Below are 229,010 nucleotides of genomic sequence, written 5' to 3' on the forward strand. Positions count from 1 at the left end.
TATCTGTGGTACTGGGGTGGGATGATGTTTGTACTATCTGTGGTACTGGGGTGGGATGATGTTTGTGCTATCTGTGTATCTGGGGAAGGGATGATGTTTGTGCTATCTGTGGTACTGGGGGAGGGATGATGTTTGTGCTATCTGTGGTACTGGGGGAGGGATGATGTTTGTACTATCTGTGGTACTGGGGGTGGGATGATGTTTGTACTATCTGTGGTACTGGGGGTGGGATGATGTTTGTACTATCTGTGGTACTGGGGTGGGATGATGTTTGTACTATCTGTGGTACTGGGGTGGGATGATGTTTGTGCTATCTGTGTATCTGGGGAAGGGATGATGTTTGTGCTATCTGTGGTACTGGGGGAGGGATGATGTTTGTGCTATCTGTGGTACTGGGGGAGGGATGATGTTTGTATTGTTTGTTGTACTGGGGTGGGATGATGTTTGTGCTATCTGTGGTACTGGGGGAGGAATGATGTTTGTACTATCTGTTGTACTGGGGTGGGAAGATATTTGTACTATCTGTGGTACTGGGAGAGGGATGATGTTTGTACTATCTGTGGTACTGGGGTGGGAAGATATTTGTACTATCTGTGGTACTGGGAGAGGGATGATGTTTGTACTATCTGTGGTACTGGGGGTGGGATGATATTTGTACTATCTGTGGTACTGGGAGAGGGATGATGTTTGTACTATCTGTGGTACTGGGGTGGGATGATGTTTGTACTATCTGTGGTACTCGGGGTGGGCTGATGTTTGTGCCATCTGTGGTACTGGGGGAGGGGTGGGATGATGTTTGTACAATTTTTGGTACTGACTGGGGGTTGGATGATGTTTGTACTATCTGTGGTACTGGGAGTGGGATGATATTTGTACTATCTGTGGTACTGGGAGAGGGATGATGTTTGTACTATCTGTGGTACTGGGGTGGGAAGATGTTTGTACTATCTGTGGTACTGGGGTGAGATGATGTTTGTGCTATCTGTGGTACTGGGGTGAGATGATGTTTGTGCTATCTGTGGTACTGGGGTGAGATGATGTTTGTGCTATCTGTGGTACTGGGAGTGGGATGATATTTGTACTATCTGTTGTACTAGGGGAGGGATGATGTTTGTACTATCTGTGGTACTGGGGTGGGATGATGTTTGTACTATCTGTGGTACTGGGGTGAGATGATGTTTGTGCTATCTGTGGTACTGGGGGTGGGGTGGGATGATGTTTGTGCAATCTGTGGTACTGGGGGAGGGATGATGTTTGTACTATATGTGGTACTGGGGGTGGGATGATGTTTGTACTATCTGTGGTACTAGGGGTGGGATGATGTTTGTAATATCTTTGATGCTGGGGGAGGGTTGATGTTTGTACTATCTGTGTTACCAGGGGAGGGATGGGGTAATGTTTGTAATATGTGTGGTACTGGGTGTTGTACTATCTCTCTGGGGGAGGGTTGATGTTTGCACTATCAGTGTTGCTGGGGGAGGGGTGGGGGTGATGTTTGTGCTATCTGTGGAACTAGGTGTTGTATTATCTGTGTTACTTGGGAGGGGTGGAGTATTCTTAAGTGAGCGTCTCTTTTTCTAATTAGGTACGTGTTCCCTCACGTGTAACCCCCCCCCCCCCTCCCCCCTAGACAGATTTCGATTTCGACGGGCGATTTTAATTTTCTTCCCGGTATATACTTCCTGGGCTACCTTATTCTTAGGCTTGGCAACGAACCATATATGTTTTTGCATTTCCAAACTAAATAAAAGCATAAAAGATAATAAATAAAAAAAATAGATATCTGATCTCCTTTTACGAACTCTCTATGTTGCTACAACCCTCCCCCCTCCTCAGAGTTTGAGCAGGGGTCACTCTCATTCAGGATCCCCATATTGGTGGTTGATCTAGTTCGTGTGGGTGGTAGGTAAATAATACGCACAACCATAAGTAATATGTACCAAGTAAAAGTTTGTTTGTGTTTGTTATAATACACATAACAGAGTTATGTTATAGTACAGAAGAAATTATGCGAGCCTCGGCAGGGAGCGGCCAATGTGGTGCAAGAAGAATCTTATGATTGGCAGGAAAGCCATCTGACGGTGATCCACGTGCTTGGAACACGAAAACTACGCTCCCAAATTACGAAAAACACAGAGAATCTTAAATGCGACTCGTATTTTAATGTTTTAACGAATAACTAACGCGAACGTTATCAACGAAGGGGCATTGTCAAAAATAGCAGAAATCATTTTTGCCTGTAAGTACAAATTTGAAGATTTTCTGACTTTTTGGGAAAAGTCTTATGCATAAGTTGAGTATTTGCTGATTGTTAAAATGGTCATTTTGTAGGCGAGAAATGATGGAAGACGACACTTCTCCCTTAGGAGTTGACCCTTCCTTGCTTTGCACCGAAGATAGAGGGTTTCTATACAACAATGACGTTCCGATTGGAGCAACAGGGTTTGAAAGCAGCGCTCCGCAAGAACCACAACTGCTCAACGACTTACAAACAGAAATGGCGGTATGTAGTGAGGCCTCGACGAGTTATGCGAACGCACAAGATGAGAATATTGGAATTCGAGAGCATTCGCCAAAAAGGGTCCGGAAACGTAATGCCCAAAGAGATAGATTGAGAAGTGAAGCAGAGCAAAATGCCTACAAAAAGCTCCGTGAAATAGTACCAGCCCTAAAAGAGCAGAAAAAAGTCACCAAACTCGACACGATCCAACAGACATGTGAGTACATTGAGTACCTTAACATGTTGAAAACAAAGAAAGAACAAGCGAAAATGCAGAATCCGCCGACATAAAATACAACCAAACAATAAAAAACACAAACAAATGCAAAAAAAGCGAAAACTAATTCAATTGTGCTTTTGGAGCACAGGAATGAATTTGCAGAATCGAATAAAAAATCGGATACAAACATTATATACACAAATATAGGCGTGAACTATAAAGCTCAAGCTCATATGAAAACTGTTAAAATATGTACTGTTTCGTTTGCTTATAAAACATTAGATAATATATTTTATTTACAAATACTAATTATTGTTTTCTTTTATCACCTACTGATTGACCCCCCCATCCTTCAGAAGTTCTTCATTTCTGATTTTTGTCTGCCCAATAGAATCCTAGAGCATGCCATAATGATATAGGTTTGTGGGAGGGTGCATATTTGACTAAGATACATATTTTTTTTCATGCTAAAACACACATTTGTTGAAGTCTTTATGGAAAATAGTGTCTATTTTATATATTTTTTAACCCTTCTTTCACCCAAGCTGAAACCAGGTGTGTATTTAGGGGTGGGAGTAGGGAGTGCACCGACCCCCTTTCAACAAATCATTTTTATGCTCCCTGTAAAAATATAGCTTAAATGAAAATGATAAAGCAATAATAAAGTGCTGTCAATTTATAGAAACGAATAAAAATAAAGCCCATTGGCCAAAGATCAAACTTTATCCTGATAAGATGAAAAAAAAATTGGCCATACTTCAGGCTTAAAACTTTTTGGCTAGGCTAGTGATTTCGGCCACAGAACCGCTATCTTGCCCTGAACAACACAAAGGCACCAGGGAGACCCACGCATTAATGGGGAGGCAATAACTAGGTTTCTAGCACCTCCCTTTACAGTTATGGCACTCACTGTGTTTTATGTGTTCTTAATGTAAGTGATCAGTGTAACTGGCTTGACTGTAGTGACTCCTCAGCCTGTGTGCAGTTTTTTTTTTATAATTTATTTATGTGTTGTTAGGTCAAAGGAAATAGATAAAAAATAATAAGATGTAGAGTGAATAAATATTGGGGTCTCTTTTACCCAAGCTTTTCTTTAGATTTAGTGTGCTGCTAAGTAGGTAACTCTTGTCACTACTACTTAGCTATAGTAGCTAAGTCATGTCATGTACAGCATACTGTAACCCAGGCCTTTAAGGCTGCCTTAAGCCACAGGGAGCTCACCTTCAGCGGTTTGACTTAGTGGAAATTGTTTCCGAGCTTTGTGGTCTAGTTGATTAAGGTATGTGTCTAGTGTTGTAGGCTGCTCTCTTATTGGCTAGTAAGACCAACCATTATTTATTCACTGTGCAATGCGTGGTTCTTGCATTTTCCTCAAGTCGTAGTATCCGCTATGTGGTCTACAAAATCTGCTTTATGTTTGGTATGAAAAAAGTCCTATGTGTGGTGGACTAGGCAATTGTATCTAAGACTATTTCAATATTACAAGAAGGACGACAGCAATTGAGAAATTATTTTGTAAACAAGGTAAGCCAAAATCGGTTAATTGATAAGCCACGTATTTTGCATTGTCATTTGTTATATATCCCACTTAATTCACTATTTTAATATGATTTGTCTTATATTGAGACATATATTAATGCCTCCGGATGTTGTCTCCCTGATAAATTATCACTTTAGGTAGAAATTTGAAATGCTACAAATAATTCGAGCTGTTCTCTCAGAGAAGCAATATTCATATCATTTTTTTAAATTGATTGGGGTGAAGATTTATCTTCTACTACTTGACGTGACACTAGTAGAAAAAACTATCCAATCACAAGCCGTGAACCTGCCTTTACGCACACCATTCATTATTGATGACACAGGTGCTTGCTACACTGGACGGCGCTATGGAGACTCCTTCGCCCTGGAAAAATGCAGACAGACACTTTCACGAGAAAGGGCATGACAAAACGTATTTGATATTTCGCTTTTGTTAATTCTCCATCGATTTTTTTATTGATATTATTGTTTTGAAAACGATTTCTTTAAAGGAAGTGGATCTTCATTAATGCAACATTAACAACAGCAGGTATAAGGTTAAAACCGGAAAAACATTAAGCTTTGAACTGCTTGTTTTCGTTATCAAGATGGACGGAGCGATTGCATGGATTTATTTTGCAAATCATAACTTTTTGAGATCCTAGGGCGGTTAATAAATGCTAGTAGTTTTAATACCACGCCAAGGAAAATGGTGAGGGATCAAAGAGCGGGCGAGCGTGATCTTTTGATGAACGATTCTCGACGATTTAGCGATGATTCGCTCGCCAGAGACAACTTTCCCCGTCTACCGAACTATGATGAAATCTCCGCTACCTACCCGGCTCACGGCCCCGGGCAATTATCCCAAGGAAATCACGGATCGGAAGAGACGCCTGGAAACTCTAGGTTTGGATTGATACGTGGGTACCATCGACAAATGTACGACCAGCCGCAGCACTCATCCCAACACTGCTGTGACTGCACTAGTCAACCCAAGCCGGCTTCTTCATCCAGTCCAAACTGGGCGATAATCTGCGGCATTTTACTGTTGATTCTAGGCGTGCTGTCTCTGTTGATGGGGTTTTTGCTTCCTCCAAGTCCTGAAACCCTTCCCCAGCCAAGGAGTGAGCAGCCTTGGCTGGCTTCCTTCGTGGATATTTTTATCATTTCTGGTTTATCTGTGCTTTGTGTTGGGGGACTAACCGTTTCGTGCGGGTTGTTGTTGCCGTTATTGCGGCGAACTAGGGAACCCCATGAAGAGAGTTTCAAGTTTCACGGTAGCGAGATTTACGTGAAACAGGAGGAACCATTTACAAAATCGGGTAACCCCATAGGGGCCGTCAACTTCGGGTTTCACAGGGATGTTATCCCCTCGGATATATCTCTTAGAAAAGTGCAACCTGAACTCGGGAACGGGCAGCCTGTGGATTTAATGAGCCAACGGTGAACGAGTAGTCTGCGTAGCAAGCGTTTGTGTAAGGTTTCAACGGAAATAAAGAAAAAAAAAATTGCGCCCCATTTTTCGCGAAACGCTTGCTACGCAGGCTAGTGGCTTGTCAACAACTCGAATAAGTCGGACATTAGGTAGTCGCAAGGTTTTACCTAAGATGGAGCATTTTCCTGCTCTGATCTAAATACTTGGCCACAGCCAGCAAACCACACGTGTAACAGAGCTGTAGCAGGCATTGATATATTGGGTGCACTTTGCAGAAGCGTTGAATTAAGGGCACTGCCACGCTCCTAACTGTCATTTCCTTATAATATTTAAAAATGGGGTGAGGGGGGCGTGCCCATAGAATGCCCCCTGCCATCCCGGCTTTGTTATTGTATCATGTGGTAGACTTTCGTAAACCCAAGAGATAAGACACGAAAAGTGTATTTTCTCTTGTAGAAGCCCTTGAGAACCCTCTTGTCAGCTTCTGAATTCTTATTTTCTGACCAATATTAATTTTCAAGCAATGATCCAAGTTAATTCTCATAGGGTGCTGTCTCGCAAACGGATTTAACATTTGATCTGGTTGAAGTATGTGTCGTCTAGGTCGACGCCTGTGTAGTCGTGTGTGTCATTTCGACAGTGGATAAGAGCCAATACCGATAGCCCTTTTGCTCTGCACGGTTTGTTATACACGAGGAGGCATCGCAGTGCACTCGCGCTTTCCTGACATTCGAAGCTTGTAGAATTTACAATGCAACATATCTTTAGCGTGGAGATATTGGAGAACATATCACTATCACACTCCTTCAGAGCTTGCACTGTTGTGCTTGGTCTATCATTGCTCTTTTTTTAAGAGCTGTCACAATGTTCCCCCACATTTCCATTTAGATGACATGCATGCTTATTCTCGTCTTTGCTCTTGACATTGGACTCTGCCTCGTCCCGCAAGGCAATGCACTGGCGGCCCCAATACGGCACTGCTTATAAGCAACAAATGCTTGTTTCGCTCTATGTTACGCCTCTCCTCGCCACCAAGGAGGAGTTTAAAGTTTTATGATCAAAATATGATCACCCACCATGCCATTGCAGTATTTCCACGGGACGTTTACTATTGGATTTTGTTACAAAATAGTCATGTTTAACTTCTGGAGTTCAAGTTGAATTATAGATTTATAACATACCAGAGCTAAAATGCCTTTTTTTCTTATCTAATTTTCTTATGCTTTATAGTTTTTTCTACAAATAGCACGTCTATTGCGAACCGAGAGTGGACTTTCGGCCGTTGTGTGTGTGTGTGTGTTAGTTCGAGGGTGCCTCGGCACCTTTGTGTTGTACAGTTTGCTTGACAGCGGCGTCCGGGTCCCTGCAGCTAATCTATAAAGCTCAAGCTGCCATACGGCAATTTAGCGGTCGTCTGGATATAAATCTTTTTTTTTTTTCAATCAAAAGCTGATAACGTTAGCTTCTTGTCCAAATGCCAAAATTGATTTATCTTTTCCCCTCATTTCATCCTATTTTTCGTTCCGTCATATTTCTGCTTTATCTCTGATAAATATTATCTTATCCTGTTCATAAACACCTTACTTAAGGCCGTATAATGACTTAACCCTTAACAGAAAATTTTATTTGCTTTTGGGGTAGAAGTCTAGATTGTTAGCATTTAGATTAATTATTTATGCAAATGTATCGAGACTTTGAAAAATGCGTATAAAGAAGTTCTTGTATTATTTTTATCATAAGAGTAGTCAAAGTCCATTCTACCAAAAAAACAAAAATGGATTTTTCAAATAATCAATTTAAAAGAAGCACCGATTTTGAATTGTTGTGCTAAAAATAACTATTCAAAAGATTTCGTCCAGCCTAATGCCATTAGGTTTTTTTAGATTTATTATCTGAGTAAAGATAAAGTATTTTGACATTATACAAGCGATCAAATCCGTCTCCATGGCAACATCGTCATTCCTTTCTTTCCTGTTTAAACAAAGCAAAGCTACTATTGGTCTTTGGCAAAACGAGGAAGTAAGGACATCAATGATTAATTTATTCAAAACACTAGATTTTCCTTGTGTCACAAGTGTCGAATGGATACATCGCCATTGTGAATATCATTAAAAATCCTAAATTACAATCCATTTTCCTATTAAACTTAGGAAATACCAAATCCCTTTCTGTCTATATCTAATGCATGAAGAAAGATTTTAAATCTATTAAAAAATACGGGATTAGAAAGTCGGAGCGGAAATAAGTTTCGATGGCTAGTTCTCACTTTCCTCTTCAAAAGAATCCTTGTACTTCTCGGCTCGTTTTTTCCTGTATTCTCGATTTCTGCTGGCCGCAGACTTTTGTTGTTCGTGTGGCTGGGGCTGTATGTTATGTACTAGAGCTAGTACAGGGATTTTATCAATATTCGTGGCGGAACCAGAACCTAAGACGCTTTCTCCTCCTTGTACGGCTGTCGAATCTTTACTGTGTTTTTTCACGCTAACCAGTCTCGTATTCCCACTGCCGACATCTTCCGAAGGCACCTCACGGTACTCCCCCTTATGATCCGAAACCTTGCATATAGGTACTAGAAGAACAAGACAAAATAGCAGAGCCCCTAGAGAGATTAGAACAGTTCCTATCAGAGTAAAATCATCCAGCATGTTGTTGAATGTGAGCGCGGAATCGTCCGTTGGCCTCCTCGATCCATTACTCTTCTCTAAATACACCACCGATCTCCTGGGTATTAGATAACCAACTAGCATAAATGTCACTCCGATTAGTAGGACGAGGATAGAGCAAGTCAAAGCAATTAGGGTTTTACCGCTATATACAGCGGCCATAGCGCCACCGCATTTACAATCTACATACGGGCATCCCTTGTCGGTGGGGGTTTCCTCTTGAAACATATGATGGTGCAGGTAGCGAATCCCGAAGCGCCCGCTACCCGAGAGTTTCCCGCGGGATGATGAGCGAGCTCGGGTTTTTCGTAGCTTCTTTTGTCTCGTGGTATTTTTAGCGGTCGCTGTTTGCTCCATGGTCTGTCATGAACCCTATTTTTTGTAGGCAATATATTTCTTTCGGTTATATTCTTTTCTATGCTCCAACAAATGGCCCACGTTATTTCGTTAATCTCTCTAACCCCACGCAACACATAGTCATTTCCTTACTTCTGAACCGGTCGCGATGTTTTTTTATCATCAAATCTTGATGGTTTATTGTAATCCCCGTTTCACGTTGATCTGAAACCACAACAAAAATAAGATGAAGCATTGGCTGAATTAAGATTCAGCTGAATGTAATTATTATAAAGCATAACCAAAACTGCGAATTTGAGAAAAAAAAATCAGATATGAAAACAGAATGTATGATTAGAAAACAATGTTTATATATAAAAGAAACGGTTTGATTTTAAGAAAAGATCATATAGGTATGATATTTTTGTTTTCTTTTCCTTACCCGTCAACAATAAAAACATTAAAGAAACAAAGAACCTAACGTTACCTGGGGTTTTCCCTTACTGACACGCGTCACATTCACTTCAAAGGAAACCTGTAGAGCTAGAGCAGAATAATTCTACTCGTGAAATGATAAAATTCCCTCTAGCGACAATCATCTATGCAACTGGTGGGCAAGAACTTATGAATGACCCGGTGGGAAGAAAAGTTCAATCCGAGAGCCATCTGTTTTCTCGCTTACATTTGGCATTCCCATTTCCTGCTAATATGAATCAGTTCTAAGATATCCTTTGTTCTCCGCACCAATCAGCGCTTGAATATGTGTCATTTAAAAGATTTATTCATTTTATTCGCAAAGCTCTTCTCACAGCCGACGTATGCCAGTAATTAGACAGGCCCTTATTAGGCATTTTCTGGCTTAATTGTTATTGTGGGATATCGTAGCGTAAACGTGGCAAGCGAGTAACAGGTGTCAGCTATCTTAATTTTGCCTTTTTGGGGCGCTTTCAAGGGTCTAATTTGCTCTCTTAGAGAAAAGGGAAGAGAATCGCCATTTATATGAGTATATCATTGAAACTCATTTTACTTTTTAATCTCCAAGGTTATATTTCACACTAGAGAGGATTAAAACTATAATCTTTGAATCAGAATTTTCGCGAGTAAAGTACAATGTAATGTACTCATAAAGAGTTTACTTTTTGGCTCGCGTTACAAGAGTAATATTTTTTTGGTTGCCGAGGGATACAATAGATATATATCTTACTTATATACTTATAAGAGGTTCTGTTTTATATACTACCCCCAGTAGATAAATATTATTCTAGACGAAATCCTCTTGTGGGATTTCTCCGGGGTTTGATTGATCTTTTTTCCATCCTCAGTTTATTTGAGCATATCAGCATCAATTATTTATTATTATTATTTTTTTCTAATATGTAAAACACTCTTTTTCTTTGAAGGTATGGTTTTCATTTACATCCAGGAAAGCATCCTTTAGCCTTTAATACAAAATATAAAAACAAGGGAAGGTAATATTTTGTAATTGAAATATCGTGAAAAAAAAAATTGAGATAAAGTGGGGGTATGGAGACGAGAAGCAGTTGCTATAGTAACTCATATGCGCGCGGGCGCGTAAACACCGAAGTTAGAAGTCATTTGAGAAGAAGTCAAAATGGCGGATAGCGTACACATAGAACAATCAACGGGAAGGCCGGTCGGAGGAAGTGTGAATGGAGGTAGACTACATAGAGGTAAGGTCGAGGTACTATTCAAAGTGTTGGGCTGTAATCTAGTAGATCACTGTGAAAATTATAAGCGAAAAAACACAGCAAAGTCAACCTTCACTGCAAACTCAAGTTGAGCCTTTTGACTTTCCTGAGTTTTATAAGATTTTATGACTGAAACGAAATAAAATTCAATCTACAGGTCATGGAAAAGTAGCTGCATCAGCATCTATACCCAGTAAATACCAGACGATCGTATCTGACAACTCTGAGAAGAAAGGATTCTTGTCGCGAAGCCGAAGATTTGCCGACGGTGGTTTGGTATGTTGACCAATATTCACATGTTTTTTGCAAATTACATATTCTAGATGGTGATAAAGAAAGTGGCATTGTTGCATGATGCAAGCTAGAGCCTTATGTATCCCTGGAATGGCCACAGATATTTATTATTATTTATACTGACCATGATCATAGGGGTGAATTCCAAAGTGCATTTGGAAGTGATTCCTGGGTACCGATTCCTGTACTGAATAACAGAATATGAGTTGCTTCATATCTGTAAGCTTTAACCAGGGTAATCGTACACATACAAGGATATGCTGAGGAGAGGCTGTTGTGGGGTGTTATATGGAGAAAAGAGAATAGTGATCGACCATCTTCAGTAAGAAGTTACCCTTTTTGGGGTCTTTTTTTTAGGGGGGGGGGGAGATCATTGAACTTGTTGTATTTAGCAATCCTTAATGCCTGGTTATTATGATGTATATGCCATAATATGGCTGAAACCTCAAAGCTGTCTGTTGGATATTTGTGTTATATTTATTTACATGTCCCAGTGTCACATCCTGATCAAAGGCTTCCCTTATTAAATGTTATTTAATTTGTTTAGGGTGCTAATCCAGGTCCTGGAAGATATGAACAGCCAAGGCCAATAGAGATGGAAAGAACCTCATTTTCTAAAAAAGGAACTGGTGGCTTTGCTTCAAAGGTACAAACTTTATAATACTCTATGTGCACTTTTTAAACATTTTATAATTAACAAATGAGACACATCAGCTGTTATTTTTTTTTTTGCACTGGTTTACGGTATCAAGATGCATTTTTTAAGAATTTGGGAGCAGATCAGTGCAAAATCATGTCAGGTTAGAGTATGAGACTACATTTTTTCCCTTATTTTTATTTAGAGCAAAAGATTCCCAAGAAAGGCTATCCGTGGGGAGTCTGGGCCAGGACCAGGTACTATCTACTATTTCTATGGTGCTATTTCTCTTCTGCCTGCTATCTGTTAGCCTGTCCTTGTCTGTGCGTGCCTCTGTCTATGTGTAGTATGTCTGTGTATGGATGAGGAGGGAGATAGCAATCACAAATCACATAACAATTGTTCACAATTTCATGGATCACAAGCATGGAAAAATAGTTAATTCACAAATCATGGAATTAATCTTTTTAAATGGCCAGAAAAAAATATGAAATAAAAGCAGAATGCAATATCAAGAAATTAATGGCCAAACAACTAAAACTTTGAATGGTGTTCATACAAGGTTTCTTGTTTTCACTAAATTCAGGGTTTTAAATTAGGAATCACTCAAAGATAAATCTATAAATTGGTCACGAAGACATTTGATTCAGAATTTTTCATTTTTCACGAATCACAGAGCAAATTTGGGTCTAATGAAGGAGAACCTTTTCCCCCGTGATCTTTACATTTATCCCTGTTTTTTTTTTGACAAAGACCTTTTGGTAGATTTTTCTAATGATATAGTGATTCTTTAGGAGAGTATGATCAGAAACTTCCTCAAGAACATTACTACAACAGGTCAGGTGCCACAAGGTAAGCATAACAGTTGTATTCACTGCATCAAAAACCACAAACTAGTCTAAAATTAAGTTTTGCTTTCAAAAAGTGAAGTTTCAGATAATTTATTTTGATGATTTTGACTTTTATTCATTGCCTGATGAACTATTTGAGCAATTGGTACAGATGACTAAGTGCTAACCACACACTGGCCTCTCATCACAGTGGACCAAGTTCAAATCCAGGCTCTGGAAACAGGGACTTTTCTGGGTTCAGGTCTTGATTTAAATTTGGTGTTGTAAGTGGATTGAATTTCCCTTTTCTGTATTTTCAGCCTTTTGGATATAAGGTGGTCCCATCTCATGTTTCATTCAAGACTAAAATAAGCTGGGTTCAGACAGAAATAGCTTAGGACATAATACCAGGGCAATTCACTATGTAGCATACATGTTCCTTAGGGAGTGTTCATTAAATACACCAAGGGGGGGGGGAAGATATTGAATTTTTAACCACCAAAAGGGGGGGGGCGTCGAAAAAAAGGTCCTCTAAGGGAAGTAAAATTAGGGGTTCTAAAAGGGAGGGGGGGCACCGAAAAAATTTTTTACAAGGAAAGGGGGGCTCTGAAATTTTAAGGTGTCTTGAGTAAAAATCTTCCCTCCCCCCCCCTCCCCTTGGTGTAATTAATGTACACTCCCTAAGGAACATGTATGCTACATAGTGAATTGCCCTGGTATTATGTCCTAAGCTATTTCTGTCTGAACCCAGCTTATTTTCTATATCGTCCCATACCCCTCAAATACTCCAAAGGCAAATAAAAATGTTTCTTACTTTTCAACAACAAGACTGCTTTTCGCCCCAATAGCTTGCAGATATCATGTTTTGTTTACTGTTTGTCTCTCTTTTAGCAACTTCCATCTCCCTATTGCTGTAGCAAGGAAAGAAGACAAAATAAATTCATTTCCTGCACCAAATCACTACAATGTAAGTATAGGAGTAGCTCCCCTAAGACAGTAGAATTTGCATCTGTTGTGACCTTATCGTGGTTCTATTATCAGAAAGCCATGAGTGAAGACGGTACGTGTTTATTGTAGATCTGTGTGATTCAACTCTTCCCTAATCATACATGTGCTATATGCTAATTATAATATTTGTGATCATGTGATTAATATGACGTAATCATTAAGATATTAGATTACTACATTTACAGCATCAAATGCAATTTATGTATTTTGGATCTTAGGGCAATTACAAATCTTCGCTTTTTCACTCAATATCTTCCTTATTTTATGAATGACCACCACTTTATGAATGATCCTTTTCCAGGTTGGAAACATCACTGGACGTGTTGCACATGACAACAATGTTGCTGCTTGTGCTGCTTTCCGGTCAAAGTATGTGCTGTGGTCCTTTTCAGTATAGATATTTCATTACAGAAATCTGATCTTGTTTTATTTCAAGACTGTTATCCATCATGCTCTGGGTAGTTAGGATCACAGCTGAGATGAAAAAGCTAACAGAATCAATGTTTGTGACACCTCAAATAGGGTTCTCCCCAATAAATTTGCCTGTTGTTTGATTTACAATAAATATGTTAAATATATCTAAAATGCTGACATTTGTCTTCTGTTAAGAAGCAAGGTATTTTGCAATATGCTGACCTCCCAATCTGTGTATGACATGAAATACTTTTCATCTGCAGGTCAAAAAGAAACTGGATACTCTCCCAAGCAGGCCCTTCCCCATGTAAGTAGTTTTTTAATGATTATGCATGGTGCAAAAACACTCCGTGCAATGCTAGCCTGTATCCCTATCATCAGGACCTAATGTTAGCAATCCAATGGTTGCATATAGCGACTAGATTTTTCAAAAGGCAACAGAAAAAAAATCAATTTGGACATAGAACGTGACCCTAGAAAGAAATATGTGAATATATGTGACTTGATCCAGTATTTACTCTATCCCACCATCCATCCTTGAATCCAGTGCACCATATTAAGGTTATTCCCTTGAAATAGTTCTACAATCCAGAATTTTTTAAAACTTGGCATAAGCAATGTTGAAGTTAAGGGCTTTCAAAAAATGTATAAAAATGGGGGTAACGACCTCGTTTTCACAACAGAGAGGCATAGAGTTGACACGCTTTTACTGATCGTGCGAGGAAAAATCCCAACTCTTAGTTATCAAAAAGAGTGCCTATAGTCTTTAGAAAACTAAGTTCTGCTTGTCGAGCTGCCAAAATCCAAAAACCAATCCTAAACAATAACCCATAGTAGCTAATGTTCAAAACAACTTACATTTTAAGAGATGGCACTAAAAGGCACTAATTTCGCCACTATTTATACTGTAAAAAGCACCATTTGAAGTATTTTTAGGGCTTTAAAAAAACTTCTTAAGGTCAACTTTTTTTCTTCTTTCAGTATATCATTTTTCTATATATATTTAACTATTTCAGCAAATAAAAAATGGGGGTAGCCGACTTCATTTTTCTGTCAAAGTGATTTTAAGTAAAACACATGTGCCTTTTGCTTTGTTTTCTTGTACAACCGTGGCACGCACACCAATTAATACCGGAAAATTCGAACAAACAGCGCGCGCCACTATGCGGAGAAAGGGTGCGCAGTGCAATTCAAGGGAATTACCTTAATAACATAATAAGTATAAAAATAAGTATGATATAAATTTAGTTGGCCGGAATCAATGTCATGTGGTCAAGATGCCATTTCTTTTAGTGTCAGACGGATTTCTATCTAGAGTCTGTTATTAAACAACGAACACTGTTCCTATATAGTGCTTTTTTTATTCAAAATAATGAATTTCTATTGTTTCTTTAGGCCACTACACCATCAATGATCAGCTGATAAAAGATGCACCTAAAGGAGTGACCGCACCTTTTAAATCTACAACAGAACGCAAGATGGCCAGGTCTCCCCTCCCGTTTCCTGGTCCTGGTACTTACAAGCCTTATGATGAAGGAAAAACACTGCACCCTCGGGATCGACATGGATTCTTGTAAGTATGGGGTACAAGCTAGCCTGCAATGCAAGTCTGATTTTTGGCTATAAAACCACCTGGTAAACGCCTGCCCTGCAAGTCAGATACAAGCTTGAAAGGCTTGCTGAAAAATTTCTAGCAACCCCCTCTGTGGACCCAGGTATTTCATTGATTATAGTTTTCTAGGGTTATCTTTGTAATGCAAGTGACTGTGATTATTGATTATAGTTTTTGTAGTTTTTTTTTTAGTGTATGTTACGTATTTCTTTAATTGTGCAGGGGTAGCAAATTCTGCACTCTGATTGATTTTATAAGTATTTTTCAGGGGCAGGGTTTGTCTTATTTATATGCAACATGCTCCCTTCACTTTAAAAAGCCTGGTGAAGTTACTTTGTGAAATTTGAGCTACAGTACAGATGATCAGTGGTGCTAGACCAAATGCTAATATAAGCTACTGCAGGTTAAGCATTCCTCTTGCTCTTTTCCATATCTTTTCGTGCTCAATTTTGTCTCCTTTCAGAAATAAGCACTACCTGTGCATATCGGCACCTGCTCTACCCCTGCCCCTCCCAGATCCTAATCCAGGTCCAGGGCATTACAACATAGTGGATTATGAAGGTCCTCCCAAGCATTTTATGTCAAGCTCTGCATTTGTTTCTGCAACAAGTCGATGGGGAAATGACGCAACTGTAGGTGGAGATGATGAGGCTCCTGGTCCAGGTAGGAACAGATTATGAGTTAATGTTATGGGTGAGTTGAGTACACGTAGGTGGGTGGTGGGAGGGACCTTCACCAGGTTGGAATGGAACACATAAGTATCTTTTGTGGATGAATTTAATAGTGTGGAACGTTCGTATTGCAAACTCTACCAAGTAATATAAGGTTATTTTTTAAATCTTTTTTCCAAAAGATCTTTTTCTTTTACCATTATTCTTATCTATAAAACCATTTATGATTCCTTTTTTTTCTCCTCCTGTGATATTTGTACCATATCCTACTTTTTCACCATGTCAAAATGAGAACCTCAAAAGGTTTTGATACCACGATACTGCAGTTTGTGATTTAATATTTTTATGTCTTGATGTGTGGAAAAAACATGCAAACTACTTTTTTTTTCCACACATTAAGATATATCCCGCTCTACATTCATGTATCAAGCACTCTTTTATGACTTTTTTAACACCAAAAATCATGCATTATATATATATCTTTTTCAGCAACCTATCGACCTCAGCAAACAGGCAAGCAGTCTTTTATCTACAATGCAAATGCAAGATGGGTGCCTGGATAACAAAAGTATTATCATTATTCGATCAAATATATTTTGGAAAAATTCACGTTTTAACTTATTGTATATATGTAAATATTCTATAATAGTTATCGAAAGAGTGTTCTAAAAAAATAAAGTCACCATGTGTGATGAAGTCTCAATTTAAAGGGGGGGAGGCATGAGCAGCCTGTGCACTCCATGTTTGCGCCCGGCTAGTGTCCTGTGCACTCCATGTTTGCGCCTGTCTAGTGTCCTGTGCACTCCATGTTTGCGCCTGTCTAGTGTCCTGTGCACTCCGTGTTTGCGCCTGTCTAGTGTCCTGTGCACTCCATGTTTGCGCCCGGCTAGTGTCCTGTGCACTCCATGTTTGCGCCTGTCTAGTGTCCTGTGCAGCTGTTCGGAAGCAACACCAAGAACAACTGGATAGGAGACTACCCAAAATCAGCCAAAATGAAAATAGGTGTTTCAAAGTCTACTCAGATGGTGGTGGTGGTGGGGGGGGGGGGGGGGGCTTTGCTTTGCTAGGAAGGTAAGGAAAGGATTCCAGTTATTGGGGCTGGTATACATAAATAAATCAAACTTCAAGAAACTAGGTGCATTTTATAGTTTGTTTTCTAAGTTTACATTTTGCAAGAAAAAACAGACAATATCCAAGTTCTGTGATCTCTTTAAAAATCCTTGCATAATCAGTCAGTTTACTGGCTGAACAATAAGAGAATTGCTTGGCTAAGGCAGTGGTGAGTGACTGCAAGAACTTTCAAATGAAACACAGTATAGTATAAAAGGCTAGAGTGGCGATCAACAATCTTTTGGGTGTATGCCACTCTAGAGTTGATTTTGATGGATAGGTATGACTCCATTTGTCATGCATGTTAGAGTGCAGAAAATAACTGGAAATCCAATTTCTAACCTCATGATTCTCAACATGAGAAAAAAGACTGGACACCAGTTGACTAACACACTGTCACAAATGGAAGATTTTGGATTGTAAAAATACAAAACTATTCTATTCAGAATCTCACGTTAGAAAACGACATAGGGCCGGTAAATTCCCACATGTGCCTAAGAGTTAGTTTTCTAAATATCGGCCGCGTCATGAAAACAGCAATCCATGTTGTATGCTGCTGTTCAGGCCCGTAGCCAGGGGGGGTTTGGGACTAAAAGGTCCGCTTTAATGAAGATAAATTTAGTACCACTGCGAGGTAGACGAGCAATCTAGGATAAAATAGTCTGCTAAATCGGTCAACAAAGCTGTTGATGTGCTTGATGGGCACGACTCAAATAATAAACCTGACTTACAACTTTGCGAGTACACGGCATTTAGCGAGGTTTATCTTACCTAACGTTGTTTAATAATTTCTAAGTATTAGTTATTCAAAAGGCGCATTTTCGCCTTTTTTTTCTCGATTTCACAAAGTAGGCGGTATGTAACATTTTGGGTGACAGAATCGTATCATTCTCTAGCTTTGCAACAGTTTTTTCCCAATCTTTTTTCTTCTTCTTTAGGAGACCCAGAATGCGCCACCAGGTCACGTGATCAACTTGTGCAAGTTGCCTATCATATAAATATTTATTTTTAATAAATCTATAGGTTTTTAATAAAAAGCAAACCAATATCCAAAATCACTACGACGTACACCACTAACGTAATAACGAATTTAGTTATACGTACATTAATGTTTATTTTACAATGATCTTTATGCGAGGTCTTATAGCATATCGATGGTTTATCTATTGAACCTTCAGTTTCCTACAGCCTTATTTGTTGCGTGGAGTTCGATAGCCTCTGTTGGCTATCAACCAGAGAAAGCAACGACATCTTGTGATGCTTGTCGAAAACCCCCTGATGAATCCTTGAATTTTCACGAGGACAAGCCCTGGTCCTTTTGCTTTACTGCACTAGCCTACCGCCTGCCCTGCGTGATCTAATCATGTTTGCCGGTCAGCAGGAAAAGCGACGGCTCCCTGGGATCGTTAGCCGTTTGAAGCTCGTCCCTCAGCTTAAACCTCCAGTTCTCCTCCAGGTCAAGTCTTACCAATTCCTGCCGCAGGGTGTTTCTGTCCTGGCATACCAGGCAAAGCTGTGCATCCTCGCAGAAGTCAAACTGTTGAAGCAATTCCCGCGTCACGGTTTCCGCATCACTGAAGTACAGCAAGAGCCCGCCGTACTTAACAGAACCTCTCTTAGCCCTCACCCTCTCCTTCCCCTCTTGTTGAAGTTTTCGAGAACTCAAACACTCCACGCTAATCCTAGGCCCGAGATTGACGTACGCGTCAAGGATCAGAACCGGGTTATCCGGTTTGTCAGCTGCGGATTGGAAGAGCTTGGTGGCAGCGGCCTGTGCGAGGTAGAGCTCTAGCAGGAACTGCGCAGGCACCGAGAGGAACTGAGTGTCCTCCGTGTCAGGCGCGGTCACAAACCTGCTGTAGTTCGTGATGCGGCAAGGTCTCACACGTGCTGCCCCGTTGCCCTCTTCAAGGGATTTCAGGACTAGTTTGAATGACGGACGGCCCCCGTTCTCGATTCGCTTCCTGGCAACTGAAATGTGGTTTAGCCTGAGGGTGGTGATTCCTTCCAGTTGAAGCCGTATCCCCCAGTCGACGTTCTCGTTTGAGTACTTGCGCCGGTCGAACTGGGTGTTTGCCGTGGTCAGGATGTTGATCAGCACGGCTGGGCCTGTAGGTGGGGTGTGGTCCACGGAGGGGGCGGCTAAGGGTGTGGGTGTTTTGGAGCTGAAGGGCCGGAAGGTGATGGCGCCGACAGTGGTGGCAACGTTGGGCATGGCTTCTACTTGCGTGATTATCTTCAGCAGGGACGTGTTGGTAGCTTGCTCTTCAGTATGACTGCAAGATATAACATGCGTGATCAATGGATACAGTATTAAGGCGGTAGTCAGTATGACTGCAAGATACGACATGCGTGATCAATGGATACAGTATTAAGGCGGTAGTCAGTATGACTGCGAGATATGACATGCGTGTTTATGGATACACTATCTAGGCGGCAATCACATAAGGGTAGCACTTCTAAGGGCGCGTTTTTTACTTGTGATTCCGGAATGAGAATGATAAGAAAAGAAAAAGCGTGCGTTCGTTTATCCCGCGTTCCGCGTTCATCATTCAGGAGAATGGAATTAAGGCCTGTAGCAGAATGACTTGAATGCCATTCCGGAATGAAAAAGCTAGAAAATGACCATAAAAAGGGGCGGATAATACAAAAATGTACAAGAAATTCATCAAAATGGGGGGACTGGGTAGTTACCCAATCCTCCCTCCCCCTCCCCCCTAGATCCACTCTTAGGTAGTGGATGGCAAGCAACGTCACGCAAGTTATTAGAAAGTCCAACAATGGGTATGGGCTTGACCAATACGAAAATCTTCCGAGTAGGGCCAGACAAGTACTTACTTCTGTTGCGGGTGAGACTTTAGCAGATCTTGCCACGTGACACAGGAATCGTCAATCATCAGAATGAAAGGCCATACATCACATCCGGTGCTGCCATCAACACCTTGACGCTTCCTTTCCGCAAAAAAATTATCTGTTGCGAACTCCTACGAAAGTGAAGTGTAAACATATTTTAAAGGAGAGAGTGGAGATTTCTCTCATGAATATCTTAGAAGTGTGTCAGAACAAGGGATAGAAGGATTATACCACAAGAATACACATAAAAAACAAGCTATAACCGCTATACCGAAAATACTTGTTTAAAAGACATATGGACTCACTTTTTTCTACGTAAAAGGGGAGCGGTTATTCAGAGGTAAGGGGCTTTTTGATTTGGGTGCTAGAATGAGCATTTCCGACAACTAAACGATCATGCACATCTCCTTACAATAGCTTTTCAAACGCTAGCAGAAATAATCACAACAGTTGTTTACAACGATCGCGATGTGGAGTAAATATTACTTATTATGTTAAGGGAATATAAGTACCTTGATGAAGAACCTAGCTGAGCCCACACCTTCGTATTCACACTCCAGTGGTAGCCCTACAATCACGTGGTTGGGCCAGGACTTGTGATAGAGCGCCATTTCATGTTGATGGACAAACACGATATGAATGTGATCCTTGTCTTCCATGGTGTGCTGAAGATTCAGCAGACCTAGGACAAAAAGGATTCTTGCGGTTACACTGTGGATACCGCAAATAGCCGCAATCGCATAAGAGTAGCCGCAAAAACGCATAACAATTTTGCGAAAAACCGGAGACCGCTTTGTCTAAAGAAACCGCACAGAAAAAACCTACCAAAACAGAAAAAGGCACACGTTCAACAAAAAACCGCATCACCGCAAACCCTTTAGAAGTGTTACCACTCACCATTCTCATGACGTCCAGTACTAGGCATCATCAAGGGCGTCTTCATCGGGCTTTCTCCGCCCTCCTTCTTTACCCCAGCCCCTCCTGACAACTCAAACAGCCGTAGCTTCAGGCTGAGCAGATGTTTCCCCTTGATATCAAAGCTGCTGCTATGAATGGACGGGACAAGGAACTGCAGTATGTGCCCAGAACTGAGCCTATAGGTAAGCCCCTGTGCGGGGCCCAAGGCGTCTCGGCAGGCCTTGCAAGCGTCACACTGATGGCAAACATCATGAGCGGCGTACTGCGGTACAGTGAATGACGTAATAGGGCGGGCCCTAGGGGCATCTCTTGAGGGACCCTTTACTAACGTTGATGCACCCGCGACGCCCTTATCCGCCTTCATATATAAAGGACTTATTCCATTAAAGGGGTGCTGCTGGAGGTTCCATGTGAACGGTAACTGACTAAAGGTACGGTTGTCTGGGGGAATGGGCGAGGGGACGTCTTTCTGGGTGCCGTCAGCAGGTTTGTTGGTGTCAGTAGTCCAAGGAAGCTCATCGTAGACGTCAACACGTCGGAGTTTGGTAAGCATGTGATACAAAAGGCGCATGAAGTGCAAATACGCCCCGGTCTTACCAACCTGAAACATTTTAAACTTTTTAACTACTTAACTTGACAAACAACATTCATATTCACATTTTCCCGTCCCACAATGAAAGACACCGAAGTCCTCATTTGAAAGCGAGCTATACAGCCATTGACACGCATATTTGGATACCCATAAACCATTTGTGCGCACTAAAGAGTATGGACCTGGCAAATGGCCTACCTGGGGTGCTCCACTAAAGAGTATGGACCTGGCAAATGGCCTACCTGAGGTGCTCCACTAAAGAGTATGGACCTGGCAAATGGCCTACCTAGGGTGCGCCACTAAAGAGTATGGACCAACTGGCAAATGGCCTATCTGGGTCGCGCCACTAAAAAGTATGGACCTGGCAAATGGCCTACCTGAGATGCTCCACTAAAGAGTATGGGCCTGGCAAGTGGCCTACCTGGGGTGCGCCACTAAGAGTATGGACCACCTGGCAAATGGCCTATCTGGGGTGCGCCACTAAAGAATATAGACCTGGAAAATGGCCTACTTGGGGTGATCCACTAAACAGTATGGACCTGGCAAATGGCCTACCTGGGGTGCTCCATTAAAGTGTATGGACCTGGCAAATGGCCTACCTGGGGTGCGCCACTAAAGAGTATGGACCTGGGATGGAAGCGTTGTCCTTTCTCTGTGTCACTTTCTTCATCAGTGATGTCACCTACTCCAACGTCATTATCGGACTCTGAGGGATTGCTTGGCGGCGCCATGATTTGACCTAAGCAACGGGTAATAAAAAGAGTTGGAAACTGTTTTGCTGGGTTAAACGGGACCGGGTCACTTAAACTTTGCTCCTTGGAAGCAGTGAATGGTGCTTTGGCGTGCCCTGATATTCATTAGGGCTATTTAGATCCACGACGCCGGAAAGAGGACGCCGACACGCGCACGTTCGATTGCGCGCGCACGCTTTTCTTGCCGGCGTCGCGTCCTGTTCAGGACGGCATTTCATGCTTTTTCACGTCCTCTTCAGGACGGGACGCCGGCAAAAAATAGCGTGCGCGCGCAATCGAACGTGCGCGAGGCGGCGTCCTCTTGCCGGCGTCGTGGATCTAAATCACCCTATTTGTCTTCGAGCAGGCGGTCTTATTACAAGCGGTATCTAAATTTGTGCTGGATTCCCCTTTGTGGTCCCAGTAGCTTTACCTGGTCTGGGATCGTTCGTGAGGCGGATTCTTTTGGCAGGTATTTCATCTCTGACTGAGGTGTTCTGAACAGGACTATTCGGTTTATCTTCGCCACTAGTTTCTCCACACTCACTGCCACAATCTGTAATTGAAATAAGGGAATTTTGTTATAAAATCTCCCTAAAGTTGCACACGTTGAAAGATTCACTTACTGGACTGTCTGGTATCTCCCATGGTCTCCACTGCGGACATCCCGTCTTCCTCAACTACATCTGCAAGACCAAAAAGAATACACTGATACTTAAAATAATTATCACACAAGAATAAACGGGCTCTGCTTGCAAAGGCTGTATTCGGCGTGTTAAGAGGCATGGTACGCAGTGAGAGTACACCAAGATAATTATGGGCCTGTATGGGTATTGGGCTGCCTTTTTATCGTTTTCATTGTGTCTATTTCAAAATCGTTACGAAGGTAAAATAATTACGAAAATGTTAGGGTCAAACCCCCTTGGCAAAAAGCTAGATTCGCCCCTTTCCGCTTTCATGTTTTAGAACAGTTTGAACTTCCTTTGGTTTGTATTCCAAATGATTACGCTCTATAGGGCTATTTTCGAAGTTTTGCTGGAGCCAAAAAGTTACCCGAAATGTCTCGGGTGACTGCGAGGTCCCGAGAACTTTCTTAATATCTAAGCCATGTGAATTTCGGGCCCGAGAAGTTCGAGAAAGATTAAATTCTATAAATCTATAAGGAGAATCTCCTTCACATGAATCTTTGTGGTAAAATACGATGTTTGACGATATTTCAACACATTACGATACCATAAATTTTATAGGATTAGCAAGCATTTCAAATTTAAGAAATAAAACGTTTTCGGGCCCGAGAATTCTCGGGTGTTTTGAGAAACGAGCCCCTTGTATGTAAGTGTTCATAACTTATTTAGAACAAAATACCTAAACATTTATGTCGTTATTCGTATCACGGACAACCAGCCTACACTACAATGAAACCTTCACTAATGTTTGGCATGGAGGCAAATGAACAAAAGAAACAATGAAAAGTATAATGGAAGTCCACTTTAGCGGGGTTAGGTCAGGAAAGGAGGGCACGAAAGTAAATCCATAACATACGATTTTAAAAAGGTAGGAACTGATTGACGATGAATAAAAGACATCAGGGATAATTGGAGATTATATGACTCCATTAGGCTTGGGCTCTAAGAACTATAGCCTCTGTTAGGGGATTACCCGGGATATCCGGACTTATAACAATGCCACTGCCACTCCGCATGCTTATCACCGGGCGGCTATTGACCGAGCTGCACCCAACCGACTGCTTGGGCTTAGGTTCGGTCCACTGTCGGTAATAAAGGGACTGGTGGGCGGGGTTGGAAGTCACCAAGTGCGGCCTGCCGTGGCCAAGCCATCGGGTCTGAGGGCTGGTGGGGAGTAGCAGATGCTTGGGGTAGCCGTAAAAGTCGGTCTGGAATGCCTTAAAGGCCGATCTGGACACCAGCACCACCGGCAGTGGGTAGTTGGATGAATAATGGCTCGTCTTCCCCGTCGCTGAACTATTGCTTGCTGCATCGTCTTTCGAATCATCTGACTGGTCAATGTTTTCCATAGTTCTTGGGCCTGCCCCGGTACTGATGTAACATGCGATGGCACTGAATTCCAGCTCCAGAGATGAGCGATAAAGAAAGCCCCGGTCTATCAAACGTATGTCGATATACTTCAGGGACCTATTAAAGAGATTGGCATTGAGCACAGAACAGGCGCACGGTCGCGCTCGATCTTAAGAACAGGTCCCTACTGACTCAGATCATATAGAGTTTGTGGAAGCAAAAAATACTAAGAGTGTGCTACATGCCTATGCGTGTAGCTTTAAATAAAACGAATGGAATAAAACTTTTGTCAATGGTTTAAGTAACTTATATTTGGAAAAATGAATCCGCAATAAAGTCCTTGGGGAGCAGGTTAGCATTAACATAATAGAAAACCAATTCAAATAGCTAATTACCAATTGTTGTTAGCAGGAGGGGTTAATAATGGCTTTCTTAACAAAACATACTTAGGAAACTTTTGAGAAATTTCAGAATTTAGGAATCATATTGCATATTGGGAAAAAACAATTTTTAAAGGTATTGTAATGTTCATTGAATAAGGCGAGTTTTATTTGCTTATAGATACTACATACTTACAGCCTTTCCTTCTACAGCACTCACTCACTTTGTGAAACAAGACTACAGTTCTCACCTTGGGAAGGTTTCTCCGGGTCGTTCCCTACCGCTCAGTAATACAATACATGGCAGGTCAAGAAGTTCCTCGTAGCATCGCGGATACCAAGTTTCTAGTGCCTCACCATCAAGTATGCCTTTAGTTAAAAAAGAAGAAGCAATGATAAAAACGCAAAGTCATCAAGAGAGGAACAATAATAATATGCCAGTGGGGTAAAGTCAACAAGAGAAGAGCGATGATGAGATGCCTCAGTTGTAACAATAGAGAAACGTCAATGGGAAGGGAGCAATCTGACAGTATGTCTTTTACCCAGTCAAAGGGTTAGGTAGAGGAAGTATAGGTAATTCTGATTACTTAAGTCACAGATACTGCTGATCAGCTTTAGCACATTTTATTAAAATAAGTTGCGATTGTAGGTCTATTGTTTAGTACGTGATGGTATAGTACGGGTCTTACCACGTTGCTTTCTCCACAGTCGGAGTCTTTTAAGGAAGTACTCTTCGATCTCCAATTCACCAGCTCCATTATCATGAATCACACAGAAGCGGTACTGGAAGCCAAGTCTAAAACACAGCGAACAAAAAAAACGTTAGCATTTCATCATATCTTAATCAATGTTCGGTGAAAGGGGACAGCAAAATTTGCAGGGGATGAAATCGTGTATTCAGCTCTCAAACATTTTCTTTGAATTTAAAGAGGAGGGAAGTCTGATGGGCTAAGCCCATGAGCACGTACCTGTCCCTGACATTCCTGACGCTATCATAAGCCAGACCCGCAAGCTCTACCGAGGGTATCCGAATAAGAAGCATGGTACCACTGCCATCTGTGTTCCTGACGGGCGTCTCGATGATCTCCCGTATGATCTGTATCGTCTTGAGGGTGCAGTGAGGCTCTGCTGGCTTGATTCCAGCTGCCCACATGATTGCTGCGCAGTAGTGGCGAATGAGGAGGTAACATCGAAGCACGCTAACATTGACGTCGTCTGTGGCCCTGTAATGAGTAATTGTTGATGCACAAATCATGAGGAATACCTTGGTTGTCAGTGTTACCGAAAGCCGTCTGATCACAACAACCAGAAGTATCTGAGCCGTTTGACCATACTTAGTAGTTCAACGAGCTGTTTGGCTTAACCTAGTGGTTGTAACACTTGTTAGGCAAAGCTCAGTTTCCCAAGAGCCGTTTTATTTAATCTAGTTGTAAAATAGCCATTTAATCTCACCTAGTTGTTCTAAGTGCCATTCTCTCAAAGGCATCATCCTGGCGCACGAGCGGGAATTGATGGGTCCACTTGATGGAGTCACAGTACTCCTTTAGTCCAAAGTACATGATGTCCTGATCATCTGTGTACTGTTCGTCTTCCAGAGACCCAGACGTGATGGAGCAAGCATCTATGAGACAGGAAAGGTCAGACGTGACGAAGTTTACATCTACAGTAATAACTACTAAACGTAGTCGGACATAGTAGGCTACAGCTAATCTTGTTTCTACTGTTCTTGGCACGAGTAAAACAATACATGCAATTGCATGCAACAAAAGACGACTCATATGAAGGAATAAGTAAATCACGGAGGTGTTTTCAATAAGTACTTGACTAGTATTTTTTACTATTTAAAAGTGAAAACACTTTGTTAGAAGAGAGAAACACTTTGATAGATTAATACAACGCATGACTTCAAATTGCGATATAAGAATGAAAATTCCTACTTATTTATTTCTTAGGGGGTTATGAGTCAACCAAACCTGAAGTGGTATGGATTGCTTCTCATCATCAGACTTTTGTTAGCCTAAGAAATTGCTACAAAAAGTTAAGAATCTTACCCAGATCAAGTTTGGAGTCTGACCAGTAAACTTCGTTTCCTGGATCAATGAACGAACGGTTGGACTGGAACAAGTATGGCGCTGAGGTGACGAACAGCATGATCACATTACACGACTCCTGAAACTCCTTGTAGTAAGGAAGATCAAGGACGCCTCGAGGATTACAATAGAACTGTGACTGGTCAAACACCATCACGAACAAGGTACTTGGCTGCGTATGAACCTTCTTCAATAAGCTTGTCAACTTCTCCTGTGTCTCTTCGCAATCATCATGCTTGATGACAAAGTTCTGGGCTGTCTCGAACTTGGATGCAGCGTCACCTGGTTCTAGCTCCAGCTCGGCAAGGATACCCGAGTGAGCAACACGCTGTACAGTCTGATTGTACAGAGTTGTTATAGGCGGTACCATAATGGTAAAATCTACATTGACAAACTCACTAATTGCCAAAACGTTTGAATTATCTGCAATGGAGCACACTTGGGAGACAAGTTGCTTGGCCATGGTGCTCTGAACAGCATGTACAGTGAACGGTTTACTGAGGCGATGTGTCGAGCTTTGGGTGATCTTGGGTTCAAGTGTCAACGCTTCACTGGCGTGGATTTTCATGCGCGCATAGCCGTTAAATGGGATGTAAACAAGCTGGGCCTGATTCATGACTTCTTCATAGTTGGAAACCAACTGCTCCAGAGCGTCGCTAGACAGCCTAAAAAGTTGCTCAAGCTTAGTGAGGTTGTCCGTAATTCTTGCACCAACTGGATGGCCCAACATCGCTTCAGTTAAATATCTGGCCTGGCTTATACCTGTCACTAGTACACAAAACTCTGGAGCCTTTTGCTGCGATGTGGCGAGAATAAATATGAAATCGGGAACTGGTACTTTAGGAAACTTGTTTTGATTGTGTCTGATGATTTCCATGATGAACTTGAGGACGCGGACGATAGCATTTTCCAGAGAAACAGGCGAGACAACGATCTTGACCCGGCCTTTAGATGTTGCTGCTGCAAGGTTGGCCAAGACAGGGAGCTGGACATGAGTTAGCAGGTTACTTTGTGCGATGGCATGCGGCTGTTGGAAGCCGGCAGAGAGCTCTAGCTGTGCATCCTGAAGCAATGACTCGATGTCTTCCCTGCTGAGGCGGTCGTCCTCGTTCAGCTGTGACAGGTGCTGGATTAGGAGGATAATTGCCATCTGGGTGGTGAGAGGTGAGGCAGGGTGTGTGCGTGTCTGGGTCACAGGGTCGGCCATAGAGGGGGATGGGACTTGGGCGTGGTACTGGTTGGAGTAGTTTCCAAACTGGTTGCGATCAGCAACAAGGGGAGGGTCAAAGCAGCCAACTAAGAGGTCACTGACTATGATGTCGTCAACACAGCAAGGAACGTTTGGAATGGAATGCTGACAGAGGAGAAGTACAGGACACACTCCACAGGCTGCCGTAAGCCAGGCCTTGTTGGGGAGATCTGCTTTGTTCATCTCGGAAGCTGGAGAGTGAGCAGGACTTGCTTCCTCATCTAAAAAAAAGTGGCACAGTTAATATGGAGTATTCTAAGAATTTAACTGTGCTTGGGCCAGTCATAATTTGCCATGGTAAGAAGGAGGATTCTTACCATTATTATAACGTTTGCTATGTATCGTGCAGATCCATAAGGTGCCATACGCCCGGAGAATGTTATCTTAAATGACACCCCAACCCCCCGACTTCCGCACTATGTCATACACATAACACTACCATAGGGCTTTCGGCAGTCTTTGATGCATCAAGAGCTATGTATCGGATCATGGTACACGATTTGGTGGTTCAATGTTTATTTGCAAAATAGGTGTATACATACCGCCACTATAGATAGAAGCAGCATCATTCTCACTACTGCTTTCCCATCGATTTCTCTTGGCAGTGTTGTATGTCTGGCTTGCACCAATATTCCCAGCAGAGCTCTGTGATGACACTGCCAACAAATGTTACATGAGGGTGTTAAAAATGTGTTAATCCAGTAAACTTTCACCTCAACTTGAAACTAACTGCAATAGAAGGATTTCCCTCATATTGTGCAAGTCATTCTACTGTAAACACCCATGTATAGGAACCTAGAGATGAAGAACATACAGGCTGATATTTAACATTTCAAGCACCCTTTCTATAAGAACCTTATCCGCCTGGTGGGGATAAGGTATGTATTTGAAAGAGTACTCAAATGTTTTATTAAACTTCTGAGTTAAGTTTGATAACAATAGAGAAATGTTACTGCCAAAAGGTACCCCAAATTATAAAAACCTATTCAGCCTGATCTTGAAAATTCTAGGTTTTTATAAGCAGGTGTCTGAAGTTAAGAAAATCGGTAAAAAATAGGAACATGGTAACACTGTGAGTTTTGCTTATTAGATATAAAAACTAGAGTTATGACACAACATGAAAACGAAAGCAGTTCTACCTGAAGTTCCTTTTTTGACATTTGATGAGCATGAAAAATAAATAATAACCTGCGTCTTACAACATATGATGAGCATACCTGCAGAGGGGCTAGCTGCTGCTGTGCTGGAATCTTCATCTGGTGTAGCAAGAGAAGGTCCAGACATCGGCATACTCCTCTTACGACCCTCAACTGAGAAACAATAATACTTTTGATTCTGTGGTCTAGAGACATTAAGAAAGTGCATAAGCTTCTGGAACTTGATCATTGTCGCACATAGGGCTCCTTCCCTCCCATATGTACCTCAGGGTAAGGAAGCAAGAGATTCAGTTAATAGCTGGTCTTTTCCCAACTTCTCCTGGCTTTACCAAATACTCGAAATTTAGCACTCACCCTTAATCATAATAGAAAACTACATGGTTAATGTGTTATTGCAAGCACTCCATACCCCATAAGGACTATCAATATTGTGTTCAATAGTAGTTGTAAAACAAATTGCAGTACCTTTCCATGGAATGACACCACCCTTTCTCAGCCGCCCACTCTGGTCCTTAATAATGTAATACTTGATGTGTTTTTGCTTCTTTGGCTGAGTGGCAAGCCTGAGGTTAATGTGTTGTGAGAACTCTGTGAAGTAACGAAACCCCTTGGCACCACAGCCCACACAATTCCCACTGAAGCCGAGCATGGTGATACAGGTCTCCTCGTCAGGAAGATACCGCTTGTCAACAGCTGCCACCAGGGTCATGCCAGGGAGCAGAGGGGACTTGAGGCCAACCAGGGAGAACATTGGGGGTACATCAACAGTAGAGCTCACAGGGAAGAGGTGAGAAAGTCGAAGTTCACCGCCTGCTTGGCATTTTCCTGGAGGTTAAAAAATAAATGAAAAATTTAGTCTTTTCTTACCTCCATGCCTTAGCAGGAGGGGTGGGGGGCATAACCATGGTTTCTGCAGCTGAACAGCCAACTCTTAGCAGAAAATTTTAAGACTTTTAATGACCGAGAATTTCACAATTTAGTACCAGTGTGATCTTGCACAAATATAACACTTTGTCAAACAGCCAAACAAAATTGCTCAAATCATATAATCTTGGCTAGAAATTCTAAACTTTTATCTAGAATTTGAGAAAAATAAGACATTTTGAGACCATTATCAAATATTTCCCCATATTTAAGACCTTTTTAAGGCCACAAAAACGTGAAATACAATTCAAGACTTTTTAAGGTTATGAGGTCCCAATTTACAACACTTTCGCACCTTATGACATCTTGCACATCAGTCGTATCCATTTTATTTGTTTTTAGTACCATAGATAATGACCTGAACGAATCATTTTTGCAGATAAACATTATTCAACATATTTTTAAGGGTGACATGACCGTAACCTTAGGACTGGCAGGAGCCTTGATTACTTGATTTATTTTTAAGGGCGTTGTGACCATAACCCTAAGGACTGGCAGGGGCCTTGATTACTTGATTTATTTTTAAGGGTGATGTGAACCGTAGCCCTAAGGACTGGCAGGAGCCATGATTACTTGATTTATTTTTAAGGGTGAACGTGAACCGTAACCCTAAGGACTGGCAGGAGCCTTGATTACTTGATTTATTTTTAAGGGTGATGTGAACCGTAGCCCTAAGGACTGGCGGGAGCCTTGATTACTTGATTTATTTTTAAGGGTGAACGCGAACCGTAACCCTAAGGACTGGCAGGAGCCTTGATTACTTGATTTATTTTTAAGGGTAAACCTGACCGTAACCCTAAGGACTGGCAGGAGCCTTGATTACTTGATTTATTTTTAAGGGTGAACGTGAACCATAACCCTAAGGACTGGCAGGAGCCTTGATTACTTGATTTATTTTTAAGGGTGACATGATCGTAACCCTAAGGACTGGCAGGAGCCTTGATTACTTGATTTATTTTTAATCGTAAACGTGACCGTAACCCTAAGGACTGGCAGGAGCCTTGATTACTTGTTTTAATTTTAAGGGTGAACGTGACCATAACCCTAAGGACTGGCAGAAGCCTTGATTACTTGATTTATTTTTTAGGGTGAATGTGACCGTAACCCTAAGGACTGGCAGGAGCCTTGATTACATGATTTATTTTTAAGGGTGACGTGACCGTAACCCTAAGGACTGGCAGGAGCCTTGATTACTTGATTTATTTTTATGGGTGAACTTGAACCGTAACCCTAAGGACTGGCAGGAGCCTTGATTACTTGATTTATTTTTAAGGGTGAACGTGAACCGTAACCCTAAAGACTGGCAGGAGCCTTGATTACTTGATTTTTTTTTTAAGGGTGACGTGACCGTAACCCTAAGGACTGGCAGGAGCCTTGATTACTTGATTTATTTTTAAGGGTGAATGTGACCGTAACCCTAAGGACTGGCAGGAGCCTTGATTACTTGATTTATTTTTAAGGGTGAATGTGACCGTAACCCTAAGGACTGGCAGGAGCCTTGATTTATTTTTAAGGGTAAACGTGACCGTAACCCTGAGGACTGGCAGGAGCCTTGATTACTTGATTTATTTTTAAGGGTGAACGTGAACCGTAACCCTAAGGACTGGCAGGAGCCTTGATTACTTGATTTATTTTTAAGGGTGACGTGACCGTAACCCTAAGGACTGGCAGGAGCCTTGATTACTTGATTTATTTTTAAGGGTGAATGTGACCGTAACCCTAAGGACTGGCAGGAGCCTTGATTACTTGATTTATTTTTAAGGGTGAATGTGACCGTAACCCTAAGGACTGGCAGGAGCCTTGATTTATTTTTAAGGGTAAACGTGACCGTAACCCTAAGGACTGGCAGGAGCCTTGATTACTTGATTTATTTTTAAGGGTGAATGTGACCGTAACCCTAAGGACTGGCAGGAGCCTTGATTACTTGATTTATTTTTAAGGGTGAATGTGACCGTAACCCTAAGGACTGGCAGGAGCCTTGATTTATTTTTAAGGGTAAACGTGACCGTAACCCTAAGGACTGGCAGGAGCCTTGATTTATTTTTAAGGGTAAACGTGACCGTAACCCTGAGGACTGGCAGGAGCCTTGATTACTTGATTTATTTTTAAGGGTGAACGTGAACCGTAACCCTAAGGACTGGCAGGAGCCTTGATTACTTGATTTATTTTTAAGGGTGAACGTGAACCATAACCCTAAGGACTGGCAGGAGCCTTGATTACTTGATTTATTTTTAAGGGTGACATGATCGTAACCCTAAGGACTGGCAGGAGCCTTGATTACTTGATTTATTTTTAATCGTAAACGTGACCGTAACCCTAAGGACTGGCAGGAGCCTTGATTACTTGTTTTAATTTTAAGGGTGAACGTGACCATAACCCTAAGGACTGGCAGAAGCCTTGATTACTTGATTTATTTTTTAGGGTGAATGTGACCGTAACCCTAAGGACTGGCAGGAGCCTTGATTACTTGATTTATTTTTAAGGGTGACGTGACCGTAACCCTAAGGACTGGCAGGAGCCTTGATTACTTGATTTATTTTTATGGGTGAACTTGAAGCGTAACCCTAAGGACTGGCAGGAGCCTTGATTACTTGATTTATTTTTAAGGGTGAACGTGAACCGTAACCCTAAGGACTGGCAGGAGCCTTGATTTATTTTTAAGGGTGAACGTGAACCATAACCCTAAGGACTGGCAGGAGCCTTGATTACTTGATTTATTTTTAAGGGTGAATGTGACCGTAACCCTAAGGACTGGCAGGAGCCTTGATTACTTGATTTATTTTTAAGGGTGAATGTGACCGTAACCCTAAGGACTGGCAGGAGCCTTGATTTATTTTTAAGGGTAAACGTGACCGTAACCCTAAGGACTGGCAGGAGCCTTGATTACTTGATTTATTTTTAAGGGTGACGTGACCGTAACCCTAAGGACTGGCAGGAGCCTTGATTCCTCTGGGAGTTGGTGTTTATTAGAGGCTGGGTACTAAAGTGAGCATTCAGTACCTGAGGTTGAGCAAACAGCATTGTGTTGAGCTGGCTCCGGAAGCTGAATTGCTTCCTTGTCAGACTTGTTGTCAATGTTTTCGTGTGTCGATGGTTGGCCTTGATTCATTGTAGAGCTCTTATCTTTCCTGGTATGCTTAGACCTTGTTACAATGCCATTAGATGGTTGACTGGTGGAGGCTACAGATCGAGGAGGTTGCATTGTGCTTTTTGCTAGTAGAATGAGTGTTAGAATTGTTAAGAAAGAATGTTAGATATGATAAATTTTTTGTAGCCAATGAAATATATGAAGATCGCAAAAACCACCAAATTAGTGAAACCTACAGGGTAAATTTACTTTCGCCGTATATTCAACCGGAAGTAAAATTACAATCGGGTCAACTTTTAGGCTGAAACGGCAAAAAGACCCCAATATTCGTATTCTACGCTAGATTTTCTATGATATCCCAAAAATGACCCAAAATCCCAAAAGTGTTTACAGGACCTTTAAGTACTTTGAATGTTTAAAAACATTTAACACCCCTTATTACAAAGACTGAAGGGAGGAAAGTGTGGGTTTTTAGCACTTACCCTCATGCTTGGTCTTGGCTACCACATACTGCGGATTGGCAGCAGCTACTTGTTCCCCTGAAGATGACTTGCTGTCAGATGATAGGCTCAGTCCAGGCACTACTGTCACACTGACAGTAGGAATTGCCCATTGCTGTGAACAACTGCTTGAATATCTTGAGTCTGCCATAACTTTGATCCATCCCTATCCCAGGAATGTCAGTGGCCTGGCTATATGTACTTCTATATGATTAAAACAAGTTTAACAGAATAGGTTATACCAGTTGTTTGCCATTTAATCGGAATTACCAGAATGAGATCCCAGTTTCCCTGGAATGCCATTTATGGAAAGAAAAAGTTTGCTATATTCCAGAATTTTCAAGGTGACTTGAGTAAAATTTGTCATCCAAAATAGCAAAAAAACCTCATGGGGACCTTGGTTAAATTTTATATTAAAAACTGCAAATGGTACGCAATTTCCCAGAATTTTTGGTATCCTCAGTAAAAGTGGGCGATCTCTCAAGCAATTTTAGTTTTCGGAAATTTTCCAGTTGGAGGAATCTGCAGAATTACTGAAGAATAACTGCAATTTCAAATTACTTGGTAAACAACTACAATTCCAGGCTGTAATACAAGCTTATGATTAGTGATTAGCAAGGGATATGCTGGAAAGCAAATATGAAGAACAGATTAGAGCAGTTATTTCTAAATTGATATATAAAGCTTTCTGTTCTGTTGCTCTTTCAAAATTCTTTATTTGGTTTTTGAATCCTTAATTAGACTTTTGTATAGCCTCTTCAAATAATATAAAAATTCTTAAAAATATTGCCATTCAATTGATACATATTAACCATATTGCCATTCACTGGACTTTCCCAGCTTTAACAGGTCAGTCAAGAAATTACCTTATTGTTACTATAATATATGGAAATGAGAAAAGTGATTTGAGGGTGCCTATGAAACATGGTTCTTTGGCATCTTGCTTTTATTGTTTTGACTGAGTGTGGAACTGCCCTGACTTTGCTGGTGTATGGTCTATATCAAACAGAAAAATATATATATATAAATTAAGTCTAAAACTAAAGATTTTTTTCAAATATGTGGTAAAATCTATATTTCTGTTATTTTTGTATGTAATACTCTGTTGTCGTGCTAACAGAAAGGAATGATTGATGGACCAGATAGACTTTGTAACGAATTGTTCGAGAAATTGGATAACCGAATCAAAATTTTTGGCATGGAAATGTGTTTAGAAAATATATTATTTCTAGTTCTACCCAAGATTGTAAACTTTCTTTCCATTTAAACCATCTCTTTAAGCAGAAAGTCATCCCTTCAAGGGTTCTTTAAGATTTCCTATCAAATAATTACCAAGCGCGCTGTCAACTGCTCATCTGGAAACTGATTAGCTTAAATAAGTTATTTCCAATTTGCATGTTGTTGCACTTTAGACCGACAAAATAAAACGTTTTCAAACACGGTGCATCTGTTCTTGCCACTGAGTATGGCTAGGAAATGGGTGAACGATCGAAGCATACTGATAATTAAGATTAACAGAATGTTTGAGATCCATGTACGTATTTCCAATGGGGATAAGTTGTTGTTATGGTAAGCCTTTTTGTGTGAAGACGTGATCGAACAGGAAAATCTCGTTGTCCCGGTTGCTCGAAGGTTGTCAGACCAAAAACGATCCAAGCTAGTACGCTAGTCGAATTTCCACTTATATTTATTCAAAGAACAACAAAAGCCTTAGGGTTTACTCACTAAACCTAGCTAAGCCTAAAGAATGCTTTTTTTCTGACTTAACCATCACGAAATGAGTGTTAGACAAAAGCACGGTACGCCCGAGCGACCCACCAGCATAAACCGTACCATGAATACTAAAATACACACATGAAAACGTCATTGTGGCTATATATTTGAGGCACAGACAAAACAGTTCACAAAAACTCGCTTTTAACTGACCTTGGTGAGTAGGAGAAGAGTTATTATCCCTTTTTTGTCGAGATTTCGATGCGTCTCTTCCAGCTTCTTTTCAAGGGCTATTGTGTGGTGTTGGACCGACGAGCTAATCAAGATCACGTGATTCATATTGGTCTAGACCGCTTGGCACTGGGGCTGAGCTAAATAGCTTTGCCCCCCCTCCCACCTTTCATGGAAGAGGAGTGGGCTGGAGATGTGTGGTGCAGTTGCTCAGAACTCCAACCTTCTTCTCCCTAGGCGGGTGAGATAGTTGATATAATACTGTAAACTTTAACGTTAAATTATTTCTCTTAAATGGACCCGTCCTGCTTTTTGTAATTTCAAATTGCAGGTGTTAAAAAAAAAAAAAAAAACACATTATCGGCGTTATTTTTGTTCTTTGAAAAAAGCAGGTAAGTAGTGTCAAGCAAAGAAAAAAAATAGCTCTTTCAAAGTCTGTGTGTTTTCTGTATGCGACCTTTGATGATATGATATGATTACCGGATTATGGAACCGCGCCACTGCCCTAAACGTCACGTGGTATGGTCAATCAACCCGATCCATCTTCGAGCGACTTATGTAAATCTGTTCACGAACCGTAATCAGTTTCAAGAGCTCTTACTCCTGCTAGTTTACCACAAGTCTTCCTTCGCATTTGTCGCCATGACAGACTTGTTAGCCCTTCCTCCAGGGCTAGTGCCTATCTCGTTATCATTTCTGTTGTTTCGCGGCCTGCACGCCATACTCTCGAAATACATAGCGTTACCGAACTCGATCGTGCACGGGCCCCGCCGTAAACAGTGGCTTTACTACAATATCTCTATCTCCCTTATACATTCCACTGTCACGGCCATTTGGTCACTGTATTGGTGAGTATTTTTTGTGTGTTTTACGGCCCTACTCGTTTTGTATATCTCGAGGGGTCGATTTGTGAGTGACTGCTGTATTTCGCGCCAAAGCCCACTCTGTTGCTTGTTTGGCTTTCTAATCTCTTCACCGTTCTTTTGTAGCTTTTACAACGAGCCTGCTATGCTATCAGATATGATAGGCGTGTGGACTTCTAGTTCCTATTTTTTGCTTTGTCTATCGACGGGTAAGTTTCAAGAAATTACACGATTTTCTATCCAAACCCGGCTCAGTGATGTTGTTACGTAACTGAGGTCGACAAAATAATGTGTAAGTTATTGGTGAGGTTATGCAATCGTTATGCAATACTTGTATCTTTATAGATTGTAGAGAGAAAATTTTTCGTTTCAACAATGAATTCGCATTTGTGTTAAAGTTATTCTATGTGAGCCTCACGTAGTCTACCTTACAGTTTTTTTTTTCTGAAAGAGCTAAATCAAAAATAGTCTTTCAAATACCAAATAAGTATATTGCTGACTTGCACATATATTTCTATATCAATATAGTTTGACAAGAAAGCTATTTCAAGAATTCAAGAGAGAAACTGTCTATGTCTATCTGTCTAAGTATATGAATAAATACAATGGAAGTCTGTCTGTAATTAGGGGCCATTGTTTTGGTCACATCTCAAGTCGAGAACCACCTCTGATCTACCCCTGACGAAGAAATTTATTTTCCCGCTTCGAGTTCCGTTACCACCGGCCATCTTTACTTCGGATTTGAATTCAAAAGGTGTCAGTTGTGGGCGGTCCTTACCCTTTTATAACACGGTTTTGTGTTTAAACATGAAACCGCGCTATAAAAGGGCCTGTGCCAGGCGTTTGTCACCTTCAGTTGTCATTCACCCTCCAAACTGACAACAGCTCAGTTTGGACAACAGCTCTGAATAACAATGCGAATAGAGAGGAAGATTTTTACTCTATCCTGCTTGAATTATTTCAAATTACAACAATTCATAGCATAAACTCTACTAGGAATGTTCAAAAGGGTTTCACATACCGTAGAATGACAATAAACACAGGTATATGTTGAATTAAAATTACACGCGCTGTTACGCGACCTCAGTCTCGCAATCTTACACTTAGCAACTAAAATATCTATATTTTAGCCTATATGCTACCCCTGCAGAATTCCTCCTTCGAAAGTAAACCTGTAATATAACAAAGCTTTGGTAAAAAAGTTGTTCTAACCACTTAATAAAAGAATGAGCGAATCGCACGGTACAAGCCGCGATTGATAAATATACTACCGTTGCGCAAGTCACGTTGCAGATTTTTTAAGTTGTAAACAGGCGATTTAAAAGCAAAATAATTTTAAAATCTTCATCAAAATTGCTATACTGTAGTTCTTAATTTCTTGTTTCCAATGCTATTCTTGCTTTTAATGGCTAAAAATTGTCAGTAGAGGCTTTGTAACTCGACAACTCGCCTCTCGTGTAGCGCAGTTTGGCCAGTTATGGTTATGTTTCAATGAATAACGTCCCGAAATTCTTCAATAGTTCAACCCGAATCCCAACGGACTATTGCACGCATGTTCTATACTGTGTATCGGCTGTAAATATATTGTGGGCTCGTAAACATGGCGGAGAAAAGAACGATTTATGAATGGCCCGGAGAAATCGGCGCGTAAATTCGAATTCAACTCAAATCTTGGTCAAATTTTTGCGAGAATCGGCTCCTCTTGTGCTTCTAGATTTCATATGTGATGTATAAGTCTACTTTAAGTTTCCAAATATGTTTTATTTTCGCCTCTGAATCGTACGATATATAAGCAAATCGAAGAAATTTATTCGCTTTGAGTTCCGTTACCACCGGCCATCTTTTCTTCGGATTTGAATTCAAAAGGTATCGATTGTGGGCGGTCCTCACCCTTTTATAGCCCGGTTTCGTGTTTAATTCCCTCTTTCCTGGCCACATGTAGGGGGGGGGGGTCCAGAGAACCACCCCATGAAGACAGGAACTTTTAAAGCATGCACATATATTTCCTTGTGTAATTTTATTGACAACTCAGTATATGCCACAAACGATTCAACTGGGACCTTCCAGTTCACAGCCTTTTTCCTAAGATTGACGAAAATACCTCAATATTGCAGATTTAAGTATTTTGCGTTGATGCATGTTTTATGTTATCCATACCAGGGATCATTAGGCCCTAGCGGAACTGCCAGTTACCAACAAGCCCAAATGATATAAGTTTTATTTGATAAAATAAAATAACTTCCTCCCCCTACTTATCAAACCCCACTGCCTACTCTGAAACTTAATGAAAAACCTGCATATAAACCAAATACTATTAGGAAGTTGAAAATATAAAGAATCAACTCTTTGCAGCATAGCTTGTGAATGTTGCACATGTTGCTACAACAAACCAGCTTGTCTTGCAGCAAAATTTAGTGTCCTGTCCAGGGATTTGAGACTGAAACTAAGGACAGCTGCTAAGAAGATTAAGCTCAATGATGTCAACACATTATTTTGCTGCGTTTTGCTAACAGGGTACCCTTAAAACCAACAGAAAGTAACATTTCATGATTGTTATTTAGCTGTTTTTTCTCTCTTATCTTTCAGGCTATTTTCTCCATGATTTTCTAGATATGCTACTTAATGATTTGAGCCGATCAACAGTTCTTCTTATCCATCATACCTTGGTAAGTAAATTCCAGTAAAAATGCATTTTATAATTGAGAAAGAGAGGGGACATTTTGAAGTGGTCTGTGGTTCTCTCTGGGGTTTCTCTTTGGGGTTTGCCCATAAAGCATCAAAGTCTAGGAAATAGAGCCTATTGAATATATAACTTCCTTATGTAAACATTTGCTCACAAGCTAAAAAATACTTGAATACTTGACTGTGCTGTAATGCCTCTAGGGGCCAAGGGGGTCTGTGCCCACCCCTCCCTCCATTTTTTTCTACAATTTTTTTTCTAAGGAAACATCCCTGTTAACTCTCCCGCATTAGGCGGGAGTCTCAAGATTTTGGACCCCTTTTCCAGTGTTGAGCACCAAATCTCGCCCGCTCTTCAGCAATTTTTATCACTTCCGAAAAATTATTCTATAGAAAATCATCATTTTGCCTATTTTCTATTAAAATATTTGAAACAATAATTCCCTTGCATAGCGCAATTTATCAAATTAACACCCTTGTGAGATTTAAAAGTGGATTTGTTTGCAAAAGCTTTCTATACGGCAAACGCCTGCAAGGTTAAACCCACCCCTCCCCCAAAAAAATGAATATACCCCACCCTTCCCCCAAAAAATTCTCAAGCATGGGATTTTCAGAGGTTGACAAGAAAGGCCCCGTAAGGCATAGCTGTGCCCCCAATTTTTTATGTACATTGTGACCCTGTTTGACTAACTTCTCAATCTTCTGTGAGGCTTAGGGACAATCCTGCAGTTTTTGATTTTGGCAATTTTTAGAGCATATCAATTTTTAAAGCTTTTTTTTACAACATGGTAGCTGGCAAGGGGGAATTTATTGGAAGGGAAGGTTGATTATTGATTTGGTAGTGTAAGACAGTACTGCAACGTATTTTTTTTTCTCTTCTAGGTTGTTGTTGCTTTCTTGATAGCTATACTTACAAAGAATTACTGCGGCTATGGAACCTGTTCGTTGCTTATGGAAGTTAATAGTGTATTTCTGCATTCACGGCGAATAATGCTTTTTCATGACGTAGACCGTAAAAGCACGTTGTATGAGCTAAATGGACTCCTCATGCTTGCAACTTTTGTATTTTTCCGATTTCTAACATCTGCATGGATGATGAACTTTGTAATCAAGGCCCGTCATATTATCCCTGCAACTCATGTCTTCTATGGTGGCTTTGCAATGGCGGCCATGATTATAATGAACATTCAGCTGTTTACACAACTCTGGAATGCTGACTTTGCTAAAGACAAGAAGAGGCAAGCTGCCAGTGATGATTAATAGGCAGTTATACTGGTGATAAAACAATATATAATGTGAAATAAACATGGCCCTGGAAAAGGGGGGACTGAATAGGCCATTCCAGCTATAAGCATGCGCGCGCACTCACCATGGGAACCTACCTTAACTACTGGCATGCAGCGTGCGCTTCGTTTGATGTAAGCTTAAAAAAGCTTGCGCTGCATTCTGGTAGTTGAGGTAGGTTTCTATGGTTATGCACGCGCAAACTTAAAGCTGGATGGGCCAATTGAAAATGGTAGTTTCTTGCTCACACCCACCTTATAGTCTCTGGTGTGTGGTGCAAATATTATAATGCTCAATTTATCCTTGGATTCCAGATTCTGTGTTTTTTATTTGCATGGATTTTGGATCCTACAGTAGTGTTAATTATGGACTCGACTAGTATGGATTCTAGATTACCTGTCATCTGTACGAACCAATGTCAATTTTCTATTTACAGCCCTGAAGAAATCAAAGTAATAATTGAAAAACCGTGTACTGTAATGATTAGGGCGCTTGGGGTGCTACAGCCTGAAACACAACAAATATGGTTGTGTGCCAAGTGAAAGACCCCTTGTAAATTAATCATGGTTCTACATATGTGGTAGGGTCGGATGATCCGTTAAACCTGGCTAAAACCAAAGGGGGTGGCTCAGTTTATACAGGGACTGCGGAGACCATTATAAAGTGGTAGGGCTAAGAATATGCCCAAGACAAACAACTTATATATCTGGAGCCCTAAGAAAAACCTGGAGCCCTGAAAAAAATTAACCTTAACCAAAAAGTGAAAGGGTTGTACAGTACTAGCCCCTCCCCTCTCAGTGGCCCCTGTTATAAGACACTTAACAGGGAACACCAAATTGCCAAAACTGCCTATAAAACTGCCTACTGTATGATTTGAAAATCTTGATAACAAATTTTCTAGTGTTTGTAATCTAAACAAACAATTCTTACCGAGCCCGCCGCACTGCTCACGTGTGCGCACATGGTATGTCTTACCCATAAGCCTCTGGGGACATTTGGCGCGCGTAGACTTAGGGAGAATCAAAACATTGATCGTATGTCACTTCACAACAACACTTCGACTTCGCTACGAGATGCTTTGAACTTACCACCAGAAATACTTTAAAATGTCCATAAACGTACCGTCCCTCGGTCTGAATAAGAAGCCTACACTTCAGCTGGAGAGAGAAAAGTTGGAGAAAGATCAGGCAAGTTTTGTATTTTCTGAAAAAATTGACTTCTTTTTTTGTGACGGTACATCGTGGCTCGCTTGACTCGCGAGATTGTGTCTAAACATAAGGTCTCTTGTTTTCAAGATTTATAATGATTATAACAATTAAAAAGGTTAGAAATGACCAGCAGTTGTTAGAGAGCGTGGAAAGTATTTCGCTCTGGTTCAGTTATGTTATGATAACATTCCTTACAAGTTTCTCATGTGCAGCAAATGTGCTCGAAGCGGCGAAATTCAAATCCCATGTTCGATAGGAAACAACTTCGATTCGGCGTTATTTTATTAAGCTTATCGGTGACCCATTCAGTCGTTCGCTGCATGTTCACATCTATAAGAATTATGTTGCATTTTGGACCTACAACTTGCAAATGGTAGAAAAATAGACCAATAATGACTGAAAAATAATGGTCACGAATGAAAAACACTCATTCATTAAAATATTTGTCCTGTCTGATCATCGCTTAGAAGTGCCTCTAATTGTCTTTGCCGTTCTTCTTTTATTATCTTAAATGTGCTGTTTGAAATACAAGTAATTTATTTCTCCAGATAACTTTAATGCAAACTATGGAATTAGTGACGATAGTGACCTCACAAAAATAACATTAACAAAAATTCAAATCATGTACTTAACTTATATAAAATAAATTCCAACTAAAGTTTGCGAAAAATGATAGCTGTCATTCCACGACCGTAACAATATTTGGTGACATGCTGTATATGATAGCTGGCTTGCTGGTGCTTATATCTATCAAACGCCAAACTCCTATTTGTATCTGTGATCTCATATGAAAACACTTAGCTGAATATTCCTAATTGGGACAATAAAGTTTACAAGTTAGGCAAAGGTTGATGCCAAGATTATTATTAAGATTATTCTTTATTGATTCAAAATTGCTACGACCCCTAAAGCTACAACCCCCCAAAAATTGCTGTTATTATTTAGTCTTACCTTGTTTCCCAAATGGCTTCACAGCGCAAATGTTTCATATGGAATCAGTAAATCAAATGAGGTAATTCAGCTTTGTTGTGCTTTTCATGAAAGAAATATTCTCATTTGTGTGCGCCAATGAAGAAACCATTTTAAGTCGTCGTTATTTGTCCCATTGAAAATTGTAGTTGCACTCATTTTTCAGACATGCTCCTTTGCCTGAAAAATTATCCCGGGCGAGGAAGAGGTTTTATCAAACCAAAGCATTAGCGTAGCGTGCCAATACAGGTTCATGACAAGTAAATTATAATTTCCAAAGTTTATGAATAGATTGGCTAAATAATAGTTATAAACACCCTTGTTTTGTCGATGTCTGTAGACAACTTGCACCCCAAACATTGCTGTGGCATCGACATTTTTCGAAAGAAAGACAAAGAACAAGTCTCATTTTGTAGAAAAACTTCTAATAATTTCGCAAAGCTGTTTATTTTTTTTAGGCGCATTGTGACAGCTTAATGTCAAATCATTTGACAGAGATGAAACCTGATAGGTTGTAAGGAAATCCCATAAAATGATGTCAGCCTTGATTGGCCCACTTTTTACCGGGCAGTGGAATGGTTTTCTCTGTTATGAAAACTTTCTACAACTCGATACAACTAGAACATGAAGCGATTTCCCGTTAGTTAGCGGGCAATTAAGACTTTTTTGAAGAAACACCCGAAAAGTTTACCGGGTGACTTTCCGGGTTTCTGAGTTTATCACCTAGAAACACAAGTAGTGCTTTTTTATATTTCCAAATTAAAAAAACAACAACAACAACAACAACAAATTGAACTAGCTTATTATTTCATAAGGATCACTGATTCCACATAAAAACTTCCACGCTGTGTAGCTATTTTGGGAAACAAGGTAGGCTAAATAATAACGGCAATATTTTTGGGGTTGTAGCTTTTGGGGTCGTTGCTTTTGGGGTCACACGTTTTAGGTTTTAGGTCTTTGTTTTGTAGACATCCATTTTCACTCTCTCCTATCAGTGATATCCAAGTGCTAAAAATACCTAGATTAGAAAGTCAAATGTTATAAAATGTAATGTAATAATGTAAATGTAAATGTAATAAAATTTCCTTAACTGGAGTAGTCATTTGTGGTAACATATAACCCTCAAGTCTAAAAAAAATGGTTATTAACTAACAGTGATAATATAAATATATATATAGACTCCAGCCTCATGCAGAAATATGCCATTGTGAAATGGAAATCAATGCTAAATAACAGTCTGCCTTCTTTTAAGCAGGTTAAAAGTTACAGGATTTACTAAGAGTGAAACATGCTGTATCTTTTTTATATTTATAGTTAAAATACTTATCTCTTGTTATATCATAGGCTGAGGCCATCGCCAAAGCAACAAGTCCTATTGAGACAGCTGTAAAGGAAAAACACATTAGAAATATCCTTTTTGTACTAGTACTGTAAATGTGTAGTTCATTCCCACATGTTTCTATTTGTTGTATATGATGAATGGTTTTTACTCTTGTCTCCACATTTCTAGCATAGTCTGCGCACACTCTGAAGAGATTCTGGCTACTTGTGTACTTGTTGGTGCACTACACTACACACTATTGGTATAAATAATCTTCAGCATTATAATCAGGAGTTTATTATCATCATTTTTATCCTAGCCTACTAGCTGGCTCTCTTGTGGAAACTGTTTCTGGTGTTTCCTGATTTCTATTGTATACAAAAATGCAAAGGAAGGGGAGTTGTTTTAGATGAAAGGAAAGCCATCCACAAAGGTCTACCCTTTTTCAAGTCCACTGCTTTCACACTTCACCTACTGTGTCGAATAAAAGTGTAGGGGCTATCAAATTCAGTCAATCACAGCTGTTCAAAAAGAAGAGACATGACATGAAGCTACTGTTTATCAAATGCTTTCCCAGGAAAACGAATATGTTGCAGATGCAATCATTTACTATATGCCATTGTGTATCACTCTTAGAACAGTAACCTCCACAATCATCATTCCCACTACCACAAATGTCTTTCCTTGACAAATGTTTACGTGCAATAATTGGAACATGGCAAGAAAAGGGGGCAAGCATCTTCTGGGCATGTCTAGGAAGAATGCCTCTTCCTTCCCAAGTCATCATGTGTTGGAAAGCAATGTTTTTAGTTCACAAACTTTTGCGGGAAGGACATCCTGCGGTGAGTAATCATATAACTTGATAACCTTTATGCTAATCTCATCGCTCTGTAGTGCCTGATGAGCCTCGCACCACTGGGTTTCAGGTTCAATTTTTGTTTCCAACTCTAGTTGAGCCATTTAATTTGCACCCTTGATATGAGAGTTTTTCATCCCCCCCCCCCCCCCCAAAAAAAAAAAACAACAACAACAACAATAAAATCATGACAATGTCTACCGTGCGTTCTGTGATCAATATGCTTCATGGTTACTGTATGGCAATAATCTTAGGCCCCTAACTATGCCCCACATTCAAACCTCCAGAGCTCAATGTCCCTAGATGGTGTTATTAACTTTTTTTTACTGCCATTATTAGGTATTTTTAAAATACCTAATCTTAAAAGATGTTTTTATCTTATTTTGTCTTGTATTGTTTAAACTTTAGAACTACTGAAAGGTGAGTATTTGTGATTTATGCATTTTTAGTTTTACCAAAACAACATTGTTGCAGCACACTTCCTTGTCATCTTATCAGAAATTTGTAATTTTATTACAGGCTTTACAAGAATCCTTCAAATATCGCCAGTTACTCAAGGACATGGAGCAGTTCTGGGTACTATAGGGTTTTGCCTTCACTTTCTATTGACACATGATGAATATTGTGTATACATGTTTTCTTTGTTCAACAGCAACACTCTCCTAAAGGTGGATATGGGGTTTTAATTTCCTACTATTTGAAAGTACTGATTGCAAAGATAGATTTCCACCAAAAGGTACTGTACGTGCTTCAATCAACCCCTCTTTTACCAAATACTTTGCTTGAGGAACTGCTTGATCCCAAATGTTTTGACTTTATAAATGTTTACATTCTTCCAGATAATTGATATCGTAATGTACAAAGGCAGGTTGATCTTTTTCTGGCTGCTAATTGATTGCCATTTTCTTAACTAGAATTCATTCATCCCCGGAACACTAAAGAGCACTACAGGAGGTGATATCCAGTACCCCTCCACTAGCAATGATGACTAGTAAGTAATGTTAACAGCATTAACAGGCTTCTAGTAAGCTCACATACGTCAACAAGTCAAATCCAGGGTAGAGAACATAAGATACTACCCATGTTTCCACCGGAAATCAAACCCATTTCAGAGGCCCAATATTATAAGTGGATCACCTGTTATTTTTAAGATGCATTTACATACATTTTGAGAATGTATCTGTTTTGATGTTTGAGATTAATTCCTATTCCGACCCTAATTTCGTGTGTTCTTGCATGTGTATCCCAATCATTGTCATAATTTGGTGTTTTGATTGTGCAAAGCTTTCAGCTTGCTGTTGAACTCTTCGACTACATGGATACTCTAATTGACCTGGAGAAAAAAAGTAAGTAGGAAATTGTTGGGTAGGGAATGGTTGCAAAGGACTAATGTCACTAAATATCTTGCAGTAATACCACATTTTTTTCTTCTGTTTTTCAGTATTTGCTACCCTAGATCGCTTCAGGTCCAACTCACAAATCCAGGCAGTGCAGTGTAGAATTTGCCCATTTCCAGTAATAATCCAGGAATGCTCAGGGCTTTATGCTATCTCCTTAGACCTAATGCACCGTCTCCATGCAGGTAAGAATTACCTCATTGATTGAAAAAAAAAATTGTTATTCATTTTATTGAAAATTTTCCCCTTTAAAGGGTCAGTCGCACATTCTTTTCAAAGTGAAAGTAGACCGTGAGTCGTCTTTTCTTTGAGAGCAAAATAGATGGCTGAAAGAGTATGTAGATGTGAAATCTGTTTGCATTGCGCCAAATTTACTCACAAGAAGACAATCAAACAGCTTTTAGATAGTGTCCAATAGTTTTTCTGTGCTGGATTGATGCGGTAGCATTCTTGAAAAATACTGCTACCAGTGTGACTGCCCCTTTAACTCATGAAAGCTTGCAAAGCATTTACAAGTTATTGAAGGGACTTCTGTGTCACTCGATCATCGGATGGTTGGATGGTCAGATGGTCGGATCAATCATCCGTAAACGTTTTGTGGTCTTTCTGTGCTTTAGCAACACAGTAATCCTTAGATCATTCGGTGTTTAACTTAGCTTAGCTATAAAAGTACTCAAGCTGTGACCACTGCGGTCATTACCTAACATAGCTGTAAAGTCACTTAGTCCAATTCCATTGAGACCATCATCTCTTTTTTCTGATTTTTTCTGTTTTTTTTTTTTCTTTACCTTTTATAATAATAATTTATTATACTGTTTTGTGATGTGTCATGACATTGAAAAAAAAACAAAGGTATAAGGACATTTTATGTACTCTCGGCATCTTGGAATGTTCATGCTTTGTTCAGTATCCTATCTTTTATGCACAAAAAAATATCTTGGAAAATACATTTGCATTCACGAGTTGGCTCACAGAGCCTTTGATTATCTTCTGTTATTAAGGGCCTTAACTATTTTCGTTTTTCAAGCTCCCAAAACATCAAATAGACAAACATCTATAATTTTTGTTTTGAATCAGGTTTGCCTGATGAGCTACTTGCTGCGCATAGAGAACGCTTCTACCAGCAGTACAAAGAGTAAGGATCCATCTTTCTGCACTGATGGACTTGAACTCAAAGCTGAAATGCTTTTGTCTTTTCCTGTTTAGCTTAAAGACATTCTACTTTGATGCTGGAAACATGGCATACGTGAAAGCCCTCTGTGTTGTCCCTTCACTGTCTGAGGTAAGGCACTGATCTCTTTTTGAATAGCAGTATATTATTCAAATTGTCATACTTTTGAACTAGTTTTGTCCCACTAAAAAAGTGGTTGATTTAAAACTTGTTCATTGTTTGGCATAAGAAATGTGCCTGCTCTGATTTATTACAGGAACAACCTGTGAAACAAGTCTAAAAAATGTGTGAGAAATGATTATTGTCAAATCATGGCAACATTTGACTAACAAGAGATATTTTAAAATTATGCTGTTTTGTGATTATGTGAATGCTTTTTGCAGACACCTCCAGTTTTTGCTAAAATGAGGCAGAGGTCCTCAAGTTTTGAAGCCCCCAGGCCAAAGAGAGATGAAAGCATTGATCTGAAGCGGCAGAGTTTGATGGAGCCCCTCGCAGTAGCTATGAGTGAGCCTCTAACAAATGATGAGCCAGCTGTGAGTATGGCATTCTTTTAAAGAGTATTTTTATTAAGAGCAGAAAAGCAATATATAAAACAGTGATCAATTCTAAACTGGAAAAAAAACCTATTAAGTGGAAACATCTTAGGGTCCTGACCCCGTACGCAGTTCTGCTCAAGGTTAAACCCATCAGCTATCGAGCTATGATTTGGGGTTTGCACGGCGCAGATCTGCGCGGTTTGAGCCAATCAGACGTTATAGATCTCGGTGACATCAAGGAGGTGTTGACATACAATAACCAGACTACTCTGTATGGCATAAATATCTGGTTATTACATGTCAACAGGGGTAAAGCCTTTGTTAATTCTCAAACAAAAGGTAAAACAAAACCTCTGAAAGTCTGAACGAAAACACCTTCCTTTGACTAAATACAATAAGCTAAAAAGGAGCGACATTATTTTCACAGGTCCTCTTTTGTTATTATAGTTTCTCAAATTGATACTTTTTGTGTTTGATATGTGTATTATTTTTAGCTTACTTGAAGGGTGCTAATTTGGCGGGATTGTTTTGGCGCGTTAAGAACAGTGTTCTCAAATACTGGAACTTCCTTCGTGTATCTCCTCCTTAGAGTTAATCGATTAACTCCAATATAATGCCTTCCTTATTTTCTGAGTTTATGATATTTCTTTGAATACCTTGTATCCCAGAGTCCTTGCGTTATTTTCAAATTTCAACTGGAAGCTTGGCAAGCCTTAATCGGCCACGGCAGACTTGTTACTTTGCTTTCGTTGTAAATGCGTATGCAACCATACAAATATCCATCTTTGGTCGCTTAATAGTAAACTCGGAATGATCAAGCCGGCTATAACGCGAGGCAACGCGAGTTGGAGTGCTTATCATTGCAAGTGGTCACAAGACACAAAGCGCAGTCCTGCGCTTGCATTAGCCAATAATGATACAATTATTCACTTCCTTTAGCGCAGGACTGCTCATGTATCAGCGAATCCCGTATTTAGCGTGATATCGGAACCCACGTGAACTGCTACCTAGCGCCTGGTTAATTAACCTGGTTAATCTACTCGGCTTAGTTTCGTATTTTAACTCAAACATATTGATTAAAAATAAACTTCTCACTACATCCAGAGTACTTTTCAATTATCTGTTAAGGACTCGCTTATTTTGAGAAATTTCGGGCTCGTTATGAAAGTAACGCGAAACGGCAAAACTTGAGCGCAGCCCTGCGCTCGCATTAGCCAATAATGATACAATTATTCACTTCCTGTTGCGCAGGACTGCTCATGTATCAGCGAATCCCGTATTTAGCGTGATATCGGAACCCATGTGAACTTCTACCTAGCGCAGAGCAGCTTATGCCCTTGTACATGCCACTTGGTTAATCTACTCTGCTTAGTTTCGTATTTTCAATCAAACATGTTGTTTAAAAGTAAACATGTCTATAGTTATGAAAGTGATGCGAAACGGGAAAACTTGTGAGTTAATTACGAGTTTCGCGCACGACTGCACCGTTTTGTGCTTATCTTTCAATATATTTTGTACTCCACTGTTAGCAAAGCGGCTGTTATCTTATCAAATCAAAAATTAGTATGATCAAGCTGGCTATAACGTATAGCAACGCGAGTTGGAGTGCTTATCATTGCAAGTGGTCACAAGACACAAAGCGCAGTCCTGCTCTTGCATTAGCCAATAATGATACAATTATTCACTTCCTTTAGCGCAGGACTGCTCATGTATCAGCGAATCCCGTATTTAGCGTAACATCGGAACATATTGATTAAAAATAAACGTGTCACTAACACTTTCCCATTTAAAAATGTACTTTCCCATTTAAATGTGTACTTTTGCGAGAGCGTTGTTTTCACGTCCTCAAAACGCGGGTCAACCAATCAGAGACCGTCACTTCAATAGCCTTAATTCAACGCGTCTGGAGAACGCCAGTCAGCCAATGAAATGATCTTGAAATTTGAACCTTCGTGATTCCGCGTTCTTCGACGCGACTTGACCAATCACACGGAATCATTCTTATACCGCAAAAAGGTCAATACAAATAGCCTTCTGTCAACAGATGCAGATTGCCGGTGATAACGATAATTAACGTGGACTAGGGGTCAGAAGAGATCAAATGGAGAAGATGACTTTAGAAAATAAAAGGAGTAGCCTTACATCTTCAAAACTACGTATAGTACTCGAACTTTAACAAGTCATTAAACAAGCTATTTCTAAAACCAACACCAAGGACACTCGAATTGGCTTACCCTAGTAATGACCTTTTTCTTCTTTGCACAGCTCTCCCAGAATCTCTTTTCGCTATACCAAATATGTCATGTCTTTCTGTGAACAATTCACCAAGTGGATATTTTTAGTGTTCCCAGGTCGGACTAATCATACTTGATCTCAATGAACCAAAGACTTGTGATGGCGCGAAACGAAATTGGCGCCCTTTTAGTCCCGTGGCTTGGCTCGATCACGGCTGTATCCAGCCCAAATTTGTCTGCATCCAAATCAAATATTGTTCTTTTTGCCATCGGTTTCATCCAAGAATGACCCATTCGTATTGTTCTCATTATAAAAAGATGCAGGAGAGAAATCTTCTAGCTCACGCTGCACATGATGCCGTGTAACACGAGATCTCAGGGTATGGAATGAATTGGTAAACAATTTACTGTTTCAACAGATTCGGATTATACAGCAAATCAAAGTGCGTTTCCGAACGCAGAACGTGCAATCTGTAATATAGGCGAACTCGAAAAATACCACCGTGTTTCGAAGCAATCACATACGAAAAACCCCTTTAATAAAGCAAACCTCTAACTACTGAAACATCTCACCGAAACGTGAAAGAGGAAGATAGTATACAACATCATCATTTATTGCAAGGAGAACGAATAAAAGCCAATCACATTCCCAATCAGTGCGTTTGCAGACGCAAGGAGTGTCTAGGATCGATTTACAAAGATACATAGGCATGGAAAGCCGGTAAAAATTTTAGTGTACTATGTATCTAAAGTGACTAGCCTTTAAACAATATATCGGCGTTTTCTTACTTTGTAAGTCAAGCAAGCAAAATGTTTTCTTCATTTCACAGAGATTGGACATAGCCATGCGTTATATTTTCTTCTCAATAGACACTCAAGAGTAGGCTTTGAAAACAAACCGGAAACTGTGCGTTTTAAAGACGCAGGCTAGTCAATAGTGTGAAAGAATCTAATTTTCGGTACGAGAAACACATTATGGCGTTTGTAATTGGTTGTTAGAAGACGAGGTTGATAAAACTTTCTTATTCAAACATCAAAAGCAAGCTGTTATAAGTTGATTTACGTCTAGTTATGTGCTTTGGGAAAGCACCCGACTCCGGGACAGATGGAGCACCAAAGGTTGAGCTCTCTGTTGGTGGTCATATGATATGATTAACAAACTGCTATCTTGTAAGCTAGGAGATAAGGCCCGAGCTAGGGAGCTTTGCTCTTGGCACACAAGCATTCCAAGCACCAGTCGAGCAAAAGAGCGCATCAATATAATTCTAGAGAAAAATCAAAAGATTTGAACAGATAATCTGTTTAAAAGAATTTAGCCTATTATCATCCTACAGTATCGTAGATTCATGCATAGGGACAGTCGGATATTACAGCTTGGTGTTACATTTTTTCAACTTGACAAAGTTAGCACGTGGGAGCCCCAGCACATATACCCGCGGCTATTTACTCAAGTTGTGGTTGCTTCGAAACATGATGGTATTTTTCGAGTTCACCTATATTACAGATTGTACGTTTCTGCGTTCGAAAACGCACTTGCTACGTTTTGATTTGCTGTATAATCAGAATCTGTCAATATTTAATTGCAACAACAGCAAATTGTTTATCAATTCATTCCATACCCTGAGATCTTGTGTTACACGCTAAAGGAAGTGAATAATTGTATCATTATTGGCTAATGCAAGCGCAGGACTGCGCTTTGTGTCTTGTGACCACTTGCAATGATAAGAACTCCAACTCGCGTTGCCTCGCGTTATAGCCGGCTTGATCATTCCGAGTTTACTATTAAGCGACCAAAGATGGATATTTGTATGGTTGCATACGCATTTACAACGAAAGCAAAGTAACAAGTCCGCCGTGGCCGATTAAGGCTTGCCAAGCTTCCAGTTGAAATTGGAAAATAACGCAAGGACTCTTCTGGGATACAAGGTATTCAAAGAAATATCATAAACTCCGAAAATAAGGAAGGCATTATATTGGAGTTAATCGATTAACTCTAAGGAGGAGATACACGAAGGAAGTTCCAGTATTTGAGAACACTGTTCTTAACGCGCCAAAACAATCCCGCCAAATTAGCACCCTTCAAGTAAGCTAAAAATAATACACATATCAAACACAAAAAGTATCAATTTGAGAAACTATAATAATAAAAGAGGACCTGTGAAAATAATGTCGCTCCTTTTTAGCTTATTGTATTTAGTCAAAGGAAGGTGTTTTCGTTCAGACTTTCAGAGGTTTTGTTTTACCTTTTGTTTGAGAATTAACAAAGCTTTACTGGAAATATGTTTGAAAATAGATTTATCAAAGTTTTATTCCTGAAATTTTTTTCGGAAAATTAAGTGCCCACAAAATATAGGTAGTAGCAATAAGGTAGATACTGACAGCTCAAGGCATATTTCTTTCTAATGGATGGGATTAATTGTATGCATGGGGGCTTATGTAGGCTTACTTATGTCTTTCAGGCTAACTTTCTCGACCTTGATGGCCCCCCACCTCCCCCTCGGTCAGAGAGGTAGGGTTTAATCTCAAGGGACAAACTGCCCTTTCTTTTGTTGGCAGATATATAGAACCACCAGCTACTATTCTCCAAGCGCTGGCTACTTTTTTTAAGAGTTTTATTTGAACTAATAAAATTAAATTCCACCCCTTACTTATCAATCTCCACTGCCTGTTACTTTGAAACTCGATGAAACCCCTGATTACACCTAATTTTCCAAAGTCAAGTAAAGATTTTTGGCACATTGGTCAGACGTGCACTGATCTTTGTTTCTTTTTTCCAATAAATTCACTGGTGATTTTTCATGTTTCAAACAAAGCAATACTTTATGCACTTTCACAGAAGTCATATCATATTTGTATGTCTAATGAACATACCATATTATGAAAGATCATAAAAACTCATATTTTCAGCTTGCATGATGACAGAGATACTCTCATAGCCCAGCTAAGGATGACGATTGCAGAACTGAGACAGCAGCTTGACACACAGAAAGCTTATGTGAGTTCTTTCTAGCAAGGTATCAGGTATCATAGAATAACACTTCTTTCAAGTCTTACTGATAGTGACGGCTTGTTGAGCTTGGTGTGGCCAGTCACGCAGCCTTTTCTTACCAATAAATCTTAGAATTTTGAATATGATAGCTATGCCTAGGCACATCCTTTGTAGTTTTGGTGGTATGAAGTTTTGGGCTCTTCCGACAACACCCCCTGCCCACCCTTTATTGCTGAGTACGCCTCCCCCTTTGGGAGGTACTTTTCCACAACCCTTGTCTCAAGGGGAAGGAACCCTCCTGGTGATAATGAAGCACCTCCTATTAGCACATCACTTACTACATACTCTTCCATGAACACTACCATGGTTGCCCATATAAAAGTACTTGGACACATGCTTTCATATTCTATTCTGAATAAATGTCCCTAAGCTAACTGTGCTTTTTAATTCTAGTCAGACTCAGTTGAGGTGTCACTACGAGCTGAAATTCAGAGGGTAAGTAACCAACTTTAACACACAACTGGGAATTCGCTTTTAATTAGACTGTATTGAGTAATGTATTCTGGAACTGATTTTCTGTAATAGCTTGAGGAGCAGCTGGCTGAATATAAGCACATTTCCGAACAAACTTGTGAGGTAGGTACACTGTACTTTACATTTTTGCCATACTATGGGACATTATATTAATATCTCCTTCTTTTCTTCCAGGAAAATGTCACACTTAGAAAAGAGCTGGAAGAAAGGGAAGAGGACAAGAAAGGTATTGTCCCATTTAAGTTTCAATTGCACGATCCATGATCGCTCTGGAATTATATCCATCATACAATAGAAAGGACTCAGTTCTATTTCTATGCATCCATTAATGCGGGGTGAGGGCTGAGAATGGAAATTTGTTTCTGGTGTTTGTTATAATAGTTGTGCAATATAATATATAGTAAATTGGTATTCTCTTACCACAGGTGCTAGTGCTAGTGAGGAAAAATTCAGCAAGCTAAAAACCATGTACAGTAAACTACGTGAGGAACACATCCAGTTGCTAAGAGGGGTGTGTACTTACTGTGAACCGAAATATCCACATTTGGACTGAGTAATGCATAAAGGTGTCTGTTTTATTGGGTCAGTACGGAGCTCTTACAAGCTGCAATTTGATTGGGCAAATGAACAATATCCGCACCTCGACACAAAGAACGAGAAGAATAGAGACAAAAGAACTCCTTTGTAGAACAAAGATAATAGGAGACAAAGCAGCTGCGTACTTACTCGTTTTATTCCCAGAAAACCAACAATTCTTCTCTCATGGGGTCCACTCTTGAAATTCTATGAAGTGCAGATTGTGTGACCTATCTCTAATAATTGGTGGCCTTGGGAACAGTGCCGTAGCAGGCCCCGTAAGATTGGGGGAGGGGCATTATACAGAAACATTGAGAAAATATTTTTTTTTTTTTTGGGGGGGGGGGGAACAGCCACACTGCTAATTCCATTTTTTTTTTAATATTTGGGGGCACATGCCCCCAGTGCCCCACCCCCTGCTACGGCCCTGAGAAATCAGGGCTGTCCCTAAGGGATTACCCTGCCATTAGGCTAGGGTATTGAGATGGTTATGTAAAGTAGGTTAGCACAAAATAAAGTACAGTGGAAGTGTACAATTTTAAGTCATTATTAAGCTGGTCTTATTTTTTTTTCAGTGTTTAGGGACAACCTTGGTAACTGATCTGTATAGTTTTAATTTCCATGTTTTTTAGAATGCTGAAGTGAAGCAAAAGCTGAGTGTTTCCGAGAAGACTTGCACAGAGTCATCTAAGCAAGCAGAGGAATTACAGCAAGAACTTGAACATAAGGTAACCCAAATATATAACCACAATATCATAACTACTGGCTTGACATAACAAGAATATTTTATACCTCTCTGTAGGCAGGAGAGTTACTTGAGGTGTACCAAAAAGCAGAAATGATGGAACAAGGCAAAAAGGTAAAATCTCCAAGTGATCTTTCTCTGCTACCCTCACATTTGGAATGTTGCTTCACTAAGAGACATCTTTTTTTTCTTAGGAAGCAGAGGAGACGTTAGAAAAGTTAAATAATGACCTAGAAATTAAAGTAAGTGGTCTGTGTTTAGCAATCTGTAAATAAATTATGCGATACTCATAGCAAAAGCAAACCACAAACAACATTTCCATGCATTGATGGGATGGTTATTGTGGTAGAGTACAAAGAAGGTTCACATATCTGGCCAAAAAACCATGAGGCATTCTCTGTCAGAATCTTACTATCAAAGTCAAATGTTTACATTCTATCTCTTACATTGTGTTAGCAACATGTTTTTTTCAGGTCACATTTTCCTTTGATTTATACCCAGCCAATGAGGTGAAAAAAATCCATTTGATAAATTGCCTTGAGCCAAATAATATTTCATAATTCCTTATTCTAATCTGACACTAGAATCTTGGAACCTCTATACCAAAGAATAAAATAACAATGGTCTACACAAAAAAAGTTGTTCTGAAAATATATGGCAAAATACAATATGCTTACAGCAATTGAACACTGAAAAAATTAAATCAAGCAGAAAATTCTGTGGTCAGACCAAACTAAAAACTTCCTTTTGTTTATGAAATGAGGTACAAATTTACCAGCGTCTATCCCTACAGGTAGCTGAGAGTACTAACCATACTTGTATAGGAAATGTTAAAAATCCTGTGCCATCTTCAGCTCACAAGTCTGAATGCAGAGCTCGATAACTTGACTAAATCCAAGAAACAGGAAGAAGAGGCCAGAATATCAGCGGAGGAGCTAGTTGAACAAACTCGCAAGGAGATGGAAATGAAGGTATATATACCATATGTATGCTGCCTTCTATTGGTCAGGACTGCTTTTTCCCACTTTTTATGTGTTTTATTTTTTATGTATTTTATTTTTTGTGTTTTATTTTTTTATGTGTTTTATTTTTTTATGTGTTTTATTTTTTTATGTGTTTTATTTTTTATGTATTTTATTTTTTATGTGTTTTATTTTTATGTGTTTTATTTTTTTGTGTTTTATTATTTTGTGTTTTATTTTTTTATGTGTTTTATTTTTTTATGTGTTTTATTTTTTTATGTTTTATTTTTTATGTGTTTTATTTTTTATGTGTTTTATTTTTTATGTGTTTTATTTTTTATGTGTTTTATTTTTTATGTGTTTATTTCAGAAAATAATATTTAGATAGGAGAAGCATTTTTTTGCAAATTTTTATTTTTTTAATAAGCATCATAGTTTTGGATTTTTTTTTCTTTGTTTTTGTTGATTTGTATTTGTGTTCATCACAGGCAGCCCTTATATGTTCTGCTTATATGTTAGCGGAAAAAAAATGCTTTATCGTGAAAAATAAAACTTTAGGCCATGTAATATTGTGTTTGAGTCTTCCTTTATTTCAATTTTGCCAATAGAATGTCAGTAGAGTGAGTTTGAAGCCCACTACAAATTGTGTTTTTTACTGTATGTAAATATAGAAAAGGCTGGGGACCCCATATGCTAAAGTGTCAAACCATGAAGCCGTCTAGCACACTACTATTGGAGGGATTTCAAAAAAGGAAAAACATCATTTGTGTATGAGATTTTGTGGCTAAAAGTTTTTACTTACATAGGTTGCTGCATTAAATAAAGAAATAGAGTCCTTGTCTGAAAGTAAGGGAGAAACAGAACTGCAGAAACAAAGCTCTGAGGAAAACTTCAAAAGGGAACGGACGCAAAATGAGCAGAAGGTACAAACACTATACATTCTACTGTATCATTTACAGATGAATAATCACAGTAAAAACTACGGAATTATTGTTTTCTATTTCTAAATTTTAAAAGGTAAGGGTTAGGATTCTCATTTTCAAACTACTGTAGGGCTGTGTAGGTCTGAAAAACCAGGATCGACCCTGAACCTCTTTTTTACTACACAAAGAGACAACACTGATTCTTTTGTGTGTGCTAGTGGTTTTGGTTTCAGATCATATGATAATGCACCCACAATTAATTTTTTCTAGTCTCCTGTGCAGCCATTCTTATCAAAATTGATTTGATTTAAAAAAAAAAAAGTGGAACTCTGATTCTTTTTACTATTTACAGATTTCTGAGCTGAATATTGAAATATCAGAATTATCAAAGAATTTCCAAGAAGCAAAACTACTAGCTGAAAAAACTATTGAGGAGCTGAAGAGAGAGAATGAGGAAAGGGTATGTGATTCTTTTGATCAATTTTTGTTTGCTGATTTTTTTTTTAATATGGGATACATCTCCCAGCTTTGCAAAATTAAGATTATAAACAATATGCAATTATAGACTAGTTTGCTGATACATTCTCAGGTCTCAACTCTTACAAGTGAGCTAGAAAGCACCATTCTTATCAAGCAGCAGCAAGAAAAAGCAAGATTAGCAGCTGAACAATTGGTAAAACAGGAGAGAGAAGACCATCAAAATAAAGTGAGTTTTCCAAGAAAATTTGGTATAGCTGCAATATGTTTCTCAGACATCCAGTATTACCACAATTCTTGTAGGTTGTTGTAATTCTCTTAATTGTTCTCACCACAGTTACTGGCTTTTATTCTTGCTGCTGCTATTGTTGGTGGTGGTGGTGAAATTGTTGTTATCATTGCTGTGTGCTGTAGTTGCTGCTTTTGGGTGCTGTTTGCTTGTTCAAATGTCTAAATATTAAAGGGAAACTAGGCTTTGGAATGGCCTGTTATTTCTTGCTCTCCTCTTAGGCCATCCACACTGGACTTTAGACTTGGCACTGCGCTGCCCACTGACATATTGTACAATAGGTTGCGCAGTTTATTAAAGTGAAGTGAAATAGCCTTTCATAGCATTATTGTGTTTAAGAGGACATTATTATTTGCATGTGTGAATAGAAATTTGTTTAATATCAATGCTGTCGACATTCCTTTTATGCCTTTGATTTCTACTTACTCAAAGATTTTCTGAATTTTATCTTCATCCGTTTTCTCAGTTATCAGATGAGAACCAGAGAAGACATGAAGATGAGGTCTACCTTGCACATGCTCTGGTAACTTCGTCTGTTGAAGAAGGCAAGCGCATCATCCAGGACACATTAGCCCAGTTTGACAATCCTCACCACTCTTCAACAACATGTACTGCAGGTGATTTACTCAACTCATCAGGGGCGGATCTTGTTTTTCGCATAAGGAAGGTTTTTCGCATAAGGGGTTTGGCTTTAGTGACAAGGGGAGGGGGTATTTTTTTTGTTACATATGGCTTTCTGGCAGCCCAAAGGGGGGGTTTTAACCCCCCAAATCATCCCCTAGATCTGCTATTGCTCATCATAACTAGGGTTGTTCCTGTGGAGCTTGTCTGCCAGCTGGCGAGGATATAGGACCAAGGTGACATGCAGGGTTTAGGGACAACTCATCATAAATTGTCAAGATCACTTTATAGCTGAGCTCAAGTAATTGTGGCTTGTGGTCAACATATTATTGGCTGCACTTGTTGGATCATCATTTGAAACCACAAGTACAGCAAACAAAACTATTAACCAAACCATGTAATGTTGAATGTTTTATGTATGTATTTTCCAGATTATCTACTTAGTCGCTTACATGGGACCCCAGATGATCTTGACAACATGGTAACGACTTTTAAAGCATATCAGACAAACCACAGAGGTACACACTCCTGACCCATTTGTTAGTTACATGGTAGAATAATGATCTGATTATTTATTACCTATCCTGAATCTATGGCCCTTGAAAGTACCCTATTTCATCACAAATATCTATAGCACCCTGTGAGTAATAATATATATTTCCCTACCATTCCTAAAAAAGAATCCATACTTGAATATACACCTATACATCACAATTCTACAGTTTTAGACTATTTAAAACAAGATGAGATTTAGAATTGTTTTTGCCAAAATTTTGACCAGAAATTTTTCTAGATTTACGGGTTATTGATATGTTAAAACAAACTCAGGCCACTTCCTCTATATGTGCTCCTTTATGCCTGTGCACACTACCTAGGCAGGTAGCCAGAATTTGAGGGGGGGGGGGAGGCTGCAACGGCAATGATGTATGATGTGCAGAATGTATGAAATTATTCCTCAATAAAGAAAAGACCACTTTTTGACAGTTAAAGGGAAGGTGTACTAACCTAGCTATGTGACAAAATAACTTTTACTTGTGTTCTTGATGGTTCTGTCAAGTTAACTGAGTCCTATGCTGTTAATTGCAGATGTTAGCAAATTCCTGACTAGCATTGGCTCGTTCTCACACCACCTGGCTGACTGTCTAATAAATGCCAAAGCCACGTCACACATGGCGCCGTCAAAAGAGGCAGAAGGTTTGTTGATAAGCATTACCAGGACACAATTCTCACAGATTTTCCAAGACTCCCAAACATTGCCCTTGTCCTCTGGTCTACTGGATTTTAGATGCATCCAGTTACAAAAACGTTGGTGCCATTTTTAAAACAGCAATGTTAACAGTTTTCAAAGTTGAAAATTTTAAAATTATGTATGTGGGATCACATTTTTTTTAAACTGCAGAGTAGTGCCATCATTAGGTTATCTTTTATTATTTTTGATGAGCACCTGTTACCTATACATGTGATAATATTTTGCAAATCTAGCAACTCAACTGACTTGTAAATAAGAAACATTATTCTCTTTCTCTTGGCAGAACTGACATCATTCAGTGAGTTGTCAGGGAAGAAATCACTAGAGCTTCTTGACCTGATGAAGACAAAGGATGCAGGTACCTGTGTGAAGTATCCTATTTAACCCAAGAACTACTCTTAGCCTTTTAGATGGATAGCAAAATGTACAACAGTGTTGCTGGATGTGATTTTAATCAAGATGAAATTCAAGAGAACCTTTTTGGATGGGGGGTTGGGTAATTTGAGCCATAATTTGTGGTTGAAGAGTCCTCAAATATATGGTATGCTGTCCCTCGAAAAGTTGTTTTTTACAGTGGCAACCTTTACAGCTTTGTGAATTAAAACAATTAAACCCAATGAGGATTGTGAGAACATCTGGTGATTAACATAAACTGCACTAGCCAATCAGCGAGGCAAAGAGATGAATTTCACATCAAAGCACAACAAAATTGTCCTAGTTAGGAAGTTCAGGTCATTTAAGCTGTGATATTCCCTTGCATATTTGGCTATTTTGTTAAAACTTTGTCTGGTGTCCATGGTATAGTACTGCATGTCACACTATAAATCTGTAATGGTTTGCAAAGTCTATCCAGGAAAACAATGTAATATGTAAAATCCTTTTATCCAATAAAAATGGGGATTTCTGTTTTTTTGTTTCAGACCCAGAGGTTGTTGCTGCTAATGTTGATGAAGTAAAGAAGGGAATAGAGGAATTATTACGTGTTTCCCAGGAACTTGCCCCCAAGGAGAAGGACAGTGCAGACGCTATAAGTAATGCTGTGGATAATGAGATCAATGCAACTGCAGAGGTTTGTCCCCTCTTGGATACCATCAATCTTTAGATGGTGGAATGTTTTGTTATCACACAGAAATTCCAGAATAATAAATCTGTATTGATGTGCTCAATAATTCCCTAAGTCTATAGTTTAAAAAATGGGGAAAGGGGTAGGTGGGAGACAGTTTCCCAAAACATGCAAACATGTTTTAGTGGCTCATCTTGTTCAATTAATCGTAAATATCCATCTAAATTATTTCATGTTTCAGCTTGTCGCAGATGCTGCTGCTAGAATTGAGGTGAGATAAGTGTTTATCTCTTTGTATTCATAGAGAATATGCATACTGATTTGTGTGACATTTTTAGGAAATGTTAAACAAGACCCGGGAGAAATACACTGGAGTTCAGCTAGAGGTCAATGGAAGGTGAGTGTTGCATAAGTAGTACTAAGAGGAGGGAATATTTTTGGGAGTTGAAAACTTTGCTTGAGACTTTGGGAGAAATTATTTGGTGCTTAGCATTTTGCCCATAATATAGAATGATGACCTCTGTAATAGTAAGTCAGTAATAGAAAGTGTTTTATGATGTGTAGGTGCATTGTAGTATAATTCTTATCCTTTATATTTGTTTTAAATGTGATTTGTATCAAAGTTGAGGCTCTGACCCCCCTCCCTTTATCCAGTCATTTATGTGGCCAGCTAATCTAGTATTGTTGATAAAAGGCTTTAAATCCCATATCTATTCCTTCAACCTCTCTTTACAGAATTTTGGATTCATGTACTTCACTGATGCAGGTAATGTCTAGTAAAAATACAAGATTTCTACTCAGTGACAATAGACCAATCAAATTGTTCGCTATGCTTTCATAAATGTTTTTTTTTAATTTTATTCTTTTATTAACCAGGCCATCAAGGTTTTAATCTTGAAATCCAAAGATTTACAAGAGGAGATCGTTGGCGTAGGGAAGGGTACTGCCACTGCAAAGGAATTCTACAAGCGACATCATCGCTGGACTGAGGGTCTCATCTCTGCTGCTAAGGCTGTTGGGTGGGGCGCTAAAGTACTGGTGTAAGTATAAATGGAATGTGTCAACTAGAAGAGAAATTGTTCAAAATTAGCTATTTCTAATGGCCTGATTTGTAGCAACTGTGTGAAGTATAAAACATAGTTTGTCGAAATTTCTTCTTGTGAATTATGGTGGTGCTGTTAAGAGGTTTCAAATTAAAGGTTAGTAAAAGGGAGGAATGTCATTTTTTTTAGAACAAGCACTTTGATTATAACTCATCTGCAAGCAGCAAGCATTTTAAAAAAATTGGCAAGCACACTGACTTTCTGTAGTAATAAAATACACATAAGCGATAACAAAACCGTCTCATTATAAGACATTTTGATCAAGTTTAATTAATTTTGTATAACATGTTATGAAATAATGTGGGGTAGGGGCTGGAACAAGCGTCACCCCAGAAGCCTTCTGTAGCATGTGATGACCTCGGTTTCTATATCTTATCCAGGGATTCTGCCGACAAGGTGGTTCTTGGTAAAGGCAAATTTGAGGAGCTTGTGGTGGCATCTAATGAAATCACTGCAAGCACAGCACAACTGGTATGTACCTAAAGCACAATTATTGAACCTTGAAGAAGAATTACATTTTATAGAGAAGGCAATATTTGTTTCCATTTAAAAATGATCGGAACAGCTAAACAGCTAAGTTCTGGCTCAATCATCAAAAATCACACAATTGATTCCTATTAGTTCAAATGAGGAAAGTCAGAAAGTTGTTTTTAGCAGTATCGACCAAAGCTCACAGAATATAGAAAATCTCTCACTACCTGACTTTTGATTAAAGCTGTGTGACCCAAATAATAAGTTAGTAAAATATGATGATCTATGGCAAATGATAAGTTTAAACACTAACTATTCACTGTTACAAACCCAGGTGGCAGCCTCACGTGTGAAGGCTCATCGAGGCAGTAACAAGCTCCAAGCTCTACACGGGGCTTCTAAAGATGGTAAAACACTTTCCAATAGGCCCAGACTCTACTCTGCTTGGGCACATCTGGGCACATTACATAATGCATTTTTGGGTTGAATCCCCTGTTGTATAGAATACTGTGTTAATTTCTTGATTTTTTTATAAAATGAAATGGAGGCTTTTCCAAAGATTGAGAAAGCTATTGTACTCACATTTTACTTTTTGTTTTAGTTGTCGAGTCTGCTGCTGGAGTTGTAGCTTCTGCAAAAACAGGAGCTGAGATGATTGAGGATAGTAGTAAGTGTTAAGCTCTGTTTCTTTATAACCATCATTTGTTCCCTTTTTACATATTTTCATTAAGAGGGGAGTTCTGTGAAAACTTTTGCTTTCTTACCGATTTGACGATGTTGGTATCTGTGAAGAAAGAAAGAAAAATCAGATTTGTCTTGCTTTGCATTTAGAAACAGTACCTGATTACTCCAAGTTGACTCTAACCCAGGCTAAAAGACTAGAAATGGATTCCCAAGTGCGTCTTCTAGAGCTGGAGAGTAACCTTACCAAGGAGCGGGAAAAGCTTGGACAGTTACGCCGGATCCATTACCAACTGGCGGCAGCTGAGGAGGAAGAGTCAGCTTCGCAAGATTGATTGACAGGTTGTGTTGTAGCATATTGCCCTGTTATAGAAATCATTTTTGTTTTGTCTACTTTTTTGGTATTCTTGTTTTTCTTTAATATTCTAGCATTCTTGCAACAAAGGTAAATTGTATAGTTTGATTGTAGAACACGATTTTCTAAAAAAAAATTGAGTTAAATATTGAGCACTCAACCGGCCTGTACCGGCTTTGAGAAATACCCACAACCCCAAAAAATCATAAATGCAAAATAAACACAACAAGATGAAGATACTCAGGCATCAGTCAAGGGATAAATGGTCTTGAAGATATGCATCCATCCAAGGTGCTGGCAACTACTCTTAAGCCAAATAATAGCACAGGTTCTTTGACAAATTTCAAATCGAACAAGGAAAGAAAAGCAGAATCAGCCCCTCTCAATAAAACGCTCAAAATACCACACAAGGGAGAGAGATCAGCAAACACAGCTCAAGACACAAATAGATACCTTTATTCTAATCCTCCAGGTTCATTTCCATGGCCTCAAAACACAATGTCCACTCCTTGAAGGCTTGTAAAACCACTTGGGTGCCTTTACGGATTGCAAAGCATTCTGGGAGATCCAGAAAAAAAAAATAACAAGGGGAGGGCCAGTCAACACTCCTCTCCCCAAAGTCAGATGTTTTTTATAAGTCTTTTCACCCCGAAGCCAAACGAATCAATTCCAGGTCATACAGACCCAGAATAGCAGTGTAAACAATTTTGGAATCAATTTGGTTTCAGAAAAGACAGCATTTAGGAGAGCTGTGGTGATTCATTAGAAAATTATTTTCTCATCCGGGCAAAGCCAAACAAGAAAAAATCATCGCGAATCCACCTTTGCTTGCAAATATCCATAAGCAAAGCACTCAATTATGCCCCAAAAGACTTCATGATGTCCTGAGACACTCTCCTAATATGCTCATAGCTGTATTTTTGATGAAAAATACAAGCAACCATCAACTTGTGCTGGCTTCAGCACAACGACGAGGGATTAAAAGTGGGGACCGCAAAGCACTGTTGGAAAGCTTGGATACCGCTGACTAGGTGCAGCTGTGTTTGACTTTGACAGGCTGTATAAAACTCAGAATAGGGGGGGAGGTATCTGTTTTCAGTCTGTTTTTTGTAAATTCAGCTCAAAAATAGCCAGAATTCAATGGGTTAAAAGATGTTGAAAGAATAAGGAATCAAGATTTTGTTACTAGTGATGCAAAGGATTTTGCACATATTGCATGCTTTTTGTTTAGCTGTTTATATGATTTGATGATTTCATTTTCATGAAACATGTGAAATGGATATATCATGTTTTTGCAATCAAACTATTCATTTTAATTACCACAGTTCATCACTGCAAATGTAACATTTTTCTTATTGTTGTGATATCACAGGGAGCTCCTCATCATCTAGAAGTCAAAAGAAATAAGCACTGGATCTTCCCAGCTGTAGAGACTTCTAGGACTTCATTTGAACAGGTCAGGCAAAGTTTAGGCTTTATCTTGTAGATTATAGTGAAGAATAGCTAATGGTATACAAGATATCCTGGAATTTAGAGTGGGTCCCAGTAAAATCGAGCTAGACTATGGGAGATTCAGATGCATAAAATATTGCATGGTGGCTGGATGGGGTTAATGGTTTTTCACTGGAAGGGACCTATTGATGCTGTAAAAATGGATATATATTTTTTTCACTAACTGCATAAAAACACCACAAATTTTAACAACTACATCTAAGTTAAAAGAAATATGCAAAAACACGGAAAATAATGTTGAAAAAAATCAAAGTGATTGTCTGCAGAAACAGTACTGCACATAAAAGTATACACTTTGCAGTAAAGGGTTGGGAGGGGGGAGAGTTGAGGTTTGAGATATGGGGGTCCTCAAATCCGATGATTGATTTAAAAAAAAAATAGACTCATGCATCTGCTTGGTTTTATCTTAATCTGCATGATATCTAAGCCAAAATCCATCATCAGCAAACCTATTCACCCCCACACCCCCCCCCCCCCCCTCAGTGTAATGCCCAAAAACCTGGCATGAATTCCACCTCCTCCCTTACTCATACTTACACCTGTAACTTAAACAAATCTAAATTCAAAAATTGCTTTCCAAAATTACCCTTGTGACTACCCTTTAGTTTAAGCATTGGCACAAGAAGCACTCCTTTTTTTTCGTTTTAAAATTCATACTTGCATACATACTATGAACGGATGATCATTTCTTGAACAAAATGTTGAAGCAGAACAAAGCTGTCTGTTTTTTGTCATTAATATTGTTTATTCCTGCTATAAGCTACCCCAGGCCATGATAAGCCAGTTTTGGGGGGCCCCATGTGGGTTTTCAGTCTTGTTTTCCCGAACTGTTATTGTTCTCAAGGATGTGATATACCCCTTGTCAACATTTTAATGTTGATTTGTGTCTTATTAAAATAAAGCACATGGCCAGTCTTTAGTAATTTTAATTGAATATAATTTTATTAATATTTGCATCAGCTAAATAATGGTACCTTATTTGTACTGTATGAAAACAAGATTAGATTTGAATAAATTCTTGAAGTGGTAAATCAACATGTGTGCCGAGTTGATTGTTTTGTTGGCTGAGACTTGAAAGACAGTGCAAACTAGCACTAGTACTTAAATTGCCTTCAGAATATTTATGAATATTTTCCCTTATCTTTTTTCTGTTCCATGTTATGATATACAATCTTCCGGAGCTCCTCTTTTTAGAATTCCTAAAGAAATTGATACCTTTCAACACTTTGTAACTACTCCTTTTAATAGCCCCAATTGTCAAAATCTGCAACATTCATAATTTTAACCACCACACACAACAACGCTAAAAAACACTCATAAAAAAAAGTAAAATACCACTAGATAGGACAAGTACCTGCTATGTGGTTACAAATGTCCCCCTTAAAACCTTGGTTATGGGCCTTAATAAGTAAGAAAAGTATGCTGCTATAAGTATGCATTAATAATGATATAAAGTTTTTTGTAAAATATGTATAGTATAAAGTTGCCTACAACATTGGTTTAAAAAAAACCCATTTGTTTTGGGGAAAAAAATATCAGATTAAATTTTTTGCACTTCATCAAAAAGTCTGAAGGAAAAACTTTTGTAAAATTGACAATAACTATGCCTGTTATATAGCTTAAAAACCTGCCAGCCAGCTCTCATTTGGAATATTGGCTAGACATTAACAGCTCACACCTTGTTGAGGTAAAAGTGCGGCCAGGTGTGTAGTGGGTTGATACTAAAAAAATAGGGGACTCGCTTCCAGCTCTTATATTTAAAAACAATTTTTTTTAAAACTCTGAATGAGAATCCATTCCATAGGTGCATAGATAGGGGTGTGTGGTGGGATCCCATCCCCTATGGTAAAAAATATTATACTTATTATATTTCTAACTGAAATATTGTAAAATATTATACTCTTTTCAGGCCCGTACCCAGGGAGGGTGCAGGGAGGTGTAACAGCGGTGGTTAGCAATAGACGTGCCATTTGTAGACTATAAAACAAGCAAATAAGATAAAAAAATCTAGATCATCCTGATATGCATTAATCTATACGTCAGAGGTTTTTGAAGCCAACCCCCCCCCCCCCCCCCCCCCCACACACACACACACACACACACACACACACACTTTTTCTGATTTTGCACCCTCCCAGAAGAAAATCCTGGGTAAGAGCCTGCTTTTTTTTTAACATTTCTGATACCTGCCCTCCTGACTACATACATTTTTTTTTGCTGTTGGGATCTTTAGGGAATCCTTACTAATGTGTATACTCTATTAGACAACAGTAGCCTTTGCCATAGGTGTGGTCACCATGAGGTGTCTAGCCATAACAGGGCAGAGCATAAGAAGTCCAGTGCTCATGATAGCTAGGGTGTATGCCCATGATATACTACATTGTCCAGGGTTGAACATGTCAGTCAAACCGCAGTGCTGTGAGACAAACTGTGACTTAAAACCCAATGGAAACATCACAAGACTGATGACCAGGAAAATAACTGTGGAGGGAACAAGAACAGATGTTTAGTTTGTTATGGCATGGGTTAAAGAACACATGATCAGTTTGTTGCAGCATGGGTAATAGAACACATGTTTAGTTTGTTGCAGCATGGGTAATAGAACACATGATCAGTTTGTTGCAGCATGGGTGAAAGAACACATGGTCAGTTTGTTGCAGCTTTGGTGATAGTGATAGAACACATGATCAGTTTGTTGCAGCATGGGTGATACATAGAACACACAATCAGTTTGTTGCAGCATAGGTGATAGAACACATGATCAGTTTGTTGCAGCATGGGTAATAGAACACATGATCAGTTTGTTGCAGCAGAATTTAAACTATGAGAGAAGCCAACCAAAGAAAAGTTTTTTTATTTGGGGAACAGACTGCAGGTAGTAAACCTCTGAAATATTATCCTTAAAAGAGGCTAGACAATATACCATCAAAAAAACCTATTTTACAGCTATCTTTGTGGAGAGAGCTCTAGGATTAGGCTCTTATTGTGATTTCATTTCTGAATGCTCTTGTTTAGTATAGTTATCTTACCTGCCGATATCTGCACCACGCCTGCCACTCCAAACACTGATCTTTTACACACTTTCTTAAAGCAACATGAGATATGGGCCAGCAGTATTGCCACTAAAAGTAACAGGACTCCTATTCCATAGAGCACAACCGAAAACTTCCAAAACAGTGATGGAATTCCATGGAAGCTTGAATAAAACTTGCAGTTCTTGAAATCACTCCACTCATCCATTTCAAGTATTGATTCCAAGTTTCTCTTGATGCAAAATCTTAGCAGGCCAAATGCAACAAAGGAACTGTTATCGGATGAGACGTCATCTGGATCGGGAACTCGTTCAAACCAGAAAGGTGAGATGATGGCCAGAGAGCATGCACCAGTGAACAGGACAGACAGAACGGTCCATAGAACTGACACACATGACATCTGCGAAAAGCAGAAATAATTATTTAATATATATACATATTTCAAATAAAGTTGCCAGTGCAAATGGAATTAAAAAGAAACTAATACTGTACGCTACTTATTGTATTAATTAGTAAGAATAATCACATGATCTATCCACATTTTCATGTTTTCAGTTGAAATATGACAAGGTTCAAGTACCGATTTGGTTGCCTTGCTAAAACTCGTAACCGCTTATCCTGCTGTGGATCTGATTGCCTTGCTTGCTCTCGCATGCTAACAGGGCCCTAAAATTGAGGGTGTTGTCCTAAACAGGGTCCTTCAATCAAGGGTGTCGTCCTAAACAGGGTATGGTTTTTCAGAATTTTTGTCCTAAACAGGGTCAGGTTTCAAAACCCCCAGCGGCACCCCTATACTCAAACATAGGCTGAGTACCTCCCCCTCCCCAAGAGCATCCTCCACTAAGGTTCTCCCTTTACTATTTTTTTATGTCCCTATATCTGTTTTCTCACTATTCTTTTTTTTTTGCTATACTATCCATTTCGTCTTATATGTAAATTAAAATCTTCTTAGGTATTCCCTTCGCCCTCCCTTCCTTGCTTGTCTCTCGTTCCTCTCCTATTTTTTTATTGTAATCACTTGTTTATAACATTCATTGTTGAGTCTTCAGACATTCCTAACAATTCCACCCCTAACCCGGTGCACACCCACCCATCCTGGTGTGTAGGGGGGAGAGAGAGTGTGAATCACTCCAAAAGGAATAGCGCTATCAGCGTTATCTTGACCTCGCATTTGATTTTTATCGGTTTGGAAATCTTGAAGAGAGTGAAGTTAAGAAGTTTGAACTGAAAGAGTTTTTCAAGAATCACCATCTTAAAACCACTAGGAGGAGGAAATACAGAGATAAAAATATGCATTTTCATTTGAATTTTGATGAAATCGTTTACACCTGTCCTTAAACTGATGTAAATGATTCATGAGAGGTAATTTCTAATATTCTTTGTGTTACAGCCTAATAACAAATACCGTGCCCTCTGTTGACTTAAAACTCTATTCCTAGGTAAATGGATATCAATAATAGATAACCTTCTACGCTTTGAAATCCGCCGTGTTTTAGTAAGATAACTGGGAATGTGTATATAGTACTTGTTAGCTGTCATTATTATGCTCCTTTCTAAACCGTGCAAGCTTCTGTTCCATACATACAAAGACGACTTTTACAAGTTAAAGCACCTTAAACATTTTCTCACGTTCTCAAGGGCGCTCAGCTAAGGTAACAGCCACTTGATATGGCTAATGGAGGGATCCGAAATTCCCCCTGGGCTGACATCTCTAATAATCTAGCGTGCTTAGTCAATACACGAGGATGTTGTTTGGTCTTTTTTTTTTTAGTTTGTTTGTCGACGTGTCAAATTGTAAAAGCCGAGCGAACAATACCCGTTAATATGATTATAAACCTTGTTCTTATCGCCGCACTATTGCCGCTGATGTCCATCAATACCATCCTTGTCAAACTTTATTAGCACCGTGACTAATTGGCGATACATTCATATTTTTTTTCAACCTAATGTTTGTAGGAAAACCCAATCAGAAGTCAGGAACACCATTCAAATGTTTTGGAACTCAATCGACTGCTAAACTAAATTATCCTTTCACAAAACGTGATATCATGTTATCCTAGGACATGCTTATTCGGAGTGCGTGGGTTCAAACCCGGCCTCTTGATTTTGGCAAGAAATATAGAAAGTCAAAATGCAATTTCAAGATCAACTCTGAACCGCATATCAAACGCAACCACTAGTCAAGCTTGTAATTTTTTAATCATTAGAATTTTTTTAATTCGAGTTCTCTTTGTGGATATGTTCACGATTCGCTAAGCTGTTGATCCTACAGAAAGCCTTAGCCCCCTGTATTTTCCATTAAAACTGCATCACAGATCATGCCAAACAGTTAATTTAAAGGCACGCTGAACGGAAGCCCTCAAGCGCTGCGGCCAGGCTAGAAATAATCATGTTCAATTTCGTAAGAAGTTTGCATTCATTCATGTAGCACCAAGCAGAGTTCATTCAACAAATGCCGATATGTGCCACACACTTCTTTCTATCACCTCCATACACCATAGCCACATCAGATTGCATCAGAGCACTCAACTGTGTGTTAGTAATTCTCTACTTATACTTCTAATACCCTCGAAGTGTGCGAGATTGTACGCTCTGGCCCCTGGATATTTGTTTTTGCTTTGTTCTAATTTTGAACTTACCGATAACACTTTATTACTGCACGCAATAGAAAGTCCTCCCTTTGAGACGCCGGCTCATATATTAGCAGACAATTCGCCTACGTTCTGTTAAAATATCTGAATATAGATATCGCGACTTTGTGAAAGTCTTACCTTTTGCGGCGCGCTACGAATACAAACACTTCTGTGGAGCAGCTAGCAAACTCGTTCACAACGAGATGTCAACATCCTCTCGGATAACTACTTTTGTGTAAAATTAGATCGCTTCTTTTAGAGTCGCAAGCAGATTTTTTACATCACAAAGGAGAGGAAGGACTGTCTCTTACTCGAACAGCTTTCATTGACTTTCCCTTTCGTGTGTTATTTCCGTTGTGGCTTATCGCTGAAAAGATTCCCGCCACGGCTTCTTTGTTGTTCTTTGTTTCCATCTCTGTGTGATTGATTTTCTGATGACAGCTGGACCCAGTCTCTTTCTCTGGCATTTTTTTATACCGGAAGTGCCATTTCCCAATACTACCAAAGCACAAGGGCAAATCGAACAGAGTTGGTTAGGCTAAATTCTGCTAAAAAAACAAAAAAAAATCCTCTAGTGTGGCTGAAATGTGCCTTGTTTGCGGCGCGCTTTCCGTGTTTGATTAGAAAATCCGGTTGCATAATCTGAGCTACTAGAGACCTTTAGATCCGTGGACCAGGTCCACGACCAGGACGAGTTTTGGCCGCGCGCGCACTGGTACTACAGACTAGTCCTCGGCCTGGTTGTCGTCAAATTGCAACATTTAGATAGTAAACAAACCGTCGGAATGCAATTTTATTAAGTTTGTTCATAGTTTGGCCATGTTTGAGCCATGTTCTCCAAGAAAAACATTCTAACATCTTCAATTATGCTATACCTCGACGATTTTTTGGAGGAGGAAGATGTCATTCGAGTTATCTTGGAGCAAAATCGGAAAAATCCTGCCATTCCTCACGAGAATTACAGTCGGATCGAGGAGACACTCGGTGATATGTCTGAGGCTGAACTAAAGGCTGAGTTTAGGTTCGGTCGTGGCGAAATTGACCTGCTTCTCGAAGCTCTTCAAATCCCGGAGTCATTCAAGTGCATCAATGGAACTGTTTCTTCTGGTTTAGAAGGACTATTGACTATTGATGTTTTTGAGGAGGTTTGCATACCCTTGCAGACTCGGTGATATGATCCCACGGTTTGGTCGCTCTATTCCTGAGCTTAGCCTCATTTTATCAGAGGTCACCGATTTTATTGTGAATACACATGGTCATCTGCTACTTGACTTGAATCAACCCTGGTTACAGCCATTCCAATTGGAGTCGTTTGCTCGGGCAATCAGCCGAAAAGGTGCTGCGCTGGACAACTGTTGGGGTTTTGTTGATGGCACTGTAAGACCCATCTGCCGTCCAGGGGAGCACCAAAGAATAATGTATAATGGCCACAAAAGAGTTCATGGTATTAAATTCCAGTCCGTGGTGGCGCCAAATGGCCTAATAGCCAACCTGTTTGGTCCAGTCGGTAAGTGCTTTTTTATTGTTTGACCCACTGGATCACTTGAAGATCCCCATACATGTACTATAGTTTCTTTCATAAAATATTTTGAAAGTCTTTATTAATGTCAATGTTAAAATTGGTTACATTAGATTTTGCATTATTTTTAATCTAGAAATTTGATGTTGCGACCCCATGATTTGTGCAGGTTTTCTAATTGGCTGTTTGAAAATATTTTGACTTACCTAGTAACAATACTGTAAACAGTGCCCCACAGTGCATAGCATGTACATACTACTACTATAAAAGAGAGCTTATTTTACAGCCATTCATTTTTCACACTATGTAATTTCTCTTTCACATATACTTGGTCTGAGTCTCTATCTGTTACATTGCAAATGAACTTATCTTTGTGCGCCAACCATAGTTTGTTAGTACTGTGTACTATTAGGAACTTTTTTTCTTCCTTTTTTTGCACATAAAAAGACATGTGTATTGAAGAACTAACATACTTTTTCACATTTCCAGTACAAGACTTAGAATTTCACAATATTCTCATTCGTAAAAATATTATTCTCCCTCTACAACAACATGCTTATGTTTTAGAATGCCACAGCTAAATATAAAATTGTTTCACAATGAATTTAACAAATGTTAAATTTTCTTACACATACAGAGGGAAAGAGGCATGATGCGAGGATGCTACAGATGTCAGGGTTACTGCACCAACTTCAGCAATACTCTGTTGATCAAGCACGGCAGCCACTTTGCATCTATGGGGATCCTGTTTACCCTCTCAGAGTTCAGCTACAGGCACCATACAAACATGCTCACCTCACAGCCGACCAAGAGGCCTTCAATTCTTCAATGAGCAAAGTTCGATCGGCTGTTGAGTGGGTGTTTGGGGACATTGTCTCTTATTTTGCCTTTCTGGATTTCAAAAAGAATCTCAAGATGGGACTTAGTCCAGTTGGTACAATGTATGCTGCCTGTGCTCTTCTACGGAATGCTCATACATGTTTATACAGCTCTATGTCTAGCTCTTTTTTTGACCTAGAGCCACCTACTATTCAAGAGTACTTTCAAGTTTAATGAAAATAATTATATTGTATTGTCAAAATTTTGGTCCCTGCTCATCCCCTGCTACTCTGGTAGCAAAGGTTTCTTTGGGCTATTCCATTTTTGTTCCCCTCATATCAAAGAGCCAGAAAGAGTCTTTTATTTTGACTCTGGATTTCCTTAGGGGTCTTCAGTTTTGAACCTGGTTTTCCACAGGGGGCTTTGATTTCGACTATAGATTTCTATATGTTTGCTAGAGTCTTGATTAGCAATAGGGTGCATAAATTTATCTGACATTTCCACAAGGGTAACATGAGAGATTCTAGATTTCCACTGTGGTAGAGCAAAGTTCCTCGATTGGGGGATTACAAATTTTAAATGGAATATGGCACTTTCTGTCAGTCTTTTATTAGCTAGCTGCTAGTTTCTGTTTTTAATTCTATCCAAAGCTCATTGGGCTTAAAAGTGCTAGTTTCTATTTTTTTGTTATTTGTCGAATATGAAGGAGCCAATTATATTAATTATACGAGGCTTGTTAAGACAGATTCTTTTAGTGTTTAAAGCAACTTGTGGCAAAAAATCTGGTTACTTAGAAAGTACCAAACCTATTGGCTTTATTTGGCAACTTTTGAAAGGTTTGCATATAAAAAGAAACTTTTGTTTCCTTGATGGCAGCCTAGGAAAATCAATTCCTTTAGGTGGTGAACTTTAATTTTTCGGCTTCCATGAATATTTCTTGGGAGGACTAACCAAAGTAAATGCTGACCTATAGTTCTTTCAAAGTAAATTAAAACTAAGCCAGGGGGTTGTCAACGTTCGAGTATATAGATTTTTGATTGCTACAGGTATTCTATAAAATAAAACACTTTTAGATTCTTGTGGAGTGAGAGAGTTGATACTTGCTTGATACATGCCTCTCAAAACCCTCAGATGATAGAGTACAGGCCACATGCTACCTGTATGCAAGTATTTTCACCTCTATCCCATGTCCAGAGCTGAAGTGGGCACTACACAAGAGGGTGGCTATCTTGAAAAGTATCTGGCCTTATATCCATCTTTTAAGTGATTTCATAAATTATGTATTCATATCCCTCACATGGAAGAGATGCAAGTCACAAATACAGTTTGAATGGGTTTAATTGATTTTTCTACCCCCCCCCCCTCCCCTGTATTTTCTAAAGCCTTTTCTGTTGAGGAGGTGTGGATTTTTCCTGGGAACAGATGCCACATGGAATTTGACTGCTTTTGTTGTCTGTTGTTGAACAAACACAACTTTGACCCATGAATAATAAATGTAGCCCACTTTGTAGAAAATATGATTTAACTTTATTTTCCAAAGAATCTACTCTATAAAGAGTTTGGCACCAAGCAGATTGCTGAAGTGTTCAGTAGAGAAGTACTTGAACTCTGCTATAAAATGTCAGCAATTGACTATCAATATAATTTATAAAAGAAACATTAAAAAAACATGACATTATTGCAGAGATGCTGTTAACAATAGTAGGTCTTTGCATTTTTAACAGCATTCAGCATCTCTGTTAGGACATTCATCATGGCCATATTCATGGCTTGTTGTTGCTGTTGCTGTTGCATATGCATCTGCTGTGCCTGTTGTTGCTGCTGGAGCAGGAAGCCATGGAAATGCTGCTGTTGCTTTAATTCATTTTCTCTGATTTCCAGCTCTCTTGCCCTCTCCTGACTACGTACTGCTATGCTCTGCTCCATTAATTGCACCAAACTTTGCTGTGTCTTTCTCTTTGGTTGGTCTTCTTCGCCCTTGTCTTCGCCACTCTCTTTTCTCTTCTTGGTTGCACTTAATCTCTCTGTTGCCTTCTTCCTCATATCTTCTGCCATAACCTTCTCGTCATCCACCCTCTCTTTCCTTTCCCTTTCCCAGTCCTCTATAAGCTCGTTGTAGTCTGTAAGCATCTGGTGCTTTTCATCGTACATCACCTCTCCCCCACTGTCTCTCTTCTCCTTCTTCTCTTTTTTTAAAAAGTCTTCATGCAGACTATTAAACCTCTTTCTCACCGACCTTTGAGTGACCTTAAACCCATGGTTTTCTTTTAAATTGAGGGCGATTTTGTCCCACTTCTGTCCTCTCTCTTTTGATGCGTAAGGATGCTTGTGAGGCTCCTCCGCAATAACCTCTTTCAGAAGTGAGACATCGCTGTCAAATTTCCATATAAAGAGCTCTCTTTTTTCCGCCACTTTTTTATCCTCAGACATTTTGTACTGTAAAAAATCAAGATTGAGTCTATTAAGCGTCTGAATTTAGTCAATTACAGAAAATTACGAGTACTTAGGCTTATAGTAAAAAAGATGAAGTTTGTTTACATTGCAGTGTTACGGTGGCAAATGCTCACTGTTATCAAACATGTTGGGAACAATAAAAACGAAAAATGTGGGCGTGAAAAAAACTTAAGCGAAACTTTCAGCCCTTAGTTAGCCCTCCAAATATATATTTTCTGAAAATGATCGTTAGGGTAACTGAATTATGCAAATTTTATCGTAAATGAAGAATCAAAACAATACGAGAAAAGCAACAAAGGGAAGACCGCGAAGTTTCAGCCGCTTTATTTGTATCTCAAAAAACGATAGATATGCATCTTCTTTTTACAGAGTTGCTTGAATTCTTTATCACATTTACCTTTCACAACACTGTCAATATTTCCTATAGACTTTTGATGAACAGAATGATTTGCAAAAATAAAAAACATACCTTGAACAAACTGGTCCCGTGAGTACCACTTTGCTGTGTAAACTTGTCGTCGCCCACTCGAGGGCGACCAGTTTTGACAGTAGCGTGACCGTGACAGGCCATCTGCGCATGCGCACACAACGCGCGAGCTAAAACTCGTCCTGGTCGTGGACCTGGTTCTCGGATCTAAAGGTCTCTACTACCCCTCGGCGCGGGAACTGTACCCGACGCGTCAGCCGAAACCTGCCCGACTAAAGAATAACACATGATTTCGAATCAGTCATTATCGTGCATATAGTGCAGACGTCTTTGAGTTGTGCAGTTGCATCGGTGATGCAATAAAAGTAAATTAGCACCACGGAGCATACATGCTCGAGGATCCAGCGTACTTTGCGGGCCCTCCCAAATCAAAATTATTCTGACGGAATTAAATACAGTACAAGTAAACACTGCTGTGCTGTGATTGGGCCTTTTTTCACACCTAAAAAAAGGCCTATCACAGCACAGCAGCTCCCAGCGTTTTGAAACTCAAAATTGTAAAACTCTTCTCATTGTTCTCAATAAAAGTTATGGGAAGGAGACCTGACGGAGCCTTCATAGGAAAGCGCAATAGCATATATAACTTGGCAAGATATGATAACGAAAAAAATACAAATAAAATATAATAATAAAAAGTTATGAAATCATAATGAATAATATGAAAAGTCCTAGCATTCTCGCTTTCTGCACGGCCCCTGCCCTATGCATGACGGGTCGATAGAAGAACACCGACAACATAGAAAACTCTGCACATACCGTATCCACTCGAATATGCACCCGGCGCGTATCGAATTTCGACTCTCAGACGGGGTGCTTATTCGGGGTAGGCGCTTTTATGAGGAAAGCGCTTATTTAAAACGCAGTAGCTATATGCCCGACAGTCGGGAAAGGTCCTCGATGGAAACTCGATGGACTAAATGCCCAACACTTTTCAATTTATTGAAATAAGCTCCTAAATTTTCAGCCTAGTGAGTTTAAATTACCCAATATTTGTTTAGAAAGGGCAAGCGATTCTGAATGCTTGTATACACCATAAAATTGACATTTAAGTGACACTTGAATTTTATCTGCTACAATAACACAGTCGGAAAGGTGTTAAGAGTGTATACAAGCAAGATTCAACTCCAACAAAAAGCTCAATTCAGATCAGCTGTACCTTTCCAAACTAATATAGAATACTTTGAACTCACAATGTTGACAATTTATCGTAATATTTTAGCGAATTGAGAACTGGCGACATTTAGCAGCATGTTAGAAAATTCCGAAGTGTCACTAAAATTACGATTTTATAGTGTACACAGACAACAGAACAGGGGCGTAGCCAGGGGGTGGCCAAGGGGGCCCGCCCCCCTCCCCTTCTAGAAGCCAAAAATACAGTAAATGTATTAGACATTGTCTGAAACACAGGAGAAAATGCCTTGAAAGGGCCTTGCCGCAGCAGAAAACATTCAATACCGACCCCAAAGCTCAACTCAGATTGACTTGCCCTTTTCTCTACAAGTATAGAATGCTTTGAACTCAGTAGGTCCACATTTTACTGGGTTATTTGAATAAAAAAAAGCCCAATGTTTTTATTCATTTAATATCAATTTTATACTACTACAACAGTTTCTTTTTTCTATCATTATTACAACTTGAGAAAGCTTTTTCAATCAACTTTTAATTTTTCTTTCTTGTCCTGAGGCTATGTACTCCAGTGCTTTCTTACTACATGTATGATAGTCATTTACTCAGTTACATAAAACCTGGGGGGGGAGGGGGCGCTCGGGGGAGGCGCTTATTCGAATAACTACGGTACTGAACATATAATTCCGTAGATAATGGTAATGATGATAGTAATGATGATGGTAAGGTTGATGATGTCGATTATGGCGATGGTGGTGATAATAATGATGATGCTAGATTTAGTATAAAAAGTACTAAAGAAAATAGTGCTCACAAGGAAACATAAATCAATTCTATTTCGATTTGTCGAAGGTCTGAATTATTTAGGTAAAATACAGTAAACAAATAAGTAACGTCAGGAAGGAATGTTCACATCATATTCACATCAAAACACGAGCCCGCGATGCCCACCCTTGTCTGATCAGCAAACTGTACCATACAGCGCCTGGCCTTGCAGAAGATGGCGACGATCACTTGAAGATATCACTCTATCCATGGTCCATTTTCTCCTTCTTTTCGACTTTCTGCATCCTGGTTATGTGACAAGCAACAACCTCTACACCTCCTACAACTCTTTTGGTATTACACGCTTCTCGAATGCTGCGTTTTTCGCGAAAATCGTCAGGTAAACTTTTGACTCAGAATTCGTGTTTTGCTTCTTTCCTGTGGAATTGAAGTGATTGATTGCTGAATCGGCGCCTTCTTTGCTAGTGAGATCTTCTTTATTGGTTCAGATGGTCATATTTCAGTATTTGTAAGCTTTTGATAAGTGATTTCTCCCTGGAAACGTAAAGGTGTAATCAGCAACATCGAACTGAGATGGACAGAAAAAAATCCCCGTGAAATGTGATGAAAAAATGAAAAGGATTTGCAGACAAGTTAGTTAATTTTTAGGATATATTTGGTTAATTAGATAATTATAAAGTTTTTGTGCTCTTTGTTTTATACTGGATATGAGTACTATAGAAAGAGTAAATCTAGGGGTGCCTGAAGGCCGATCATTTTTCAGATTTCTTATCAGAAAAAGAGAAGCTGAAATAAGTTGTCAACATATTTACAATGTACCGTCGATGAATTTAAATTATTCCTTTACCGATTCCTAATTAGAAGAGGGCAAAAAGGATTTGAAATGGGTTTAATAGAACTATCAAGTATTTCGCTTTGGCTGAATTGTCACTGTTTTATTATAATCAAGAGCTGTTTACAAGCTTCAAAATATTGTAGCATCACAGCACAGAAACATTACAAATATTGTTGGGGCACAGCCATGGACCTACTGGTCGTTTTTTATTATACATTTTAAGACTATTGGGAGGGGAGCACATGCCTGTAGTGTCTCACCTGCTGCTACCCCAATGTTATTTCTGGTCTGATGTGATTAACGAATTGGATAACCCACACATATGCAATTTTGTTCAATTGAAATGTACATTGATTTTGAAAGTACATTTTAATGGCAGTTTTATCATATGTCAACCATCCACTGTATTTCTTGCTAAATTTGACCTCAGACTTTTTTTAAAATGTTTTCTTTGTTTGTTGTTTTTAGAAAAAGAAAACAAAAAGAAAATTTCTAAAAAGAAAGCAGAGAAAGTTGCACCAAACAAGGGCAAAAGCTCCAAAGGAAAAGATTCACCTAAAAACAAGACTACACCAGAACCCTGGGATGAAGAGGAAGAGGAAGAAAACCCTGGACTTATTGGAGGTAAAATTTGATTAAACTTTTAATGCATTTCCAACAAATTAAATGCAGTTATGTGTCTAGAATAAAAGGCCTTATAATTCACATGCTATTTTGTAATGGTGGTCAAATGGAAACAACAGCAAAAACACAAAACACAACAAGAGCAACAATGAAGTAAAATGTTTCTTTCTTTTGTTGAAAGAATAGATTTTTTAATTATCAAATTTGACATTTTAGCTTACTTACATATACTAACTAGACAACATTTAGGTAGAAACAGTGCAATGCAAACAAGTGTGGCCAACTTGGCAGTTTTGTAAAGTACGCCTGTAACAATGCAAGAAACGTGCTATCAGATTGACATGGACTTCAGTAGCCAACCAAGAAATGCTTAAGTGTGCTTCAGAACACGGTGTAAAGCTTCTTGTTTTTGGGTTCATGTCAACAAAAAGTGTTATTCTCACATGCTTATTAGATAACTTTCTTAAAACTTTGTCTCGGTGGCCATGGTAGTGTGCGTTGCACCAATAACACATAATATGAGGGTTCAAAGGCATACCACTCATTTAATAATAAATGCTTTGTTATCCTTGTTTAATCAATATTTTAGTTCAGCGATGCAGGAAGCTACTGGCATCTTGTCCAAAGAGAACAGGTTCTGCCAAGGTATGTTATACAAGTAACTAATGTTAGTAAGAACATTAACTTAAAATGATCTTCAGTTATTTATTTAAAGAATGATGTCAGAAATACCATTCTTTTTATCTTTTTTTTATACCATTCTTTTTATCTTCTTTTTACACTTTTGCTGATAATCATCACCATATATAACTATAGCCAAAATCAATGTGGAAGAAAACAGTTCCAGCATTTTAAATAATTATTAATAGAAATATCTCAGGAGATGGACTTTTTTTCTTTTCCACAGTGTGCTGCAACATTCAAGAGAAAATCACGTCTCTCCAAAAATCTCTCAGAAGTGCTTGTAGATGATAGCGTCCTACCTTACTTTATGGAGTACATGCAAGATCAGAATGCAATAAACTTGCTCAACTTCTGGCTTACTGCAGAGACCTTCAGATTATCAACAATCAACCGTCTCAAAATTAATTCTTTGTCACGATTAAAATCCACAAAACATGAGGAGGGTTTGGTCAATGGTGGAGACCAGTATGATGGCAAAATATCTCCGAATTTATTACTGGATCATCCTGTCCAAGGTTCTGATTCAAGAGATAGGATTTTGAGCGACAGTAGCACAGAAAGTGAATTTGGATGTTTTACGCAGTTCAATGGCCCTTCCGGTAGCACTGCAACAAACTTGCTGGCGCAACTAGACATTGGATCTGTTCTGTTCTGTGATAATTGCTCAAGCATAATAGATAAAAGATCTAAGGTCTGTAGTGTGTGTGGGAAAAATGTGTCTCCAGACTATGGAAATGATGAAGACAATGAGCTGGATTTGTTTGCTCAAAGCAGACATTCTATGAAGGGTGGTTTGTTCCCAATCTCAGATCAAAACCCTACAAGCTGTACAGATGGACAGGATGATACATTTACAACAGACAAAAATAAGATACTATCAGACTCTAAGCATGACCAGAGAAAAGTAACTTTTGATTTAAAACCTGACTTTGAGAATGAAGAGCGTGAGTTTTGTCGCAGAAGGACGAGAAGTATTGTGATTGACGCTGTCAGCATATACTCCAAGTATATCTCACTGGAAGCTACTCATCCATTTGGTCTGGATGAACCGCTCCGAAGACAAGTCGAAGGTTTGTTTGGACTTGATTTGCATTTCTTATGTGTATTTTCCATGTTGTTGCCCTGATTGCATGAAACAGTTTAAGGAACTAAGCACTTTTTTTACTCATTGAGAGTTACATACAATTGAGGTAATTATATGGGTAAACATTCTAGAAATATTCCTGTATGTGAATTCCTGTAAAAAAGTGATCAATAAATGTTTTTTTTGTTTTTTGTATCTCTTTTGTCCATTGCAGCCAACATATGCAGTGAAGATGGAAAGATTGACCCAGAATGCTTTGTGCCAGCTCAGAAATTTGCCTTCAGGGTCATGGAACGAATGTGAGTACTAATAAAGGGCAAGAGACCATGATGTAAGAGAACAAATCCCCGTGGCCCATGATGTCGTCTGTGAAAGCTATTTTTAGATTGCATAAGCTTGTCAGTCATAGCATCCATATATGGTGCCATATTTGGTTATGGGCACCTCGTGAGCTAGTACATTTTCACAACAAACTTTTTTCCCTCTGCACTTCTTTACTTTGTTCGCTACCTGTTTTTTTATCTTTTTAGCTGCTCCTTGTAGCTCCATGATCACAATGCTCTAATCGTAGGATGGTGTCCTGGTATCTGTTAAGTTATCTAAATGTTATATAAATAATTGAAAGGGAAGATGTCAGGGAGAGGGCGAATTTGGAGTTCATTCAAGATGCATCAGGCTGACTTCTTTTTCTCTGAAATTTGGTGAGATAGAATACCTAGACATTTTCAGAGTCTAAATTATGTATTTTAATACAAGAAGGCCTTTTTTTCTTTGATTTACGATATTTTTAGATGAATGAACTTCAATTCTTCACACAAATGTTCAGAAATCATGTCACTTAAGAAACCCTTGTCACTGGGAAAAGATTTACTTCATCATAAAGACTTTCAAGCTTTTATTTGTGAAATATCTGTTTTAATAACCACAATATCGGTGTGAATATAATGGTATTAAGTTCTGGATGTATCTTTTTCATTAAAAAGGAATTGGAAGATAATTGTGTGTTGTAAACACAGATTTATGATTGATTGTTGTTTCCTTCTAATTTGCGAATCAGTGCTGAGGAAACTTTTACTGAGAAAGTTAATCCCCGCGCCTAAAATCAAGCACTCTCTGCATTTCAGTGTCTTTAATGTCCAAGAAATGGTTGATTGGATCCAGCGTACTGTATGAAAGATAATTTTCGCTAAAAAGGAAGGTATTTTCAGTAAAAAAGATTTCCATAACAGCCTTTGCCGGTTCACATAACTCAAGATGTGATCACGTGTAAGATTCTTGTTGCTAGGATACGTGAGCGCAAGCCAATCAGAGGCATTTCTAAAAATAACTGCTTGAATTAAAAATAGCTTTCACTGATGACATCATTGAAATATACCCTAATATGGGGGATTCGTTCTCTTACATCATGGTCTCTTGTAAAGGGTCAAGGGACCCCAACCCCTTAGCCCCAACCCCTGCTTTGACTCTGTCATGTTAGGTTGAGGGGGAGGTAGCCAAATTCTCCCTTTAATAAACACTGGATTAACCCTGTTGAGAGTGATGTTGGTACTGTTGATGATGAAGGCATGAATGATAGTTTTTTAGTAGCTCAGAGGTGACCTTTTGTTAGGAAACTGAGTTGTTAGGAAACCATTCACTAGGCAACTGACCCAAACATTTGCCTAATGGCACTCATCAATGGTTACTTAATGATTCCTAATGATTCCACTAGAATCCTATATTTTCTTAAACTTTCTCTTAAACTGTCTTTGAAACCGTTTATGATTTAAAAAACAAAAATCCAAAGAAAATCCTCTTTGTAACCTCTCAAGTTGTAAACACTAGTGTCTACTTGCACGAGAAGGAGCAAAATGTAACTCCCTGTCTGAGAAATGTTCCTATTTTTATAAGTTATAGCATGGCACGAGGGGAATTTAGTGATTACATGTAGATAGAGATTTAGAAGACAAAGGATTCTTTTGTCTTTTTCTAAATTTCCCTCATTATTAATGCATGAGGGAAATTTAGAAACTAAATCTCCCTCATCATTAATGCATGAGGGAAATTTAGAACCATCTATCGTTTTCGAGGGAATTTCGCTAGTAATCGTCCCTCCGAAAACAAAAGATTCCGAGGTGATCATGGTATTTTATAATATTAGCAAGCTTCTGTTGTTATTTATTATAATAAAAATCTCTTGTTTGTTTGTTTGTTGAATAATAATTCAGTTTATTATTTAGTTTATGAATAATTGAGTTTAATAGTTTGAGTAGTTATGGTATATTGACTGTTTGGGTGCTAAGATGAGCTGAGTAAAAAATACAAATGTTGACCATGTGTTTATCATTACTAGGTACTTTCCAGCATTTTCCCAGAGCTCTTGGTACTGCAAACACCAGATAGACATGCTCACAAGTGGCTCAGTCTTTCTTTCTGATATCATGTACAATGAGCATGCAGTGTTCTATTTCATGGAGGTGTGTATTTTATATAATAGAGTGACATGTATATATGTATACACAGTGCCATATACTGTAGTAGAGTACTCCTCGGTGTTAACACATCGACCCACTGTTGGTTAAGCACAATCACTTTATTTGTTTGGTTTGATGGACTATGTGCTAATTCCCAAATAAAAAAAATTGGATTCTGGAAGGTCATGCAACAACCATTATGTGTGGCTAATCCCCCCCCTCCCCCACCCAGTTATCTTTATTTCCCTTGTATCATGACCCCCCTTTACTTTTTCAAGATGTCTTTAACAACCTTGTGTATAAGTAAAAGTGCACTGTCATAAAGTCCACAAAAACACCATAACTTTTTATCAAATTTTGAATTTTATTTTATTTATTCTCTATATTATAACATCTCTCTTTTTTAAGATTGCTTTGCCTACTTTGATCACCTGGCATTTGTCCTCTTAGGATATAATTCCTGTTTTTTCTTTCTTTATTAAAACCTTTCTGTGACATTTTATCTTCTTCCACTGCAGTTTTTAGAGCAAGAAGGTGTGCGCCACATGCTGGAGTTCTGGTTAACAGCTGATAATTTTCAGTCAATGTTGAAAACAAAGATGGATAATGGTAGCTACAATGCCAGCCAAGCTCTAGATGATGCCATGATCATTTATGAGAGGTAACATCAATGCATGTCTGTTTATTTATGTTTACATGTGTAAGAGCCAAAAACACAATATGCAGGAGAAGTAACTGCTTTTGTTGTGCTGTAGGTACTTCTCAATGCAGGCGAGTCTGCCTCTCGGGTTCGATGATGTCACCAGAATACATATTGAGAACAGTATATGCCGAGAGGGTGGGCCACTCCCAGAATGCTTTGCTATACCTATGGAACATATCCTATGCTTGTTGGAGGAGGTGGGTCACTCCCTCATATTATTTTTTTTTTGTCCCCTTGCTCTTCTAACAAAACAATTGAACTGTTTGTGGCAAAGAAAGTTTTGTTACCATGTATTACAGGGCATTTCTTAAATGATATGTACTTTAAACTTTTAAAATTGTCAAATAGCTTGTCGAAAATATATTTTGTTCATGGTTGTGGTCATTATTTGACCCTATTTTTGTTTCTTCTGTTTCAAGGTTTTCTTCCCTAGTTTCTTACAAAGTGAAATTTATTTCCAATATCTGAGCGAGCGACTGAACTCTGTTTCTGACTACCCCCCTCTTCATGCGCCAGTTATGGGTGGGGCCAAGCCTGAGGCTAAACTGAGTGTGGATGAGACAACACACCTTGTGGCGTCATCTGAACTGGACCTGTCCGAGAATCCAGACGCAATTTGGCATAGACCAAACAAGGGGTAAAAGACACTTGAGTTCTGTACCCATGCTTTTTGGATAAGCGATTTAATTTTTTTGTAAACAGGCTTTATGAGAGCGGCCCACAAAGTATACTGGGTCTCTGAAGAATTCCTTGATCAGTGGAACCTCGATTTTACAATGACGTTCCTTTCTCCCGGCGGAAATACAGTAAAATGTACGAGAAATTACCTCGAGCTAACGATATTGGATACAACGATATTCTCGATTTTACGTTACAAATCCTTCTCCCAAGCGTAATTTTGACCTCGATATAACGATCTTACTGATTCTGTCTATCAACAAAAAGAGAAAATCTCAAGACAACACACACGTCAGGCTCCTTACCCAAGGTGCGTTCGCACCCTACCCCTCCCCCCTCCACAACGGTGAAAATTCCACTTCCGTTTTGCTATTTGTAGACACTCTGATGTGTCATCAATCTAAAAGTCACTTTTTTGTAGCCAAATCCGATGATAAACATCCCGTGGAAATACTGCAATGACATTATAGCAATTCTCAATACATCGCGACCCTTCGCTTTGACATTCTAACGGTGATTTTGGTTAGTTCGCGAGCGTCAATCATCCGCGTTTCCGTAACGATCAAGGTAGACTTTCTCAAAGTCGTGTCGCTCGGTCGCTTAGCGACCTCATCTCGCTTCGCTCGCTGATTTAATCTCGCTTCGCTGGATTACTGACTCTGAGGTTGACTTGGAGCATGTCTACGATCAAGGCAGACTTCATTCGTCTCGTGTATCGAAAGTTGTAGTCGACTTTACTCAGGGCCCGAGAGCCACATTTGACAACACGGTCTAGAAACGCAATAGTTCAGTTCTCATAAAAGGGTATAAAATATATAACAAAACATTCAAGGTTCAAGTTTTGCCAGTCATCTCACAAAGAAAGCCTCGAAACTCTTCCTTCAAGATTGTCATGCAAGTAAACAAACGGCCACGGTTATCGGCGATAATTTAATCTTCTTCAGATAATATATGATTTTGCGACCTGCTAATTAGATCATCACTTGCTGTATTTCCTGTGAATCTTTTGCCTTCACTGTTTGTGCCTTTGAAGCAATTTCAGCTGATCATTTGAGCCAAACCGACTACGCGCGTCGATTCTCAATCGACTGCGAAACTGCGATCGTTATGGAAACGCGAGTGATTGACGTCCTTGAACTAACCAAAAGCACTGTTAGAATGTCAAGGTGAAGGGTCGCGATGTATTGAGAATCGCTTTAAATAAATCCTGATTCTAAATTCTGATTTTATCAGAAAACTCACTCCTCACCACCCCCCCCCCCCCCCCCCCCACCCTCGGAAAACATTTGGTCCACTTTTTCAGATTTCGCACTCCCCAAGAAAAATCCTGGGTACGGGCCTGCACGTACAGTACCTCGCTACAACGATATTTTCAATGGATTTTCCTTTATATCGTAAAATCGAGGACCTTTCTAACTATACCTCGATTTTACGATACATTTTCGTAAAATCCAGGTTCCACTGGAACTCAAGTTTAGAAACAGCTTGTAACTAAACAGCCCAGCTAGTCTATGGCTGAATACCGTGTGTCATTGCGTTTTTTCGATGCCATTTATGATCTCACATGACTAATGCAATTGTATTCTCCAGGCCTCTGTCTCTTGGTCGTGTCAATGAATTCGGGATTTTCGAGCCGATATTCGAGCCTGACCCAGACAGCGGAAACAACATGTCAACAGGTATGCTGAAAAAAGTGCCATTCTAATTTGGAAAATGCCATGCTAATCTGGAAACTTTGAACAGGGGCTTATCAGTTCTTATCAATAACATGACTTCTTCTGCTGATAGCACAATAAACAGATCCCTAGAAATAGATTGGTCAGCCCATTGCAGCGGCAGTCTATTAATAGGACACATCCGGGAAATCACGAAGCCTCTCATTGGCCAGAAATGAACACTTGTACAGAATTTTGATTGCAAATGTTTTCTGACAATTGTTATTGGTGGAATGAAGGTAGCAGTGTAAGCTCCAAAACACTGCTTAAATTTTCCAAATTAGAATGGCACTTTGTTCCTGGTAACTCAAGCCTCTAGAGTGTCAAAACGCAACTTGTTCTTTGTGTATTGTGTTAGCATGTCTTGTGTTGATAATGGTCTTTCCATTTCATTAAGATACACCTGTTGTCAGTGCAAACGGCAAGTGTCAATTGTCAAATAGCAGTTCTGCTATCAAAAATACCATGGAGACCGTCAAATTTCTACTGAATGTACGAAAATATGGATATCCTCTACGATTATATTACTTATCATCTTTATTCTTACAAATAATTATACCCATAAGCAGTAATTGGTCTAAGAACCGCCATTTGCCAATTGCCATTTGCCCTGGCAACGTTTATTGAAATGGGTGTATATTCATCGACACGGGTTGTAAAAGACTCTTTCCTGTCTTTTCTTGCAGCTGCAAAACTCGGTAAAGCGATGCGCAAACTCGTATCAGGAGGTGAAGACAAGGTTTGTTAAACTTTACGTATTCCCCTCATTGGTTGACAACCTCACTTGACTTAAAAGCTTCGTTTTCATTGGCTGAACATGCACACGTGACCGTTCATTTCTGTTATATCTCATTGGTCTAAAACAAATTTAAATGGGTGCTCAAGGGTTCCATGATGTGCACAAATGCGTTCTTTTTCCTTGTAGGCTAAGGAAGAAATGGCGTGGAAAATTGCGAAGATGATGATTGAAGACGTCAGGAAAGAGCAATTGAAGGGAAAAGCTTCATGATTCAGCTCTTGATTAACAGCTCATCTGAACACTTAGCATGTAAGCATCGTGAGCTCATCTAAACAATAAGCATGCAAACGGCATGAGGTCATCTGAACACTTATCATTCAAGCAACTGATAAAATATGACCATGTGGCAAGAGCAACCCCAGGAGCTGTAACAATCTTGTCTTTTCTTCATTGTGAAAAGCTTGCATTTAGCTACTTGGCTTTGGTAACTAATTTGACTAATGGTGCTTTTACATGTGAGTGACATATGGGCGGATAGGTAGAACCAAATCGAAACCAAAATAACCACATTTATCCATCCCTTCTTTTTGTCAGGACCGTGATAGACCTTGAAATATTGCAGAATGGCAGAACACCGAGACATTGTAAACAGCTTTGAAACAATATAATGACTCCATTTCTGTTTTCCTGGTTTTCCTGTTTGAGGCAATGAGTCGCCATTTTTTGAACGCATGAAGTGGTAGGGTTATAGATCAAACTACAACTTGTACAGGCAAATAAATACGTTATAAAATAATTTAAAAAAAAACGTCATTGTGTTGTGTCTGTACTAACTAAAAGTGAGGGGGAGAAGTGAATAGACAGAAATTGGAAAATGAAAATAAATACGCTTTTGTTTAAGGCTCGATTTCCAGCTTGTTGCTGTCCGCCTGCAGTACGTTTGACCTAGCGACGGCTGGAAATAGAGCCTACTTTTGTGTTTGCTCGCAACAAATTTTGGACTTCCATTTATGTGTCGTGGCATGATTGACCTTTTTCCAATTGTCCTTTTTTCCTGGCCCACCCCAGAGCTTCGAACAGAGGGGCACGGTACTTGGTGTACCCAACCCCCATCTAATTTATAAGGACAAGACCAGTAGGATTTGATTTGTTTATTTGCCATATTAATGATTATTATCAGATACATATATTCTTATTACAATTGGTAGGAGGACTAGACAAACCCTAACAGGCTTTTCAAGTAGTCCACCTTTCTAAAAGGATCATATATTTTCAGTAAAGGATGTTGCTGTGTTCCCAATATTTTCTTACTGTTTCTGTATCGCCCAAATAATTCAAGGCCTGCTACTGCTCTTCTTATACTGGGCCGTGAGTATCAGAGTAAACTTTTTTTGTTTTATAAGAACGCCCAACCTGAGATTTTACCTAATTCTAAGAACATGCAGATGCTCAAAAACAATTCAAAATCATCAGAGTGAAAGAGAATGTAGAATTAATGTGTGTTATTCGACTTGAAATACTTATTATGTGTATCTCTCCTGCTGTTCCATTTTTGGTTTATAATATATATTATATTCAAAATGTGATGTCACTGAAATTTAATGGGGGGGTGTCATGATAAGAGCTTTGCAATATAGTGCAGAAAAATGGTGCAGAATTGTTCAAATTAATAGTAGGGTTATGAAATTTGGCAGGATGATAGATGTTTGCGCCACGATAAATTCTAGATATGATGCCACGCCCAAAAACAAATACTTCCAGTTTTATAGGGGTGGAATTGATTATCACAAAAATGAAGGAAACATACACTTAATGGTAATGTACGGGCCCAAACATTCTCAGGTAGATAAAGGCTAACTTATTTCATATTATCGTTACAAGGGCTACGCCCTCTTAACAATACTTCCAGTGTTATAGAGGTGCAATTACTATGATATAAATTAATACAAAACACACTAAATATGCTAGTTAATGATTTTACTCTTGCATATGGATTAACATTTATGCCATGAACAGTTTTTGATGGGATGCCACGCCAAAGTGTGGGTACTTACAGTTTTACAGGCGTGTTTCATTAAGCAAACGATTTTTCATATGGCGAGGTTGGAAAACATTTTAACGGAGCTTTTTCACCGGGGATCTGTTTATTAACAATAGTTTATGACACATAACGAGTTTTGCCTTAATCCACCCAAGCAAACCGTCGATTTCACGTGACCCAGAAAATTAAGTGTATGTTTCCTTCATTTTTGTGATAATCAATTCCACCCCTATAAAACTGGAGATTTTAAGTGAAAGGAAAGGACCACAAACTGTCAAAAACATAGTTTTAATAAAATATTACATTTTAAATTAACCCTATTCAGACTGGGGAGGGGCGGGGCTCTTGAAGCCCCCCTCCGGGGAAATTGCTAAAACTTCTGAACTTCATAGCAGCTAAGAGGATAAAACTCGGTGAATTTTCCTAAAATCCATCTGCGGACGTTTTGATGCCATTGGCATGTCGAGGAGACGCTCCATGTTACCATGGACAGCTAAAGTTCAACTGTTTGTAGACAATTAAAAGCCTACAATATACACTGACTCCAGACATGCGCAGTACATGACGCTGCCCCCTTAAGAACATCAGTAAGAACTGCTCAGCCCTAATTGAAAAAATAAACGTTCGGCCGAGTTAAGCATCAGGGCAGGGGGAGCGGCGCGTAAGGGCTCGGTCCCATAAATGTTAGCCTTCGTGTAGCCGCTGGAGAGGATATTTTTGCGAGTCAGCGGCTACACGAGGGCTACAAAATGTCCATTTCTCGATCAGCAGGTGCCAGATCTATGATGTCATAAGGCAACTCTTGGAAAGCGTGGGTCGTGTAGTAAAGACTTCGCTACTTGGATATCGGAACTTATCACATCTAAGACATGTCTGGGAATGGTAGAATGGATAACTTATTTCCTTCGCAATTGAAAGAATGGCTAAAGGGAAAACTCCAAAGGTTCGTTTGTGCGGCCTGTATTTGTCTGTTTATGATTATCATTGGAGCCTTCAGTTAACCGTTTATCGGTCTGGCTAAAAATAATTATTGTTATTTGTATGGTTATCATGTTTTCTTTCAAAAGGGCAGGCAGGTAGAAACAGGTAAACAGATCCAGTCAATATAGATATCTCAATAAAACGATATTTCACGATATCCCCATACTATACTCGAAAAAAATTAGCATTACATTTTCGATTAAACAACAACATCACACTTTTCAACTTATACTCCGGAAAAAGGACCGCTCGTTCAACCTACTAGTGTCGTTTTAGTCCAATCCTAAACTTTACGTTGTTCGGTCTCCCTGTGGTCTCCTTGGGCGGTGTGGGAGGCCATGTACCTTTTGCATTTAGAAGGGTACATGAAAAGAATGTGGTTTGGCTATTCCAATAGCGATAATAGCGTTAGGACGGTAGAGTGGTTTTCAAAATCCCGTGCCACAAAATGTAATTTTGTTTAAGTATTAATAGTCAAGCCATAACAAAAGAGAACAAAGAAATTAGTGTATTAGTACTAATTAAACTAAATAGTATTTCACCTGTTCACGGGTTCTTGAAAACCACTTGTGCTAAGCCAAGCGTGCGAGCTCTCTCATCAAGCAACAAGGTTTGATATAATTTGGCAATGGCGAATAGTAATTAGCATACTCACCACGTCATGTCACGTCATGTAACCGTCCATCAATTTGATAATAGCCAGTTAACTGCAAACAAGCTGGAGGTCAAATCAAACTCGTCCATACTGTCTTACCGTTTTACACACAGGCAGGTAAGCGAATACATGTGATTTCTCGTGGACAGTCGCACGAGCAGTACGCACGAGAAGCTATAAGTGTTGGTGTTTATCTCACATCTTCACTCGCAAACAAGTATTGATAAGGACAGCCGTAAGTACGACTCATAACCGGGACAAGTCCCTTTTGTGTCCGTTGACTCGAGATCAAGATTTGTCAATAGGATAGCAATGGACTATCTTCGGGAAACGGTCTACGTTTTACCTCTTGAATTTCTAAGTTTTGCGATCCTCTTAACGCATGAGTTCCCCGCTACATAAATTTCGTTTCATTGTATTATTCCTCGTTCTTCATTAATTAAGATGTAAAGTTCTTTTTTTGTGTGAACAATTATGGCGGGGTATTCTGAAGATTCATCTGCGATCCTACTTTATCCTCGCTTACATTAAGGAACAAAATGTACTCACGATAGTCTGGATAGTCACGGCATAGATACGTAACTACTCAGGTACAGGTCACGCACATCGAGCGTTCTGTTCTAAAATCATAGATTGGCTCTAAGCCGCTTGTTTTCGAACAGCGATAGCATGTGGCGGCAGAAACATTGCTCCGCGGGTAAGCGTTTACGCGTAGGCTAAAACTACTATAAAATAGTCCGATATTTATGTACAGATAACGTTCGCCAATCGAACCTTAAACATCCAATTGCTGCGAATTGGTTTGGCAATCGAACGCTACCGACTCTCTTTTCCAATATGACTTTACTGATATTTTCTTCTTGCGAAAAGTATTTTGGCATTTGTTATATTCTCCGAGTGATCTCATTGAAATTGATATAACTATCCAGCCTTTATAGTTGCAGGCGTTATAACCGGGTTTCCTCCCTGTTTCTTGACCCTGATCATGCGAAAGCTTGGGATCTGGGATCCACCGTAGATCCGAGAGATATTTGGTTTCCTGTGACAACTCTTACCAACCACAGGCTAGCCAAATGTATTTTCAACACTAATACCTAGACTAGAAGTTTCTAATAGAAAGGAAATGCTGCGACAGTGATATACAGTTGCTTCAGTGTTGTTCCAACGCTACATGGTATACATGCAGCCACAATCAACAACAAAACCTGTTGAAAATTACATTTAAAAAGTAGTCTTACTGAAATAATTTACAATATGGGAACTTTTTATTACTCACATCCCCCTTCCCCCCATTCAAAGTTGCTGTCTAGGGTTGTCAGTAAAAGAATCCAACATTGACTTGGGGGAGAGGTGGTAGGGATGGGAAGGGAAAGATATCAAAGTCACTATGCTACGTAATTTAGATTTCCATCTGAAACTGCATTTGAAGCGCTAAAACTTTCAACGGTTTTGTCGCTGATTGCAGCTAAGCTTGAAATTTTAGAAAGTAGCGAGAGAAGTTTACCTATATGCGTTTTTTTTGTTATCGAGATTTGAATAGCTGGCACAATCTTAAATTCCCTGCTAGCAGAGGCCTCTTTTCTCTGAGGCCTCAGCTAGCAGGGAAAATCTTAAATTTATTTGGGATTGTTGAATTCCTTGCACCCGTGGTCTTACCCCTGCTACTCCCTCTTGTTTCTGCCATTTTGAAACAAACACAAAGCTGGCGGCAGCTTATCAGTACAGGACATCCGCAGATCAGGGTATACGTGTCACGTGGTAAATCTATCGAGTTTCAAAACAAAAGGTCATAATATCGCAAAATCCGAGATGGCGGCCGTGAAAGTCGAGAGACGGGGAACGTAGTTACATTCTTCTTTACAAGGCATCTTTTAGGGTTTGTACTCATAATTTGTTTAATATCGGTGCTTAAAAAAATCCTTTTGCAAGCCGGGATCCTAGATCAATGTAATAATCATCTATCGCGGACATTAAATAAATCGGGAATGTGTACGCTTGTTTTCAGTACTAAACTTGCGATCATACTGTTATGAGCATTGCACGAGGCGTTTACTTATCTAACCATTATTAGGTAAATAGATATATGTAGTTTCAAGTTGTTTAATCTAGGTTTGAACTAGAGTTGAAATACTGTTATCTCGATTAAAAGGCCGCAATATTACAATACGATGAATTATTTGAGTTGAGCAAGGATGTAAAACCGTGCCTTTATAAAACAGATAGAAATGATTTGATATCCCTACAAAGGATCTACTCTGAACGCTGAAAAATAGCTCTGTTTGCAGGGTATGTTTCCTACGATATTAACAGCAATGTTCTTTCAGTCCTGTAATACTAAAGCAGAAATATATTAAGCTTATGTTTCCAGTGAAATGTCCTTATTATTGATTAAAATCGACATGAAATGATGGTAGGCCTAGCTGCAATGCTTGCTGATGCTATTCCTCTTTCCAGATTATGTTTCCTAACTCACCAGTCAGGGGGCAGTGACCAGGGTGGGGAAACGGAGTCGCCTTGCTTATCCCCCACTCCCCTCACATGCATGCAGGCATGCATACAGTTTGAGCTCCTGTCAATGCATATAGCATGTGACCCATTAAATTTAAACAGGGAACTATGTTAAAATAATGTTTTTATTTCTTTATTACTGTCATCATGCAATGTGTGTCATATGATAGCGTTTTAGCATCCATAATTTTCTCTGCTGTTAACAAGATATTAATTATTTTGTTAAGTCACGTGACCTGCTGCGAATTAAAATGTTGATTTGTGACCGAAAGGCTAAACTTTTCTTGCAGGTTAAGACATCAGTGTGCAGATGTGTTTCAAAGGAACATAAAAACATGCAATGTTTTCTTTTTCATAGCGTATCCACCAGCGGAGAATATTTTGAAATATTGATTTGCAAGTCACATGATCGGCTGGATGACGTCATCACTCAAAATAAAATATTACCAATCAGCTAACATTGCCGAGTTTGATGTTTTGACCAAAAATGGTGCATTAAGGCAATGTTAACCCACTTTAAGGGAACTTTCAAAATTTCAACTGTTTTAGCTTAAGATCCAAGCCTTAATACACTTGAGAAGGGGGAAACGACACTTGCTTTTCAAAGTCTTCGTACATCGTCATATGCCTTCTTTTTTGTGAATCCTTTTTGTCACAAAGAAAAATAACATTTTGTTAATAGCCTTGGACTATTTATTTCTCCATAAGTGGACTCAAACGTTGTTACAAGGACATTTTTTTTGCTCTTGCACAGCAATAAATTCGGATTAAGTGAACATTTGTTTTAATCTTGAAATTCTCTCGCTATATGCCATATTATCATTCATAATGTGTTTGATACTGCTAGTTAACTAACAATAGTATAAGAAGTAACATACGGAAGTTTATGTCTTGTTTTTTTGTTTTACATTTATATTAAACCAGCTATTCAAAACTGTAAGTATATGTGTGTTTGTATAAGAAAGAATTTAGTCATGATCCGAATAAATATCAACACTCATGACCTGCCTGGACTCAACTGGCCCTGATCTGGAAAGAAATCCTAAAAAAATATCCATGTAAAATCATACTAACATAAAAGGCAACCTCAATATGAATTACATTTGTGTCTTTTTTGTAAATTCCTTTTCCATTTAAGCTTAATTCGGAAATTGATACTTGTTAATTACTTATTTAATATATAATCTGTTATAAAAACTTACAGTATTACATACTTACGGTATCTTAATTTGTTCAAATTTGACTTTCTTTTGACTGACCTCTTGGCTGTCCAGAAATCATAATAAGATTTCAAATCATTGCAAAAAAGGCCAGGAGTGTATTAAAGCATGCATATCTGTCATCCTGGCTTGTAATAAGGCTTGCCATCATTAAAGTAATGGACATCATTATAGTAATGGCCCTTGTAAAATCTTTCAAAAAAGTTCTTGATTGAAAGATGATGCTGTCACTAAAACAGTTTCAGGCTCTTGAAATATTGCATATCACTTGGGGAAATGGACTCCAGGTCCATCCACCACCTGGTGCTTGGACCCCTTATCAAATATTATAAGAATTTTTCTCAGACTGACATAACCTTTTTTTGTATATAGACATGGGTTTTCTATGGATTCTATGGATCCTTGGTTTCCTTTAGTTTGCTGAATGGTTCTTTTTTTGTTGTACGACAGCTCCAAGAAAAACATCTGGCTAAAGGAAAGAGTTTGTTCTTTGCCTTTGTAGACCTAGAAAAGGCATTTGATCGCGTTCCTCGTGATATCATATGGTGGGCAATGCGTCGCCTGGGCCTTTCGGAGTGGTTCGTCAGTACAATACAAGCAATGTACTCCCATGCCTCAAGTAGAGTGTGCGTCAGCAATTCCCTTAGTGACAGCTTCAAGGTACAAGTTGGTGTCCACCAAGGCTCTGTGCTGAGTCCGTTCCTTTTCATTGTAGTACTTGAAGCCCTTTCTGCAGACCTCCGTAGTGGTTGTCCTTGGGAGTTACTCTATGCAGACGACCTAGTAATCTCCTCAGATTCTTTAGACGCACTCCTGGCGAAGCTGTGCATGTGGAAACAGGGGTTAGAGTCAAAGGGGCTCTGTGTTAACATGAGCAAGACTAAGATCCTGATGTCTGGCCCTGACTTGAATTCTTTGAGAGACTCTGGAAAGTTCCCTTGTGCTGTATGCAGGAAGGGTGTGGGGAGTAACTCCATCTTCTGAAGTGGATGTTCTCTTTGGGTGCACAAGAAGTGCAGCAACATCCCTGGTAGGTTAACCCCCAACCATTATTCAGATACAGCAGATGTCAGGGCACTGCACGCCCAATCGATGGCAGACCCCTTGCTGAAGTGATAGTGGATGAGCAGCGCCTGGAAGTTGTTTACTCTTTCTGCTACCTCGGTGACACCATCTGTGCTGGAGGTGGCTGCGAGGCGGCCATAATTACCAGAACAAGATCTGCCTGGGGAAAATTCAAAGAGCTCCTTCCAGTTCTATCAAGCAAAAGCCTATCAATCCGCACAAGAGGGAAGGTTTACAGCAGCTGCATCAGGAGTGCCATGCTCTATGCTGGGGAATGTTGGGCTCCTAAGAGCAGTGACCTAGCAAGGCTGCAGAGAAGCGAACATGCAATGCTTAGATGGATGTGTGCACTGAAACCCGAAGATGACACAAGTTTGAGCACCATTCGGGACAGGCTCGGGATCGAAAGCTTGGAACTGGCTCTCCGAAAAGCTCGCCTCCGGTAGTTCAGGCATGTGGAGAGGGCACAGGCACCAAATCCTGTGTCCTCCATCAGAGACTTCGAGCCAGGGGGGGGGGGGGGGGCGAAGGAAGAGGGGCAGACCCAGAAAGACTTGGGCGGATGCCACGCTTAGCGATCTAAAAATGGCTGGCCTGAAGGCAAGCGTGGCATCCAACCGTAAAGCATGGAGAGATGCTGTAAAGAACCTGCGCGACCCCGATGTGAACCTCCATGCAGCGTCACACCTGCCAATAGGTGGACACTGACGTAAATGGATATGATGATTATTTCATCAGTCCATTCATTTCGGGCCAATGGTAGCATTCTGGAGTCCATTTTTAGTGTCCTAAGATTTGGAAGTAGTGAAAGCATCTCATATGGTCAAGCCTTGGTATGCAAATCAACCGAAAGGATTTACAATGAAACAAATATTCAGTGGAAGGATATAGATATGTCATGATCAATGTAGATGAGGCTAATATTTAAGTTACAATATAAATTGTTACATTTTTTAGTGCAAATGCCTAGAAAGTAATAGCTGTTCTAACATTCCATTTTGGTTTAAATGGGGCTCTGCAAAGCCCTCCCACAACAACATTAGGTAAACATATCCACCCTTTATAGCTACCAACTCCCTTGCCTTAGCTTCAAAATACCTATGCTAAATGTACACAAATTGAGCCAAATAAGCCCCGAAAGAAAACCACTTGACAACTTCTATCCTTCTGGATCATGTGGACTGTGTCAACAGTTAGAGACAAATACAGACTTTAAAAGAAAAAGGTTGACACCATTCGGAGGTGCTTTTTTAATACACTATATTTTGGCAGGCCAATACCTGCAGTTAATATTTAATAGTAAGAGTAGCATGTTTGCAGCTAATATGAACAACTTAACAAAAATTTAACTAAAACAATAATAATTATAATAGGGATGTGTAAACTAAGTTATTTTACAGTAAACAAAAGTCAACAATAAAGCTTTTTGAGTCGCAAAACACAGTCATGAATGTAGCAGATATTGTCATTAAAAGAAAAACTTAAGGATATTGTCCTTATCATTACATATAATAATCTATTACAGGGAAATAACAGACTGTTTGAGTGGCAGCATAATCTTCCCCACAATAGATTTTCTGATAGATTTAACAAGGACTGAAAGTACATTACTATAATGTTGGAAAGTCTTACATTATATGCGGGCTAGCGGGATGCCAATTGTGCGGATCACGCATGCGACCCGTCTTGGCCCGACTGGTGCCAATGTGTGTATGCTAGTGTGCTTCTAAAGTCCACATTTATGTATACATACTCGCAAGGATAGTTTGGCTATCCGACGGAGTTTTAGACTAGCAAAGGTCGCATGCGTGATCCGCACAATTGGCATCACGCTAGCCCGGTCGCAGCTCTAGATCCCACATGGATCTGAGCTGTGGTTTAAAGCACTTCGTTCGAGTCGAAGTCGCCCTGCAGTTTTTTTGCCGATGAAGTTTAACTGAGGCAAACCGGCTATGCCATGCTGACGAGTCCTAATAAGGACGAAACAGCTGTCCATGGTTGCCGAACTGCACGGGTAATAGACTGTGCTAGCGTCCCATCTTGGCCCGACTGGTGCCAATGTGTGTATGCTAGTGTGCTTCTAAAGTCCACATTTATGTATACATACTCGCAAGGATAGTTGGCTATCCGACGGAGTTTTAGACTAGCAAAGGTCGCATGCGTGATCCGCACAATTGGCATCACGCTAGCCCGGTCGCAGCTCTAGATCCCACATGGATCTGAGCTGTGGTTTAAAGCACTTCATTCGAGTCGAAGTCGCCCGGCAGTTTTTTTGCCGATGAAGTTTAACTGAGGCAAACCGGCTATGCCATGCTGACGAGTCCTAATAAGGACGAAACAGCTGTCCATGGTTGCCGAACTGCACGGGTAATAGACTGTGCTAGCGTCCCGTCTTGGCCCGACTGGTGCCAATGTGTGTATGCTAGTGTGCTTCTAAAGTCCACATTTATGTATACATACTCGCAAGGATAGTTTGGCTATCCGACGGAGTTTTAGACTAGCAAAGGTCGCATGCGTGATCCGCACAATTGGCATCACGCTAGCCCGGTCGCAGCTCTAGATCCCACATGGATCTGAGCTGTGGTTTAAAGCACTTCGTTCGAGTCGAAGTCGCCCTGCAGTTTTTTTGCCGATGAAGTTTAACTGAGGCAAACCGGCTATGCCATGCTGACGAGTCCTAATAAGGACGAAACAGCTGTCCATGGTTGCCGAACTGCACGGGTAATAGACTGTGCTAGCGTCCCATCTTGGCCCGACTGGTGCCAATGTGTGTATGCTAGTGTGCTTCTAAAGTCCACATTTATGTATACATACTCGCAAGGATAGTTGGCTATCCGACGGAGTTTTAGACTAGCAAAGGTCGCATGCGTGATCCGCACAATTGGCATCACGCTAGCCCGGTCGCAGCTCTAGATCCCACATGGATCTGAGCTGTGGTTTAAAGCACTTCATTCGAGTCGAAGTCGCCCGGCAGTTTTTTTGCCGATGAAGTTTAACTGAGGCAAACCGGCTATGCCATGCTGACGAGTCCTAATAAGGACAAAACAGCTGTCCATGGTTGCCGAACTGCACGGGTAATAGACTGTGCTAGCGTCCCGTCTTGGCCCGACTGGTGCCAATGTGTGTATGCTAGTTAGCTTCTAAAGTCCACATTCTTTTCTGACTCTGTAGATCACTGACCCCCGTTGTCATGCCGACAAAGCAAGGCCCGGAGTACGATGATGTGTTCAAGGAGGTTCCTCAGTTCGGTCGTTATCAGTTGTGTTTGTATCTGGGCACCACGCTGCTTATCATTCCCATGGGTCTGCAGTTTGCACTCCTTGTCTTCGCCGCCGGTACTCCCAAGTTCCACTGCGCGGATGCCAACAGCACATGCATACCGAATAAGTGCTGTGATAATTGCACTCGGTACAGCTTCGATGGGCCTTTCACCAGCACTGTTAGTGAGGTAGGATTCCACCAAGACATATATAGGGGTTTCTGCCATTAAAGTGTGTTGTAGTGATGATGGTGGTGGTTTACGATGATGATGGTGATGATAATGACGGTGATGACAACGATGATGATGATAATGACGGTGTAATGATGATGATAATGACGGTGATGACAACGATGATGATGATGATGAAAATGACGGTGATGACGATGGCGATGACGATGACGATGACGATGGCGATGACGATGACGATGATGATGATGATGGTGATGATGATGATAATTGGCTGGGATGATGATGATGGTAATATTAATAATGATGATGAAGAGGATGAGGATGAGGATGGATGGATGGTTATGGTGATGGTGATGGAGATAATAGTGGTAGTAGTGATGGTAGTAGTACTGATGATAGTACCAAAGCTGATTCTTGCTGATGTTGGCGTTGTTTGCACCGGGATCTCGCGCGCTTAACAATCTTGTTTTTTCATAATGCAGTGGGACCTAATCTGTGACCGCGCCCACCTAGGCGCCACCTCTCAAGCGATGTTTTTGGTGGGAATGCTCGTCGGTTCTCTTCTGTCGGGGATCATGTCAGATGCTTTTGGCCGTCGTCTCTGTATGTTAATATCGTGCTTTATCATGGTGAGTCACGAATCACTTGGTTTTCATTAAAGGAGGAACTCAACCATTTGGTCTAACCTTCATTCTTTTTTTTTTCAAAATTGGGATAATTACATTTTAGCTTAGCAAATGTGATGGAGGTAGGCGGTACTCCCTTCTAACGTTCTAATGGCGAGTGATGTTTAGAGGTAGAATTAAGCTCCATATCTCATTACTTGTTAGAAAGCTTGCTAGATCATCAGATAGCTAAAGTTTAGACACAGCGACCCCATATGACATGGTCAAATTCCGTTCCGTGTCAAAATAACTGCATACTGCATTGAAATGTTTATTTTTTTATTAGGCGTTTATTTCATAGGACAGAGTAAATTTTAAAAATTCATTTTGATTAAAATTCGGCTGTCAAAAGGTGGGAAAATTGTCATTTCATGAACAAGTTAATTCCATGTCCGACTTAGAACGTATGTCTGTTAAACAAGTTAATTTCATGTCCGACTTAGAACGCATGTCTGTTAAACAAGTTAATTCCATGTCCGACTTAAAACGCATGTCTGTTTATTAAGTTATTCCATGTCCGACTTAGAACGCATGTCTGTTAAACAAGTTAGTTTCATGTCCGACTTAGATCGAATTCTGTTGAACAAGTTAAATTCATTTCCAACTTAGAACGAATGTTTGTTGAACAAGGTGACAATTTAATAGAAGCACCACTTTATTCTTACTGCCTACTGGTTGATTGCAGATTGTATGCTCAGCCGCCTCGTCGTTTGCCGACTGCCTGTCCCTGTTCGCCTTGTTACGGTTCGGGGTGGGCTTTTCGGTGACTGGACTCATGCTTACACAGTACGTCTACGTACTTGAACTCGTGGGTCCCACCAAGAGAACCGCCGCGGGAAAAGTCACTGATTTCTTTTGGGTGATTGGCGCTTGTGCCACGTGCTTGCTCGGTTACCTTATAAGGGATTGGAGGATCCTGTTGCTTGTCGGAAGTTTACCTGCTGTCGTGTTTTTCTTCTTTTGGAAGTAAGTATTGGCAGTCTTAGTGCCCGTGCAAACAGTACAAGCAATAGTTCAATATTTCTTTCCATGCGTTCTTATTTATGCCTCTTTGTTATGTTGACATTTTCTTTGTTTGCCCATATCGTTATTATTTTAAAATCATGTGCGAAAAACAGCAAAATACAACCGCGCCCTAATATGACTATAAGAAATTTGACTCGGACGAACTATTAGAAAAGTGAAGGCGGGGGGGAGGGGGGGGGGGGTCAGGAACCAAAAAAATCATTCACGACAAAAACCCTGGCAAAATAATGCATGCAGCCCAAATCAGACAGAATAAAAGTGCATACAACGATTATAAAAATTCATGCACGTCCTGGAGACAAACAAAAACATGCACGACTAAAACCTCTCCACCCCACCCCTCTTCACTGTTCTATAGGTCCGCCCCTTTAGTAGCGTGTGTAAAAGAGGGGATTATTGGACATGCAGTGACGCCCACTGCTGATATAGTCAGACAATATCCACACAGTCCAGCGATATAGTGGTCGTGCTTGATGTATGGCCAGTTAAAGGGGCTGTATCAGTCGGGTTCTCCATGGGCCATGATTACTCACTGTAGGACCTTTTTCACTCATTCTTGCTTTTAGGGTTTTCCCCGAGACAGCACGTTGGCTCGTTGCCAAAGGCAACCTCGTTGATGCGCAAGTCATACTGGAGAAGTGCGCTGACGGCAGGGCCGTGGACTCGCGATCTCTACAGACACTATTACAAGATATCTACGAGGAGCAGCAAAGGCAGGAGAAAACGACGCGCCGGTACACCCCCCTGGACATGATCAAGACGCCTAAGCTGAGGCGTAGGACTATCATTGTATGCTTTAACTGGTGGGTACAAAGGATCCACTTATATGTTACAACAAACAGGACATACGGGGGACACCATTTAATAGAGTCCCACGTTCAAATTTTTAAGCCGAACTTTATCAACAAAACCTCGTTTGAAATTTTGGAAATCCAGGTGTACAGGAATGGGTGCAGCCACTCCTCTTTAAATAAATCTTTAAAAGTACGCTTTCGCCCCTTTCTTTGACAAACCTATATATGAAGCTGCACCTTAGCCTTCTGTCAACCAATCTCCTTAGATCTGTCGCCTTCACAAAATATCCTACAGTGAAGCTTCCCTATATAGGATGGGTAAGCCTTGATGGATTCGTAATGAAAGTTTAGGAGACATCATTCGCAGGATTTTGTTATTATCAGTCCCATCGCCTTTAGATAACAGATTTTTCTGCGAGCTTGTGTGGAACTGATAGAATAGTTACAAGAAATGCAATTCAGCCAACTGTTGCCTACTATTTATGATTCCAAATATGGCGCGCTTTATACGTTTTAGGTTTGTGGTGAGCATCATCTATTTCGGCTTCGTTCTTTACATCACTTCCTTATCCGGGGATGTGTACATCAACTTCCTGCTCATGTCAATCATCGACGTGTTCAACACGCCCATTTCTTGGTTCCTGCTACAGAAGTGAGTTAGTTATGTGTGGTGTACTGGCAAAACTCCGTTTTTAAGTAATAAAGCCCCGTGCAAGCAGCGCCAGTATTGCTTTCTAAAACATACATCATTGCTGGCGCTGTTTGAATGATATCTTTAGAGGTTCTGAAAATGGCACGCCACCAATCCCTTGTTATATGATCAACAGAACTTAACAGGGACGTGTCTAGAGAAATATCCCATCTGGACACGTGGCATCGGAAAAATCACAACAATCCCTAAGGGATTAGCATTCGTTCGAAATTTTATACCCTAAAAGATGGGACGATCACCCCCGTCTACTTTTCTGGAGAGTCCACCCGGGACCACAACGCTCGACGTCGGCTGTAAAAAGCGCCTAATGACACCGAAGTTCATTAAATGGCAATAATCAATTTTCCGTTGATGGATTGATTCTCCTATACATCTATAGATATAACGACCCCTAACTCTCACCCGTACACACCTTATTCATGCTTGTGTTGTATCTTTTAGGATTGGTCGCAGATTGACCCACTGTAGTATCATGTTGACGGGCGGGCTCATCTGCGTGCTAGTGCTGGTTGTACCAAAAGGTGGGTGAAGCTTTAGTGGTACAGACTTCGCTTATCAAGCAAGATGACCAGGCTGCGCCAAGTGCCTTATATACCAGTCCGAATAAATCCGATGTAACTGTAAATTGCAAAAGTTGACCCTCATCTGATCCTCATCTGTCAGTTGACCCTCATCTTTCCCGTTCACTTACCTCGTTCATCTGTCAGGTTCACTTACCTCGTGTCCTTACCTCGTGTTTTCATACTCAAATGATGTTTTTTGTTTCAGAGTACACCTCCGTGGTGACAGGTATTGCCATCATGGGAAAATTCTGCGATACCGCGGCGTTCTCCACAATCTATCTGTACACGTCTGAGCTCTACCCTACGGTTATTAGGTACTTGCCGCACCCTATCCTTACTCCGCCCTTGCCACGCCCTTAGCTGACTCAAGCCACGCCCTACCTGTATACAAACTGAACAACACCACGGTGATAAAACAATACCATACCCAAACCACTCCCTAGTCTAACTACGCTCTAGTCTGTACACGTTGACCTCAACCCCACGGTTATACGGTTCATCCACAGCCTACCTTAACGACACAAAACCGCCAACCCCACCTTATCGTAACTCAAACAATCTAGCCTAACCAAGCCCTAGCCTAAACACACATTTACCGTTTGAACTTTGAAATCTACCCGACGCGTGAAAAGTTAAGGTTAGATGTCGTTACAAGAGGTCTTCTTAGAAATTGGTAGTTAATTTGTATTTTTCTACAGGAACACTGCCATGGGAACAGCGTCGATGTTTGCACGTATAGGGGGGATTATCGCACCTTACATTGTCATGCTGGTAGGTGGGCGTGTATAGGGAAGGTCACACAGGGGGCAATAACTGCTCCTTATACTGTTACAGTGTCATGATGGCAGGTGGGCGTGTCTCGGGGGAGGGGGAGGTCACACAGGGGGCAATTACTGCTCCTTATACTGTTACAATGTCATGATGGTAGGTGGGCGTGTCTAGGGGGAGGGGGGGAAGGTCACACATGGGGGATCATTGCTCCTTGCATTGTGATGTTTATAGGTGGGCGCATCGTAGGGGAGGGGGTGTAGGGTAGGATGCATCGAGGTGTATCATTGTCATGCCGGTAGATTGGCGTGTCCAGGGGGAGGCGGAGAGGGGAGGTCACACATAGAGGCTTTCATTGCTCCTTACATTGTCATCATGTTGGTAGGGAGGCGTATCTTAGGGAGGAGAGGGGGGTGGGTGGGACGCATAGAGGGGGAAACATCGCCCCTTACATTGTCATCATGTTGGTAGGAAGGCGTATCTCAGGGAGTAGGGGGTGTCTGGGACGCATAGGGGTGTATTGTCGCCCCTAGATTGGCGTGTCAAGGGAATACGCGCGTAGTACGTGCGGTGCGTATAGCATGTGTTATAATACCCGTGTACACTATGTTGCAGGCTCAGCTTCCTTCAGTCAGCATCACCCTCCCCATCGTCATATTCGGCGTGTGCTCATTGGCTGCTGGCGTGATGTCGCTATGGTTACCAGAGACATTGCGCACCACCATGCAACAGACCATAGAGGAGACAGAAATGACCCCAGAGGATTATGGGATTCCTTGTTGTGGGTGTCTAGGGGCGTGGAGGACTGAAGATGTGATTGTTAATAATGACGAGGAGCACGAGACAAAAATGTAACTAGTCGCGTGTACCATCTTTGGATTTAAAAATGAACTACTGGGCGGATAGGTAGGCTGTTAAAAAATGTTTTTGTATTTTTTTTAGGTTATATTATAACTCTTTTGATACAATTGTTTTCGTAAATACGCTTCACATGAAAGTGGATAAATACTTTAATCGATACAGTCATTTTCGGAATATTATCTTATTCAACTCCAACCTCTTTATCATTTTAATAACACTGCTTTAGTAAAGTTAGACAGGACTAGCACAATTCTTATTTCACTTGCATTCTACTATAAGATACTACATTCTTTTTTCCTTCTAAGATAAATGCTTGCAGGTTTTTAAATACTCAAAGATGAAGAAATGCTCAAAACACCCCTTGGGCACACTGTCAGCATTGCAAAACACGTCGTAGCAAGCTGAAAGGCAGTCTGATGAAAGACAATTAGTTATTCTTTTTTCTGGCTTCTTTAAATTTCATATCCTTATTTTACCAAAACATCAGCGCGTATAAAAAAAAAACTTATCCGTTACAAGATACCGACAAATAACCGGGAAAAGTATAAAATCCCGAAAAGACTCAATGCTCCTGTGATGGCCAGAATGCCAAGAAAAAAGCGATCGAGTATTCTGACGGACATCATGCGCTCCCAGTCACACATGGAAAGCTCGTGATCAGCATTAACCAATCCGCGGCGAGGATTATCCCCGACAAAAGTGGAAGCCTCTTCGTCTTGACTACCGGTGTCATTTATGATGTCATCTGACTGTAGACGGTCGGATTTGCAGTTGATGTTAGACTGCAGGAGTCAAAATGACGGCATAAGAATTCGGATTACTGAAGCTGAGTTACAAGGACTCTTAAATATTTTTTTAAAGAAGATTGACCATTGCAATTATAGATTTATCCTGTTTTTACTGTTATATCCAGCGATGACTGTACCAATGAGGTATCGCACCCTAGGAACCCAGCGTAGCAAGGCGTGAGAACGAGGCAAAACAAAGCGGCGGAGGGGGAGGGGCCGGGAGAGAGGGCGGAACAATGCCTCGTTCTCGCGAGGCAAAACAAAGTGGCGGAGGGGAAGGGGCCGGAAAAGAGGGCGGAACAAGGCCTCGTTCTCGAAAGTCAAAACAAAGCGGCGGAGGGGGAGGGGCCGGGAGAGAGGGCGGAACAAGGCCTCGTTCTCGCGAGGCAAAACAAAGCGGCGGAGGGGGAGGGGCCGGGAGAGAGGGCGGAATAAGGCCTCGTTCTCGCGAGGCAAACCAAAGCGGCGGAGGGGGAGGGGCCGGAAAAGAGGGCAGAAGAAGGCCTCGTTATCGAAAGTCAAAACAAAGCGGCGGAGGGGGAGAGGGCGGAACAAGGCCTCGTTCTCGCGAGGCAAAACAAAGCGGCGGAGGGGGAGGGGCCGGGAGAGAGGGCGGAACAAGGCCTCGTTCTTGCGAGGCAAAACAAAGCGGCGGAGAGGGAGGGGCCGGGAGAGAGGGCGGAACAAGGCCTCGTTCTCGCGCTTCGTTCCGCTGACCTCGACGCCCTGTGTCCCTATTCGGCAATGGATGGGAAAAGTTTTAATGTTTTATTCATACCTCTTTGCTGGTAGCACTATGCGCGATCGTCCTTCTCTTGGTCTTAGTTTGTTGAGCTTGGCGTTCCTCAAAGTGAAATGCTGTTTTTTTTGGTCGCGTTCGCTTCACGACTTGCCTCAAACACACAAGAGTCGCCAGCCAATCAAACATGAGGCATTTGAGCCACTGCGGCATCGACCAGTCATCTCTCATGTTCTCAACTTTGATGACAATCGTTATCAGAAACATGGCGAGGCCATTCACCACGTAGGTTGCTAAGTAATACTGCCCTAGCAACGGGAACTCAAAGGATGGAAAAATGGACATAGTCAGCTGCTGGAAGAATGTCAAGGAGAGGAGGATAGTTATGGTGAGACCTACTCGCTCGCCACTCCCCGCCGGGAGGATGAAGGCTAGGACTATTAGTGATGAGATCATAAAACACGGTATGACGAGGTTCACCAGATAGCTGAAGTACTGGCGCGAAACCTTGATGACGACCGCGACTTCCTCGTAATCGCTCGCGGGGCAGCATGGGTAATGAACTGTTCGACGTTCGTATTTGATGTCTTCCATAAGCTTCCACTCACCATTTTTTATAAGAGCGTGTTTCCTGGGAAGTGGAAAATGAAACTCAGATAACAATCCCTCCCCGCCCAATACACTCAACCTTCCCCAAAATATAGGCATATTTATATTTACGAAGATGACACATATGACGGCAATCGATGACATGAAACTCAGATTACCCCCAACCCCCTAACACGCACGCATCGTACCCTTTTAAGCCATATTATAGTGTTACTTACCCATATGACTGCAATCGATTGAGCACTCTTAGTTCCATTTCGAAAAAGACTATCCTCTATGGTGTGAAACTCAAATTACCCCCCCCCCCCCCCCTCTTCCCCCAGCACGTAACACTCTACACTCTATGGGTGTTACTTATCCATATGAATTCGATAGATCAAGCACCGTCCTTAGCTCCATCTTGGAAGAGTCCATCCTCCACGACGTGAAACTCAGATTACAGAACCTCCTAACACGCACACACTATACCCTTTTAAGGCATATTATACTGTTACTTACCCATATGAATTCGATAGATCAAGCACCGTCCTTAGCTCCATCTTGGAAGAGTCCATCCTCCACGACGTGAAACTCAGATTACAGAACCCCCCACCTCCTAACACGCACACACTATACCCTTTTAAGGCATATTATACTGTTACTTACCCATATGAATTCGATCGATCAAGCACCGTCCTTAGCTCCATCTTGGAAGAGTCCATCCTCCACGACGTGAAACTCAGATTACAGAACCCCCCACCTCCTAACACGCACACACTATACCCTTTTAAGGCATATTATACTGTTACTTACCCATATGAATTCGATAGATCAAGCACCGTCCTTAGCTCCATCTTGGAAGAGTCCATCCTCCACGACGTGAAACTCAGATTACAGAACCCCCCACCTCCTAACACGCACACACTATACCCTTTTAAGGCATATTATACTGTTACTTACCCATATGAATTCGATCGATCAAGGACCCTTAGCTCCATCTTGGAAGAGTCCAACCTCCATGACGTGAAACTCAGATTACAGAACCCCCCACCTCCTAACACGCACACACTATACCCTTTTAAGGCATATTATACTGTTACTTACCCATATGAATTCGATCGATCAAGGACCCTTAGCTCCATCTTGGAAGAGTCCAACCTCCATGACGTGAAACTCAGATTACAAAACCCCCCACCTCCTAACACGCACACACTATACCCTTTTAAGGCATATTATACTGTTACTTACCCATATGAATTCGATAGATCAAGCACCCTTAGCTCCATCTTGGAAGAGTCCATCCTCCATGATGAGAACCTTAGGTAGCAGGTCTGCTTGTCGAATGGGAAGTACATCACGTACACATCGCATGTAGATTTGAAGATCGCGGGACTTCGCCACACCGCGCGCCCATCTGAGTAGATATTCACGTCTGTTTTGTATGTAGATCGCCCTCCGGCCTTGTGATCTTGCTCATTAATACTATAGATGATCGAATCAATAATCATTACCAAATGGTCAAGCTACCCTGCTGATACCCGGTTATGGTCAAGCCAAAAGTACAGGACGTTCACTGATTCACCTTTTTTGCTTGCCCTCTTTTGGGTTTGCTTAACAATAAATCCTTGTATCTTCTAGGACTAGCTGCATCGTTGAAAGTCTAGGCGATTATTGTTTGTCAAGTCATTACTGTTTGTAAGTAAGTTGTTGTGCATTTGTCAAACGTTGCGTTCGGATGTTTTGGTTATAATTCAGGGGGGGATCCAGGAGTACCAAAGAGGGGAAGGGTGGGGGGAGCAAGGTTTTAAATAATGGGGCGGATCCATTGTTCTTCCGTGAATCTTCTTATATTTTAAGCAAAATATCTGAAAAGGGGGGGGGGCACCACTAGATCCGCCCCTGTTATTTGTACTTGTCCTTTGAGTCTACTATAGCCAGTATCGTATAGTATCGCATCGCATAGCATTGTATCGTATCGTCGTATAACATTTTATTGCTGTATAAAGGGTCTTACTTGTTATAAAGCGTTACATCCGGAACCCAGATTTGCGACGAGTCGACCATGACTTCCTTTATGCCATCAAATTCTGACGCGTTCCATCGCATGTATGGGTGGTGCCATTCCTACACAGAAGGACAAGTATTACTTGTTATGGTAATGATTTGGTCATAATCACTATCTAGACAGAAGGACAAGTACTTCTTGTTACGGTAATGATTTGGTACTAATCACTACCTAGACAGAAGGGCAAGTACTTCTTGTTACGGTAATGATTTGGTGCTAATCACTATCTAGACAGAAGGACAAGTACTACTTATTACGGTAATGATTTTGTACTAATCACTACCTAGACAGAAGGACAAGTATTACTTGTTACGGTAATGATTTGGTACTAATCACTACCTAAAGAGAAGGACAAGTACTTCTTGTTACGGTAATGATTTGGTACTATCACTACCTAGACAGAAGGGCAAGTACTACTTGTTAAGGTAATGATTTGGTACTAATCACTATCTAGACAGAAGGACAAGTATTACTTGTTATGGTAATGATTTGGTACTAATCACTACCTAGACAGAAGGGCAAGTACTTCTTGTTACGGTAATGATTTGGTACTATCACTACCTAAGCAGAAGTACAAGTACTACTTGTTACAGTAATGATTTGGTACTAATCACTATCTAGACAGAAGGGCAAGTACTTCTTGTTACGGTAATGATTTGGTACTATCACTACCTAGACAGAAGGACAGTACTTCTTGTTACGGTAATGATTTGGTACTAATCACTACCGAGGCAGAAGGGCAAGTATTACTTGTTACGGTAATGATTTGGTACTAATCACTACCGAGACAGAAGGACAAGTATTACTTGTTACGGTAATGATTTGGTACTAATCACTATCTAGACAGAAGGGCAAGTACTTCTTGTTACGGTAATGATTTGGTACTAATCACTACCTAGACAGAAGGGCAAGTACTACTTGTTACAGTAATGATTTGGTACTAATCACTACCGAGACAGAAGGACAAGTATTACTTGTTACGGTAATGATTTGGTACTAATCACTATCTAGACAGAAGGGCAAGTACTACTTGTTACGGTAATGATTTGGTACTAATCACTACCTAGACAGAAGGAAAAGTACTTCTTGTTACGGTAATGATTTGGTACTAATCACTATCTAGACAGAAGGGCAAGTACTTCTTGTTACGGTAATGATTTGGTACTATCACTACCTAGACAGAAGGACAGTACTTCTTGTTACGGTAATGATTTGGTACTAATCACTACCGAGGCAGAAGGGCAAGTATTACTTGTTATTTTAATGATTTGGTACTAATCACTACCTAGACAGAAGGACAAGTACTTCTTGTTACGGTAATGATTTGGTACTAATCACTATCTAGACAGAAGGGCAAGTACTTCTTGTTACGGTAATGATTTGGTACTATCACTACCTAGACAGAAGGACAGTACTTCTTGTTACGGTAATGATTTGGTACTAATCACTACCGAGACAGAAGGACAAGTATTACTTGTTACGGTAATGATTTGGTACTAATCACTATCTAGACAGAAGGGCAAGTACTACTTGTTACGGTAATGATTTGGTACTAATCACTACCTAGACAGAAGGAAAAGTACTTCTTGTTACGGTAATGATTTGGTACTAATCACTATCTAGACAGAAGGGCAAGTACTTCTTGTTACGGTAATGATTTGGTACTATCACTACCTAGACAGAAGGACAGTACTTCTTGTTACGGTAATGATTTGGTACTAATCACTACCGAGGCAGAAGGGCAAGTATTACTTGTTATTTTAATGATTTGGTACTAATCACTACCTAGACAGAAGGACAAGTACTTCTTGTTACGGTAATGATTTGGTACTCATCACTATCTAGACAGAAGGGCAAGTACTACTTGTTACGGTAATGATTTGGGGGAGGGGGGCTCAAAATATAAGTACCTTCCCTTTTTATTTGTATTTGTATTTGTAAAAGGTCATCCAAATGGTTAAAAGCAACTTTCTCACTATGTGGCTAGAAATTAGATGGAATAAATTTTTGAACCGCCAGAATTTAGAATACACCTCAAAAGATATCAGATCACATCTGCAATTTACCTGCCGCACCCATCCGTATGTGGTGATAGTTTGGTCCTTGGCATTCTATAACAAAAGACAATAGTGGTTAACTGCACTGCGAAGGCTTCCTGTGTTGTATTCCATTCTTTCTGGTACTAAGTAAATGAGCAAAAATCGGGGATGTTACAAAAACAGCAAGTAAACGGGTGTTTTAGTCCACAATATGGACCGTGAACACGTGACGTGTACATGCGTGTGTTCTAGTCCGTAATATGGACAGTGAACACGTGACGTGTACATGTGTGTGTTCTAATCCGTAATATGGACCGAGAACACGTGACGTGTATATGTGTGTGTTTAGTTTGTAATTATAGACCATGAACACGTGCGTCCTGTGTACATGTGTGTGTTCTAGTCCGTATTATGAACCGTGAACACGTGACAGGTACATGTGTGTGTTCTAGTCCGTAATACAGACCGTGAACACGTCCGTGTACATATGTGTGTAATACAGACCGTGAACACGTGACGTTTACATGTGTGTGTTCTAGTCCGTAATATAGACCGTGAACACGTCCTGTGTACATTTGTGTGTTCTAGTCCGTATTATGGACCGTGAACATGTGTGTGTTCTAGTCCGTATTATAGACCGTGAACACGTGATGTGTACATACGTGTCTTCTAATTCGTAACTTTAGACCGTGAACACGTGACGTGTACGTTTGTGTTTAGTCCGTAATACAGACCGCGAACACGTGAGTGTACATGCGTGCGTTCTAATCCGTAATATGGACCGTGAACACGTGACGTGTATATGCTGTGTGCATATGTTTGTTCTAGTTCGCATGAACACGTGACGTGTATATGCTGTGTGCATATGTTTGTTCTAGTCCGCATGAACACGTGACGTGAATATGCTGTGTGCATATGTTTGTTCTAGTCCGCATGAACACGTGACGTGTATATGCTGTGTACATATGTTTGTTCTAGTCCGCATGAACACGTGACGTGTATATGCTGTGTGCATATGTTTGTTCTAGTCCGCATGAACACGTGACGTGTATATGCTGTGTACATGTTTGTTCTAGTCCGCATGAACACGTGACGTGTATATGCTGTGTGCATATTTTTGTTCTAGTCCGCATGAACGCGTGACGTGTGCACATGGCTGCTAAACCGCCCCTCGTGCGATCTTGCTGTATACTCACTATTTCCTTGATGTGAATGATATCATACAAAAAGTCGACTCGTACAGGCTTGTTGGGTTTAGTCAAAGAGAACAGTCGAGGTTGGCCACCGTTGCTAAAGAGCGATGCGTAGAGAGCGTCCATAGCCCTTTGTCGTATCTCTACTATAAAGGTAAATTAAGAGTTTTCTCCCAAAAGCATGCAACGATGCATATGTTGAATCGATTGCTTCACAAGTTACCCATCTAGTTTGTGCAAAGCCTGCGTAGCTCGCCCACCCCTGTCAAATTTTCAATCCTCGTCCAAGGCCAGGGGCGGATACAGGGGGGGGGGGGGAGGAGGGATGATACCCACCCCCCTTTTTGAGTAGAAAAATTGAAATATCACTTTGTTTGAAATAAATAAAAGTCTGGTGGACGGGAGGTAACTGTCTATGTTCCTTCGCCTGCTTGACTTTGTTGCCGCGACATACAAATTAGCTTGAAGTATTGTTAGATCCATGTGACTTACCATGTGAAGGACCACTGGATCAGTTATAAGCCGTCTAGCCGGCCATTAGCTACACCCCCCCCCCCCCCCCTCATTTTGAAATTCTCAATCCGCCCCTGCAGGCTACTCTAACCTCCTGCGCAGAGCTTTCTTTGTCGCTTGTTTACTTTGCTCCACATCAAATGTGGACACAGAAAGCTCTGCACAGGAGGGTAAGGAATACTCTCGATCTGCTCTATATTTATTCGGAATTTAAAATGGTAGACGCACGAGGGTCAAGCGGGAAATCAAATGCGCGGCTACCTCCATGGAAGAGGTGGCCGCGCGGTTTAGGACCACCTCCATAGAAGAGGTGGCCGCGCGGTTTAGGGACGCCGGACGAGGCTATCAATCATTTAGACAGCACGATTAAGTTGCATGGGACACTTCTCTAGTCGTAGAGTGTAAATCAGGCTACGACTCCGCTACGATGCTCGACAACGGAAGTCGTAGTGTGTAATGCAGGGCTAAGACCTGTCATTGGAAGTTCGCATACGACTAAATCGTGCTGTGCTTAAGAGTGCACAGAGCGAGTACAACTGCTCAGACAAAACCGTAGAATTCGCAGATAGAGTTACAACGCTCTAAACGAAATAACTATTTTTATATAGCAGGTGAAAAGTCAAGAGAACTACAAAATTTCATATGGATCTTTTAGGCAAGCTTTCGCCTTTCCTATCATAATGACATAATTTACTTAGTAGTCTGACGTCATACTCAAGAAAGATGGCACTTGCATTCGTGCTTCTTTAGTCCATCCTATTCTATTCCTCTACGCTATTCTATATATTCAGTTCAATGTTATCTTAGTTTACACAGCGGGCAGGTGACATGTGCAAGAAAATCTTTTTAGCAAAAAACGCTTTTTATACATTTGTTCATACAACATTAAAGACAATTATAAAATACTGAAGACAGTTCTACATTTTTTGTTTGTTTTAAATTTTGCGCAGCCAGTCGAATACCACGAATCAGTTGACTTCTAGGATATATTTCTCTGTTATATTATCATAAATCTGTAAATTATTTCCTTCAGGGGATGATATCGAAAAGAATATCATTGAAACGCTGACCAAATTCAATTTTTTGGATTTCTGAATTTCCTTTAGCTAACAGTGATTCAAAAATTTTAGCTGGTGAAACAACAAATCTAGCCATATATCTAAAAAAAATAGATAGCATATAATCATGTCTTAATTTCCTTATCATACGAATTGTTTTTTTTTCCTTATCACCACATCTACCAAATTTCAATCAATTCGAGCACCGATACGAGGAATTTCTCACGTTTTATACGTCAATGGCAAAAACAATATAGCAAAACAATGTTTATATATGGGAATAGTACGGCTTATTTACATTAAAAAGGAAACAATTTCACTTGAATAAAAACTTCTATGATGAGTAATGTAAGAATGTATAAAAAGCGTAAGAGGCTACATATCTTATATTCAGTATTTATAAGGGTAAGGAGCCCAAAAGATTTGAAAAATGAAAGGATAGTGCTGCGCTATGCTTCTAAGGCGTATTCAGAGACAAGGGAGATGATACCTTTTTGAAGCGATGACCCGTCACGGACGGAAGCGAGCAGGACTAGCAAAGTAAGGGACGTCTTCATGCTTTTCGTAACCACTAAGTGTGTTTGAGCTGCCGCGCTTTTGAGATATTTCCTTGGCGAAGAGCTCTATGTAACCCCTTCAAATACACTTACAGTTGATCACTAACTATATATGACAGATTCTCATTAAATGACCGCCGCAAACTGTCAGGTTGTTACTATACCAGCGAAAGGCACTCAAATGAAATTTGCCAACAAAAATAGACTTGATTCGATAGGTGAAATAGCCATTAAAAATTTTAAAATGGGCATTAGTAACTATCACGATAAGATATTAATGCAAAAATAAAACACGCGTCTCGCAAAGGCTAATTTGCTCATATCTGTTATAGACGGGCAAATATTCATTTTAAGCTTTCATAGAACGCAAAGGGTCACAGCTAAATAAACAACTTACAACTGAAGCTAAAAATAAGCAGCATGCGCGAGTTTATTTAAAAAAGTCATTATTTATTTATCCGTAATTCCTTTTCTTTGGGGGGGAGGGGGGTCTCAGTCATTCCTTGCGATTTTATTGCAAATGTCCTCGGCTCTTTCGGGGGTATCTCCCCGAACCACTAGATGCTAGTCCACTAGATACTAGATGCTCGCATAGTCATTTCTTAACAGAACATTATACACTGAAAATGAAGCATTCTCATTATCAATTCCCTCTTTCGACTTGTGATCTTCACCGCCATCTATTAACTACAGGTTTTTTTGAGAACCCACAGATACGTGTACTTGTTCCAGAAATCGCAAACCGCATTACACTCCATGTGTTGTAAAGATTTCAATATAATGAAAGCTGATTACATTCACTCAACGATATGGTTGCAAGATATCAAAGGCGTAATTATTTTAAATTAAATTCACTTACTCTCGCGGCGTCGGAACAAGAGATCAGGATCAGTGGCTGGCTGTGTATAGCCTGTTTTAATGAATAATTCAAACTGATTACACAATTTAAACATACAGAAGAAGCGCGTTCGAACCCTGAATGGGGACGAAAAACAGTCTGACTTCCAAGGGGAGACTTCCAAGTAGAAAATGGTTTGAATAAAAGCAAGCCTGTAAAATGGGAGGAGAAAGGGGTGGAAGGGCGAGGGAACTACCGTATCTACTCGTAAGATCCACTAAAATGATAGAGAATTTACCATTTCCAGCTAGAACGAGTAATCTTGGTGCAATAAATCCGCCGAAAAGCTCAACGAGACCCCTCGCTTAGAATTCAGTTATTACCTCTAGGGCGCGCCCCTTTTCGGGGAAATTAAAGGTTCCATAGTGTAATAAATTGATATAAATATGTTTTCTTATATTGATAAATGAACAGAACATAAATAACCTTTCTTGTTCAAAATGTAACACAACACGCTTATATATTTAATAATCAAGTCCCAAGGACTCGTACGATCTGTGCGTGGTTCAAATCGCTCTGGACTCGTATTAACGTGTTCACTGACCCGTGCGGATGGTCAATAAATACAACAAGTCCAATAAGTACAATAAAGGGAAAAGTCCTTAAAAGGTTGTTATCCCTCTTGTCTGGTTTGTCAAACTAAACTACGACACGAATCGGTTATTTGGGGATGCGTATATAATTCTTTTAGAATAGCTCAGTAAAATAAGTAAACAAAAAACACACGAACGAACGAATGAGTGAATGAAAGAAAGAATAAATTGTCAACTTCAGACAGGATGATCGCCTTTATCTTTTTTAATAGCTTCACTTTCCCCTACTCGACAACTACTTTTGCCACTGGCAATCAATAATCATATAAGTTACCTTTTTAAATTTTCAGAATTTTTCGAACAAGAATCAAATCAAAATCGTCCTTCTCATTTTCCCCTTGGTGCTTCTTCGTCATCTTTTCCATCGTTACACTGAGCGCTCAAACTTACTCCCTGGACCACGCCATTACCCCCTTATTGGAAATTATCTGCAGCTGATGGTCTCACGCAAGAACTTCCACATCGTTCTTGCTGACCTAAAGAAAACGGCAGCCTCTACCCTCTATACCTAGGGGGTCAGCGGGCTGTGATCGTGGGCTCAGCAAAGACAGCACGTTAGGGACTGGTAGAGAGATACGATGCACTGTCGTGTTTTTTAGAACGGCGCAGGGGGGGGGGGGGGGTGTACATTTTTCTTTTTCCTTTTAAATTTTGTTATCCAGGTCACCCATTAATATCAGCTTTGCTAAGGGATTTACCTGGAAAAATATTAGTAAATAAATAAATAAGTAAGGAAATAATAAATAAATTATGTAACAATTTCCGATGTTTTTAATGGAAAAGCAGAGTGTGTCTTTTGAAAGTTTCTCCAAGCATATAACTGATAATTTAGAGCGAATATGGCCTGTATTAGTGCGGATTCTAATAATTATTTTTGTCTTTTCGACCTGACGGAAGTAAACAGGTGCGATTGCCGCTGGTTGCTTATTAGAATAAATAGTAGTAAAGTGTATTCACGATCTTTGTAGCAAGAGAAAACAAAGTATAACTAGAATGTTTCAACGTAGTTGTATATTCTAGAATATCACCTTGGTTTTAAGAATTCTTTTGCATGTAAAAATGTCAGTTTAAACGTTATTGGCTACTTCTTTGAGTATTGGGTTTTACATAGGTTGTTCCCAGTCCGCAGGCGCGTCCCCAGGATTGGCTGGGGAGGGTGCATAGTCAATGGTATCATATGGAAACAAAACATAATATTTATTTGGGGGGGGGGGGGGTACGCGCCCCCTACGCACACCCCTGTGCGCGCTCCTGTACCAGGGCATACTAATAAGAGGGGTGATCTAGAGGGGGAAAAATCAGTTTAAAAAATACGTCCTGAGTCCTTGAGAGTAAAAAATGGTACCGTTTACGTGTCATTATACTTTTACTTTTTACTATGTTAATGTTAGTTGGCAACGTGCACAAACTTTGAAGTTAAATCATCCGCACTCAAACTTGATCGAAGGCGAGAAGGCCGAGGTTCAATGGGTCAAGGGTATAAGCGGAAGCTGACCCAGTCCATCTCGTCCCTTTGTGCGCCGTAGGGTTTCTTTATGCTCTGTTTTTCATGGTCCTCGGTCGAAGCACTGCTACTATCGTGGGCTCACTGAACTGCACAAATTCATTTTGTCCCTTCGCTTCAAAGCACGTACTAGGCAGTGTGTAGATGACTTGATCAAGCCCCTTGTGTATTCCGTCAGACTTTACATTCGCATTGATGACGCAATTTCTGCCTCAGAACCCGAAGGCCTTTTGAAGTCGTGGAGCCCTGGGGAACACCGCAAAAAGCGTCGCCAAACCAATCAAAACTGACATCCAGAAGAATAGCCTGTCTAAGACGCGCGTGGCGAGCTTCCATTCCCATTCTCTGACGGTTAGATCTTCCTCACTTAACTCTTCCCCGTCCTCTCCTACAACTGGTGACCGCTCCGTCTCGCTTGCAGGATCACCAGAGAATTCAAATGCATCGTCCACAAAGACCACCTTATTCTTCGTGCCGTTAGTGTGAGCCTTAATAGAGCCCCGTGTATTTACAAAGTGACTTCCACCAAGATCATACTCTCCACCCGGGTTGCTTATCACGTCATTAAGCTCGCGTACTAACCGATCATCCTTTCTGTTGTCAGTATTTTCCGCGTTGTGACGTCTCGGGGTGCCTTTGAAGCTACCGTCCGGTCTCTTGGGCCGTGACTTATTCACAGTGTCACGCAATCCTACCACCTTTGCGAGCCACACCAGAAGCAGACGGCGCATAAATGGAGACATTCTAGTGGTCTTCCGGAAGCTGAAGTTGATGACTAACGCGGACGCGCCAAGCGCTAGACTCAACTCGACACTAGTCGCGAAGTAGTACTGTCCCAGCAATGGGAAATCAAAAGATGGGAAGATCTGCGAAGTGAGCTGTTGGAAAACAGTCATGGCAAGAAGAACAGTGATACTGAGACCAATCCTCTCTCCGCTTTCCGGTGGAAGAATAAAACCGAGGAATATCATGCAAGAAATGAGAGCACACGGGATAATCAAGTTGACGCAGTAGTTAAAGAAGTTCCGGCCGATGTGTATAGTAACGGTGATGTCATCAAAGCTCACAGTGTCGTACTCCACTGTGTTACGTGTGGAAGAGATGTCTAAAAGCTCCCATTCGCCGTTTTTGACGTAACTCGTGGACTTGCCGTTTAAATGCCAGTTGACAAGTCTGATCTTTGAACTGTCCAAAGACCAAGAGCCGAACTTCAAGTGGCAGCTGTAAGCAGGGAATGGATATATGAGCAGAGCACGAGTCGAGGAAGCCCTCAGCCCCCATTTGATCCCAGCAGTTAAGAGGAAAACAAACGAGATCTAGACAGTTCTTGTAAGTGAATAACATAGGGTCTGGACAAAATAAACAGGACAATCAACAATATATAATCTGCACATTTGTTTTAGTCAATCGACAACACCGAAACTATAGTCATTTGACAGCAGAAACAATCATGATACAAACTTTGAAGGGAAAGTAAATGATATTGATGTTGCACACGCATTTGAATCATGATACAAACTTACAACTGCTCGTCGATCGAAGGGGAAGCAGATGGCATTGATGTTGCACAAGCAATTGAATCATGATACAAACTTACAACTGCTCGTCTAAGGGGAAGTAGATGACATTGATGTTGCACACGCATTTGAATCATGATACAAACTTACAACTGCTCGTCGATCGAAGGGGAAGCAGATGGCATTGATGTTGCACAAGCAATTGAATCATGATACAAACTTACAACTGCTCGTCGAAGGGGAAGTAGATGACATTGATGTTGCACAAGCAATTGAATCATGATACAACTTACAACTGCTCGTCTAAGGGGAAGTAGATGACATTGATGTTGCACAAGCAATTGAATCATGATACAAACTTACAACTGCTCGTCGAAGAGGAAGTAGATGACATTGATGTTGAACACGCATTTGAATCATGATACAAACTTACAACTGCTCGTCTAAGGGGAAGTAGATGACATTGATGTTGCACAAGCAATTGAATCATGATACAACTTACAACTGCTCGTCTAAGGGGAAGCAGATGACATTGATGTTGCACAAGCATTGAATCATGATACAAACTTACAACTGCTCGTCTAAGGGGAAGTAGATGACATTGATGTTGCACAAGCAATTGAATCATGATACAAACTTACAACTGCTCGTCGAAGAGGAAGTAGATGACATTGTTGTTGCACACGCATTTGAATCATGATACAAACTTACAACTGCTCGTCGAAGAGGAAGTAGATGAGATTGATATTGCACAAGCAATTAAATCTTGATACAAACTTACAACTGCTCGTCGAAGAGGAAGTAGATGACATTGATGTTGCACAAGCAATTGAATAATGATACAAACTTACACTGCTCGTCTAAGGGGAAGTAAATGGCATTGATGTTACACAAGCAATTGAATCATGATACAAACTTACAACTGCTCGTCGATCGAAGGGGCAGTAGATAACATTGTTGTTGCACAAGCAATTGAATCATGATACAAACTTACAACTGCTCGTCGAAGGGGAAGTAGATGACATTGATGTTGCACAAGCAATTGAATAATGATACAAACTTACAACTGCTCGTCGAAGAGGAAGTAGATGACATTGATGTTGCACAAGCAATTGAATCATGATACAAACTTACAACTGCTCGTCGATCGAAGGGGCAGTAGATAACGTTGTTGCACAAGCAATTGAATCATGATACAAACTTACAACTGCTCGTCGAAGGGGAATAGATGACATTGATGTTGCACAAGCAATTGAATCATGATACAAACTTACAACTGCTCGTCGAAGAGGAAGCAGATGACATTGATGTTGCACAAGCAATTGAATCATGATACAAACTTACAACTGCTCGTCGAAGGGGAAGTAGATGACATTGATGTTGCACACGCATTTGAATCATGATACAAACTTACAACTGCTCGTCGATCGAAGGGGAAGCAGATGGCATTGATGTTGCACAAGCAATTGAATCATGATACAAACTTACAACTGCTCGTCGAAGGGGAAGTAGATGACATTGATGTTGCACAAGCAATTGAATCATGATACAACTTACAACTGCTCGTCTAAGGGGAAGTAGATGACATTGATGTTGCACAAGCAATTGAATCATGATACAAACTTACAACTGCTCGTCGAAGAGGAAGTAGATGACATTGTTGTTGCACAAGCAATTGAATCATGATACAAACTTACAACTGCTCGTCGATTGAAGGGGAAGTAGATGACATTGATGTTGCACACGCATTTGAATCATGATACAAACTTACAACTGCTCGTCTAAGGGGAAGCAGATGACATTGTTGTTGCAGACGCATTTGAATCATGATACAAACTTACACTGCTCGTCGAAGGGGAAGTAAATGGCATTGATGTTGCACACTCATTTGAATCATGATACAAACTTACAACTGCTCGTCGAAGGGGAAGTAGATGACATTGATGTTGCACAAGCAATTGAATCATGATACAAACTTACAACTGCTCGTCGAAGGGGAAGTAGATGACATTGATGTTACACAAGCAATTGAATCATGATACAAACTTACAACTGCTCGTCGAAGGGGAAGTAAATGACATTGATGTTGCACAAGCAATTGAATCATGATACAAACTTACAACTGCTAGTCGAAGAGGAAGTAGATGACATTGTTGTTGCACATGCATTTGAATCATGATACAAACTTACAACTGCTCGTCGAAGGGGAAGTAGATGACATTGATGTTGCACACGCATTTGAAAATGGCAGGACTGGACCAAGTCGCGACCCCCTCGCTACTGAGCGTCACGTCTGTCGTGTAAGTGGTTCGTCCACCAGCGGTATGATCCTGGGCATCCACACTGGGAGATGTAACAAGGCTACAGTTATCAAACAACAGGGCCATAGTTATCAAACAACAGGGCTACAGTTGTCAAACATCAAGGCCATAGTAACCAAACAAGAGCTACAGTAATAGATGTATTTGTAAAGGTTTGAGATTAAGGCTAGGGTGGGGGACTATTTTCCTACCTTAGCTTTTTCAGTGCTACACGCTTCAAATAGGATGCGAGAATCACAATTTTTAGTTGACATCACTAGCCCAGAAGGATTCAATGCACACGAGAACACGACGGAATCCTACTAGTGATAAAGGTCATGTCAATCAAAACTGATTCTCACATGCTAATTGGCTATCTCTAGCTTTAAAACTCGGACTTTTTATCAAATGTGCCCTACGTACTTGTTATACAGCAAGATATCCGGGACCCAGATCTGCTGTGGATCGACCACCAATTCGCGCGTGTCGTCAAACTTTGACTCATTCCAGCAAAGAAAAGGGTCTGTCCATCTCTGCAAAAAAATGCATATAGTACTGTTAAAGAAGGCCAATTACTTCTCCATTTTATGCTCCCGCTCAATGGCGAGTCACACAAAACACCCATTTTCATCGGCTAATTCAAGCACGTAACCAATATATTTTTAATCAACTATCGTCAATAACATATCGGACTTCATTTGTAAATTGTTATTTTAAAGTTTTCTTGCGAATAAGCTGCTTAATTTTCAATGATAACCAAAAACAAAGGACTGGGTGCTCATCATTCTTTAAGGCCTATTTTTAACAGAAAAGGTGACCGTTTTTAACAGAAAAGGGGACCGTTTTTAACAGAAAAGGGGACCGTTTTTAACAGAGAAGGGGACCGTTTTTAACAGAGGTGACCGTTTTTTTACAGAGAAGGGGACCGTTTTTAACAGAGAAGGTGACCGTTTTTTTACAGAGAAGGGGACCGTTTTTAACAGAGAAGGTGACCGTTTTTTTACAGAGAAGGTGACCGGTTTTTTTTACAGAAAAGGGGACCGTTTTTAACAGAGAAGGTGACCGTTTTTTTACAGAGAAGGGGACCGTTTTTTTTACAGAAAAGGGGACCGTTTTTTTTACAGAAAAGGGGACCGTTTTTAACAGAGAAGGGGACCGTTTTTTTTACAGAGAAGGGGACCGTTTTTTTTACAGAAAAGGGGACCGTTTTTAACAGAGAAGGGGACCGTTTTTAACAGAGAAGGGGACCGTTTTTAACAGAGAAGGGGACCGTTTTTTTACAGAGAAGGGGACCGTTTTTAACAGAGAAGGGGACCGTTTTTAACAGAGAAGGGGACCGTTTTTAACAGAGAAGGTGACCGTTTTTAACAGAGAAGGTGACCGTTTTTAACAGAGAAGGAGACCGAGACGAAGAGTTAGGCGGAGACGTAGAGTCCCTACTTGGCGTGTAAAAATCGGAGCGAAAGGGACGCAAGCGGAGAAAAAGGTAGAAAAGAAACTGTTTTTTCACCGCTTGCGACTCCTCCTGCACCAATTTTCATACGAACATAGGCGCTCACGTCTCCGCTAGAAAAAACACCGACTTTAAGGGGTCCGTAATTGTATTTACAAAGGCTGTAGTGTATAACCGACATGGATAGAGCAAGTCTTACCTGTCTAACCCAGCCGTAAACTGTTATAAACTGTTCCTTTGCGTTCTGGGGAAAAAGTGAATTCTCAACTAAGTAACAAATCCATTAATAATAATTAAAAAGGCGCAGCGCGCGCGCATGCTTATAACTGGAATAGCCTATTCCTCTCACATTAGGAGAGAGGATGCGCAGATGTATATATCATATACAATTGGTGCAAAATTCGATATGTAGCTACCTACCACGTCTTTGATGTTAATCAGCGTAAACTTGAACTCGACGTCAACCGGAACACTTTCATTCACTCGCGGCAAGAATGACCTTCTGGTCTTTCCCGATCCGAACAGCTTGTTGTGTAGAAGCTCTTGGGTCGCTGCGCGTGTATCTACAGGAGAGGATACTTCACTAGAATTATTGAAAAGTTTCTATAACAGACAGAGGCTGACACACAGGCATACATACAGATAGACAATTTATTTTTCTGCTAACTGTGTTCATTTCTGGGGCAGTCGCCGGAATCCAATACCGTAAAAAGCAAATTACTTTAGTCATTTTTTTTCCTTACGGTGAACGTGTAAATTCTTTCTTACCCACAACTGGAAACGTGCCCCTACGGGGGTAGGTTACAGGTGTGTACACAGGGGGGTGCGCAGGGCGCGCACTCCTTTTGGCGGCCAAATTGGGTCATTTCTTATTAAGGAATCTATAAATACTATGCTTTTTTCCTTATAATACCTATGACTGCGCACCCCCCTCGGCCAATCCTGGAAACGCGCCTGAACTTCCCATTCTTACAAGCATTAACCACAAATAATTACTCACAAATCATTTTTCTAGAGAATAGTCTCGGCATCCGGAGTGCCCACTTATGGAGCCAGACCATTAATCATGAAAAACAGTCTTAAAGTGACTGTCTTGATAAATAAGTACCTTAATAGAAAAAACTCTAGAAGTGCCACCGCACAACAAATGAAAAAAGTAAAATCGAAATGCCGATCAGCGAAATTATCTATATTAAAACATGATAAAATGGCAGGAAAAGTACATGAGTTAAGTTTAGTGTATCAAGTTTATGTACGAAAATGTACTGTTTTCTGGAAACAGGAATCCTGCTATTTCTTGATTTGGCTTTATTTTTGGTACTATTATTTACTTCAATTCCCCCCCCCCCCTCCCCCAATAATATTTTCACCAGTTACAAAAAAATATAGGGGTTTCCATAAGCAAAAATAAAAACTTGTGAATTTGCTTTATTGGGATAATCAACATGGATTATTTTAAGCAGCTCTGGCAGTAATTATTTAATTAATGTCGCTTTACGCGTGAAAAGGAAATGCCCGCTTTGCAACGCAATGAATACACTAGGCACGACTATGGCAGAATATGGGGGGAGACAGACCGATCGAAAGCGAGTTAGCGTGACATGACGACTAGCGCGTGACGTAGCAACTGTAGTGTAAGCATATGACCTTTAGGCTTCACTCATCTCCCCTACGCTCCGCGTGAAGGATCGGACGAGAGTATTGGCTGGTCCACAAACAAACCCCGCCAGACAGAAAGACAGTGTCTCATTTTCTCGAGGAAACAAGCAATAGTTGTTACTATGTATAACCTCGGTGAATAAAGTTTAATGTATAGAATGACGAAAGAGCCAACAAATCATGAAAAAGAAAAGTATATTCATTTCACCGATATGTCTATGAGCACCTTTATACACCTATTTCAATTAAGTTTGACTATAAGAAAATGGAAAATGAAATAAAGTTTGGCCAATAATGTTTTCTTGTATTGAAAAAGCGTTCATTCATTACAAGGACCTCGCTACAAACCTTACTTTATCCTCACTGAATGTTATTAACAGATACAAGACAACCAGTGGTGTTTGGCATTTATCATTTTCTATTTTCTTATAGTCACCCTTAATTGAAATAGGCGTATAATAGCAAGTTGTCGGGAAAACAATGAGCTATTTTGAAACTTTTAATGGCTATTCACATCAAGCAAAAATAAGCTTCCCCTAACCTAACGGCAAATAATTCGTATGAAAAAAGAACGTTTCCAATGTCGTGAGCGACGGCGACCTAACATTAATGTCATTTTTAAGTTGATATCTTTCTTATCGCCATTATAAAGACTATCAGCAAACAAAAACGCCGATAAAAAAATAAAAAAGAAATTAACATTCACATTCAAGACTCTTTCTGTAATATGTAATTTCTTTTTCGGAATTCTTCGAAATAGGCATCATCGAAAACATACGAAGATTAGTTTAAGCTGAAAAGGCACACTTTAGATATGCTAGAACGCCGGAAATTCCTGAAAGATAAGTTAGCCCTAGGAATAAGAAAACAATAGTGTGAAATAGAGAAATGATTCTGTCCAATGCAAACATTTGCCGTTAAGGTAAAATCAATAACAAGTGCATTACAATATTTGTTGTCTAACAAATATAACGCGTATACCTTGTTCGTCGCGGATTTGAGTCTTAGCGAAAGCGTTAATTACTTGTTTCTAATTAGCCAGTGAAATGAAAAATTACGAAACATAAAATAATATTGCGTAGGGTACCTTTTTTCTGTTTCTATGGAACTAATATTTCAAAAGGCACCCTTTAGAAATGGCAACCTAGGATTTTTTTTTATTTTTTTGTGTGTCTTTTTTTTCTGTTGTTTTGTTTTCGTTTTTACGAATTTTCTCTTTTTCCTATGTGCGGTTTCTGAAGTACTTTAGACCAGAGGAATAAAACAAGAAAATCATTTTAGCACCACTTATAAAAAAGAAAGGCGTTCGTAATATAACAATTAATTCGAAGAAGACTTAAATCGCCTACACTTAAACAATTCTTAAAATTGATTTACACTAGGTTATTCGCGTTTTGCAGGCCGTTCCTTTAATTCTCTACCAGGACTAGAAATACGATATAAGAGACTATAAGATTACTTCATCTCGACAATAATATACCAAACAAATGCTGAAATTGGCTATAGCTTTTCAGCGTTCCTAGGGCCTCTAACTTGAAACCATGAATACCCAAGACGTATCTCACCTTGACTTTCTAGGGATTCATGGAAAAAGCTGCTTTACCTTTGGTTGGCTTGACTGGCGTAAAGATCGTCAAAAGGGCAAAAGTAAAAAGCAATGTCTTATCCATTCCTTGGAACAATCTGCGAAAAAAAATGCTGGTTGCAGTTGTATATACCCCTCAATTTTGTATCCAATTATCCGAGTGCGTTAAATTTATAGTCCGTAAGGTGCAACTTTGTAATTCAAATCCGACGCAACATAGAAACATTAGGGAAATCAAGGACATATTCAAATCACAATAATATTTTTTTTTCCAAAAAGGTGTTAAACTATTACTACTGTAGTAATGTAGCCTTCACCAAATTGTGGAGGAATTGTACACGTTGGTTATACACGTTTGTTAGGAAGTTTGGTTAACATGAACAATTTGCTTTGTATGTTTACAGCTAGTTGTGAGGTGAAGTTATAGATCTCATATCTTCTGAAAGGCAATTATCTAATTACAGGAATGGGGAAATTAGTTTCTCTATGAATTTCAAAACATACCCTTCTAGTTGGAAGCTTGTACATGGCTGAGATCTTCTTCCCCTAACAAACACGAAGCGTTAATTAGTTGGTTGAGAATGCACTATTATTTACGTCTGGTCATTAAATAAGCAACTCAAAGGCATTCATAGTCAATAAACCAATAAAAATACATCCAATAAAAAAAGGTAATCCAGGGCATTCAGCATTGACAAAAAGTATGAAGCATTCTTGTGGAGCAATATAATATTACACTCTTCTTTTTCTAAAAGAACCTTTTTTATAAGAACGTCCAGGCTGGGATTTTGCCAATTTTTAACTGATGCTAAGAACATGCCAAGGCTCAGATAGCAGCATTTCTTTTCTCATTAGAGTGATCACTCTAAAAATGAAGAATCAAATTGTGTTCATACTAGAGACTATTCTTATTGTGTATGATTTCAGGTCACTAAAATTTAAGAACATTGATATTGGACGTTTTCAGCCTTAAAACGCTCTAAAAACAAGAACGGCTCAGCCTCAAATGAAAGTTAGACATTCTTAAAAGAAAGAGTGTATACTACTTTAAAATGTCTGCGATGATAGTATTTCACATACATGTCATTTTCTTAAAAGATAATGATTTAGAAAACGTTCGCTTTTTGGTCTGGGGAATAATCAAAACGAGAAAAACGATATCAAGTATATACTAATATAGAACGGTAACCAGTAACATCTAACCTCGCTTGGAACAACTGTCCAAATAATAAATTTATATTTATGGTTGTTCAACGCACTCACATAGTCTATAGAATAAAAAAACCCTCTGAACAAATCACCAACAAAAAAAACAAAAATAACTAGAAGATCATGCAACTATTATTTCATAAATCCTTATTTTAATGATTATCTTTTGTTTAACAAAAATACTTTATATTATTTTGAAAAAAATAAAATTGGAAAAACTATAGTCAAATACTAATGGATGATAAAAGGAATGAGCTAAAAAGTACAAAATGGAGCCACGCCGCTTACCAACAACCTGAAATCGCTCTTGATGTCTCTAGTCAATGCCACCATCTAACTTACAGAATTAGACTTGCAAAAGACTACCATAAATGAACACAGATATTTCGATTGGCTTGGCATAACTCTGACAGAAGAAAGATATAAAAGTACTCAAGTTAACTAATTCTAAGATATTATTGATAGCGCTTGAATGGGTAAATTCCGTCCTTAGAATGATGAAAAATACAAAAGGATGAGCTTTAAACATAAACAAATGGGGAAAGCAGCAAAGAATTGACGAAAAACGCCATGACGAGAAGCAACGAGATATTATTCATCTTATTTGATTATCATAATTTTCATTCTTTGTGACAATTCTGGATCTAACATTATAGGTTACTAAAAGTAGGTTCTGAGAAAAAAAACTGTCTTATTATAAGGTACATATACAATAAATATTTAATGACAGTACACAGTGAAAAAATAAAAACAAACCTGGATCGTATTATTTGCATTTTCAACAAAAATAACAAAAATATTAAAAGTGCAGCATGTAGTAATGCGGCGAGGGCATGGCTAGCGCTTGGCATTGTCCTCTTGGAAACGATGGGAGTCTTCAAGATAGTCAAGATAATCTTCAACGCATTTCTTAAGCTAACGTTATAGGCTATCGAAAGGAAGTTCTGAGAAAAAACTGCCTTATTATACAGTACATACTCAAAAAAATTAATAGTAAATACAAATGCATCTAATAAATATTTAATTACACAGTGAAAAAAAGAATTGAGACCATTTGCCTTGTGAAACCAAAAGTCACTATTAGTGAAAAATATTGGAAAAGAAGACGTATCTCACCTTGGACTTACTAGGGCTTCATCGAAAAAGCTACTTTTTCAATAGGGAAAAAAAAGGGAAACAATGGGAAAAAACTATTGTCTACAGATTTTCCAGTTTCTCTTCTTTCAAGTATTATATTCAGATTCAAAACTATAATGCTGGTTTAAAATTTAAAAAAAAAACAGGAAGTATAAAGTAAATTAGTCTTGATTAAAAAAAAAGAATAAGTTGTGGCGGGGCATTAATATACGCAAATCAATTGTTTCGAGCCTCTGGCTCGAGGGGCGTAAGAGGGCGATTCAATTCACCGCCGTATGAGAAAGTTGCTCTCTCTCGCAATCTCGATAAGGGCATATTACTGTACTTTATTTCAATGTTAAATCGGCTGAGACTGGCGCTCTAATGGCGTAAAGGGACCCGAGGAAGAGCCGGGTATTCAGTGCGTTCTAATTTTGATCAAACACTTTAATGCGCCTCATCTAAAGATGATTGATTCTTTTAATCAATAATAGAATTATTACAGCAAGAACAATACGTTATCTGGTTATGTACTCTTATGTAGACTCTTCTTTTTCCTGTTATTTTAAACGCCTAATGTTTTTCATATATTTTTTTAAAAAATAACGCACACGTTCTTTGACAATTGACATGGAAAGCCAAAAATAATTATCCACGTTTGTTTCCAGATAAGGTTGTGATGCACACATTTAACAGTTTAAAGGCTCCTTGAGTTTACCTAATCGTTTGCTCTACAGTTTTTACAATTTCACGATGAATTATTTACGTTTTTAATTTTATTATGAAGCTAGTTATTGTCGATAAGAATGATTTTTTTGGGCGGGGTGGGTGGTTGGGGATGGGTGGCGGTTCCGTACTAATTAATGGACATTATTTTATGCACCTAACTTCGGACACAAAACTGGGTTCCTACTTTTGTTTACGCTATTAAATATCAGCAAACTTTTTCATTAACTCGGGCTGAAAAAAAAAAAAACGGGCTAGGATTTTCAGTCCGGGCTAGCGGGTTGAAAATCGCCATGTAATTGCGTAAATATATCAGCCCGGGCTGAAATTCGTCATTTCGTGACAGGCAGGCTGTCTCACCCAAATATTCAAACCGCAGTTAGAACCGAGCATGATGAAAGAACTCGGCAAAATTGGAATCCTTGTTTTGTCTAAAATATAGCTGCAGCTATGTTGAGGGAATGATAAAATTAGAAAATTTAATTGAACAAAGTAACTGCGAATTTAAGTCATTACTTAAAAAAATTGTTTACTCACCAAATATGCATGTTAGGTGGATTTTACGATACTGAATTTTTGATAACCTCGATTTTACGATGGCGTTCCTTTCTCCCGGCGGAAATACAGTGAAATGTATAAGAAATTACGATTATAAGATATTACGATATTGGATACAACGATTACGATACCAATCTGTTCTCCAAAGCGTAATGTTGACCTCCATACAACGATATTACTGATTCTCTCTATCAACAAAGAAAGAAAAACTCACGAAACCACACAGTACCATCGATTTTTTTATTTGACTCGTTAAGCACAGATTATAGTCTTACAGTAAGAAACTGTACAGTCTTACTGAGTACAGTTATCTCAGGCTTTTAGGCTTGACTACGGGCTCTTACGCAGAACCAAAGGATTTTCTTGAATATCTCGCGAAGTATACATGGTATGGCAACAATTAAGCTTGGCATAGTGGCAGATCGTGGTAACTTACAACAGTTGAAATTGTTGTTGCCATGGAAACGCGTTTAATTGCATAAATTTAAATTTGAATTATCTAGAATCACTCAAGTAAAAATGGGGAACATTGACATTACACAGATATGATAGCCTTTGTATCTGGTCCAGGATGTCAGCGAAATATAGAATTTGTATGTTACCACGGTAACCGTTGTCATGGTTACGGGGTCGATGGACCAGATGAAAAGGCTATTTTTTATGGGGCTTTTGGCTATGAATAAATTTACGTGTTTAGAACACCAATTTACACTACAAAAGTTTTCCTCATTTTCGTTTTAGGCTTTAAGCTAATTAATATGCAAACATGTGCACATTTGCTCCTTCCATAGCAACATACTGTGCAGATAATGTTTTTTTCTTATGGTTATTCACCAGGCCAAATTTTACTGTTGTAGGTTATCGCATTTTTTCGAATAATGCTTGAATATCCGCGTATAAGCTCATAGTCAAGCTTGAGACAATATAATATTTTGTGAAGGTTAATCGAGCGTTCTTAATCGTACTCTTGACCGACGTGGTGTCTGCACATTTCTATGCAAAGTCCTCTACGTCAATTAAGAATCTTCTCTCTTCTTCCGGTTGTGTCGATGCTTTTCGACACCTTCACCCTGACCTCCGTCAGTTCTCTTGGACAAAACCTGATGGCAGCTTCGCCTCCAGGATTGACCTAATCTGCTTTCCAAGTTCTTGGCTACATAATCTTTCGTCATGTACCATCTCTCCCTGTCCCTATTCTGACCATGCTTTTGTTAGTGCTTCTTTCTGCTTGCCGACTTCCATTCCGTGGGGTGGAGATTATTGGAAGCTCAATACCTCCATCCTTTCGGACCCTTCCTATATTCAACTTATTTCTTCCTTTTTGGCCTCTTGGCAGCTCTAACTGCTCTAACCGCAATAACTTTTCTTTTCTTCTTAATTGGTGGGACCTTGGGAAACTGAGGATCAAAATACTATTTCTTTTTGTCAAGACCACAGGTCAGCCCAAAAAGCCGAACGCTACTCTCTATCAAGCGAACTTGACCGCCTGAAGGGAGAGGTTGACGCTGGCGTCATCTCCTCCCTTCCCCGTCTTAAGGTGGTCGAGCAGGCAATTAAAGAGCTGGGCATTGATCATGCTCGTGCTGCTCAAGTTCGCTAACGAGCTCGTTGAGTAAAAATCTCTGTGGCAAGTTAATGCCATCCGAAATGATGCTGGCATCACAGTCACCGACCAATCCAGCATCATGGGTGTTTGGGTTAATTTTTATAAATCCTTTTTACTGCTAATTCTGTTGATCAGCTACCTGATAACTTATGCATGTTTATATCTACCGCAGAACCATCTGAATCCTGTGAGGGACACCTCTCTAACGAAGAGGCTTACCGTGCCCTCCGTGGAATGGCCCGCCGTAAATCTCCTGGCATTGACGGCTTACCCATGGAATTCTATCTTGCCTTTTGGGACTGCCTAGGGCAAGACCTGGTGGATGTCCTTAACCATGGGTATGACCGTCAATGCCTCTCTTACAATCAGAGGCAAGGCCTAATTTCCATCTTATACAAGCGGGACGATGCGCTTCACTGTACCAACTGGCTCCCCATCACCCAGTTGTGTGTGAATTACAAGATTGGCGCTAGGTCTATAGCGGGTCGTCTTCTCACCTACCTAAAATCCGTGCCGCCGAATCCACGGCCTTCCCATTCCCTCGTCCAATTTTAAGTATTGTGGTTTCACAGTATGCAGATGACACCACTGTAATCTGTAAATCTGACGACTACATCTTGGCAACCTTCGACACTTACGCTCTTTACGAGCGGGCTTCCGGTGCTAAGATCAACACCGGCAAGTCGAAGGGTCTATGGCTAGGTCCGTGGCGTGACCGACTAGACCCTCCTGTTCTCCTTCGTTGGTCCTCGCACCGTCTTCCACTTCTAGGCACCTTCATTGGGCCTGGTAACCTTGAGGTGGATAACTTCAGGCCTCGAGTGACTTCCTTGGTAAATGTCCTCATCTCTTGGCGTCAACGTCATCTATCCTAATGCCCTGGCTTTGTAGGGGATTTGGGATATCGTATCTATTCTACCTGTCCCCCCCCCCCCCCTGGGTAATAAAAGAAGTTAATACTGCTACTGCAGTATTAGACTTAAAAGTCTTTCTCTGGTCGGGGAAAAAAGACCTAGTCGCGCGTAATGTTGTTCGGCGGATGCAGATGGCGGTCTCAAATTCCTTGATCCCTCCTTCAGAGTGGCGGCGTTCCACCTCCAGTGGCTCCGTAGTTACTTTTACTCCTCTCAAGCTAAGTGGAATCTCTTCTTTCGCCACTTAGTCCTTGACCGTCTTCCCAATAACTTTCTTCACAATCCAGTCACTCTTCCTAGAGAGCAATTTCCCCCTTTTTACCTTTCAGTAATTGACGCTTATGTTCAGGCTGAGGGTGGAGCGGTACCCCGTTCTTCCTGTCTGAGCCTATTCGCCAAGAACTCTTGTCCTTCTCCTCTTGAGTCCTTGACAGCTGCTTCAACATACAGCGCTATTGTTGGTAATCACTATGTCCGTCCACATTGTATTGACAAATTCTCTCCAACCTCCCCAGATGTGGATTGGGAGGAGACTTTCTCAATGTCATTCATTCTCAATTCTCTCATTCTCTTTCTCAATGTCATTCATGTGTCCTTGATCGCCATGCAGCCGTTTTCTCCTGGAAGGTGGCTCATGGCGTTCCCTACACCGCTCATCGTTTAGTCTCATCCTTTAATTATGATGTCCCACTATCTTGTTTTTGTAATGATCCTGTTGAGGATCTCCCTCACCTAATGTTTCATTGCCCTCTAGCGCAAAGCGTGCTCAACTGAATCACTTCTATACAGCACGGTGCTATTCCTGATTCTCCAAATTTGGAGCTCCGCCATGCTTTGTTTGGTTTTTCTAAGCAGGAATTGCAGGTTATTTCTCCAGTGTTCTTCTACCTCCTCGTGGCGATGCGTCACGTTCTATGGCTTGCTAAAAACAACTGGCTTCCGCGGCATCTTCCCAAGTGCGTTTGAGGCTATCAATTCCATCAAAGCTCGCCTACGGGAATTTCTTCCCGTTCTTTTCGCTCGATGTAAGTCAAGCCGGTCCCGTCGCACCTTTGAGTCATCTTGGTGCGCAAATGGATTCATTGCCAGAGTGACCCATGGTCAGCTGGAGGTAACCATATAACTTCTCTTATTCCGTTTGCCTTTCCCCCCCCCCCCCCCCCCTCCCCCCCGCGGTCTTCTTAATTGAATGTACTGCGACTGGGTGGCTAACTGCCTTTTTCTTTATGTCGTTTAAAGTTTTGTAACTTGTCTGATTTCCCTCCATGGTCTTCTTAATTGGATGTACTGTGGTTGGGTGATCTCGTGTCATATTATGTCTGTCACAGTAGCGTGGTTAAGTCCGCCATTGTCTGTTTTTATAGTTCGTGCCTAACTCCTTGTGACTACCAGGAATTTTTGCTCGACTCTTATTAACTTTTCTTGTCCGATTACCCTCCATGGTCCTCTTAATTGAAAGTACTGTGGGCGGGTGATATCTTGTCATACTAAGTCAGCCACAGTACTGTTGTGGAGTCCTGTCATTGTCTGTTTTGTAACTTGTGACCACCCCACGTGAACACGTGTATCCTCTCAGTCTGAAGCGGGGTACTCAGACACCCTTTCACGGTAGAGGTGGGGTTCGATTCCCCAGAACTGTTTTCCTCCTGGTGGAGCCTGGCCTGTCATACTTCCCCTTGTGGGATGGACACAATACAAAAAAAAAAACATACTTTATGGTCACACTAGAGAATGACCGTAGCGGTCACAGGTCGATGACAAAGCCCTTTTGTTTAAAAGTACTAGGCTTTTGCCGGAAGTTGAACACCGGAAGTATATATATGAAGATTACTGTGTTGCTAAAGCACAGAAAGACGACAAAAAGTTTACATTCTCGTTCCCAGAGCTCCTCGGTCATGCTTCCCTCCGACACACAACAGCGGAGGAGCTCTGGGAACGAGTTTACGGAAGATCCATCCGACTATCCGACGGTCGATTGACACAAAAGTCCCTCCAATAACTCGTAAATGCTTTGGATTTAAAGGACAAATAATAATGGATAAGGTTTGTGTCCAATGTTAGAGTGCATTGTCCAAAATTGGGGGTATTTGGAAAAACGGAACTTAAATAGCCCTTATCAGTCACACCTTTGTTATTGGTTTCATTTAATATTAGAACGCTTCTAATGTTCTTAAATCTCAAAATAGCCATCTAAAACATGGCCGTAGCAGGCCTCGAATTTTTTTTTTAATACTTTATTCACCAAATCAAATCGAAAATTTCGCATTGGCTTCCCCAAATCAGCCAATTGAAATTTATGCTTTTTGAACTTAGTACTTTGTTAGAATGACAAAAGAAGATCTAAAAAATGCGAAACCGATGATTATTACTGAAATGTGTTTTTTTTATAATAATCATGAGCATGACAGGTGCCAGGCGTGACAGGTGCCAGGTGAAAAAGACATGTGACACCTTAGAGGAAGTTGCCTTTTAGATTGGGGATTGGGGAGGGGGAGGTTAACATTTTTTAAATTCACTTTTTCATAGATTCTCTGTAAATGTTACAGAGGAGGAAGGATGGAAGGAAGGGAATACCTGACATACCTGAGATGGATGCCAGTAAAGAAAGCCCCTGGTAGCAGACCCGCCTGCTAGCCAGCTCTTAGTTCAGGCCTGTACCTAGGAGGGTAGCTAACTCTGACAATAAACGTCCCGTGGAGATACCGCAAATACCAGGATTTTTCTTGGGGGGGGTGGGGGGTGTGGAATCCAAAAAAGTGGAGGGGGGGATAAAAATCTTTCCCCGAAAAAACAAAAAGGGATTTTTTTATGCCTTTGCAGTATCTCCACAGGATGTTTATTATCAGATTTGGCTACAAAAAAGTCGGACTTATAGATTAATGACTTACCAGAGTGATCTAGCTTATATTTTATGGTTTTGTCTACAAATAGCACATCTATTGAGAGCCGAAAGTCGACTTTCCTTCCGTTGTGACCCCCCCCCCCCCCCCCCCCTGGGCACAGGCCTGATCCTGTAGCATGTAAAGGGTGCACCGTATTGGTCTCCATTGGCCTTTAGCCCTAGTGATGGTACTTAGCCTTTGAGCACTTGAAAACATTTTTTTTTTTAATTCAGTTTCCTAGTTCTAACAAGGACGCAAGAGTGTAAGCTGTATGCATACATGTCAACTCTCCCGCATTAGGCAGGAGTCTCAAGATTTTGGACACCTTCTCCCACTCTCCCGAGTTGAGCCCTCTAAATTCATAGGGGAGCACATACTCAATATGTATTAAGTTAAGCCCTGTTTTTCATTTGCAGGCAGTTATCATAAAAATCTAAATACAGGTCAATTTTACCAGTTATACCTACACACGCGTGACTCGGGTTACCTGTGGTTGTGATCCAAACAGCAAGGAGACACCACAGGGAATGCTATGGGAAGTAAGTAGCTTCTTTTAAGGGGGATTATCCAGTGCTTGATATATTGGAGTAATGCTGTATAACCAATTCATTCTTTTAACTGTTCAAATCTTTGTTCAAGACTCCAATCTTCCAATCTGTCAATCATGGAGAATAATTATCAAAGTTGAGCCTGCGATTAAATGAAACATGCGCGTGAGAGAGTTGAGAAATTGCGCAGTAGATTTGCTCTTCCAGCCCATTTGATCGGTTTCATGATTGCCATTCAGAAATACTTTCGTGGCTTCATTCCATCTACAATCATTCAATTCTTGTGCTGTTCGGCTCCGAGGGAGATGTCTGCGTTCCCTGCCCCAGTTGTGCATAAGCCCAGTTCGAAGCATACCGCGACGGTAAATATTCGAAATCTTTTCCTTGTAATGTGTCATCTCTTCCTTAATAACATCCCCTTTTAACCTATTATTATCTCAATCTGCAAACTGCAATATTAACTTTATTTTTGGCACAGTAAAACCGATTTCATTAATAAAAAATTCAGTCCAAATGCAGATTAGAGATCATTCTCTAAATCCCTTCTGGCAGTTTGATCGCAGCTATTCTCGGTTGTCGAGTGGCTTGTGATGGAAATATAAAGTGTAGCATTTGGGTACGTATGTATGAGTCGATGTATTTTCAATTTTTTTCTTTTTTTCATGAGCTTTAACCCAGGGAAATGATTCACTGGTCCCTTACAATGCAAATTCAATTCTCTTAGTATTGCACGCATCCATCTCATCGCGGCTATATTGTAGGTAGAGAAACTTCGATGCGTTATATTCCGTTTTCAAACAGCTGGCCATAGCTTAATATTTTACCGAAAAAAAAAATAGACCGCAAAACAGATTCAGATTATTGCTTCCAAAGACGCTTGGGATTTCACACGTTCTGTGGAGGTGATCTTTGACTACTAATTTTCTCCCTCTTCGAATTATTGAAGACTGTATTTGAACTTATTTTGTTGTTTTGGGATTTCTATTTTTCATTTCAAAACAATGTCTAATATTCCAATCTATTTTTTTCAAAACATATAATGTTTGCTATTCAATACCTATGATAAGCTGATACATTGGGTAAATACGATATTTTCAAGCATTTTTGTTAATTTGAATTTCAAATCATATCATCCTTGCAGAGTAAAAGTTAAATAGCAAAATAGCTTCAAATTCCATTATCCATGGGTTTAAATGCAAATTGGTTAAAATACTCAAAGGCTGCAATTTGTGGTCTCAAATCCTTAGGTATAGCTTTTTTCCACAGACCTGCTGTGTCTGTTTTATCTCCTAATATCCTGATTGTTAAAAATATGGTGTTTTACAGAAAGATAGCTAATATTTATGATGGCTGTCTTTGAAGGTTTTAAATATTGCTACACAGATAATTTTGAAACACTTTTTGATCTAAATCATTCATAACTTTTGATAAGATGAGATTCATCCCACAGGCTTTAAAGGTTATAACATTTCTTTTTTGTATTGTGCTAGCTTTAAACATAATGCATGCTTGCTATTGTATCAAACATGTTAACATTTTAGGAGACATATTATTTGAGGTTAATCTTAGCATAATAAAATATATTGGTAATTGGAAAACAGCTGCAAGGAAAAGAAGCAAGCAGTTTTTACACAATTTAAAGAGTATTTTGACCAATAATGAATGTACTGTATATTACCAAAAGTGGTATTACACAATGTATGCCTATGCATTATTTTCATAATCAAGTAAAATATAGTAAAGGGCATTATTTTTGGTAGAATATGCATGTATTTTAAAAGGGTGTTGGAAGACAAAATTATGTCAGAAGTATGTCAGTGCTAATGGCCGAGAGAAAATAAGAGAAACATAATGATGCCACAAAAGAATTTTGAAAAGTCATCACTTTTCTGTATTTAACACCATTTTTTGATTATTAATGATGTAATTTGTATGGTCACAACTTAAGATTCTACTAGAATTATTTCTTTCTTACAATATTGATTTAACAAACACATATAAAATTCAGACTTATTGGAAAAGAGTCTATTTGAAATACTTTTCTGTGCAAAGAGAAAAAAAAATGGATTTTAAAAACAGAGTTTGAAAACTCTTTTCTGTCAATCTTAATGCAAATTCCAACCTATTTTTACATGATTAGTATTATCCATTGTTATTTTGTTATTGTTATTGGTTTAGGTGATATTTCTTCATGGTCTTGGGGATACAGGGTAAGTCCATTTGTACAAGTGTGTTTTGTAATTATAAGGAATAGTTTCAGAACTTTTTTTGGCTTTCTAGGGCTGTGGTTTTGGGGTTTTAAGAATGTGTCTGGTTCATGCTATTAGTTAAAGCCGCATTGTCATCAGTTTACTTCTGTCTAACAATCTCAGATGATTTTTTAACAGAAAATGGAAAAATATTTCAAAATTGTGAAAGCAGTGTGTCTATTGGAAGTTTCTTTGAGGATGTGTTTAATAATTTAGAGCGGATGGCCTGTTAAATAGCGCATAATATAGATTCTAAAAGATTCTATTGTCTTTTTATGGTTAAGGTTTCCATCGGACCTCCAGAAGTAAACTGGTGACAATGCAGCTTTAACTTCAAATCTGAAGCCTTGAAAAGTCACAAAATGTATCTGAATGTAGATTATTTTGGACTCCGTGATAAAAGATGCAGTGTATTCTCTCCTGCACATTACCAAGTCACACAAAGCATATATTCATTTCCATTAAATAATTCAAGTAACCAAGATTTTTTTTAGTCAAATATAGGCCATGAACTATCAGACTTCATTTGTGGATGGTGTACTGTATTCAAAGTTATGTTATAGATAGTTGATTTTATTTAAAATGCAGACAATAACAAGGGATGGTTGATAAACATTCTTACTTCTCAATGATGCACTTTTCTCCTGTTGATCATTACATTTGTTTTCTGTTAAAGTCATGGCTGGATGGCTGGGTTTGAAGAGATTCTTCCAAAACATGTGAAATATATTGGTCCTAATGCGTGAGTATTGGTATCATTGAATGGCCACACCTAAGAATAGGTATAATTGGTTATTTAGTAGAAGTCATTTTCTTATTTTGATTTTGAGTATTCTGTAAGATAACACTCTGGGATTCCAATTTACAAACTGAGTTCTGTCTTAAGTTATCAAAATCATTTGAAGCATTATTATTGGCAAGCACTTTTTAGCTTTTACAGTTGTCCACTTCATATAAGTTATCAATCATGCTTTTTATAGTTCAAAAGTAAGGCAATCAATTACTGTACCATGATTTATGCATTTCAATCTATTTATTCCAGGAAAACAATGCGTGTTACTCTTAATATGGGGATGCAGATGCCCTCTTGGTAATGTTATCAAATATACTAGTTTATTATCCAATTGAATGTTATTTATTTGATAAATATTTAACCCATTGACACCTGGCTACGTTTTAGCACGATATACCAAAACAGACCAATTTCTGTATCTGTTGGGTACTTCTCTTGGGTGGTACAGGCCAGTTAAGAAGGCAATGGGTTCATTTATCATTGGTGTTGCAGTCCTGGCAAATGGTATACTCTAATTATTTCAGGTTTGACATATATGGCCTACAGCCTGATGCACCGGAAGATCAAGTTAACATTAAAGCAAGTGCTGATTACTGTAAGTGTTAAATACCACCTTATTTAATGTGGTCGCTTGTTTTTATTGCCATTAGCATTTAGAAAAAAAAAGACTTTTGCAACATGGTTTTAACTGACTAGTACACTATTTTAGTGACATCCTTAGTGAAGAAAGAAGAAGAAAGCGGGATACCAACAAATAGGATAGTGATAGGTGAGATATTACCAAAAATCTGCTTGCCATTATGGATGTGGCATATTAAATATTTGAAAGAAATTTGTCTTATGTTAGATTTGCCTAATGTTACAACATTTTTCAACTGCCCAACTGATTAGACTTGTTAATCTTTTGTGAAAACCTCACTTTTTCTTTTATGTCTCCTTTTCCTACTACAGGTGGATTCTCTCAGGGAGGTGCTGTAGCTCTTTATAACACATGGTCTACGCAACACAATTATGCTGGTGTTATAGGTCTCAGCACTTGGATGCCTTTACACAAAGCATTTCTGAGTGTATGTATTCCATTACTAATAGGACCATTCCGCCCATATTTGGGAGGAGGGGGATGAAGGGGTAGCTGTAAAAGAAATATCCACGACATTTAAATTCTGGTAATGAATACTGTATTCACAGTGTATAAGCCACACCTTTTTCACTCCAAAATTACCTTTAAAATTAGGGTGCATCTTATATGTGGAATGCCACTTTATATAATTTGGATGGAACGAAGTTGAAACCAATATGATTTTCAAACGTAAGAAGATGCCAAAGATAAAGGACAGTCATGGTGTTGTTCTTCACGGAAACGCTTTTGGTTTTAGTTCGATTGAATCGTTCACTGCAAATTTGCTTTTTGTGGCATTTCTTTCTTGAATTACTGTAGCACACAATGCAAGTTTTAAACATTTGAATTTGGACTTTTTTTACTATTGAGCTCAAAATTCTGTGTGGGTAAATACGGTACATATGCAAAACATAAGTTTTTTTGTTTAATTTTGAAGTTTCTAAGGCTATAAGACTTTCCTGAGGAAATTCTGTTGCTGCCTATACAGATACACTCTAATTTTAACAGTATTGCCTTGTATCTCACCATTTTTGTCAATCTTTCTCTAGGAAGTTAAGCCTTCTATCACAAATAAGGATATCCCTATATTACTGGGACATGGTAAGTTCTAACTTCACCTTGCTATGCATCAGTATTGGTGAAATTTGGTTATTGTTTGTCTTAACTCGAGCAGCAGAATCTCAGAAAAGTGCATGTGAAATTTGCTGGATGGGGGGGGGGGCGTATATACAAACGAATGGTTTAACATCTATGTACGAATCTGACCTTCAATAGCAAATATAGCTATTGGCTACCTTTTGCATGCACTTTCTGGCTCACCACAAGTCATAGAAGCTACGTGCATTGACTTGTTGCCTGTTTGTGGTAAAGCACTTAACAAGCAATTACGACTCACACTTTCTGTCACCGTCCAATATTTACTGTAGCCTTGTTTTTATTCCAGGTAATGCGGATCCTCTTGTAGATTATGAAAAAATGGGAAGACAAACTTTTGGTCTATTAAAGACTGTTTACAGTGCTACGGATTTTAAAACGTACAGTAGGATGGGTCACTCTTCATGCCCAGAGGTGAGTGATAAAAGTACTGCAAAAATAGCACAGTTAACTGCTAATGATATACAATTTCTGATCTATGGACAAGAGTCATGCCATTTGTTCTAAAAGGGGAGAATGTAGGGGCCATTGGAATGACCTCGCCACGTGTCTATTCTTTTTTAAATTGGTTGCTACGTCGAGACTTCGTTTCCAACTGTTGGTATTTTTTTTGTTTCTTTCAGGAAATGAATGATGTTAAAGAATTTATAATGAGAGTTCTACCAGAAAATTAGAGTCATCTTCTCAACATTTTGAGCAAAACCTAATTTACGGAGCCAACTGCCGTTATAAAGTGGGATTTCAAAAGCATGTTTTATTGTTTTTGAAAAAAAATATTTATATAGCACATGAAAGAGTGGCCGGTTTTCATTTAGAATCACAAGCATAGTAACGAAGCCATTGTGAATAGGACCCATTAGACAATTTCATGCTAACTGTAGATTATAATACATTGCAGACAGGGCACATGATTGTAAAAACTAACAGCTAATTCACTTAATAAATTAATGTCATAAATGAGGCTGTGTAGTCTTATACCTCCATGGTTTTGTTGATTGTTATAGAATCCCATTGAAATATTTGTTATTGAAGACTAAATGAAAAATAAAATAAAACAATTTATACCCTTCGGTAGCCCTTGTACCCTACTGGGCAAGATTTCTGTGTCCGTGGAGCAAAGGAAACAAGCGGACACAGAAAGCTCTGCGAAGGAGGGTATAGCTTTAGCAGCGAGCTCGTGTTGTCGTTTCTAGATTTTGGAATAAGGGGTTGATTTTAGCCGTTAACACGAACGCAGGCTAGGTAGTACCTAAAGTAGACACAGAAATATCTAAACTGACAACGTATGTATGCATTATTTTATTATGAAAATAATATAGGGGCTTAGGGTACACAAACAATAACTTTTAAACAGTTTTTTTAACAGCAACATGTTTTTGAAAAGGCTTAAAAGTTCCCTTACTGACCACAGAGTATGGATCACATCACAAAAAATAAGATTTATCAAGCCCCGGTGGAGCTATATTATTATTTTTACATTTTTTTTTACAGTAGTTCAATTTTCTATTACACGCATCAAATAATTCACTTGTCTGGTGCCATAGTTTTAAGAAAGCTCATCGCTTCCCAATAGGCGGAGCCCAGGTAGTCGCTAGTGTCAAAGTCCAGTTCTTTTGCCTTCGCGACTTGAAGGCCCTGTATAGGATCACGCGCGACCGACACATCCGGAGAGGTGACGGGTGCTATCACCTCGGCTGGCGGAGTGGGATTGTGCTGGCGATCCCACTCAATCACCTGGTGGGTAACAAAAAGTAATTGCTAAAGCAACCTCTACAAAAATAACTTTATAGTAACCACTACGAATAATGAAAAAGGGCATTTACAATCCTTTACAAAAAATTACCTACTTTTGGCATTGATGTACGCGCCTGAATATCGCGGATTCCGTTCTTCACCAATCCCGAAGGTTTTGCCTCCATTTACTTTCACGACATCTATTTTTCACGTCTTTTTTTACTGAGAGTGTAGAAGTAATACCAGAGTTTTTAAAAGAGTCAATTACGCACCTGATAGCTCTTGATACCAACGTAGCCCTTCCCACCGCGTGGCGTGCTGCTTTCTATTGGATTCTTCAGTGTTTGAAGTTGTGATGCAAGTTCATTTTTCTCCTGAGAAAATCCATCGACTAGCGCTTGCTTCTCCTCTTGTGCCCTCCGCAGCTCCATGTCTTTGATGTTGAGTAATTCCTGCATTTGCTTCACATTCTGCTGCATCATTAAACTCTCATTAAGCGGTTGTATGTCATTGTTGGGAAATGACTCCAAGTTGATATCTGATGTTTTGCTTATGCTCTCGACGACTATCTCTTTTTTTAACTGTTTCTCAACTAACAAGGACTTGACTTTTCCAAGCTCTTGTTCCAGCTCATCCACTCGTGCTTGCAGTCTCTTACCTTGTGATAAAAGGAAATCATTCTGATTCTTTAAACGATCGTTCTCGTCTTTGAAGTTATTGTTCATGTTTTTAAACTCTTCAAGTTCAGACCTGGAGCTCTCGTTCAGAGCATAAACTGATGACCTTTCGCCTTCAGTTTTCCTCAGCTCTTTCTCCGTGTGCTCAAGCCGCGTTTTGATGTCATCGTTCTCTGTAGTCAACTTCTCGTTCTCTTTTGTAAGATGAATCGAAACTTCGCGAAGCTGGGCCGACTTCTCTGAGAGTTCGTTGATGGTAGCTTTCAGGCTCTCCGTTTCTAGGTACAGAGTCTGGTTTTGTTTGATAAGAACGTCATTGGCCCGTTTTAACGCTGACATATCACTTCTTCTACGCTGCACGTCCTCCTTTGTGTCTTTTAGCTCCTCCTCCAGCTTTTCGTTCCTTTGGCGCGACATGGACAACTGGCTGCTAACCTCATCCACCACGCTGGTATCTATTATACTCGTCTGTAACCCCATATCCACCCGAGGGCTTGTCAATAAGCTTTCTAACTTTTGGTGATCCTCGCGCCATTTCTGCTTGGTCGACAACAGCTTATCTTTCACCTTGCTGTACTTCTCTTGCATCTTTTGATGCTCTTGTCTCGTGCTCTCAACTTCCCCTAATAGCTTACCCTTGTGGATCTCCGCCTCAGTAAGTGAATTGTTTAGTTTTTGCACTTCCAACTCATCTACCATCATTTTCTGACTTCTTGACAACAGATCAGTGTTTTGCTCTCTCTGTCGTGCGAGTTCCTCCTTGACTTTTTTCAGCTTGGTTTTTAGTAGGGCCAGCTCTTGTTTTAATTCAGAATTCTCTTTGTCTGCACGGTCCATTCTCGATAAATGCTTTTGAGTGTCTTTGATGGTTTTCTCGTGGCTTGACTGCTCTGTTTCTAGAAGTGAACCAAGTTCTTTGATCTCTGCCCGCCCTTTGTCAATCTCTCGTTCAAGTTGTCCCCTTTTTTGGGCGTGCCCATTCCTCTCCTTCTCGATCATTTCTGTCAAGCTCTTAACTTCTGCTTCCATCCTGCCTTTTTCTTTCTCAAAATTTTTAGACAGTTTTGAGTGTTCAATTCTCTCCGAAGCCAGAGTTGAGTTAAGAGCTTCTACCTCTGCTTTGCTAGTCTGCATTTCGTTGACAAGTTCTTGTATCTGTTTTCCTTCTGAGTCGTCTCGTTTTAGCTGCACGACAAGTGAATCAAGCTCAGCAACTTTCCTTGTATGCTCCGAACGCTCTGTATCAATCTTTGATAGAAGGTTATCCATCTCAGCTGTTTTAGACAATAAGTTATTTTCTAGTGTTTCTATTCGCACTTCGTAAGCTTGTTTTTCTTTCAACTGTTGGGCAAGGCTGTTAGCCTCGAAGGCAACCCTATTTTGCGTAACTTTTGCCAGCTCTTCATCCTTCAGTCGAAGATCTCTTTCTAACTTATCTATGCTTTGCTCAATTAATGAAGTCTTCTTCAATTCCTCCGCTACAGAGCTTGCCTCGTGCTCTATTTGCTCCAGTTCAAACACCTCTAACTCTTTTATTTTAAAGTTTAACTGGTTTTCGAGTTCCAACACTTTCTTTTCTAACTCGGAGCTTTTGCTTTGTTCTTTTAAAAGCAAACTCTTCCTACGATGAAACTCCTGCTGAATAAGTTCCAGTTTTTCTTGAAGTTCCAAAACCTCTTCAGTCTTTTTACTGTTCGTGCGCAACGATTCCTCTAGATCGTGTCTGAGCTTACTGGTAATCGCCGATGCATCTTCATCGGTTGAAGCCTGGTGCTCTTTGGCCTTCTCTTTCAGCTGATTTATCTCGACGTCATGTTTCTGAATCAATCCTCCAATTCTATCCTCTAGATTCTGCACGACAGTTCTTTCGTCCTCCAGGTTCTCTCTCAATACACCCATCTCCGCATTCAAAGATTCAATCCTCTTGCTCTTTGCAGCGAGCTGTTGATTTGACTGCTCCAATTTCTCCTGCAACTTTGAGAGTTTGTTCTCCAGTTCCTCGACGACTCCCTTCATACCCTGATCGTACCTGAGCTGTTCCGTGTTCAACGGAGCATCGTCACGAATCAGGTCTGTATTTTCCTCTGAGACGACAAAACTGTCTGCTGCTAAGCTCTCACTCTCTTGTCTTTGCGCATTCCAGGCCTCCTCGACATCAACGCGCAACTTTTGATTCTCTAACTCTAACCGTTTCTTATCTTCGTTTAACGTACCAATAAGGCCATCGAGGTTATTTATCTTTTTCTTGTTATCATTTTCCTGCTGTGTTAATGTTTCGTTCATCTTTTTAATTTCCGTTATTTCTTTTTCACGAGCTGTGAGTTCATCTTTCCACTTCTTTCTCTCCTTTTCTTTTTCTTTATTGAACGAATGTAGCTGTTTAACAAGATCAGATATTTTCTTGCTATGCTCTTGGGACTGTTGTAACTTCTCCAAGGATATCTTATCCAAATTGTCTTGTAGTTGCTTAGCGAAAGCTTTATACTCATCAAGTCTATGCCGATCCTCGTCGCTCAGACGGCGATACTGCGCAACCTCATCCTGGAGGATTTCACATTCTGCCTTATATTCCTCCAGTTCTTTCGTGTTATTCGGACGAGCGTCAAGACTCTGAACAAGCTTTTCCAGCTCAGCAATTTTCTCGTGGTAATCCACATTTTGCTTTTCACTAGTTTTTAATTCGAGTTCTTTTTCTAAATCATTTATCTTTGATTTATATCGTTCTATCTCATCTTGTAGATTATGTACATATTCAACATTGGTGTCTTTGAGTTTATCTATTTGTTCCTTGAGTATTCCAGACCCTCTGCGTCGATCAACTCGAGCCTTTAGTTTATTATTTTCCAGCTCAGAGTTCAAGTCACTTACAACAAGATCAAACTCCGTCTGAAGCTCTCCGTTCTCCATCTGAACACTTTCTAGCGTTTCGTGAAGATGGTCGAGCTCCGCTGCGTGTTCGTGCTTCAAATTCTCTACCTCTTCGAAGTGTTCCTTTTTCAGGTTTTCCATAAGGTACTGGTGCTCTTCGTGCAGCTCATTGCGTACTTGTTCCTCTCTTTCTTTTATTCTTCCCTCCAACACAGTGATCGCGCTTTCCAGTGACTGCTTACACTCGGTAAACCCATGCTTCTGGTTCTTGAGCTCGGCCTTAAGGTTGCGTATCTCATGCTCATAAGCTTGTAACTGTTGCTTTAGTTGAGCTACATTTTCTAAACTTTCTTTTCTTGCAACGGACCCGTCCCCACTATCTCTGCTTTGAGCGGTGGCTTTGATATCTTCGATCTCTTTACACTGTAATACTTGCATCTCTTCAATTTCCTTCATGTGTTGGGCCCTGATTTCCTCTAAGTCGCCTTTCTCCGTTACTTCAGCTTTGTATTTCTGCAACTCTTCCATGGCATCCTTGAGCGCTGCATTGCCTGATTCCTTTGTACGCTCGATCTCAGCCCGGAGCGCACTTACCTGCGATTCATACTCGTTCCGCATGAGTAACAAATCATCTTCCATCTGCGCCTCCTTTTGTAGAATCTCCTCATCTTTAGCACTCAACTCTTGCTTCAAGTCCTCAAGATCATGACTATATTGTTCCTTCAGGGCTTCTATATACGCCTCGTTCTCCTCTTTCAAGGCTTTAACCGCGCTGTCGGTGCTCCTTGGACTACTCATGTCTTGGTCTAAGTGATGACGCTCTTCCTGGAGTTTCAGCCTTTCCTCATAACTCACTCTCAATGTCGACATTTCCCGCTGATGCTCCTCTCTCATCATCTCCTGTTCTTGTGCAAAAGTATTCTTCAATTCATTCAAGTTTTCGTGAAACTGATACTCCTGTTGTTCATATTTTTCTACGGCTTCGTTCGCTCTCAGCATTTGCTCTTGTAGCTGCTCCTTAACAGTTTGAATCTCTTCCTCGTAATTGGCCTGAAGGCTTGACATCTGCTCTTGTATAGCTTCCACTGCGGGGTACGGACCGCGCGACGATGTATCACTAGCATCGTCTGCGACATCCAGCTTTGCCTTTCTTTGCTCTAGTCTAACGCGCTCTGCTTGGATCTCCTTTTTAAGCATCGTGATTTCCATCTCATGCTCGCCTTTCATGATATCGAGCTCAAGCTGTAGACCCTCTTTCTCCTGGGCATGACCGGCCTCCATATCTGCGATGTATTTCTGTTGGTCTTTCAGTTTTTGTTGGAGTTCGTCGTAATCCTTTGTGACCTGGTAATAAGTGAGAATTATTGTACTAACATTAGATCATAACATTTCTGATTAACCGTAAGATGTAGCTGGATTACTTGTTTTGTAGATATTTTACTGTATAACCTTATCATTATAACTAAAAAGCTACAGGTAATTTGTTGAAAATAAGACGTGTGGGCGTTTTTTTCCTCTTATTATTTATAAGCAATATTATGGGTAAGACAGCACTAAAAACTTAATCATTAATGCATTAAACATGAGTTTGATACAGATTTCACATGTTTTTGCTTATTTTGCCCCTTAAAAGCATTATTAACACCCAACTATGTACTTCACAAAATGTTGACCACCTGAAAAAAAATCACTTTAGTTTCAGTGAAGCTTCAAGTATTAGCCTTTTGTTGGAGCCAGGAAGTCAAAAATTAAACTTTAAACCTGTGTTGGTACTTTTTGTTTTCTCATATTGCCTACACAAACCCAATAGTTTCTTTTTCTACAGAGGTAAACTAAGTCTTTTTAGTTGTATCACTCACTGAGAGATGGAATATCAAAAAGGGGACAGTGCACAATACTTTGATTATTTCAGTATTTTTTTCTCAAAGGAAAATTTATTAAACATAAATTCAGCATACTAATAAAAGATTCCTTTGAAGGATATCCATGGCTCATTACATTACTCATTACAGCAAAATCGACCAATTGGCAGTTGGTCAAAATGTTATACTCGAAAAGACTGGATGATCACCCTGTCTACTTTTCTGGAGAGTCCCCCCCCCCCCCCCCTTGGGTGTAGCCAGTATTTGCTGGGGGATGGGGTCCACAGTCACAAATATCAAATGAAAAAGGCATTATATTAAACGATTTTTCAATGAAAGATGACCAGCTTTTTGGTGTTTCAAAGGTTTCAAGGGGTTCCAAAGGCTCCCCTCTGCATTATGCTTTTTATTGTGATCACTTACCTGCTGTAAATCCATAGAGTTTCGTCTTCTAACTGCATCTCTCTCATCCAGCAGATCACTACACTCTTCAGACTTTTTAGCAAATTTAATACTCATCTCACGAAGAGCTTCATCTCTCTCTGCAATCTGCTGTTGCAACCTCGCTATCTCATCCTCCTTTTTAATCAATAAGAAAATGTTTGTTATCACACAAACATGGCTCAAACTAAGGGATCAATTGTGTATAATGTCATATAGGGGCCAGTGGTCTAGGCAGGGGGGTAACTTTTTTATTGGGGGGGGACAATTTTATTTTCTTATAAATATTGGTAATTAAAAACAACCTTAATAATGCCTCCTCAGTACATAGAATTAAGTACAATTCACATATAGGAAAACTCACTACTGTTGTTATCTTTCCCATGAGGGAAACATATATGGGAATCTAGATGTTGTTTACCCTCCAAAAAGCCGAAGAAGCCACTATTTGACAACTTTCATTCAGCATCAAAAAATGTAGTCACTAATATGCAATGCATGGGGCCAGAAGTGTTGTTGTAAATATTATATTAAGCTCCAAATAAATCGGTGATTTTGGCATAAGGAGACTTTTATCTTACTTTTCTTTCAACTCAGTATATTCTTAACATACAAATGCACCTCAAATAATTTTACTTATTACTATACCAATGCAAATAGCTCGACGGCCGGTGACAGCTTCACATATCATGATGCCAACAGCTTATTTACAAGTGTTAATGAGTAATGGCTCTAATACCGTATTTATTAGATAAAAGTAGCTCGAGTTTTGATCACTTACCGACGAAGCAATGCTGCCTATTCGTTGTGTAGGGATAGGACTCTTCTTAATACTATTTCCAGGCGAAGGAATGCCAGATTTAGCAGTAGTTTTCGTGTTTCTTGTAGTAGATTGTTCTCTTTGCTTTTTGACTGTTGGAATGCTAGATTTTGCCCCTAGAACGGGTATTCCAGATCGCTTTATACCAGACATCACGAGTTCGAATGAGATTAGTACTCGATGTTATTGTCGTCCTTTGTCTTAAAGAGGCATGGTAATCTCTAATTTGTGGATTTTCTCCTAAAATCAAGCACTCGCGAACACGGCGAAGTGCAACTTGTTGCTAACAAGATTGCGTGACAACGCTCATCAGTATTCAGGCAACGCTAAAAGAGGAACGCTAAAATAACACAAGACAAACCACAGGGAACCCATTTCAACATAATAGACGTTTAAAGTTCCACAAAAAAATATTTTCAGTGTAGGTGAAATCAAAATAGCTCAAGCGATAATGAGTCCGAGTTATTACCAAAGCCAAAATAGGGCAACACAGAGAAAGTATTTTTCAAATGCTCATTTTGCTTGCTCAACCAGCTTGTCAAGATTCATGGTATAGCCATTAAATTATCTGCCTTATACGAATTTAACTTTATAATGCTTTAGACATTGATTAAAATGGTCAGAAAAAGTCAACAAGAAACTGAAGTATGTCGTAGACAATATCATCACCAACGACAACCATAGCCTAATTACAACCATCACCATATTCAACAAAGTAACCTGCCACTAACAATATCATCGTCCACGCGTGGCCTAGTGTGTTAGCGCGTCGGCCTCTCATTGCTGTGGCCCAGGTTCGAATCTTGGCTCAAACTATGGGTCTTTTTTCCGGGTTCCTGCCTTGAATCGAATTTGTCACAAGTGAGTTGAAGTTGTTCTCCCGTGTTTCCAGTCTTCTCGGATAAGGACACTAAACCGGAGGTCCCGTCTCTTCAAGCTGCACTACACTAACCTGAACCGAAGGGACGTAAAAGAACCACTGGGGACGCAATAAACCCTCTGGCAGTGACCACCCCCAGTGACAGTGCTTACTAACCGAGGGCCATATGTTAGAAAACTGTATATTCGGTTAAATATGCTACCCTCGATAAACAAAGATTACAAAGACAAAGACATCAAAGTCATCGTCATCGCCATCCTTATAATCATCACCAAGAGTCGTCACCTTTACCTCCATCATATCACCTCACTACCCTGTCATGATCACGGCCATCATCAACATCACACCCTCAGCCACCAACACCAAATAAACAATTTGTAAAACTGACTTGACTTTACTTGTTTTACTGACGTGCACTAAAAAGCAGTATCATCAAAAAAACCAACATCACGCCTGCACGCTAAATCCATAATTTACAGTTAGTTTTATACGAATATTAGACTTCGAGATTACCGTTGTTTTTCCTCTCATCCAATTTTGCGGCTTATTTTCCCCTTTTTACTCTAAAAAACTTAGAATGATTCTTTTTTTTTTTACAAAAACACATTTTCTTGATTATTTGTTCTACTAGCCTAGTAATTCAACAACATAGACAGCTTTTTAGGCTCACTAAAACAAATAGGTTGTAATGGAAATGATATCTATCATGATGAAATTAAGTGTTGTACCTGTTTTGATCATCTGCTGATTAATTTCACACATTTTTTACATATTATGATATCTACATCTAATTCATGGATACAACAAATGTTATTTATACATATATTATTTGAAATTCGATCCATTTTGAATTTACTCAAAGGTAACATGGTAGTTAAACAACACCAAGCTTAGCTCCGCCGGACGACACAATGTTGACTGAGTGTGATGAGTCTAAGCCGATTGGACGATTGTCTTATTTGAAAGCGGAAAGAGACAAAGAATCATACAGCTATGTTTACACAGAGTAAAAGAGATCTGTAAAGGTTTCCCGACACACTGTCTTTGCTCTCTTCGTCTCAAGGATTATGCTGAGGATGTCTGTTTGCCAGGGGAACAGTATTCGCGCAGTGCCGAATAAAGGTAGGGTCAGTATAACACGGATAAGATTATACTTTATCTACTTTACGCCGGGTTATTAAGGTGTGAACTAATAGAGATCTACTATCGATTTATTTCCAGTTATAATTTATTTCTTTTAAAGTTTTTCAGTTTTTATCATTTCACTTTGAGTACCTCTCCATATATTTTTTGTTGCACAAAGTAGATAATTTCTAGATATCCTTTGATTAATCCGGGGAGAGTTTTTCCTTTTGGAAACAGAAAAAGTGAAAAAGAAAGAAAAAGAAGGAATTAAACACATAGGGAATAAGAGGCAGGTGCATCCAGTCCCAAAGGACTGTCAGAAAAAGGTAAACACCCCAAAAAAGTTAAACTACAACTACAGTAAATGTTGAGAAATTCGCGAACACTGAAAATTCGCGGTCAGGTCTTGGACCCCGAGGTTTTTTGATCCCCCAAAATATTACTAATTTACCAGTGTATATATATATTTAACCCTTGGACCCCAAGACCCGCGAATTTTTCAACATTTACTGTAACACTACTCGAATATTGATCCTGGGGGGCATAGGTTTTACTGTTTCACGCAGTGTTTGATTGCTTCTCGGACTCCCGTCTACATGTGATACCTTAAAGGAAAAACAATCGAAAGCATATTATCGATGGCCAGGCTGGTGAAAAAAATATTGCCGAAAATGATTAATCTTGGTGTCTTGAATTAAAGTATTAACAATTTTCGTCTTGCTGATTAAAACTGCTGACAATAATTTCTTTATCGTGCTTAATTTTTAGAAAATTTTGTGTGCAAGAACGTTTATCATATTTATCATATTGTTAGTCAAGCTTTTTTCTCACCACTTTGTCTGTTTTTTTTTTGTCCATTTTATGATATACCCTTGACATATAATCATAATGTTATCTTTAAGAAGTCATTCTTCTTCATCTAAAGAGTTTTTTGGTAATCTTTGTACTTGGGTAGAGTGACACATTTTTTTTTCTCACGACTCATGACTGAGTTTTGTGAACTGCCTCTACGTGATGGTTTTGAAAATAAAACAGTTCATCAATTAGCTCCAGTAGAAAGTCGACCTGGTAAACTGGGGGTAGTAGCGGGCCTTCTATTTTACAGTTTTAATTATAGATTTTTTTTCTTCTTTGCGACATGGATCCTTTCGGAAAATATTACAAAACAGGATAGAAACATTTAACAGTTGACAAGTGGGCGAAATAAACCTTATAAAACTCGAGTTAGAATTTTAATATGGGATTCTAGGTTTTGTTTTACAAGAAAGCTGCCAGTTGGTTGACTATGTCTTAAATAAACGTTTTTGATGTAGCTGGTAGTGGTTGTTATCTAACCTTCATAGTTTCGGGTTGTTTCATGCTGCCTGGCAACCGATCCAATACACAAATCGGTTGTCAGTAGAAAGTCAGCAGGTGTGAGCACCTTTAAATGAAAACTCAAATGAAATAAATAAAACGGAACATTATATATAGGCGTGCAATTGGGTTTAATTAGATATGGGTCATTAAAAGAACGTGAATATTAAATGGATGGATCTAGCGTTTGATGCCTACTGTAATAAAAAGTGACACAGTTCAATTACAAGGAGCAAGGAAGTTTTAAAAGTTAAGATATTTTAAAATATGCATGAATGCCTCATCTTAATCATGTAATATTTGATTTCGAATTTTTTATTTAAATTTACAATTCGAATGTGTACTATTTGTTCTTGATGAGACCTCAATTTTGTGCTTGACAAGACATTTTTCTTGCCCGGTAAGTGTCTTTAAAGATATACGACTAAGTCCACTATATACAAGTCCACTCTGCTATCTTGTTAACTTCACAGTGCATTTCCTCTCATGATTTATATGCTAAAAGTGTTTATATGATCACCACTCAGGGCACAAGTGGTGGTAAAGATGAAGAAAATCTTCACTTTTTGTATACTCTTTGTCACTATCATCCTCCATCTGGGTGCTTCAATATTCCACACGGAAGACCAAAGATACTCCTTCCTGGAAACCAAACAGAATCATTACCTGTCGTCCAGGTCTTTCCAGGTCTCTATGACCAGCGAACTCATGCAATGCGTGCAGAAATGCCTCACCAAGCAAAATTGCCGTTCAATAAACTATTGCAACCACGACAGCAGATGCGAATTGCTGGACATCTCCGTCGTGGAAAACAACAAGAAGGATTTATTTCAGTGGCGGGAAGGCTGTGTTGTGGCATGGTGGGTCAACTTAAAGGTTCGAATATTCACATTTACCACCCTCGGTGAAACTGGGGCTAGTGGGCCGACGTCCACGGACGGATACAAAGCGACACACCTAAATGGCCTGGTTCGCTTGCATAATGGCATCCAAATATGGAAAACACCGGAAACAGGAAAGTACGTCATCGAAGCTTTCGGCGCTTCCGGTAGAAATGGTACGTGTTCATCATGTTCGGGTTGGACTCGTGGCGGCAGGGGTGCGCAGATCAAAGGGGTGTTTTCTTTGCAAGGTGGCTTGGAACTGAGAATACTTGTTGGGCAACGTGGAAAGATGGTCTCTGGATTTTCTGGGGATCTGCCTGGGTCTGGCGGCGGAGGAACATTTGTCACACTAGCGGATAACACCCCACTTCTCGTAGCCGGAGGGGGTGGGGGAGGGGGAGTATCTACAGCCTCAGGGGGGGATGGTGACCCGGGACAAGCAACTACAAATGGGAGTCATCATGGAGGTATTGATGGTCAAGGGGGGAGGATATGTGCTACTATTAACCCCCCTTGCCCATTGATAGTGGTACAGCCATACTGTACCGGCTCTGGTTTCTATGGTAACGGAATTGTACATTTTGCAACACCACCGTCAAGTTTCGTGAACGGTGGTTCGGGGGGGTCCGGTACCAGTGAAGGTGGTTTCGGAGGGGGTGGGGCTACAGTGGCGAGCAGACCAGGGGGAGGTGGTGGGTATTCCGGGGGAGGCTTAGCAAGTTCAGGGGGGTCAACCCTTTCGTCGGAGGGCGGAGTAGCAGGAGGTGGCGGTTCCTATAACAACGGCGCTGACCAGAAAAACATCGCGGGCACTAACGAAGGCGACGGTAGAGTCGTTATCACACTGATGCTGTAGACTAACCAATCGGTGGTGGGCAAGGGGTGGGAGGTCCAGTTTAATGAAAACATTGGGAGCTATGAGGAAACACGGGAAAGAAAAGGATCCCCTTTATAGGTAAAGCCTGTCTATGATGACAATAAAGAATCATGTACAGTTTAGCATATAATAGCAATGTCAAATGGGATTATTAGTTATCCGTAAGAAGTATTTGTTTTTTTTAGAGCGGAGAGGATAAATGAAACAGGGGCGAAGGCAGTGGGGTGGCCAACCCCCCCCCCCCCCCCCCCCTTCTAGCAGCCAAAAATACAGTCAATGTATGAGACATTACTTAAAACATAGGAAATAATTCCTTGAAAAAGGCCTTTGGAGCCCCCCCTGTGGCTACGCCGCTGAATATCTATAGATTATTTTATTTATTTTTTTTTTGGTGGGGGGGGGTTCATCATATTGAATTAAATGTTAAAAATTGTTGTACTCGATGTTTCATGACCTTTTTCATTATTTAAAGTTTTCGATGTTTTCCATTCTTGATCGCAAGGTTTCCCAGTTCATAATCTAGCTACGGTCGAAACTAAGCTCGAGCCAGGCAGGTCAAGTCTTAAACGAAAAGACCCAAGGCCCAGGGTGTTCGTAATAACGGAGTGTTCGTAATAGCGGGGTGTCAGTAAAAGCAGGGTGTCCGTAATAGCGGGTGTCCGTAATAATGGGGTGTCCGTAATAGCGGGGTGTCCGTAATAGCAGGGTGTCCGTAATAGCGGGGTGTCCATAATAACGAGGTGTCCGTAATAGTGGGGTGTCTATAATAGCGGGATGTCCGTAATAGCGGGGTGTGCGTTATAACGAGGTGTCCGTAAAAACGAGGTATCCGTAATAACGAGGTGTCCGTAATAGCGGGTGTCCGTAATAGCGTGGTGTCCGTAATAGCGGGATGTCCGTAATAGCGGGTGTCCGTAATAATGGGGTGTCCGAAATAGCGGGCTGTCCGTAATAACGGGGTGCTCGTAATAACGAGGTGTCCGTAATAGCAGGGTGTCCGTAATAGTAGGATGTCCGTTATAACGAGGTGTCCGTAATAGCGGGTGTCCGTAATAGCGTGGTGTCCGTAATAGCGGGATGTCCGTAATAGCGGGTGTCCGTAATAATGGGGTGTCCGTAATAGCGGGCTGTCCGTAATAACGGGGTGCTCGTAATAACGAGGTGCTTGCAATAACGAGGTGTCCGTAATAGCAGGCTGTCCGTAATAACGGGGTGATCGTAATAACGAGGTGTCCGTAATAACGGGCTGTCCGTAATAACGAGGTGCTTGCAATAACGAGGTGTCCGTAATAGCGGGATGCCGTAATAACGAGGTGCTTGCAATAACGAGGTGTCCGTAATAACGGGGTGCTCGTAATAACGAGGTGCTTGCAATAACGAGGTGTCCCATATCAAACATATTCCCCAAGGATAGTGTCATTCGTTTGCATTGCCTTATATGGTCATTGATGCCCATATTTAGAAGAGCTAAAGTTTTCCCGCTCCCTCATCTCCAGAAAATATGGTGAAAAATGCTGATACCTGTCAATTTGAGACTCGTGGCAAGAATTTGTCAAAAAAAAAACTGACAGCTTGGTCAAATTTTTATCTCACTAATCTTGAAAAGCCCTTAGACCCAGGCCTCCCAGAGATTGACCGAGCGGGTTTGAAGGTCACCCAAATATTGATATGGTAATAACGAGGTGCTTGCAATAACGAGGTGTCCGTAATAACGGGCTGTCCGTAATAACGGGGTGCTCGTTATAACGGGGTGCTCGTAATAACGGGGTGCTCGTAATAACGAGGTGCTTGCAATAACGAGGTGTCCGTAATAGCGGGCTGTCCGTAATAACGGGGTGCTCGTAATAACGAGGTGTCCGTAATAACGGGCTGTCCGTAATAACGAGGTGCTTGCAATAACGAGGTGTCCGTAATAGCGGGATGTCCGTAATAACGAGGTGTCCGTAATAACGGGGTGCTCGTAATAACGGGGTGCTCGTAATAACTGGGTGCTCGTAATAACGAGGTGCTTGCAATAACGAGGTGTCCGTAATAACGGGCTGTCCGTAATAACGGGGTGCTCGTTATAACGGGGTGCTCGTAATAACGGGATGCTCGTAATAACGAGGTGCTTGCAATAACGAGGTGTCCGTAATAGCGGGCTGTCCGTAATAACGGGGTGCTCGTAAAAACGAGGTGCTTGCAATAACGGGCTGTCCGTAATAACGAGGTGCTTGCAATAGCGGGCTGTCCGTAATAGCGGGCTGTCCGTAATAACGAGGTGCTCGTAATAATGAGGTGCTTGCAATAGTCGAGTGTCTGTAAGGGGTTCGAGGGTGGATTGTAATTGTGCCACGCCCTTCTTTCTACCTGTCACGCACAAAGATACATCTGTACTGTGTCCGCCCATACCACCTGCGCCACCAGTAAAGTGTTTGATCAAAAAATCCACAGGTGGCTTTCACAATATGGCGCTCCACGATCTCTTCTTTATACAGTTATAGCAATTAAATGGAACTTTAACACCTTCAAATTTTCTAGGGACGTTTTTTACAGCTTTTACAGCTATAGGCTTGAGGGCTATCGCTATGGGATAAAAGGATGCGAAATATGAAATCAAAGAGGCGCGCCGAGTTTCTCGATCCGTGGATGACGATGGTACTGTAAATAAATAGTAGTTTGACTTGTTAGTATGTGGAAGTGCTAACGTGCCTTTCTAAGCCTTGGATCGAGCCCTGTAACACATGATTTATGTCGTTCCACAAGTTTCTCGTGGGTCTGGTCTCGGTTCTTTCTATCTGTCTTGTGTCGTTATGGATCAAGCATTTTGTTGGAGGACCAGTCAGAAAGATCACAAAACGATCAGCTCCGCCACCGATGAAACCATTCCATTTTCCGCGCAACTATCACGCGACAGGAAAACTTCAGTTGCCTCACAGTAAGATAGAGGAGCCATTTGAGGTGTGGTTTTCAGCCCAGCATAATCGGAGTCGGATTGATTACTACTATGGTGAGTATAATAAGTATTTTGCATTATTTGTTTATTTTCGTGTTTATAAAGCTTTTAATTCGGATCATCGGGTTTTGACATAACCACTGGTTTGTTTAATGCGTTGGATTTTTGACATGAAGTTTGTTAGTCATTAGATTAGAAAGTATCAGTTCTTTTTTCGGTGCATGTTCTTGAAATTCACACAAAAGTTAACACCCTAGAAACCTAGAAAAAGAAAGAACATTATCGGGAAGAATGGCTATTGTTTTTTGGACATGATTAAAAATAGCGCAGTTCGCTAGTCTTGTAATTCTATCGTGGATTTTGTTTATCTATAATAAGCTGAACACTGCATATATCTAATGATGACGATGCTGCATGTGATCCCATAGGAACGGATCGCACATTCCAACGTGCAGATGTAGGACCCCACGGAGAAGCGTTCAAAATCGTTCCCATGTACACGGACGAGAAAGGCGGGTACATTGGGTGCTGGCACCTCGAGGGGACAGAGAGAACACCCATCGTGGTGCAACCTATAGTCCCGAACATGACAGACTTTAAGGTGAGGAGGGAGGGGAGGGGAGAAATGACCCATCGCGGTACAACCAATAGTCCCGCACATGACAGACTTTAAGGTGAGGGGGGAGGCGGGGGGAGAAATGACCCATCGCGGTACAACCAATAGTCCCGCACATGACAGACTTTAAGGTGAGGGGGGAGGGGAGGGGGGAAATGACCCATCGTGGTACAACCTATAGTCCCGAACATGACAGACTTTAAGGTGAGGGGGGAGGGGAGGGGAGAAATGACCCATCGTGGTACAACCAATAGTCCCGCACATGACAGACTTTAAGGTGAGGGGGAAGGCGGGGGGAGAAATGACCCATCGCGGTACAACCAATAGTCCCGCACATGACAGACTTTAAGGTGAGGGGGGAGGCGGGGGGAGAAATGACCCATCGCGGTACAACTAATAGTCCCGCACATGACAGACTTTAAGGTGAGGGGGGAGGGGAGGGGAGAAATGACCCATCGTGGTACAACCAATAGTCCCGCACATGACAGACTTTGAGGTGAGGGGGGAGGCGAGGGGAGAAATGACCCATCGTGGTGCAACCTATAGTCCCGAACATGACAGACTTTAAGGTGAGGGGGGAGGGGAGGGGAGAAATGACCCATCGCGGTACAACCAATAGTCCCGCACATGACAGACTTTGAGGTGAGGGGGGAGGCGAGGGGAGAAATGACCCATCGTGGTGCAACCTATAGTCCCGAACATGACAGACTTTGAGGTGTGGGGTGGGGAGTAGACAGAGAGAAGAACCAATCGTGGTACAAATTATAGTCCCGCACATGACAGACTTTGAGGTGAGGGGGGAGGCGAGGGGAGAAATGACCCATCGTGGTGCAACCTATAGTCCCGAACATGACAGACTTTAAGGTGAGGGGGGAGAGGAGGGGAGAAATGACCCATCGCGGTGCAACCTATAGTTTTGAACATGACAGACTTTAAGGTGAGGAGGGAGGGGAGGGGAGAAATGACCCAACGTTGTGCAACCTATAGTCTCGAACATGACATACTTTAAGGTGAGTATGACAGGGGAGGATAAGGGAAGGGAAACCCATCGTTGGTTTCCTTTGTACTCGTGATTATAACTATAAAAAAAGAACGTCAAGATGAGTGACGGGAGAGGGATTTTCAGACCTAACTAAGTAGTCTACCTTTGACATTCTAATATGTACATAAATAATGCCCCTCAATCAAAGATAGGGAGGAATATGTACCGTTGATTCATCAGATCTTCTCTTATATTGTTTTATCAGTTCGCTGGTTATGAGGTGTACCACGGCGCCTCCACCGCCAAATGGGAGTACCGTTACTTGGCATTCGGCCTGATGAACGCGCATACCATATGGGTAACGACCGCTGACCCTCCACGCCCGGTGCGTTATGAGATGAAAGGCTACGACAATCTCCTCGCATCTTACTACGATAATTACGTGCTGGAATATATATCATTTGAAGAGTGGAAACCGGACTTGGACAGATTCGAGTTACCAAAAGGTAATCACGCACCACCGCCTTGGCCTGTGAACTAGCTGTTATTTTTACGAAAAATAGTAAAGTGCTTTAGTAAAGCATTTGCTATTCCCTAAGTTTAAAGTGCTAGTAGCACGTAATTTGCTACCTTGCTAGTAAGAAATGAAATATGAATTTACTTCTACCTTTCTATATATCGCATGTAGTTCCAATTTTAGAGTCGTTTTGGTAGCGTTTGTGAACGTAGAAAAGAACCCTTTCTCAATTAAAGCTCACATCATTTGCAAAGTCCAGTTTGAGAATCTATTCAATTAAAGTTTTTAAAGTGCAAAAAATAATTCCCGAAGTACCTGACGGCCGCGCTCGACGGTCAGTTGGTTACCTCGGTTATTTGTTTCTGCAATTTCTTCAAACATTCCAGCATGCAAAACCAGTTCCCACTAATTTCCCTTGCGTTTTCCATTTCCGCGCACTACTCGGAAAAAAAATTTAACGTTCTTACAGTAAAAGCTGGGTCGTGTCAATTGTTTAAATTTTGAAGAAAAACGTTACTGTACTTCCGTGGCGTTACATTTACAGTAATTTGTCGCGAAAAGATATGGCATGCTTGAATGTAGTGGGATCGAAGACATTTTTTTTGCATGAAAGAATTCTTTGGAATTGCAAGTATTTTTTTGGACGTTCTCGTTAATATTGCCTCCCAGTGGCCTGAAGGAATATCTCTATCATTTCTCAGGATCAGAGTGTTATAATCTGTCTCACTCGTTCGACCGTCACTTTGTCAGTAATCCGATGCAAGAATTCATGTCTTACGGTAAAGTGGACTTCGCCATTGAACGCATGTACAGAAAGTATCAAGGACAGCATAACAAGCAGTACGACTCAGAGCACGAGGTCTCGAAGAGAAAGCACATCTTTAGACATAATATGAGGTAAGGGCATTACTTATAGGAGAGGGCAGAGAAATACAGACCAGTGCGATTCAAAACACGAGGTCTTGAAGAAAAAGCACATTTTCAGACATAATATGAGGTAAGGGCGTTATTTAATTTTTAGGAAGATGGGGGGCAGGTAATTACTGAACAGTTCGACTTAGAACACGAGTTCTCCAAGAGACAGCACATTTTCTGGCATAATATGGGGTAAGGTTTCAAGGATTAGCTTTATTAGCTTGAATTTGTTTCAGGTACATTCGATCAATAAACAGGAAAAACCTGAAATACAAGCTGGCGCCGAATCACTTCGTGGACTTGACAGATGGAGAGTACGATCAACATAAAGGTGACAGCATTATCACTCTTTATGGACCGGTTATTGCGTCTTTTATGGTTCATATACAACCTCTAATGAGCTAACGGCCTTTTGACATACAGGGGGCAGAACGCGCGCGTAACCCTCCGGTCGCCCCACCGGCTTTGTTTTCACATAAATAAACACCAGATTTTAATAAGCTCTTGCTTTTAAGCATTGTGACAAAAAATATGCCTGCGCACTCCCCCCTTAACACGCCCAGAGTACACCCAGATTATTACCCGACTGAATAGATGAGGTATCCCTAACGTTCTATCGCAAAATAGGAGACATTCACGTAATATTGTGCGCCACAAGCTGGAAGATCAATCAACATAAGTTTGAAATGGTTTATTTTACCCTTCTGTGATAACAAGGTAGCTTCGCTGGCGTTTCAAGGGACAGCCCTTCTACCGCGCCTGCGCAGAGTATTTTACACCAAGCTTAACTGACCCACAATCGAAGTCAGTCTCATATTAACACGGGGCTCGTTTTCAGATTCTTTTTTTTTTTGATAAAACAAATTGAAGGCATTGTTGCGTTTTGTAGTTGATCTGATGTACTGTATTCACTGTCCAGGCATTAAACCGGACACAAGCACAAACCACACTGGGGGCGTGCCACTGCAACCACACCATCGAAAGTACAGCAACATGAGTCACGTGCTGCAACGAGTCGATGTCCCGGATGAGCTGGACTGGAGGGATTACGGTTGGAATGAAATTATTATTATCACCACCTCTTCCACCACCATTATCATCATCATCATCATCATAATCGATCGTCATTTATTTTTATTTAAACCTTTATCATCTTCATAATAATAAATCATTCTTCCACATTATAATCCCCACTTATTATCATCGCTATTACCACCACTACCATTGCCACCACCACCACCATGCGCTTTACAAATGTATAATCATCTTCCTCAAATCACTACCAACTTTAGATAGCTCAGGTTATTCACTGGATATTCCCAGTTACCACCGTCTTATCTCGTCTCACGTGTAGTAAACATTCGTCTTGTTTTCCCTAGGAGCGGTGAGCCCGGTACGCGGTCAAGGCATCTGTGGGTCGTGTTACGCGCTCGCTGCCGTGGGTGCTGTGGAGGGGGCCTACTTCATGAAGGTATAGCACCAACTAGAACTACATAATTACCTTAGCAAGATATGTGGTGTATTCCGTTTCTAGCGATTCTCAATCATTCTCGCGTGTTCTCTCTATGTATGCTGCTGGTATCTGGGGCTACGAAGGGGGGGAGGGAGCAAGTAGTAATCCTTTGAATTTTCTCACTGCTTGCCATTTTTAAACAAAGAGGCCGAATGTTCGCCTTCTGAAAAAATAAGTCTTGCTTATTTATTCTAGTCATTTTTGCTTTTATTAGCATACATGTATTTCTTACTTAAGAGTGGCAGGTCTCTAAAGTGACATAAGCGTGACATATACATAGCGTGACAGATTCGTAGCTAGCGTGACATGTCTGTTATTTGGTGATATATGCACTTGTTACTCTTGACGTGACATGTCTGCCTTAACTGTGACATGATTGTTACTTGGCGTGACATGTTTGCGTTTACCGTGACATGTTTGTTACTTGGCGTGATATGTCTCCACTTTAAGCGTGACATGTTTGATACTTGGCGTGACATGTCTGCACTGAGCTTGACATGTTTGTTACTTAGCTTGACATGTCTGACCTTATAGCGTGACAGGTACTTATCATGCAATGCCTCTATCCCCTAACTAGACCGGAAAATTGAAGGAGCTCTCGGCACAGCAAGTGATTGACTGCTCATGGGGATCCGGTAACCGTGGATGTAAGGGCGGCTACTACAACAAGGCAATGAGCTGGATCTACCTGCATGGTATTGCCTCTGCGGAGAGCTACGGGCCGTATCTAGGGCAGGTGAGGCAAAAACTATTTCTCGTTGAGAGCTATACGTTTCCTATCTTGGGCAGGTGAGTAGAGAGCTACGGGCCATATCTTGGGCAGGTGAGTAGAGAACTACTGGCCATATCTAGGGCAGGTGAGTAGAGAGCTACGGGCAATATCCAGGGCAGGTGAGTAGAGAGCTACGGGCCATATCTAGGGCAGGTGAGTAGAGAACTACGGGCCATATATAGGGCAGGTGTGTAGAGTGCTACGGGCCATATCTAGGGCAGGTGAGTAGAGAGCTACGGGCCATAGCTAGGGCAGGTGAGTAGAGAACTACGGTCCATATCTAGGGCAGGTGAGTAGAGAGCTACGGGCCATATATAGGGCAGGTGAGTAGAGAGCTACGGGCCATATCTAGGGCAGGTGAGTAGAGAACTACGGGCCATATCCAGGGCAGGTGAGTAGAGAGCTACGGGCCATATCTAGGGCAGGTGAGTAGAGAGCTACGGGCCATATCCAGGGCAGGTGAGTAGAGAGCTACGGGCCATATCTAGGGCAGGTGAGTAGAGAGCTACGGGCCATATCCAGGGCAGGGGAGTAGAGTGCTACGGGCCATATATAGGGCAGGTGAGTAGAGAACTACGGGCCATATCTAGGGCAGGTGAGTAGAGAACTACGGGCCATATAAAGGGCAGGTGAGTAGAGAGCTACGGGCCATATCTAGGGCAGGTGAGTAGAGAGCTACGGGCCATATTTAGGGCAGGTGAGTAGAGAGCTACGGGCCATATCTAGGGCAGGTGAGTAGAGAGCTACGGGCCATATCTAGGGCAGGCGAGTAGAGAGCTACGGGCCATATCTAGGGCAGGTGAGTAGAGAACTACTAGCCATATCTAGGGCAGGTGAGTACGGGCCATATCTAGGGCAGGTGAGTAGAGAGCTACGGGCCATATATAGGGCAGGTGAGTAGAGAGCTACGGGCCATATCTAGGGCAGGGGAGTAGAGAGCTACGGGCCATATATAGGGCAGGTGAGTAGAGAGCTACGGGCCATATCCAGGGCAGGTGAGTAGAGTGCTACGGGCCATATATAGGGCAGGTGAGTAGAGAACTACGGGCCATATCTAGGGCAGGTGAGTAGAGAGCTACGGGCCAGCAAGTGATTGACTGCTCATGGGGATCCGGTAACCGTGGATGTAAGGGCGGCTACTACAACAAGGCAATGAGCTGGATCTACCTGCATGGTATTGCCTCTGCGGAGAGCTACGGGCCGTATCTAGGGCAGGTGAGGCAAAAACTATTTCTCGTTGAGAGCTATACGTTTCCTATCTTGGGCAGGTGAGTAGAGAGCTACGGGCCATATCTTGGGCAGGTGAGTAGAGAACTACTGGCCATATCTAGGGCAGGTGAGTAGAGAGCTACGGGCAATATCCAGGGCAGGTGAGTAGAGAGCTACGGGCCATATCTAGGGCAGGTGAGTAGAGAACTACGGGCCATATATAGGGCAGGTGTGTAGAGTGCTACGGGCCATATCTAGGGCAGGTGAGTAGAGAGCTACGGGCCATAGCTAGGGCAGGTGAGTAGAGAACTACGGGCCATATCTAGGGCAGGTGAGTAGAGAGCTACGGGCCATATATAGGGCAGGTGAGTAGAGAGCTACGGGCCATATCTAGGGCAGGTGAGTAGAGAACTACGGGCCATATCCAGGGCAGGTGAGTAGAGAGCTACGGGCCATATCTAGGGCAGGTGAGTAGAGAGCTACGGGCCATATCCAGGGCAGGTGAGTAGAGAGCTACGGGCCATATCTAGGGCAGGTGAGTAGAGAGCTACGGGCCATATCCAGGGCAGGTGAGTAGAGAGCTACGGGCCATATCCAGGGCAGGGGAGTAGAGTGCTACGGGCCATATATAGGGCAGGTGAGTAGAGAACTACGGGCCATATCTAGGGCAGGTGAGTAGAGAACTACGGGCCATATAAAGGGCAGGTGAGTAGAGAGCTACGGGCCATATCTAGGGCAGGTGAGTAGAGAGCTACGGGCCATATTTAGGGCAGGTGAGTAGAGAGCTACGGGCCATATCTAGGGCAGGTGAGTAGAGAGCTACGGGCCATATCTAGGGCAGGCGAGTAGAGAGCTACGGGCCATATCTAGGGCAGGTGAGTAGAGAACTACTAGCCATATCTAGGGCAGGTGAGTACGGGCCATATCTAGGGCAGGTGAGTAGAGAGCTACGGGCCATATATAGGGCAGGTGAGTAGAGAGCTACGGGCCATATCTAGGGCAGGGGAGTAGAGAGCTACGGGCCATATATAGGGCAGGTGAGTAGAGAGCTACGGGCCATATCCAGGGCAGGTGAGTAGAGTGCTACGGGCCATATATAGGGCAGGTGAGTAGAGAACTACGGGCCATATCTAGGGCAGGTGAGTAGAGAGCTACGGGCCATATATAGGGCAGGTGAGTAGAGAGCTACGGGCCATATCTAGGGCAAGTGAGTAGAGAGCTACGGGCCATATCTAGGGCAGGTGAGTAGAGAGCTACGGGCCATATCCAGGGCAGGGGAGTAGAGAGCTACGGGCCATTTATAGGGCAGGTGAGTAGAGAACTACGGGCCATATCTAGGGCAGGTGAGTAGAGAGCTACGGGCCATATATAGGGCAGGTGAGTAGAGAGCTACGGGCCATATCTAGGGCAAGTGAGTAGAGAGCTACGGGCCATATCTAGGGCAGGTGAGTAGAAAGCAACGGGCCATATCTAGGGCAGGTGAGTAGAGAACTACGGGCCATATATAGGACAGGTGAGTAGAGAGCTACGGGCCATATCTAGGGCAGGTGAGTAGAGGGCTACGGGCCATATCTAGGGCAGGTGAGTAGAGAACTACTGGCCATATCTAGGGCAGGTGAGTACGGGCTATATCTAGGGCAGGTGAGGCAAAACTATTATCATGGATAGTTACGGTCCCTATCTAGGGCAGGTGAGGCAAAACTATTTATCGTTGAGAGTTACGGGCCATATCAAGTATAGGTGAGGCAAAAACTATTATCATGGAGAGTAACGGTCCCTATCTGGGGCAGGTTGAGGCAAAAACTATTATCATGGAGAGTAACGGTCCCTATCTAGGACAGGTGAAGAAAAAACTATTATCATGGATAGTTACGGTCCCTATCTAGGGCAGGTGAGGCAAAAACTATTTATCGTTGAGAGCTACGGACCCTATCTAGGGCAGGTGAGGCAAAAACCATTTATCGTTGAGAGTAACCGGCCATATCTGGGGCAGCCACATATACAATATATTAAGGATATGATCGTAAAAGAATTATTTTTTCAGTCATTAACTGGGTTGCATTTGTTGTTGTGTGCACATTTTACGATTTCTTGAATGTATTGAAACTGAGCAAAAAATATCCATGACCAGACTTTTGGAGGAAAATAATTAGTGGCGTAAGTCATTTTGTTTTTAATTCAGAAAAAAATATCCTTATCAGAACTCATTGGTAAGACAGGTCTTACCAATCACGGTTAATAGAAATCAAATATAATTCTGAAGAAAAACCTTTTTGTCCAGGAGGGGACGTGCAGGATAGAGGGCCTTCGTAGAGCTGCTGCCATCGACGCGTTCGCGTTTGTTCCCAAGTACAACAACACGGCGCTGAAGATCTCGGTTGCAAGATTCGGGCCTGCCGTAGTGTCTATCAACGAGAATCCTCTATCGCTCAAGTTCTACAGCTGGGGACTTTATGACGACCCCGAATGTGGTAGGGATACAGCGGCGTAGCCTGGATTTGTAACAGGAGGGGGCCCAAAAGAGACTTTACTCCTCTATTTTAGATAGTGTCTCTTACCTTCACTGTATTTTTGGCTGCGAAATGGGGGCGGCACCGGGCCCCCTAGGCCACCCTCCTATGTCCCTGGGATATATTGAGTAAAAACGATGGGATGTTATCTGGCCAGATGGGCGCGGGGAAGAGAGAGTTTTGTAAGCTCAGATATCACAACATTTTTATACCCAGGCTAACGCCCCGGGAATCATGAACAGAGGCTTTTTTGTAAGACACAATCGCATTTCTACTGCCCTTTTTCAAAAGGGCGTTGTGAAAAGAAGTTGTTAACAAGGCGAAAAAAGCAACAAACAATACAAATTCCCCAAATCAACCCCAACACTCTAATAAAATCCAAACCCCGTGACCAGTGTTCTGTTTAGTCGCTGTTCTGATATCAACTTTTCTGTCACCAGACAGCAGTTCAAGTGTGCACTCCGTGCTGGTGGTCGGGTACGGCGTGGAGGACGGTGAGCCGTACTGGCTGGTCAAGAATTCCTGGTCCACCACATGGGGTATGGATGGCTACATTAAGATTGCCTGGAAACGGAATACCTGTGGTGTTACAAGGAACCCTGTGGTAGCACTCATTAAGCACACCACGTTTCATTTCCCATCTCAAGAGAGATCAACCAAAAAAGCGAAAACTGCCACAGCCAAAAATCACGAGCGCGCATGGCATCGGTATAAACCAAACGGTGCCGAAATTAAAGCATTAAATTCCATACCCCAAGGATCTCAAAATATGCTTCTAGTAGATAGCGAGTCATTGCAGGACTTAAAGCACATGCAGCATCACTTTAATCGAGAGCTTAACGTGAGGAAGTTCACGTCACGGGCTGCGAGACTGAGGTACGAGAGGAAACGGAAGCGCAAGCAAGCAGCGAAACAAGCCACGCGAGATTCAACAGACGCAGCGAAACAAGCCACGCGAGATTCAACAGACGTAGTGAAACAAGCCACGCGAGATTCAACAGGGACAACTGTTGCGGTGAAGCCGCAACCAACAGGCTTTGCGAAGAAGCACAAACAAACAACACATTCAAATAAAGAAAACACAGAAAAAAATGTAGAAATTCAGACTACAGGATTACCTCACATAGATACGACTAAAGCAAACTTTGGGGAAACGCCATTACTTGCTGAGCAAATGTCGGCAACCAAGTTGCCTACAACGACAAGCGGAGACAAATCCAGACAAGAAAATGCTAGCCATGCTGGACCCCCAACAGAGGAGCCATCACCGCTAAAGCCATTTGCAGGAAAGTTACAGGATATCTACGAAAATCTGAATAAATTGATAGAAACCAGTGTTCACTGGAAAAATCGGGAACACGCTCTGCGCTATAGTCATGAAAGCTAAATGGCGTAGAGAATGTAAACTGTGCAAGCGTTTTACCATGCCCATTAGTACAAGGGCGTATAGCGCGAGAACTATTTTCTTTTGACAAAAAGACTTAAAAATCTTTTCAATAAGAAAAATATGCACAAACTCTTAATAACAGAGACATTATGTCTGACAAAATGTCATTAGGTTTTGTAAACAGTAAGCGGTGAAGGAGTCAATTTTGTTAAAAAATTGTTAACATATGACAGAGCACTTACTAGCTTGGTTGATTCGGCTTTTTGCTCGTCATGTAAGCAGTGAGAGGTTGATGAATCCAAGCGTGTGAGCACTTCGTACATGGCGCCCATGCAGTTTTCTTATAGCTTTTTCTAGCTTTGTATTTCTAGCATTTTAAGTAATATCCATTTCAGTTTCTAAAAATATAATTTGTTCACAACTGTATACTCTAACATTTTCATATGTTAGCTTTTAATGACAATAAAAACACAATCCTCTACTTCCGGTATCGTCCATCGTTTGGGATCCCTGTGTTATTTTCTTTGCTTTAAGGGGGGTTGTGTTTGTACCCAAGAGCTATAGGATAACTTGACTCCAAAATGAAGTCTAATGTCTTGTTAGCGTTGAATAAAGCACGTATCCCTACTTTGACTGGATGCATTAGCCTTGATTTCTCTCCTGCAGCGAGCTCAGTCCCTACGCGCTTTCGACGCGCTGTGTTACCGCCGCCAGCTGGTAAATAGGGAGCTTAAGCAACGACGACGGTAACGTGGACGACGACGGCAGAAAATAATGGAATTTTGATTCAGAATTCAATAGCAGCACGTGAAAATGAATTCTGTCTGATACATTTCAGCCGTTTTCCATAAAACCACGACGTGAAAACTCCAACTTTCACGGTCAATTGAGGACGCGGACGTTTGCCGTGTAAACTCCCCTTACTACGTTCGCTACTGTAGAAATAATGTCCTTGGTTTATTTTTATCTATCTCTGACTATAATGTTTCGCTTATCCCATTGCAATTAAATTATAATTGATCGCCAAGCGCGAACACATCTTTTTCGATCTCGTTGTCCTAGCCGTCGCCGTCGTTCTTGCTGAAGGTCCCTAATGAGTAACTCGACCACCTCGACACCCCAGCGGCGAGGAGAAATGCGTAAAGCCCGTGTTGTACCCTCTCTTGTCATGGTGGGGGCCCTGTGTTATACTCTACCCTGTCATGGTAGGGTCTCTGTGTTATACTCTACCCTGTCATGCTTGGGGGCCCTGTGTCATAATCCCTCTTGTCCTCTTGTCATGCATGGGGGCCCTGTGTCATAATCCCTCTTTTCATGCATTGCGGCCCTGTGTTATAATACTTCTTGTCATACATTGGGGCTCTGTGTTTTACTCTTCCCTTGCCTTGCGTGGGATTCCTGTGCTGTATTTCCCCTTGTCTTGCGCGGGATCTCTGTGGTTTAACCCTTGTCGTGGGAGCCCTGTGTAATGCCCTGTTTTTCCCCTGTGGGGTCCCTGTGTAACGTGAGAGTAATGACCCGTGCTTATCCGTTTGGTAGTAGAGCAGACGGTTCATTGGTGCCCAGTAATTAGTCACTAAACCGAAGGCAGGTATCGTATTGTATCACGGCCACACCGCCTCCATAAAAAGATTAATTGTCATAAAACCACCATTCATTATTAACGACCTCTGCTGTTTGAACCAGAAACTCGCCCACTTTTACCCTGGTAAAATGCTGTAAACAAGAAATGTTTGTTCCCTTTTTTGTAAATATTGACACCTCAAGCATTGGAAGATCGGCTCAAGAATTGTGAAAATGTGGCTTTGTGGATCGGTAGAGGCTTCACTTTTTGCGTTTTTGGCTTATTACTCCAGTTTCATCTCGGTCAACACCCTTCCCGGTAAGTCTCCAAGTAAAATCCTTCCATGGGTTTTAATCTTTTTGAGTTCTTTATCAAAACTATTTATTACTCGTACCAGATATCCCTAAAACGTGCAGTCAAATAACAATAACCGTGTTTTAAGAAAACATTTAGCGTGCTTCGGCAAAAGTAAACTTTTTAAGTAATACTCGTGTAAAGCCGAAAGTTGCACAAAAAATGAACTTGCAGAAAAACGTCAAATAATATCGTGTTTGAATAAAATTTGGACATAGTCTTTTCCTTTATTATATCTGGTAAAATGTTTCCGTTGATCTAATTAGCGTATTGAATTAGTTGAAGTCACCAGTAAGCAGGTTACTTAAGGTAGCACTTGACTATAGCTTGTGTCGAAATGAATAAAACTATTGACAGGGATACTGAACCTGAATTGACATAAGCTTGATTCCGTCTTATAACCGATATGTCAAAGGTCATTTGGGAATTGAGAAACCGAAAATGCCGGTAGCCATCAAGAATAGCAGTCCAAAGACTTTTAGATAATCAAAAGAAAATGTAATACTAAACATTGGAACAAAATTTACTCAGTCTCACACCAATAGCTTGTTTGGTTTTGATTGGATTCGGAAATCGAACATAATCGAGCCGAGGACTTCGGAACGTTGTCGAATATCATTGAGCCGATTAGTTTGATTCCGTCCGATAAGTTCGGGCAGAGTTAAAAAATCCAAGTACCCCTTTACCTTGGTTCAGTAATCGAATATATATTCGAGCCCAGCGACCGTGGAAAGCGCGCACTGTTCCTCCAGTGCGCCTCTCATTTTCATGAGATTGTGGGTTTGGACGGTAAATTTAAGATAGATAGATAGATAGATAGATAGATAGATAGATAGATAGATAGATAGATAGATAGATAGATAGATAGATAGATAGATAGATAGATAGATAGATAGATAGATAGATAGATAGATAGATAGATAGATAGATAGATAGATAGATAGATAGATAGATAGATAGATAGATAGATAGATAGATAGATAGATAGATAGATAGATAGATAGATAGATAGATAGATAGATAGATAGATAGATAGATAGATAGATAGATAGATAGATAGATAGATAGATAGATAGATAGATAGATAGATAGATAGATAGATAGATAGATAGATAGATAGATAGATAGATAGATAGATAGATAGATAGATAGATAGATAGATAGATAGATAGATAGATAGATAGATAGATAGATAGATAGATAGATAGATAGATAGATAGATAGATAGATAGATAGATAGATAGATAGATAGATAGATAGATAGATAGATAGATAGATAGATAGATAGATAGATAGATAGATAGATAGATAGATAGATAGATAGATAGATAGATAGATAGATAGATAGATAGATAGATAGATAGATAGATAGATAGATAGATAGATAGATAGATAGATAGATAGATAGATAGATAGATAGATAGATAGATAGATAGATAGATAGATAGATAGATAGATAGATAGATAGATAGATAGATAGATAGATAGATAGATAGATAGATAGATAGATAGATAGATTGAACATTAAAAAACTTTTTGCAAAACGTTGCGTGTTGGCTTTGATGGCAAAGACCCGCCTCTTCCTAATATTAATTCTAGAGTTCTGCTGAGGGAGCAGCCTATGTAGTTTGGAAAACGTCTGGAAAAAAGTAAAACAATAGCGTACATTGCAAAAGTAATTGGTATGCTGGTGAAAAATTAGATGGTCTCTGTAGGCTTGGTGGAGACAGGAAAATAAATGAACATATACATATGACCCTGAGTTTCATTCAATTTATTTGTTTTTTTTCCCCTTTCATTGAAATATTCAGTCTTGACCTCTCTTTCCTTTCATTTTCTATTAAATGTTCTGTCTTTATTCATTTCTTTTCAGTCGGAAAGAACATTACCCTCACCAAACTGTACTCTGTGCGATTCGAAGACATAGCGGATCTATCAGAGGGGGTTACGGGGGATTTCGGAAATCTTGGAATAAACGCACAATTGGACCAGGCGTCCCTCGCAGAGAAGGTGACCGAGTTCAGATTACATAGGCCTGGGTTCCAGCACGTCCCACACAGCATATCCCTAGAATCGAATGCGGAACCAGGCTTGTTTCTGAGATACAAAAACTACAAGTTCCACTTAGAAAAGGCGAAGCCGACTGGACTTTTTGGTAAGAACTTTTCAAAGTTGGAAACTAGTTCAGGTGGTTTGTTTTTATCTTGACTATTTTGAGACTTGTTTTCGTAGCGACCAGCTTCGACCGCGTTTGAGATCCATAGCTGGCCGCTTACGAGAACGGCGAGTGTATTACTAGCGTTCATGCTCAGACAAATAGCTAGGGCTGGGAGGGGTACGCAGCCCAACCCACCTTTACACCTAACGGTCATTTCTCATTGAAGAATCGCCAAATCTTAGTTTTGCATATAAATCTATACCTTCGTTACCCCTTAGCAGCTGACACGCGCCTGTTGGCTACTGTTTAAAGAAAATTAATTTCTTTGTTACTTTTTTATGCTTAAAGAAAAGTTGCTCACAAGAGCTTTGACTTATCACTGAGATGTTTATCTTTTTTATGCTGACAGAGAAAGACGCAACATTTGTTGAGCGCCAACCAGTGGGACCTCACAGCATCTCTCTCGAGCTTTTCACCCATCCGGGATGGTTCCTTTGCCACGAGACAGACGCTCCATTCGTCTTGAAGGCTACTTCGAAGGTTGTCGGTAGTAAGGAGTTTGACCAGAAATGCGTATTTAGACCCGTCGTGCGAACCCCCGGGACTAGACTGACAACAAAGACAATCATCACGCCAAAGCCATTAACAGATGAGAGACAGAAAGAACTCAAGGCAGCTGAGGCCGCGAAACTACTGGACAGTTTAGTTGCTAAGGAATCAGCCGGCGAAATTATGGCCGCGAAACCAACTGCCAGTACGCCGGCAGCGACGAAAGCAAACGATAAAACTAATGGCATAACTTCAACTGCCAGTACGCCGGCAGCGACGAAAGCAAATGATAAAACTAATGACATAACTTTAAAACCAGCTGTAAAAAAGATAAGCGGACAAATAATAAGTTATCGTGGATCTGGGGCCGTGAATCCGCGACTTTTGCAATATCACACGGGAAATCAGGCCGTTCCTCGAGGGGGAGCAAGGCTCTTGTCCCCGCAGCGGTATCAGAGACCTTACGGGTATGGATTAGCGGGCGCTAAGGGGCCTGTCATCAAACCTTACGGGCCTGCGTATGGTCCTCGAACAACCAGTACTGGGAGATTATACTTGGGTCAGCAGCAATACAAACAAAACATGCGCGGCGCTAATGCAAAATATGTGCAGGCGTATAATCAAAAGCCTGCTAATCAATACAACGTAAGGGGGGGTGGCTGGGGGAGAATGAGTGCGACGAACTATGCCAGAAAGGGTAATTACCGTCAAGCGATATATCCACAGGGTTTCTTAGCGCAGACTCTTAATCAGTTGAGCTCGGCGTCAACTATGAGAACTGCTAAGCCATACGTACAGAGACCGAAACCTGTACCTTACAGACCTCCTATCAATAGAGCTTACAGCGCGCCCGCACGTACGACTTTGGCTGCCAAGCAACAGACGCCACCATCTCAGCAAGTTAAAGGTAGTAGTAGTGTAGCGATCACGAGTGGCTTAGGCTCGGGCGTGGCGCTGTCGTATCATCATCCGAAGGAACCGAAGCCAGTGGACCCGAAGTTGGCAACGGTCGACAAAGGAGGTAACTATCTAAAGTGTACTAATGGCTGGTTCTTACATAAGTGCAAGCGCAACGAAAGAAATTTCGTCTCTCTTAAGGAAAGCGAGGTTTTCTCACGCTTGTGTTTTACTGATCGGCATTTGTTCAGCACTTGGGATGGTTTTGACTTGAGTGCAAGCGCAGCGCAAGTAATTTTCGTCTCTCTTAGGCACAAAGGTTTTCTCACGCTTGTGTTTTACCGATCGTTATTTGTTTGGCGCTTGCGTTCTAGTTACAAGCATAAGAAGGTTTGTCTCCATTATATTCTACCATCATCAATCAGTTTCAACATTCTTTCGTTGCATGGGGATTATTTGAGTTGATAAGCGAACAGCATGCTTGGAATGTTTTAGGGGACGTAACTCAACATTTAAACATTTGATGTGATACTGAATAAAGCTACACAATGGCAGGTTTTGGCAATTTTCTACTCCGGAGATACATCCGTTTATTAGTTTCATAACATCAAGATTGGCATCTTTCGACGCCATGTTGAATTGCATCCCCTATACCCCCAAGCATGCTGTTTGCTTATCAACTCGACCTAATCCCCCGCGTAACGCGTAAGAATGATGTTTAACGAATGGGGCTGGAAAATGGTTGCTTACTATTGGACGCTTAACAGAATTTCGTTTGTTATATCTAACATTATCTCACATTTACCCAGATAAGTGTATCGGTCTGAAATTCTTTAACAAGTTACGCAGACCAGTGAAGATCATATCCAGTATGAAGATGGCTGGCTATTTGGTGACGGCCGAGACCTTCAAGTTGAAAACTATCTTCAAGCACTCGCGGAGAAATAGAAAGGTCATATTCTACGCACAGGATCTGGACGACAAGGAGGAAGTACTACTAAACAATAATAACGTGGTGACGGTGATTCCCGGCCCGTGTGATATGCCGTACAGACAGCTGTATATTACCAGGCCTGGCCAGTTCACCAATCAAGGTATCAATATTAGATATTGGCGATCGGTCATCATGATCATCAGCAGCACTATCACACCACCAACACAACACCGTCATCACCACCGAAACCATTACCATAACATCATAATTCAAAAACATTCATAACTATAACTTGAATCACCAGGATTTCTTGAGAGGCGGGGGGAGGGGAACAAAGTCATAGACGATATATGTGAAAAATAGGAGATATAACGAATATTGTTATTTAAAAAAATGTCGCTTTTTGGCGGCCGAGGTTGATGCGCGCGCGGCTTGCGTCCACACCCCCCTCCCACCCCCTCATCTTAGCACCGCGTTTATCACCATCACTAATATCATCTAAGTTACTGTGATTGCATTATTTTCACCATATCTTTCAGCCATTGAAGATCTACTTAAGCAGGGCCCAGCATCCACCAGGAGTGTGGTCCAGTCGAGTCCAACTGGCGGCTTCGGGCAGTGGTCAGCGTTCGGTCCGTGTAGCACGAGTTGTGGAAGTGGCTTCCAGACAAGATCGCGCTCGTGCTTACCCAGCAGAGCGTGCCTGGGTCCGACAGTAGAGACGAGAGCGTGTATCCAGCCCCCTTGTACAAGTATGTGGGACTGAGTTTAGAGTAGTTTACGAATCATTGAATATCGAAGATTGTTCTAATGTTTAATAAACATTTGGTTGCGCTGTCACTCAACAAACCATTTCAGTCCACTATCTAGAAGTTTTCCTATTTTCTCTTAGGGTTAAAAGATAAGATTCCAATTATTAATTTAAAACGTACATTCATACAATATCTTGGAATTGCACCATTTTCCTATATATAGAAAGTGAACGGGGTGTATTTTTTAATTAGAATAATAATGCGATTGACTCTTCGTTTGCAATCTGGGCCTTCATCAGGCGTAGATGTCCCTCTAAAGGAATCCCAAGCTGACCTGACACCTCGATTGCACCCAGGTCGTCTTGTCTGAGAAGCAAGGCCCTACGACAGAGCAAAAAAAATGGCACGAAATTTTTCAATTCTCAATATATAAGCTCAAGATTCCGCATACAAGGAATCCCTCTGACAAAAAGCTTAATTCCAAATTTGAAAGAAATTTAGAAGATATGAAATTTAGATTTGGCTCAATTTCTGATCAGAGCCCGACTTCTCCCTAAAAACGAGGAGAATTCGTACTTTGAACATTTGAACATTGGACTTCAAGCCTCATATCCCGAAGACGAATCCTTTGAAACACTTTTTGATATGTTGGTTTACAAAACAAAAGGAACCTCTATGCAAAAATTCAAGCTATCCGAAGTTAATTCTTGGAAAACTTGCCATTTTTTGCTCTGTCAGGCCCTACACAACTAACCTCTGCCATGTCTGCTATGGTAAATTCTAATGGTTCCCTTTCAAATCCTTTGTCCTCAGAGCCTCAGTGTGTGCAGACATATGGCGGGAACTCAAACGTGGGCAAGTGTTGCTCGCTGCCGTTCATCTTCCGTGACACAGTGTACGACAAGTGCATCAAACACACCCACACGGGTAACATGTGGTGTGCGACCACGCCCAATTACGACCAGGACAGGACATGGGGGTTCTGCAAGCAAACAGGTCTGAAGGGGAACAAAGCGGGTTAACATGAGTCCACGAACAAAAACGCTGAGCATAAAGCATTCGAAGTTATTAGAGTTGGAATTTTGTGGTGGAATTCTCGTACGATATACCTGCTGAAGGTGTACGGCTGCAAATAGCTTTGTTGCATGAAGACTAACTAGAAACTGATTTTTTTTATTGAAATGACTAAAGTTATTATTTAGCAGTATTAGTAAGTATTTATAGTGCTTGCTACGAACGATATGTTTGACTGTGGTGTGTTTTGGGGATACCAGTTGATATAGATTGTTGTGTAGCATCAAGTCTGTGAGCAAATGGCCTTCAGAAAGAGGATCTGATAATCGGGGGTATTGAGGCGAGGGGGGTTCATATATGCTCTTTGCATATTTAACGTTACATTGCTGCTGTTCAACACAGTGGACTCACGATGCCTCGTTAACTCGAGATAATTTCTATCTTGGTGGACGGTGGTTCGCCTATCTATCACGTGCTCACTTTCCTGGAACTGTTTTGTAGAAAGACGAAGTAATACAATGTACCGACCTCCGGGCTACCTGCCCGCCCCAGTCCCTCACGTGGACTTGCCCAGTCTTCCTTCTGGCTGTGACCCCTCATGCTACAACATGTGCATTCCCGGATGTCACGTGACATGTTGTAGTGCGCATGCGCTTGCATTCCCTTCAGTGAGTAATTTGGGTATTTCATTCAGTTTACCGTTCACTTGCGACCGACTTATAAGTGAGAAATCTAACAACATGTCAAAGGCGTCTCATTTTCCGAAGGCAAATCTGGATTTTGGTGAAGAAGGCCAGGTTCCTCTTTTTCCCAGGGATAGCAAAAGGGGAGGGAGGATGGATATTTTCTGGAATCACACAATTGGGTTCTGGCTTCATTTCAGTAAGATCATCTTCCATTCTTCGCAAGCATCACTTTATAGCGATTTTTGTAGCTGACATCCGTCGTACTTTAAAAAGACTGTGCAATTTTTAAAGTTGGTTTCGTAATAAAATATATTTTTAAATTAGATGACTACTGTATTGTGATATAGTTCCATTGCTAATTGCAGATATGACTAACGCTTAGTCAACAATGTCCAACTACATACGACTCACAACAGTCAGACGATGTACGACGTCGATCAATTAGACCCTACGACCTCATGACAATCAGACGATATACGACATACGACTCACGACAATCGATGAACGACGATATCAATCAGACGATGTTCGAAGTAACGCAAGTTTATTGACTGCAGATGACAGGAGATAGCCGACAATGTTATACTTTATCTCCGACCAAGAATTTTTAAACGGGAAACTGGGGGCTGGACCGCTTGCACGAAATCCCAATAAGACAATTTATGATGTCAAGACGCGATAGTTCGAAGGGGAGGGTGGGAAATAGGCTCGTAAGACCGCTGGTCTCATATCACTGTGACAGTCGTAGCACGGTATGCTGATTTTTGTAGCTGGCTGATGGGATCGAGCATACCATATGACAGTAGCTATTTTGCTTAGAAAATGCGGACATTTGTTATGCATTTTCGGGCTTTTATATACTAGTGTTTTAATACCTTCTTTTTAGTTTTCTTTTTTATAGAAATAATGGATTATAATGGAAATAAAAACATGACAATAACAGACTATCATATGAGTCTAGCTAGAGAGCAACTACAACGTTTTGTAAAACAATTGGACTATGGCACTTCATTAAAAGGGGTACCCAGGATAACGAACATCGACGGCATACGTCTTCCAAATATGAACCAAACATAAAATCACCAAACATGAACTCGTTAGAATCTAACACAGGAAACTACAAGTTAGCAGGCAATTTGAAGCTGGCACGTAACTAAACACGTAACAGGCAACTAAAAGCTAGCAGGCAACTAGAAGCTAGCAGGGGATAAATAGCTAGCAGGCAACTAGAAGCTAGCAAGGAATAAATAGCTAGCAGGCATCTAAAAGCTAGCAGGGAATAAATAGCTAGCAGGCAACTAGAAGCTAGCAGGGAATAAATAGCTAGCTGGCAACTGAAGCTAGCAGGGAAGAAGTAGCTAGCCGGCAACTAGAAGCTAGCAGACAGTATTATTTAGGATATTTGATTGACACAGAATGTTAACGGCTGGGAGCGTGCAAAATTTCAGTTGGGCATGATAACATAACGGGTCCCAACGGGTCTCCCGCCTTCAAAGGCACGGAATATTTAGCAGGAGGAAAAAAGGGTCATGATGGGAACCAACATGAGCCATCTATGAGTTAAACAGGAAAACTCAGTGGTTTGGTATGACCGAGTTTCATTCAGAACTATGCTAGATTCATATAGCCACCCGATTCCTCCATTACAATCAATGAACGCTTAAAAGCCATTGTCTATTTCCTATTTACTATATTCTGATAACTATATATCAACGACTCTAACAACCCAATATTTCATTTAAGGGATTTATAAATATTTTCTTTTTCTTTTATTTTTGTTTTTGTTTTCTCCTCCCCATCCTCGTCAAAAAGGTACAATTCGTTTAGAAGTGGTCTTTAAATGTGAATGGTAAACTGTTGGGGGCGAAAGCTGTTTTGTATCTGCAAAAACACGCAAACACACGCAGACTAAATAATCGCACAAAAAATGTTAAATTATCATACGATGATCGTTTTTTAAGTCTCCCATTAATTTACAGCAACTGTGCATGACGTCTTTTCATTTTCATTTGGCTGTGTTTGGGACAGATGACATTGCATTGAGTAAATTTAAGCCACATAAAAAAAATTCGTTTTATGGTCGTCGCCCGCGTCCGGACTTTCTCTTAAAAACGTCTAAAATTCAGAAACAATTGACACCCAAACACACTATACATCTAAAGTTGTGCCCGAAAATCCCTTTAACTACACCAAAAACTACCGCAATATCGCCTATGATTGGAAGAACCATTTTTCTCCAGCCGAAAGGCCTAATTTTGAGATTATAAGAAAAAACAAAGAGACAGTGATGGTAACCCCTTTGTGGATTAACAATGTAGATGTAGATGTAGACAGATCAAAATAGAAATAAAAACCGCCCGCACGAGTGCTCCCGAGGAAGGAATCGCGAACCTGAATAGATTTCTATGTAGCCTATGCTTTCGATATCTATCATATTATCTGATGTTTTCTGATTTCAGATGATAATATCTTTGATGTGCTTGGTTCCTAACTGATACCTAACATCCCTCCTATCGGGCGATATTCCGGCTATTTAAATCACGAACAACTCACTAAATCTCCCAGAAAGGATACGTGACTCCTCAAAGGAGCGGCTATAAAAAGAACGATAGGCAAAATCCGAGGACTTTGGCATGATATCAGTGAACAATAGAATATGTACAATAGAATAGGTACAAGCAAGGCAGAGGAAAAACAGGTTGAGTCTGATTCACGAAGTTTGTGGACAGAAAATACGATCGTGCCCACACTACGCGTACATCCGATAACTTCGGGCGGTCTGTTACCGATGACACGAACAACAATCCTGTTGATAAACATAATCTAGTAAACATAATCCACTTTCTAATCCGAGCCCAACACCCCCAACAGCGCAACTATTGACACCCCTTACAAAACAAACACACATGAGGTGTTGCATAACAATACATAACTTATGGTTTATTTTCGTAATAACATTAAATAGGAACACATTCTGCCGTGCTCCCTAGATTAGGTGTGAAGTGTACGGAAGCCCAGCGGGGCCACCGCCCTATACGATTTCGGATTTTCATGTTTTGCAAACAAAATCACGAGTTTGCTTGTTTAATTTTGATTTCAGATTTTTTTTTTTTGCGAGTTTGTATTTTAATTGTTTTTGCTAGTTTGTATTTTGCATTTGTAAGTTTGTATTTGCTTTTGCTTTGTATCGATACAAACTAGCAAAAGCAAATACAAACTAGCAAAAGTAAAATACTAACTAACAAATGCAAAATACGAACTAGCAAAAGTAAAATACAAACTCGCAAACGCAAAATACAAACTAGCAAAAGCAAAATACAAACTCTCAAAAGCAAAATACAAACTAGCAAAAGCAAAATACAAACTCGCAAAAGAAATATACTCGCAAAAGCAAAATGCAAAATAGCAAAAGCAAAATAAAAACAAACTCGCAAATGCAAAGTACAAAACAGGTAATCCGGAATGCTGAATCCATGCTACTGGAATCCGGAATCCACACACTAGGACCCGGAATCCAGAATCCTATTGAAGAACCTGTCATTACTTCAACGGATTTGGATTATTTTGTTCTGATACGGTTTTTATTTCGACGGTTTGGGATTTTGTTTCTTCTGATTCGGTTTTTTATTTCGACGGGTTGGGATTTTATTTCTTCTGATTTTGTTTTTATTTCGGCTGACTTGCTTTTTACTTCGACGGATTTGGAAATTATTTCTACTTATTTGAATTTTATATTGTACTATTTCAAAAACAAATTCCAACTTCGTTAAAAACAAAATCTAAATCGTTGAAAAATAAAACCAAATCGCTAAAAACAAAACGCAAATCGATAAAAATAAAATCGCTCCGGGTAGACCATGATGCACTGCGCCAATACATAATAGCTTCTGCTGGTGCATCATGGTCTATCCATTTGTATTTTCTTTTGCTAGTTTGTATTTTGCTTATGCGAGTTTGTATTTTGCTTATGCGAGTTTGTGTTTTGCTTTTGCGAGTTTGTATTTTGCTTTTGCTAGTTTGCACTCTGCATTTGCGTTTTTGTATTTTGCTTTTGCTAGTTTGCATTTGCGTTTTTGTATTTTGCGTTTGCTAGTTTGTATTTTACTTTTGCTAGTTTGTATTTTGCGTTTGCGAGTTTGTATTTTACTTTTGCTAGCTCGTATTTTGCGTTTGTTAGTTTGTATTTTACTTTTGCTAGTTTGTATTTTGCGTTTGCGAGTTTATATTTTACTTTTGCTAGTTTGTATTTTGCGTTTGCAAGTTTGCACTTTGCTTTTGCGAGTTTGTATTCTACTTTTGCTAGTTTGTATTCTACTTTTGCTAGTTTGTATTTTGCTTTTGCGAGTTTGTATTTTACTTTTGCTAGTTTGTATTTTGCGTTTGCTAGTTTGTACTTTGCTTATGCGAGTTTGTATTTTGCTTATGCGAGTTTGTGTTTTGCTTTTGCGTTTTTGTATTTTGCTTTTGCTAGTTTGCATTTGCGTTTTTGTATTTTGCTTTTGCGAGTTTGCATTTTTCTTTTGAGTTTGTATTTTGCTTTTTCTAGTTTGTACTTTGCGTTTGCGAGTTTGTATTTTAATTTTGCTAGTTTTTATTTTACTTTTGCTAGTTTGTATTTTGCGTTTGCTAGTTTGTATTTTGCGTTTGCTAGTTTGTATTTTGCGTTTGCTAGTTTGTATTTTGCTTTTGCTAGTTTGTATTTTGCTTTTGCGAATTTGTATTTTGCTTTTGCGATTTTGTGTTTGCGAGTTTGTATTTTACTTTTGCTAGTTTGTATTTTGCGTTTGCGAGTTTGTATTTTACTTTTGCTAGTTTGTATTTTGCTTTTGCTAGTTTGTATTTTACTTTTGCTAGTTTGTATTTTGCGTTTGCAAGTTTTTTTTTGCTTTTGCGAGTTTGTATTTTGCTTTTGCTAGTTTGTATTTTGCTTTTGCTAGTTTGTATTCTACTTTGCGAGTTTGTATTTTACTTTTGCTAGCTTGTATTTTGCGTTTGCGAGTTTGTATTTTACTTTTGCTAGTTTGTATTTTGCGTTTGCTAGTTTGTATTTTACTTTTGCTAGTTTGTATTTTGCGTTTGCGAGTTTGTATTTTACTTTTGCGAGTTTGTATTGCCCTATCCAATTGAGCGTGGAACGCCAGAAGTTTTTGCGTAAAAACTTTAAGTTTTTTGACGTCACAAGAGCATGTTGTCTAGGTGAGCTTTGAATGTTGTTAGGCGGAGGCAAGTGGAATTTTAGAATTGGAAATTAGAAATGGAATTTTTCTGATTTTCTGGGGTTGCGCGACACATTAAAACACATTTTGAGCTATTTTGGGATTTAGCTTGAGAACATTCGAGTGGTGGCGTGGTTGTATTACGGGCAAAATTCCGGCTATTTCGAAACAGCGAAAACAATCAAGAACAAATCTCCCAGAATGCATTGCAGTGACACCTGACTCTTCATATAGGCTATAAAAAAGAAGAATAGGCAGAATTTGGAATGATATCTGTGAACGAGTTTAAAGCAGACAAAATAACGAGTGAAGAAGAAACTCCACAAGAGACTGCAAATGGCGCTGAACCTTCAGCTATGCGGCAGCAAGAAGATGTCCCCTCACACATGGACAAAGGCTGGGCATGGGTTGTCTGTTTTTCGTCTTTTTGTATCACCATCCTAGCAGCAGGACTACTTAACTGCGCTGGAATCATATTCGTGGAATTACTTGAGAGGTACAAGCAAGGCAGGGGTAAAACAGGTAGAGTCTGATTCACGAGGTTTGTTTATTCGCAGTGGCTATTACCCGACAGTCGGGAAAGGTCCTCGATGGAATAAATGCCCAAAAATTCTTAAATTATTCAAATAACCCAGTAAATTATCGGAATAAGTACGCAGCTGCTTTGTCTCCTATTGTTTTTGTTCTACAAAGGGGTTCTTTTGTCTCTATTCTTCTCGTTCTTTGTGTCGAAGTGCCGATATTGCCCAATCTAATTGCAGCTTACGTAAGAGCTGCGTACTGACCAAATTGTCGACCAAGTGAGGTCAAAGTATTCTATATTTGTTAAGAAAGGACAAGCGAATCTGAGTTGAGCTTTGTTGGCGGTATTTTTTGTTTTCTGTTGTCTGTGTACACTATAAAATCGTAATTTTAGTGGCACTTTTCAACAATACACTGCTAAATGCCGACAGCTCTCGATTTGCTAAAATATCGAGGTAAATTTTCAACCTTGTGAGTTCAAAGTATTTTATATTTGTTAAGAGAGGGCAATCCAATCTAAATTGAGCCTTTTTGTTGAAATTAAATGTTATTTCTTGCTTATAAACACTATAAACCTTTCCCGACTGTTATTGTGTAGAATTGTAGCAGATAAAATTCAAGGGTCAGTAAAATAGTGATATTTAAGTGTATACAAGCAAGGGAAAACAGTCAATTCCGACAACAAAGCTCAATTTAAAATCGCTTGCTCTTTCTAAATAAATATAAAATATTTTGAACTTAATAGGTCGACAACTTACTGGGTTGTTTGAAAAAAATGGAAAACTGTCGGGCATTTAGTCTTTTGAAGACCTTTCTCGACTGTCGGGCATATAGCCACTGGGTTGTTTATTTGCTATACTGCAAAAACGTGACATTTTTATGAGAGAACGAGAATGTCACACCAGCCCTGACACTGCTGTATTACATTCGAAAGCCCAGGAGGGCCACCCGCTGTGTTTATTTAATCCGATTTGGACTTTATTTCATCGGATTTGGTTTTAATTTGAGCCAATTTGTTTTTTTTTTATTCCAACCGATTTGGTTTTGAATGTTACGGTACAGTTAATGCACGTCACGTACAGTTAATGCCCGAGCATGCGTGGGCGATCGAGGTATAAGTTCAAAGAGAAAGTGAGCTGTCACTCATCAATCATGTCTCATACCAACATCACAACATTGGCTGTAACTAGGCAGGTTTTCAAACAATAACAAACAATAACTAGTCATTCTTACCAATAATTCTTTGTTTTGGCATCATATGCGCGCGGTATAAATGGAAGGAGCTTTTAATATTATTATCGTAAACACAGGGCACGTGCGAAAAATCATGGCCACTTTTGTATCGCGGACTGCCAAAGGGAGCCCAAGTCTTATTACACACCGGCCTAGAACCTCAACGTCCAAATCCAGCACGCATGTATAGTTCAGTCAATCTATGAAATTTTTATGGCCCAGGTGGAACTAATTGCAATAGAATTTCTTCATCGAAGCTTTGTGTCGTCTGCGTATATAGCAGTGTTAGTGCCTTTGTCTGTGGCGTCTAGTAAATCGTTGATGAGGGTCGTAAATAAAAGGGGCCCACTAGGCTTCCTATAACAACCCTAACTACTGAGTTGCTGTCACATGCAAGTTTCAGTAATTCCCGCGAGGGAATGCAGAAATACAGTTGTGATGAAAATATTTGAAATAGAAAGGAAACATGGACAAGTTGCTTACTTTCGATACTCATCAAAGTGTGTCTTTTACATTTTTTTTCTAATGACCTTTGAAATTTTCTGATTTATACGTGCATTTTCAATTTCATTTAGTGTTTTCGGGGCAGGTTTTTGAAAGACAGAAATATTGGGAAAAGATATAAAACAGGGTCAATTTGCTTCGATTCGATATCCAAACTGGGTCTTTTATCAATTTCGACCAATGGTCTTTTAAATGAACTGATTGAGCCGACATTCAGAAGGAAGGAGACATTTCGGATTAAGGTTTGAAATATTTTTTTTGCTTAGTAAATATTTAACACAAATTGGTAATAAATTTTTGTTTATTTTATAAAGAAATCGCTGACAAAGTATCCTAATTCCCGTGATCCGACCAACCGACGATCAAGAGACACAGAAGTCCCTCCAATAACTCGTAAATGCTTTGCAAGTTTCACGAGTTAAAAAAGAAGGACCCCCAAAATTTTTCAGAAGCTTGTGTTGTTTGTTGTTCTGGTCTCGTTTGAGTTGTTTATAACTAATGAATTATGATAAAAACTAGCAAGCCTCATTTTTGTTCTTTACAGAATACTTCAATAATACAAATACAATTTAATAGTTTTGAAACCACGAAGATTGCTCAAACCGAACACTTTGGTATTTTGTAAATTAAAGCGATTTCGTAAACCTGGGTTGGTTGATGGGAAAATAATATTTAAAAAAACGTAAGAATAAAAATGGGATCTTCTGATAATACTTCATCTATTGTATGTCAAGGGGGGTACAAAACATGGTCACGTGATTTGTGACGTCATCGATGACGTCACGAAAAGCAAAACTATTTCGATTTAACAAAAAATATCCAAATCTCATAAACGAAACATCATATGACAGCCAATCTCCAATATGGTCACGTGATTGTGGCGTCACGTGATATGGTCACGTGATCAATGACGTCACTAGAAGCAAATAAAAAAAATCATTCATATCTTGTGAAAGAAACATTGAATAACAACTTGGTAGGTGTCATTTATGTGTCAGGGAGGGTGCCAAGATATGGTCACCAAATGCGTGTCGTCATCGATTACTTCACTTTAAGAAAAAACAGATGATAGATATCATATCTGTATTCATATCTCCTAAACGAAACACCATATGACAACCAAACTTGGTATGTATCATTTTTACATCAGCATATTTTTTTTCTTTATGTGACATCATCAATAATGTCATTTAAAGCAAAAAATATGCTGACGTGAAAAAATATATGTTTCATGAAAGAAACATCGTACGACAACCAAATTTGGTAGGTGTCATGTATATTTCAAATAGGGTGCAATGAAATGGTCACTAACGTCACTGAATTGGTGACGTGGGTCGCGTGATCTGTGAAATCGTTTTCGTCATGAAAAACAGAAATATAGTAAAAATATTTAATATTACTTAAATTATTAATCGAAAATAAGCAAAGATTTGGTCGTTTGGAGCTCCGCTTTTAAGAAATGCCTAAATATATATATATATATATATTACTTTGCTTTTGCGAGGTTTATATTTTGCTTTTGCGAGTTTGTACTTTCATACCTGTCAACTCCAGACAATCTCAAGGCTTGAGAATCGTTTCGGGGAGGGGTGGGTTATATTTATTTCAGGGGGAGGGGTGGGAATACCCTCCACAGCGGGCTCGCAAGCTATAGCATCTAAATGGCTTTCCTGCTATCATTGAGCAAATCAGCAGACGTTTGCCATTAAGAAAGCTCTTGTGTACAATATAGATCTCGCATGCGTGTTCGGTAAATGGTGCTAAACAGGAAATTATTATTATTTTTTTACTGATAGAAAATAGAGAAGGATTTTTCTTTTTCTTTTTCATATGTAGTCTATAGTAGTCTACGCCGTACATATGTAGTCTATAGTAGTGTGCGCAGTACATATGTAGTCTATAGTAGTGTGCGCAGTACATATGTAGTCTATAGTAGTGTGCGCGGCACATATGTAGTCTATAGTAGTGTGCGCGGTACATATGTAGTCTATAGTAGTGTGCGCAGTACATATGTAGTGTATAGTAGTGTGCGCAGTACATATGTAGTCTATAGTAGTGTGCGCGGTACATATGTAGTGTATAGTAGTGTGCGCAGTACATATGTAGTCTATAATAGTGTGCGCGGTACATATGTAGTGTATAGTAGTGTGCGCAGTACATATGTAGTGTATAGTAGTGTGCGCAGTATATATGTAGTCTATAGTAGTGTGCACGGTACATATGTAGTGTATAGTAGTGTGCGCAGTACATATGTAGTCTATAGTAGTGTGCGCGGTACATATGTAGTGTATAGTAGTGTGCGCGGTACATATGTAGTCTATAGTAGTGTACGCGGTACATATGTAGTCTATAGTAGTGTGCGCAGTACATATGTAGTCTATAGTAGTGTGCGCAGTACATATGTAGTCTATAGTAGTGTGCGCAGTACATATGTAGTCTATAGTAGTGTGCGCAGTACATATGTAGTCTATAGTAGTGTGCGCAGTACATATGTAGTCTATAGTAGTGTGCGCGGTACATATGTAGTCTATAGTAGTGTGCGCAGTACATATGTAGTCTATAGTAGTGTGCGCGGTACATATGTAGTTTATAGTAGTGTGCGCAGTACATATGTAGTCTATAGTAGTGTGCACAGTACATATGTAGTCTATAGTAGTGTACGCGGTACATATGTAGTCTATAGTAGTGTGCGCGGCACATATGTAGTCTATAGTAGTGTGCGCGGCACATATGTAGTCTATAGCAGTGTGCGCAGTACATATGTAGTCTATAGCAGTGTGCGCAGTACATATGTAGTGTATAGTAGTGTGCGCAGTATATATGTAGTCTATAGTAGTGTACGCAGTACATATGTAGTCTATAGTAGTGTGCGCGGTACATATGTAGTCTATAGTAGTGTGCGCAGTACATATGTAGTCTATAGTAGTGTGCGCAGTACATATGTAGTCTATAGTAGTGTGCGCAGTACATATGTAGTCTATAGTAGTGTGCGCGGCACATATGTAGTCTATAGTAGTGTGCGCGGCACATATGTAGTCTATAGTAGTGTGCGCGGCACATATGTAGTCTATAGTAGTGTACGCAGTACATATGTAGTCTATAGTAGTGTGAACAGTACATATGTAGTCTATAGTAGTGTGAACAGTACATATGTAGTCTATAGTAGTGTGCACAGTACATATGTAGTCTATAGTAGTGTGCGCAGTACATATGTAGTCTATAGTAGTGTGCGCGGTACATATGTAGTCTATAGTAGTGTGCGCGGTACATATGTAGTCTATAGTAGTGTGCACAGTACATATGTAGTCTATAGTAGTGTGCGCAGTACATATGTAGTCTATAGTAGTGTGCGCGGTACATATGTAGTCTATAGTAGTGTGCGCGGTACATATGTAGTCTATAGTAGTGTGCGCGGCACATATGTAGTCTATAGTAGTGTGCGCGGCACATATGTCGTCTATAGTAGTGTGCGCAGACATATGTAGTCTATAGTAGTGTGCGCAGTACATATGTAGTCTATAGTAGTGAGCGCAGTACATATGTAGTCTATAGTAGTGTGCGCAGTACATATGTAGTCTATAGTAGTGTGCGCAGTACATATGTAGTCTATAGTAGTGTGCGCGGCACATATGTCGTCTATAGTAGTGTGCACAGTACATATGTAGTCTATAGTAGTGTGCGCAGTACATATGTAGTCTATAGTAGTGTGCGCAGTACATATGTAGTCTATAGTAGTGTGCGCAGACATATGTAGTCTATAGTAGTGTGCGCAGACATATGTAGTCTATAGTAGTGTGCGGAGTACATATGTCGTCTATAGTAGTGTGCGCGGCACATATGTCGTCTATAGTAGTGTGCACAGTACATATGTAGTCTATAGTAGTGTGCGCAGTACATATGTAGTCTATAGTAGTGTGCGCAGTACATATGTAGTCTATAGTAGTGTGCGCAGACATATGTAGTCTATAGTAGTGTGCGGAGTACATATGTAGTCTATAGTAGTGTGCGGAGTACATATGTTGTCTATAGTAGTGTGCGCAGTACATATGTAGTCTATAGTAGTGTGCGCAGTACATATGTAGTCTATAGTAGTGTGCGCAGTACATATGTAGTCTATAGTAGTGTGCGCAGTACATATGTAGTCTATAGTAGTGTGCGCGGTGCATATGTAGTCTATAGTAGTGTGCGCGGTACATATGTAGTCTATAGTAGTGTGCGCGGTACATATGTAGTCTATAGTAGTGTGCGCAGTACATATGCAGTCTATAGTAGTGTGCGCAGTACATATGTAGTCTATAGTAGTGTGCGCGGTACATATGTAGTCTATAGTAGTGTGCGCAGTACACATGTAGTCTATAATAGTGTGCGCAGTACATATGTAGTCTATAGTAGTGTGCACGGCACATATGTCGTCTATAGTAGTGTGCGCGGCACATATGTCGTCTATAGTAGTGTGCACAGTACATATGTAGTCTATAGTAGTGTGCGCAGTACATATGTAGTCTATAGTAGTGTGCGCAGTACATATGTAGTCTATAGTAGTGTGCGCAGACATATGTAGTCTATAGTAGTGTGCGCAGACATATGTAGTCTATAGTAGTGTGCGGAGTACATATGTAGTCTATAGTAGTGTGCGGAGTACATATGTCGTCTATAGTAGTGTGCGCGGCACATATGTAGTCTATAGTAGTGTGCGCAGTACATATGTAGTCTATAGTAGTGTGCGCGGCACATATGTAGTCTATAGTAGTGTGCGCAGACATATGTAGTCTATAGTAGTGTGCGGAGTACATATGTAGTCTATAGTAGTGTGCGGAGTACATATGTAGTCTATAGTGGTGTGCGGAGTACATATGTAGTGTATAGTGGTGTGCACAGTACATATGTAGTCTATAGTAGTGTGCGCAGTACATATGTAGTCTATAGTAGTGTGCGCGGTACATATGTAGTGTATAGTAGTGTGCACGGTACATATGTAGTGTATAGTAGTGTGCACGGTACATATGTAGTCTATAGTAGTGTGCGCGGTACATATGTAGTCTATAGTAGTGTGCGCGGTACATATGTAGTCTATAGTAGTGTGCGCGGTACATATGTAGTCTATAGTAGTGTGCGCGGTACATATGTAGTGTATAGTAGTGTGCACGGTACATATGTAGTCTATAGTAGTGTGCGCGGTACATATGTAGTCTATAGTAGTGTGCGCGGTACATATGTAGTCTATAGTAGTGTGCGCGGTACATATGTAGTCTATAGTAGTGTGCGCGGTACATATGTAGTCTATAGTAGTGTGCGCGGTACATATGTAGTCTATAGTAGTGTGCGCGGTACATATGTAGTCTATAGTAGTGTGCGCAGTACATATGTAGTCTATAGTAGTGTGCGCGGTACATATGTAGTCTATAGTAGTGTGCGCGGTACATATGTAGTGTATAGTAGTGTGCACGGTACATATGTAGTGTATAGTAGTGTGCACGGTACATATGTAGTGTATAGTAGTGTGCGCGGTACATATGTAGTGTATAGTAGTGTGCACGGTACATATGTAGTGTATAGTAGTGTGCACGGTACATATGTAGTCTTTTGTAGTGTGCACGGTACATATGTAGTCTATAGTAGTGTACGCGGTACATATGTAGCCTATAGTAGTGTGCGCAGTACATATGTAGTCTATAGTAGTGTGCGCGGTACATATGTAGTGTATAGTAGTGTGCGCAGTACATATGTAGTGTATAGTAGTGTGCGCAGTACATATGTAGTCTATAGTAGTGTGCGCGGTACATATGTAGTCTATAGTAGTGTGCGCAGTACATATGTAGTCTATAGTAGTGTGCGCAGTACATATGTAGTCTATAGTAGTGTGCGCAGTACATATCTAGTCTATAGTAGTGTGCGCGGTACATATGTAGTCTATAGTAGTGTGCACGGTACATATGTAGCCTATAGTAGTGTGCGCAGTACATATGTAGTCTATAGTAGTGTGCGCAGTACATATGTAGTCTATAGTAGTGTGCGCAGTACATATGTAGTCTATAGTAGTGTGCGCAGTACATATCTAGTCTATAGTAGTGTGCACAGTACATATGTAGTCTATAGTAGTGTGCGCAGTACATATGTAGTCTATAGTAGTTTGCGCAGTACATATGTAGTCTATAGTAGTGTGCGTAGTATATATAGTATAGTGGACAATGCGTCATGTGTGGATATTGTCTGGGACAAAGAGTTGAAAATATCGATGCCCAAGGAAAGCTTTCAGTCGCCGTGTGCAAAGTAGTTCATATGCAGTCAATTGTAACGTTGGCAGTACATGTACGTCTTATACCAGTAAACGCTGTCGATATACGGTCTATAGCAGCATATCGCTATGGTAACAAAGTGCATAAACATCACGTTTATGGGCCAATGTCGTCTAAGTATGCCATTATACTAAGCCTATACCAGCCTTGTTATAGTGTTTTTGAAACTGTGAAAAATAAATAATATTTTTTCCCCACCAGCCTGGGTGACATCATTGGCTTCGGGATTCAAACACTTCTTGGCCATAATATGCACCTTACTAGTGCAGCGCTACGGCTCCCGCGCCACGGCCATCGCGGGGGGTTTCGTGTGCGCCATCGCCTTCCTCTCCTCCGCTTACAGTCCCTCCCTGGAGCTTCTCTACGTCACGTACGGTGTCGGTTTGGGCTTGGGGACCTCGCTTTGCTTCTGTTCGGGCCTGGGCATTATACCTATGTACTTCGAGAAACATCAAGCACTAGCCTATTCCCTCGGGCAGCTCGGGGCACCAGTAGGAACCCTGACGTTGACCCCTCTCCTTCAGTACCTGTTCAACAAGCTTGGGTTCAGTCTGACTATGGTGGCGATAGCCGGGTTTCATATCATCGTGGTTATCAGTGGATTGACTTACAGACCTGTCCCCGAGGTACCCCGGAGGGACGGTGAGGCGGAGGTTCGGGCTAAAAAGGGCTTTGATGTGTCCGTGTTCAAAAACAGAAAGTTCGTCATGTGGCTCGTGTGTCTAGCTACGGTGTTTCCAGCGCTGTTGATCCCTTACGTTCATTTGGTAAGTTTTGAAGGCTAGTGTTCAGCCCGCAGTGAGGTTATCAGATAAAATGTTATTCCCTTGTTTGTTCCCCCATTCTTTGATTTTTTTGTTGTTGTTGATTTGATTGCTTAAACACGAACGCGCACTATAAAAGGGACTTGCCTTCGTCATTCGTCATTTGACTTCGCTGAATGCACAGCTCCCTAGAGAAAAGATAGAAAGCTATAATAGAGTCCCAAATTGGCCAAAAACGCACCATTGAAGTTAGTACAGTTTTATAACAAAACAAAACTAAGGGAGGATTAGGTCGGTTTTGAAGTCATGAATTTGCAGATTGGCTGTTTGTCCGTGCGCGCACCTGAATGACGCCATTTCAATAGATCGCCGGCCGTATCCGGAAATTTTTGAAAACGCTCTTTTGTAGGGGAAATTTTTTTTGGCAAATACGTATATATGTGGACGGTCTATCCGGAAAAAAATTAATACGCTTCCGTTATTCTGTTGGATACGGCCGGAAATTACGCCGGATACGTGTGGACGAGAGCCTGACCCGTAGAAAAAAAATCACACATTTGCGAATACGTGTGAGCCTTATTGTTCAATTCAAACGAGCGCGCGCTGTGTTTAATTTCTCAATGACAATTTTTGTACTTGTTTTTGTAGAAAATTAATTCGAAACACTTTTCTCGAATATGCCTGATACTTCTTTACCATTCTCTAGTACTTTAAAGTTGTCTTAGTTTGTCGTACGGCTTTGCTTTTTGCTATGTTTTCTTCTGGCAGTTTCATAGGTCCGCACTTAGTGAAGTCTGGCTGTGAATGAAGACGACATGCGCGAGAGCTTGCGAAAAAGGGGGCGGAGGTATCTCTTTCATAGCGCGCGTTCTATTTAAAATGGTAGCAATTACCCCAAGCATACTAAAAGGCGAGAACTCTCTAAATCTTAATTTTCATAGTATACGCAGGTGAGAAGCTAGCATAGTTTTTTAAGGTCATACAAATGGAGAAGTACAGGCCAAAATGTGCTTAAATTTACGGTTTACGGTTAAGGTTTTTACTGTAAAAGTTTTTTTTTACGGTGATTCACCATTAACTTGTAAATTTCCCTTTTCCCAGGTGCGTCTCGCCGAAGACAAAGGAATCAGCGAATTCCAATCAGCATTCCTTCTGTACTTCATCTCAGTAACGTCAGCAATTTGCCGTCCGATAGTTGGCCACGTATCGGACAGATGGCCCAATCGACGTCTCCAATTCCTCCAGTTTGCCTTCTTCTTTTTTAGCACAGCAAACTTCCTCGCACCTCTAGCAACGAGCTTTGCGGCTCTGGCTGTGTACGCGTGCGCGTTCGGGGTCTTTGAGGCTTTCTTGTGGTCACTGATCGTAATAAACACTGTGGATATTGTTGGAGTGCATCGACTGCCCTCTGGTATTGGCTGGTTGTTTTTCCTGATATCTTTCCCTGAAGTCTCCGGGCCACCTTTTGCCGGCTGGATTTATGACCTGTCCAAGAGTTATTCCATAGCGTTCTTTGTGAGTGGTGGTGTGGTCGCTCTGGCTGGATTGATGATGTTCTCTTTGATCTCGTTTGAGGAGTGGTTTTGTTGTAATACTTATGAGAGCAGAAGAATTGATCCAATCCCTAACCCGCCGGCAGTGTAGAATTCGATAAGAGGCGAGGCGATCAGTGATATGTTAAATGATATCTGATCATGTGTCTCCAGTCAATTTTTATTAATTTACAAACTGTTTATTCAATCTGGTCACGTCATTGATGTTTGATTGCTATATACCGTTACTTCCCATTGAAAGATTATGTTAGGATAAACTCTGATTTTAGTAATTGTAGTAAGCGAATATAGAAGTTTAGATATTTAGTCTAGCTAGAAGGCAATGTTATAAAGGTTTAATATTCTAGCTGTAGGAATTAACAAATACGCAAGTTCTGGATATTGTTCTAGTACAAACATTTTATTATGTGTTAGAAATATTCCTAACCGTTTTCTTAGTTTTATTGATTTAGTTTTAGTAGTAAATTGGTCGCTTAATTTGTTGTTTGATTCTGATTGGTTCGTACTTTCTACTCATGTTTTACAGGATAGGTTTTCATATTGTTTATAGGTTATAGTCTAGTATATTTATCGCTCGTACGACCATCACTGGAATATGCCTCAGCGGCATGGAGCCCTTATACAGACACAGACGTAAATAGATTAGAACAGGTACAAAAGAACGCAGCCAGATTTGTAACAAACAACTATACTTTCCAAGCTAGCTCCACAGAGCTTGTGAAACAACTAAAATGGGATACGCTTGAAACTAGAAGACTATTCCACCAGTCAGTTCTAATGTTTAAATTCTATAACAACCTTGTGGCCTGCCCTCTCCCTACTTCTGTTTCTCAACCGGCATATAAAGTCACTAGGAGGCATAACCATAGTTTTTTGCAACTACAGTCTAATATTCTATCCTATAATTATTCCTTTTTTCCAAGAGCTATAAGAATCTGGAACTTACTTCCCAGTAACGTTGTCAATCAAGTAACCCTAGAGGCATTTAAAACAGCCGCTCTGCCGGCCATCAGGCAGCTAAAGGTGCCTTCGCACCTACGCCGGCTTTAAAGCTGACCAACCCTCCCATTACTAGCGTAAGCTATATATACATGTGTATAGGGAGTATTTATTTAAGTATTTAAGTACTTCATGTTTCTATATTGAAAAACGGAAGTTCTTTAGTTTTGGTTATGTTTTAATGATAATTCAGATTTTGTTTACAATTGATGGTTTCCTTAGTCTAGATTTTATCACGCCCGTGGACCCTCCGCTTCGATGACCTTTGGTTGCGTCTAAATCCAGGGAGTGTCCAGTTTCTATACGTGGCAGAATCGCGGTTTCGGACATTTTATTTGGCAAGCTATTCTTTTAAATTTTCTTCAAAACCACATGCCGTTTTTTCCCCTTGGTTAAGACATTATTTATTTGTATCGTTATTTCATTTAGGGGAAACTGTTGTAGTCACGCGCTCTTTGAGCATGCGCATTTAAGTTTTTAAAAGCTGCTCATTAGTCTATCGTAGCGGTCGTCCACACTAACACGGATTCAAAAGTATCCGGATTCGTTTTGCCGAAAACGCATCACTTGATTCGCGTCCACACTATCGTTTTCGCACCGTGTTCGCCTGGATCCAGCTGTCCACACTAACACGGATTCAAACGTTTGACAACGCTGAAAGGTACGGGGTGACGTCATTTTTATGATATGCGCATGCTCAAAGCAGCGCGCGCCTGCGATATGACGCCATCGTTTTCATTTTGATACGGATTGGACCGTCCACACTACGGACCAAAGTATACGGATTCATTCTGATTCACTTTCGACAGCGTTTTTAAAAGTATCCGGATTCGCTGGATCCAGCGCGCGTGTTAGTGTGGACGGAAGGCCTAAACGTATCAAAAAGTATACGGATTCAAACGAATCCACGTTAGTGTGGACGACCCCTTAGAGTTACCTTGACTTCATTTATTATTTTGTATATATAATAGGGACGAGAGACCACGCCCTCACGCTCTTGACTGATTGGTGCTTCCCGTAACCTCTTGAATTGTTTTACATTTATTTTCTTTCATGCGGGACCACCACATGGATTGTTGTCTAGTCCTAGCGTATTAAAATAACGAGCCTAGTTTTGTATGTTTTGGTGCCATGTATTATATTGGCAGTGCCGCTGCTGTGCCGCGCCGCTGCTGTGGGCAAACAATTAAAGCTTGAAAACACCAGCCTCGTCTTAAAGATCCCGGCCAATCCCCTAACACATGGCTAGATGCCTACTGTTTCAACACTTTTCCAACCTTTTTCATTTAGTAGTTTAAACTGCCAGAAACATATTGATTGTCAGCCTTCAATCACTATTGGCATTAGCTGTTAGTAATATTTACGTGGTCCACGTAGGACATCCCGCACTCGGAAGGAGGAGCTTAATCTTGCTGGACTCTGGTCTGCTGATTATCTATGCTAAGCCAGGAAAGTGTACGCTTCCCTTCTCCCTTAGTTTCATAGCAAAGGGCATTCATTTTGTATCCTTTTACTCTTTTCAAGGTTTCCATTGTCCTCGCAAATTTTGTCGACAGTTAATGATATCTGATGTAACTGTTTGTATTATCGGGCACTATCCAATCACAGCAAAGTAATAAACCGTCTGCTTTGAACTGTAGTCAAGATCTCGAGTCAAGAGTACAAGATTACATTCTTGGCCATTAAAAAAACACGTTAGGGTAATAAAGTAATTAAATGGGTACAGAAAGATGAACATGATCTTCTCAACCAATCAAAGTAGATCTTTAATAGAAGTTCCCAGGGCCGTAGCATGTAGAGGGGCACTGGGGGGTGCCCCTCCTTTTAATTGATTCGACAATGGTGTGCCCCCAATATGTTTCAATACTTTGCTACCGTGATGGCAACAGTCGGGTTTATATGGGGGAGGGGAGGGTGGGAAGTAAGCTCGTAAGACCGCTGGTCTCATATCACTGTGACAGTCGTAGCACGGTATGCTGATTTTTGTAGTTGGCTTATGGGATCTAGCATACCATATGACAGTAGCTATTTTGCTTAGAAAATGCGGACATTTGTTATACATTTTCGGGCTTTTATATATTACTAGTGGTTACCTGTGAAATATTCACGAAAAGCAATTCTTTGTTGTAAAAATGCACTGAAAAAAATGCAAGACAAAGAGTTGCTTTTTACAATAATTTTACAGTAAATATAAGCCTGTTTTTTATGAATGATCTCTAGTTAGAGTTTGGTATTTTGAAGCTGGGGAATTGAATCTGGTACTTTGAGAGCTTTTTAGCCAAATAATCTAATGAACTGGACATGAATTTTAACTCCAGACAACTGATGACTGATTTTTTCATTGTAAATACACTCTCCCAGACCACGGGAATTAGGATACTTTGTCAGCGATTTCTTAATTAAATAAAATAAATGCATTCCAAATTTGTGTTGAATATTGTATTCAGCGAATAAAATATATCTAACCTTTGTGCGAAATGTCTCCTGCCTCCCGATTCAGCGAAATCCTTTCTCGTTATATTTCTATTTCTCTTGTCTAAAAACCCACGCGATCGTTGTTGTCAACTCTCGAAACATTTGAACAGTACTGAGTAACCGTAGCCTCTTTAGTGTTCGTGACTAGCCCGAACGCTCTCCGAACCTAACTTCGTATTTAGGTTCTATATAAAATAAGAAGGGAGTAAAACAACGCTCGATTCCATTGTTCGAAAAACTGCCTAGTTACGGCCAATGTTGTGATGTTAGTATGAGACATGATTGATGAGTGACAGCTCACTTTCTCTCGCGCCGCCGACACATGCCCGGGCATGCGACAAGTGCAGGGATCTGGGTTTATTTTTAAAAATGTTTTCCGGGGGGTGGGGGGAGTTCCTTGATAAAAATCTGATCACACCCGAAAGAACAAAGAGGGATTTTTTTATGACTTTGCAGTATTTCCACAGGTCGCTTATTGTCGGATTTGGCTACATACCAGAGTGATAGCTTGTGCTTTATAGTTTTGTTTACAAAAAGCACGTCTATTAAAGCCGCATTGTCACCAGTTCACTTCCGAAGGTCCGACGGAAACCTCGACAGTTAAAAGACAAAAGAATCTATTAGAATCCGAGATATTTACATGCCATCCGCTCTAAATTATCAATCACATCCTCGAAGAAACTTGCAATAGACAAACCGCTTTCAATATTTTAAAATATTTTTCGCGTTTTCCGTTAAAAATCATCGGAGATTGTGTTACGTAATCGACCGGAAGTAAACTGGTGACAATGCGGCTTTAATAACCGAAAGTGGACCTTCTGTCGTTGTGTGTGTGTGTGTGTGTGTGGGGGGGGGGGGGGGGGGGGGGGCGGGGGTGCACTCCCCCAGGGGCCTGGGCAACTAGAAGCTAGCAGGGAATAAATAGCTAGAACGTAACTAAACGCGTAGTAGGCAACTAGAAGCTTGCAGGGAATAAATAGCTAGCAAGCAACTAAATGCTAGTAGACAGTATTATTTAGGAAATTTGATTGACACAGAATGTTACCGGCTAGGAGCGTGCAAAATTCTAGGGCACGATAACATAACCAGTCCCAACGGGTCTGTTGCCTCTAAAAGACACGGAATATTTCGCAGGAGGAACAAGAAGAGGTCATGGGAGCCACCACGAGCCATCTGAGTGCACTATGAAAGTTAAACGGGAAAACTCAGAGGTTCCCCGTGGATTTTGGGGTATGACCGAAGATCATTCAGAACTGTACGTACTGGATTCATATAGCCACCTTCATTGCGCTCAATGGACGCTTTTAATATCAATACTCTATTTCCCATTTACCATATTCTGATAACTACCTTCGTTATAAAGGTAAAATTCGTTAAAAAAAGGCTTTAAAAGTGCATGGTAAATTGTTTGTGAAAGCGATCTGTTCTGCATCTGCAAAAACACGCAAACACACGCGCAACCTTAATAGCACAAACAATGTTAATTATCATAATATGATGACCGCGTTTAGGAAGACCTCACGCTTTACTTGGCAACTCTCGCATTAATTTACAGCAAATGTGCATGGTGGCTTTTTCATTTTCATTTGGCTGTGTTTGGGACAGATGACATTGCATTGAGTGAATTTAGGCCACATTAAAAAATGTCGTTTATGGTCGCCGCCCGCGTCCGGAATGTGGGCCACATGCAACTTTTTTCTTTGAAAAATCTCTAGAATCTTGTGATTCTGAGTTTTGCGCTCTTCAATAACAAGAAATGACATCCAATGACATTATACATCGAAAGTTGTGTTCGGGAAACCATTTTCGCTTCACTAAACAGTGCATCAATTCCTATGATTGAATAAATAGTTTTTTCCCAGCCGAAAAGCCTAATTTTGAGATAATAAGAAGAAAAAAAGACAGATCAAAATGAGAAATAAAAACCGCCCGCACGAGTGCTCCCGAAGAAGGAGTTGCGACCCTAAATATATATTTTTATGTAGCCTATGCTTTCGATATCTATCAAGTTATAAATAAACATTGTCCCACGGGATAATGAATTTATCTCGAGTAAGGTTTAATTATAGTTTCACTAGATAAGGTTGACAGGTTGATGGCGACAGCGGGGAATATCCGGATATCATTTTCACATGATGCACGTGGTTTGGCCACTATAAGTGTGACGTTAATTGTAATACTACTCCCATTGATTGCGTGATTAATTGTGTGATTAAGCTGAGACAATCATATTGTAATACGACCCGCAGTCCGGGGTGAGGAGCACACAGATTAAAACAGTAAAAGGAGCTCAGAAATAACCTAAACCTTTAGTTCTCTTTCTTGCCTTGTAAAGTCTCCTACGACAACGTTACATGGCGTCAGAAGTGGTACAACTCAGTCTGTTCGATTGTGCGTTGGTACTCTACTAGTTTTCAAGTATATCGGGATTTCCTCGCCGTATATTTGCCTGGGCTTCGAGTATTGAATATGCCGGATACCGAGGATGAAAATGCAGCTGCTTCTCATCCCCACTTTATACAATCCAGTATACCTTTGCCGGGAAAACTCGAACTCAAGGGGAACCTTGCCTTAAACTGGAAAAGGTTCAAGCGTGTGTGGGATAACTACGAGATCGCCTCTCGTCTTAATACTCAGAGTAAAGCTCTCCGCGTCGCTACGTTGTTGAAATGCATTGTGCCAGATGTTTAAGATATTTACGATGGGTTGCCGTTTGAATCCGAAGCCGATCAGAAGGATATCGATAAGGTTCTAAAGTTATTAGAGGCATACTGCATCGACGAAACTAATGAAACCTACGAACGGTATGTGTTCAATAAACGAAAGCAAGATCAAGTCTTTTGATTCATATTTGACATGCTTGCGCTCTCTAGCAAAAACATGTAATTTTGGCAAGCTGAAAGATGGCTTGATCCGGGACAAAATCGTCCTGGGGATCAACGATAATTCCACTAGAAAGAAGCTATTAGCCGAAAGTAAACTTACTCTAGAGAAGTGCATTAACATCTGCAGAGCTAACGAAACTACCGCTAAGCAATTTAAGGAAATAACGAGCGAAGATATTAGCGCAGTCGAATCGTACCGCCGCCCGCAGCGCACCACAGGCGTCCCGCAGAATAAAGGACAGCGCGACACACAACACCCCACAATCAATTGCAAGTTTTGTTTAAAAAAAAAATACAAAAAAGAAGGAACTATGTCCAGCCTGTATGAAACAATGCAACGATTGTGGTACCGCCAATCACTTCTCGGGCTCCTCGATGTGCACGGCGAGTCCAAAGTCCGCACAAAAGCCGGGGCAAAAGCCCAGAAATAGACCAGTGCATGGGGTAGAAGAATTTTCGGATGAAAGTGATGATTATTTTTTCTATGTGGAATCCGTAGGCGCAGTCAATGCTGCGCAATGTAAGCGTAAGATTTTTGCTTCAATGCAACTAAGAGATGAGCAAGTTAAAATTCAACTAGATTGTGGCGCGACAGTTAATATTCTACCTGTAGTCAAATACGTCCAGATATTCAATGACCCATCGCACGCCAGATTAAAAAAACCCAACAAAACTCAAGACTGAGTTGAAACCCATAGGAACGGTGAAGATCGAGTGTGAACCCAAAGAATGAGGACGCAATATTACTCGAGTTTGTAGTAGTGAACGAAGGCCACATGCCCATACTAGGCGCGCAAGCCATCCAACAGTTTCAGCTCATGACAATTAACAGCGACAATATCCTGTCAGTCAATGAGTTCCAATCCACTCAGCAAGTTATAGTTAGTGAGTTTGGCGATGTTTTCGAAGGTGATGGCGTTTTACAAGAAAAACTTCACCTTGAAGTCGACAAGACAACGCCCGTGGCTCACGAATGCTCACGAAAGCTCACGAATGCAAAGGTGTTTACTGTCGTAGATGCAAAAAACGGTTTTTGGCATGTCCAACTTGACGAAGAGAGTAGCTACCTCACCACGTTTGGTACCCCATGGTCACGATACCGATGGACGCGCATGCCATTTGGAATTTCCCCTGCCCCTGAAGAATTCCAACATCGACTAGACAACGCCCTTCAAGGTCTAGACGGAGTAATGCCCATCTTTGATGACATACTGATCTTTGGCGATCATGATTGGATCATGACGCGAAACTGAGAGCCCTACTTCAACGATGCCGCGAGAAGGGTGTCAAGTTAAACAAAGAAAAGTTGAAGCTCCGTTGCAGCGAGGTAGACTTTATGGGTCACGTGATCTCCTCTGATGGTCTAAAGCCTGCCCCAGAAAAACTGCAAGGTATCAAGGAAATGCCGCCGCCGACCTGCAAGCAAGATGTGAAACGACTCCTCGGTATGGTCAACTACCTACAACGTTTCGCGCCAAATCTATCCGAAGTCACAGCACCACTGAGAGATCTACTCAAGGAAGACAACAGTTTCCAGTGGGATTCCGTCCAGCAGCGCAGTTTCGAAGCAGTTAAGAAGAGAATCTCTGAGACACCGGTCCTCAAGTTCTTTGACCCGACAGATAGTGTTGAGCTTCAATGTGATGCATCTGACAGAGGCTTGGGTGCTTGCCTGATGCAACATGGCCAGCCAGTGTCGTATGCATCACGCTCCATGACGGAAACGGAGACACACTACGCGCAGATTGAGAAGGAAATGCTGGCTATCGTCTTCGGAGTGGAGAGGTTCGAGCAATGTGTTTACGGCCGACAAGTGACGGTACAATCAGACCACAAGCCGCTTGAAAGTATATTTAAGAAGAGCCTGATTAGCGCCCCTAAGCGACTCCAACGCATGTTGTTGAGACTTCAAAAAATTGACTTGGAAGTGAGCTATGAGAAAGGTACAGAAATGGTACTGGTCAACACTCTAAGCAGAGCATATAAGGTGCTACCAACAGAAGTAGCAGAAGTGAGAGGTGAAACCGAGAAAGATACCGAATCAATTAACATGGCACAATACCTTCCAGTTTCAAGCCAGACGCAGGCAAAGATCCAGCGCGCCACAGAAGCAGACGATGTGATGCGGGAGTTGAAGGCAGTGATAAGGCAAGGCTGGCCTTTGGCGAAAGACGACCTACAAGTCTGTCTCAGGGACTACTTTCCCTTTAGAGATGAGCTCACCCTACAAAACGAGTCTTTCAAAGGTGAAAGACTCGTTTTACCAACATCTATGAAAGACGAAATGTTAGAGAAGCTGCACTCTAGCCACATTGGTATTCAAGGTTGCTTAAGGAGAGCTAGAGAGAGTATCTACTGGCCAGGTATTAATAAGGCAGTCGAAGATTACATAGCAAGGTGTGACACATGTAATACATACCAAGCGGAGCAAGGCAAAGAACCAATGATCTGCCACGAGATACCATCATGGGAAAAGGTAGGGATAGATATGTTTGAACTTGACAATAAAGACTTTCTTGTCAGTGTTGATTATTACTTAAGTTTCTTTGAAGTTGACCGGTTGACCTCTAAGACTGCAAAAGAAGTAATCGGAAAAATTAAAGCACACTTCGCAAGGCACGGTATACCAGACCAAGTGATCACTGATAATGGTCAACCATTTGCATCGGGACATTTTCTAGAGTTTTCAAACCACTACAACTTCGAGCATGTTGCATTAGATTGAGCGTAAGTTCTCCGACTTACGCTCAATCTAATGGCAAAGTAGAAAATGCAGTTAAAATAGCCAAGAAGTTGATAAGGAAAGCTTTCGAAGCAAAGAATGACCCCTACATGGCTCTGCGCGACTGGAGAAATACTCCATCAGAATGTCTTAACTCATCGCCAGTGCAGAGAATCTTTGGTCGGAGAACCAAAACACTGTTGCCAACGTCGACTCGACTGCTTAACCCTAAGATTCCAGATAATGTCGAGCAAAAGATCAGAGGGCAGAAGGCTAGGCAAAGCTACTATTATAACAGAAGTGCAAAGGAGTTGAAGGAACTGAAGCCTGGTGATGTTGTGCGCATAGAGGAATTGGCAGAGGAAAAGCCTTGGACTAAAGCACCCGTGGAAAGAAAGGTGGACATAAGATCGTACAATTTACGCACTGAGGATGGCAGAGTGTTCCGCAGAAACAGAATGCATCTTCGCCGAACTCAAGAGGATATGAAGCCTTCAACGGATGAACCGTTACAACCACCGCAAGAGCGACTTATGCCTCCTTCTCCACCACAAGGGCTACCGCAGTCACAAACAAGCGAGACCCCAAGGGAGGTACAACAGGAGCAGCCCCCAGCAACGCAAGAGACAGCAAGTGCCCCTGTCGTCACGCGAAGTGGAAGGGTTGTGAAGCCTCCCGTCCGATTCCAGTAATTGTCATTAGAAGTTTGAACGTTTTTTTATTTGTATATAGAATTTATTCGAGTTTTGTTATGGAGAGGGAGATGTGACGTTAATTGTAATACTACTCCCATTGATTGCGTGATTAATTGTGTGATTAAGCTGAGACAATCATATTGTAATAGGACCCGCAGTTCGGGGTGTAGGAGCACACAGATTAAAACAGTAAAAGGAGCTCAGAAATAACCTAAACCTTTAGTTCTCTTTCTTGCATTGTAAAGTCTCCTACGACAACGTTACAATAAGAACCCTTGTGAACCCGGGGTGCGGCCTTCTCCTCAGAGATAACGAACGATACAGACGTGCAGAGTGGCCATCCCAAAAGAATTTTTTAGGCAAGTACTTACCACTATGGCACATGCACGTGTTTAATATTAGGATATTCATTTGTTCGACGCCTTCACGACCACATGGTACACAACTATTGCAAATTGAATTTCGGAAATTCAGTTCCGAATATTTTAGTAAAATAAATTACAGCTTTACGATCTGGATGTAGTCGAGAATTTCGCCCCTGACATTATTATCTTACAAATCGGTTCAAACGATTTAGTGTCGGCAAGTGTTGCCGTAGTTGGCCCTTAAATAGAGGCCCTTGTTCGTTTATTTGGGGAGCGTTCCACGTGGACCTTGTCTGTGTTTGCCAGCCTCTTAAACGCTCGGCCCGAGATACTATTTATAACCAAAGGGTCGGAGCACTTTCTGGCTATTTAAAGCAGGCTATTGCCCCATTTCCATTTGACAGATTCTGGTCACATAGGGGATTTTGGAACACGAAAGTTAATTTTTTTGGCTGAAGATGGTGTTCACCTGAACGACGCGGGTTCCGCTAAGTTCTTTCGCAGTATACGGGGAGCGGTTCTATTCTGTGTCAGCGCCTTGGGCTCCGCTTCGCCAGTTCCTTGACCATTGTCTCTCGCCGCCTTTGCGTTTAATCGCATTATTTTTCTGTATTGCGGGTCAGGGATTTTTTGCTTTATCAACGACCATATAGCGTGCAACCCAAATGCCGGCCGCTTTGTAAGAAGTCGCACCAATTGCGCTTGGTTTGTTGTTAAATGCTGTTTGTTTTCGTCGGAACTTGGCTTGTGTTTAGTCCTTTTATATGGCGCCCCCCCCTTTTTTGACTGCTCCTGGATAGGTAGTGGAGTCACGTCTTCAGATTGTGGTTTTTTATCCGGGTGTTGGGTACATTCTCCCCGCTATAAAAAATAAAGTATACCATTTCACGCCCCACACATACTTTCTTTACAAGTCATGCCGCCAAAGCGTAAATCTACACAAGCGGGAGCCGCCAACAAACGGGCACGACCGGCCGACCCACCCGCGCAAGACAACCTCATATCAGTAGACGTGGCGACGTTGGCCTCGACGCTCGCTCAAGAGGTGAAAAAAGCGGTCAAAGAGGCAGTGCAGGAGTCGCGGCCCACGGAGGCGAGAGAACCTGAACGGCAGCCGCCCCCAGAGGACGAGGTTGTCCCTGTCGATGAAGTTCTGGACTTGCACGTGGACAAGGTTTCAGGTACTAGGGAGGTAGGAAGCCAGCTTAGTTTTGCTGGCATAGCTATGGAGCTAGGGGGCAGTTTGCCTGATAAGACTAAGGGCAAACTATGGGCAGACGAATACGTAGATTTCGGCATATTTTTTAATGCTAATCCCCCAACTGAGCGCTATTCCCTGGCCTTAGACACTGCTTAGACAGGGACCAATCTAACTCGGCGTCTTTAACTTTCGAACCCTCTCGGCCTACGACGAAGCTCACTTCTATTAACCAATGGTTAACTGCCTTTCACGCTTATGTCGCAATTTATTCTGTAAAGTTTGCAGCAGCAACGCCGAAATTAATGAAGTACGGGGAAATGGTGCGCGAGATTGCAGCGAAGTCGGGGGATTGGTATTATTACGATCAACAATTCCGGCTCTTAAGGCAACGGGCTCCCAATAGATACCCCTGGGACCAAGTACATTGGGAACTGTGGTTGGGGGTGATTACATTTCGCGCAAGGTCGCCGCAAAGCACCGATCGGACTCATCAGCCCGCGGGCAGACAGCGCAATTTTCGCCAATCAGGTTTGCCGGTCGGCTCTTGCTGGGCTTTTCACTCGGGTCGCCGCTGCACAGGCGCATGCAGGTTCGACCATAAGTGTTATAAATGCGGCGGACAGCACCCCGCAACTAAGTGCACAAACGGTCAAAAGCGCGCGGCCTTTACAACGAATCCCAACCCCAGCGCACCCCCGGGTAGTTACTCCCGTAAAGGTGGAGCGGCTTGATTTTCTGCTGAAAGGTTATTCGGGTCAAACATTTTTAGTTAACGGATTCGCTGATGGGTTTAGAATTATTTTTTTTCGGCGAGCGCCGCAGTGCATGTCCTCCTAACCTAAAATCAGCCAGAGATCATCCAAAAATCGTAAGCGATAAGATCGCAAAGGAAATTGCAGCGGGGAGGGTTGTCGGCCCCTTTCGTAAGCCTCCTTTTCAATCACTCTACTGCTCGCTGATAGGAGTTATCCCTAAAAAGACACCAGGGGAATACCGCCTTATTGAACATTTGTCTTTCCCTCATGGTAGTTCCATCAACGATTTCATACCCGAGGAAATATTCCTCAGTGCACTACGCTACAGTTTCGGATGCTATTTCTATCCTGCAGAGGATGGGCCCTGGCTCCTTCATGGCCAAGACAGATATTAAATCTGCCTTCAGAATAATTCCTATACACCCGTCTGATCATCCGCTATTAGGCCTAACGTGGCAGGGTTCCTATTATTACGATCGCTGTCTCCCTATGGGTTGTTCTTCATCTTGTGCAATTTTCGGAGCTTTTAGCTCATCCCTCGAGTGACTGTCAATATCGCGATACGGAGCACTCGGAGTTCTGCATATCTTAGACGACACTATGCCGATAGTGTGGAAAAATGCCGGGAAGACTTGAATAACTTTCTTTCAAATGGTAATTTCCTCGGGGTTCCAATCGCACAGGAAAAAACCATAGGTCCAGAGACGTGCTTGCAATTCGGGGGCATTACTCTGGATTCAGTGCATCAAGAAGCACGGCTACCCGGCGATAAGCTCGCAAAGTGTACGGCTTTGATAGCCTCTTTCCTTAAACGCAAAAAAGTCACACTTAAGGAATTGCAATCGCTTATCGGCCTCTTAAATTTCACCTGCTCAGTCGTTTTGCCGGGGCGCGCGTTTCTTCGTCGACTTATCGATCTCACTCGAGGCGTTAAGCACCCAGCGCATCGCATAAGGTTAACGCGCCAGACTAAGTCCGATCTCAAGGTTTGGCATTCTTTTTTAAATAATTATAACGGCAGATCATTTTTTTTTATCGAGGAGCGGTGGCAACTATCGTCAGAGCTCGAGCTATTTACGGACGCGGCAGGGTAAAAAGGTTATGGCGCGATTTTAGGACCTTTAGGAACGCACTGGTTTTACGGGTCTTGGCCAAAAGCCTGGCAAAACTTTAACATAACCTTTTTGGAATTTTTCCCAATTGTACTGGCACTCCATATCTGGGGCCATAGTATGTCCAATAAGTGCATTTGTTTGGTGACTGATAACGCAGCGCTCGTTGACGTCATTAACAAGCAGACCTCAAAACATAACCGGGTGATGATTCTAGTTCGGGATATGGTGTTAACCTGCCTTAAATATAATATCGTTTTCCGCTCAAGGCATCTTAGAGGTCAGTTTAACACCAAGGCCGATTTGATTTCACGGTTCCAGGTCGATCAGTTTCGAGAAATATTTCTCGAAGCGGACGCTCGGCCAACCGCGGTACCCGTGAGCCTACGACCGGAGACTTGGTGCGTATTTTAAACAAACTGTTAGGTAACGCCCTCTCTTTCCGGGTCGCAACAAGCTTACGCTAGACCATGGAACACGTTTCGACAGTTTTTCATCAGTTCTATCGCACAGACCAGCTAAACCTCCCATTAGGCACCCCTACTTTAGCACTCATTATTTCTTACTTGAAAGCTAAGCAATTAGCCGCCTCGACAATCCTGTCATATATGTCAGCGATAGGCTACGTACATAAGGCATGCCGGACCCAACGCAAGCGTTTCTAATTCACAAACTTTTGACAGCTGTCAAAAAACAAAAATCACCAGATGTGCGATTGCCGATAACAGAAACAGTGTTACACCGGCTGGTGGATGCCCTTGTTTCCACAAATTCTTCGGCCTCGCAACGCACGCTGTTCAAAGCAATGTTTATGACTGCTTTCTATGGGTTTTTCCGCATAGGTGAATTGATCCCTAAAAAATCAGCCTTAGGCGATCAAGTCGTTCAACTCGGAGATTTAGCGGCCTATAAAAGCGGCGAAGAGATAAGTAAACTGGTGATAACGATTTCGCATTTCAAGCATAACACAAGTAATAGGCCGTTCGAGATAACAATTTCGCGTTTGCGGTCGGCCAACTACTGCCCAGTGCGCGCTATTATGGATTACTGCGCTGTGAGGGGATCCCAACCAGGGCCTCTTTTTCTATCCCATGGTAGTCCCGTATCTATGTCACAATTTTCTTTAGAATTAAATCGGTGCCTTAGTTTTTGTGAGTTGGACACTTCTCGCTATAAGAGCCACAGCTTTCGGATCGGATCGGAGCGGCTTGTCACGCCTCCGAAAAGGGTTATTCGGATTCGCAAATCAGGGCTTTGGGACGGTGAAAATCCGATGCGTTTAAAATTTACATTAGGCTCTATGCCCTTAAGGCGACCTAGTTTCGTATATCCCTACAGACGGGGCCACGATCCTTTATGTTCAGGTCTTGGGCTGCTTTCAGGGTTGTTGCCAGTGTAGTCATATAGTCATATTTTAGCGAAGGCGAGGGCGACGGCCTGGAGAAGTATTCAGACTTGGGCTGTATTTCCCTTTGGAAGTCGCACTTTATTTGCGAGCCCCCTCTGCGCCTGGGTGGTGAAACAAGAGGAAGCGACTAGGACTTATTGTGTGTGTCTTTATTCTCAGATCATAACTCTAGGCTGTACAATAATTGATAATCACAAGTTAATCACGGGGTGGGGATTGTGTTACGTATTGTTCGTGTCGTCACGTACGAAATCTCGTTACATCTTTCCCCTAACAGAACAAAAGATACATGGCATCATAGTATCGAATACGTCGTTAGATCTATAACTATGATCAGCCGTTCTTGATTGTCAATTTACAAATCAAACTTCCGTGTAACCGTAATATATATAATGTTCACCCTCGCATTGTGACTTCATAGTCCTCATGCCAGACCGGCACTTGTTTGCTCCTTTCTGATCTCCTTAGTCCGGTGGGCATGGTAACCGGTCGCACCCGTTCGTTGCTTTCATCAAGTACAATCTGGGGAGGAGTATCCTCTCCAGAGGCCTCGGGCTCTTGAAACGGAGTGTCCGTTTCTCGCAAAGCTGGCTCATTGGTTTTGAGAATATGCCTTCGATTCCTCCGATATACCCTGTCACCAACCTTGACCTTATAGCTCCGGTTATCTAGCTTCTCGGTGCACACCCCTGGTATCCAGCGCTCGTGGCCCGGTGGCTTCATGCGTACGGTCTCACCAGGGTTAACCTCTTTGAGGGGTTTTGCATGTCGGTTATAATAACACTGCTGGCGTTGTTTGGTGCCTAGCAACGCTCGAGCATCCGCATCTGTATCGTAGCGAGGCTGAAGGAGGGTGCCTGCTATCGGAAGCAGTGTTTTGCAACGCCGTCCCATGAGGAGCTGCGCTGGGCTCGTACCAATGCCATCGGTGGGTTTGTTGCGCCAATTCAAAAGTGCCAAATACTCCGACTGGCCAGAGTCTTTACACTTCATGAACAGGCGCTCCACGGTCTTCACGGCATTCTCAGCTATCCCATTTGACTTCGCATATGTCGGGGATGACAGTATATGGTCGAAACACCAGGTCCGCGCAAACACAGCAAACTCAGCCGATCCGAATTGTGGCCCACCATCGGCCCACCATGCCAAATCTGGCAAACACCGCTTTCAGTTCCTTGATAATGCCTTTGGATTTGGTAAATTTAGGGTGTGCGGCTTCAATGTAGTTACTATAGTAATCTGAAATTACTAAAAGTGTTCTTCCTTCCAAGTCACATAGGTCAGCACCGACCTTGGACAATGGCCTCGCCACAAAGTCGTGCGGCTTGAGTGGCTCTTTACCCGGGGTGTTACGATAGGCCATACAGACCTCACACTTCCGTATGTACTCCTTGAGATCTGTGCTCATTCGTGGCCAGTAGAGAGTGTCACGTGCCCTCCGTATGCACGCTTCAATGCCAATGTGGCTCCCGTGGGTTACTTCCATTAGCTCCTTGCGTAACGCCAGTGGGACAAGTAACTGCTGTCCCTTGAACACGATATTGCCTTGTAGGACAAGCTCGTCACGAATATCATAGTATGGCAGAAGACACTGCGGTACCTCGGCTCTTTTGAAGGGCCATCCCTGTTGTAACATGACACGCAGCTGCTGTAGAACTGTGTCGTTAGCCGAGGCGCTTTCAATCTGCTCCCATCGAGCCTTGCTGACGGGAAGATATTGCTTGTGGTCAATTTTCTCCATCTCTTGTATGAACTCGGTTGCATTGACCTCTGGTAAATACGCTCGACTGAGCGTGTCCGCCAGAAACATTTCTTTGCCTTTTTTGTACTGCAGCTCCAGGTTATATTTCTGAAGCCTCAATAGCATTCTCTGTAATCGCTGCGGAGCCGAACAAGGCTTAAAAACAATCGATTCCAGCGGTTTGTGGTCAGTCCCCACATGAACCACATCTCGGCCATAGATATACGGCTCGAACTTTTCACTTGCAAACACGATAGCTAGCAACTCTTTTTCGATTTGAGCGTATCTTGTCTCCGCTGACGTCAAAGCCCTGGACGCGTATGCCACTGGTTGACCGTTCTGTAACAGTGCCGCACCGAGGCCTGACTGCGAGGCGTCACACTGAATGGTAACAGGCTCGTTGAGGTTGTAATAACGCAGCACCGGTGTGCTGGTAACGGCCTCTTTCAACTTGTTCAGCACAGTAGTCTGAACTTCATCCCAGCACCACTCTACATCGTCTCTGGCTAGATCTCTCAGAGGCTTGGTTACATCGGACAGATGTGGGAGAAACTTGCTCAGGTACTGTGCTAAGCCAAGAAGTCTCTGCACTCCGGCTCTATCCGTTGGATCTGGCATCTCAAGGATAGCTTTAACCTTGGCCGGGTCAACTCGGAGACCTGTGCCAGTCGCCACGTGCCCAATGAAGGCCACTTCTGTCTCTCTAAGCTCAAACTTTTTGGCATTCAACTTGAGCCCTCGTTCCTCACAGCGCTCTAAAAACGCTATCAGATGTTTGTCATGATTCTGAATCGCCTCCTCCAGGGTTTCTCCGCATCCGATGACAACAAAGTTGTCTGCGACGACCTCCACGCCTGACATACCCTCGATCATCTCGTGCATGCGTCTCTGGAAGACCTCTGGAGCCGACCGGATTCCAAAGGGCATACGCAGCCACTGATATCTTCTGAACGGCGTGTTGAATGTGGTGAGATATGACGAGTCTTCGTCTAATTCAATGTGCCAAAATCCGTTTTTGGCATCAAGTTTGGTAAACACCTTTGCTACATGTAGTCGCGTTGCAACGTCCTCGATCGTCAGCAGGGGATAATGTTCCCGCTGAATCGCTTTGTTGAGATCCCTTGGGTCCAAACATATCCTCAGTTTTCCGTTGGGTTTGGGGACAACCACCAGATAGCTCACCCATGGCGTAGGCTTTGTCACAGACGCAATGATTTTTTGTTCCACCAAGCGTTCAAGCTCAGTGTGCAGTCGTTGGCGTAGAGCCACCGGTACCCGACGCGGTGCATGCTGGACAGGGTTGACCGCGTTGTCCACCTTGATGTGACACTGGCCCTCCAGGAGCCCAACTCCATTCGCAAAGGCTTGAGGGAATTTTACGTACAGGCTTCCCTTTGTCTAGCATTTCTGTCCTTGACACTTGTTCTCCACAGCATATACTGGAGCGCTTCCGGTCTGCGGTTTGTTCAGCGCATCGTTATCAGTGTATTTGATTATATTCATGCCAATACACGCCTTTCGCCCTAGTATTGGACGAATGTCCTTACTGTCAACAAGCTTGCAATTCAGTTTGCACTTTGAGCCGTCACGCGATACACGCACGATAACTTCGCCAATCACCGGAAGTCTTGATCCTCCATACGCGGAGATAGAGCTTTTCACTGGCTGTACGTTGATTAGACCAACATCTGTAGAAGCTTGTTTGTACAAATGCACAGGAATCACGTTACACTGCGCCCCGGTGTCTGGTTGAAAACGAAGATAATTTCCAGAGTCGAGCTTCAAGGCCAAGAGCTGTGAATCATCGAGTGTGACGGCGGCGATTTCACTGATTACATAACACCCATCTTTACTAGAACTTTTCTCTACGACCGCCATAACTCCGCCTGATTTTCTACTACGGCAAACAGCAGCAAAGTGATTTAACTTCCCACATTTCAGGCATGGTTTTCCACGGGCTATGCAGTTATCCTTGTCGTGTATGCGGCCACAATTCCCGCATTTCTCAGCATTGTTTGACTTGTCATTTGATCGCCTGTCACTCTGTCGTCTCTGTGATTTCCCGGCTTTGAATCCAGAGTTTATTGCATGGATTGTCTCTCCATTTCCAACTTCTCGCATTTGTGCAGCAGTACTCTCTGATGCCTTGCATTTTCATCTGTTTTCTTGAGTGTCAAACTCGCTTCTCTTAGCAAGCGCTCTCTTACTTTACTGTCCCGTATCCCAAACACGATCCGGTCACGCAAGATCTCGTCTGGTGTGATCTTGTCAAATTCGCATCCTTCAGAAAGCTTTCTTAGGGCGGTTTTATATTGATCGTAACTCTCCTCTTGCTCCTGGCTCCTCTGATTGAACCGAAACCTCTCAAAGGGGACGTTCTTTCTTGGTTGACAATACTCCGCGTATTTGTCTAAGACTGGCTTGATTTTTGTCTTATCCTCCTCGGCAGCCCACTCGAATGTTGAATATATGTCTCGCGCTTCTTCTCCTATTATTGTTAGCAAGGTTGCGACCTGAACTTTCTCGCCCTTTTTGTCCAACTCTGTTGCTAAAGCGTTGTTATCCCACGCCAGGCGGAACTTCTTCCATCTTTCCGCCACATTAACGTCGTGAAGGTCTAGTGCCTGCGGTGGAGGCAAAGTGAATCCGCTAACCATTGACTTCGGGCTTACCAACCGTTTCCGAAGTCTGAATCTCTAGATGTGGAGTCCGCTCACTCACTGGCTGCCACCATGAAACAAGATGAAGCGACCAGGACTTATTGTGTGTGTCTTTATTCTCAGATCATAACTCTAGGCTGTACAATAATTGATAATCACAAGTTAATCACGGGGTGGGGATTGTGTTACGTATTGTTCGTGTCGTCACGTACGACATCTCGTTACAGATGGGGTAGCCACATTGCCATGTGTCCTGTGGCGGTTTCTCGTCCCCACCTTTGCCGAAGTGACGGAATTAATGTGTAATACAATTACCTTGATCGATTTTTTAATTATTCAATAATAAAATGTCACTCAAACGTGGCCGGAAAAATCCATATCAATGTGTCAATTACATCACTTCAGCAAACAAGCACGGCGCTCGATGTTGCTCGCATAAAGCCAATTTTTATGTTATATTAAGATAAAAACTTGCTCGGGATAAAAATAAACATTGTCCCACGGGATAATGAAATTTATCTCGAGTAAGGTTTAATTATAGTTTCACTAGATAAGGTTGACAGGTTGATGGCGACAGCGGGGAATATCCGGATATCATTTTCACATGATGCACGTGGTTTGGCCACTATAAGAACCCTTGTGAATCAGGGGTGCGGCCTTCTCCTCAGAGATAACGAACGATACAGACGTGCAGAGTAGCCATCCCGAAAGAGATTTCCCTCCGCCTCCCCATCAGCATGCATTCATGTCTGGTTATTTCTCTGTTGTAAGTCATTTTTGCAGAGGTGGGTGGCGGTTTCTCGTCACCACCTTTGCCGAAGTGACGGAATTAATGTGTAATACAATTACCTTGATCGATTTTTTTTAATTATTCAATAATGAAATGTCACTCAAACGTGGCCGGAAAAATCCATATCAATGTGTCAATTACATCACTTCAGCAAACAAGCAGGGCGCTCGATGTTGCTCGCATAAAGCCAATTTTTATGTTATATTAAGATAAAAACTTGCTCAGGATAAAGGATGTTTTCTGATTTCTGATTATATCTTGGGTCAGTACGCAGCTCTTACAAGCTGCAATTTGATTGTGCAAATATCCGCACCTCGACACAAAGAACGAGAAGAATAGAGACAAAAGAACTCCTTTGTAGAACAAAGATAATAGGAGACAAAGCAGCTGCGTACTTACTCCATATCGTTGGCGTGCTGGTGAGTATTCCTAACAGCGCTCCTGTCGGGCGATATTCCGGCTATTTCCACCAACAGCGAAAACAATCAGAAACAACCAGATCATTTGAGAATATCCTGTAATCTACCCACGAACCACAACTCACTAAATCTCCCAGAAGGCACTGCAGTGATACCTGACCCCTCAAAGGAGCGGCTATAAAAAGAACAATAGGCAAAATTGACCCGAGGACTTTGGCACGATATCCGTGAACAATAGAACGAGTTTGCAGAAGACAAATTGACGAGTGAAGAAGAAACTCCACAAGAGACTGCAAATGGCGCTGCACCTTCAGCTATGCAGCAGCAAGATGTCCCCACACACATGGACAAAGGCTGGGCATGGGTTGTCTTTTTGTATCATGCTCCTAGCAGCAAGACTACATAACTGCGCTGGAATCATATTCGTGGAATTACTTGAGATGTACAACGAAGGCAGGTGAAAAACAGATAGGCTCTGATTTACGAGGTTTGTTTATCTGCTGTACTCCAAATCTCCGTGACATTTGACAAAACGAGAATGTCACACAATCCCTGCTCTGTTACAACTATTATTTTATTTGCCGTTTTTATAAATTTATATTATATATTTTGTGCAAAAAAGCAACATCAAAGTGGATTCAACATCAAGCTAATGTCGAGGCAATTGTTCATCTTGTCTAACTTATTGAGGAAATATTAATTTAGCTTGCTAGCATGTTCCATATCATTTTGTTTTTAACGCATCCAAGCAACTCAATCCTAGAAAGTGCATCACATGCACACGAAAAAAACTGCAGTTTGAAAGTTGGTTTCGTTTTAAAATATATTTTCAAATTAAATAACTATTGTTTGGTTGCTAATGTCAGATATAGCTAACACTTTGCCAACACTGTCCAACGACATATGATCTACGATCTCAGGACAATCAGACGATGTACAACATACGACCTACGACTAACGACAGTCAGACGATGAAAGACTTCGATATCAATCAGACGATGTTCGCAAAGCGACAGCAACAAAAACTAATGCAAGTTTATTGACTTCAGACGACAGGAGACAGCCGGCAATGTTATACTTTATCTCCAACCGAGAATTTCCAAACAGGAAACTGTGGGCAGGACCGCTTGCAAGAGATATCAATAAGACAATTTAAAGATGCCATTTTTTTTCTAAAAAGAAGACGCGATAGTTCGAAAGGCGTCTTAGAAAAGTCAATTATTCATACGTAACCTTTACAAATCGTCTAAATCGGGCCGTAAGCAAGAAAGAAAGCATTTTTGCAGTCTAAGTCTAATGTTATATACATACCATTGGGGCTATAGCTAGGTTGATCCGCACAAAACACTGCTGCTAGCTGGAACAGGTCGCTTTGACGTATTTTTGGATGGCAACAGTCGGATTTTTATGGGGGAGGGGGGCTGGGAAATAGGCTCGTAAGACCGCTAATCTCATATAACTGTGACAGTCGCAGCACAGTATGCTGATTTTTGTAGCTGGCTATGGGATCTAGCATACCATATGACACAGGCTATTTTGCTTAGAAAATGCGAAAATTTGTTAAGCTAGCAGGGAATAAGTAGCTAGTAGGAAATAAATAGCTAGCAGAGAATAAGTAGCTACCAGGCAATTGCAGCTAGCACGTAACTAAACACGTAGCAGGCAACTAGAAGCTAGCAGGGAATAAATAGCTAGCAGGCAACTAGAAGCTAGCAGGGAATAAATAGCTAGCAGGCAACTAGAAGCTAGCAGGGAATAAATAGCTAGCAGGCAACTAGAAGCTAGCAGGGAATAAATAGCTAGCAGGCAACTAGAATCTGGAAAGGAATAAATAGCTAGCAGGCAACTAGAAGCTAGCAGGGAAAAAAATAGCTAGCAGGTAACTAGAAGCTAGTAGGGAATAAATAGCTAGCAGGCAAGTAGAAGCTAGCAGGGAATAAATAGCTAGCAGGCAACTAGAAGCTAGCAGGGAATAAATAGCTAGCAGGCAACTAGAAGCTTGCAGGGAATAAATAGCTAGCAGGCAACTAGAATCTGGAAAGGAATAAATAGCTAGCAGGCAACTAGAAGCTAGCAGGGAAAAAAATAGCTAGCAGGTAACTAGAAGCTAGTAGGAAATAAATTGCTAGCAGGCAACTAAGCTAGTAGGGAATAAATAGCTAGCAGGCAACTAGAATCTAGCAGGGAATAAATAGCTAGCAGGCAACTAGAAGCTTGCAGGAATAAATAGCTAGCAGGCAACTAGAATCTGTAAAGGAATAAATAGCTAGCAGGCAACTAGAAGCTAGCAGGGAATAAATAGCTAGCAGGCGACTAGAAGCTAGCAGGGAAAAAAATAGCTAGCAGGCAAGTAGAATCTGGAAAGGAATAAATAGCTAGCAGGCAACTACAAAGCTAGCGGGGAATAAATAGCTAGCAGGCAACTAGAAGCTAGCAGGGAATAAATAGCTAGCAGGCAACTAGAAGCTAGCAGGGAAGAAATAGCTAGCAGGCAACTAGAAGCTAGCAGGGAATAAATAGCTAGCAGGCATCTAGAAGCTAGCAGGGAATAAATAGCTAGCAGGCAACTAGAAGCTAGCAGAGAAAAAATAGCTAGCAGGCAACTAGAAGCTGGCAGGGAATAAATAGCTAGCAGGCAACTAGAAGCTAGCAGGGAATAAATAGCTAGCAGGCAACTAAGCTAGTAGGGAATAAATATCTAGCAGGCAACTAAGCTAGCAGGGAATAAATAGCTAGCAGGCAACTAGAAGCTGGCAGGAAATAAATAGCTAGCAGGCAAGTAGAAGCTTGCAGGGAATAAATAGCTAGCAGGCAGCTAAGCTAGTAGGGAATAAATAGCTAGCAGGCAACTAAGCTAGTAGGGAATAAATAGCAGGCAGGCAACTAAGCTAGTAGGGAATAAATAGCTAGCAGGCAAGTAGAAGCTAGCAGGGAATAAATAGCTAGCAGGCAACTAAGCTAGTAGGGAATAAATAGCTAGCAGGTAACTAGAAGCTAGCAGGCAACTAGAAGCTGGCAGGGAATAAATAGCTAGCAGGCAACTAGAAGCTAGTAGGGAATAAATAGCTAGCAGGCAACTAGAAGCTAGCAGGGGATAAATAGCTAGCAGGCAACTAGAAGCTAGTAGGGAATAAATAGCTAGCAGGCAACTAGAAGCTAGTAGGGAATAAATAGCTAGCAGGCAACTAGAAGCTAGCAGGGAATAAATAGCTAGCAGGCAACTAGAAGCTGGCAGGGAAGAAGTAGCTAGCAGGCAACTAGAAGCTAGCAGGGAATAAATAGCTAGCAGGCAACTAGAAGCTGGCAGGGAAGAAGTAGCTAGCAGGCAACTAGAAGCTAGCAGGGAATAAATAGCTAGCAGGCAACTAGAAGCTAGCAGGGAATAAATAGCTAGCAGGCAACTAGAAGCTAGCAGAGAAAAAATAGCTAGCAGGCAACTAGAAGCTTGCAGGAATAAATAGCTAGCAGGCAACTAGAAGCTAGAAGATAGTATTACTTTTGACATTTGATCGACACAGAATGTTACCGATCGGGAGCTTGCAAAGTCTTAGTTAAAGGGCAAGATTACATAACGAGTTCCAACGGGTCTCCCGCCTTCAAAGACACGGAATATTTAGCAGAAGTAAAAGAAGTCATGGGAGCCACCACGAGCCATCTGAGTGCACTATAAAAGGGAAACGGGAAAACTCAGAGGTTCTCGGTGGTTTTTTGGTATGACCGAGCTTATTCAGAACTGTGCTGGATTCATATGGCCACCCAATTCCTCCATTACGCTCAATGAATGCTTTTAATATCAATACCCTATTTAATATTTTTAATAACTATATAACACAATATTTTAGGAACTTTTTCCCCTTTTGTTATAGATGTTCTCTCGTTCCAATCTCCTTCGAAAACGTACAATTCGTTTAAAAGAGGGCTTTTATTAAAAGTTTTTTGTTTGTGAAAGCGATCTGTTCTACATCTGCAAAAACGCTAAAACACACGCAGATTTAATCGCACAAAAATGTTAAAGTAATTATCATATTATGATGATAGTTTAGGAAGACCTCACGCTCTACAGAATCTTGTGATTCTGGTTTTTCAGAATATATATTCAGAAAAATAAATTCAAAAATAAAAAATATATTCATGGTCAGAGACCCCGAATATTTTTTTTATGTAGCCTATGCTTTCTATATCTATCAAGTTATATGATGTTTTCTGATTTCTGATTATATATTTGACGTGCTGGTGAGTATTCCTAACAGCGCTCCTGTCGGGCAATATTCCGGCTATTTCCACCAACAGCGAAAACAATCAAAAACAACCAGATCATTTGAGAATATCCTGTAATCTACCCACACACCACAACTCACTAAATCTCCCAGAAGGCATTGCAGTGATACCTGACTCCTCAAAGGAGCGGCTATAAAAAGAACAATAGGCAAAATTGACCCGAGCACTTTGGCATGATATCCGTGAACAATAGAACGAGTTTGCAGCAGATAAAATGACGAGTGAAGAAGAAAATCCACAAGAGACTGCAAATGGCTCTGCACCTTCAGCTATGCAGCAGCAAGTCCCCTCACACATGGACAAAGGCTGGGCATCGGTTGTCTTTTTGTATCATGCTCCTAGCAGCAGGACTACATAACTGCGGTTGAATCATATTCGTGGAATTACTTGAGATGTACAAGGAAGGCAGGTGAAAAACAGATAGGGTCTGATTTACGAGGTTTGTTTATCTGCTGTACTCCAAATCTCCGTGACATTTGACAAAACGAGAATGTCACACAATCCCTGCTCTGTTACAACTATTATTTTATTTGCCGTTTTTATAAATTTATATTATATATTTTGTGCAAAAAAGCAACATCAAAGTGGATTCAACATCAAGCTAATGTCGAGGCAATTGTTCACCTTGTCTAACTTATTGGAAGAAATATTAATTTAGCTTGCTAGCATGTTCCTTATCATTTTGTTTTTAACGCATCCAAGCAACTCCATCCTAGAAAGTGGATCACATGCACACGAAAAAAACTGCAGTTTGAAAGTTGGTTTCGTTATAAAATATATTTTCAAATTAAAAAACTATTGTATTGTGATATTGTTTGGTTGCTAATGGCAGATATAGCTAACACTTTGCCAACACTGTCCAACGACATATGATCTACGACCTCAGGACAATCAGACGATGTACAACATACGACCTACGACCAACGACATTCAGACGATGAAAGACTTCGATATCAATCAGACGATGTTCGAAGCGACAGCAACAAAAAGTAACGCAAGTTTATTGACTTCAGACGACAGGAGATAACCGACAATGTTATACTTTATCTCCGACCGAGCATTTCCAAAGAGAAAACTGGGGGCAGGACCGCTTGAAAGAGATCCCAATAAGACAATTTAAAGATGCCATTTTTTTAAAAAAAGAAGGCGCGATAGTTCGAAATGCGTCTTAAAAAAGTCAATTATACATACGGAACCTTTGCAAATCGTCTAAATCGGGCCGTATGCAGAAAGAAAGCATTTTTGTAGTCTAAGTCTAAGTTTATAAATACCATTGGGGGTATAGCTATGTTGATCCGCACAAAACAATACTGCTAGCTGGAACAGGTCGCTTTGACGTATTTTTTTATGTCAACAGTCGTTTTTTTTTTTTTTTTTTTTTTTGGGGGGGGGGGGGTGGGAAATAGGCTCGTAAGACCGCTGGTCTTTTATCACTGTGACAGTCGTAGCACGGTATGCTGATTTTTGTAGCTGGCTATGGGATCTAGCATACCATATGACACAGGCTATTTTGCTTAGAAAATGCTAAAATTTGTTAAGCTAGCAGGAAATTAGTAGCTAGTAGGAAATAAATAGCTAGCAGAGAATAAGTAGCTACCAGGCAATTGCAGCTAGCACGTAACTAAACACATAGCAGGCAACTAGAAGCTGGCAGGGAATAAATAGCTAGCAGGCAACTAGAAGCTAGCAGGGAATAAATTGCTAGCAGGCAACTAAGCTAGCAGGGAATAAATAGCTAGTAGCAAGAGACCATGATGTAAGAGAACGGATCCCCCGTATTAGGGTATGTTCCAATGATGACGTCCGTAAAAACTATTTTTAGAACAAGCAGTTATTTTTAGATACGTCTCCGATTGGTTAGCGCTCACGTTTCCTAGCAACATTAGTCTTACGCGCGATCACATCTTGAGCAATGTGATCCGGCAAAGGATGTTTTGGAAATCTTTTTGACCGAATACACCTTCTTTTTTTACGAACACTGTAAAAATGATCTTCCATAGAGTACGCTGGAGCCAATCAACCGTTTCTGGGACATTGAAATGCATAAAGTGCGTGATTTTAGGCTCTGGGATCAACTTCCCCAATAAAAGTTTTCACTGCTGATTCGCAAATTAAACACAACAATCAATCATAAATCTGTGTTTACAAAACAACATTCTCTTCCAATTCCCTTTCAATGAAAAAAATACATCCAGAACTTAATACCATTATATTCACACCGATATTACAAATAAAAGATTTCAAGTCTTTATAATGAAGTAAATCTTATTCCAGTGACAAGGGTTTCTTGAGTTACATGATTTCTGAACATTTGCTCATTTGTTCATTCATCTAAAAATGTTATAAATAAAAAAAAAAATAAAACCCTTCTTGTATTAAAATATATAACATAGACTCTGAGAATGCCTATGTATTCTATCTCACCGAATTGCAGATAAAAAGAACTTTTTAGGAGTCTGCACGATGCACCACCGTCTCCCCGACGTCTTCCCGTTCAATTATTTATATAACATTTAGATAACTGAACATTAGATAACTTAACAGATAACAGGACACCACCCCATGAGTAGCATTGTGATCATGAGCCTTGAAGAGCAGCTAAAAGGATAAAAACAGGTAGCGAACGAAGTGGGAAAAATTTTGGTGTGAAATAGTACTAGCTCGTGGTGCCCATAACCAAATATGGCGCGACGAACCATATATGGATGCTTTGATTGACAAGCTCGCGCAATCTAAAAATAGCTTTCTTGAACTTTATCATGGGCCACAGGAATTCGTTCTCTTATATCATGGTCTCTTGCTAGCAGGCAACTAGAAGCTAGCAGAGAAAAAATAGCTAGCAGGCACCTAGAAGCTAGAAGATAGATTACTTTTGACATTTGATCGACACAGAATGTTACCGATCGGGAGCTTGCAAAGTCTTAGTTAAAGGGCAAGATTACATAACGAGTTCCAACGGGTCTCCCGCCTTCAAAGACACGGAATATTTAGCAGAAGTAAAAGAAGTCATGGGAGCCACCACGAGCCATCTGAGTGCACTATAAAAGGGAAACGGGAAAACTCAGAGGTTCTCGGTGGTTTTTTGGTATGACCGAGCTTATTCAGAACTGTGCTGGATTCATATGGCCACCCAATTCCTCCATTACGCTCAATGAATGCTTTTAATATCAATACCCTATTTAATATTTTTAATAACTATATAACACAATATTTTAGGAACTTTTTCCCCTTTTGTTATAGATGTTCTCTCGTTCCAATCTCCTTCGAAAACGTACAATTCGTTTAAAAGAGGGCTTTTATTAAAAGTTTTTTGTTTGTGAAAGCGATCTGTTCTACATCTGCAAATACGCTAAAACACACGCAGATTTAATCGCACAAAAATGTTAAAGTAATTATCATATTATGATGATAGTTTAGGAAGACCTCACGCTCTACAGAATCTTGTGATTCTGGTTTTTCATAATATATATTCAGAAAAATAAATTCAAAAATAAAAAATATATTCAGGGTCTGAGACCCCGAATATATTTTTTATGTAGCCTATGCTTTCTATATCTATCAAGTTATATGATGTTTTCTGATTTCTGATTATATCTTTGACGTGCTGGTGAGTATTCCTAACAGCGCTCCTGTCGGGCAATATTCCGGCTATTTCCACCAACAGCGAAAACAATCAAAAACAACCAGATCATTTGAGAATATCCTGTAATCTACCCACACACCACAACTCACTAAATCTCCCAGAAGGCATTGCAGTGATACCTGACTCCTCAAAGGAGCGGCTATAAAAAGAACAATAGGCAAAATTGACCCGAGGACTTTGGCATGATATCCGTGAACAATAGAACGAGTTTGCAGCAGATAAAATGACGAGTGAAGAAGAAAATCCACAAGAGACTGCAAATGGCGCTGCACCTTCAGCTATGCAGCAGCAAGAAGATGTCCCCTCACACATGGACAAAGGCTGGGCATGGGTTGTCTGTTTTTCGTCTTTTTGTATCATGCTCCTAGCAGCAGGACTACATAACTGCGCTGGAATCATATTCGTGGCATTACTTGAGAGGTACAAACAAGGCAGAGGAAAAACAGGTAGGGTCTGATTTACAGGGTTTGTTCATTTGCTGTACTGCAAAAACGTGACATTTTTATGAGAGAACATCCCATCCCTGCTGTGTTACAAAAATTGTTTTATTTGCCGTTTATATATGTTTATTATGTGTAGTGCATACAAGCAACATCAAAGGGAATTTCCTCCAAGCTAATGTCGAGGCAATTGTTTTCCTTTTCAATCTTGTTGGAAGAAATAATCATTCATCATGCTCATGTTCAAAATCATTTTGTTTTTGGCGCACCAAGAAAGTGCAACTAAACACCTACGTAACCTTTGAAACTCTTATATCATGTTAACACAATAGATTACATTTTTGTTTAGATAACTTTTTTGACAGGCAGCATCAAGTAGTATTTTATCAAATTCAAGTAATATACTATCCTATATATACAATACTATATATTGCTAGAGTGTTAAGATCAAACGCAGTAAGGCAGTACGAAAATCGATGAAGTAAACTACGGAAACGATAAATTCTTGAGGTCAATATAAAGATAATACACCAATACGCGAGGAGTTCTAGAATGAAGCAATCAATCACCAGAAGAGAAGTTCCTTCGTGAAAAACAAAGAGATTAGTAATGTACTAGAAGTAATTACAAATGAGGATGTCCTTTTAATGTCATTCCATTGTACAACAATAGGAAGTCATTGAAAAAAAAGAACATGAATGCTGGAACGATTCCGATCGCCAGAGACAGGGGTCAGAATTTTTTTGAGTTTTTTTTTATACTTTCCTTTGTCTCGTGTAACCTTTAGGGTGACCTGCTAATGAGAACCAACATGTTTGTACTAAAATGTTTTTACTTAAAGAAAATACGTTATAATAAAAATAGCAAAATAAGAATAGGGCAAAATAAAAAACGTGCTGCTTTTCAAGCTCGCCGTTCTCTTTTGACTTATTCTATTTGCTCTCACAATATTTATTGCAATCTCGTGACTGATACTGAACTCATCTCGCTGTTATTGTTGCATTATCTCCCGTCACGGGTTGGGAATGACCTAGGGCTGTTGGTCACGTATTAGAGGAAAGTAGTTACAGATGATCTGTGTAAAACAGCACGCTCGGCACGACGGCGCAGTCATCAATTTCTCACGTGCTGAGTCAGCATGGATCTTAAACCCATGAATCTTATAGGCGTGGCTATCATTAGAAGCTGAAACGCATTCCTACAGTGTCTATTGCTGGAATGAGACGCTAAAGAAAGCATTCCCTAGAATTTTTTTTTTAATCTCGCGTGTATTTTTAGGTCCGTAATTAAATGTTGATATAAAACATTTTATATAAAAAATTTATTCCTCCATACCACTGACGTCATGTTCATAGACGCGTACAGCCCCCCCCCCCCCCCCCCCCCCCAATGTGACAGGGTCATATCTGTTATTATAACAAAAGGATGGCTGAAGTGGAATAATAACAACTTATAGTATAATAATAACTTATATTGGTAACCGTTTCTTGTTGATGTCAATGTCAACTGCTCACTTCCAAGTGCACCATTGTTGTAGAAAACCAAACAATATCTTAATTATCACGTATTTTATCAAAAAAGATGCACAACTCGCTTTCTTGAAATGCGCATATCTATTCTCTAGCAACTGTTTAGTACATATGTAGTCTTAAATAGTGTGCGCAGTACATATATAGTCTATAGTAGTGTGCGCGGTACATATGTAGTCTATAGTAGTGTGCGGAGTACATATGTAGTCTATAGTAGTGTGTGCAGAACATATGTAGTCTATAGTAGTGTGCGCAGTACATATGTAGTCTATAGTAGTGTGCGCGGTACATATGTAGTCTATAGTAGTGTGCACAGTACATATGTAGTCTATAGTAGTGTGCGCAGTACATATGTAGTCTATAGTAGTGTGCGCGGTACATATGTAGTCTATAGTAGTGTGCGCAGTACATATGTAGTCTATAGTAGTGTGCGCGGTACATATGTAGCCTATAGTAGTGTGCACAGTACATATGTAGTCTATAATAGTGAGCGCGGTACATATGTAGTCTATAATAGTGTGCGCGGTACATATGCGCGGTACATATGTAGTCTATAGTAGTGTGCGCAGTACATATGTAGTCTATAGTAGTGTGCGCAGTACATATGTAGTCTATAGTAGTGTGTGCAGAACATATGTAGTCTATAGTAGTGTGCGCAGTACATATGTAGTCTAAAGTAGTGTGCGCAGTACATATGTAGTCTATAGTAATGTGCGCAGACATATCTAGTCTATAGTAGTGTGCGCAGTACATATGTAGTCTATAGTAGTGTGCGCGGTACATATATAGTCTATAGTAGTGTGCGCGGTACATATGTAGTCTATAGTAGTGTGCGCGGTACATATATAGTCTATAGTAGTGTGCGCGGTACATATGTAGTGTATAGTAGTGTGCGCAGTACATATGTAGTCTATAGTAGTGCGCGCAGTACATATGTAGTCTATAGTAGTGTGCGCGGTACATATGTAGTCTATAGTAGTGTGCGCAGTACATATGTAGTCTATAGTAGTGTGTGCAGTACATATGTAGTCTATAGTAGTGTGCGCAGTACATATGTAGTCTATAGTAGTGTGCGCAGTACATATGTAGTCTATAGTAGTGTGCACGGTACATATGTAGTCTATAGTAATGTGCGCAGACATATGTAGTCTGTAATAGTGAGCGCGGTACATATGTAGTCTATAGTAGTGTGCGCAGTACATATGTAGTCTATAGTAGTGTGCGCAGTACATATGTAGTCTATAGTAGTGTGCGCGGTACATATGTAGTGTATAGTAGTGTGCGCAGTACATATGTAGTTTATAGTAGTGTGCGCGGTACATATGTAGTCTATAGTAGTGTGCGCGGTACATATGTAGTCTATAGTAGTGTGCGCAGTACATATGTAGTCTATAGTAGTGTGCGCAGACATATGTAGTCTATAGTAGTGTGCACAGTACATATGTAGTCTATAGTAGTGTGCGCAGTACATATGTAGTCTATAGTAGTGTGCGCAGTACATATGTAGTCTATAGTAGTGTGCGCAGTACATATGTAGTCTATAGTAGTGTGCGCGGTACATATGTAGTCTATAGTAGTGTGCGCGGTACATATGTAGTCTATAGTAGTGTGCGCGGTACATATGTAGTCTATAGTAGTGTGCACAGTACATATGTAGTCTATAGTAGTGTGCACAGTACATATGTAGTCTATAGTAGTGTGCGCAGTACATATGTAGTCTATAGTAGTGTGCGCAGTACATATGTAGTCTATAGTAGTGTGCGCGGTACATATATAGTCTATAGTAGTGTGCGCGGTACATATGTAGTCTATAGTAGTGTGCACAGTACATATGTAGTCTATAGTAGTGTGCACAGTACATATGTAGTCTATAGTAGTGTGCGCAGTACATATGTAGTCTATAGTAGTGTGCGCAGTACATATGTAGTCTATAGTAGTGTGCGCGGTACATATATAGTCTATAGTAGTGTGCGCGGTACATATGTAGTCTATAGTAGTGTGCGCGGTACATATATAGTCTATAGTAGTGTGCACGGCACATATGTAGCTTATAGTAGTGTGCACAGTACATATGTAGTCTATAGTAGTGTGCGCTGTACATATGCAGTCTATAGTACCTGCAGTACATGCACGGCTAATGGCAGTAAACGCTGTCGATATACGGTCTATAGCAGCATAGCTCTATGGTAACAAAGTGCATCGTCAGTACGTCTACCGGCCCATGCCATTATACCCAGCCCATAGCAGCCATGTTATGATGTTTTTAGAGACTGTGAAAAATTAATAATATTTTTTTTCTTCACCAGCCTGGGTGACATCAATGGCTACGGGATTCGAACACTTTTTGACCATAATATGCACCTTACTAGTACAGCGCTACGGCTCCCGCGCCACGGCCATCGCGGGGGGTTTCGTGTGCGCCATCGCCTTCCTCTCCTCCGCTTACAGTCCCTCCCTGGAGCTTCTCTACGTCACGTACGGTGTCGGTTTGGGCTTGGGGACCTCGCTTTGCCTCTGTTCAGGCCTAGTCATTATACCTATGTACTTCAAGAAACATCTAGCACTGGCCTATTCCCTCGGGCAGCTCGGGGCACCAGTAGGAACCCTGACGTTGACCCCTCTCCTTCAGTTCCTGTTCAACAAGCTTGGGTTTAGTCTGACTATGGTGGCGATAGCCGGGTTTCATATCATCGTGGTTATCAGTGGATTGACTTACAGACCTGTCCCCGAGGCACCCCGGAGGGACGGTGAGGCGGAGGTTCGGGCTAAAAAGGGATTTGATGTGTCCGTGTTCAAAAACAGGAAGTTCGTCATGTGGCTCGTGTGTCTAGCTACGCTGTTTCCAGCGCTGTTGATCCCTTACGTTCATTTGGTAAGTTTTAAAGGGTACCTTTCAGACGCAGTGAGGTTATTTGCCTTTTTGTCATCCCTTTCTTTTATCTTGTGTTTATTTTGATTGTTTAAGATGTTAGAAATTAACTCAAGCATACTAAAAGGGTGAAATTCTCTAGGAAAACTTTATTTTAGTAGTATCCGTAAATTAGAAGCTAAGTTAAAGGAGAATTTTATTTTAGGGGGTACAAATGGAAAAGTATAGGCCAAATTTACAGTTTCTTACTGTTAGAGATTTTTTAAAGATAATTCACCATTAACTTGTAAATGTCCCTCTTTCCAGGTGCGTCTCGCCGAAGACAAAGGAATCAGCGAATACCAATCAGCATTTCTTCTGTACTTCATCTCAGTAACGTCAGCAATTTGCCGTCCGATAGTTGGCCGCGTATCGGACAGATGGCCCAAACGACGTCTTCAATTTCTCCAATTTGCCTTCTTCTTTTTCAGTACAGCAAACTTCCTCGCACCTCTAGCAACGAGCTTCGCGGCTCTGGCGGTGTACGGGTGCGCGTTCGGGGTCTTTGAGGCTTTCTTGTGGTCACTGATCTTCATAAACACTGTGGATATTGTTGGGGTGCATCGACTGCCCTCTGGTATTGGCTGGTTGTTTTTCCTGTTATCTTTCCCTGAAGTCTCCGGGCCACCTCTTGCCGGCTGGATTTATGACCTGTCCAAGAGTTATTCCATAGCGTTCTTTGTGAGTGGTGGTGTGGTCGCTCTGGCTGGATTGATGATGTTCTCTTTGATCTCGTTTAAGGAGTGGTTTTGTTGTAATACTTATGAGAGCAGAAGAATTGATCCAATCCCTAACCCGCCGGCAGTGTAGAATTCGATTGTAGGAGGCGAGGCGATCAGTGATATGTTAAATGATATCTGATCACGTGTCTCCAGTCAACTTTTAATAATTCACAAACGATAACCAAGCTGTTCAAGTCATATTGACTTTTATTGCTATGTAGCAGTTATTTCCCATTTACAGAGTACCGAACGGTCTGCTTTGAACAGAAGTAAAGATCTCAAGTCAAGAGTACAAGATTACATTCTTGGCCATTAAAAACACGTCAGGCTAATAATTGGGTACAGATGAACATAATCTTCTCAACCAATCGAAGGCGGTCATTAATAGAAGTTTCCAGGTCCACGACATCGGGTGAGGCTCTGCGGGTGTGCCCCTCCCTTTGAAAGTCAGATACAATCGACAATAACCCTAAGGGTGCCCAAAATCAACGAAGCACAATTAAAAGAATGAAAAACAAATTAAAACTTAGAGCAATTGACGATTAAGGATTATTTCAAAACACATTGGGTACGTGTTATCATTTCGCGTAAATAAGATTAAAAAACATTAAAATTTCTCATTGACTTTTATGATATCCTAGGCGTTTGTGTTCAGCTATTGTAGCTTTTAGGGAGTGGTGTGGTGTGAGGTTCCTCCAACAGCCCTTCCGGTGACTCAGTGTCGTCACCACAGGGGGCCAATGATCTCCCTTTGGAGTGGTGTGAGGTTCCTCCAACAGCACTTCCGGTGACTCATTGTCGTCACCACAGGGAGCCAATGATCTATTAAGGACCGCCTGTTGGACTCACGAGGACCCAATCTTTAACGCCACCGTATTCGATCCCAATGTCGTAAATAAATCGACTTGACTCTATTGATGTCGCTGGGTGGGGATAGTTCAAGACATTTGCATGTGAGGATCCAGGGAGGGTAGTTTGCTGCTATTTACCCTTCCCCCCCCCCTCTTCTCCCTATTTCGATTAGCTTCTAGCACATTCTTTGCACGATCCACTTTTTTATATGGTTAGTTTTTTTATTTGCCTGTTTTTAGGAACTGGGTTTGATTAGTGTCGGTTTTATTTAGATCAAAACTCATCTGCCGGTATAAAAGCATGTGTTTAACGGTAGATTTTCAACATGCCAACACGCGATGTCGACACAAATGGAACTCCACTTGACCCTTTTTCGGTGTTCTCAATTAAAGCCGGAAATAGTAACTTATATTATTAGAGTTACGTGAAGTTTTGCTAAAGCTTTAGTAGAGGCTTTTTAAGCTTTTAAAGTAGGAATAAATATAAAGTGGGCGAGAAACGCTGGAAAGGCAGACCTTAAAATGGTAATAAAAGTTTTAGGGTCATAGGGTCTCCTGAAGATAGTTACTAATTCTTATATATATATATATATTTCTTCTAGCTAGAGGGGATAAAAACAGCATGAACAAACAAGCATAGCACAGGACCCATACGAAGATGCCCCACCTTAAGTAAAACTCCCTCACCTCCTTAATTAACCCTTTCCGCTTTGCGCTTTTTATTCTAGCAGATACTTTTCTATCAGGCGGGGATAAAGGGGTCAAATAATCGGCAATCGGCACAGGAAATAATGAACCGCGCTATACATCCGAATTTTCATCGATGTGTTTGGATTTCCTCCTACCAAGTGTGTGGGCCGTTATAAAAAAAATTTTCCATCGTTTAATGACTCCATAATTCCCCGGGCGACCCAAGCAAACGAGTACCATATTTTTTGTAAATCGCAAAGAATTTGTGCTAAACTTCAGAATACCCGTACACATTTTAAGGCCTCTAAATTTCATCGGTCCGCAGCCCGCAGTCCAGACCAGAACTACTCAATAAAAGTATCCATCATTGCACAATTAAATTATAGTCGGATATGTTATGTTGGTTTGCGGTCCGCAGTCAAGGATTACTAATTCATCCATAATGCGAAATTGGTTGGTCCGCGGTCCGCAGTCAAGGATTATTAATTCATCCATAATGCGAAATTGGTTGGTCCGCGGTCTAGGACTTAATCATATTCATCCGGCGTCTGTATTGTATGTTTGGAAAGTTAGACTAAACTTTATTAACAAAACTATACAGAAAATAATCATTAATACGTCCTTACTTCGGACCGCGGACCACGGTAGCAGTGACTTAGATTACTTAGACTTATTATTTGATACTTCGTTCTATAAATTAAGACGGCTTCACATCGGACTGCGGACCACGGTAGCAGTGACTTAGATCAATTGAATAATTTCGTTAGATGAATCAGAAAGACGGCTTCACTGCGGGCTGCGGACCACGGCAGTAACGTGGCTCCACAGTGGACGGGTATTCTGAAGTTGCTCCCATAATTATATAATTGAAATGTGAGAGGGAAACTTTGGTTTGACACGCGCCGAGTCCCCATCTCAGTTCTCAGGGCTTTTGGCCCATTGGATTCTGGATTTCTCAAAGGTGGTTCAACTTATGAAAAGTAATTCTTTCAATTCCCTCATTTGTCATCCTAGCCATGCTATATTGGACCCATTAGAATGTTTACGAGATTCCTATGGGGAGTTGAAACTACTAGCTTTGCCCTTCATATAATAAGGAATTTAAACCCGCAATTGTAAACCACTTCCGGAGAAGACATCTTTAAGTATCAGGAAATAAGCACTTAATGATATCAACACAAACCTAAAAAAAGACGTCCTTGGTGTGCGCATTTTAGTGGGCGGAAAAGTGTGACGATCGACACAGAAATAGGTGCACTTGAACAGCAACATACAATTCCGCGGAAGTCGCACCAATTGCGATCTAAAGTAAAGTACGAACCTGATGCGGGTATTTAGCTCAGGGCAGGGGTTAGCGCTACACAGTCTGTACAGTGGTACAGAATTGAAGAACAACGCCTTACATCCGATGTTCGGAGAACGTTCAAATTTCGCGGATGTAATGTTATACCACTTGTGGAGACGAACACCTCAAAAGTCTGTTACGGTGGTATCAACGTAAATAAGCACTGATGATGCGTACCAAGCCGCAATTTACAAACCAAGCTTTGGGTTTGATAATTGCGGCTTGATAAACGACGGGTAAAAAGTATAAGCACAGTACAAACAAATCCCCCTTTAATTTTCACTGTTTTCGTATGGGGTATTCTGGTTCTTTCAAAAGCATCAATTGCGACCCGAGGTGGATAAATTTCGGCCGGGCCTCATCCGGGCCACATGTCCGGATAGGATGCAGTTTAGCGAGTGACGGATTCATGCGCCGCGATAGAGACTGGAGTGCGGGGTACGTTTTCCTTGACAAACATCCGTCAGACAGCAAATATATTGGAGCACGATGCAACAGATAAGCAGTGATTTGCTCAACATTTGGGAAGCCTCGAGGTCTATGCAAGGCTCTCACAATCTGCACAAAGATGGAAACAATTTGTAAAAAGGTGAGAAAATTGCCATTAATTTTAAACCAAATGATAAGATAAGTTAACAATTTGAAAGCCCAGAATCAATGTATTAAGTGTGTAGGTTGGAATCATAACTCATCAGTTGGTAGATGGGGTAGGCGTGTACTAGATGTCCGGATATAACAAGCGAGGCAGTCGCCTCGGTAAAATTTTGATGTTTATTGTTTCACAATAGAAAAGTATGCGATACAACACCTGCTCTTGTTGGATTTATCATCCAGTGGCTAGCTTTGCCTTGGAAAAATTTTGATTCTGGCTACAGGACTGAATGCCCATTTGCTGCCAGCTCGA

The 229,010-nt window shown here is 40.8% G+C and overlaps 20 protein-coding genes, 3 long non-coding RNA genes and 2 pseudogenes across 36 annotated transcripts; 16 read left to right on the top strand and 9 right to left on the bottom strand.

The window, feature by feature from the left end:
* The first annotated feature begins 3,904 nt into the window (after positions 1–3,904).
* On the top strand, positions 3,905–7,401 carry LOC5506597. The gene is made up of 2 exons (XM_032374974.2): positions 3,905–4,244; positions 4,586–7,401. Exon 2 carries the CDS (start codon positions 4,951–4,953, stop codon positions 5,686–5,688), a length of 738 nt encoding a protein of 245 aa, XP_032230865.1. The 5' UTR covers positions 3,905–4,244; positions 4,586–4,950; the 3' UTR covers positions 5,689–7,401.
* Positions 7,402–7,545: 144 nt separating this feature from the next.
* LOC5506595 lies at positions 7,546–9,400 on the bottom strand. Its single transcript, XM_001627228.3, has 3 exons — positions 9,163–9,400; positions 8,829–8,900; positions 7,546–8,711 (listed from the first exon to the last, which is right to left on the bottom strand). The coding sequence occupies exon 3, from the start codon at positions 8,694–8,696 to the stop codon at positions 7,932–7,934; it is 765 nt and encodes a 254-aa protein (XP_001627278.1). The 5' UTR covers positions 8,697–8,711; positions 8,829–8,900; positions 9,163–9,400; the 3' UTR covers positions 7,546–7,931.
* A 655-nt stretch (positions 9,401–10,055) lies between these two features.
* Positions 10,056–16,542, top strand: LOC5506596 (O(6)-methylguanine-induced apoptosis 2). The gene is made up of 11 exons (XM_001627247.3): positions 10,056–10,366; positions 10,542–10,660; positions 11,226–11,324; positions 11,521–11,572; positions 12,110–12,167; positions 13,037–13,112; positions 13,455–13,522; positions 13,831–13,874; positions 14,963–15,140; positions 15,643–15,842; positions 16,340–16,542. Exons 1-11 carry the CDS (start codon positions 10,288–10,290, stop codon positions 16,411–16,413), a joined length of 1,047 nt encoding a protein of 348 aa, XP_001627297.1. The 5' UTR covers positions 10,056–10,287; the 3' UTR covers positions 16,414–16,542.
* A 430-nt stretch (positions 16,543–16,972) lies between these two features.
* On the bottom strand, positions 16,973–35,546 carry LOC5506585 (GREB1-like protein). Its single transcript, XM_001627226.3, has 19 exons — positions 35,405–35,546; positions 33,461–33,682; positions 32,891–33,103; positions 29,432–29,791; positions 29,027–29,119; positions 28,352–28,465; positions 26,522–28,030; positions 25,923–26,091; positions 25,439–25,693; positions 25,160–25,266; positions 24,722–24,839; positions 23,714–24,207; positions 22,681–22,740; positions 22,488–22,610; positions 21,923–22,062; positions 20,711–21,332; positions 20,326–20,495; positions 19,799–19,944; positions 16,973–19,236 (listed from the first exon to the last, which is right to left on the bottom strand). The coding sequence occupies exons 2-19, from the start codon at positions 33,627–33,629 to the stop codon at positions 18,318–18,320; spliced, it is 5,781 nt and encodes a 1,926-aa protein (XP_001627276.3). The 5' UTR covers positions 33,630–33,682; positions 35,405–35,546; the 3' UTR covers positions 16,973–18,317.
* Positions 35,547–35,961: 415 nt separating this feature from the next.
* Positions 35,962–40,715, top strand: LOC5506584 (TLC domain-containing protein 2). The gene is made up of 4 exons (XM_001627246.3): positions 35,962–36,270; positions 36,412–36,494; positions 38,872–38,951; positions 39,847–40,715. Exons 1-4 carry the CDS (start codon positions 36,065–36,067, stop codon positions 40,222–40,224), a joined length of 747 nt encoding a protein of 248 aa, XP_001627296.3. The 5' UTR covers positions 35,962–36,064; the 3' UTR covers positions 40,225–40,715.
* A 548-nt stretch (positions 40,716–41,263) lies between these two features.
* LOC5506573 (huntingtin-interacting protein 1-related protein) lies at positions 41,264–65,528 on the top strand. Its single transcript, XM_001627245.3, has 38 exons — positions 41,264–41,435; positions 43,770–43,833; positions 44,446–44,588; positions 45,122–45,178; positions 45,255–45,338; positions 45,517–45,593; positions 45,887–45,948; positions 46,044–46,184; positions 47,077–47,134; positions 47,206–47,281; positions 47,554–47,706; positions 52,403–52,452; positions 52,851–52,938; positions 53,386–53,427; positions 53,518–53,568; positions 53,641–53,692; positions 53,892–53,977; positions 54,675–54,770; positions 54,845–54,901; positions 54,982–55,029; positions 55,642–55,758; positions 56,556–56,672; positions 57,025–57,132; positions 57,262–57,378; positions 57,905–58,055; positions 58,491–58,577; positions 59,146–59,253; positions 59,592–59,666; positions 60,229–60,377; positions 60,613–60,642; positions 60,710–60,768; positions 61,107–61,137; positions 61,248–61,411; positions 61,855–61,945; positions 62,280–62,352; positions 62,547–62,612; positions 62,777–62,968; positions 64,354–65,528. The coding sequence occupies exons 1-37, from the start codon at positions 41,355–41,357 to the stop codon at positions 62,959–62,961; spliced, it is 3,294 nt and encodes a 1,097-aa protein (XP_001627295.2). The 5' UTR covers positions 41,264–41,354; the 3' UTR covers positions 62,962–62,968; positions 64,354–65,528.
* On the bottom strand, positions 61,719–62,779 carry LOC116614221. The gene is made up of 2 exons (XR_004294424.2): positions 62,528–62,779; positions 61,719–62,437 (listed from the first exon to the last, which is right to left on the bottom strand). It is a non-coding gene; the product is annotated as an uncharacterized LOC116614221 (long non-coding RNA).
* Positions 65,529–66,486: 958 nt separating the features above from the next.
* Positions 66,487–70,772, bottom strand: LOC5506572 (LHFPL tetraspan subfamily member 6 protein). The gene is made up of 3 exons (XM_001627225.3): positions 70,297–70,772; positions 67,523–67,925; positions 66,487–66,974 (listed from the first exon to the last, which is right to left on the bottom strand). The coding sequence occupies exons 2-3, from the start codon at positions 67,923–67,925 to the stop codon at positions 66,754–66,756; spliced, it is 624 nt and encodes a 207-aa protein (XP_001627275.1). The 5' UTR covers positions 70,297–70,772; the 3' UTR covers positions 66,487–66,753.
* A 56-nt stretch (positions 70,773–70,828) lies between these two features.
* LOC125561986 lies at positions 70,829–73,575 on the top strand. Its single transcript, XM_048727168.1, has 2 exons — positions 70,829–71,665; positions 72,315–73,575. Exons 1-2 carry the CDS (start codon positions 71,290–71,292, stop codon positions 72,728–72,730), a joined length of 792 nt encoding a protein of 263 aa, XP_048583125.1. The 5' UTR covers positions 70,829–71,289; the 3' UTR covers positions 72,731–73,575.
* A 425-nt stretch (positions 73,576–74,000) lies between these two features.
* Positions 74,001–75,598, bottom strand: LOC125561985 (golgin subfamily A member 6-like protein 22). The gene is made up of 2 exons (XM_048727167.1): positions 75,420–75,598; positions 74,001–74,932 (listed from the first exon to the last, which is right to left on the bottom strand). The coding sequence occupies exons 1-2, from the start codon at positions 75,519–75,521 to the stop codon at positions 74,189–74,191; spliced, it is 846 nt and encodes a 281-aa protein (XP_048583124.1). The 5' UTR covers positions 75,522–75,598; the 3' UTR covers positions 74,001–74,188.
* Positions 75,599–77,506: 1,908 nt separating this feature from the next.
* Positions 77,507–87,671, top strand: LOC5506588 (A-kinase anchor protein 10, mitochondrial). Of its 2 annotated transcripts, XM_048727156.1 has the most exons (13): positions 77,507–77,727; positions 78,652–78,807; positions 79,397–79,452; positions 79,715–80,561; positions 80,790–80,874; positions 82,908–83,031; positions 83,547–83,689; positions 83,784–83,928; positions 84,151–84,368; positions 86,000–86,088; positions 86,811–86,863; positions 87,050–87,172; positions 87,458–87,671. In XM_048727156.1, exons 1-12 carry the CDS (start codon positions 77,700–77,702, stop codon positions 87,131–87,133), a joined length of 2,028 nt encoding a protein of 675 aa, XP_048583113.1. In that variant the 5' UTR covers positions 77,507–77,699; the 3' UTR covers positions 87,134–87,172; positions 87,458–87,671. The 2 variants fall into 2 exon arrangements, with proteins under 2 accessions (XP_048583113.1, XP_048583112.1); XM_048727155.1 differs by having other exon boundaries at positions 87,050–87,671.
* A 328-nt stretch (positions 87,672–87,999) lies between these two features.
* On the bottom strand, positions 88,000–90,510 carry LOC116614225. The gene is made up of 2 exons (XR_004294426.2): positions 90,428–90,510; positions 88,000–89,508 (listed from the first exon to the last, which is right to left on the bottom strand). It is a non-coding gene; the product is annotated as an uncharacterized LOC116614225 (long non-coding RNA).
* LOC5506579 (organic cation transporter protein) lies at positions 89,695–104,280 on the top strand. 5 transcript variants are annotated; one of them, XM_048727157.1, is made up of 10 exons: positions 89,695–89,847; positions 98,505–98,781; positions 99,267–99,413; positions 100,135–100,415; positions 101,042–101,278; positions 101,787–101,921; positions 102,423–102,502; positions 102,750–102,858; positions 103,243–103,315; positions 103,928–104,280. In XM_048727157.1, exons 1-10 carry the CDS (start codon positions 89,774–89,776, stop codon positions 104,165–104,167), a joined length of 1,653 nt encoding a protein of 550 aa, XP_048583114.1. In that variant the 5' UTR covers positions 89,695–89,773; the 3' UTR covers positions 104,168–104,280. The 5 variants fall into 5 exon arrangements, with proteins under 5 accessions (XP_048583114.1, XP_048583117.1, XP_048583118.1 ...); XM_048727160.1 differs by lacking the exon at positions 89,695–89,847 and adding an exon at positions 90,527–90,657; XM_048727161.1 differs by lacking the exon at positions 89,695–89,847 and adding an exon at positions 90,621–90,775.
* On the bottom strand, positions 104,220–114,082 carry LOC5500254 (neuronal acetylcholine receptor subunit alpha-7). Its single transcript, XM_048727166.1, has 7 exons — positions 113,647–114,082; positions 111,589–111,731; positions 110,420–110,464; positions 108,303–108,412; positions 107,537–107,770; positions 105,740–106,331; positions 104,220–104,955 (listed from the first exon to the last, which is right to left on the bottom strand). Exons 1-7 carry the CDS (start codon positions 113,711–113,713, stop codon positions 104,686–104,688), a joined length of 1,461 nt encoding a protein of 486 aa, XP_048583123.1. The 5' UTR covers positions 113,714–114,082; the 3' UTR covers positions 104,220–104,685.
* Positions 114,083–115,957: 1,875 nt separating this feature from the next.
* LOC5500256 (neuronal acetylcholine receptor subunit alpha-10) lies at positions 115,958–134,897 on the bottom strand. 3 transcript variants are annotated; one of them, XM_048727164.1, is made up of 8 exons: positions 134,721–134,897; positions 125,727–125,768; positions 125,241–125,320; positions 122,399–122,541; positions 122,178–122,222; positions 120,949–121,058; positions 120,416–120,586; positions 115,958–117,929 (listed from the first exon to the last, which is right to left on the bottom strand). In XM_048727164.1, the coding sequence occupies exons 3-8, from the start codon at positions 125,305–125,307 to the stop codon at positions 116,921–116,923; spliced, it is 1,545 nt and encodes a 514-aa protein (XP_048583121.1). In that variant the 5' UTR covers positions 125,308–125,320; positions 125,727–125,768; positions 134,721–134,897; the 3' UTR covers positions 115,958–116,920. The 3 variants fall into 3 exon arrangements, with proteins under 3 accessions (XP_048583121.1, XP_048583120.1, XP_048583122.1); XM_048727163.1 differs by lacking the exon at positions 134,721–134,897 and adding an exon at positions 126,720–126,831; XM_048727165.1 differs by lacking the exon at positions 134,721–134,897 and adding an exon at positions 126,720–126,828 and having other exon boundaries at positions 120,416–120,568.
* Positions 130,591–134,732, top strand: LOC125561788 (annotated as a pseudogene).
* Positions 134,656–140,557, top strand: LOC5506592 (acyl-protein thioesterase 1). 2 transcript variants are annotated; one of them, XM_032374983.2, is made up of 11 exons: positions 134,656–134,772; positions 135,021–135,143; positions 136,960–136,991; positions 137,707–137,772; positions 138,073–138,120; positions 138,348–138,418; positions 138,533–138,592; positions 138,775–138,890; positions 139,492–139,543; positions 139,887–140,011; positions 140,221–140,557. In XM_032374983.2, exons 1-11 carry the CDS (start codon positions 134,761–134,763, stop codon positions 140,269–140,271), a joined length of 756 nt encoding a protein of 251 aa, XP_032230874.1. In that variant the 5' UTR covers positions 134,656–134,760; the 3' UTR covers positions 140,272–140,557. The 2 variants fall into 2 exon arrangements, with proteins under 2 accessions (XP_032230874.1, XP_032230873.1); XM_032374982.2 differs by lacking the exon at positions 134,656–134,772 and having other exon boundaries at positions 134,956–135,143.
* Positions 140,558–140,881: 324 nt separating this feature from the next.
* Positions 140,882–148,311, bottom strand: LOC116614226 (myosin-9). The gene is made up of 4 exons (XM_032374981.2): positions 147,961–148,311; positions 147,162–147,317; positions 141,604–146,220; positions 140,882–141,331 (listed from the first exon to the last, which is right to left on the bottom strand). The coding sequence occupies exons 1-4, from the start codon at positions 148,150–148,152 to the stop codon at positions 141,122–141,124; spliced, it is 5,175 nt and encodes a 1,724-aa protein (XP_032230872.1). The 5' UTR covers positions 148,153–148,311; the 3' UTR covers positions 140,882–141,121.
* A 1,546-nt stretch (positions 148,312–149,857) lies between these two features.
* On the top strand, positions 149,858–153,559 carry LOC5506589 (loricrin). Of its 2 annotated transcripts, none has more exons than XM_001627240.3 (2): positions 149,858–150,001; positions 151,888–153,559. In XM_001627240.3, the coding sequence occupies exon 2, from the start codon at positions 151,907–151,909 to the stop codon at positions 153,098–153,100; it is 1,194 nt and encodes a 397-aa protein (XP_001627290.2). In that variant the 5' UTR covers positions 149,858–150,001; positions 151,888–151,906; the 3' UTR covers positions 153,101–153,559. The 2 variants fall into 2 exon arrangements, with proteins under 2 accessions (XP_001627290.2, XP_048583065.1); XM_048727108.1 differs by lacking the exon at positions 149,858–150,001 and adding an exon at positions 151,691–151,760.
* Positions 153,560–155,536: 1,977 nt separating this feature from the next.
* LOC5506581 (counting factor associated protein D) lies at positions 155,537–166,958 on the top strand. 4 transcript variants are annotated; one of them, XM_048726971.1, is made up of 11 exons: positions 155,537–156,110; positions 156,485–156,657; positions 157,920–158,160; positions 158,873–159,068; positions 159,323–159,417; positions 160,006–160,137; positions 160,466–160,557; positions 161,177–161,294; positions 162,546–162,586; positions 164,862–165,051; positions 165,531–166,958. In XM_048726971.1, the coding sequence occupies exons 1-11, from the start codon at positions 155,852–155,854 to the stop codon at positions 166,475–166,477; spliced, it is 2,484 nt and encodes an 827-aa protein (XP_048582928.1). In that variant the 5' UTR covers positions 155,537–155,851; the 3' UTR covers positions 166,478–166,958. The 4 variants fall into 4 exon arrangements, with proteins under 4 accessions (XP_048582928.1, XP_048582927.1, XP_048582926.1 ...); XM_048726970.1 differs by having other exon boundaries at positions 161,177–161,251; positions 162,503–162,586; XM_048726969.1 differs by lacking the exon at positions 162,546–162,586 and having other exon boundaries at positions 161,177–161,335.
* A 1,167-nt stretch (positions 166,959–168,125) lies between these two features.
* Positions 168,126–176,424, top strand: LOC5506570. 2 transcript variants are annotated; one of them, XM_032374998.2, is made up of 8 exons: positions 168,126–168,359; positions 170,269–170,550; positions 170,963–172,123; positions 172,809–173,093; positions 173,473–173,685; positions 174,499–174,681; positions 175,201–175,367; positions 175,751–176,424. In XM_032374998.2, the coding sequence occupies exons 1-8, from the start codon at positions 168,275–168,277 to the stop codon at positions 175,754–175,756; spliced, it is 2,382 nt and encodes a 793-aa protein (XP_032230889.2). In that variant the 5' UTR covers positions 168,126–168,274; the 3' UTR covers positions 175,757–176,424. The 2 variants fall into 2 exon arrangements, with proteins under 2 accessions (XP_032230889.2, XP_032230888.2); XM_032374997.2 differs by lacking the exon at positions 175,751–176,424 and having other exon boundaries at positions 175,201–175,708.
* Positions 176,425–180,822: 4,398 nt separating this feature from the next.
* LOC5506593 (monocarboxylate transporter 14-like) lies at positions 180,823–193,677 on the top strand. Its single transcript, XM_048726437.1, has 3 exons — positions 180,823–181,123; positions 189,358–189,923; positions 191,022–193,677. The coding sequence occupies exons 1-3, from the start codon at positions 180,868–180,870 to the stop codon at positions 191,562–191,564; spliced, it is 1,365 nt and encodes a 454-aa protein (XP_048582394.1). The 5' UTR covers positions 180,823–180,867; the 3' UTR covers positions 191,565–193,677.
* An 8,853-nt stretch (positions 193,678–202,530) lies between these two features.
* Positions 202,531–203,546, top strand: LOC116606228 (annotated as a pseudogene).
* An 8,273-nt stretch (positions 203,547–211,819) lies between these two features.
* On the top strand, positions 211,820–213,238 carry LOC125561846. The gene is made up of 2 exons (XR_007307540.1): positions 211,820–212,187; positions 212,750–213,238. It is a non-coding gene; the product is annotated as an uncharacterized LOC125561846 (long non-coding RNA).
* Positions 213,239–218,581: 5,343 nt separating this feature from the next.
* On the top strand, positions 218,582–225,836 carry LOC5506580 (monocarboxylate transporter 14). The gene is made up of 3 exons (XM_048726438.1): positions 218,582–220,067; positions 223,897–224,462; positions 224,766–225,836. Exons 1-3 carry the CDS (start codon positions 219,845–219,847, stop codon positions 225,306–225,308), a joined length of 1,332 nt encoding a protein of 443 aa, XP_048582395.1. The 5' UTR covers positions 218,582–219,844; the 3' UTR covers positions 225,309–225,836.
* Positions 225,837–229,010: the final 3,174 nt, after the last annotated feature.

The sequence above is a fragment of the Nematostella vectensis genome, chromosome 4 (assembly GCF_932526225.1).
Source record: "Nematostella vectensis chromosome 4, jaNemVect1.1, whole genome shotgun sequence".
Classification (NCBI taxonomy): domain Eukaryota; kingdom Metazoa; phylum Cnidaria; class Anthozoa; order Actiniaria; family Edwardsiidae; genus Nematostella; species Nematostella vectensis.

What these genes read in the sequence shown, in the direction of transcription:
- LOC5506597 (XM_032374974.2), top strand. Translation starts at nt 4,951, where the DNA reads ATGGTGAGGGATCAAAGAGCGGGCGAGCGTGATCTTTTGATGAACGAT.
- LOC5506595 (XM_001627228.3), bottom strand. Translation starts at nt 8,696, where the DNA reads ATGGAGCAAACAGCGACCGCTAAAAATACCACGAGACAAAAGAAGCTA.
- LOC5506596 (XM_001627247.3), top strand. Translation starts at nt 10,288, where the DNA reads ATGGCGGATAGCGTACACATAGAACAATCAACGGGAAGGCCGGTCGGA. An exon ending in TGGAGGTAGACTACATAGAG is followed by an intron (nt 10,367 to 10,541) that starts GTAAGGTCGAGG and finishes TTCAATCTACAG; the next exon opens with GTCATGGAAAAGTAGCTGCA. An exon ending in CTGGTGGCTTTGCTTCAAAG is followed by an intron (nt 11,325 to 11,520) that starts GTACAAACTTTA and finishes ATTTTTATTTAG; the next exon opens with AGCAAAAGATTCCCAAGAAA.
- LOC5506585 (XM_001627226.3), bottom strand. Translation starts at nt 33,629, where the DNA reads ATGGCAGACTCAAGATATTCAAGCAGTTGTTCACAGCAATGGGCAATT. An exon ending in TATAAGTCCGGATATCCCGG is followed by an intron (nt 22,741 to 23,713) that starts GTAATCCCCTAA and finishes TTGGTCTTGCAG; the next exon opens with ATGTAGTTGAGGAAGACGGG. An exon ending in CACGAACGATCCCAGACCAG is followed by an intron (nt 22,063 to 22,487) that starts GTAAAGCTACTG and finishes CCCGTTGCTTAG; the next exon opens with GTCAAATCATGGCGCCGCCA.
- LOC5506584 (XM_001627246.3), top strand. Translation starts at nt 36,065, where the DNA reads ATGACAGACTTGTTAGCCCTTCCTCCAGGGCTAGTGCCTATCTCGTTA. An exon ending in GCCATTTGGTCACTGTATTG is followed by an intron (nt 36,271 to 36,411) that starts GTGAGTATTTTT and finishes GTTCTTTTGTAG; the next exon opens with CTTTTACAACGAGCCTGCTA. An exon ending in TTCTTATCCATCATACCTTG is followed by an intron (nt 38,952 to 39,846) that starts GTAAGTAAATTC and finishes TTTCTCTTCTAG; the next exon opens with GTTGTTGTTGCTTTCTTGAT.
- LOC5506573 (XM_001627245.3), top strand. Translation starts at nt 41,355, where the DNA reads ATGTCCATAAACGTACCGTCCCTCGGTCTGAATAAGAAGCCTACACTT. An exon ending in AAAGGAAAAACACATTAGAA is followed by an intron (nt 43,834 to 44,445) that starts ATATCCTTTTTG and finishes ACAAATGTTTAC; the next exon opens with GTGCAATAATTGGAACATGG. An exon ending in CATGTACTTCACTGATGCAG is followed by an intron (nt 61,138 to 61,247) that starts GTAATGTCTAGT and finishes TTTATTAACCAG; the next exon opens with GCCATCAAGGTTTTAATCTT.
- LOC5506572 (XM_001627225.3), bottom strand. Translation starts at nt 67,925, where the DNA reads ATGTCATGTGTGTCAGTTCTATGGACCGTTCTGTCTGTCCTGTTCACT. An exon ending in CGTGGTGCAGATATCGGCAG is followed by an intron (nt 66,975 to 67,522) that starts GTAAGATAACTA and finishes TTCCCTCCACAG; the next exon opens with TTATTTTCCTGGTCATCAGT.
- LOC125561986 (XM_048727168.1), top strand. Translation starts at nt 71,290, where the DNA reads ATGTTTTTGAGGAGGTTTGCATACCCTTGCAGACTCGGTGATATGATC. An exon ending in CAACCTGTTTGGTCCAGTCG is followed by an intron (nt 71,666 to 72,314) that starts GTAAGTGCTTTT and finishes TTACACATACAG; the next exon opens with AGGGAAAGAGGCATGATGCG.
- LOC125561985 (XM_048727167.1), bottom strand. Translation starts at nt 75,521, where the DNA reads ATGGCCTGTCACGGTCACGCTACTGTCAAAACTGGTCGCCCTCGAGTG. An exon ending in ACGGGACCAGTTTGTTCAAG is followed by an intron (nt 74,933 to 75,419) that starts GTATGTTTTTTA and finishes GATTTTTTACAG; the next exon opens with TACAAAATGTCTGAGGATAA.
- LOC5506588 (XM_048727155.1), top strand. Translation starts at nt 77,700, where the DNA reads ATGCTGCGTTTTTCGCGAAAATCGTCAG. An exon ending in GCTCCGAAGACAAGTCGAAG is followed by an intron (nt 80,562 to 80,789) that starts GTTTGTTTGGAC and finishes TGTCCATTGCAG; the next exon opens with CCAACATATGCAGTGAAGAT. An exon ending in TTCAGGGTCATGGAACGAAT is followed by an intron (nt 80,875 to 82,907) that starts GTGAGTACTAAT and finishes TATCATTACTAG; the next exon opens with GTACTTTCCAGCATTTTCCC.
- LOC5506579 (XM_048727157.1), top strand. Translation starts at nt 89,774, where the DNA reads ATGTCTGGGAATGGTAGAATGGATAACTTATTTCCTTCGCAATTGAAA. An exon ending in GTGTTTTTCTTCTTTTGGAA is followed by an intron (nt 100,416 to 101,041) that starts GTAAGTATTGGC and finishes TCTTGCTTTTAG; the next exon opens with GGTTTTCCCCGAGACAGCAC. An exon ending in TCTTGGTTCCTGCTACAGAA is followed by an intron (nt 101,922 to 102,422) that starts GTGAGTTAGTTA and finishes TGTATCTTTTAG; the next exon opens with GATTGGTCGCAGATTGACCC.
- LOC5500254 (XM_048727166.1), bottom strand. Translation starts at nt 113,713, where the DNA reads ATGAAGACGTCCCTTACTTTGCTAGTCCTGCTCGCTTCCGTCCGTGAC. An exon ending in GATGTAACGCTTTATAACAA is followed by an intron (nt 107,771 to 108,302) that starts GTAAGACCCTTT and finishes GATCATCTATAG; the next exon opens with TATTAATGAGCAAGATCACA. An exon ending in GATCTATCGAATTCATATGG is followed by an intron (nt 106,332 to 107,536) that starts GTAAGTAACAGT and finishes TCCACTTCCCAG; the next exon opens with GAAACACGCTCTTATAAAAA.
- LOC5500256 (XM_048727164.1), bottom strand. Translation starts at nt 125,307, where the DNA reads ATGGATAAGACATTGCTTTTTACTTTTGCCCTTTTGACGATCTTTACG. An exon ending in TTTACGGCTGGGTTAGACAG is followed by an intron (nt 121,059 to 122,177) that starts GTAAGACTTGCT and finishes ATTTTTTTGCAG; the next exon opens with AGATGGACAGACCCTTTTCT. An exon ending in GATATCTTGCTGTATAACAA is followed by an intron (nt 120,587 to 120,948) that starts GTACGTAGGGCA and finishes TGATAACTGTAG; the next exon opens with CCTTGTTACATCTCCCAGTG.
- LOC5506592 (XM_032374982.2), top strand. Translation starts at nt 135,006, where the DNA reads ATGATTGCCATTCAGAAATACTTTCGTGGCTTCATTCCATCTACAATC. An exon ending in CATGGTCTTGGGGATACAGG is followed by an intron (nt 136,992 to 137,706) that starts GTAAGTCCATTT and finishes TTTCTGTTAAAG; the next exon opens with TCATGGCTGGATGGCTGGGT. An exon ending in TAAAGCAAGTGCTGATTACT is followed by an intron (nt 138,419 to 138,532) that starts GTAAGTGTTAAA and finishes ACACTATTTTAG; the next exon opens with TGACATCCTTAGTGAAGAAA.
- LOC116614226 (XM_032374981.2), bottom strand. Translation starts at nt 148,152, where the DNA reads ATGTCTGGTATAAAGCGATCTGGAATACCCGTTCTAGGGGCAAAATCT. An exon ending in TAGGCAGCATTGCTTCGTCG is followed by an intron (nt 147,318 to 147,960) that starts GTAAGTGATCAA and finishes TTGATTAAAAAG; the next exon opens with GAGGATGAGATAGCGAGGTT. An exon ending in ACTCTATGGATTTACAGCAG is followed by an intron (nt 146,221 to 147,161) that starts GTAAGTGATCAC and finishes ACTTATTACCAG; the next exon opens with GTCACAAAGGATTACGACGA.
- LOC5506589 (XM_001627240.3), top strand. Translation starts at nt 151,907, where the DNA reads ATGAAGAAAATCTTCACTTTTTGTATACTCTTTGTCACTATCATCCTC.
- LOC5506581 (XM_048726969.1), top strand. Translation starts at nt 155,852, where the DNA reads ATGTCGTTCCACAAGTTTCTCGTGGGTCTGGTCTCGGTTCTTTCTATC. An exon ending in AGAGTACGATCAACATAAAG is followed by an intron (nt 159,418 to 160,005) that starts GTGACAGCATTA and finishes TTCACTGTCCAG; the next exon opens with GCATTAAACCGGACACAAGC. An exon ending in AGGGGGCCTACTTCATGAAG is followed by an intron (nt 160,558 to 161,176) that starts GTATAGCACCAA and finishes TCCCCTAACTAG; the next exon opens with ACCGGAAAATTGAAGGAGCT.
- LOC5506570 (XM_032374997.2), top strand. Translation starts at nt 168,275, where the DNA reads ATGTGGCTTTGTGGATCGGTAGAGGCTTCACTTTTTGCGTTTTTGGCT. An exon ending in CTCGGTCAACACCCTTCCCG is followed by an intron (nt 168,360 to 170,268) that starts GTAAGTCTCCAA and finishes ATTTCTTTTCAG; the next exon opens with TCGGAAAGAACATTACCCTC. An exon ending in TGGCCAGTTCACCAATCAAG is followed by an intron (nt 173,094 to 173,472) that starts GTATCAATATTA and finishes CATATCTTTCAG; the next exon opens with CCATTGAAGATCTACTTAAG.
- LOC5506593 (XM_048726437.1), top strand. Translation starts at nt 180,868, where the DNA reads ATGATATCTGTGAACGAGTTTAAAGCAGACAAAATAACGAGTGAAGAA. An exon ending in GCAAGGCAGGGGTAAAACAG is followed by an intron (nt 181,124 to 189,357) that starts GTAGAGTCTGAT and finishes TTTCCCCACCAG; the next exon opens with CCTGGGTGACATCATTGGCT. An exon ending in TGATCCCTTACGTTCATTTG is followed by an intron (nt 189,924 to 191,021) that starts GTAAGTTTTGAA and finishes CCCTTTTCCCAG; the next exon opens with GTGCGTCTCGCCGAAGACAA.
- LOC5506580 (XM_048726438.1), top strand. Translation starts at nt 219,845, where the DNA reads ATGACGAGTGAAGAAGAAAATCCACAAGAGACTGCAAATGGCGCTGCA. An exon ending in ACAAGGCAGAGGAAAAACAG is followed by an intron (nt 220,068 to 223,896) that starts GTAGGGTCTGAT and finishes TTTCTTCACCAG; the next exon opens with CCTGGGTGACATCAATGGCT. An exon ending in TGATCCCTTACGTTCATTTG is followed by an intron (nt 224,463 to 224,765) that starts GTAAGTTTTAAA and finishes CCCTCTTTCCAG; the next exon opens with GTGCGTCTCGCCGAAGACAA.